The 288,358-nt window shown below is 40.4% G+C and overlaps 2 protein-coding genes across 2 annotated transcripts; one reads left to right on the top strand and one right to left on the bottom strand.

The window, feature by feature from the left end:
* Positions 1-62,977: 62,977 nt before the first annotated feature.
* FZD4 (frizzled class receptor 4) lies at positions 62,978-69,004 on the bottom strand. The gene is made up of 2 exons (XM_072850763.1): positions 68,719-69,004; positions 62,978-67,547 (listed from the first exon to the last, which is right to left on the bottom strand). Exons 1-2 carry the CDS (start codon positions 68,977-68,979, stop codon positions 66,219-66,221), a joined length of 1,590 nt encoding a protein of 529 aa, XP_072706864.1. The 5' UTR covers positions 68,980-69,004; the 3' UTR covers positions 62,978-66,218.
* Positions 69,005-87,069: 18,065 nt separating this feature from the next.
* TMEM135 (transmembrane protein 135) lies at positions 87,070-276,252 on the top strand. Its single transcript, XM_072850762.1, has 15 exons — positions 87,070-87,456; positions 103,362-103,489; positions 109,369-109,461; positions 128,494-128,527; positions 164,085-164,150; positions 209,419-209,465; positions 254,033-254,074; positions 256,086-256,232; positions 258,428-258,497; positions 264,437-264,604; positions 267,978-268,041; positions 268,761-268,837; positions 270,477-270,575; positions 272,188-272,255; positions 273,897-276,252. The coding sequence occupies exons 1-15, from the start codon at positions 87,316-87,318 to the stop codon at positions 274,027-274,029; spliced, it is 1,377 nt and encodes a 458-aa protein (XP_072706863.1). The 5' UTR covers positions 87,070-87,315; the 3' UTR covers positions 274,030-276,252.
* The last annotated feature ends 12,106 nt before the right edge of the window (positions 276,253-288,358 follow it).

The raw sequence follows: 288,358 nt of genomic DNA, 5'->3' as shown, positions 1-288,358 counted from the left end.
TTCAGTGTACATGGGAACATTTAAGCTAGTATCTCTCAGCTTGCTTGCAAAGAAAAGCAAGAAATATAGTCTTTGAGGGCATAATTGATTTGCCTAATTTTAGCTGTCTTTAACATGAGACAAATCTCTCCCTCAAAGTGCTTTTTCTCTGCAGAGGGTCTAAAGGAAGTTGGAGGGTGAGTAGCTTGGAAGCAGATGGCTCTATTTGGTCAAATGAATCCCACACATTAAGTTTTTCATTCTTGAAAAAGAAATCATAAAACAGGTATTGAACCAGGTTCTGTGGAAATATCCTTGTGGGTTGCATTGGGAATAAAAAAAAAAAAATCAATGCAGTGAATATGAGGATAGACTGCTCTAATACCTGAGCCATGAGGCCCTGAAAATGGTTTTGGAGTAATTCTGTTCCTGAGAGGTGAGATGTTGTTTGACACACTTTGACCTTGATTTAGCTCAATCAATTCATTTGGACTATCCTTGGCACTGACCCTTTACCTGGGGTTAGATACTTGCTACAGGCAAGCAAAAACCTCTAGAACTACGGACACCCAAGATCTGTCACTTGGCAAATCCACTGCTGACAAGTGGTATTATTTAGCTGGTTTTTTTCTTGATGATCAATATACAAGTTTTTCCCCAAAATACTGATCGAAAGCAATGCACTTGTCCAGCAGCACAGACCATGTCACTCTTGTCCGCCGAGTTGCTATTCAATATCCAAATCAACGCCAAGTACCCCCTGCTTCAGAGCTCTACAGTACTGTCCCCCATTATGGTCCTCAGTCAGGAGTGTGATGAGCATGTTAAGCACATATGTGTTTACCATAAAATCCTGTGCTTGGGGTAAGAACGTGACCAGATTGCTTTAAAATCTATGTCTGAGCCTACTTTCTGTTTACCTTCCCAGTTCCTGGCTTATCGACATTCCTGTATAATTCACCCTGCCTTTATAGACAACATCTCACATTGGTATTATTTTTTAAATTATTTGATCACTGTCATAAAGAGAGGTCATGCTTGATGCAGCATGTCTACCCCTCTGCATAGGCAGTGATACATCTGATTTTTGCATGGAGAGTCATATTCTCTCAGCAGAGGTAGGATGATTTTGCAGGACCTGACAGTGCAGAATCCTGCTCTGAAAGCAAGAGCAGAAACAAGACACACACTCCATTTCTCCTGGTCATCTTAAACCCTGAGCTTGTTTCTTTTCTTTGGCACAGATGATTTATATATATATATATATACACATATATATAGTGCATTCTGCATACCTACCTCTCTCTCCTGACTCTGTTAGCAAAAAGAACACCAAGCTGTTATATTTTCCATGTGGAATTTCATCTAAGTTCAAAGGACAGCACACTGTGTTTTCTAAAGGAGTTACCCTTATGTACATTTCCCAAGGGAATCTATCAAAATGAGGAAACAGGAGCTTTAAATAGGATTTTCCTTTGAAAGCTGCACTAAAATCGCCATTTTAATCAAGAGCTTTTCTTTAATAGGGGCCAGATTTTTCCATCCTTTGTCTTGTGAGTAGAACAGTGATTCTGATGAAAGTTTTTAGAAGTCTGAAATATGCTGTGGCTTTTATTGGTGTTTCTCATCTAAGATTTCTTTCTCCAGGGCTCAGGCTACTTTAAATGGGAGGTCTTGAAGTGCAGCCACTGCTCCTACTGTGCTGATATCCCACTGATTTCAAGATCATACTAATTAAAAGCTCACCTCTGTTATGATGCCAGACAAAACACTCCCCAGCAGAGCCAGGCTGTGAGAATGCCAGCCTCGATTCTTGCTACATTTAGTATGGTTGTAACTAGCTAAATTTATGATAATATCACTGTTACTTTCTCCTTTTCACCTATTTTGTTTTTTCTTGCCGTTTGTCTTGCCTTGTATACAGACTGTAAGCTGTATACATTAAATGGGTGCCCAGTGCCTCAGAACGAGGAAGGTGGGTCTGTGAATGGGGCTACTTCTTGCTCCTGCAATGCAAACAAGCAATAGCATGGACACCAAGATCAGTCCTCTCATTCAACTAACCGAGAAACCAAAGTCAGTGCAAAATGTGAAGCACTGCCAAAGAATTCAGATGGTAACACAAAGGTGAGTGGCATCTGTGAATGCCACCGAGAGGTCTTCAGTTCCCTTTGTACCATTTTCAGCTGCTCCAAGGACGAGTTCATTTTTCACCTAACCCATCTGTTTGCTTCTGCATCTCAGCGACTGTAGAAACACACGCATGGCAACGCCTCAGAAAGAGGGAATGCAACTGCCCTGGGATGATGTCTGTCTGAGCTGCTGCTGGCATACAAGTCCTCTCTTTCAGTGAATAAATGATATGCTAATAGCATGCTAACCCTCCCCGCACAGATGCAAGCAGTGGCCAGGGCCAGTCCCTCTGCAAAGGGAGAACACAGAGGGCTGTTCAGGCTTGTTCTTTCTCTGCAGTATTGACTTTTCCTATTAAGTTACGCTGCCTCCGATTTTAATGGCAGAGAGATTGCCAGCTTGGATACCCGCAGTGCTGGCCCTGCTGTTCTTTGTCAGCAAACTGACCCGCCAAGGAAGGGAAAAGGGCAAGGCTCACAGTCAGGGATGGCGAGCAAGACTGTGCAGGACAGGGAAAGAGGTTGACATCTCTGCACCTCAGGCTTCACTTCACATCAAGCTCCAGCTATGTGTCCTCACATCCAAAGAGCCTCATAGCTCTGCTCTGTTTGGCCAGCTTTTGTCCCTCATCAAATTGCTTCCGATAAAGCCAACTTTACCCTGTATTTTTTTATGTTTCGCATGATCCTATTTACACTTTACATCTCACTCAGCCTTCAACTTACAATCTTTCTCTCTTTGAAATTCATCTTGAAGACCTAATTCTCTCCTCTTTTGTAAGAAATCAGCCAGCACATCCGGGATGGAGTGGAGGGCAGTCCTGCTTTGTTTACAGCATTTAAAATTGAAGATTCTACAAATGTTGTGATTTACTCATCTTTTCCTATAGCTGAATAAAACCAACCAGCTCTCACACTTTTGAAAAACCAGGCTGTTCACATATGTTGAATTGTGTGTGCTTTGACTGTCTCCTTCTCACTTACTCAAATTATGCTGTTTGCTTTCTCATGCTGTAAAAATTTTCAGGATAAAACTGCCTTAAGGTATTTGATGTGTTACCGAAGCATAGATAAAGCCTTTGGTCATGCAAGAGCACATGTATGCAGAATTGCTTATGGGATTCTTGCTGTTTTTTTCTTTTATACAGACAAATGCACTAAAACTGACCTCCCCCCTGAGTATGTGGAGTGATTTGGAAAGAAGTTGAGATCAGCATTTGAAGGCATTTTTATAATAAGTCACTGTGAGCACTGTCTACAATGAGTGGGATCAAAATGTCATTTCCAAGTCTGAGTGCAGTGGAGTCTAGCTCAGACTGACGTTAAGTGCTTGTCTTCTTAAAAGATGTCTCTTCTGTCAGGACAAATTTTCTTGAATGACCTGAGTCCAGAAAAGTTCAGTACTGGGCTCTTTGCAAAGCGGAAGAAACTGGTCACTCCACACAGGCATGCTGGTAGAGCAAAGCTGTAGAGTATGCATACACTCTGGGCACCTAAGTGGCTTAAAGTACCAGTCAGACCTGATATTTAGATCTTCCTAACTACAAACCTGCCGTGAAGTGAAAGCCTGTGTGTTGGCTTTGTGAGAACTGGTGCTGGATCTTAGTGCTGGGACTTTGCTGAAATAGCCATGTCGTAACAAACACAGAGTTCATACCCCAGCACTATGGAAAAGTTTCTGGGAAGTTGTCTTGAAAATAAACTAGTGGTGAATCACTGCTTAAATTCTGAGTCACTGACTCTAGTAACATATGCTTTCTCTGGGATATAGAAAGTAGTGGTGTTGCCCACGAAATAACATTCAGTAATCATGAAGGACAGAGCACATGGGCCAAAGCTCATCAGCCCAGCTACTTTCACTCCCTGTAGGGGCCAGACAGTGGGAAGAGGAGGTGGAGTCCAGGAAAAGATTGTGCAAATTCATCCTGCATCATAAAATACAGTATCTGCCCTACACCACGGAAATGCCAGCTGCTCCTTATGTATTAGATAAAATGAGATGTAGACCCTAAATTTGCAAGTTTCTACAACAGTTTGTCAGATAATTCAGTTGGTTTCATCAGTTCAGAATTTCACTTCTTCAACAGTTTTCATGGTTCTTCAAATTGTTAAGATGGGAAGGGGTAAGACAAGGAGAAATGGGGCTAGAGACTAAGAAAGCACAGATCTGGAAAACCCACCAGACTCATTTTGGAGGTGTATGTCTGTCTTTCAGATGGGAGTCATTTCACATGTTGAGACAACTAGGGAAGAATGGCAGTTCATATATACCAGATCAGCTGAATATACATACAAAGATACCACTATATGTGTGGTATCATTTTGATCTACATGCTTAGCCCAGGACTGTAGATTTTCTAGCTTTTTTCTGTTTGAGGACAAATGTACCATGCAAGTTGATCATTTTTATCTGGAAACCTTTCTATGCACGAAGACTATGCACGAAGTCCTACTTCACTGTAGAAGCAGAAATAAAGACAATCTATTGGCAACTGTTCAAATTAAAGACAATTAAACACGTTTGTTCAAAAAATCAAGTACTCAGCCCACAAGAAGTCTGGCTTTCAGCTGCATGCTAAGGTCAGGTTCATTGCTGCTCCCTTCCTCTCTGCTTTCTTTTTCCTTTGGGACTGCAGCTCTACAAAGCAGACCCAAAACACAGGTTGTGTTCATGCCAACGCTTTCCTTGTGCTGATATTGATATGGTGCTGGCACAGACTGGAGCTCTGGAGTGGGATGAGTACCAGGTAATGCACAAGTAACATACGTTAGCCAACTGCATACTGTGCTAGACTCAGGGGTCATTCTTTGAGGACAGACAGATGGACCTGGACCTTTAGACCTGGACCGCCACCGTCTTGAGTCTTACCATGAACAATGTTCCAGTTTATCCTCCTAATCAAAGAGATGGGTTTTGCAGCTCTCTGCTCTTCCTCAGACTGGGAGAGAGAGAAGAAAGGAAGCCCTGGGAGTTGGTAAATGTCTGCAAGGTCTTGATGTAGTGCAGGACTGAACTAGCAGATTTGCATGCCCAAGGGAATGGGATGTGTGTCAAGTGAAGTCTGACAATCACATTTTACTACAAATAATGTAATTTTGCATTACTAGGATATGAGCTTCAGGAGATTTTTAAGGATACATATAGGCCTTTCAAAATTCCACTGGTGCTAAGCGTAAACACACAGGCTACAGTATGTTCTTTACTCAGATGTGACCATGTGAGGACCAGGAATTATCTCCCCCTTGAATGCACCAAAGGTATATGGCCCTGGAGGGTACGTACTGAGATCGTGTGGCTCCTTGCAAACAACTCTGTGTGCCTCGTAGCCCTCTTCCCACACAGAGGGCCTACAATTCTCCCATCTCCTTTCACAGGTGGATTTGATGCTTAGATATTTCTGGCTGGTAATCAGACACTGTAATTCCTTCTGTCACAAAGCTATATGCCAAGAACATCTCACTAGATCAGGCGATTAGCAGTAAAGTCTCCAGCTGTTCTCTAAGGTCTCTGTCTGCAATTTTCTCTCCCCAGCCCTGCAACTCACCCTGCAGCTCATCAGAGCCAAACACAGCCACCTGTTCATCAAATCCTGCACAGCAGCGTGAAACCACTTCTTGGCCTGTGGAGATGATGTCCTCAGTCATTAATAATTTCAGAATGCCTGTGATCTGTAAGATTGTAGTAGAGGAGCAAAATACTATAACTTCAGGTAGTAGATTGCCCAGAACTTCATCCCATCTGGCTAGCAGAAGGCGGCTCTCTATGTATCTCCATTGGGTGCGAGGTGTTCTGCAAACATAAAGACAGAAAAATAGAGGTTTCTGTCCCAGATGTGAATCAGCTGGGTCTGGGAGAATGAACACAAGCAGGCTGGAAAGCAGGAGATATCATCAAGTGAGAGTCGAAACAAAGAAGGGGAAGAAAAGTCTGGAGATATTTGAGGAAGAAGTACCAAGAACTGTTTATGGAACAGAGATATAAGCTTAGGCCCCATGTACCATCAGGCTCGTGGTGCTAATACGAAGGAAATACAAAGGGATTTAGCTGCACTATGCCGCAATTAGTGATTTGAATCTAAGCACATTGCTGCAGAAGTAGGACATGGGTTCATCACTCCAGTTAGCACTGAAATGCAAATGTAGACCCCTCATCCTGACTTGTCTACAAATCTTTTGCCTTTTACTCAAGAGAGTAAAATCTAAAGCTTTCATGAAAAACATTATACATCTTATCCCAATGGCTTATTTCTCTTAGTGCTTGTATTGTGCTAGAAGATCTACGAAGCATTTTTATGTTGGAGCCTGATACCATGGCGGTTTGCAGATGGTATTGTGTAAGACTGAGACTCCACATCTGTTAAAGAACTAACAGGAAAAATAGAAGCCTCTCCATGTATTTAGCAGACATGGAATTTAACCATAACTCCAAGTAAGTTGCCACAGCTTTAGACTCATGAAAAGCATTATTGCATTTTAATGGCTGGTAGGCAAACAGCAAAGATGCCAGGACAAACACTGGGTAGCAATAGTGATTTTCCTGCCTTTTCTTTGCAACCATCTGTGACACAAGAGCTCTCATTTCCATGGAGCTAGTCCAGGATATTCAGAAACCCAGAAATACAGCTTAATACTTTATTTTTCAAATCTGTACCAAGGAGAATGTGAAAATCTCAGGAAGTGGCTCTGGTTTTGAATAAACCTCCGTAGATTTTCTGTCACGAGTGATGGCCTTCAGCAATTGATAAAAATAACTTGACGTATCTTCAAAGCAACACTAACTTCCATGAAATATCTCTTTAAACTCCATATTACTAACTAGAGGAATGAATCTGCCTTCTTTGAAGCAAAAAAAAAAATCTCTTTCCAAATGAGAACTGGATACAGAAGAAATGGACTGTCCAAATGTATGTTATTTACTTAAGATGTTAGCCTAAGAATTCAAAAAAGGACATGGGTTTCTGTAAATTAAATGAGAATTCGATGTACAAGGTTGTTGGAGCAGAGCAGTTGTCTTTGAAGAGTGTAATTTGGCTGCTTTTTGCCTTTCGGCTTCATCTTCAGGTTTAAGGCCAAATTTTTCTTGTAGTAGGATTACTTACGCTCAAACAGGCTGCAATTATAGAATAATCATTTAGAGACATAAGCATCAGGTAGATTTGCCAGCTTCAAAAGACCAAGCAGCACCAGAAAAGCCTAAGCTCTGCAGGGTCATTCATGGGCCTGTGAATAAGCAGAAACCTGTGGACATAGAAAGTCAGGACCAGTCTTCCAGCTTGCGTGACCCCACATGCAACTAACAGGACTGAAGAGAAACGGAGGAATCCTCATCAGAGCCTCCAGCAGTAGCGTGCTTCATCCTGGAGTAAGAGAGCGAAAGGTATGGCTACATAGATGAGAAGCAATAATCAATCCTTAGATCATTTTTTGGTAGTCTGCTCCTGGTGCAGTTTAAACAATAAATGTTATTCATTAGTAAGCTGTGCAGCCAACTGGATTCGGGCTTTATTAAAACACAGCTAATTGCATGACATCAGTCCAGAATTTTATGATGTTTTAAAGTAAAAAATACATTTTAAGGCTGCTTTGGTTTTGTTTGTTTGGTTGGTTGGTTTTAATGGGCTATTTTTACTTGTCCATGAAACTGAAGATTCAGTGTTTTCAAGCTTTTCTTTTTAAACCCAAGGACCCAGATATGAAATAGGAAAACTCAGATTGTCATGCAGTCTTATCACTCCAGCACTTGGGGCTTCAAAAAGGGACCATGTTTCACAAGGCACTTAGAGCAAATCTGACTGCCATCCTTCTCTGACTCTTGCCTTACATTTTTGTTTTGCTACCGAAGCAAACACAAAGTGCCTTGGAGAATCTTGTTTCTCATCAGCTGCCATCTGAGCAGAAAATATTTATATGCTCGCATTTTATGAAATAAGGTTATTTAAACAGCTTAAATCCTGAAGGTAAAATTTCTAAGCTATCTGTTGATAATGTTTTTGTTTATTTGGTCCTTCCTCAGTGCTTATTTGAAACCCTATAATTCAGCATGTTAATATCAATGCTGATTAATCAAATATATGCATTTTTCCAAAAGCAGTGCAGTGAAGTAGTTTCAGTGTCTTATGCATGGGGAGCATTTTTCAGGGGAGTTAGCCACACTTACAGCAAAAAGGCACACTCTATTCTCCTCCAGGCTACCTATTACAGGCTGATCTGGCTCACTCCTTCACTCCCTGTGTCAAATGCTACAATCTAAAGTAGATGTAGAGATGTACCAGGCTGATGCCTTGTACTATGTTGCAGGGTTCACCAAATGCAGTTGACAACCAGAAGGCACTCTATAGCTACTAGATTTGACATTATTTTCCTTTCAACATAAACATGGCCATCTTCGACCCATATCTCCAGGAATTAAGAATTGCCTCAGGAAGAAATTTTGCAGGGCATGAGCCTCTCATAGCTGTTTTACAAGCCTTCTCTTTCTTTTTGGTGTTTTTTTTTGCCTGATGCTATAGACAAATCACTATTATTTTTACAAAACCACACACCGTATATTGAAAAATGAGCAGATACCGGAACATTAATTTCCATGTAAGTATTCAAACTGAGCAGAGGGGACAGAACTGGGTTCATACTAAAGTCTAAAATCCCAGAATTGACATGAACAACAGCATTTTTCATCCTGTTCTTGAAAGAAATTATTTCCTCAGAGTCCTATCCTTTTCATCCCCTAAGAAAATAAATAAATAAATAAAGTTACTCAGAAAGTCAATTGTTGTTATATTAGTTTTCTGTTAAAAGATGTGGAGTCACCCCTCTTATTAGGACTCAAAGCAAAAAGAACATGAGAAAAGTAAACGCTGACTGCATGCCTTCCTACCGCCTGCTTTTGCATTCCTACATCTTCTCTAAAAATTACCAGGAAATAAAAATTAACACAGCACAGGTGCACACTTCTGTCCTTAAACCTTCATCATTACCACAGAAATAAAAAGTTTTCATTTCAGAAACTCCTGTGTTAAGTATTCCAGGCCATATCTAACATAGGCACAATGTCTACGTAGTCCACAACTGTACAGTACACAACCATTACGTCTTGTACCTGGCACTGCTTTCAGCTATTCAGTCTAGTTTCAAATGGCCAAACCTTTCCAATTATCCAGTCCATATAATAATCATTCTCCTTAGCCTAGCACGCAAAGTAGTTCATTAATAAAGTTCCTTTTACTTTTTCTACCATTCTGAGCCTGTAAACGTACGCCCCAAAGCATCCAATACAAGCAAGGAAGAAACTCCCTTTGTGTTGCATTTCTGTGTGGGCAAACTGTGCTCCCCTAAATGTGACCCTCTGTTCCCACACTGCCTCTACTCCTGCGCCACTGGAAATGGGTCCTCCAGCACCTGGGTGGGACTGACTCATCTCCCTCATTTTAGCAACTAAACAGAGTCTTAGTTACTGAGCAGCCTAGACTAGCACACAATTTTTAGATTACTAAGTTCAGGTGAGACAAATACCAGCTTTAGGACCATATTTTAAAAGATAAATCAAAGGGTTACCTAGAAATGGCATTAAAAGTGCAGAGGCTCTTAGGAAATTTAAGCCCCCAGGTGAGTTATTCACTCCACATTTGTATGTGCTTCATGTCTTTAGCTCTACAGGCTTACAAGCTCCCTCTGCCCTACACCTCAGGCTCAGAGCCTCAGAGCTCACAAAGATGTCTTTCTTGTACCAGAAAGGCCAGGACCACACATTGCTCATCTCCCTGAGGACCCATGCACCCTGTGGCTTTACCAAAACAGTCTAGCTCTTTCAATAGTGTAAAAGGGAAACATTATTTCTCCTTGCATCCTTTTCTATCACATATGCTCAAGATAAAGAAAGCTTTAAAATAAAATCAGATCAGAAATATCTTAATGAAAATAACACGAGGTACAAGCAGTGGAGAGTCAGGCCCAACAGATTCACAGATTCCTATGGCATATGGGTATGTTTCAACACCAAAAAATATTATTGAATCCCAGTAGGAGTATTCATCAGTGAAATGAGGGTTGTTTCTCTTCATCTTGTTTTTTGGATGCAATTATGATGAAAAAGGTGGAGGGGGGGGGCACTGTCACAGGCTTCATTGTCTCTTGATATCAAAACAGAATGGTCTTGATGGTGTCCAAGAATAAGCACAGCGATGAGCTCATGTGGAGCTCAGCCTTCCTAAGAGCTGAGCCAGGTGTCCTCTCCCTCCAGCAGCGCACAAAATTCATTTAGCCAGAGAAAATCAGTGACTTTGGACATCAGTTCTATTGAAGCAGCAACAGCAACCAAAGAAACAAGCAGACATCTGAAGCAGGCTTTATCTGTCCCCCCTTAGACTTCTGCAGCATAAGATACAGATCTGAATGAGTCAGCGAGGTTATCCTGGTGGCAAGCAGAGGGAAATACGTACTTTGCCAGGTGGGAGTCACTTTATCCTAAGATGGGTGTTTATAACAGAACTGATGCAAGTGCAATAAGGTGAGTCTAGATGACTAGCGCAGAAGTAAACATTTACCGTATAGCTGTCTGAAGTTAAATGAGATAAATTCCATGCTTATTGATACAGAGATACGAGAGCTAAAAAGTGATTTTACAACAGTACTGAGAAGAGAAATTGCAACCTGGTAAATGCCTGAGGCTTACAGGAGCAGGACATAGCAGATTTTCAAAGATGTGATGGAAGAATGGATGAAGAGATACTTTATTCAGGGCTGCTCATGAAAGGGATAAAAAAGAAGGATACCCGGGCATGCTCTGACTGACAGCACTGGATCGATTGCATTGACCTCTTCTGTCCAGTACATGGTCATAAGAGTTCCACATTGAACTGTGGATCTAAAAATAATGCACTCAGCCATCTTTGCAGTAAATACATTTCAAAATCCTGTTTTATTTTTCAAGTATGTCCACACACCAAAATAGATATTTTTGGTACTGCTGAGTAGAGCCAGCCATGAATTATCCACGAAGTATGTTTGGCTTATAAGTAACCTTTGGATAAAAATCTTTTGTTCACCGCTTTATTACAAGAACAGTAATGAATCATCTTGCAGTGAGCAAAGTGATTGAAAGATGCAACAAATGTCCCTGCTACTTAAAGAAGAGAGAGACCAAAGCCCTTTTAGTCCCTTTTTTGGGCTACTAAGGTTTTATTTTTGTTTTGTTTGTAATAATTATTGTGCTCTGGACAAAGGCAAAAGAGAAAAAACTCAGATGTATTTCTTGGTCACTGTAGCAGTTTGTCCCTGTTTCATTGAGTCCTGCATCCTTTTCCGGACTCCCTGGGAGTCTACCCTAAAGAGTTTGGGGAACTTTTTAATACTGAGATGTGTTTCCTAATCTGGGACAATACTCTTCTGAGAAACCACATTTACTGACCCTGTCCTAGTGCAGACATCATACCTGCTGCATCCTCCAGCCGGATGCAGGGTGGATATTTTGCTGCTTTTTGCATAGCTTCCCTGTATTTCAGATATGAGCTGAAACTCTGCTGAAGTGACTGTCCAAGCTGTTTAGTGGGCCATCAAATTAGCTTTCATTTTTTAAACCTCTGTCTTATCTGAGATATTCTTGACTTAAATTGGAGTGCACTGGAGTGTGAATTTAATACCAATTTACCTTCTCATACTCCATAAGGACTTGCTTCTGTCTTCCTTTTGCCTATGTTAAGTTTGGATCCAAAGTGAAATCTTGTTTTAAGTGAGGTTTTGAACCTGTCCTAGAGCTTTGGATTTGAGTCAGATTCAAAATGGTCAGAAGATTGTGCTCTGAATCTCATTTATTTGTCCCACAAAACTGTAGAAAGTATAATGTATTGTCTAATGCTGCCAGAGGAGTATCACTGAAAATGACTGACTTCCCTCATAAAACTTATTTTATGAGATCTCCACCATGTGGATGGATTTTATTGGCTGGACTATGAACTTCCAAAAGCAGTTTGGCTCTTTACATTTCCTTAAGTTTTAGTCATCCAAGTTATTCAAGAACACAAATAAGAAAACATACTTTAAAATGATAGCTTTTATCTTGGGGATGTCCCTTGTGATTACAGTTTGTTGGAAGTTTACTGTGCTTATTTTTGCTGATTAAGAAGCTTTGTAGTCCACTGGAATGGAAATTATTTGATAAAAAAATGAATGAAACAGAACTTCTAATGGTCCAAATAGATACAATAATTCCCCTTGATTTATCATCTCTGTTATTATCCCTTCTTGTAAAACAAGTAGCAATTCTCATTCCTTCAAGTCACTGGCAAATAATTCATCCTGGATCACGAGGTAACGCAATAGTCGGAGGATTTAGAGTGGTCAGAACACTTACCAGCAGTCAAAATGCCAAGAGCAGCCTTGGTGCCAAGTGCACCGACACAGCTCTGCTTGTACTTACTTGGACAGCTATTGCAAAAGTCCCAGGAGCTAACAGCTAACAGTCCTCCAGAGGCCAGGAAAGAGGCTCTTGCTCCTTTTATTGCATAGTTAACAAAATAAGTGGCTTAGTTGGTAAACACAGCCTTTGGCTCTTAACACAGGTTATAGTCCTGAGATTTATACTACCAAAATCTGCAGGTCACATTTCCTGGCTGCTTTGCTGAGCAGGGCTGTAGGGCTGTTCTACTGCATGCTTCCGTTGGCCATTCTCAAACCTCATGGTTATTTTCACAGCTTTAGTTGTAAGTTGGTGGTCATCCTGCCTCTGAGAAAGGGCTTGGAAATGCAAAGTGAGAGGAGAAAAAGGTGCAGAAACCAGGAGGCAAATATAAAGATGTAACGGTTTATCTTTAAAAAAAAGTTCTCATGATTCTTTTAAGCATTTGCCTGAACGCGCAAGTGTGAGGCAGGTAATGTGGTAGCCTTGTCCTGCAGCATGCAGGGAAACACCTCTGTACCAGCTCCTCCTCTAGCACATACACTAGTGCCACACTGCAGTCGGACCAAGCAAGTGGCACAACCTGCTTCATGCTAACTGTAATCCCTGCGGGGAGTCTTGAAGCCTACTGAAGGAAAAGATGCAGCAGTGGCTTCCATCTCCTGCCATTACAGAGATGTCACCCGCTGGGCAAGATACTTGGAGCTGAGAAAGTGAGGGGAGAGAAAATGCTGTTCTCTAGCTGTGGGAGCTTAATGGTTTTGAAAGAGGTCCAGAGGTACATGAATTAGCCCTGCTATATGGTACCAAGAGTGCCAGCCACATGCAAAATAAACTTGTAAAATTCTTCACAAGACAAATGTAACTCTGCTGTTTTTCCACCCGTCCCGTCTGCAGAATGACTCAGGGTACTTTTTTCTTGCATGCTATCTCCTCTGCCCTCTTAACTGTAAATGCTCTATTGTCTGTGTGCCCCCAATATCAAAACATATCTAAGCACTGATAGATGTTTTCTGCTATTTTTCCATTTCCTTTCAAATGTAAAATTCTGCAGAGCCTATTCACTCCATTTCAGTGAAGACTCTGCTTCTGTCTCACATTTAATACAGCTGTGAAGGAAAGCAATGCCATGCAAAAGGAAAGATAATGACCTCATGCTAGAAGACCCAGGCAGACGGAGTCTAGGAAGCGGTATAGGTTGATTTACTCCGTTTAAACACAATATAGACCAACTATATGTTTGTTTGTTTGTTTGTTTGTTTAGAATTGTATGGATTTATATTGCAGCTTGATTGCAGCACCAACTTAGTGAGCAGTCCAGGCTAATACACTGTTCAGGTGGGTGGCAATTGGGCAACAGGAAGACATTAATGAACTGTCAGAAATTTAGAGTAAATGAGCAATTAATTACAAGTTAATGACACAACAGTGATTACGTTAAAAAAAAGATTTCCAAAATGTAACCAAATATAACATAATCTAATGACAGTGCTAGGGGACATAGAAAGTAGCTATGTATGTATTACATACAAGCATATGTAATTTTAAATTTCAGAGGGACGATGGGTCATGAGGTAAGACTATGAGTAATAGGATGAAGTTATGCAAAGGAAACTTTAGGATGGATTACAGGAAAAAATAATTAGCTCCACTGAGGTAGTTTAGACTCATAGGTTCCCAAAGGAAGCAGGAAAATCCCAATATATTTGTCACCTAAAAACAATGAATTAGATATTCTAGCCAGTAGATGTTCGAGACCAGTTCCTTACTGGCCCCTGTGGATTACAGTAGATATCTAATAGCACATTTTAGTCAACTCAGCTTTCCATAAGCCTGTTTGTCTAAAGGCTCAGAGGAGACTATCTAACATACCTGCATGCTTAAAGAAACATGGAGTTGCCTAGTGGGATTTTTTAAAGCACCTTAGAAGGATCGTATGTCCTACCTGCCTTTTTAACCCCCTAAATAACTTTGGAGTGTAACCTCTAGTGCAAAGACAAAGAGTGTATGTGAGTATCATTAAACCAAAGTTCCAATGAATAAAATTATCTTGGGGCAAACAAATTGTTAGGGAAAAGATGAACAATATACTATACTTCAAATATAACTTTGGAATTTCTAGTAACATCTGATATGATAGATCATTGCTATCATATACAATAGTAAGCAGAACATTTCAGATTGAAAAGACTGTTTTCCAGTTTTTCTTCTCAGGTATGTAAGATTAAGGAGTGGCCAATTATTGCTGTGGAGGTATTTCTGGGGATCATCTTCTTTGTGGTCTGTGAATGATGGAACAGACAATATTTTCCACTGAATAGGATGAGAAAAACTGCTTTGTGTCAGAAATCAGAAAGTAATTTTTGCAGAATCAGTAGAAAAACTATGTTGAGCCTAAAATGATTAGCAAAAACCAGACCTCCAGCAACTGCCAGAAGATTAGAGAGGGCCTTACTTTCTTCCCTTTCTGTCTGCAGAACCATCTCTAAATTACAGCATTACCATGAGGGCACTGAGGGAAATGAAGTAACTGTTGAGACAGCCCTTCCTCTCCCACTCCAATACCAGAAGTTGCAGGAACAGCTCCTCCTTTGCAGCCCTCACCCCATACTGCACCTCAGTGCAATCCTTTCTTCTTCCTGTAACAACTCATTTCTGCCTCCTGCTTTCTCAGCAGCTGACTTCCAACACCAGGGACAATTTCTTCTTATTCCTATTTGTGCTATCATCTATTTCTGCGGCTGTCCCTTCACCTTTGGCACAGCTCAGAGAGATTTTTCTGCCAGGAGTTCAAATTGCAGAGCACACCTGCAACAGGCTTTGTAAATTCTGATAGCATTTGTGTTTATAAATGCCCAACTGACTTCAAAATCATAGCCTTGGAAGTATGTCCACGGAAGTCAATGTGTGGTCACACAGTCTTAACTAATCAAGTTACTCTGCCTCTGGTGGTTTAAGTCACTGTGCTCAAGTGAGTCGTCAAGTGCATGGGCGCTTTCTGGGCTCAGCTCAGATGTGGTAAATCACTAGGCTCTACTAGTTTCTATCTATTTTAGGTTCCTAGGTACTCAACCACTTTTTAGAATATAATTTGGAAGATTAAGTCATTCAAGGTCTTTGAAAATTTTTCTTTGTCTCTATGTATTTCATGGATAGCTTTGAAAGTCTCAAGCACTTCTAAAACTACTCTTAAAATTCTTTGGAAGTCACATGAATTTACAAGATCACTAAGGTATGTTAGTAAATTTCAAAGGGATTGGATTTCATTTAGAGACTTATAATTATTTGCAAGTTATTTCTAACTATTTAATGTTTTTTCCCAAGACGGGAAAGTTATTATCGTGCTGATCCTATCAAACCTACTCCAAGCTGAATCTTGGCTTATTTTGATTGGGAGCCATTTAGGCTGTTAATAATTGATTTTAATTCCCAAATGACTGAGAATAAAAATTACAAACCAAGACTCTCAAGAATAAGTCCTCCTTCTGTACAGTTGTGTACAGTTACATATGAGATTTCACTTTAGGATAAGAGGGTTATGGTATTTTGTTCTACTAACGATTAAAATAATGGAATGACTCCTGAAGGAGTGCTGAACACTGATTATATTCTCATCTCAATTCTAATTAGGAAAACAAATTAAATAATAGGGGTAGGTATGATATCCTTAGCTAGTATAAATCAACATAATTGCACTGGGTCCAGTGGAATTACATCATTTTACTGAGCATCTGACCCAAGCTTGCAGAATGATTAATCTTCCTCACATACTCCAAAGTTTATGGAAATTACGTTTTTATGTATAAGTCCTCACTTCAGCACCTGCCAGAAAGGTTAACAAATAGATTCACTGTGCTATAACCCTAATGCTTCCTTTTCCTAACATACATAAAACATCTGGTGCAATATGTCATTCTTAGCATCTGTCACCCATATTTACTAAATCCTAAACAAAGATACATTTTTTCCAATAATCTCTTTTTCTAAATATTTCCTTTCACATGCTGCTTCTAAACTATTCTTTCCAAGTACAGTTTCAGATAGAAAAGCAGAATTTGTCAAACAGGATTAAAGCTGTGGCATGTCTTGTATAACCCCAGAAGCATCCATGCCAATGAAGGATGAAAAAATGAAGCAAAGGGTCCCTTTGCTCCTACAGGGAAGCACTGGAAGCAAAATAGCTGAATATTATTATCACAGCTGGCACGTCTAGGAACATCTACTGCTGTGCTGCTCATTTTATGATCATTGTGAGTGTAATTCTCCACTGTCTGGAGTTTGTACAAGCTTATGTGTCTATCTTACCTCTTCACATATGGATGGAAGGGCTCATGGAAGGGTTTCTATGGCAGGAGAAACAGTATAGAATCCACACCATGGGAAATTCTTGGAACAAAGCTCACATTCAGGGATGCAGGATAATCCAAACAGGAGATAAAAAGTCATGGATAAACTAGGCGCCATTACTTCTGCTGCTTGTGGAACTACTTGTTTATATCTAGTTTCTGGATGAGGCTGAAGTACTGAAATATCTTAAAACTGTTTCTTCCTTTGGCATTTTAAAGTAGAAGTGGGAAAAGAAGTAGCTGGAATCCTCCATCCTGATTTCACAGATGCCACAGGGGTGTATCCAGCCTTAGCCAAACTAGGGAATGAAATGGGGAGAGACAGGACCACCATTGAGCACAGTTCAGAGGTTCTGTGGTGACTCTAGTCCCTTAACCTTGCTCACATAACCTGGGACCTGTCTGCATTGGCATGCCTTCAGTTGAAGATCTAGATTTCAGTTTGCTCCAGTGCAGGGAAATTGCCTCCTTTGTTCAGGCTGAGTGCAGCTAGATTCCTTCTTGTATGTGTTCTTGCATGTCTTGCATGCAGCTCAACAAAGGGGATTGAAAGTCCTGCACCTGGAGAGGAACAACCTCAGGCACCAGTACATGCTGGGGGCCGACCAGTTGGAAAGCAGCTTGGCAGAAAAGGACTGGAGGGTCCTGGTGGAGGCCAAGCTGAACATGAGCCAGCAACGGTCCCTTGACACAAAGAAGGCAGGCAATGGTATCCTGGGCTGCATTAAGAGGAGTGTTGCCAGCAGGTCGAGTGAGGTGAGCCTTCCCCTCTATGCAGCACTGGTGAGGCCACGCCTGGAGTGCTGGGTCCAGTGTTGGGCCAGACTGACCTACCACTGGCACAGGTTGCCCATTGGTGCTGTGGAGTCTTCATCCTTGGACATATTCAAAAACTGTCTGGACATGGTCCTGGGCAGCCAGCTCTAGTTGGCCCTGCTTGAGCAGGGAGGTTGGAAGAGATGATCTCCAGAGGTCCCTTCCAACCCTAACCATTCTGTGATTCTGTGTCCCTGAGCTGGTTTTTACAGGAGGAAGGCAGACCCCTGGGCCTCAGATCTTGGAAAGCAGCTATTTATAAAAGAGCAGTGCATACCTGCCAGATTCTCATATGCAGACATGTGCCTCATCTGATGATTCTGATGGAGCAGAGATTCCCGATTACTTCTTGGAGGTTAGAAATTATGAATAAACAGTAAAACAGGCTGAGGATGATCAGATTTGCCGTTATCTCAAGTTAATCTGTGTAAAGTCAATCGTTGTAAATTTGCTTGTTCAACTGAAGTCTCTAATGTTGTCTCATATCTGTCTAGTTAGGTTTCTTCCCAGCCAAGTAAGTCATCTGCTAGTACTTGACTTCTTTTATTTACTCAGCCTTTTATTTTGGCATAGCCCAGTATTTAGTTTATTTGATAGCTTCTTTAGCCAAAACCAGATTTTTCCTACCTCCCCTGCAAACAAAGTGAAGAAGAAGGTCATATGCCTATGGCTGAGTCTGAATTATTTTTTTCTTAAAAGATAGAAGGAACATAACAGATAACTATACATAATTAACCTTCAGTATTTTACAAAATTTTCAGCTATGTTTTCTTTTTTTTTTAAGTTTCATAGTTTTTAAAAATATTGAATTTACTTCTGAATCTACAATGGTCACCAAAATAAACATCAAACATATCTCTGTGATGAAATCAAGATATCGTGATGAAATTCTTTTTCATAGGAAGTGGCAGCTTAGAAGACAGCCTTGAAAAGCAAAGACAAGCCAGGAACGGAGCTACCAGCTAAGCAGTGTGGCTGACCAAGCGCCCAATGCTTGAGCCTGGATCCTGGTCCTCTTTTATTGGTGTTGTAGTGTTGGTGTATCCTAATACTCCACAAACTTCTATTATGACCTCGGACATACCACTGAGGAAATTGAGGTACCAAGACTCTCATATGACAGCACTCCTTTCATTGCAAGGAGTGTTGTGGGTTACAAATCACACATAAAAATTTGTGACAACTGAGATGGGCTATACATAGGAATAGAAGATGGCTACACCATTAGCTTGCATATCTAAGAGAGAGCTCAGCTTAGCACTACTGATTTGCATGAGTCAGACCAACTAAGGATTGACTCAAGGTGCTGCATAAAATACCTTGGAAACCCCCAAAATATGGTTAAAAATGGTTAAAAAGCAATGAGACACTCTTGTCTCCAAGATGCACTTCAGCAGATGACTATTGGATGTCAGAAACTCTGCCATTTTTTAAGATGTCAGCACACAGCCATAACATGTAAGAAAACTCATTATTTTTATGGCTCACAGAGCACTATCTTAATCCAGAATGAACTAACCAGTTCATTATTGTCGTGGTTTAGCCCCACTCCACAACCAAGCACCACACAGCCTCTTGCTCACCCTCCCCCCCCGCAGTGGGATGGGGGAGAGAATCTGAAGAGCAAAAGTAAGAAAACCTGTGGGCTGAGATAAGAACAGTTTAATAATTGAAATAAAATATAATAATAATAATAATAATAATAATTGTAATGAAAAAAGAGAGAGAGAGGAACAAAACCCAAGGAAAAAAAAGTGATGCAACTGCTCACCACCCACTGACCGATGCCCAGCCAGTCCCCCAGCAGCGATCGCTGCCCCCCGGCCAACTCCCCCCAGTTTCTATACTGAGCATGACGTCATATGGTATGGAATAGCCCTTTGGTCAGTTTGGCTGTGCCCCCTCCCAACTGCTTGTGCACCTGGCAGAGCATGGGAAGCTGAAAAGTCCTTGCCTAGTGTAAACATTACTTAGCAACAACTCAAACATCAGCGTGTTATCAATATTATTCTCATACTAAAATCCAAAACACAGCACTATACCAGCTAATAGGAAGAAAATTAACTCTATCCCAGGTGAAACCAGGACAGTATCCACCCCTTATTCTATACCATCTACATCATGCCCAGGTCCTACCCTTTCCAATACATTCCAATTAATCACCACCACTTTCCCTGTCTTTTGATATATACACACAGATATCATTCCCTTAGTCTATGGACAATCCCTCTCAAATGTCTGTTGAGTTAATTTAGTCCATGACTTTGGGCTCCATCTGTCATAACAGTCCTTCAGGGCAGGAGAGATGGTGTGTGGTGTTGGATTGTTGCATGCTGAAGCCAGTTCTGGTTCCATCACTGCTGTGCTTCGCTCAGTTTCATCAAAGTTTGTTCTTCATTAATCTGGGTGATTCTTACTGTGATACCATTGATATGGCATATAGCAACCATAGAAGTGATGACATACGGTATTATATAGCAATTAACATCATACCACTTAGTTCATTGGCTATTCTCACACAAAATCAAATCCCCTTGAGGTACACATCGGATTTCCCCATCCTTTTGCATTACCCACCAGGTACACTCAGGTCCTTGAGCAAAAGCAATCCTGTGAATGGGTGTTGCTTTGCCTGAGGCAGGAGTAACCCAGACTGTCTTCCCCAGCATATTTTTATGTGCACTAAAGGGACTTTATCCCCCTCCACTATAAGTAAAAGTTGGGATTGGGCAGAGCCAGACCGATTGGCAGATCCTCCAGTGTTGACTAACCAGGTGGCCTTTGCTAAACGTGTATCCCAACATTTGAATGTCCCACCACCCACTGCTCTCCGTGTAGTCTTCAGCAGCCTATTGTATTGTTCAATTTTCCCAGAGGCTGGTGCATGATAGGGGATGTGATACACCCACTCAATGCCATGCTCTTTGGCCCAGGTGTCTATGAGGTTGTTAGAGAAATGAGTCCCGTTGTCTGACTCGGTTCTTTCTGGGGTGCCATGTTGCCATAGGACTTGCTTTTCAAGGCCCAGGATAGTGTTCTGGGCAGTGGCATGGGGCACAGGATATGTTTCCAGGCATCCGGTGGTTGCTTCCACCATTGTAAGGACATGGCACTTGCCTTGGCGGGTTTGTGGGAGTGTGATATAATCGATCTGCCAGGTCTCCCCATATTTATATTTCAGCCATCATCCTCCATACCACAGAGGCTTTAACCACTTGGCTTGTTTAATTGCAGCGCATGTTTCACATTCATGGATAACCTGTGCAATAGTGTCCATGGTTAAGTCCACCCCTCGATCATGAGCCGATCTATATGTTGCATCTCTTCCTTGATGGCCTGAGCTGTCATGGGCCCACCAAGCTATAAATAATTCAGCCTTAGTTGCCAGTCCAGATCCACCTGAGCCACTTCAATCTGAGCAGCCTGATCCACCTGCTGGTTGTTTTGATGTTCCTCAGTGTCACGACTCTTGGGTACATGAGCATCTACGTGACATACTTTTACAACCAGGTTCTCTACCTGGGCAGCAATATCTTGCCACAATGCGGCAGCCCAGATGGGTTTTCCCCTGCGCTGCCAGTTGCTCTGCTTCCATTGCTGCAACCACCCCCACAGGGCATTTGCCACCATCCCTGAGTCACTATAGAGATAGAGCACTGGCCACTTTTCTTGTTCAGAAATATCCAAAGCCAGCTGGACGGCCTTTACTTCTGCAAATTGGCTCAATTCAACTTCTTCAGCATTTTCTACAACTTGTCTTATAGGACTCCATACAGCAGCTTTCCACCTCTGATGCTTTCCTACAATACAACAGAACCCATCGGTGAACAGGGCATATTGCTTCTCATTTTCTGGTAGTTGATTATACAGTGGGGCCTCCTCAGCACACGTCTCCTCCTCCTCTGGCGATATTCCGAAATCTTTGCCTTCTGGCCAGTCCATCATCAATTCCAAGATTCCTGGGCAACTGGGGTTTCCTATTCAAGCCTGTTGTGTGATCAGTGCGACCGACTTACTCCATGTAGCATCAGTTGCATGGTGTGTAGAGGGGACCCTCCCTTTGAACATCCAGCCCAGCACTGGCAGCCAGGGTGACAGGAGGAGCTGTGCTTCAGTACCAACCATTTCCGAAGCAGCTCAAACCCCTTCATATGCTGCCAATATCTCTTTCTCAGTTGGAGTATAGTGGGTCTCAGATCATCTGTATCCCCGACTCCAAAACCCTAGGGGTCGACCTCGAGTCTCCCCTGGTGATTTCTGCAAGAGGCTCCAGGTAGGGCCATTCTCCCTGGCTGCGGTGTAGAGCACATTTTTTACATCTTGTCCTGGCCGGACTGGCCCAAGGGCTACTGCATGAACGATCTCCCGTTTAATTTGTTCAAAGGCTTGTCATTGCTCAGGGCTCCATTTGAAATCGTTCTTCTTCCGGGTCACTTGGTAGAGAGGGCTTACGATCAGACTGTAATTTGGAACATGCATTCTCCAAAAACCCACAATGCCTAAGAAAGCTTGTGTTTCCTTTTTGTTAGTTGGTGGGGACATGGCTGTTATTTTGTTGATCACATCCATTGGGATCTGACGACATCCATCTTGCCATTTTATTCCTAAAAACTGGATCTCCTGTGCAGGTCCCTTGACCTTACTTTGTTTTATGGCAAAACTGGCTTTCAGGAGGATTTGGACTATTTTCTTCCCTTTCTCAAAAACTTCTTCTGCTGTATTGCCCCACATGATAATGTCATCAATGTATTGCAGATGTTCTGGAGCCTCACCCTGTTCCAGTGCCATCTGGATCAGTCCATGGCAAATGGCGGGGCGGTGTTTCCACCCTTGGGGCAGTCGATTCCAGGTGTACTGGACACCCTTCCAAGTGAAAGCAAATTGTAGCCCGCACTCTGCTGCAAAAGGGATTGAGAAAAACACATTAGCGATATCAGTTGTGGCATACCACTTGGCTGCTTTTGACTCCAGTTCATATTGAAGTTCCAGCATGTCCAGCATGGCAGCACTCAGCAACAGCGTGACTTCATTCAGGCCACAATAGTCTACTGTTAGTCTCCACTCTGCAGTGACTTTTGCACTGGCCTTATGGGACTGTTAAAAGGTGAGCCAGACTTGCTGATCACTCCTTGGCTCTCTAGCCGACAAATCAGCTTATGGATGAGAATCAGGGAGTCTCAGTTGGTGTGATATTGCCACTGGTGCACCGATGTGGTAGCAGTTGGCACCTGTTGTTCTTTGACCCTCAGCAACCCCACAACAGAAGGATGCTTCGAGAGACCAGGCAAGGTGGACAGCTGTACAATTTCCTCCATCTCCAAGGGATCTATACCAAAAGCCCACCGGTATCCTTTTGGGTCCTTGAAATACCCTCTCCTGAGGCAGTCTATGCCAAGGATGCACGGAGCCTCTGGGCCAGTCACAATGGAGTGCTTTTGCCATTCATTCCCAGTTAGGCTCACTTGGGCCTCCAACACAGTCAGCTGTTGGGATCCCCCTGTCACTCCAGAAATACAGGTGGATTCTGCCCCTATATAGCTTGATGGCATTAGGGTGCACTGTGCACTGGTGCCTGCTAGAGCCTTATACTCCTGCGGGTCTGATGTGCCAGGCCATCAAATCCACACAGTCCAGTAAACCTGATTGTCCCTTTCATCCGCCTGGCTGGAGGCAGGGTCCCTCTAGTCCTGGTCATAGTATTCGTTACCCACTTCTTGTACATACGAGTCAGGAGTTCCTTCATTAAAATCAGGAGTAAGATCAGCCCTTCTACTCTGTCTGGGGAACTGCCCACTGGAAACTTGTGCAGCAATTTTCCTGGAAGAACCTCCTTGTGTGATTATTTTTCCTTCCAACTCATATACCCGTGCCTCTAGGGTCGAGGTAGGTTTTCCATCCCACTTCCTCATGTCCTCTCCGTGGTCATGCAGGTAAAACCACAGGGTGGCCCGTGGTGTGTACCCTCTGTATCCTCTCTCTTGAGCAGAAGAATGCTGACTCCTAATAGATTAGATACTGGTCCGTACAGGTGAAGAGTAGGACCTATACTCTTTGAGTTGCTGAACCTCCCGGGACAGTTTCTCCACAGCTGAGACGAGGGTGGAAGAGATACTTTCTTCCTATTCCCAGAGTCAGCTAGCAAATTCATCCACCGTTGGTCCCTCTGCACCTTTCCAGGTCAGTATTGCCATTGAGCTGGCATACGATGCTGGTGCGCTCCGTACCAACTTGCGCCACATGGGTTGTGTGCACTGGACTTATCTGGATCTTTGGATAACTGCTTGTTGTCCAGGTCACCATAAATCACCTCCAGCATGGCTAATTCCCTCAGGTACTGGATACCTCTCTCCATGGTGGTCCATTTGCCTGGGCGATACACAACATCTTCCTTGAAGGGATATCTTTCCTTCATACCTGAGAGTAGTCGCCTCCAGAGCCTGAGGGCTTGTGCCCCTTTTCCAATTGCTTTGTCAATGCCCCCTTCCCCAGAAAAGGATCCCAGCTCTTTTCCTTCCTTACCCTCTAATTCCAGGCTACTGGCCCCGTTATCCCAGCATCGGAGCAGCCAGGTGACAATATGCTCGCCTGGACGATGGCTGAAATCTTTTTGCATATCTCACAGCTCACTCAGGGATAGGGATTGGGTGGTTTCCTTCTCATTTACGAGTTCTTCCTCTTCCTTCTCCTCTCCTCATGATGGCCCTGCTTTTTCATCATCCCTTTCTAAACAAGATGACTTTTGCTTCCAAGATTTCTTCTTGTGTATAGAAGCGACTGATACTGGCACGGGTTGGTTCCCTGGTTCAGCCACAGTTCCAGTCACAGGGGGGCTGGAGTAGCAGCAGTGCCTGTTGTTTTGTTGTCAGATCCAGAGACCTTCTCTTCCCCTTGAGGGTACTGAATAGTGTTGAACAGGGCTCGGTAGGCATGGGCCAGGCCCCAGCACATTGCAGTGATTTGTGTCTCCCTGGAATTTCCAGGGCGACAGCATACTTTTTCCAAATTTTCTAGTAATTTTTCAGGATTCTGCACTTGTTCAAGGTGAAGTTCCAAAACACTGGAGGTGCCCACTGTCCTAGGCATTTGCCCATGCTATCCCACACACCCTGCCACTCATAACTATCCAGCCTTGGGGCAGATCTCTGGACAATATTCTTAAATTTCTTATTAACCTTAGACAAAATCGAAACAATATTCCCAAGCAATACAATAGATGTATCTTAACTACTCAAGGATGTTGAAGATACTGAAAAGTTATTGTAATGAAGGAGGAAACATCACAGAAGAAGGTAGCGAAGGTGCCATTTTGTATTTCCTCCATAAAAAACCTCTCAGAAGTATAATTGCTAATTGTCTCCATGAGGTGGTACCCGAAGTACAGTGATGGCTTCAGTACAAAGCCCAAATACCAGATTAAGCTCAAGGCCAGTGTTTCAATAACAAATCTTGCAGGCAGAACATCACTAATCACTGCAGAGCACAGCAAACTGCAAAAAACCCCACCAGTTTTTAACATTTACAGCAAAAAAATGAGCATAGTGCAGATCAGATAAACCAATATTGAGAACAGATGAATCAGTATCATGACCCACAACTATTAACAGATCTAAATTCCTTAATATGCTCTGGTTAATCTGTGATGATCTCAAACCCTTCGGGCCCCACGTTGAGCACCAAAAAGGACTGTCGTGGTTTAGCCCCAGTTGGTGACCAAGCACAACACAGCCACTCGCTCACCCTCCCTGCCCCGGTGGGATGGGGGAAAGAATTGGAAGAGCAAAAGTGAGAAAATTTATGGGTTGAGATAAGAACAGTTTAATAATTGAAATTAATAATAATAATAATAATATTGAAAAAGAAAACGATGAAAGAGAGAGGAACAAAACCCAAGAAAAAAAAACAAGTGATGTAATTGCTCACCACCCACTGACTGATGCCCAGCCAGTCCCCGAGCAGTGATTGCTGTCCCCCGGCCAACTCCCTCCAGTTTCTATACTGAGCATGATGCCATATGGTATGGAATAGCCCTTTGGCCAGTTGGCGTCAGCTGTCCTGGCTGTGCCCCCTCCCAGCTTCTTGTGCACCTGGCAGAGCATGGGAAGCTGAAAAGGCCTTGACCAGTGTAAGCCCTGCTTAGCAACAGCTAAAACATCAGTGTGTTATCAACATTATTCTCATCCTAAATCCAAAACACAGCACTATACCAGCTACTAGGAAGAAAATTAACTCTGCTCCAGCTGAAACCAGGGCAATTATATATATATTACATAATACATAAATATATAAGTTTATTTCTATGAGTCAGTGATATAAATAGGTAAGCAAAAAGTACATTAAAAAGCTCTGATTAAGAAATTGAGCACACCAAACCTCCGCGTGTCATGGAGGGCAGTACAGACAAGCTGGCCCTGGCACCAGGGTCAGCACAGCTCTGTCACTCTGATGCTGTAACTGAGCTAAGAAGCCTTGCCCCGGGCAGCAAAGCTCTTTCTATGAATGGAGTAGTGCCATTGCTGCTCAGTGCTTCCCTGGGTGGTGTAGAAATACCATTGAATTATGCTTTCTATTTCCAACTATACCCACATGTCTGGAAAGAGTCACCTATTTAATATAGTAGGGTGAAGTCCTGGCCCCAGTGAAATCACTGAACGTGTCACCACAGATTTAGAAGAGTGCAAGAAATCAGTGTAGTCCTCTCTGCTCGTATCTACTACGTTAGAATGAACTGCAGCATCCTGAACTCTTTAACTCTTTGCCAAAAAAAGAGGACTATGACAGAGCAGTTTATAAAAAAGTATGTATCAAGATTTTTTTAAAGTAGTAAGAGCCTTTAACCTGCTGCCAAATCAGCATGTAATAACTAGGACTCCAGGTCCCTGCATGAGTGGGGCCTGGACCACCTCCAGCACAAATTAGTTCAAAAAAGATTTATTTCAGTGTGGCAGATTGTTTCTGTGAGTAGCACTGAACAGTGGTGCTTTCATGAATAGATGCTCTAAATTTCAGCTCTCTGTTCCTATGGTACTAGGAGCACCTTCAGTCATAGGTGAAAATTCCTGGGTGCTGGAAGGGCTCACGGTGCACCAACTCTTCTGTACTTTTCCCTTGGGCAGTTTAATAACCCAAGCAGTGCATAAAGCATCAAGAAAGGACGTGTGTCCCTGACTGTCACAGGCCACAGGGTTCAAAGGATTTTTCTCCATTAACCATTCTCCAAAAGCACTTTCCAAAGCCTTTTACATGTGAGCTGATTTCTTCCTACCCAAAGCACAATGCTCTGACCAGCCCACTGATATAAAAATCACAAAGTACTTTCTTACAATGGGCAGCAGAGGGAATGGTAATGGGCTAAACTGATCTTCTTTTACGCTAGGTTTATTAGGTGAATTGCACTGAGCTGTTATCGTGTCCCATGGACTTATGATAGGTTATAATATATCTTGACAGGCTGATAACTGTACACAACATACTACTTATGGCTGTACTTTGCTTACAACATCTGTTAATGGCACATTTATCTCTTCCAAGTTCTCGGCAGAGGAACATTAATTTAGAGTATGATCAACTGAGAAAATAAGTCCACAAGCATACACAAGATTGGTTTGTTACTTTAAAGCGTGAGAGATCTCCATGGTAATGTGTCTCATGGGAATTTACTTCTTCTTTTTGCTGTTTTTTCTACTCTGTTTCTGCTGTATTCTAGTGTGTCACTGGTGGTGGTCTTGTTCTCGTTTCTCATGGTGTAACCCCAGCTATTTCATGCAATACTTCTGATGCTCAGCCATGGCTTAACAGGTAGCAGAAAGGACCAAGTGGGTTGTTCTTTTTTCTTTTAGTTCTCTTCTTTCCATCAGCATTAACCCTTTTGGTAGGTTACTGAGCATTTTTTGTAAGAGATGTATTGTATATATTTTTATGTTCTTTTCCAGCTGGCATGGTAGCTGTAATGTCTTGCACCTAAGAGTTCACAATTCAATGTGCTAAGGAGAAGTTTCACTTTCAGGCCACTGAAATCTTAGCTCTGGAAATAAGTATATGGCTCTTACCTTTCTATATACTTCATAAATTAGAAGTAAGAATGTCTCCAACCCCCACAGCTATATTTCACAATAATCATGCTATTTTTTCCTGGCTTTTTTTAGGCAATATGTATAAGAAACGTAAAGACATTTCAGCTGTGCTTTTCTCACCAAAGATGACATAACATATCCTGTTTCTATAGATGAAGAAACCTAAATTGGTAGGAGAGATATATCTAACTCTAAACTAGCACAGAAGCCTGTTTAGAAGATCTTGACAGTTTGAGGTGTGTGCTTGCAGTTGTGGGGCATCAGAAGGAGAATCCTTCTGTGGAGATCTATGACATTGCTCCCCTGCCCTCATAGCAGGACATATGGGGTTGGGGGAGAAATGCATAATTACAGGAATGTTTCCATCTTTTGCAAATGGCTTATATGGACAGAAGACGGGATGAGAATGGAGAAGTTCATGCTGAACCTGTTGACACCAACTTATCTGTATTTTCTTGCCCTGCTTAGAATTTCCTTCTCCATCTACAAAGGCTTAAACAGCGACACTAGAAGACAGAGAACAAATGGTTACCAAGACCCAAGAGCTCCCCAGATGTGTCCTGCATCTCCATGGCTGTCTGTCAGAGCCCTAACCCCTCTGCCAAGGCAGGACATGTGGAGAACGCCACCAGAAGAGGCCTGTCCTCCAGGCAAGGCAGTATCTGTGTCTCCAGGGTACCTGAGGGTGAGGACAGAAGGGTGCAGCAACCACAGAGCTGCCTCTGTAGCATGTGGGCACAGGTAGAAGTGAGCATACCACCCTGGGAGTGCTGGGGAGGGGGAGACACAAGAGCCCGCAGCTGTCCTGCTGAATACAAATCTTTAGATAAGGCTACGACTACAGTGCTGTAAAAAACAGCTGAGGATGAGGATGGCAACGGCAATCAGAGTCCCAAGGCCTCACACCCGCTGTGGCGTAGCTCAGGTGCTGGGCTGAGCCCAGGGCATCCCTAGCTGCTGGCTTGGGGCGTCAGGGAAGATTCAGGGGGTCAGGGCAGGTTCACCTCATCTCCTCATCAGCTTTTCCCCAGCAGTTGTCCATACTCACTGTGGGGAATGAATGGGCAGCGAGGGCAGCAGGGGCTACCTGAGAGCACCTGCTCTTACACTCATGAATTAATGTGCATTTAAGCGCCCAGTTTAAGTATTCCGAGGCCAACGGGTAAAAAGGGAAAATCAATACGAGGCACCTAGCCCTTGCCAAAGGACACACGAGCATTTCCAAACAAACATGCAAATCACAACCGATCTGCTCCCATCCAAGTTCCTCTTTCAGGCTACTCCAGCAGAAAAGGCTTCGATTTTTACGAAACAGAACAGAAAGAAAAACCAAACCCAACACCCTCCATTCAACATTCTGTCGATTACCATTTCTTAGCCCCTTCTAATCCCCCCGCTGAGAACTCCCCACCCCACCGGCTCTTCCCTGCCGGCAGCTGCGGCACCTCTGCCCCGCCCGGCCGGGACCGGGGGGTCGGGGCTTGAACCCCGCGGCCCGGGGGTGCGGGGAGAGGCCCCGCCGCCCCTCTCCTCCCGCCCTCCCTCGCTCCCGGCTGGGACGCGCTCCCCCCGGCTCTCACCCGCCGGCCCCGGGCCGGGCAGCGCCAGCAGGAGCAGCAGCAGCGGCGGCACGGCCCGGGCTGGCCCCGCCGGCATGGCCCGCGGGCGGGGAGGGCGCGGCGGCACCCGGGGGGAGCGGGGCCGGCGGCGGCGGCGGAGCTGCGGTGAGCGCGGCTGGGTCCCCTCGGGGAAGGCGGCAACTGCGGAGCCGCCGCGTCCGGGAGCGGCGGCTGAGCGGGGGGGGTGTGTGTGTGTCTGTGTGTCGGTGTGTCTGTGTGTGTGTCCCAGGGCCTCCCACAGCCCCGCGGGCACCGGCCGGGGGTCGTTACCCCCCGTGTTGTGGCTACTGCTGTTACCGAGGGGGCGGCGGGAGGTGTTCCCATCCCTGCCCCCCAGGCAGAGGGCCATGGCTGGGTTGTCATCTCCAGCCCCCGGGCTGAGGGCAGCAAGTCCTCACCGCCAACCTGCCCCAGGGAGGGGTGAGGGATGTTTCCTCCAGCTGTTCCCCACAGTCACTGGTGTGTGTGTGTTTGGGGGGTAAGGACGGTCATGTCCCTCTTCTCCTCCTGCCCACGGCTCCCCGGTGCTGGCGGTCTCTTAGAGCTCTGGAGCTGGAGGAGGGTGAGGGCCCTTTGCAAAGGCACGTGTCCGGGAAAAGTGAGACATGCTGTAATAACACAGGAGGGACCAGAGTGCGCTGAATTCCTGGGGGACCCCAAAAGCTGATGGATGGGTAAGTCTTTGCAAGACAGAGGCGTGTCTCTGCAAGGAAGTCTGTGAAGGGGATGGGGAATGAAGACCCTGTGTCAGCCCGTGGCACCAGTGCTGTTGGTTTTCAGAGTATCGGGAAGACAGCAGGACACCCAAGCTCTGGGCGCAGGTAGCAGGGGCAGGATTTACAGGCTTTCAGAGTAGTGGCTGTGTAAAGACAAGGAGCTTAACTCCTTGGGACATTAAATAAAAGAAAGCATCTCTTGTAGGGATGGAAGGAGCCAGTGGGCAACTGGATCTGAGACCTGATGGCCACCACCAAGTGGAAAGCAACCAGAGAGGGCTGTACACATCTGAGTTTAACAAAGTAAACCTTCAGGGGTTTTAACATCTCCTGTGTTGCAGACCTTTCTTTTTCCCTTTCATCCTCTGCCCTTTAATAGTGTGTAATGCATTGGGATGTCATGAATTCCTGACATCTGCTTATGATCACATCCTAAGAAGCTCACCACTGTTTTGCTCATGGATATGTTTTTCTTTTGAGAAAGCATTGCAGGCAGTAATAAGCCACTGTTAGCCAAAGCGGAAAAAGAAAAAAAAGCAGCCTGAAATGTCACAGCAAAGTAACCTGACATTTCCTGAGAGTTTTGCAGGCACTGTCTATACAAGCCAAGAAATGACCGGGCCAGAGACTCAGAGAGAACTCTCTTCTCAGCTGGTTCAAGTAGTAATGCTTAGAAAGCTGGCTAACGCTCCCACCCCGGCACGAAAAGTGTCGCCCAGCCCCACACTCTGGGCCCCTTCCACGCTTTCCTTAAAGGCCAGGGCTTTGCGGATTTTGTGGAAGAGACTGAGGGAGCGCTCGCCTCACGCCGAGGGCTGCTCCCTGCCCGGACCGCCGCCGCGCAGCCCCGCTCCGGCCCCACGGCCGCGCCGTGCCCGGGCCGCGCCCAGGCGGGCGCCGCGGGTGCTGGCCAGGGTGCTGAACCGCCGCTCCGCCGGGCCGGGCCGGGCCGGGCCCGGGGGCCCGAGGGGTGCTCCTGCCCTGCCGCCACGGTACTGGTTATTCACCAAGAAGAATTAGGTCACCTTTCCTAGCATTTTCCAGATTTTTTTTTTCCTCCCTTGTTCCTATGTTTTCTATTTCAAAACTTTCTGTCAACCCAGAGCGTGGCCAGTTCGTTCAGCCCTCCTCTCCGTTAATGAGGGCGTAATTTTGGTGAGGAGGCCAGAACAAAAAGGTGGGGTGAAGGAAAATCTGAGTGTATCTCATGTCTTGAGCAAATAGAAACTTTTCCAGTCAGCAGCATATCCACATTAAGAGAGTTCTGTCCCAGTCCCCTGTTGTTCATTCCTGAACAAATGAGCAGCAATTTCAACTCATTGGCAGCAGATTTATAGCTGTGCTTCAACTGAAGCAGCAAAAACTTCCTATGGTGTAGAGGACAGGAAGGCGGAAATGGTAAAGGTTTCGTGTATAAGACAGAAAGGCAGAAATAGTAATAAGAGGTTTTTTTGTTTTCCCAAGTTGGACACTGGCGCTTGTGAGGTTAAATTAACTACTCTTATTTGTATCATGGTGAGTTCTTCTCATGAGAGAGTGTATGAGTGGCAGAAAGATATTTCAGACAACAGCAGGGTTCTCAATGCCTACATTCAATCTTACTATGCAGAAGTTATGTTAGAAAACAAAAATTGGTGCTCTCTTTTCTTTCAAGAAACATAAAGAAATGATCATCACTTTGCCTCATCTTGTAAAAATTGATTCCCATTTCCCCCCACTGAGCCTCCATTTATATTCTTTTTCTTCAAGAGTTAAAAAGGAAAGGAAATTATGGATTAATATCTCACATCACACAATAGCAGATCTATTAAAAAGCAGTACTGACGAGATCCAGAGATAAAAATGGTCACCTGAAGAGACTGTAGCCATGCTTCAGAGTCTCCAGGGTGGTCTTCTGAGTGAAATAAATTGCCTCACTACCACCAAAGTCTGACTTTGTGTCAGTTCTTCCTTTGCGTACCAAGGCCATACCAATAAAAAGACTAACTCAGCATGTTGTAATAGTACTTTGTTCATCTAAGTAACTCAGTGTTTACTTGGAATAAGATAGTAGAGAAAGGTCATCTATATTTTATACCCAACATGGATTTGCCTAGGGTAAACCATTTTTAACTTCTAAGATAACACACCTAGGTCTAAGGATAAAGGAATAATGATGGATGTTGTCTACCTTCACATTAGCAAGGCTTATGACACAGTCAGCCACAGCATCCTTCTGTTCAAGTTGCGTTATTAAGGTCTGACTAGGTGGATTACTATGTGAGGCTGAAAAACTAGCTGGGCTGTCAGGTTCAAAGAGTTATGGTTAAGGGTTTGTACTCTTCCTGGAAGCTGGTTACAAGTGGAGTTAGTCAGATGTTTATCCTGGGGTGTATCTTTTTTAATATCGCTATCAGTGACCTGGAGGAGAAGACAGAATGCACCTCATCGACTTTGCAGGTTACACTAAACTGTGGGAGGATCAGGGGAAGAGCCGCTGGTACACTTGAGCACAGGGCTGCCATTCAAAAAGACCTGAGCAGGCTGGAGGAATGGGTCGACAAGAACCTTATGAAATTGAACAAAGATAGCTGCAAAGTCCTTCCCCTGGGAGGGGAGAACTCATTGCAGTGGTGCAGGCTGGGCACTGACTGACTGGGAAACAGCTCTGTTGAAAAGGTCCTGCAAGGTCCTGGTAGACAACAGCCCAAACATGAGCCAGCAGTGTGCTCTGGCAGCAATGAAAACTAGCAAGTGCTGTGCTAACAGGACTGTAGCTAGACAGTGGAGGGAAGTGATTATTATTCCCTTCTACCCAGCACTTGTTAGACCACACATGGAGTATTGTGACCTGACCAGTTTTTGGGCCCCCAGTAAAAGAAAAATACTGATAAACTTAAACAAGTCTAGTGGAAAGCCACCAAAATTGTCAGGGGCATGGAGCGCATGCCCTGTGAGGGGAGGCAAAGGGAAACGGGCTTGATCAGCCTAGAGAAAAGAAGGTCTGGGGGTACTTAATAGCAACCTTCCCATATCTATGAGGAGGTCATCAGGAAGGCAGAGCCAGGCTCTTCACAATGATTCATGGTGGGAGGGCAAGACACAGTGGACATCAGATGAAACAAGAGAGGGATGGTCTTTAAAGAGTGATGTGGTAAAACATTATTCCCGTAACATAAATTTTCAGAGTAGGGTATCCTGACATTTGGCACTTCCTTTTAGCTTGATATGAGATTCTCTTAGTATTGTAAGTCAATATTTCAACCCAAACAAAGTGTTGCTCATAATATTCAAGAGGTAGCACTGGAACATTCAACTTGGATTGGACGCTTTTTTGTCTTTCTTTCTTTTTTCAAAAGTAACAAACAAAATAAAAATCAATGACTCCAAGAAAGATGTTTTTATATGAGTTTTGACAATTTGGGCAATCACACAGGTGTCAAATTGCCTTTGTCTTCTGGAACAGGATGACCGAAAAATTTGTGGTTTACCAGGCTGGATATTCTGTACAAAACTGCAGACATGATCACGATATTAATTTCACCAAACAGTCTGCCACGTGCATTATATTTCAACCTATTGATTGGTTTCTGCTCAGCACTCAAGTTAGTTTTCCAGGAGTATAGAAATAAATTCTCAAAATACAGTTGGAACTTCTGGTGACTTTTTGGTGTTATTTTTGTTTATTGTACAAATGGACTGGAGATTTGACTGAGCAAAGTACTCAGTATTCTGGCCCTAGTTCAGCAAAGCATGTAAGTATGTGTTTAACTTCAACCTTAGACTTCAGTGCTTTGCTGGATCAGGGCCAGGGAGAGTACTGTGCTGAAAATCCATCCCAAAGGTATGCTTGCCATGTAGCTAAACAAAAAAGACAGCCTTTTCAGTGGCTCTCCTCTCCTCCCTTTTCAACTGTGTTTTTTAATAAATAAATAAATAAATAAAATTAGCCATCCTTCTCCAGCTATATGGCAAGGGCATTACGAGAAGCTTTCTCTGTGTGGAATTAAAGTAAGCACACAATATCACATGGAGTGGCTAATAAAAGGGTACACAGGATTGTGATAGTGATGTTGCTGGGAACGTGACTATTCATTGAATTTTCGCAGCAGTGTCTCATCCCAAGTGGTAACATCATTTTATGTGATGCGAGCAGCTATTTAGTTCTAGTTCAGGTTTTTCTGATACACCCCAGCATTATGTTTTTGTAAGTAAAAACTATAAGTGATCTTTTTTACACACCTGAATAAGCTTAGTTCATAGCTTCATTAAAAGACAAGCTTGTAGTAGATTTTCCTCCTCCATATATATATATGTACATAAATTATAAGTGTGCTTCTAGCCTGTCTACCTAAGTACCTCATTTCTGTGCAATGCAGATCTATACTGCTGAGTTGCAAAGAGCAGGAGCACAAATGCTTCTTGAAGGCACACAGCTGCTCCTGCAGAACTTGAACACAGCAACCTTACCCTGGGAGCCAGCATTGCCAGCAGAATAATGCACAAAGACTCCTGTTTATTCTTATAATTTACAGGTAAACACCACTAGATGTCCTCTGCTGCCAACCCTGCTCTTACATATACAGCTTAAGTGCTGTTACCATATCCTCTCTTTACAGTTACACCCCTTGCATTGAAAAACACATTACTACTGCCAGATTATTCCTGCCAGGAGAAGAGAAGGCTCCGGGGAGACCTTATTGCAGCCTTTCAGTACTTAAAGGGGGCTTATAAGAAAGATGGGGACAGACTTTTTAGCAGGGCCTGTTGCAATAGGACAAGGGGTAACGGTTTTAAACTAAAAGAGGGTAGATTCAAACTAGATCTAAGGAAGAAATTTTTTATGATGAGGGTGCTGAGCCACTGTCACAGGTTGCCCAGAGAGGTGGTAGATGCCCCATCCCTGGGAACATTTAAGGTCAGGTTGGACGGGGCTCTGAGAAACCTGATCGAGTTGAAGATGTCCCTGCTCATTGCAGGGGCGTTGGAATAGATGAGCTTTAAAGGTCCCTTCCAACCCAAACCATTCTATGATTCTGTGATTCTATGATTATTTTTGCTTATTGATAAATGCTACAAGACAAGTGTTAGAAAAGGTGTGATTGCAGTATGTCCTGAACACCTGTATGGAGGAATTGGAGGTTTTCAACTTTCCTTCCATTCTTGAACTTCACCTTTCTACTCAGTCTGTCACCATCTCTTTTCTGGGGACATGAGAAATTAGTAGATGAAAGGTCTGAGATTTAGCTCTACACCAACAAAGGATCGGCCAAGTTGCGGTCATTGGAGAGCTCTTTCTTCCTGAACACGATTTTCCCATGCTGATTGCCATGTCTTGTCTTTATACCTGCAAAATTGTTTGGTCTTTTTTGCAAGCTGGAACTTGTATCAGAGCTGAACCAAGCCTGCTAATGCGATTAAAATGGCCTTGTTGTGACATGAACTCACAGTCTGTATGATAATGAAACCCATACATGGGGATTTATAAGAACAACCTGCTTGTATGGTGGATGGGGAGGAGATAGACAAATAGGGCAAAAAAGATTCTAGGTACATCTCAACAGAGAGGACTAGAAAGTTGTATGTGCACAGGCAGAGTGTTTGTGTTTATACAGAATAATATATCACGAATGGAAGCAAAAAGATTTATCTCAACTGACAAGCAGGTTTATTATCTACAAAATTGTCTTCCTTTTCCTAGGAATGGACGTTGTGGGTGTCAGTTAGGGGACAACTTGTGCCTTATACCACTTGCTGGGGGCATTGATTGAGGCTTTTACTGACGAATGGAGTTTGCATTTCATGATTGTTTTAATTGCTAGTACTCTGGGCTCAGAGCACCGTTAAGGAAGAGTTTCTCTGTATTATCACTTGTAAACAGGTGAGAGAAAGGAAAAGCTTTTCACAAAGGGAAACATCTCTTGCTAGATCATTCAGGCATTGAATTATTTTCACATAAACTGGTAAAATAAATTTCATTTATTTAAGGGAAGGGTCTGTGATATAGAATTAATTATGAATCACTTGTGCTTTCAGTTTGGCAAGAATAGCCTAATTTAGCTTGATGAAGCAAATGATGTCGTCTTATATAAAATCTTTTTCCTGCCCACATATTTTTATTGTCTTAGTGAAAGGATTTGAAAATGGGAGGTCTTATTTTATACTGCTTTATGTCTTGAATCTTTATTTATTCTTTACATTATACTTATTATTTGTACTGTGCTTGTGCCCAAATAATCTTAATCTATTGTGCTAGACATTGCAAAATACCTAATAAAAAGGTACTGTTTCTGGCCTGAATAATTTGCCTCCTGGCCATGAATTCAGAAGCAGTTAGGGGGTGACAATTAACTTGTCCCAATTCAAGACACCTTAAAATGTCTTCTACGAGCCAAAATAAAAGCAGCTTTGCCCAACATGGCAAATTTACTACTTGACAATTGAGGGGCCATTTTCTCATGCATTAGCTGCACTCTTTAAGTGCCTCTTTAGCTACCACTGCGTGATACACACCAGGTTTATGCCTCAAGCTTCAGTGCTGCATGTACACAGCCACGGATGAGAGACAGCAGGTAATTAAAGCAAACAGACTGGGAAGTTTGAGTTAACCAAGCAGCAGTTATGGGCTAAGAGATCAATCAGAACTATCACAATGACATTTTATTGTTATTTGCCTTTGCAGAAGGTGTAAATGAGCTGCAATGATGCACAAGAACTGTGGAATAAAGGCTGGAATTTCTTGATCCTCCTTTCCACCTAATACTTAGTGCTGGTAGATTCCCATGATATTGTGCTGTTTTTCCTCTTATTCCAACACTGACCATATAGTTCTGATATTGGCCATGACTTCTCTGTTTTTCCTGATGCCTCACTTTATGTCTGAATGTGGAGTCTCACTTTACATCTAGCTTTTTCAAGTCAACTTTTTAATCTTCTTTTTCAAGAATTCATATAATCTGACTAAAGTCAGTGATATGGCATCCCCTTTTATTTATACTACTTTAATCTTTGTGGCCTCCAGTTAAAGCAGGAGTAGAAGAGTCTGGCTCATTATGTGCACGTTCCTCCAGACACAGAATGGAAGTACAAACAAACTGCAGTGGCTAGTTATGCATTTGGTTTTGGGACCTTGTCTCAGCCACCTCACATTTAGTACTTTCCTCCATGAACCTGCTTAACCTTTCAGACAGTCCAGTTTGAAGCTTGCATGTCCATCAACAACTAATAAAATCAGCACTACCAGCTGATCGATTTTCTATAGCTCAAAGAGAGACAGAAAGAAAAGAGGTATCTACAGCAACATTGAGACTAGATACTTAAGAGAAAAGTCCCTTGGAACAGTGGTCTCTGGATTGTCTTCTTGAATATCTTAGAATGAAAAAGTTTGTCATGACTCTATGAGCCCCTTGAGAAGTGTATGCTCTGAGTGGCTGCCATATGGAGACCAGGGTTGAGGGTTGCTTTCTTATTGTTTCTCATATAGACTAAGTCTTGTTCCGTAAATATCTGACTTAAGAAATATCAATCTAATGATAAGAAATCACAAAGATTGTTTCTTATTGATTTTGGCTGAATGTTTTAAGAGGAAAGGAAGCACTGAGGGGTCCTTCAGGGACCTGTGTAGATTTGCAATCATCAGGTACATCACCATTATAATGTCTACTATGTAGCAGAACTTTGATTAAATGCCTCATAAGAAAGCAAAATATGTCCTGGCAGCACTTCATTTCAGAAGTTTCTTTTCAAGGCTCCTAAGAGACCAATTCCAATCATGACCATTGCACATTAGTGTCATAGAGCCTGGTCTAGTGTGCCTTATGCAGGAAGCTAAATGCAAGATTCTCCTGAGAAAAAACTGCAAAAACTAGTCATCTAAATTCTTCTCATAAGAGTCATCAATGAGGAGCCCAAGCAGGCTTCACTTGTCATTAAATCTGGGATCATAAATGAAATAGGTTCACATAGCTTTCTGTGCAAACACGCTACACAGAACTGCAGACCTTGTATGGATTTTTTTAACACCATCTTTCCCCTCTCAAAAAAATCAACCATAAAACAGTGGAATCAACTTGCCGCCTGATCTCTGACTTAGTTGCTTCTTGGTTATCCATCTAAAGAAGGCTAACTCCTCAGTCTAGATCTCCTTTTCTCAAAGAGTTCAACATCTTCAAGTGAGTTAAGAGGCAAGTCACATTAGCTCATTTATCTCTTTACCAAGCCTGGTCAGCAAATGCTGATGGGGCAGGAGCTTTCAGGCAAAAAACTGCCAGTCTGGCACAACTGTTGGCTTCAAAATTTCCCTCTCTGTCCTTTATTGCCTTGTAATTAAAACCACATTGGTATAGAAAACACTTGTAGTCCTGACCAATCTCATACTGAATTCAGTTTCATTTTTTCTGTAGATTTTAATGAAGGTCATATCAGGTCCTGACAATATAAATATTCAACCTTCCAGGCTGTTTCAAGCTCTCATGAGGTTGGTTTTTTTCTTGTTTACCACTACAAAACCTGATCTGCTGGAGTACATCTGAAATGTGAATGTTGCCAAGTACAAATGAAATAATGAATGTTAGCTAGTAACTGCTCTGAGGGCACTAGTCTGAATGATACACAAATTGCAGTTATTATATTCTTTTGCCATATGCCTTCTTGCCTTAAAAAGCTGAGTCAGGAAAAAAGTTTCCTCATAGTTTGTCTCAGCTTCCACTTACATTCCCTTTTTCTCTAATCAGCGATTGCATATTAGATAAAGTTTGTCACCATGCCAACCCACTTACAAAGGTCTTGGACCGGAACTCCAGCCAGTGAGGGACAGAAGTTAATTAGAAAGAGTTTCCAACATTTTTCCAGCTGACAGGAAACTACAGTTACCACAAATGATTTATTGACATTTCCACTCCAAAACATGGGTCAATAGTGAGACATTCAGCTCATGACTCATGCATGAAAAATGTAAAACATCTGGCTCAAATCTATCTATGAAAGTGCTATGGAGAGATTCATGACCTTAACCTAAAGGCTCATCAGATTCACTTTTAAAGACGACGAGTTTCATCTGAAGAACCACCACGTAGGAACATTCTGCAGTGTTCTAGTTGTTAGGACTGAAGCAGTGAAATGCCCTCTTTCGATCAACAGCAAAGGGAGGAATAATAGACTATAGCGCTATTCTGCATTATTCAAAAATAGAAAAATAGTCTTTATTTCTCCATTCCATTGCTCATTTTCTTGAAGTTTTGAATAAGTAATGACAATGTAATAGTAACAACAACAGTTGTATAGAAGCTGAAGCAAGTAGGAGGTCTTACTGCTTCCATGGTAGGTGCTTACTTTACTCACAATCACTGTAATAACAACCTAGTTCACAAACACATTTCACATGACACATGTTTTTTATAAACCCGCTTCAAGTGATGAAATATTTATCCTTGTTTTGCAGATAGGAGAATAAATGGCATGCCTGAAAACAGAAACAATGTTAGCTGGAATGGACACAATTCTCTTCAGAGCCAGTCCAACGTTTGTATAAGAATAGATGCACGAACTGAGGACTGATCCCTCAACACACTGTCACTCTTGAAAGATCTTTTAAGTAGAAGATAGTCTGAAATGCAGAAATGATCACGCAGTCACAGGCAAATTAGTGGCAACATCAGAACTAGACCTCAAAAGATAATCACGGAAGTCCATACCAATGGATACAGATCTGGCACAGTAAAACCACATTCATCTTGTTGGTATTTGGCTAGCTGAGAATATAGCAAGACAAGCTCACATCTGCCTGTACGTGTCTGTGTAGACATATCCATAAATTCCAGCCTCATGCCTAATTCTCTCACTCACACTGCTTCACCAAGAGTGACGCAGAAGCAAGTTACTGCTATCATTCCTCACCATCACCCAGACACCAAGCAAAGGAATGCAATGGAGCAATTTTGGTTTGCTCCCTATGTTCAAGGCTGATTCACGTCTACAGAATTGTGATTCTGAGGCATCTGGAGGAACAGCTTGAAAAAATGCCTGTAATATCTGCCTGCTTATGGTCAGTCCCTACCTCTATTTCTTTTTGTGACCATGCAGCATAGGATGAGACAGCTGTAGTGGGCACTGGGACCCAGGGGCTGTGTGATTTTTAACTACTGATGTATTCTTTTATGCATAATCAACTAGCTTTTTAATAATGGATTCTCAATTACTGGAAGAAATACTCATGAAATATCTCTAGGTAGTACATTTTAGGCCATTACTCTAGCCACCTGTGAGCCTTTCTTTATGTGGCATGGCTTTCTTTTGAATTTCATGGTCTTTAGCATATCTCTTAAAGCAAATTCATTTCTTTCCCCTTGTTCCTGCTTCCCCCTAAAACCCTTTTCACAGGGGGGCTTTTCAATGGCTTTCCCAGTCCTGGTGATAGTAATGCCTTTCTTACATTAGTTACCCTTAATTTCCTTAAAAAATCAGAGCAGAGCTCAAGTTGGGGTTGGGGGGGAGAAGTGCTCACTCGGCACCAGGGTCTGTGCTGGTTAGGGGACAGCATTTAATGCAAACATAATCGTAAATAGGACAAACTCAGGAAGTGGTTTTAAATGTGTATATTGTTCAAGATGAAAAAATTCCCATGGGAACCAGTGCATCAGCTGCTTCCAGCCTGACAGGGAAACATAATTTGGATGGGAACAGGTGGAATTCTTCCCAGTGTGTGAGTCATTTTTTCTCTGGCTCCCCTTACAGACTTTGGTACGGATCCTAATGCAACACACACTATTCTTTTTAGTTCTTTGTTTTGCTCTAAACCCAATCAAATGGGCAACATGCAGGATGACTAAGCTGGTGGACAGGACTGTATTTTTCAAGGTTGTTGATTTTGGCTCAAAATGGATTATCTTAGTTTTGTCTCTTTGCTCAAATAAAATACAGATGGATAACTTGGGCTGCAGATACCCTTTTTTCCTCCAGAAAAGAAAGGATTATTTCATACCTCTATCCATCCTGAGTGCTGTTCCTACAGACTAGGAGAGGGACCAAGGAAAGATAAAGTAGAAACAATATTACTCAATCTTTCCTGAGTAGTCAAAACTTGATAAAAACTTGAAACTCAGATTAGGATGTGAGTTCACTAAAGATCAGGAGTGTCTGCATATGATTTTTCATTTCAGGTGAATTATAGGTTCTGGACAAGCAAAAAAAATCTTGCATGGAGAAATGTATTAAAAAGTTAAGTGTACCACACTCCTTTGTTGTCTCCGTCACTATTCCCCTAATAGTGTTTCTGCCAAGGCCCCATCATTACTACACTGAAGCTGGTAACAGTATAGATGCTATAGCATGGTACAGATGAGATTTAATGAAAAATATCCAACACACCAAGAGAGCCTGACCGCTAGAGCCAGCAGTCTCTCTTCTGTTGACTAGCTTGAGTTTAGCCCTCTAAAAAGCTTGTTTCTTTATTGATTCTTCATATGTGGATATTTCTCCCAGGCAAGAGAAGGAAGGAACATCATATACTCAAGTACTTCTGAGATAAACAGGAGGGGGAGAGCTGCACCATGAAGGTCCTCATGCTTGTGACTTCTGCATCTCTCTCCTGCTGGCTCCCTCCCTCCCTCCCTCAAGGTACCTGAAACATGATAGAGCAAAAGCCCCGAATCTTCCTATGAAATGAATTTTCTCCAAGGTTTGAAGGGAACTGGCATATGAATGGTGAAGGCTCAGAGTGCTTATAATGCAAAGCTCCTTCGTTCTTTTCTGGTGCAGAGGAGCAGGAAGCGTTCGTAACTGGCACAGCTCTTACTGAATTCTCCACGAGCTGAGCCAGTGCTTTTAAGGAGTCTCCCTTGACTGATGTTTTTCACAGAAATGATCTTCCCATGAGGAAGGAGTTATCATCTGTGTTTTGTGTCATCTGCAGCACAGCGCCTTGAGGCTGTTGTAGCAGTCAAGGTTCCCCTCTGCTTCCAAAGGTGTTTGTTTTGCCTGAGTGAGAGATTGGAAACATTTGTGAACCATGAGTATTTTCACACAAGGCAGGAAAACCATTTCCTGGCCAGTCTTAAATATACCCCACGTTTAGAGGTGAACTCAAAGATCCTCTAGTCTGCAAACATCAAGAATGGAGAAAACAAGCTCTTTTGTCTCAATTTTATAGGTGACAGACAGGTGTAGATTTTGAAAAACTTACCTGAGATGACACATCTATGCAGCGTTTTATAGGCTGCCAGGGACTTTTGAAGGCTGCCCCAGATTCACATATAGAACAGCTAGGACATGCTCCAGCCTATCTGATGGGTTATGTGACAGTAGATACATGTCAGTCACCCATCCCATATGGGCAGCAGATGGGGAAATTGCTGGGTGCATTGTGCTTACAGCTGGCCTCATACCTGCCCACAAGGTGTAGCATGGCTGCTCCTGTGAAAGTCAGAATTTGAACCTAAATCTCACTTCAGTGAATTCCCACATGAACATCCTTCACATTGCTATGGGTAGCATGAGTAGGTGTATGGATGATGAGCTATATTTAAAGTTGCATGGAAAAGAGTTTTCTCCAACTTACAAAAAAGTTCACAGTTTCACCAATGTTCAGGATGAAACCAACACCTTCAAAGGTATAATAGAGATAAATAAAAGCAGCTGCCATGGAAAGCCTTGAATTCTCTGGGTCTTTTACTGTGTATGTGAGAAATCTTTCTTCTTTATTTAAAAAATACATGGGGAAAATATGTATTTATGTGTATACATTTGTATATATAAATGTAAATCTTCTTCTGAACACAGCCGGAGTTACAGTTGCAGGGATGCTGATATCTAAACCTAGGGCTGTTCTGGCAGAGAATGTCATCTCTGGATACAAATGTTCTCTCTGAACTTTTTTCCAGAAAAAGCGTATAGACAGATAAATCTCTGGCGATACTCCCCTGAAATAACATCAGAGATTAAATTTTGTCCCATATTCTTCCTTGTTAACAGCTTTCTTCCAATAGTGTTGGCTTCTTCTAAAGGCTGAAAGACAGAAAAACCTGCTATACTGAGTGCTGCATGTGTTTCTACACAGCAATGATTTTATAAAGGGTGGCATTAGAGGGGTTTGCTCTGAGGGCAATGCATCCTGAATGGGGTTTGATGGTCGTTGTGTCTGTTGTGTGACTTTCTCAGCAGCATTGTGGAAAATCCCACAGATAAGCTGGTAATATAACTAAATTAATAAAAACATAGTTATAATGGAAGGAAGGTACAAACCCTGCCAAAGGCTCTGATTTTACATTTCTACTACAGCCGGTTGTCTAGCACCACTGCCTGAACTGCCTGGAAGGGAGGTCTCTGTCCAGCCTCCTATATGGTCATGGTTGCCACAGGGCAACTGAGATCTTTGGGTAATGAAAAGATTATGCATAAGTGTTGGGATCTGGTGTAAAATTTCTGCTGCTGCATGCCTTCTTTCTCACCCGACTCTATCCTTCAGTTCTGACTTCAGATATCTTATTAAATGGGTCTTGTCTCTTGAGAAGCTCCCAAGAACTACATCCACCTCAAGCCTTGAGATGTTATTCCCTTGGCAAGGTTTGTCCCATCCCAGCAGTCCTACCAAAGCATCTTGAGCATGAACTGCCAGGTTGCTTTTCGTTCACAAGCAGTAGGTATTCAAATATTAATTCTAACTCTCATGCTTACAGGGGGTGAGGTCAATCCATGTTACATTAGGTTGTGAGGCAGACTCTCCAGATGTTTGCACCCTTGTGTCAAGAGGCCCTAGCCTAGTTTCAGCTTTGAAAAATGCTCTTAGATCTCATTTTGTAGGCAGTTTTGCTTTTCATAGATTCTGGGGATGATTTATTTGGGCTGCATTTTTCTGCTTTTAAGATTGTGGGTGGATGTCGGTTATAACAATTTGTGTCTGGTATTTTGGTACTCTGGTATGTTTGCTTTTATGGTACGTGGATGGGAACTAGTTGCATTTTCCAGAGCTATTTATTGCAAAATTGTGGCGTACAAATAGGATTGAGGGAAACGGTATGCTAGTCTCTCATATTTAAATTGCCACATTGCACAACAGTGCCATGGACGGGAAATGTATGCTTCAGGATCTCTGTTGGATTGTAGTAATTGAAATCATAGTTAATACCTATCTGTGATGGATTGGGTTGGTCCTTCAGAGTTATATTTGAAGCTTTTCTTCTTAAAAGCAACTTCAGTGTTACTTGTCTAATTCCAATGGTATGGTCTTTCCATCTGCAGAGATCAAAGCGTGTTGACAAAACAGTGACGAGGAAGGGCAGATGTCTGCTATGGGAATGAAACAGTATTCTGGTTGGCTTGCTGAATTGAGTGGGAGCTATGGAAGCTTGTGTTTTTGCGGGCTATATTTCCAGCAAATATATTTTGTGGCAAATATTTCAACATTCAAACTTGGTAGCAAAAATTCAGAGTCAGCATCTCAACTATGTTCCCATCCTATGAATTCTGGTGAACCAAAATGTTTTGTGTTCTCCACAAGGGATAAAATGAACATCTTCTGTAGTCTGTAATGAAAAATGTGAGACAGATCATCAGAACCATTAGAACCATCAGAATCATTAATCAATAACCTTGGGCTGGGACACTTCCCTCAGAGTGGAAGGAGTGACCTGAATTCAAGTTCTTGGTCTCACTTTGGCAGAGTTGGAGCTCTCAAGATACTCTTCATGTCCCAGCTCAATGGTTCAATCAATCAGTTGCTCTGGGTCAAGAGTCACTCAGTGTTGACCAGCAACCCCATGCTGAAGTTGAGAAGAAGTTTATCAAAAATTTTGAGAGGTTTTCTGGATTTGATCCCAGACATGCAAAAAAAGTTCATGCAAGAAGCTTTTTCCAGTCCTCAGATTAAACGCCACTGGGTAGTTGTTGACTTGTTTGAGCCCTGTTCCTGGGAGCTGCCTTAAAAAAAAAAAGAAATCTTTGTTTTGCTCACTCCATGTCCTCAGCTTGGGAAATGGAATCCAATTTTCTAACCATCTGTTAAAGCAGCTAAACATTAGCAACAGAAACATACAGCTGAATTCCAGGAAGAGCACAGGCTATTATCTAATTGTATTCTCTGTGATGAATCGGAGGGTTCCTGAGCCATTAAACAAGTGTCTTTGCTTGTTCTTAGTGATATTTGGCACTGAATCTTGACAGATAGGTTTTTGCAGGCTGCAAATAGCACAGGGACTCTAGACTGGTAATGATAAAAATTCATGAGAGGACTGGCTGCCCACACAGGAGTACAACGCCCTGCGGAGAGCTAAAGCATTACTTGTACGTTGTATTTTCCATTGTGTTTGCTTAGTGTTAGGACCAGCTGCCTTCTAAATTTTGTAATTAATTTCTGAAGATGTAAGGCTATGCTTTTTAAGTTACATTACCATAAAACAAATAAACGCAGTCCATATGCAAAAATCATTCCTTCCCAAACATCTTGCTGAGTTTTCTTGTAGACAGGTATGTTTAGTATCAGCAGTGGCCACACTTCTGCTTTTTAAATCTTTTCTTAAAGCCTCATCTCCATAAATAAGTGAAATAGACTACTATGACTCATAAATGAAAAGAAAGAAACACAACTATATTTACGTAGCAAAGTTCAACAGACTTCAATTTTAACTGTCAAGCACCATGTGTAGAAAGTAACCCTATTCCAGAAGGCTTTCTGTCTGCAAGATTTAATTGCAGACTTCTGGCAATTTATTCCCTAAGTAGAGTACAGCAAGTTCTGTTCATTTCTCATATCCCTTTAATGCTGACTTCTGTACATTTCCCATGTGAAGTCATCCAAATAGATTTGCAAACTCTCCTGATTTCACAAAAAGATACTGCCCTGGGATGCTGGCACCTACATGAGACAAACGCCCACCAGTGCTTCTGAATCAGAGGAACTTGCTATACTCACTATCAGATTGCTGATGCACTTGGTGGCCTTGGTTGAGACTGGCCTAACATACCAGGCACTGTACAAGCAGAAAGGAAAAGACAGACGGAGATAAAAATGTGGTGGAAAGGAGGAGCGATGCTCAGAGGTGCAGAGAGACTAAATGACTGGCCGATGGTCACCCCGTAACAGGAGAGTGAATCACACCCAAACCTGTGTTCCGTTCTGTGATAACGGCACCAGACCTCCTCTCACTGTCTGCCAAAACTCCTGGCAAAATGCCATCAATGAAAGCACAAATCACTGAAGCTGAACGTAGTCTGTGCTTGCATCACGAAATGACAGCTTCCTCTGTCGTTTTGTTTCATGGTTCCTGTTCTTGTATGCCAAATCACGGTGAACCATAGCAGTGAGTCCATTTAGTGAAAATCAAAACTATGTTTCATTTCATGAAGTTGTCATCAGAAATGATGATTGTAATTAGAAGAGAGAAAAGCTATTAGGATGCTCAAAGGCTTATGCTCGGAGGCACCTCCACTGTGCTGGCTTCAATTTTCTGAACATGTCTGATAACCGAATGGGCTCAGGAACTCCTTCCGAAACAACGGGAGGATGGGGACGAGTGATACTCAGACATGTCAAGCTCTGCCTATATAATGCTCATCTGCTATTGTCATCATTGTTCTTCTGGTGCCAAGTCTGTCTGATGTTAGACAATGGAGGCTCAATTCACCCATGACATAACTCTGCCAAAGGCCAACAGAGCTCTGCCACTGGAGGGATTAGTCCCTCCTAAATCTTTTTCCGAGTGTTGGATGTGCTGCAGCTGACGTGTTAACCACTCTTGACACATGCTGCAGGAGCGTCTTTGCAAAGCTACTCACAGAGAATCTGTCACAGAGCTCAATTAATATTAATTTACATTGCTGGGAGGTGGTGTGCATTTCCCATGTGCCATCTTGAAAACAGACCCCCAAAAAAAGCTTTAATAATGAAGCAGATCACAATGGGAAGCAGCTGATCCACACGGCCTCCCTGTGAGGGTAATCCCAACCCCAGCAGTGGAAAAGTAAACAGAGGGGGCGGCTGGATGCGGGCTTGTGGACGGTGCTGAAAGAGCGGGAGACCTGCGGGGTGCTTGGTAGCAAGGAAGAGGATGCTTCAGAGAAAGAGTAAAGGTTTGAGCTGCCTCCTTTCTCACAGACACAATCTAGCTGTAGAAAAGCTCCAGCATAAGCCTGGCTGAAGGCTTGGTGATAAACACAGTAGAACAAAGGATTAAATAAACCTCATACAGTAATACTTTTAAGGACCAGGAAGAAAGCGGGCCATTTTCTCTGAAATACCAGATTTATGATCTGGGTGGAAATTACAGTTATGTAAAGTATTTGCCACTTTTCCTTTTGCGGAGAAGCAGAGCTTAAAATGAAGTGGGGAAACTCATCCTGGGAAAATACACCGCAGAAAGGGAAAAGGGCTGAGACTCTTGATGACACTGGTGTAGGACACACGTGAAACTTAACCTGGAGTCCTGAGTACAACGCCTGTTAGCCGCATTAAAGAAATATTAAAGTGTGCCGGCGTGTGTAAACTGAGACACCTGGGGAATACGGACCCTGTTTTATGCGACTTTTTGTCTTATGAATACACTTTTGCAAGCCGATCTGAAAAATCAGCCCCGCACCTCCCGCACCTGGGGACGCCCCGGCAGTCCCCACCTCTGCTCCCCCTCCATGGCGGCAGGGTGCAGCCAGGCACAGGCTCTGCCTCCTCCCCAGGCTGTTACGAGGATTGTGCGGGTTCTGGCAGCCGAGAAGAGAACGGGACCGTCTCGCTGCTTCCCCAGCGCTGGGACAACGTGGCTTCTGTGGGACAGCCGTGACACCTAGTGGCCACACACACCAGGTCCCGGGCAGCCGGGAGCTGCTCCCACGGCCCTTGGAGCCCACCTCGCAGGTCTTCAGACCCCACCAGGCACAGGGAAAGGGCACGAGGTTTCTGTAAGAGAACCGGCGGGAGCGCCAGAACACATTTTTAAGGGATCTCCGCATATTTAAGGAAGCTTTTGCTCTGCTCAGACTCCCTGCGTGCCTTTTGAGGAATCCTGTCTCCCGGTGTCACCCTCCTGATCCACACCGGTGGGTTTTGCTCCTCTCCGACAGCCGCCGTGAGCCAGCCCCACTGCAATGGCAACCGCGGAGAAACTCAACCACCCGCCTTGAAACCAGTTTAGATGATGATGATCGTTGCTGGGTTTGGGTCTAAAGTCCACACTTGCCTCTGTGCAATAACCTGTGGCCTTCATCTCACTTATAAGGGCGTCAAAAAGCTTGTGCTCAGACAAGTTTTTGTGCTCAGACTCGGTCTAAGCAAGCAGGCTTCTTTGGGGATGTTCTGCCTGGTTCCTGGCTCCTGTGTCCATGTGCCCTCAAGTCTCTGCAGTCCACCTGCAGCTTTGCTGGGCAATGAATGCTGTGATATTACTTCTGACCTGTAACTTAATCCAAGGCTCAGTAGATGTGGGCAATAAATGTATCGGCTTTTACTGGTAGGTTTGCTTTTTTGACCAGGCAAACAGTTTGTTTATCACAGTGGATGGTTTACTTTCCAGAGGCTTATCCCTAATATTATACTATTTTTTCCAGCAACAAGATGAGCTGCTGGTCTTGATTAGTCCCCTAAAATACAAATTTTAATATTCCAAATGCCACTGGAGAGGGCAGTAGTAGCCATTCCTATCATCAACCTCATCCAAGCATTCAAAAACTAGGAAAAAAAACTAAGAAAAGAAGGCACTTAGATGCAGCAGTGCTAAGAAGTGTAACATTTAACTTCTAGTTCGCAGGCCTCCAAACTGGGATCTAAACCCCTGCTTTAGGTGCAGATGCTGTGGAGATCCTGCCCGTGCCCCGGTGATGATGTCTGTATGAATGGCTGCACATGAGCCATGTACAGAGACAGGATGTTCCCTCCAGGGCTAGCTGTGTTTCTTACCATAGGGCTATTTCAAGCATTTTTAAAATTCAAATTCACTTTCCTTAAATACTTTTAAGATTCAGCTTTAAAATTCAATGTTTAACTTTAGTTTTTAATTTAATTTGAGGTTTATAAAATTCACTTTAAAGATTGTTTGGACACTTCAAGAATGTTCTGATAAACTCACACAAAGGATGGGAGATAGAGCTGAGTGTCCCCAAATTACTGACGCTGAACTTTGTATGCAAAATACACCCAGGTACTAATAATACATGCAAACATTGTGACCACATACAGATATATAAACATATATATGTGTGAGGGTGTGTTTAAATAGGGCACACTCCCAGAACTCCACGCCAGTGATCTACACTCCTCCATCCACATAAGCTACTACCCGCTTTGCACTTACATGTACCACAGTTCATGTCCAGAGCCTTTCTAACGCAACCAGTAACCTGCTGTACTGAAGATGAGGAGCAAGTGCTGATGTATCGGAGGGCAAGGAGATCTGAATGAGACACTGGAAAATCTGGGAAGTCTAAACCAGAGCAGGACTGCAAGTGAGCTGTGCATGCCTCAAGGGGTACAGTTGGTGCTCTGCAAGCTCTGGGTAAATCATTTACAGGCAATGGCAGTGTGATGAAGGTGCTCCGGGGCGGGGGGGGGGAGACAAATGAGACATGGGGAATGATTGACTACAGTTAAAGGTCACAAACCTTTGTAAATATATGGTAGAAACTGAGTTAATGTGGGGAAAGATTTACAAGGCCTGAGCAAGCATAGGAAGAGGGCTGGGGGTGGCAAATTTTGGACCAGTATAAAAGTTGACAGTCATGTATTGGCAGGAGATGAGCAAGCCTCAGGAGCGAAGAGCAAGACCTAAGCCTCCAGTTTCAGAAGGGACTCATGCCTTTGGAAGCTCCAGTTGGGATGGTATATGGAAGTCTTCATGTCACAGATTGTCACAGTCTCAAATAACCTTTAAAGCATCTCCTTTTGGCTCTCTGTGTAGGACGGCCCTGCTAAGGAGGTGCATCAGAACCTTCTCTTGAAAGACCCAGAAATGGTGTAAAGTAACATAGTTAAAAAGCATAAGGGCAATAGGAAGGAAGAACAGCTTGCTTGGGCACAAACTTTCATAGGAGAATTATGAAAATGCCGGCAAATGAAAGACCTGGCTGAGGCATAATTCACACCTCTGAGAGCAAAATGCAAATAAAATGAGTCAGTTGTGAGCGTGGCAGCTTGCTGAAGTACGCCACGTGCAGATGACATGACAGACTCCTTATCAAAGCTGCTTTATCTTCCCGGAGCTGAGGCAGTGAGTGCATTTCTGCTGCTGGAACAGAACAGGTAGACAAATACACGTCAGCTCACCGATCAGTTGGTCCCAGTGAAGTCAATGGAGCAGACACATGTTTTAGAGTTGAGCACATTTTTCCCTTTGACTGACCAGTAACCAGCTGAGCTTTTGTGTGCCTTGGGCAGGGTATTAGCAGCACATAGCTACAAAATGTTCAGCCCTTAGACTTAAACCAGGAGAAAATAGTTCCAAATCTACTCTGAATTAAGAGATGCCAGAGATTCTTATTCTTCAGATACCATTTTCTTTTAACTGTGTCAGGAGGAATAAAAACTTATCTTGAAAATCTTTGTGATCATTTTTAAGACTTAAAAGTGCCCTTTCCATACCAGAAAATCAAAATATTTTTACTTCTAATCAGTCTAAATTGCATTTGTCATTTCAAGAGTGTCAAGAGAAGAAGGACCCAAAAGGTGGCTGGAGCTGAACACCATTGAGCCAGGAATACAGGAAGCAAAGAGGCAGGGTGGCATCTCTGAGCAGCCACTCTCTGCCTGCAGACTTCACTTGCATACCCTGAAACCATGAGCATGAGCTGAAACCAGGTGAAATTCCAAGCATTCATACTTTATTTTGACAAATTCTTTCCTCCTTCCAAACTGCCAGGCCTGTGCCTTGGGATATGGCTGTCCTTTCACTCCTGAGGGTCAACCTTCTAAGTTGTTTCAACAGAAAAGCTTTCTATTCAATCTGTCAAACTGAACTTTTACAGTGTTTAATAAAAGTCTGAGCACCCTAGGACTTGGAGAAATGCACCTCTTGGCTCCCTCCATAGAGGCGACAGGATAAGGTAGCTGTGTGCCTGCTTATAGGACAACACCATTTATGCATAGCTAAACTGACAGCAGAATTTGTTCATTATTCTTCATTCCTGGATTAATGTAAGGACAAAAGGATCATGAAGGATGCTAACTGAAACACAGGCTTTAATCTTTTTTCAGCTTGCAGGTCCCCACAAATTTTCAAGACTTGATGCAGGCTGCTGCTGACAACAGGCCTGTTTTCCCAGGCTTGCACTCGCAGGCATGGTGGAGGTTACACATGGGAACCCACCAGTCTGTGGCCACCGAAGGAAAGGGGCTGCTCAGAAAATGAGAAGGTCCACTTGAATTTGCAGCTATTGCAGTTTGATTTGGTGAGCATGCTCCCTATCAACAGGGTGGAAAGAAGATTGACCTGGGGGTAAGGGGAAAGTCCTGTGTTCATCACTGGGAAATTCAGTTTCCAGGATATAACTGGGATTTTTCTCCCATTGTCAGAGCTGCAGGCTTGTCTTCGGCAGGAGTCACAGAATAACAAAATCACAGAAGGGTTCAGGTTGGAAGGGACCTCTGGAGGTCATCTCATCCAACGTCCTCTTGCTCAAGCAAGGCCACCTAAAGCCGCTTGTCCAGGACCATGTCCAGCTGGGTTTTTAATATCTCCAAGGATGGAGACTACACAACCTCCCTGGGCAACCTGTGTCAGTGCTTGGTCACCCTCACAGGAAAAAAGTGGTTCCTGATGTTCAGAGGGAACCTCCTGTGTTTCAGTTTGTGCCCACTGCCTCTGGTCCTGTCACTGAGCACCACTGAGAAGAACCTGGCTCCCTTGCACCCTCCCTTCAGGTATTTAAAAAACATTGATGAGATCCCCCCCTGAGCCTTCTCTTCTTGAGGCTGAACAGTCCCAGCTCTCTCAGCCTTTCCTCATAGGAGAGATGCTCCAGTTCCTTGCATCATTTTCACGGCCCTTCGCTGGACTCTCTCCCACTCCAGGTGGGACACAGTGGAGAGAGTCCAGTGGTGGCTGGAGGCCCTGGCTCCACTGCTGAATGGTGAGCACAGACTCAGAGGAGTTGTTTTCTCCAGACTGGTGTTCCCAGAAGGGAAAAACCCACTCCCTTCCGTCCCACTGCAACTGCTTGGATGAATGAGCGATGACAGGTTAGTGAGCAGTGTGGTCTGTCAAGCCCACATGCTGCGTTCTCACGTTTCAGTCAGTTGTTTTCACCTTTCTGCCAAGTAAAAATAACATGTTTCCAAAGGACTTTGAGTCTTGTGATGTGGGAAGAACCACCTGCTAAAAAACCACCAGGGAAGTTTTCCTATTAATTTGTGAAAGGCAGAATTTTAATTTATCTTTGTGGAAAAAGGATCCCTGAAATCACTGAACCTTGCCAAGGGGCTTCACATGTGACAAAAGTTACAGGAGCAGTCAGGAAAGTGCGGTGTTTTTTAATGAGCGTTTGCAGCGGTCCACTGAGGGCTCTGCTGGGGTCAGAGATGTTTTTCACCTCTTACATGAAGGAGGCGACACTGTGGGTTATAGAGAAACAAAGCTTTCCCTGGCTCTAAGATATGTTTGGTGGAAAGGTCTATCCCACATTGGGCAGACCGGTGTCATTTAGCCTTGTAGGATACAGCAGCTGGACAACCCAGGCTGGAAAGCTTCTCTTTTGGCTTTTCCTTCTTTGAGACACCCTTCTCCATCCATGGGTGGGTGTCCCAGCAGGCAGAAACCCTGGGTGATGCACCCATGTGTGGGCTGTGCCCGGCAGGACCATGTGGGAGTGTGGGTAGAGAGCAACGCTGCCGCAGCAGGAATATCCTCGGTCCCCTGGACACCCCCTCAGCACCGCATGGGACTGAGCAGCCCGCCCACATCCCACACCAGGAGAGTCCAACCCACTGCCTTCTTTAAGCAGTGAGCAGGGCCAAAGTCCTGCTCCCCACAGGAGGTCAGGGCCTCCTACTTAATTTAGTGGCAGAAGCAAGACTATCCTGCTTGTTCTCAACAGAAGTAGTGGAGAATGGGAAAGTGGTTGAGCTCCGTGTAGGGTCTCTAGAACATCCAAAGTCTCATCCGGAGTCTGGGAAGCACTCAGCTGGCCCTCAAGATCTAAAAATGGGTTTTAAGGGATCAATTAGAAAAGACTTTCTGTTTAGAAACAGACCACAATTAAGAGCCCAGCTCTGAAATTGGTGGGACATCAGTGGGGTTTCAGGTCTCAGCCAGTCCTTCGTGGTGGTGATATGACATCCCCACGTGCTGGCAGACCTCCGGCAGTGTTGTTCAGCCAAGGAGGCACAGTTCCCCACAGCACAAATGCAAGCGGGTCTGTGTCCTTGCAGAGCGATGTTCCACTAGAGCTTTTGCAGTTAGAGGTTTTGCTGAAGCTGTTTCTGAAGAGATTATGGCAATTCTACACAAGGTTATCATTAGGAGAACCTTTAAATTAAAAATACAAACATATATATACACATATGTACCCTGTACTTGCTACTTACCAACTTACTGTGTCTGTCCTCAGAAACAGAGGTTTCCATATCCAACTATTTCTCATGATAGATCAAGAAGGTCTGACCTATACCACCTTAATCCCATAACCACTACACTAAAAAACAAATTGTAGGGAAAATTTTGTGGCATAGATAGAGATTACACTCAAAATACCACATACAAAAAGCACAGATGCCAGATGCTGGACATTTGGAACATTCTGCTTATTTACACAAATAAAAATTATCTTTCACTGCTTAATCTAGTGCATGCTTTCTTTTCTTCTTTTATCAACCCCAAAATCTGTTATGAAACTTTCATGCATAATTGCTAATGACACACTAACAGTTGTTTGAATGAACAAAGTGCATTTTCCTTCATCCCTGCCTGTCCCATTGACTTTGCCTGGAAATGCCGATGAGGAACTCTTGTTTGCAAAACTAAAGTCACAGAAAGATAGTGGTGTGAATTCTGTCCTGCAGTGTTTGCACAAGCACTGGCGGCAGAACTAACACAAATACTCATGGGAATTTGTTTCTGCAAGGTTAATGTCAGAAATGATTTATTGAAGCCTTCCTCCTGCTCACCAGTCTGGCATTCATCAAGTGAGTAAACAACACCCCCATGATTTGCGAGTGCTCTGAGGCTAGTCCCTGAGCAAACACTCCAGATCAGAGTCAATATTTTGGGAGAAATCAATCAAATGGTATTTATTCCCACAAAATTTAGGTTGAAATACTTTGAATCAAGAGTCAAAATCAATGTTTTTGAAGGTAAATCCATTTTTTCCTGTTGATGCGCTAAAGTTGTTCAGCGAAGTTGGTAAGATATTTGATCCAACTAAAGTTATGCTCACATACGTAGAATAATTTAAAAAAAACCCCTTTTTAGTGAAATGACAGAAATGAATATGTCTGTCCTCATGTGTTCCCATTGCAAAAAGAAATAGGATTTGTATGGTGTTGCCACACACTCATGCCATGGAAATGCCCCTTCCAATCCTTTCTCCATTACTCCTTGGTCCTGAGAGTTTGGTACTTCTTTAAAAGGTCTTCTTCCTTTCTAATCTCTATTTTATTTATGAAACACACACTGAAATGAATTCTTCCTTTTCCATTATGAGTGATAACTATAGAAATCCGGATTCATAGGGCCCTGCTGAATTGCAGGTAGAGCTCCCAGAACCAAGCCCAGACCTCAGGCAATTTAATTTATACAGCAACCAGACTGTAACCATTCTTATGGTTACTTATGGCCAAGTCAGTGGTTACTGAACCCAGCCAAGAAGGATAATAATTATTTTTTTCTGGTTATTTACCAGAAAAAAAAAATTCTGGTTATTTACCATTTTTTTCTGGCTATTACCTTCATGGATATAACATATTACGTTCTAGCCACAGCCAAAACCACTTTCCCTCACCTCCAACAAATGTTAGGTGGTTTAAAGTATCAAACAGGAACCTCAGATAGTGGCTTGAAGCTGGCAAGTACCTCCAAGCCGATATCAGATTGAGCTGAAATGCTAGTTTTGTCCTGTTCAAATGCCAGCTTAAAGTGTTCCTGTTAATGTGAGGGCAAGATTAGAGCATATTAAGCCATAAATAAAAAAGAGCTAAAGGGTGTTAGGTTTACAGTTGGACTTGATGATCTTAAGGGTCTTTTCCAACCTAAATAATTCTATGATTCTATGATCAGCTGTGGACAGACATGCATTGCAAAGAGCTGCAGTTATTGAAAATCTTTCAGTCTCAGTTTTTGCCTCTGCTGGCAGCTCCTGACCCTTCAGCTCTGCCAAGAGCTGGCCGCTGCCTCATCTGCTTTGGGCAGTGGTGCCCAGACTAATTTAAACACCTCACACCTTTGAGGTGTCGTGTGCTCTCCCTTTGCCGGCAGCTCCGTGGGAGTGCCGAGCAGCCACGGCTGGCCTGGGGACAGACATCTGCCCACGCTCTGGGGCACCTTGGAGCTCTCCTTCCATGCTGTTCGAGTTTACATCTCTCTGGTGTCTTCCTTCCTCCTTCCTCTGCTCTTCGGAGCTCAAGTCCAGTTTGTTTTCCAACCTCTGTGTTATTAGAGACATTTTTCTTTTTCCTTCTGCATCCAGGGGAATCAATGCATTAGCACAAGAACATGGTGCTGCTCAGGAGACCCTGTGTGGTGGTCCCATCTGTACTTCTCCAAAGCCTGCCCCAAGGGCCCTGGCTAGCCAGGAAAGGCAGCCTCGGATCCCAGACGCTCCTCGCCATGGGTACCACCACACAGCACAGCAGCTCCAACTCCTTCAGCAGCCAGCGTAGGGCAGCCCTGTGTCCACCTGCTCTAGGGCTTCCTAGAAATTAAGAACATGGGGATGGTTTTCTGAAAGAGATGCAGCCTGAGGTCCATAAACACTGGCCTTCTAGTCCCAGGCTCAGCAATCACTTCCTCTGGAACAGGAGGTAAATTATTTAACCTGAGCTTTGTCTTCATCAAGAATATGATTCTGAGATAGGAATTTCTAAAGGCTGTCTACGTGCATGTCTGCATTAGTTAAAAAACCTCTCTTAGTCAAAATTGTGTGTAGATTTGTAGATGAGCTATAGAAGTTAGATGGAGAAAGGACTTTGCAGTCTTTTTTTTTTTTTAATAAGGCAGATTCTTCCCCTCTCCTTGTGGAAGAAATCTCTTTCCTTCCTTAAATGAGCGGTGATGAGCCAACAGGTGCAGTAGGGAATGGGAGGTGAAGTGTCAGGTTTTATTTTTGCTGTGAATCTATTCACATGGAGATTTTTCTCCTGCTCACCCCACTCTGTGTGCCTCTTTGGGCCAACAGATACTCAAACCTGTTGGCCTTTCTTCTGTCGCTAGGAGGTTAGTTGGGTTATTCTGGGGTTGGCTGGGAAAGGCTTTCAAAGCTGAGCATTTAAAAACTTGTGCCTCTTCTGCTTCAGTTGCTTTAGCAGAGCTGGGGAGCTGTGGAGGTCATAGAATCATAGAATGGTTTGGGTTGGAAGGGACCTTAAAGATCATCTAGTTCCAACCCCCCTGCAATAAGCAGGGACATCTTCAACTCAATCAGGTTGCTCAGAGCCCCGTCCAACCTCACCTTGAATGTTTCCAGGGATGGGGCCTCCACTGCCTCTCTGGGCAACCTGTGCCAGTGCCTCACCACCCACATTGTAAAAAATTGCTTCCATAGATCTAGTCTGAATCTAGCCTCTGGTGATGGTTTAAAACCATTACCCCTTGTCCTATCACAACAGGCCCTGCTAAAAAGTCTGTCCCCATCTTTCTTATAAGCCCCTTTCAGTACTGGAAGGCTGCAATAAGGTCTCTTTGGAGCCTTCTCTTCTCCAGGCTGAGCAACCCCAACTCTCTCAGCCTTTCTTCATAGGAGAGGTGCTCCAGCCCTCGGATCATCTTTGTGGCCTCCTCTGGACCCAGTCCAACAGCTCCATGTCTTTCCTGTGCTGAGGACTCCAGAGCTGGACGCAGTACTCCAGGTGGGGTCTCACCAGCGCATAGTAGAGGAGCAGAATCACCTCCCTTGACCTGCTGGCCACCCTGCTTTTGATGCAGCCCAGGATGCGGTTGGCTTTCTGGGCTGTGAGCGCACATTGTTGGCTCATGTCCAGCTTTTCGTCCATCAGTACCCCAAGTCCTTTTCCGCAGGGCTGCTATCAATCCCATCATCCCCCAGCCTGTACTGATACCAGGGGTTGCCCTGACCCAGGTGCAGGACCCAGGCACTCCTTGCATACCCATACACTGCCTTCCTCTGCATGGCCCGGTACCGAAGTAGTATCATAGAATCATAGAATCATTTAGGTTGGATAAGACCCTTGAGATCATCATGTCCAACCATTAACCTAACACTGCCAAGTCCACCACTAAACCCTGTCCCTAAGCACCACATCTCCATGGCTTTTAAATACCTCCAGGGATGGTGACTCCACCACTTCCCTGGGCAGCCTCTTCCAATGCTTGACAACCCTTTCAGTGAAGAAATCTTTCGTAATATCCAATCTAAACCTCCCCTGGCCCAACTTGAGGCCATTTCCTCTCATCCTATCATCACTCATGTCCCAAAGGCCATGGCAGCTCTTGGATCCTACTCTCTCTTAATCAGCCATGGCAGGGCCATCCCCTCTGTGAGTGAGACAGCAGCTCAGTAGCAGATTTGGGAATAGGACTGCAAACTTCTGACTCCTGACAGGAGCCCAAGCTGCGGGAGGGAGTTGTGGGGCTGCAGAGCACAGCTACTGGAAAGGCCACACAAGTGAGGAGGACTGGGCTGGTGGCCACGTCTCTCAGACTTGAATTTTCACAGCCAAAAAAAGAAAAAGCGTCTGATATCCTGAGGAGAGGGGAAGGAAGGGATGCAGCCCTGTGCAGCATCCTGGTGCATCCCGAAGCTGGCAGGGCTCTGGCAGACGCAGATGCTGCTCTTGGGCATTTTGGAGAGGGAGGGACCTCACGAGCTCGCAGAAGCAAAACCCAACTCATCCCATGGCAAACTGCAGGCCAGCTTTGCCGACGCTGACAGCATGAATTACTGGTGTTTCAGGATGAGACCTGCCCCTTTCCCTGCTTCGGTTATAAAACCATTCTCCAGGGAAGCAGGGATGGCTCCTCACTTCTTTTGGCTCCAGCCAGGCCACAGCTGTAGAAACATGATTGTTTTGTGAGTGGAATGGTATTATTGTTTGTCATAACTTTCATACACTGGGGCCTCTGTAGCTGATTTTTTTCACCATTATATATATATTCCCTCCTCCTCTGAGAACCCCTCGTTCCCATTTCCAGGCCTCTCCCACACCCCCTACCTTTCAAAAAGATGCTACGGATTTATTGTGTTTCTCTTGTGTGTGACTCTGCAAATGCTTTTTGCTCTCTGCCTGGGGCCTGCCAGCTTTTTCCCACTGCTGCCAAATGGCAGAAGAAAGAAGAAAGGCTATCATCTCAGGCTGGAGGCTTTCCTTTCTGCTGTGCTCTCCCAATCATTTTTCTTTTAAACATAACTAGCGTGAGGTCAAGGAAGAGATCATGTTAAGTCTTTTGAATGATCTTTTTGGAGAGTACGTGCTGCTGGCTTCTGCCACTGGCAGCTTCCCATGCCGCAGCCAGGGGAAAGATGTCCCTTTGGCCCTTTTGCCATGCTACCATGTTATCAGGTCTTTTTTTTCCTCCGTGAGCAATGTTAGCCACCTTCTGTAGCCACGCCAGCCCCAAGCCCAGGGCTGAGCAAGGAAAGATTAATATTAAATGGAGGGTGAGTTTGTGATTTCCTTAGCTGATGCACTTGGTACAAACCATCACGTATGGCCCAGAGCTGGTAGACGTGCTGCTGGACAAAGCCTTCACACCAGCAGCTGAGGTACAGCCCTGCCTTGCCCTCACCTTTCCAGATGCTGGTTTGGAGCCTTGATAGAGGGAAGGGATGGACAGTCCTCCTGTTGCTGCACCCCATTGCCTCTGAATGCCCATTTAATGAGTTCAATGTTAGGAGCCTGGAAGAAAGCCAGAGTGGTGAAACACTGGACCACGTTGCCCAGAGAAGTGGTAGATGCCCCATCCCTGGAAATATTAAGGCCAGGTTCTACAAGGCTCTGAGCAACCTGATCTAGTGGAAGATGTCCCTGCCCATGGCAGGGGGTTGGACTAGATGAGCTTTAAAGGTCCTTTCCAACCCAAACCATTCTATGATTCTATGACTCTGTGAAAGCCTACAGCAGCATTGGTTTTACCGAAGAGGTACCAGCCCTCCTGGGAGCGATGCGACGTGGGTTGGAGCGCAGTCTGGCAGGGCTGGGGAGCGGGCAGAGGTGAGAAGCCCCAGCCCGGCAGCAGCTCCCTGCTTTGCATCCCAGCCCCGCAGTACCATGAAAAGCAAATCTGCCCCGAGCAACCCCCCGGGAATGGCCTGGACACGAGTGGGGAGCAGGGCTGGCGAGGGACGGCGAGGGGCTGGGGCCAGGGTGCAGCTGCCGCTAGATGTCAGCCACTCCTTGCTGCAAAGCAAAAGACCCAAAAATGCAAGGAAAAAAAAAAAAATCCCTGAACAGCCTCAGTTCCTGCTTTTCCATGGCACTCTGCTTATCATCCCTTACCCAGTACTTGAGTGAGAGTGTCTCTGAGTTCCTTCAGAAGAAAATACTTCACTTCATCCATTAAAACATTTAATGTCAGGCTGTTTCCCTGCACAATAATGTTTGAAACCTTAATATTGTAGAAGCAGATTGTCAAATGATTTGCATCTATTTTACAGGAAGGATGTTTTTCCCTTCCTCAGAGTAAGTTCAGGAAATGAGAGAATCAGGCAGGAAACTAGCTAAATGCTGATGGAAATATAAAATGAAGATACTTATGTTGCCAGTGTATCGACAAGCCATGGGTAATTGGTTTGTTTTTAATGCTTTAAACCATTGATTTAAAAATGGACAAAATTAAAGTTAAGTCTCCCTTCCCCGAGCCCTCTGAAGTGGATCTAATTAATCAGTACTTTTGCTTCTGGCAAGCTTACACAACAACAAAATCAAAAGTTACAAATTACAGTAAATTTTGCGGTGCAGTAATATTTGTGTTTGGAGTTTAACCTGTTTCCTCTGGTGTTGTACCTAACATCTGGCAGACGGGAGGTCCCTGCTCCCCCCAAAAACTAGGAAAACAGAACCATGGTTTCTCAGTGATACCTTAGCACGTGAGTCCCCATTTGCTGCCGCTGCCCTCTCGGCCACCTTCGTGCTCTTCCAGCCTCGTGGTGACTGTTTGGTAGGCTGTTTGCAGACCGTAAAACAAGACGTCTGGTTGTTAACAACACAAAGCTGTTATAACAGCTGGACTCTGCCCGGATGCACAGGACCTCTGCCCAGAAATCATGTCCCAGCTGCAGGAAATACTAGTGATACGGGATCTGCTGTACCAGCTCAGCATCAGCTGGGAGCTGCCTGATCTGCACCCATCCTCTGGTCCGTTCTCCTTGGCGAGGTGCGGCGGGCACGTGGCACAATGTGGTTCCAGCCTGGACAGTGCTCTGCCTCGTCACTGTCACAGCCAGCGTTGGCTTTGCGAGCGTGAAGAGATGCTCCACTTCGCACTCAAACTACTTAACGTTTATCAGTCTGGTTGAACTGTCCTAGGTTGAGGCAGAGGCTGCAAACTCCTGGCTTATATTACGAGCCGATTAGCCCAAGCGTGCCGAAAAGGGCACTATGGAGCATCAGGGACACAGCTGCTGTGGGGCTGTGCAATGGGGCTTTCACCTACGGGTGAGCAGGTCAAAGCTGGACTCGATCATCCCAGGCGAAGCATCAAACTTACAGAGTTACCAACAGCCCTACCAAAGGCTTTGCTATTTTAGCAGAGGCTGGGGAAGCTGGAAGTGGTCAGTAGTTGCTGCTTGTCTCTCACCCATTCCTGCATCCCTGCAGGCAGAGGCAGCTCTGGCCTCACAGGGATGATGGTGCAAGAGGGCTCAGGGAGCAGCTCCACAGGATGCTGCCTTCGGGAGCCAAGGCAATGCAAGCCAGACCCCTGCTCCCCTGGCAGTTCCTGCTGCCTCGCTGTGCCAGTGCAGCTCTTGGCGGGGCTGCCGCATAAACCAGATCACTGACATGATCCAAGTTAAAAATAAACCTCCAGCATACAACAAAGTGAAAACCCTGATGGTAATTTTTAACCCGAATCTTTTTGCTGATCTGCTTTGCAGCTCGGCGCCGCAAATAGTTGCACTGGCAAAATGAAGGAGGAGCTGAAATGCAATGCGGTTATGGAAACGAGCGGCTGAGGAGGGAGGGGGTGTGGTGGAAACTCCACCACCGAAGCCAGGGTCTCATGATACCACATTTTTGCATTACTGGAGCTTAGGATGCTCCTGATTTCTGGCAGCAGAACTCTGGTCTTCTTCGCTCCAAACTCCTTAACATTTGCTCTCTTTAAAGACAGCTTTAAAAAAACAAGACAAAACCAATCAAACAAACAAAAAGTCCTGATAAAGGCTACTTTTTGTGAGTTTTGTTTACAGCCACATACTCCCCTCCATAGGCAAACCTGGGCTGATTTGTCATGCCAGTGGCTCGGGAGGCTGTCCCCTGATGGGAGCCACTACAGCAACCCACTGTCACTTCACAGGTGATGCTCCGAGACGCCTGATGTGGGGGACGTGCACATGGACAACTGGCCATCAGAGACCTGGCGCAGCCAACACCGTCTCGAACGCTGTCTGAGGTTCTCTGGTGCTGTGAACAGCCCCAGCAAGAAGAGGAGATCTTCCACCCTCCTCCAGAAGCTTTTATGTTTGTTACGTTTAACTGTAGCTATATTAAAGACTCCTAATTACAAGTTTGAAGTCAGAAATCTCATTAATCACCAACCTGAGAACATTACAGTGATGAGCTGCCAAAGGCATGAGCAAATCACTTTAATTACCAGGTTTTAGATGCTGCTTTTCAAAACTTGATTCGCTACAGATACACAGGTGATAATTCCTACTGTCTTCTTTATAGTGCATCCTCACTATTATCCACTCTAGTCTGATTTAGGTTCTTATTAGAATAATATCATGCTAATTAAGTAATCCTGCACACAGAATGCTTCATGATGGAGATGATTAAGTGGATTTAGATGATGACTAATACCACAAACTGTACTATCAGTGTCAGAGAAATTGGTGAGGGATGTACACAAAAAGAAGGAACTCCTCGCTGCCACCGTACATCCTAACTGTGAACAGAAATGATAAAAAGGAATGAAAAATAAGCGGAGCATTAATAAGCTTAATTTAAAAAAAAATATTGCAAGAAAATGTAGGCAATCAATGAATCTGTTCTCTGAAGGGCTGAAATTACCCCTAGGAGTGAGTCCATTTCAAGCATGTTACTAAGAGCAGAATTTGCCCCTTCCAAAAGTCACTAATAGTTCTCATATACTCAACGGGCAGGTGGTTATGCCGCCCTCCTCCACTATACACCCTGGATCTGACTGCTCAGTGCATCTTTGGATGCACGTATTCCATAGCACATGAAACAAAAAGGAGCCTTACAGGAGCCTCTGCTCTCCCCCGGAGCCACAGCACAGCAGTGTTACAGCAGCAGATGGCTGTTTCCATCTTTGCACTCCTGTTCGGTTTTGGGGACACACTCAGACAAGCCCAAAGCTCCAGCTGCTTCCCCAGCCAGCGCCTGGGACCTGTGCACTTTCTTTGAAAGGGTTTCTGTCCACCCCATGTGCAAACCCTGAAGCATGCACGTACTTTCACCATTGCCCAGTGATGTTTTGTCCTGTTATTTCTCACAACCCACACTGGGAACCAAACCCATTTGGATTTGGATTTGGATTTGGATTAACCCATTCAGAGCATCCATTCACCACAGCATTAACCATTTCAGTCCTTCTTCCTTCAGGGGAAAAAAGCACTTGCAACAGTGATGAAGCCAATTTAAGAAACAAACTCACCAAAAACATGAGGGCTGCCAGAAATACCTTAGTTATCCAGAGAGGTTAAAATTTTATTTTGATATAAAAATTAAATAGCAAAGTTTTTGGTTTTTTTTACAGTGATAAATTAGAAATTTACAGTACATACATCGAAGTAGATATATTTTCTGTACACCCCAAAATAATCAGTGTCTATTTCCTTAAAATTCAGAAAAAAGAGCTAACTTGTCTGTTTAACGTAAAAGCTAAGCTTGTACCTCTCCAGCAGATGCTTCCAAAACCTGCAGTGAGAAGAGCACACACCGAGGGGGAAGAAGGGAGCAGGGACTGCACAAGGAAGGGAACTGCTGCAAAGTTTCTAGTTGTATAACCGCAGCAACTGCACTTCCGAGACAGGATTAGTCACACATTTTTTGGCTTTAAATTCATAACAATGTTGAAACGAGAGAACATATGAGTTGCAGATACCCACTCTTCACCACCGCTGGGTTTTAGGCTATCTGCTGGGACTTCCCACTCATACAGCCCTGAAGCGGAGCAAGGTAAATGCATGTGGATGAATACATTTATGGAACAGTTTCACCGCTGCAACAGCTGATTTCACTTTGGGTTGGTACAATGTCCCCCCGAATGCTTGGGAAGATGTTCCTTCAGGAACAGCAGCTGGTGTCTCTCCCCAGCCCACCTCCTCCCCATAGTACTTGAGTCCCTCAAACTCTTTAATGGAACATCCCCCCGGGTCCCTTGTAGGGCTATGCAGCGCTATCCTCATCCGACTCACTTACAACGTCTCAAATCACCAGGGACATTTGTCTCTCAGAGTCCACAGGGTCACAGACAGAGATGCAGGGATCTGATAACAAGGGACTACTTAACATTCACTTCTGTGTACATAACATGGTTAAAAATGCTGTTTATTGAATCAGTCAGGTCAAACATGGGTCGTATCAGCCAGGAGAGTAACCAAACCATTTCAGAGTGAAGGACACTTGAGTGAACGTGACACTTTGGCACAGCCTGATACCAGGTTAAAAGACAAGGCTCCTACTGCATCCTCACCCTTTGAAAGTCAACATATAGCTGCTGACCTTACATCCCTCGCTGTGCCAGGAGAAAGATCGCACGATGGAGAAACTCGGCCATCTGAAGATTTCCTACTTGCGGAACTCCTTGTCCACAGAGGAACAGCCAGATCCAAGCACAACACTAATAGCAAGAGACTTTACGGAGAGGATGAAAAGGCTCAGCTGGTATGCGGCATTGGCCAAGACAATGCTTGTGCGTCTCGAGCAGAATGTGTCAAGTTGTCACTTGTTCTGCTGGAGAGGGAGCCCAACCACAAAGACTGCAATTAGGGTTTGTTTGGGGTTTGGGTTTGTTTTTTTTTTTAATGTGCTCTAGCACATGTTTCAACATTGACATTGAAACAATACACGCTTCTGGGACAGATTAGTGCTCATGGCCAGAGCTGGAATGAACTGTGGCTTAGGAAGCACATGGGGCACCTGACTGGAAAGTGAGGACTGTAATAAAGCAGTGCCTGCTATCAGCTGCCCTCGAAGGTCGTGCGAGTCGGGGCACTGGGGGGATGCTCCGCAGCTGACCAGGTTCCACACAAATTGAGCAAAAGTTTAGGGCACACAGATAAAACCAAAGGTCCTCCAAAGGGATAGAGTATCAGAACAGTGTTCTCTTAAGTACTTCTGAGCTTTCTCCTTGCATCACCAAACAAGCCCGACACAAGGTTCGAGCAACCCACAAGCACAAGCCCATACCTCCTCAAATAAAAGGACAAGAAAACTCGACAGTTGCTATGAAACATTATTCACTGAGAAGTTGGATCTCTTCTCTTGGCATCCCTTTACAGAAACTGGAAATGTCTCTTGTTGTCCCTGAGGACTGAATGCCTGCTCACATTCTGCATGTAAATATACGTTAAAAAAAATCTCCATAGCTGTCACTGAGCAATTGGAGCATCGTTGTGAGGCAGTCAGCTGTACTGCGATGTCATGGGCTAAGAATGTTCTTTTAATTGTAACTGACACACATAATTATACAACTGATCTGTGTGAACATGAGGTTGCCAAGGAACTTAACATTTTGCTTCTCCCCAGACTGGCGTCTGCAGAGATACCATCGCACTGAATGAAATATATTAAGACTTAATTGCTTCATGCAATGGGTCTCCAGAGAGAGCCAGATAGATAAGTTTACTTGGAGAAAACTGGCATTGTTTGAAGAGACCCTCAACTCATTTTTCTCTTTCCTGGAGGAAGGAACACTATAATGTAAGACTTTATTTAAAGCTATTAAATGCAGCAGAATAAAAGTAGTCTGCTGGAAATAGCAGGAGCAACTGAAGGGACTGGAACGGAGGCAGGCGGATAACGATAATCGATGCAGAAGACCATAGAGTTTCCCAGCTCCCACTGACTCCTCTACTTCTGACAACAGCCTTGAGTAAAGCTTTCGAAAAATTAGAAATATTGATTGAACCACAGAAAATTTGGTGGGCAGGGACCTAGGGAGGTCCAAATTCCTGCTCAAGGCAGAGTCAACTCTCAATTCAGATGAGGTTACAGACAGTAAATGAGTCAAATTATTATAAGACCATCAGATGACTTAAAGAATCATCCTCACTAATACCTCACTAAATCCTACTCATCATGGGTAATTCTCAGACCTGCAAAGTCCACTTGGTATTTGCTGGAGGACCTGATCCTTGGCTGACTCATGCAGCATATGGAGCAACAGAATTCCCCGGGGCATAAAGACACAACCTTCGGCAGGCGCTTCCTTCACGATGCTGAACTTGGAAAGAAGACATCTAACTGAGGTCCTGGGTGCTCCATTTTCCGATAACTGGACCCTAAATCAGCCCAGAATTTGACCCTGGACCACCTTTCCTCATCAGCTATAAGACGATGAAAAGAAAACATCCCACAGCTGTGGGCTACAGTCCCTCAGCTTCTAAAGACTTCAGTATATTGCATCCTGCTTTAAAAAAAAAAAAAAAAGGAAGATAATGTGTTTGGATATTTCACAGCTTTTAAAGCCTCCCTGGGCTTTCCTATTTTGGGCAGCATGGTTTATGGCTATTGTATCTGCAGCATGATCTTTTTGCTGTTTATTCTTTAAGGCTTTTTTTTCCATCCCCCAGAGACAGGTTGTGTAACCGTCTCCCTATTCTACTCCCAACATTTACACGGCAATGCTTACACACGATCAGTCCTTCACAAGAGAGCAGTCAGACTATCAGGATGTCGTCCTTTTCTCATACCACGGTCTCGTTCCCCTTCCCAGGTTTCACCCAACCGTCTGCTCTCTTCTCCCGTTTCACTTTCCCTGAGTTCACCAGTCTGTTCGAGCACTTCTGCCACGTGTGCAGAGTTTTGGCTGACCAGATCCACATACCTGATGTAATACCCACCAGGAGGGACATGAAGATTTTGAGCATCTCCACTGCCATATTGGAATCATCTGCTGAATAGCGGAAAACAGCCCAGTTGGAGATTTCATAGAAATAACAGGCGATGACACACGTTGCTGGGACAGTGTACAGCACTGAAAAGACACCGATTTTGACCATCAGCCTTTCCAGTTTGTCAGTTTTAGTCCCATCTTTCTGGAGATTAGACCTGATTTTAAACAAGGCCACGAGTCCCGCTGCAATGAATAAAGTCCCAATGACCAGGTAGGTAAAAAGCGGAGCAACGACAAAGCCCGTCAGCGCATCTAGGTTCTGGTTACCAACGTAGCACAGACCGGTGAGCTCATCTGCGTCTACTAGTCTCATAATCAAAATGACAATGGTCTTCACCGCGGGGATAGCCCAGGCTGCAATATGGAAATAAGAGCTGTGCATTTCTATAGCTTCATGGCCCCACTTGAGTCCTGCAGCCAGAAACCACGTCAATGTCAGAATAACCCACCAGATGGAGCTAGCCATCCCGAAAAAATACATCAGCAAGAAAATTATAGCACATCCTGTGTTCTTGAGACCTTCTTGGATAAGAACAGGTTCTGCTGCCTCTTCAAAATCACAGGATATCCTTTCCCGGCCCACAGTTAGCCTCACAATATAAGCAATGCTATAAATATTGTAGCACATGCTCAAAAATATGATTGGGCGCTCCGGGTAGGAAAATCTGGATGAATCAATCAGGAAGGTCAGGACTGTGAAAGCAGTTGAGATGAAGCAAAGACTGGCCCACACGGCCATCCAGATATCTGTGAATTCCTTAGCTGACCTGCTGTAGAGACCAGCGTCGTAGCCGCACTTCAGGACGCAGTTCAAGCTTCTCTTCACCCAGATGTACTGGTCTGAGTTAGAGCCCATGCTGTGGCACTCCTCTCCAGGCTGCAAGGAGGTCTTGCTATGAAGGGGAACCTCTTCGTCTCCTGGGCCCTCCATGCACATGTGGTTGTGATCATTCTGGGGTGGGAATTTGCTGCAGTTTAGGCTGTCCGGCCAGGCAAATCCAAATTCTTTTAAAACGGGTTCGCATCTTCTTTTGACAGAGAGGCACATGCCACCGCAGGGACCTATGGGGATGTTAATCTTCTCTGTGCACATCGGGACATAGACCGAGCAAAGGAAGAACTGGAAGAAACAGAAATCACAAGTGCATTAGGGGAAAATTAAATGGGTCAAAATATAACAATTTTTCTTTTTTTGCCTTTTTAGCAGTAATATTTGGTCCTTTGCCTTCAAAAACAGGAAGCAGCATAAAACAAATAAACCAAGAACAATAAAAACAAAGGAGGGGAAAAAAAAAAACCCTAAAAATGTTGTCTTTTTTCAAACGATGGACCAAAATGTGGTCCGAAGCCAAAGCCTGAACATTTTACTCCCTAGATCAGCTCCATGTAAATTTAGCCCATCAGTTTCAATAAAGCGAGTGGGATTTAGCCAGATTTGAACCTCAAGGGTGCAATTTAGGAAAGCAAAGAAACAAATTGAAGCGGTTTAAACAAATACATATATTTGTTCTAGGCACTGCCTGGATTTAGAGCTAAGAAACAAACAGAAGAAAAGGCATTTATTGAATGACTTTGGTTCACGATCCTCCCAGAAGAATGGCTTTTGCTTTTACCATAAGGGCACGTCCGTATTTACAGTGGTAATGAAATACTGCAGTTTTCTCGGCTTTTGACTAATGCAACTCTGTGACGCGACAACGTAAGAGGGATTGCGTGCTAATTCGGGAACTCTGCCCCAAGAAACAAGCTGGTTTTTGTTTGATGAAATCCATGCCCGTGGGGAGGACGAGGATCTTGCCATCCGCCTGGGAAAGCGGCTCCTGCGCTGGAAGTCCCGGCGGAGGTGCCCCGCAGCCCGCGGCTCCCTCCGCTTCTCGCCCAACACCTCTGCTGTGCCCGAGGTCCTGCCGGCGGTGGCAGCACCTCGGGTACAGCAGAGACGGAGGGGAAGGACCAGGCAGAGCTGCGGGAGCCCCAGCCTTCCCGGGCGGGAGGGGAGGACGGCGCCGCGCCGCTCCCCGCCGCCGGGCCACCCCGCCGGGCCGCCGGGGCCGCGCTGCCCGGCCCCTGCCGCCCTCCGCGCCTCCACCACGGCGAGCCGCGCTCTTCCCCGGCCGGCGAGGAACGGCACTGCCAGGCGGCGGGACCCCCGGGAGGGGGGGGGGGGGGGGTTGGACCGAGCCGAGGGGACGGGGACGAGGACGGGAACGGGGGGCGGCAGCCGGCCCGCGCGCTGCACCGGCCCGCGCCCCGGCCACGCACAAAGGGGACCCCCGGGGCCCCGAACCCACCTGGAGCTGGCTGGAGCAGCCGTACTGGATGAGGGGGGTGAAGGTGGTGAGCTGCAGCTCGGCGTCCGCCTGCAGCTCGTGTCCCACCAGGTTGGGCATCTTGGTGACATTGTAGCCCAGGTTCTGGCACATGGCGATGCGGATGGCGTCGCAGCGCCGCTCCTCCTCGTCGCCGAAACCCCGCGCCCCGCCGAGCAGCCCCGCCAGCAACACGGCCAGCAGCCGGGCGCGGCCGGCCGCCCCCCCGCCGCCCCCCGCCATGGCCCGAGCAGCTCCCCACCTGCCCCGGCCCCGGCCCCGGCCCCGGCCGCGCCGTGCCGCACGGGCCGGCTCCAACGGGGAGGGGCCGGGGGCGGCTCCGCTATTAAAGAGCCTGGCCGAGAAACTGCCCAGGGGAGGGACGGCACCTCCCCGCGCCCTCCCCTCCCCTCCCCGCGCCGCCGCCCCCGCCCCGGGGAGCCCGGCCCGCCGCAGCGCTGCTCCGCGCCTCCGGGGGGTCCTACCTGCGCCCCCCGACTCGGCACCGAGGCGTGTCCCCCCCGCTCTCTGGGGAGCCCCCGCTCTCGAGAGCGGGGTGCCGGCCCCCAGTCGGGGTGCCACCCCCCACTCCCGAGGGGTGGCATCCCGCCACCCCTCGCAAGGGCCCCCCTCTTCTCCTCGCTGGGGACCCCCTACCTGCACCCGCCATCCTCGTCCCTCAGAAACACCCCGGGGAGCCCTGCCCATGCCCCCTCTCCCCGCAACAGGTACCCCCTTCCCTCCCTCCCGCGTGCCTGGCGCGCCGGGAGGCATCGTCACTGTCCCCAGTGTCCCCACCATGCCTCCCCAGCATGGGTGCTGGTCGCAGGAGCTCCCCATGACACCCAAGTCCAGCTCCCCAGGGACAGGGTGGGCTGAGACCCCCGCACACCATCGTGCCCCAGCCCTGCCCTCAGTTCTGGCCTGTCTTTCTTCAGCCAAGGGTGCTCAGCTTCTTCACTGACGGGTTAAAAATATCCGGGGTGGCTTTCTAAGCTGCCGCCTTTTCTTCCTAATGAGCTAAATTGCACCGCTGGGTTACATCTGGGTTTTCGCGTTGTTTGTTTTTTCATTGGGGCCAAGAAACCTGGAGGGCACTGCTAGGTACCTTCTGGCATTTGTATAAATCTCCGTAAAATAAATAAGTGTGGATGAAGCATTCATGGATTTGGAGGGGAAAGGGCTGGGTGATTAAGCAGACCTTTAACGTGTCAGTGGGAGGAGGGATTAAGAGCAGACAAACGAGGCTCGCGCCTAAATTCTCTCAGTATTATTTACACCTGTAATAAAATCTGGTTGAGCTGGTTGTGCCTTTAGCAAAAATATGTCATCTATTAATGAATTCTTTGTAAAGCACTTTGAAAATGTTTGTAAAGCCCTGGTTAAGTGACCTCTTACTGTGTGTGTACGGTGTGCGGCATGTGCATGTGCTCCTGGGCATGTCTGTCGCACCTCGGGGCCTTCGCTTCTCCCCGACGTCTCCCGGGTGCATTGCTGGACTAAGACTAAGACTAAAGACTAACAGACTAAGGCAGCGCTTAACAATGGCTCCTTTCTGGGCACGAGATTGTAAATCACAGACAAACCCATGCTATGAAGTGCCCTGTGCTCAGTCACTGCAGGTTTCCCCTCTGCGACTCCATTGCCATCTTTTTTTTTCGCCTCTGAGATGCGGGAAATGTTTGTCTGAGCTGTACCGCGACGTTGTAGGGACTGATGGGCTTTAAGCGTGCTTTGCTCTAGCAATAGGGATAGTGTTTTAATTGAGGTTTCATGAGCATAGATATTTACATAGCTCTCATCACCGTTAATACTTTACAGCTCGCTCCAATAAACAGTGCCTATAACCTTACAACATCCTTGTGAGGCAGACAAGTAATATTATCTTAACTTTTTAAACACAGAGGCAGACAGTGCTACAGTCCCAAGGTCAGGCAAGGAGTCTACGATGGAGTCAGCGACTCAGCCATATCTTGCAAGGCCCATATTTACTCCCAAGCGCTGCCGTCCGTAACCAGCAGCGCTCAGCTGCTAATCTGGGTGGATGATACTGCTGTGAACGCACGCAGTGTGCTACACATGTCCGCCGAGCTGTTCCCAGCCCCACTTAGTTTACCACCTACATCAGACAAGCACAGGGAAAGGGTGATGGGTGCTCTCCATACAGTCAAACACTCAAAAGCAGGAGGCAGAGAAGTTTTTTGGGTTTTTTTTGTCCAAATTATGTAGGAAAGAAGACTAGAGGGAGGATCATGGTGACCTTAAAAACCATGCTTCTTTGTCTTAGTATATGAAAACCCTTTTCATTTGCAGTTTCCTGCTGCAGTTGGGCACCGAAGCGGAGTTTGCTGCTACCAGAGCAGGACCTAATTCCCATGAAAAAAATCACCTACTGCATATTCAGCAGTTACACAGCAAAACCTTCTGCCCGTGGACCTGGTCCTTGGCCTCAGTAAAGGAGCAGGGCGACATTTTAAAGCTACAGTGGACACAAGTATCTTTTTAGAAGAAGAACGCTCCCCCCAAAAAAACCCCTACCACTATTGCCTTTTCTTTGAGAGCACAAAATAAATACTAGAAAGTGCTACACTGCTGTGTTTGCTTTGGAAAGTCTTTTAGATAACAGGAATTAGTTTTCAAAACAAGAGCGCTGGAAGAGGCGGTGGCAAATCATATGAGAGGTCGGAGCTGGAAAAAATGGTAATTACCCTGCTTTGAACCTTATGCACATATTAACAGTGATTAAATGTCACCATGATAAGCATGGACATAATAGTTTCTTTAAACAGATCAAAGTAAGAAACCTCCGGGATAGTGGGTTTATAGATTCTTAGATTACTGGGCAGTGTGAGACTGTGGCCTGAATCCAGCACAGCACAAGCCATGTTCCTTCCTCAATTATTGCCTGACTTACAGCATATTTTTTTTAATAAATCTGATTTAGATTTTGAGGTTTCCTTCATTAAAGGATCAGCAGCCACCCTGATAATTATTATTTATTGTGGCCGCCAATAATTATATTTGGTATCTAGTCTGAGTTATCTTCAGCTTCCAGCCACTGACTTTTGTTCTATCTTTACCGGCCAGGTTGAGAAGTCATTACCGAGATTATCCCTGTAGGTAATGTCAGGCTGTGATTAAGTCACCCTTTGACCTTTTAGTAGTAAGCAAAATAGATTGAACTTCCTGCGTTTCTTACTGTAAGGCGTCTTTTCCAATTCTGTAATCATTCTTTTGATTTTAAAGGAGCAAGACTTGACCTTGCTGTTTGAAAACCACTTTCAGCCCAAACCATGCTTTACAGTCTTAATGGATATGTCTGAATTAGTAGCCTAAGCACCCTTGGTCCCTTTAGAGTCACCTAGGATAGGCAGACACTTGCAGAAGGCAACTCACATAATAGGAAATACATGAATATAAAATCCTGCTTATAGCTTATTATTGTCTTGTTATTACTGTTTCCCCCTTAAGTTTGTATGTGTACTTTTGCATATTTATTAAAGTTGTGAACATATTTTTACATTACAAAAATAAATAATGCTTACTAACACCTCTCAGAGTCTTCCATTATCTTGCAGGCAATCTGAGAAGGTTCGTCACTCTTCTCTGAGCATTTCCAATTCATCAACGTTTGCCTGAACTGTAGTATTAGAACACGGCTCAGCTTTCCTGTAGGAGAGATATTAATGTCAAACGTGCAGGTAAAATCACCTCTTCATTCCTACACAAGATCACCCTGCTTAGACCTCCAAGGACACCATCTACCCCATAGCATCTCACTGAGAGCCAGGACTGATGCCTTGTGGGCAGACCTAAGAAACCTCAGGCATCCTGTCGATGTTTTAAAAAAAGTGGGTACCGCATTAGGATGTGATTATTTTAACCAAATATAGATGTCAACTTTTGGTCAGATCAATTTCATTCTAAAAATGCCTCTACCTCTCCATTGACTGTAGAGGGAACCTAGGATGACTAGCCCAGAGATGAAAACTCACCAAGAGGTGTCTAACGCTGGGTGAGAGCAGTCCCTGCCTTCCTGCTGGTCCCCTGGGACTCAGTGACAGAGGAGATGGATATTGCCATCCCAGAGAGTTCTTTTAAAGTTTTTGGATATAAGGTATCTAAACATGCAGGGGTTTGAAACCTGTAACTTCCAGAGCTGTTTTCGGACATTGAAATTGTAAGAATGCATTAACTACTATTAGTTATCTCTATCATGCAACTCATCTCATATATATTTTCCAATATACACAAAAATAGCTGTTGGACACTTCTGTCACCTGCTTTGTTTACTGACAATTCCACAGCTTCCACCGAGTAACGTACCAGTACCGTTAGTGACCTTCTCTTTGTCTCAGTTTACATAAAACACTTTTGTCTTTGACTGTCTGTCTGTCCATTCATTTTTTGGTTTTGCTTATTTTATCACATTCTTGTAATTCTTTTTGGATTTATATTCATTCGAATCGTTGTCTCCTTTCTCCTGTTTGACATTTATGCTTTTCTTAAACTTTATTAACATCATAATTTCTTAAATTTTATGAAAGATTTTTTCTTTAATTTTTCCATGTATAAAGTTAGCTGAACTTTTTAATCAAGACAGATCACTTTCTTTATTCAGTGATGGCTTTTCAGGCATCTAGTAATATATTTAGGCGTCTAGTAATATATTTACAATTGATTCCTAATTACTATTCACATGCTTAATATGAATTCTCTCCCCTACTTGCTTCTGTACTTTGTAAGACTGTCCCTTTTAAAGCAGGAAATACATCTATTCCCCACTTCGCATTTATTCTGCTGTATTTATCCATTATAATCAGCATTTCAGTTGTCCAGTAACAATCAGAAAAGAGATTATTTGTTTTTTCATGACACTTCATGTGAACATGGCTCTACTCAACCTCAGGAAAAAACCCAGTGCAGTGAGCTGCATGTGTGTTTATGTGTATATATATACATATGCAAACACATACAGACATATATCTGTTTTTTTTAATATATGAAATGATCATATATAATACCAGTGCACAAGGTAGTGCACAGAGTAGCACTCTGATTCAATGACGTTGAATCAATCAACACTGATCTCAATGGGGCAGAATGTGTCCCAGACCTTGAAATAAAGCATACAGTATGTGCAAATTCACCCGCCACGGTGCATTGCAGCACCTTTTGGGGCCTGATCCAGCAAGGTGGGATTTGGCTCCTGATGCTCTCAGGATACTTTGTTTAGGTTTCTACCTTTGGTGTCTCCATGTGAGCCAGCTCAGACAGTGCCAGCAATGCAGTCTGGTGGGCAGGTCTCCTGACGTGCTGTTAATCTCTGTTTTCATGCAGACATGACTGTCACTTACTTTAATGTACTTTGGTGCAGCTAAGCTGTGACACATAGATCTCATATCTGGATTCACATGTGTAATTCCTTGCATGCCAACGTGGGTCAATAGTTGCTCCGTGACCCCTAAAAGTCAATATTTTGGTCTGTGCAGAGCCCTCAGAATTTGGTTTTATAGCACTGTAAACAGGAAATTTCAGGGCTACTTAATATGCATCATTTTGAGAAATCCTTTGCATTTAGATAGCATCAAAACATTTGACAATGCAAGAGGATTTTTCAGATGATGTGCGTGGTCAGAAATCCAGAAGGCACAGATGTATCACACACAACGTTCAATGGGGCACTGAGAGCAAAGCCGACCATAACTTTCGTAAGATGAATGGTGCCCACATAAAGGTCACTTTATCTATGTGTTAGTATTTTTTCACACAGCTATTTCTCTTTCTGTACTTAAGCATAACTTTAATTCTTTTTTTAAACAGTTTTCCCAAAGCCCCTTTCCTCAAATAAGTCAGAGAGAGATATCTCTCTCCAGCCAGATTAGCAGAACGGACAAGAAGCTGCGAGGCAAGGTCACTGGCAGGATCCGGTGAGACAAAAACATTTGCACAATGCTTTTTTTTCAGTGTAGCTACCTTTATAAAACATTGTACTAAAATACAAACCCATCCAAAACAACCAGTCCTCCTCCCTTGCCTGATTTTACCAAACTTCTCAGGAAAGCTCTCCTGCAGAGATCCAGCATGCCTAATTTCAAGAAAATCTGTTCCTTTTGGGAAAATTAGCAGACTGTGGTTTGAAAATCAGACCCACAGTGAAGGCAAAATTCAGCCTGGATTTTGGAATCAGTGCCACTGCCTCCCAAAATGACTTTCAATTTGAACTGCTACTCATCTTTACTTCTACAATGCTCAGAGATTTGCATTTTAGCTTGAAATTTCCCACACTTGACCTTAGTCCAAGGGATTTTTTTATTTTTTTTCTGGAAAATGATCAACAGTTTTCTTCTCAGAAAATTGTTCAGAGGCCTCTTTTTTTTATGCTCAGATAACTCCAAAACAGCTTGGTTTTATAACTTTGTATTTGGCATGTGCAGAGTGCAATCCTGAAGGAGGAATGCACTTTTTGTCTCGTTTGAAGAAATTTTATTTCGCAATAGCAAATTAGCCTGAAAGTTTTGGAAATAATAGACCGATCGTTCACAAGGCGTGATTTAACCATGGTAGAAAATGACAAGCTGAGTTCTCTTTCTCTGAGAGGTCATGAGTCTTGCTTTATAAATACGGCTTAGTTTCCTTTTTGCAGAGTCATCTTTCCCACTAAATCTTTCTGCGTCCTGTTTTGCTTTAACTCTATGGCAGCATCGGAGGTTATTTCCCGTACATTTGCTCTCCATAAGCAACGTTGTACTTGGCTCTTGGTGGCATTTTGCACACTCTGTAAAGCAAATTTCACTGGACAGGATTTAGGAAGGACTCCTGCCTCACATGGCATGCTGAGTTAAATTATTGCTCCTCACTCACCCAGATTGCACCCGGTCCTGGTCCTCACGTCCGGTTGTCGCCCACATCACACAAACCCGCTTATGGACATAGGGGACAGATTTTTTTGAAAGCATCCTATAGTGCTTTCTCCTCAAGTGTATTACCCAAGAAGTAAATACTAAGCTTTTAAGCATTTAAATTAATGAATTTATTACCCAAGAAGTAAATACCAAGCTTTTAAACATGGGGATTAATTAATTAATTAAATTACATTAATTACATTTTTAAACGTTGGAAATTAAGTTAGGCTGAGATATAAATCCCTTAAAATAGGAGCTGACAAGGTCGATTTGCCGATGCGCTTCGGCTGGTTTGCACTGCTCCAGCGATACCGCGATGAGCTGGTTTAATCAATCAGTTCTTGCAGGCTTAAGGTTGTTCTGTGTCATTGGAGCAGCACAGAGCTGTCAAGTGTGCTGATGAATCTGGCCACAAATCTTAAAATGTACTATTTTTCCCCACTGAAAAGCCCATGTGAGCTGATATGCTGTGTTTAATTACATAACAGCAAGTATTGACTTGCAGGGCATGGCTGGAAAAAAAACTTCTTTGTATTGTGTTAGGCAGGCGGTGGGTCATTCTCCTGGGAAAGAAATTCGACATCTGCCAGGAGGTGAAGTTCGCTGCGTTCACACTGCTTTTGTAGCGTCTGTGAATACACAAAGGGGGACTGGATACAACAGTGAAACCTGTCCCCTTGCTGAGAGGGACTGTTGGCACGACTCTCACGAGGAGCCGCTTCACGCGCCAGTGAAGTGGCTTTAAGTTATACACACAGCTGCCCTCAGGTCCTTATAGCATCGCAGAGAAGTTTAAATAGGCAGCAATACTTGACTCTTCCAGTTCTAGTTGGACTGCCCAGTTCACAGTGGCACTATTCTTCACTTTGTGGGCCATTTAAAATATAGTCACCGAGTGCTAATTATTTCCAAATTCCAGTCTCTTCTGCAATTCTTCTAATTTTTTTGATTTATTGATGGTTGTTTTCTCTTTAAATGATCGCAAGATGCACTCAGTTTGGGAGCTCGTGTAATTATTTCATTTAAGGACATGAGTTTTTGCTAATATATTTATACATATAGCATGGATGTAATTGTAAAAGAGATCTGCTTTATTGTACTCCCTCTTTCAGTAAGTTTATCCCCCTTTCTCACACAGACAGAGCTGCTCTTCCACTAACCATTTGTATATGACATTCATAGTTTTCCTTTTTCTTTACCTGTTCCTATAGACTTAAAGCAGTGCTACTTTCATATGAAGACAAACACATAAACTTCATTCCAGACAGTGAGAAGGACTGGTTTGGCAAGTCTTTGGCAAACAGGTTTCTTAATTTCTATCCAAGTTGGCAAATTAATCATATGGATTACTGTTACACAGACTAAAAGACTTTCAAAATTAGTCTGAGCATAAATAATGTAATTCACTCTTGTCCAGAAGGCTTTGCTGCCATTTTACGTTCACCTTGTGTTCCTCGCATGCATACAGGTGATTACATGGAGTACAACCCACCTTATCCTATGTGCATATATGCTCTTCCTCTGACTACCTGGCAGGGTAGGTCCAGGTACTAATTGTCAGAAAACTAACAAGATAAAATAAATAGTCCTGTGATGACGAGGAGGGGTGGTGTGACCACGAAAGAAAACAGATCAGCTTAGATTGGCTTCAACCGTCAAGGAACCGCACCCTGATTCTTTTCTACTGTGTTGATCACAATGGTATTTTCGCACTGTACTGAGGTTTTGTTGTCAATGGAACAAAAGCAGAATTTTATTTTTATTATTGCTGGATTGAGCATTTGAGTATGTACTGAGCTGTCACTCTTGAGCAGTGTAATTTATATTTGGAGGCTGACAATTCATCTAGTTCCCCATAGATGTATAGATGAACTTAGAAAATAATAAGAGTTTATGTGAATTTCATTTTTCTCAGGCATTTTTATTCCTCGGAGAGACTTCCATGGGGCCAAATTACCATGAAAACTAGATTACCATGATATTTCAGTTCCTGACGGTAAAAGTTCATGTCATTCATTACTGCTGACACTATGCACACATCCTTGGGGAACTATGAAAAATATAAAAGGAGAACTTCTAAAAATGTGCATAAAAAAACGTAAGAAAGCTGCCATTTAACCCAAATATTCCCCAAGCAAAACTAAAGCCAATCATTTCCCAAATATGACAATTTGAGGCCACAGCTGGGCATAGTGCTGTATTGAGAGGTAAGGTTATTACTCAGTTTATGACATAAAATCACTCCAGATATGGAGGAATCAGCTGGAAAGAAGGCCAGCATACAACCCCCTTTGCTCTGAATGCAAGGTACAAAGCAGTGAAGAGTCAGGCTCCCAATTTAGACAAAAGCCACTGTATCTGCTCCTCCAGTGCAGCCAGTTCCTCAGGCTAAGACCTAGACTGATCCCACTTTATTTTAATCTCGCAGGAAAGGCTCTCAAGGTTGCACTTTGCTGCCACACCAAGACCACTGCCATGGAGGACAACCACTGAAAAGGCCAGTGATGCTCTCTGTGCTGCCCCAAACCTTGCCTCTCCTTCCTACGCATCTGACGTAGGGGTTGTGCAGCCAAGGGTGAGTTTTTTGATAGGTTTTGCCATTGATACGCTAGTCTGCCATCGAACCTTGTGTAGACAAGGCAGACAGAGAAGGTACTGAGAGTCCAGTTCAGATCTAATGTGGCAGCACTAGAGATGCTCCACTCTCCCTTGACTATCAAAGGAGCTTAGGATGTCTATCTCACTCCTTAGCTGCTCCAGGTAGTTGGGTAAAGTTAAGAGGAATTAACATAGGCTTAAGTGTAATAAGAAAGTGGGGACTAAGGGAGAATTTACGCAAGAACCCTTGGGCAACAACGCATAACCATAGGATAAAAAATTCTTGGTTTCAGCCTGACTAGAGGATCATTTTAACACCTTTATTGTAAGACTCGCACATAAAGTGTAATGCCATACCACTCCCGGCTCTGAATTATGAAAGGATGAACTGGGCCCCAAAACCATGATTTCAGTACGTAAAAAGCCAGCATTTCAAGAGATCATTTGTTAAGTGGACACATGGGAAAAGAGAATTTTCAGAAGTCCTTCTAGAAAGTGGTACTGGTAAGAGATGGCTCTGGGGCTTATTTTTCTTCAGCTGAAACAGAGATCTTGGATGTTAAATGACGTTTTGAGACAGTGAGCTTCTGGTGAGCTGTACTGTAAACCTGTATATCTCTCTTTTTTTTGGATCATCAATAATTATAGCTCCTCTGTACAGTGGTAAAAAACTGTATACTCTTTCAACTTGGGCTGTTTAGCTTACTTAAAACTTCCTCTGAAAATATGCTTTTTTGCACTATTTTTACGTAAAATCTTTCTCCCAAAACAGAGACAGATACAGTTCAGCGGGGGTGGGAGTGCTGGAGGAGGTATAATTTCTTGCATACATTGTGATTTCCTATGTAAAGTTTGCTAAAGTTCTGGTGTGAGGGAACTTATTTGAAATATATTATATGGATTAATGCTGCTTCGTGGTGCTGAGACATAAATTGCACATCCATGGACATCAGGTCATTAACCATCCTTAGTGCCTTGTTTGTAGGGGCAGTGTACTATCCCAACCAGCCTGTACCAGTTTCCCCTGGGGTTTTTGACTGAAGAGATCTGTATAAAACATTACCATTACACTTCTCTAAAAAAAAAAAAAAATCAAGCAAAATTCTTTTATTTTCTATAAATAGGATGTAGAAGGAAGGTGCTTTCCTGGTGTGGGAGGGGAATGTAAAACGATACCATGTCTGACCAGTTACCTCATCTCTATACACATGCATATGCACATGCATACAGAACTCTAGCCAACGCAGTAAGTTTTCTGCTCCCTATCTTCAAAATCTTCCAACGCTAAAAAACACTATAAAAATTTCAAGAGAAGCTTTCTGACAGTGACATACATCAGGCTGGAAAATGACCTCCCCCAGGGAGCGGTGGAAGCCCTATCGTTTATGTTATAAGCAATAGTAATTCTTAACACGTGATGCGCACAGAGCTGGACAAATATTAAATGATCTGCAAAACATGCCTTTGAGATGTTACTGCTACACAGAGGCATGGATGGGGTTTTAGGCTTAGGGCCCAAAGAGCAAACATATTCCTAATAAAGAATTTACACTCAAGTTCATCTCTTCTAGCTGGGTACTCAGATACCAAGATAACCCCATGGCATTTACTTACAACTAGACAAAACACTGGAAACTATTCCCTGGAAGACAATATTGGGAGAGCCAGAGAAATAATCTATTACTTTAAGGAGGGGATTTTTTTAGAGACAGAAAGTTAGGTGTCCAACCTGCACTGAAATCCATGGGATCTGAGCATCTAACTCCCACAGGGTTCTCTGAAAATACTGACCTTAAAATGTTAGATTTTTCTCTTGGCCACGCCAGAGTTAGTATGAGGGAAGTCTCTGCAGGAGACGTCTGTAAATGAGATCAGAACTCAACCATAAAATGCTGACAAAGTCATCTGGAGCGCACAGAGCTGTGCTCAGTGATGAGTATACCATTTCATTATTTTTGTGTTTATCATATTTTTTTCCCATGTGTTGGTTTTGGTTTATTGGCAGTTTTTATTTTGATTTGTATTTTATTATAATTTACTTTCATTTGCTAGTTCTCAGTCTATTTACAGAGAACAAAAGAATGCACAATGTAGAACAGTAGAATAATAGTGTTTATTTTCACAAGTTTGGACCGATCAAATAACTCACAAGTCTCAAAGTGGAACTATGCCTGAGGTAGGTTAGGTCATCTCGAGTGTGGGGAAACAAACAGAAATATCCCATTCTTCACTATTGTTTATTATATTTATGCCACTTGGGAGTTTTAACAATACCACATATCTAAAACATTTGTTCTTGCTTTCTGCGCTATTCCGAGTTTTCTCAAGGCTCTTTGGTGCTTTTTTGCTCCTAGGGACACTGTGACGTTGCTACGCTTTAGTGACTTTCTCAACTGATTTAGCAGAAATGTAAGAAATGGCCTCTAGGAATGAGCCAGGAGTGCTGAAAAGGAGGTTTTGTTCTCTGAAGGCTTCTATGTTTAAAAATGGTTCTTTTGAGAGTTTTAACTAGTTTGCTTCAACTTCTTTCCTTGATTCTTTTTCATGTACATTCAAAGCTCGGTCCAGCAGAGAGAAGCAGAGTCTGTTGTTGCAGTATCTCTGCAGTCCCATGAAATCCACAGCTGATTTTTATACTGCCTTGGTTTTCGACAGGAGGTCCAACTGTGGATATCTAAAGCCACATCTGCCCACCTAAACCCCGTATTTCAAAAGCTAATAGTAATCATGGATGCGTTGTTTCTTTCATTTGCAATTTGAAGCACTTCCAAGACACCTTGCAGCTGCTCAGCTACCCTGCTGAAAATAAAGGCAACGGGAGCAGCTTGCCTCAAAGAGCCTCCTCCAAGCCATTCACCTTGCTCACAGCTTTGGACATCCAGAGTCCCGCTGAAGGACGGTGTAGTTTATCAACCCAACATTGCAGGATAACCTCAAATCACTGCCAGTCTGCTTGAAAATACAAACCTGCAAAATGCAGTGATTCAGCAGCTGCTACGTAGGCTGCTGAATTCTACTGCTGTGTCGTCCAAGTGCTGGCAGCAGGAGCGATCAGAGTCCTGAGGCTATTTCAACATGAGCATTTGAAAATGAAGTTGCTGAAATTTACTGTTCCTTATTCCTCTGGAAAAATTCAGGCTTAAATTGAAAGCCTTTTCAAAAGTGCTGAGTTCCTAGAAACTATCATGACTTTTCAAAGGAGCTGTTGGGTGCTCAGTTGCTTTAGAATAACTACATTTCTATCTGTAGTCTTAGCAGCCCAACTTTATGGACTGACAGTTTTATTACAGAAACTTTAAGTATGCTAGGAACTTCAAACAGATTAAAAATGGCTCCTTCCGAGTCTTCTCTTAAGTTCATGAAGCTATTCCTGACTTTGAAAAAAATTCCTCTTTGAAGCATAAATAATGTTGCAGTAATGACCTCAAATAAGATGGAAATGGGTGAAGAGGAGAGGCAAACAAAATTTTTTTACTCAAGGATTTCATAATTCATTCCTGCCTCCTTTTTCTCTCCTACTTTGTGAAAGATCCTTTGCATCGACGCTACTGAAGAACAGCCAGCCACCGACTGCTGCTCCTGCGGGCAAATGATAATGACTGGCTTTTATCCACCCTACTTAGGGCCAGACCTCTCTATAGCATATTTATCTCAGGTCTCATTCAAAAGGCCCAAAAAAAGAGCCAGAGAGGGAATTAGCAATCAGGTGGCACAGACAATAGAGGTCCAGAGCTCTAGTCCGCTCCTTAGACCTCTTTGGGAGTGGAGACCCATCTAATGCTGCCTCAGAGCCCTGTGCGTGCAGCGGTGTGCAAGGCCAGCCTGCTCTCATCCTCCCACTCATGGTCATGGAAAGGTGAACACCACCTGCACATTTGAAGGCTGCTGCCCCCACCTGGTATGCAGAAATGAAGGACGTGGAAACTATGCAGGACAGATCCTTCCTGACTGCTGAATTTGATAAACATCGAGACAGGAGGATGGCAGAGGAAGGATATGAGTTCCAGACACAGCACTGTGACTGTAGAGCATGGGCAGAGGTACCTTTTGATAGCACGCAACTTTTCCACCAGAAAAGATTTTATTCCATCAGGGTTGGTGTAGAGGTGTGTTGTAGCGGTGTCACTCAAATGAAGGTAGGGAACTAGCCTTTATTATCTGGGTGAGGGAGTCTCAAGCACAGGAGTACGCTGAGGTACCCAGATGATGCAAGATGTGAGTTTGCATTCTTTCCAGAACTACAGAAAGCACTTTCCTGGAAAGCAGGAAAGCAGCACAGAAGCAGCAGGGTCACAGTTGCTGCTCTTGGGATGCTGTCCACATGCACTGCCTCTTACTCCTTTTCTAGTGAACCCAGCGGCTTAATTTAGCCTTTAACGACCAATTCTGTCACCTGATTTAGAAAGAAGAAATCCGTGTCTCCAGGAACAGCAGCACCACAGGCTAAATACAGTTGAATTACAACTCTACTGATGCCAGTAGCATGAATATGGCTCAGTATGTCATCTCCTGGTTTGGCCTGCAGGATCAGCGTGGTGAACATTAAGATCTTGTTTTCTTGATGTAATGCTTGGTACCCCTGTAAGAAAGACTGCAATATTTATGTTCGGAAAAAATCCAGATTTGTATAAACTGGAAGATATTATTGTGTGTATTAAAATGTTCACAGGGTCTTATCCCACAGCCCATCCCATATTTATTTTGGACATGATTACATCTGGAAAATGGGAGAACTTCCAGTTAATTCCTTTACATTGAAATATCAGCAAACACAAGGGTATTTTGAGATTATTCCCTGCTAAAAAATGAACAAGTAGCATTCACGACTGTAAGCCAAAAGAGAATCTCTCTTCAAATAATGCAAAATGGGTTAAGTTTAAAGTGTAAGTAGTTTCAGAGACAAGGGTGAAAGCAGTTCTTAAAGGGTCCTTCTTCTTCTTTCCTTGGAGGAAAGTAAAATCAGTTCAATTAACAGTCATTCACTCTCATTCAATACAGCCATTTTGAGCATTTAGCAATATATGTTACAAGCTTGTGGTTTATTTCTACAAAACTAATTATATACTGTACCTACCATTTGTCCTGGATTTTGAAAAGAAATGGAGATTGGTGGAGCTGACTGTTCCTAGGTACATCACTTACAGCATGAAACTCCAGACCTCCTTTCTCAAAAGTCTTCAGCTCTCTCCTGAAATTTGTTCCTTTTTTACTAATTTTCTGGACATATTTTGACATCTCCCTGGTGAGCACACAGCCCAGCAACATCTCCAAGGTTCTATGCAGTTTACTGAAGGAAGCAGATGTCTGCGTGTACACATTGCTTCCACTGACCTGAGCAGAAGGATGAATTTAATCCCTAACTTTTTTAGCAGCAGAATATTTTTCAGTCTGGATTTCATAAACTTTATGATGGAAGCATGAGACGATTGCACAGATGGCAAGAGAACAAACCGAAGGAGAAAAACAATGAGAGTGGAAGAATGGGAAAAGAAGGAAAATAAGTGAGTGCAAAAAACCCCTTCTGCTGAAAAGAGCAGCTCTTATCGGACAAGAGAAGCTACTTCCAAAAGTGAAGTTCAGGCTCTGAGAACTGCACGAGTAGCAAGGAAAAGCTGGATCACCTGTCCCAAGGGAGAAAATAAATTCATGGCAAAAAAAAAAGCACACAAGTTGGAAAGCAGCATGAGGAGAGGGCAAAGCATTACACTTCTTCCAAGTTAAAATGTTTCCAGATTGTTCTGATATTTAAAAATGCTTAAAAGGAAGATTTCCCAGACCCCAATGCATTTGGAAGGCAAAGCCTCCTGCGATGTGAAGTTCCCCATTTGGCTTCTTTCCTCGGTTTCTTTTTTTTCCTGTCTGATTTTCTTCCAATTAGTTAAATGCTGAGCCTTGGATTCCCAGCTAGACCACCTCGTAACATGGATACCTACTCGCTGCGAAGGCAGGCTGAATTCTTCACACCTCCAGCCACTCTCATGGGCTGAGATATGTAATTTACTTGCAGCCATCAGATTTGTCAGACACTGAAGATATTAGCAGAGAATGTTCCCAGGCTGTGAGACCCACTAAAACCTGGAAAGGCAGGCACTACTTTTCTTCACGCAGCAATTGCCACTCAAGCTATCCGATTCCCTAATATAATCAGTTATCACCTGTACAGGTAAACTGGAGGGTTGCAGTGCTGTCCACCGGTTAAGGTCTCTTGCTAAAGACTGAGTCTGGCCCTGGCCTTGTGCTGAAAGCTGTGTTTTGTTAACCCAGCTGCAAACGGGTTTGCGGGCAACTGGAGTCTAAACGCAGTGAGATGCTGCCACATCGCTCCCTTGTGTGGCACAAGGCACGGAGACCGGGATAGCGTAGCTGTCCTAGTCTAACAAGGCTCACGTGTATCTGACATTTTTGGCTGCCTAAATTTTTTTTATTCAGACACATTGGTATATCTGATACTGCTACATTAATGAGGACCAGGGAATTAGCTGAGCACTCTCAACTCCCCCACCATTCACGCTGCTTAGCAATTAGCTCACTCCCTGGCTTCGTTTTTGGGACTGCTCTGAATAACTCTCTCCAAGGCACCTGGATATCACAAGGCAAGTCCTGAACAGCATGTGCCACGTCACCTGGCCTTACGCCACGGGATTCATCACTGGCATTTGTTTAAGTAACAGTATAGAGACAGCCTGCTATTCCCAGTATACAGCCTTGTTCATGTGACAAGGAGAGCTCCCGAAAACCCGAGGTACTTAACGGGGGCAAAAGTAAAAGTCCTCAATGCTTTTTTAATTCACATGGCTCCTTCCTTTTCCAAGACTATTTCGTCCCAGTTCCAATCAAGGCTAAGTTTCTCCCAGGAGAGAGTAGCCTGGGCTGGCATCCAATGCCAATTGGGCTATCAGCGATATTCCCATGCTGTTCTACCCCTAGGGCTTCTTCCCAGAATAGAGTATTGCAAACCCATGGAAAAGGGCCTGGAGCAAGGTCAGGGCTGTGCCGCCTTCTTTATTAGCGCATCGTCAGAGTCTTCCTCTGACGGGAGAAATCCAAAAGACTCCAGTTCTGAGCAGGCAGCTATTCAGTCAGATCAGGGCTGCTGCACAAACGAACAGGGCATCTTGTTGGGTCCTTCTTTACCAGTTTTCCTTAACTTGAGCAGGACAAGTCCTCCAAAATTAGGACTTTCTCCAAAAACGTGTGTCAGAAGTGAAATTATTAGCTTGTGCAATCATTAATATTGTACATGCCACAGTTCCCTGCCCACAAATACAAGGCAGCCAGCAAGCCTTAAGCCCAGAGTGGTACCAAAATCAAAACATGCAAGTGAGAGCGCCAGAATCCATACCTTTGGCAGTAACTGCCTTTTCTGCCCACAAGCAGTTCTTTAACAGAGTAATACAAAAACAACAAGCAAGGCACTGGGTCCCAGCCAAAGTCCAGACAACGTTGCAGCAGGTTATCTTGCCAATGGTGCTTCCCTACGAGGGTCGGCACACAGCAATATTCACTCCCTTAGTCAGCCACGCAACCGCAGCTGCAGGGGAGCTGAACCTCAGCATTAAAGCTGAATCTAAAGTTATCTCTAGGGTTTTCTGCTAGATTTTAAACACCGACTGTCATACACAGAGTTCTACCTAGCACAGGGCTGGTCGGTCAAGCACGCTTGACTGAAATAGCATAATTGAACTATTTAGGCCAAAAATCTCCTACTGCAGATTTGTTGGGAGCCTGCAAATAGCCTTGCAGTGAGTGGCTCTGGGTTCTGTGAACCATCCAACTTACTTACCCATCTATGGGCTGCTAAATCTGAAATGCAAGTATGCTCTTGCACCCCTAGCAGGCTTCTTGGAAGGAACGGTAAGATTTTTTGCAAAATTAATGACAAATTTGCTCTATCTTGTTGGGAGTGGCACAGACTGGTCTCAAGTCTGCTCAATGAGCGGAACTCTGCAGGCTGTGCAGGAGAATTTCAGGCAGGCTGTAAGGGGAAGGAATTTTCTTGCTGTGGATCTGTTCCAAATCTGTGTTTGACTGCAGGTTAGTTTGCTGATCTTCCTATTTGCCTCGGGACGTAGCTCCCATTAGGTCTTGAAATAAACTCGCCTGACTTTACCATGGCACAGAAGGTACAGGGTGTACTTGCTCCATCAGGACCGAGTGTTCGCAAACTGTTACTTAACAGAGACCTAACCTAAAATTCCCCCGTCTTGACGCACCCAGCCCATTCGGTCCCAAAATAATCAAAATTTCAAGCTGGAACCAGATGCCAGTTTTGCAGCTGGACTATAACCGTGGTATCAGTCACTGCCTTCACGGTTTTGTAAAACCCTACCGTATCACCCCCCCTTCTTTCCAAACCAGAGAGAATCGACCTCTCACAAGCTTCTCCTCACGATGCAGTCGCTCTCCCTCCCTCGACGACTTTAGCCGCCTTTCTCCCGCTCAGCTACAGCGGGAGATGGGGAGCCCAAACCGCACACCGTACCGCGGGTGCACTCGGGTGCACAGCAGCGCAACGCCTCCCTGCTGATGGGCAGCCCTGGCTCGGCTTTCCCGCCTGCCGCCGCAGCGCGGGCAGCTGCGACCCGCCAGCTCCGTGCCCGGCAGCCGTTCAGGGTCACGGGGGGTGTTCCGGGCAGCTCCTCCGTGCCTGCACTACCTGCGGACCCCGCCGGCCCGGGCTCGGCGCTGCCCGGGCTCGGCGGCGGGGGGAGGGCGGCGGGCGGGGCAGGCTCCAGGGGGGCCGGGAGCCCCGGCCGGGGCCGCGGTGCTGCCCGAGCCGCGGGGGAGGGACGGGGACACGGGGGACACGGGGCACGCGGGCGGCACGCGGGCAGCGCCGCGCGCCCCCAACCCACGTGCGGCGCGCGCCCCCCGGCGCGGCTCGCGCCACCCCGCCCCCGCTGCTCCCCGCCCCCCGGCGGCCGCGGATTGGCTGCGGGCCTCACGCGAGCCGCGCGGAGGGGGGGGAGCGGCTGCCCGCGAGTAACCCCGGCGCCGCCAGCGCCCCGCGCGACCTTTCTCCTGCATCGGCGGTGACGCGGCGGCCGTGCGCGCCCCCTCCCCGCGCGCGGCAAAGATGGCGGCGCTGAGCAAGTCCATCCCCCACAACTGCTACGAGATCGGGCACACCTGGCACCCGCGGTGCTCCTGGGCCGTCCTGCACATCACGCAGGGAGCGCTGGCCGAGTCCCTCCGCATCTACAGCACCCTCTACCTGGTGGGTCTGCGAGGGGGGCCCGGGGGAGTGTGAGGGGAGGGTCTGGTCTGGTGGGGGACGTGAGGGGAGGGTCTGGCCTGGGGAGGGGGAGTCATGAGGGAGAGTCTGGTCTGGGGGGCGTGAGGGGAGCCTGGCCTTGGGGGGCGGGAGGGGCGTGGGGCGTGAGGAGAGGGTCTGGTCTGGGGGAGGCGTGAGGGGAGCCTGGCCTAAGGGGGGCATGAGGGGAGGATCTAGCCTGAGGGGAGAGTCTGGTCTAGGGGGGCGTGAGGGGAGGGTCTGGTCTGGGGCGGGGGACATGAGGGGAGGGTCTGGTCTAGGGGGCAAGGGCATGAGGGTTATGGGGGGCTGGCCCGGGGAAGGGCGTAAGGGCTGTCAGAGCGGGAAGCTTGGCCTTGTTTTTGGGTGGAAGGCCACGAGGGATATCAGGGCGGGGGAGCCTGGCCTGGGGTGGAAGGAGAGGGTACAAAGGATATGGGGGAAGCCTGGCCTGAGGTGAGGGGAAAGGGCATGAGGGGTGTTTGGGGCGGGCACAAGGGATATCAGGGCGGGGGGAGTCTGGCCTCGGGTGGGGGGAAAGGGCATGAGGCATATCGAGGGAGGGAGGCTGGTCTGGGGTGGGGGAGAGGGGTATGTTGGGAGAGGAAGGGCAGGAGAGATGTCACGGTGCAGCCTGACCATGGGGTGAGGGGGAAGAAGAGCAAAAGGATGTTTTGGGGGGAATCTGATGCTGAGAGAGAGAGATGGTGTGGTGGGGGCAGCTTGGGCAGGAGAGCGTAAGGGTTGTATGGGGGGACAGTGTGGTGCGTGAGGGGGGAGGGGCAGGAGAGGGGGAGTGTGTCGAATCTGGCCCTAGGAGGGGAGGAGAAGGGCATGGGGGTGGTGGGGTCTGGTGGGATAAGAGATGCTGTGAGAGGGTTGAAGCTGGTGGGGTAGGAGGGCATGGGCACAGTCTGAACATTGTATTTTCATCATTTTCCAGTACCTGTGAGACCTGAATAAAAAGACTTAGTATTTGCCTGAGAGGCTAGCCTTGTGTTTTTGGCAGTGGCAAGAGCACATGTGTATTGCTGTTGGTGTCATCTTGGTATCAGTGCCTTAGGGTCAAGGAGGTTCCATTGTATAATGAAGCAAGGCTAAAAAAAAATACATTAAGGCTAAAGGAGTCTTAAGTATTCAGAGAGTATCCTACAGGTGAGGTATCTTAGGTTGAGCGTGCAGTTAGACTTGGTTATATCACCTCAACTGCAGCTGGCTTGCTTCCAGCAAATTAGGGTGTAGGTAGAGGAGTTGGGATCTGTTTGCATCTGTCTATGTAAACATATGCTGGATTCGCTGCAGGTGAGCACTTCCTTCTGTCTCCATCTCTGTGTTTCTCCTGTAGAGGCGCTTGGAGGATTGAGTAGTGAGCTGGCCCCAAGCTAAGTCATAAAGAAAGAAAAACAAGTAATTGAGTCTGTACTTTCAACTCTGTACCAGTGCTGGTACAACAAAATTATCAAGATATTTAATAAAGAGAAGGGAAAGAGTGGGACTGCAGCAGTCCTGGCATAATTCGTTTAAGCTCCCATTGAAGTGTTCCTTGAGTGAAAATTGTGACAACATCCAATTACAGGATAAAAAAAGTTAATAACTGGTAGCAGTGTGGACCTAAGGAGTTGTCATGTCTGACAGTGAACATTTTCACTCTGAATTGACACAAGCAGAAGTGGAAGCTGTTTGTGCGAGCATACAGTGAGCTGGATCAGGAAACTAATACAGAGAAGAAAATTCCCTCTCCTCCTCCTCCCTTCCCCGGTAATTTTTTTTTTGTTTTGTTTTCTGATCCAGTTTGCTGTGTGGGAGCATGAATACTTGTACCAGCAGAGAATGGGCCTGAAAAGAGCCATGACAAGTGTAGTGGTGATCTGTCAGGTCTGGCTAAAGGTAAAGCAGCTTAAATAGCTCTGTAATTAAAGCAAAGCTCTCCAGCAGCCAAGCCTGGTAAAGAGATTCCTGCTTGTAGCTATTTCATGGCTCACTCAGTTGTGCAGTCACAGATTAGGGGGAAAGCTCCCCCTTTTTATTTCTTTGAAAGGAAAAACAACCCCAAAAATCCAAAATGTTTTCCTGATCTGTTTTACATCGTGGCCCCATGAACAGTTATGTCTTGTCACAAATCCAAGGTGGGGTGGGAACCTTCTCAACCGATGTCATGCAGTACTGCTAAACATCTCCATCAGTTTTTACACTGTTGTCTTTACAGGTTTTAATTTTCTAAGGTTTTTGTTGGCAGTGTTTAACTTGACTTATCAGAGTAATCTAAAGCTGAGCAGCTCTAAAATCTTACCTAAAGAGGGAGGAAGCACTTGCCTTCCTTTGCTGCCAGACACATAACTATGCTCCTTTCTTTGTGTGGTCTTGGACCTTATCTCTCCTTGAGCAGATTCGATTCATTCACTAACCCAGAAGAGGTTACTACCCTGCTTATAGCTGGGGTAATTAACAGCTGCATCAATGAATTAATTGATTTATTAAGCAGGGCTTGACGAGCACCAGAGCTAGCGTAAGGTAAAGAGAGAAAGGGTGCAGTAGGGACTGCAGAGGAGGAAGCAGAAGCCTTGCACATTAAGTAGGTTGGCAGGGAAAGAACACTCCTGAATTAAGAGAGTCATCACTAATGTCATTCTTTGCCGGACTTAAAGTTGTGCTTGAAAACCTTGTATTTGTAAATGAAATACCACAGTTGGACAGTACAAACGTTCAGTCCTTTTCTGTATTCTGAGATTCACATAAGGGGATGAACTTAACTTATTTTGTCTTTATAGTTATATCAGTGTATGTTCAGAATGTTTCTGGTACTACTTAGTCCCAGTCCTTTGTACAGATCAGCAACAAAAAATTGCACTTCATTTTTCTATGTCAAGCCTGTACGATGGCTTCTGCTTGTTTGTTCCTCCTGTTACCACAAGCTAATAACTAAGGAGAGTAAATGAAAAAGTTTCTTTTCACAAAAGCTTGTGTGGATATGAATGAGAATGAATAGATGAGAATAAATTGCCAGAGGTCGTTCTGGGAGAGAACGTGGTTAGGGACGGTTATAATCCAGAGTCCAAACTCGTAACATCTACACCCCACATCTCTTAAATGTTTTGCTGCTCTTCAGTCAATGGGAGACTGATGGAGCCAAATTAAGTGGTACTAGTATTTGATGAGTAAAATACTGGTTTTCAGTAAATGGCTGCAAAGAGTCTTTGCTTTTAGGTAGTGCTATACTGTGGGGTGGGTTTTTTTTTTTATAATTAGGCTTGAGTATTTTTTTTAGTTGGAAAAAGTACAATCTTCAGATATCATACTTCCAGTGTCTTTATTTTTGCTCCAGTACAAATTGATTGCTTTAGCAAAAGTAGGTTTTCTATCTAAATTGGATTGTTCCTCCCCATACAAAGCGGCTGACAGGAATGCCTATTTCATAGTTAAGACTGCTTGTATTGCAGAAACCAAGTGTCCCAATGCATAAGTCTTCTGAGACCCACTTTTATTAAAAAAAAAAAAAGCTAAAAATTGCTTCACACCTATACTCCCAAAAGAAACCCCAAACAATCTCCCATAAACCTTATAATTACACTTTTTAAAATTTGCCTGCCTTGAAAACTTTATCGATAAAGAAAACTTTATCGAAAGAGTCCTCCATCAGAGTTTGTTGTACTTTGTTCTATCTATGCTTTTGTTTTAGAATAGTCAAGGCTAAAGAAAATGTGAAGGTGTGATCTTGTATTTTCAAAGCTGAAGAGTTCAGACTTCTAGAAATTCACAGAGGTGGGGAGAAGAGAATGATTTCACAGGGAAATTGCATAAAGCTGGAGAAAGGGAAATGAGAGGCTGGAATATTGGATTTGAATTGTCTTGGCTTCTGTTTCCTGGGATTTCTGTGGATTTCACATGGGAAATCTGCCATTCATCACACGTGTTAGAGCAAAGTCCTCTGTTTCCTGAGGGTTTGTAGGTTTTTGGCACTTGTTTGATGGTGGTGCACATTTTGCAGTAGATCAGTATGCTTAGTTGTTAGTATGACGTCTCTGTAGTGTATCGAGGTAATTGGACCTGGTGGTAACATTTCCTCTTAATCTAAATAAGCTAAAAATCATTTGTTTGCTACTTTGCAGTTAGGCTAATTCTTATAAATTTTTTGCCTGTGGGATGACAAGAGTTATTAGTGTCATTCACCTTTTCTTTGTCCTAGTCTGATCATCTGTTTTCTTCACTTAATTTAAGCCAGGCTCCCTCCCTGCCTCTGCAGCCTAACTTCTGTCCTGCCCTTCCCCTGTCGAACACAGGCCTTCCCCTCCCCACCAACATCTCTCCTGCCCTTCCTCCCCAGCACCGGCCTCTTCCCACCCTATGTCTGCTGCCCTTCCTTCACCCAGCGTACCTCTGCTGCTAAATGACACAGCCAGGGAACAGCTTGAGCACTGGCCCCTTTGTGGTTCACACTGACTGTTAGTTTACTCCTGGCTCTGACTCCAAACGCCTTTCTCCAAGACAGATCTGCTGGCAGAGAGGAGAGGAGCACCAGGCTTAAAGCAGCGTGGATGCCAGCAGGTCTGTTCGATGTGCCCTCTGGACTGGGAGATGGTTCAGCCAATTATTTAGGTGTAACCTGAGTCTGCTATTCCAGTACATTTTTTTTTTAATGATCCCTGGGGCTTGCTATATTTTATTGATTTCTTTCACTTAATTTCTTCTCATACCCTTTTCATACTCGTTTTGGTCTCACTTTTGATGCTCTTTTCATACTCATTTCATACTCATTTTGGTCTCATTTGTAATGTTTTTAATCCTTCTGCCATATCTGCTTCCTCCTGTGCTTGTAATAGCATTCAGGTTCTTAGATGTCAATTGCTTCTTTCTCTTTCTGTATGAAAAATTTTTTTTCCTACTTACAATTCCAGCGCTGTTGTCTTCCTAGGCCCTGTTTGACCCCTGAGTATCTGTATTCTTTCTCTTAATCTGCATTATTTATTATGTAAGCTCCCTAGGACAGCATTGTATATAATATTATTAAAGACACAAATGCTATCAGCGGTTGTACAAGTATAAGGTGTTTTTTTCCTCCTGCATAAACGTGAGAGGGACATTGGTACTAGTACAGCATGGGCCAGGTAGTCATACACATGGCAGCTGACAGGTCTCTTCACACATAAATCACTGACTGACTAGAGGTAATAAAAAGAACAAACCTAATTATAGCGCTAATTAATTATTTTGAAAACTGTTGGGTGGAAGGCAGAATCACCAGCCAAAGATTGAGGCGAGGCAGAATGAAGTGTGAGCGTCACGTCACTTTCCTGGCTATACGTACATTGCTGTAGGATGGGGCCAGAGGTTGGCCCCAAGGATGTATGGGGCACACTGGCTGTTCCGCTGCTTTTTCAGGCTTGCTTCACATGCGGTTTCTCTTGGGGAGAGCTGTTTGGAGTGGTCCTGAGCAAAGCTGGGGAGCCAGTTAACACTAAAACAGATCCTGTCTTATCTGCCATTGTAGACATAGTCATCATGTGTCATCTTTCTCAGGTGTGCGAGACGGCTGTACTGGCCAGATTGTATTCTAAAGTAGTCCAGAATTGCTGGGGATATTAAAATGTCTGTTTTGGTTTTGTGCTGTGAACCATTGTGTATTTGGAAGTAGGGTGGGGAGACGAAGAAGGATGTTGGTGTTACTCTTGAATATGCTTCTGTATGCCAGTTTGGATCTCTGGGGCAGGCCATCAAGAAACGCCCTTCTGTCAGGACCTGGTACCTGGAGTTGCTGTGATGGTGGTGTGTGGTTGCGTTGTGCTGGTATATCTGATCATCTTAGTACTGTGTAGCGTCCCGTATCTCTGTGCTGTGCTATGAATGACATGTAGGTCAGTGTGTTCTTGCCTTCAGATTCTTCTGGAAGCTCAGTTAAATATGACTAAAATTAGCTTAAATGTTACTAAAGTAAGAACCTGGCTGCGACATCTTCGTTCCAGGCTGTGATCATTCTGCTCTGTTCAGGGGGCTTTCAGGCCAGACCAGTAAAATTCTTTCATAAATTGAATATAAACAAGAATAGTATTTTGCTGAGATAGTGAGAATTTAAAAAAAATCAGTTAATGAATTCAGGTGGACTGAAGAATTTAGTCAAAGATGCAAGGAGTAACCTGGAGCCTGCATCGCAGTAGTGGTGGAAACCAGGGAAGGCCCCAGCCTTGACTGACTGAGCAATGATCTTGGTAAAGACACTACAAATACTGGGAACCAGCAAAAATCGTTAAAGGGACTGCTTACCAAGGAGATGTAAATCTGTTATCTTAAGTTGGTACAGCTGTATAGTAGAGTGCAAAAATTTCAGGGTAGGAGGAAAATAATTGAAAATTATACGGAGTTAGACGTTTCAAGGGGAATGAAAAACAGCTCTCTACTCATTCAAGTACAAGGGAAACAAGTGGCAAAGATAAGTCGTCATGGAATGAGAGTGATGCCAGGCTTGAAGGTAATTTAGATATCATTCAGAGAGTACATGAGTACTGTTCATTTCTTTTTTTAGTTGGGTGGATGATATGGAAAATTTAAAAAAGGCCAAACAAAATAACCTAACCCCCTGACGGTGATCCTCATATAACATCTCACAAGGGACAGAGGAAGTCAGAGAGCGGGAGGGACGTGCTCTTCCTCAGAGTATTGCAGGAACTGACTTATGAAATGAAAAAATCTGGAAGCCAGGTTTTGTAATTCGTGAAATCAGGGATTTCAGCAGCTAATTGAGGAACGACAAATCTGAACGTTTAAGAGGCAGCATGAGAAACAAATTTCTGATTTGAACAATGTCTTTGAACAATGTTACCTGAGGGCATTTTGAGATTAAGTTACTCCAAAGTGCTTAAAAATAATTTTTATAAAGCAAAGGAATAATGTTCTTGTAAAATTCATACAAAATTGCAAACAGTTATAAAAGAACATATAAATAATTTACTATAATTATGAAAAAAATCTGACATCAGTCTGTAGCTCTACCTGCTGCTTGAGTAATCTGAGGTATTTTCTTAACTGGTTTAAATACCGGGGATTGCTTTGCTTTTGGCATGCGCATGTGACAAGTTATGACATTTTCTTTGGCTTTTTAATGACTTGCAGCATATGTATTATATAAAACATCTACACAGCATTATTGATCGTCTCTAAATTTGAAGATAATCAATGTGCCAGATAGTCACTGTTATAAATGTCATTGAATTCTGCCTTCCTGAAGATTTGGCTAGGTGTCTGAATATTTCTGTAGCTTTTTTTGTTGTTGTTTTTCTTTTTTTAAATAAAAGTTTGTTATGATGTGCTTGATTTTAGTTGGATATTGTGAAGGAATGAGAGAGATGATAGGGCTTTTTTTCAGTTTCCATCCATCAGTGCTGTATGTGTTGGCTAATTTCACCGCAATTTGATGGAGAGGTAATGTTCTTAAAGGCATGCATTTTGTACAAACTTAGGAAATGGTGGTTTGATGGAGGAGGGAGAGGAAAAATGATGTTGTACACACGATGGCAGAGTTAGTGCAAGGTCTGTGGTTTTTTAGCTTGCCATGTAACCTAATGTATGTTGTATGACTGTGTATGTTGGTCAGCTAATTAGCACATTCATTAAGTCAAATGGAATGCATCCTGTAGAATCTGTAGTTCAGGGATGTAGGTGAAGACTGAGGATGTTGGAGGTGAAGCTCAGGTTATTGTGGTTGGATGATTACTTGTAGGTGTTACATGACACATAATTAAAATAATCAGGCCTGACTGGTGCCTCTGATCATGGGGAAGCTTGTTGTTGAGTCTTGTGTTCCTTTTCCACTGGAATGCATTGATAGCCTACCTCGGTCTTGCACTAGACTATGTAGCTGTGTTTTAAGGTTGGTGTTGGAAATGTATATATTCTTTCCATGGTTAAGACAGAATAAATCAATTCTGATTTCTTAGTTCTATAGGGCTTAAAATTTGTATATGAAAACTAAATTAAAAAAAGAAAGGAGAGGCTTCAGTAATACTCTTTCACAAACTGTGATGGTATCCTGAATCTGGTGAACTGATTTTTCATAATTACGCTTTCATATTGTAGAGTCAAAATGCAGTTGTGTGAATTCAGTAGTTAATACTAGAAAACATTTTTTCTTTATTTTTACTGAGTAGGCTGTTTTTTAATAACTCAGACATAAAATACAGTAGGCCTTAGAGTTCAAACCGTTAGCAATGTTTATACTTAGTGACTAGTGTATTACAGAATCATAGAATGGTTTGGGTTGGAAGGGACCTTTAAAGGTCATCTAGTCCAACCCCCCTGCAATGAACAGGGACATCTTCAACTCGATCAGGTTTCTCAGAGCCCTGTCCAACCTGACCTTGAATGTTTCCAGGGATGGGGCATCTACCACCTCTCTGGGCAACCTGTGCCAGTGCCTCACCACCCTCATAGTAAAAAATTTCTTCCTTATATCTAGTTTGAATCTACCCTCTTTCAGTTTAAAACCATTACCCCTTGTCCTGTCACAACAGGCCCTACTAAAAAGTCTGTCCCTGTCTTTCCTATAGGCCCCCTTTAAGTACTGGAAGGCTGCTATAACGTCTCCCCGCAGCCTTCTCTTCTCCAGGCTGAGCAATCCCAACTCTCTCAGCCTTTCCTCATAGGAGAGGTGTTCCAGCCCTCTGATCATTTTTGTGGTCATCCTCTGGACCTGCTCCAACAGCTCCATGTCTTTCCTGTGCTGAGGGCTCCAGAGCTGGGTGCAGTACTCCAGGTGGGGTCTCACCAGAGCGGAGTAGAGGGGCAGAATCACCTCCCTCGACCTGCTGGCCATCCTTCTTTTGATGCATTACTTTTTTTTTTAAATGCCTTTTTTTTTTTTGGATATATTACTTCAAGGGTGTTTGCATTTGATTTGAGGGGTGATCTCTTCCTTCCAACTCTCCTCTGTATTGTACTGTACATAAAGGTCTAAAAAACATGTTTCTTCCTTCTACCCTCATTTGTATTCACATGAAAACTGTCTTAGAGATGTAGTAGCCTGTCTCTCATGATTCTTCCACCTATGCTAAATAGAATTTCATAGCAATTTCTTTTGAATGAATTAAATAGAGTTTTTCATATATGTGAACATTTTCTATCTATCTATTTCAAGTTGGTAATGGCCAAAGTGTTTTAGTGAGAGTTAAAGCAGGGCTTGTTTTAAACTGTAGGGGAAATGGAGTGATTACCATAGAGAAAGTAAATCTATGGTCAGCTTACATTGGGTGGATGAATAGGAGGAGGAGAAATCTTCCAGTCTGGGCTAGGTGCATAAAAGCTAATCAGCTGTTTAGGGAATCATTGTGGTGCTTGTGTATACAAGGATTTTGGAGGACAAGCTTGTGGTCATGTATTTTGCTGTGGTATCTGTCATGTATTAATGCTGCTGTTTGTTCCCTTTGATAGCAAGTAACGAGGGTGTGGGGTGGCCTTCAAAAGCCTTCTAACACTGCCAGCCCTGCCTTAAAGCATAATTGAATTTTGGGTTTCAAGTTTTAAACGGTTGTGTGTGGAATTGAGGAAAGGAGTTGTTTTTCTTAAAAAATAAGTCAGAGGCTTTCTGTTTTGAGTTTTCCCACAGGTGGTAATGGTACACCAGGCAGTTCTGGATCAATCTTCAGGTGTGGAAAGGAAATCTTCTTTCCCCCATGCTTGACTTCTCTTATTCAAGAGGCTTTACCTGACCATATTCTTAGTACTGAACTAATTGTGTTTGGGGCCAGAAATATTTTCTCTGGAAGTCCGGCTGGCAGATGTTTAATTTGCCCCCTTCTGTGTGTGTCTAGGGCACAGATGTCACACAGGGACAATCAGGGTATATTTCATCAAATCAATTTCTCACTTGGAGATGTTATTAAAGAGTAATGTATTTGTATTGTCTGACTGCAGTCCTCAGACAACCAAACTTTTGAGTGCTAAAGTGTTGTGATTTATATAAATTTCATCCAGGTGCACATATGCTTACCCTCATAATTATAATATCCAGTGATACACAGACTACATAGTTTAATAGTTTCTTCTAGGTTTTAGTTATGAAATACAACTTGTGCACAGATGAAGCAAATACAGCAATAAATAGAATGCTAATTTTCTTAAGCTATCTCCACTTCTACTACTAATTCTTTAGACTTGTAGCTATGACATTTTTTTACTTCCTTAAAATTTCAGCATACGGTTACATATGTGTTACTCAGCTGTCACTTAAATTACAAAAGCGTACTCTTGTATGTAGGAGAGGCTTGGAATTTTGTCTTATGGGTTTGCAAATCATTGGAAAAGTAGCGATAGGCATTTAAAATATTAAAACATCCTTCAATGCCTGCATTATGGTATTGAATGCTTGAAAATTTTCTGACTACTTATTGCTTAATATTTTAACATCTGAATTTTTTTAGAATTAAATCTGTTATTTTCAGCTTTTTTTCTGAAACGTTCTCTCTGTTTCCTTTTTTCCTAGCTCTGCTGTTTATGTTTTTAATGCTGAAATATCTAGGAGTCTTTTTGCTTCATCATTTTTCCCCCCTTTGATCCTTTTCTCTCCTCTAACTGTGATTCATTTGTTTCTTCTTCTGCAGTATATATGTATTTTCTGCAGACTACGTTGGACTGAAGGGAGATCAAGAGCTAGAACTTGCGGATGCAAATAGAAGGAAATTAGAAAGTTCTAACAACTTTGAACATTCTTAGGCCATCTGCCCTGTGACAGTGCGTGATTTGTTTTAAATTCCCTTTTGCTCTTAGTTGTTGAGTGTTTGGGCATCTAGAAGAGTATTTCTTATGGGGGATTGGGAAAGACAGGATTTATTAGTTGACTGTATTAGAAGATGAGAATGTAAAAACGTTAGCAAAGCTGGACTCTATCCTATTTTTAGAGCTCTAGTGGCTTGAGCTCTGCTGGTTTTGAGAGAGAAGAAAGTGGAATGAAATTGCAGGAAGGGCTGCTGTCGTGGTTTAGCCCCAGCTGGCAACTAAGCACCACGCAGCCACTCGCTCACTCCCCCACAGTGGGGTGGGGGAGAGAATCGGAAGAGTAAAAGTGAGAAAACTCGTGGGTTGAGATAAAGACAGTTTAATAGGGAAAGCAAAAGCCACGCACGCAAGCAAGGCAAAGCAAGGAATTCATTCACTCCTTCCCATGGGCAGGCAGGTGTTCAGCCATCTCCAGGAAAGCAGGGCTCCATCACGCATAATGGTTACTTGGGAAGACAAACGCCATCACTCCAAACATCCCCCCCTTCCTTCTTCTTCTTCCCCAGCTTTCTATACTGAGCATGATGTCATATGGTATGGAATAGCCCTTTGGTCAGTTTGGATCAATTATCCTGGCTGTGTCCCCTCCCAGCTTCTTGTGCACCTGGCAGAGCATGGGAAGCTGAAAAGTCCTTGACTAGTGCAGCAACAACTAAAACATCTCTGTATTATCAACACTGTTTTCAGCACAAATCCAAAATATAGCCCCATACCAACCACTATAAAGAAAATTAACTCTGTCTCAGCTGAAACCAGGACAGCTGCAAAGGCTGTTACAGGCAAACAGCTCAGCTGTTGGTATGGACTGTGGATAATGAGTACTGAAGTCTCTGTGTAATGATTATATAGGCCAAATAAAGACTGCATCTGCAGATTGTATTACTGCTTAAAGTTTCTTTTTAGCGCATAAAATGTCATAGTGTAAGAAGACTTAGATTGTGGCGAGAGGAAAACGTCAGTTTTAGTTTTTTAAATGCAGGTTTTCTTTATTACTTTCCAGGTATCTTGGAATTCTTCCAAATTAACTTACAAGGAGTGGTTATACTCTACCCTGACTCAAATGCTTAATTCTTGATAGGTATGGAATTTTTCTTGATGAATAAATAAATAAATCTTTAACGTTAGGTAAGTATTTCAGATCTGGGTATTCTTTACCTGCAGAGAGCAAATCTGCTTGAGAAAGTGCCATTATCTAATTGTTACTGTAAATGTCAGTGACAAGCATATTGGTTTATGTGATAGAGTTTTTATGGTATATTGGATATATGGTGGACACTGGTTACATTAGGTCTTTTATTCCTATTGTAGTCTCTTCCCTAAAGAGATGTGTGTACAGGGTGACATTTTGAATTTACAGTTCTGTCATATTTTTTTTTAATGGATGATATACAGGATATATATAAATGAGAAGTGAAAGCCATGTGCCTTCTATCTGGAATGGAAAATGGTGCAGTCAGTGAGAGCTCTTAGTATCTGTGAAACATTATTCCACAGTATTGCTGACTTTTTTTTTTAAAAAGGAAAGGTGGTGCTGTGCAGGGAAGGGTTGTCTTGGTTAAACGTAAGTTCCATTGAAGGGTGGAGTTATTAATGACAGTCTTTATCCCAGAGAGGTGTGTAGTCCTTCTAAATATCCTAAGACCAAGTTGTTGGGTGCCTTGAAAATAAGAGATTTTAAGAGTGACTCTGTTTTCTAGAAAGCCAGGGTAGGAAGTTGCAGCAGATCTGGTGTGTTCCTAAGCTGCTGTTAGTCAAAGGAGATGCTGGAGCATTCTTCACCCTGAGGTAGGTAAGGCTGCATTGCTGTGGTCTGCCGGGAGAAGTCATGAATAAGTGAAACCTATGTCTTAATCCACTGGCATTTGGTAGAGTCTCCTCTCCCTGGTTTCAGACATTTTTTGGGCAGTCTTCTCCTTCTCATAAAGGGTAATAGGCAGGAGAAATACCAGGGCTTCAGAAATAAAGTAGAGGGAGTGGCAGCACTGGAAGTGGATTGTGCTTTTCTCTCCTGTGAATTCATGGCCTTACAGTGGTGTGAGGAGTGTGTTGCTTCTGTTCCCCGGATTACAGCTAAACCTCTGGGTTAGGAGGTGAGGTGAGGCAGCACAGGCAGCATGAGGTTGAGGGGAGGCAGCATTGTGTCTGGGTTTCATACTGCAGCAAACACTTGTGGCATTATTGCACACAGCAGTGCTCCACTTGTGTTGCGGACTTGCCGTGCTATCTTACTAAAGCTGAAAATCTACAATAATTTGTAAGCACTGAAGAATTTTATTTTGTAAAATTCTTGTCACTCCATCTCAAAAAGAGAAGAGTGAAACTAAGAAATTATGGAGAAGGGTGACAAGAGTAATGGGGAGGTATGGAGCTGGGTTTGGCCATTCCTGGATACATGATAGTCAACTGTTTGGATCCGTGAGCTGAATCAGAGTTGCAGTCCTTCTTTCTTGTAGTGCATAACACCCCGAACTGACTTTTACAGCTACCAACACTAAGGTCCTGATACAGACCACCCCGAGGTACTTAAATAAAGATGTCCTAGGATTCATATGCCACTTTTATAGCTGGAGAGCTGAGACCATAATGTCAATGAGATGTTCATTTCTGTCCGTCTGACTGTACAGGGAGTCTCAGGTAACTTACAGACCTTCTGCTACATCTGTTAGTATCTTCATAGAGATTAAGAGTTTGCCAAGGAAGTATCTGCTGGATGTACTGATGCCTTCTCCTTCCATGCTGATATCTGCTACCGATGTCTGCTGCTAAGCCTTGAGCAGTGCATTTATTGTAAGAATTTGGCCTTCATCACAGTGTCCTCCCAGATCACTTGAGTGAAGTGTATCCCAGTGGGAACCATGAACTGCTGCAGTCTGACAGATTTCATAATCTTTCTGTCTTGCCAACCTCAGCTTTAATAGTACTTTTCCAAAGTGTGTGGAACTGAAAGGGAGAGCAAGGTGGTGTCCAGAAGTATCTCTGGTATTTTTTCCATGTAATCACACCATTGGTGGTGGAGAAGAGCCTGCTCCATAGTCTGCTCTTGCCTGTTTTCAGCTGTACACAATATTTAGCTTAGTTGATGTTTATAAAGCACTTTGAAAAGGATGAGCATTATTTGTGGTGGTTTTTTTTTTTTTTTTTGGTGGGCATGCATCAAGCTCCATTGCCCTTACACATACAGCTCATTCAGTTACCATGAGCATTGTTTCTTTGGATTGGTTTGTGTGTTGTTGTTCCTGGTTCTTTTCTATTTTTCACTTGGGAGTGAAATAGCAAAGAGAAGGGAAAGCAGAAATTTCTATTAGTCTAGAACTTGTTGGAGAAGCTACAGAAATAAATTTTTTACTTTAATTTGATGTAAATTTATACGATACCAATCTTTTCCTGTTATACTTCTGACTCTTTGGTCTGAGGAAGGAAGGCTTCACACTTCAGGTGTAAGGTCTGTGTTCTTAAAACAAAAAAATTGTTACTTTGTTCCAAATGTTCAGGACGTTCGTACAGTAGGCTAGAAATAGCAACTAGTGATCTGGCGTTTAGACTACATTAAGACTTTCCTTTAACAGAAAGATTATCTGGATTGCATTATTGCCTAATCCATTATGGTTTAAGCAATCTTGGCACTTGATTAAGTAATATGTAAATCTGTTTTCAGAAGTCTGTTCATGCATGTATTTCTCTTTAATCCTTAGTTCAAGCTTCATTTTGGAAACAGATTTTGGCAGAACTTTCCTGTGGTTAGTTTTAGCAGAATCCTCGGCCCATCTCTGAATCTAAAACACCTACTTGCTATTCAGTATGAGTGGACAGTGTTTCAGAAGAACAGCTCCCTCCCTCATGTTTTTAAATTGAGGAACCGAGACTGAGAGGTGTTGCCAGTACCGATTTGACAGGATGTCTTTCGTTGTTCTCATCAGCACCAGCAGTATGAAGCTCGCTCTGTTTGGAACTTCTCTAATTCTAAGCATTGACTGAAAACTCCTGCCAGTTTTGAGACTCCCTGGGAGATCAGTGCAGATAAAGATGATAATGCTATTAAAAAGGAAGAAACGACAAAATCTGTCTCATGGTGCACCCAAAGTATAATTCCATGGAGTCATAGGAGCATGCAGGTTGGAGGGACCTTGGGAGGCCATGTAGTCCCAGCCTCCTGCTCAAAGCAGGGCCAGCTGGATGATGTTGCTTGGGGCGTTTTCCGGTTGAGTTTTGAGAACCTTCAGTGATAGAGAGTCCACAGTCTCTTTGGGCAACCTGCTCCAATATTCAGCCACCCTCAAGTGAAAATTTTTCTTCCTTAGGTCTAATCTGACTTTCTCATATTTGAAGTTGTCTCTTGCCTCTTGTCTTACCCTTGTGCACCTCTGAGAAGAGCCTGGTTCTCTACACCTTCCCATTAGGTAGTTGCAGAATTTCTGCGGACAAAAAGGACTTTGAGGACCTTCAGTGTTTGAGTCATTAAGTAACTATTCTTTATAAAACATGGGACATACATTAAACTGACCAAAAAACAATTTATTTTTTAGATCTAGACTTTTTTCTGCTTTAGGTGGTTTTTTTAGAGATAGCATATCATTTCTATAAAATTTGTCAGGAATGTGTTGTTCTTCCAGCAGATGGTGAAAATTTTTTGGAGGACTTGCAGTTGGTTAATTGGAGTTGAAAACCTTTAGAAATACGTCATCACTTCATAGACACTGTGTATTTGGATTACTTTAGTGATATTCTGACATTAATTATGTGATAGTCCAATTGTCTGGAAGACAAAACTTGGTGTAAATTTATCACATCTTAAAGGTTCTGATATCTGGCAGACAACGTTTCTGACTATTATGGCCAACGGTAACACGGTAATAAAATTCCTCCTATACTTCCCATTAGGATTGCTCAAAGTATTTCCTGGTATAAATATTGTAACAGGTGGAACAAGTTCAAAGGAAATCTTTGTGGTGTTGTTCGTAAAACTGGCAAATTTAAGAGGCTTTGATTTACCACTTAAATGGGCATGTCTCCTTTTCCTTTTTTATTTTTCTTTACAATGTGCAAAAAAAGAGCCTAACTGAATTAAAGTTTGTCCCCCCCCCCCCTTTTTTTTTTCTTCCCTCCTCCCCCAGATTGCAGCTATTCTCAGGAAACGAAAACTTGACTATTATTTGCACAAACTGCTACCTGAGATCTTGCAATCAACTTCCTTTCTGACAGCAAATGGGACCTTGTATATTGCTTGCTTTTGCATTCTAAGGTTGGTATACTGTCCTAAAAATGAAATGTAATAGGAAAGCTATTTTTATGCAACTTTTCAATTTATATAATAATTTGTCTTTTTTTATAATAGGCTTGTTTGTAATGGATAGGAGTAAGAAAAGCAACAGCTGTGCCATCATCTTGACTTCTGATCTTACCACTTGAATATGAACTTTTATTTTTCTTTCTTGTTGTTTTTGTAATCTTTTAAATCAGTAAAAAAGTCAGTGTATTCACTTTGCTTCCTTTTCTCTGTTTTACTGATTCAAAATACATTGTTGCAGGAAATTAAAATATATTCTAGAGGGGAGAGAAGGCCTAATCTTTGTCTCCTAGAAATAATTGATGTAATTTGATGTTGGTTTCTGTTTTCCTGATGCAGGGGCTCTGATGACTTTTAATTATCCCAAACTTTATCCAGCCATCCAAGTTTGTACTTTCCTTATTTGTGGTCATAAATGAGGGAAATCCCAGCACAGCTTCTGAGGTTCTGTAAGCTACAGACTTACTCTGAAGAATGAGTATAAATGCCACTTGTGTATTCTGAGCTGTTTCCAGTGTATATTTCAAGTAACAGGATAGTTAAAAATTAAACTTTCCTGTTTATGAACATGATGATGTCCTAGATCTAAATGCATTTATTGTGAGAGACGTTATACATAGACATGTAAAGCCTACAGTAGCTATGAATTTTTGAAAGTTATCTGACAGTGCACTGAACAGCCCCTCTAAAAGTTAATCAAACCCATTATGCCCTACTTCTAGATCTGTTTAGAGGTCTCTAAACTTTGCTTCAAAGCTGAGGAAGAAGGCTAAGAAGAGGAGGAGCTGGCTGAGGAGCCATGGAACGCTTTTTAAGTAAATAATTTGAAAAGTTCAAAGTGAATCTTTAAGTAACAAGCTCTAAAGAACATGAATTTTTCTAGAAATCTGAGTTGTATTAATATTGATTTATCTTTAGTCCTATGAGCTGTACAGTGGTCTTCCTTATCCTGCCATGTACTTGCCTGTAAATCTGCAGTGCCTTACTTCAGTGCTGTAGTTAGATGTTACTCTCTAAATTAAGCTGGTGTGGTTTTAAGTTTTATCATTTTCCGCTGTTCCTCTAACAGGTTACTAGCCATCTAGCAGATCTATGACTATGCCTGTGCTAGTAAATGAAGCAGGTAAGAGATTAGTGTCTGACTCTGAAGCCAGTTGGTATGGGGTCGCTTTCACCTACACGGAGTGTAGCTGTCTAAAGTTGTTTTGACCTCCAAAACAAACAGCATGGCCAGATGCCGACTGAGTAACGGGAATGGTACCTAGTCCACGCGCCTTCCAAGTCCCCCTGAAACATTCTCTGGGTTGACCCAGGCCAAAATCATGCAAAGGACAATTCTAGCAATTTAGTGTGACAAGGGATACATGTAAATACTTACCCTGATGTTCTTCTAGCTGTGCAGCAGAGTAGCCAACCAGTATCTTGAGAGATGTACTTGTGTTTTCTGTTGCAAGGAGATGCCCGTGAAAAGCTGTTGCCTCCAGCAGAATCTCTGCTGGTAGCGTCTCTGCAGACTGCCCATCACCTGTGATTGCAGGACTTGCAAATAAAAAATGTCAGCCTGTTGGCTGGGGTGCCAGTTGGAGCTGGTGAACTGAAATCACAAATGGAGGCAAAAGAAGAAAGTATTTAGGAAGTCTTATGCATTAAACCTGTTGGAGTATATGAAAGTCCAATTACAAGGAGTATTTGGCAGCTTTTCTGACAGGAATAAAATTCAGAGCCTCAGCAATTAAGTGAATAAGATATGAATAGGATATGCAAGAGCTATTAAATGACATGTCAAACAATGGATAACATGATTATCAGAAAAGTCATATCTTCCAAATTTACTGGTGTTCTTTGAAGGACAAATATATATCTGATGATGATCTGATTGGTGTGTTATACATGAATTCCCAAATGATTTTGACAAGATTGCTTGCTAGGACTCTTCAAGAAGCAAGATCTTCTGTCTTCCAGGAATTAGTAAATGATTAGCAAGTAGTTAAAATATGTGAAACCAAACAAGGAATAAATAATCAGTTTTCATAATGGGAAGAGGTTGCCAGTTACGTTCCTGCTGTGTCCTTTGTTCTGGATATACCTAAAGAATCTGTAAAAAGGGATGAAGAATAGTGTGAGAGATTACATGAGATTATTTAGGATACAGAAATACCCTAACTCATCCATTTCAGAAAGATCTGTTGATTAAAATCACTTACGCAATTTGATAGAGCAAAGTGCAAAGCAATGCATCGGGAGGAAAAAAGCAGTCCCATCCTTACACAGGGATGGGCTTTAAACTAGCTAGTATTAATCAGGAAGGTGTTTGAGAGTTGTCACGGACAGGTTCTTTGAACAAGTCAGCTCAGTACTTGAATATGGTCAAGGAGCCTAGTAAATGTTATTTGGAGCGAAAATGAGAACAAACCAGAAAGCTGTATAAATACATGACATCTTTTCAAGTTGAGTACTGTATGCTTTTTATTTTTTTTTTTAAAGAGCTTCTCCTAAGATTGTAATGTTGACAAGTCCTTCACTTGGAATGTACTTAATATCAGCATTATCTTGCAGCTTGAGTCATATAAGCCTATAAGCCTCCTTCTCTCATCTGCTGTTAGGTGGTTGATGGAGGATGGACATGTGAGACTTCACTCCTTTTTTTTTTTTTTAACCAATTTGTGTTGTTTTTTTCATATTTGTTTTTTTTTTAATGTTTTGTATGAACTTGTATGATTCCTTGAATTTATTGCTGTGTGATACAGTGTGCTTCCTTCAATATCCCCTAAGAGCAAAAGTAAATGTATGTCATTTTCCAGCCCAGAATGCGATTTCGTATCGTATGTTTTAATCCGCCAAAGAACTATCAGTACCTCTATGGTGTTCTGCATAATTGTGGCCTGAGTATTTCTGAACTTGATTTGCAACCATGTGAAGAGATTGTCTGAGACTTTGAACCTAGATGCTCTAGATCTTATTCTAGATCATGATGAGAGATTGGATGTGATAGATTTGTATAATAGGATGCATGCTGCAGTTTTTGTATGTTTTTTGGTCGGAAGGTATATTATAGTGGGAGCAGCAGTAACTCAGAAGCGAAACTATCCAGCAAGCCCCATACAGCTGACTGATCTTACCCTCCTGGAGTTCTAGACCAAAGCAACAGATTAAAGGGTTTGTAGCTGGACATGTTAACCTTGTATTTACGTGCACAGTTCCTGATTTGAGGAGAGTTGCCTGTTTCCTTCTTTTGTAGCGCCAAGGAGGAGATGTGTTGGCAGGCATGTAGAGTGTCCTGGATAAAGTGACCACTTCATCTGTTCGTACCTTTACCAAAGTCCCGGTGAAACTTCAGTCACTGTGTATGCTGAAAATACGTCTTAGTCATCCAGTGACAATTAAAAGACCTAAATATGAAATGTAATTGTCAGTGAGAAGTCTGGCTTGTGCTAATATGTCTTTTTGATGCTCTTGTAGTATTTTCTTCCTTTCAGCTAGGGAAAACCACCAAAATTGAAACCGCTGCAAATATTTTCAAGGATGTAAAACTTAAGGCGAGAAAGTGCAATTAAAATAATTTCAGGCATTGTTTAATATTCTCACTGTTTCATAGTTGGGCAAAATTTCAAAAACATCTAAGTCCAATATCAGCACTGGCTTAGGCTGTGGATAGATGTTCTCATTCTAGAATGGATTACCAAGCTAACTTGGCTGACTTTTTTTCTTTTTCTTTCTCCTTTCTTTTTCTCAAAGTGAATTAGGGAATATGTGAGACTGCTCTGTTGGCAGGGCAGTGGGGGTGATGATCTCTGTTATGGATGTGTGACAGGCCAGCTGGGGGTTGTAATCTCTTCCGCTGGCGAGATCCAGAAGACTACATCTGTCAGCTTCAGACGGAAGTGCTAGGCTCCACTGTTGACTCTGTTAAATGAAAGGTGTGATTTTTAGGTTTTCGGTTTTATTAAATGCAAAACCTCATGAAGACCTGGTTCTCTTAATCTAGCAACTAGAGTAGTTAAGTTTGTCCATGTGCAGCTATACATTAACTTGCTTAATTAGATTCAACCTTATGTATCAACCAGCCTTTGAGTTTTAGATACAGTTGTACGTTGAGGAATTAGATGCATAACCTGAAAGAACTCATATTTCTCATTCCGATTTCTAACCATAGGCCATGTGAAAATAACCATGGAAACAATAACAAAAACTTGTTTTCATTTACTTTAGCAGAAGTTTAAATATTTCACTTACTGATTGGACATTTTAATTTCCACCAGGTTTTATTATGTAAAATGTTACTGTTGTTTCCAAAATCTTATCAAACTGAACACGTAAGCATTCGTAGAGGGATTCTAAACCATGCCAAAGAACAAATTCCTGTTTCTTTCCCACAGAGAAGACATTTGTTCTGTTACTTAACAGGTGTGTCTGTAAGATGTGTTCATACTTATTAAGATGTTTAAAATGGATTCTCTGAAACTTCATACAGTAATTGCTTTCCAAGAGAGTCCTAATAATGAACTTTAGCTCCTGCCGCATTTGGCATTGTCATCCTGAGAAATTATCCTGTTGCAGCCGTGGGAATGAACAGTGTGTGTAATTGCCATTACATCACTTGCTGCTGATACACTGGCTCTCTTTTTGCTTACGAACATAAGCTGGCATTGCTCACTGGTAATGTTATTTGTGCAGAAGTATGAAATGAGGCTGATCATGCCTTTTACAGCAAGAATGAAAGTAGGCTAATCAGATGGTATTGATTAATTATCTTTGTTCTCCCTTCTGTGGTGTCAACATGAAATTTTATCTAAGAAAATTTCCTTTTCTATCCTGTATGTTTTGCCTTTGTTTGTTGTATTTTGTTCTCTGTGTTTTTAGAAGGGTAGACTCCATTTTAACACTCTGTTTTCCTGAACTGATAGTGCTTATCAACTGAGCAGCATCAGTGTAATTGAAGTAAATTTACCGTGTTACCAAATTTCATGACTGCCTGACTATTGTTTGCTTCTGTGATCAACCTGAATTAGTTTGAAGGTGCAGGTGTCCTGGACAGCCCAAATGTGGTTGGTGCCATTGTGCCTGACGTGCATTTTGGTTTTCCACCTTTAACGGTGACCAATTTATAGAAATATTTTCTTAGATGTTGTCATTTGTGTAACTATTTTTTTCAACTCTTAATGTTGGAGGAATTTTGATAATTGAAACTGTGTGGACTCTTTGAGTGAAACCTAGGTCTTGTTGCAAAAAATGAGAACTTTCCCACCTTAATGGAACTGGAATGTCACTGTTGGTTCCAGTTGTAATGTACAGATTGGTTCCTTGGCTTACTGTAAATGAGCGGTTTACTGTTTTTTTTAGCGTCAGTTGACTATCTGTATTTGGAACGTGATGTGTGTTATAATAATCTGATTTGATTTCTGGCTCACCCGATTATATCCCTACATTCCACAAGGCACATCTGCCTGAAGATGTATTTGAACAAGTAGCAGAGAGAGGAGCAACTATAAGTTCTTTTAGAAGATTTTTCTGTAATTAGTATCTGCAACTTTTCAGGAACATCTCTTGAAAGCATTGCTTTCTTTGAAGCAAAGTAATCCTTTAAATGAAATGGATAAATTAATGAAATATTTCAGTTATTTAACATTTATGAAACACTTTGGGAACCCCTCTGAGTACTATCCAACTGTAAAAATGTAATGATTAGTATTTATTTGTAAGTATTGATTAATGTAAAGGGACAAAATTAATCTTAATAAAGCATGTGTAATTTTATGATAAAGGTAAAATATGGTGTTGTACATGAATGTTTCAGATGCTTTGCATGTAATATGTGTACAAATTACATTTTTCAGGAGGATACTTGGAAAATTCTACTTTTGGTCTCCTGGCTTTGGTGCTGCTTTACCTGCTTCTTACATGGCTATTCTCATCGAAAGGAAAAGCAGGTATGGTTTGTGTTTACGGATTTTCAGTTTTATATAATAATATTTTTTGTTTTGGTCATTTGATGATTGACATTTGACAATTCAGTGACAATTCAGATTTCCAAACGCTGGAAATGTAGTTCATTTGAAATAGTGTCTTTTGCAACCTTAGATTTAAATCTAGGAAGTGACAGTGAAAAAACACTTTACAAACATTCAGTTTCTTTTTTATGGTTTATTTTTCTTGTTTAATGTGTAATTGGGTTGCTTAGGATTGCCTGATGAAGCTCGGTTGCTTAGGATTTCGTACTGAAGCTGTGAGTTGTTTTTTTTTAAAATATAATTTAAATAATGTTTGTGATTAGTCACAGAGAAGGAGCATGCTAATGAAAGTTGCTGATGACTTGAGTTAACAGCGTGACATTAGTTAAGATAGAGAAGTAATAGGATGATGTGGAAAAAACTGACTGGAAGAGCTGAGGTAATCCAAACTGGATGAAATTTAATGACATGGGAACCAAAGCCTTTCACTTAAGGAAAGGTGCCGAAGTTCAGCTATCAACAGAAAGTTTGTTATGAAAGTATGAAGAGGGGGGAAGAAAGCTCTGAGTAGCCAAAAGCTGCCTTTTGTAATGTGGCCATGAAAGGTGGCAGGTGAAATCCTGGGTTGTAAGGTTTTAACGTTTTGAAATTCAACTTATATTGGTAGCTTGTATCAACAGTGAAAGTTATAATGCTTAATTAATATGGAATGAGATGTGTTAGTCATCTAGTTAGTAGGTTTTATTCAAAGTAGAGAAGGTGACAGAAAGGTAACGTAAGGGATTACTCTTTAAAAGATGATGAGGAGGGTTTAGTAATAGAGATGATGTGAACGCACTTTTGGTTACTATGAATATCTGAAACTTCCTTAAGCAGTCATTTCAAAATAACTGCAGATAAATATACATCATGTTGTTGACTGACTGTCAGGCCCCATTCCTAAACTTCAGTCATGGAGTAAGCAACGCCCAAGCCAAGTCTTAGGTAAGATTGTCAAAGTTCTGTCCTTTTAAAAGAATGCATTATCCATTGTTTTTGAAGATCGGTGATGTGTAAGAAGTTCTGGAAAGGTGGGAGCACTTCTAAATCCCTTTATTTAGTGTAACTATAGAGAAAATATTTGTAATAAAGTTACTAAATAAGTTAATTATCTTTTTAATGTCCTTTCTAGCTGACTGATTTTCATCTTACTGCATTGACTTCCTAAGAGGGTGGATACATTTTGGTATTTGTCTAGTTACTTAGACTCCAGCACCGCCGTTGGCATCAGTGTTTCATTTTGCGGTGGGAGCAAATGCATTTTCTCCCTTTGATCAGTGACAACAGTAGCTTAACTTTTCCTACAGCCCTGTTACAATGTGAGGATTTTGTGTGTCAGACTTCTAATATTTCTAGATAACATTAAAGGGGAAGAAACCAGTCTGGTTGTCCATCTATGAGTTTCTTGTAGCGTTCAGACTATTTGTGAGTCAAGAGTTGAAACTGCTGGTGAGCCAAAACCCATACAAGGTTTTTGTATAACAATGGAACAACTTTGAAAAACTTGCAAACCTAAGCTTGTTAAGTGTAGCAAAAAGAGTAGGCAAACAAATTTTATGTCAAATGGGGATTTCTAGAAGTCTTAGTGGCAATGTATGAAAGCTTTGACACATTAACAGGCTCCTATTTAGCATCTGAAGTTTGAAAGAAATAAAAGTTGAAACAGAGGTGTGTGAAAATGACAAAGTAGGCTGGTACAGCATGTATGTAATGAATAATGCTGAAATACGTAATTCCTGGAAGGTTATTTTCCTTTCTGTCAGAATCCAAAATGTGTGACCTAAGGTATTTTGCCTAAAAAGGTCACATTATATTGCATTGGATAAAATGTTGGTATCGCAATGTAACACACGCAGCTGAAAATGCGGGGTCATTGTTATTAATGAAAAAAACATTGTTAAGGGGCATCAAAAGATAGTTGAAAGTTTAGGTTTTTTAAAATATTTTTTAAAAATAATAAAGTCGTTTGGTATTTTATCAGGTGCTAACTATGTATAATGTGTGAAACGCTGCTGCTGACAGTCTTAGTGAAATATGACTTTCTGATTTCAAATTTGTTTGCTTGTTAGCTTCTGTTACAGGCAGAATCAAATTTTAATAGACTTGTAGTCTCTTAGGAAACTGACGTTTGACATGGAGACACAGTGGCATTTTCAGTCGTATCCCGAATAGCTTACAACAAATTGTATTGAAAAATCGGGGAGGTGGGAAAAAGTCCCAATTTGAGTTCATAAACATATCTCTAGCCCTTTAAATTACTACTAGCAGCTGGCAGCAACATCAAACTTAATCACTTAATCTCTTCCCAAGTGGATAACCTATTTTAAGTATCTCACTGGCATTTGCTTGCACAGCATCCCTGTCAGTCCTGAACTTGGGAACAGCAGGCTTGTAAATCAGATTTTGTTCTGAGTGTTGCTGTTCATGTGTGTCAGCCTTGTACGTTTTATAATTCTTATGGAAGAACGGGAAAAAGAGATGGATAGCTTGTCTAGGCACATTATAATCCTGAGGAGAAGCATGTTTTCCAGTGCGTTACAGAACTAGTTTGATTATAGTTTGTATCTGTGTAATATGTAATTGCAAATTTGCATGGCACTGGCGATGAGAAGGGGAGGTGACATTGCATAGAAACTTCAAACAGGCTCAGGAAATGATCTGCATTATATTATGCTGCTACAGTTCTATAAAGATATGAATTGCACATTAGTATGTCCATGTGTATTCTATTTGGTGATTATAAAATATGGTTATCCTGTCTATGAAAACTAGTTTATTAGGATCTGGGGAAAGGGCCAAGGAATAAAAACACTTGTAAACTTTTTTGTATATGTATATATAAATGTTCTGTGAGATTACCAGAAGAGAACCGGTCACATTGTTATGGTTAAGTAATGTTTTGATAAGAATTATTTCTTAGATAATAATTGAATGTAGATACATAAGCATGGAGATTATGTGTTTCTAATGCGCAGATTCATATTCTGTGCCTTTAGTCCCTTACTCCGGTGGGAGTAACTCAGAATTTTTGCCTTTTTCTGGTACTCCTAAGCAGTGTGGGTTGCCTGTTAGGATTAGGAGGAAGCATCCTTACTGGCCAATGCAGAATTTATAAGTGACAGTCCGACATCTGTTAGCTGCATAGCTGGTATACATTTGATGCTCTGAGAAGTGCTAAGAGGGCACAGAGTTAAATTTCAGCTGATTTTGACTTTACATTATCTCATACAGTACAGATCTTTTTAATCGTTTTTAGTGTTAGTCCTGCCATGTTATTGCTTTTTGCTGTATTTATGGTTCTGGCAGAGGTGTTGAAAAATGAGAAATGAAACAAAAAATTTTGTAGGTGTTACTGGTGTGTTATGTGTTTTCACATGCAAAGAAAATGTTCATGCAAATAAGAAAAGGACTCCCTTTTCCTGGAGAAATGTACACAATTCATTAGAATGTACGTTTTTCTAATTCCTTTTGATTATTTGGCCATGACTTCAACATTTTAATTAGTCTTTATGTATATATTGTCATAATAACTATGGCTGTATTATAATAAGTAAGCTTCTAACAGGTGCACTTGCACAAGTGTATTTAAAATAATAGAATTCTCTTTACAGTTTCACCTTTTTTACATCTTCTATTAAAGAAAAATGTGCAATTCTTTTGTCACAGAATTTAGTTTTGTAGTGTTAGACATTAAAAGTTGTGTTAATGTCTCCTCAAAAATACACATATGACTCAGTTACATTAATCTCGTTAAGCTTCCTTAGGAAATCATTACATGCATTTTATTAACCTTTGTATGGAGTTGTTTTACCAGTGTACTCCTTGTTTAATCCTACAGGTGTTGTTACAAATTGTTGATAAAAAGTAATTTTATTTGTTTGTAATTTTGAAAAATTAATATTTTGCTTACGTCTTTTGGCTTCTGTTTGTAATTCAAAGTTACAATATCCTGTCATTCTTTTTTCCCAACATCTATTAAATGTTATCAACAAGAATTGAGCATGTAGTAGAGGAGGAGGTATGTGGCTTAGACTGAAAGACATGGTACTACCTTGTTCTAGAAGCACCGACACTATTAGAAGGCAAGGAAGTAAGTGAATATACTTGTTAAAATTGTTGTGAATGAAACTGTTGAAATGTGATTTGAGGCTTGGCTGAAGCCAGCCTATTACTGGAAATCTGATTAGATTGGTTGTACCATACTGACTTCTAAGATAAAGAAGTCTGATAGCTCAGTGAAGAGCCTGTATTTAAGACCTCTGTGATTACTCTCAGGGAAAAGAATGATGTTCTCTTAAGTGTTTCATAAATGTGCTGATGTTTCAAAACCATTTAAGTTGTGTTTTGCTAATAGCTAAATGGCAAACCTCAGTTTGTTGGACTTTTTCAAAAAATAATGTATTGGTAAGTTTCAAGAACTATACCTAAAGCTTTAAGAAGGGACACAGTTACAGTTTTAATGAAATTAATTGTGTTACTGCCCGGCTAACTTTTTTTTTTTCCCCTGCCCCTTGTAAGTAATTAAGCCAAAGAAAGTTTAACTACAGCCACCTAAAAGTTCTGTGGCAGTTCTGAAGGGACCCTTCTGGGATTGCCCCCTGCTGCCCCCTTAGGCTGCATTAATGTTTACATACTGGCTGTTAACATTATAGCGGCGCCTGTCTCGTCGCTACAGTTAAGACTGTGTCACTGATGGTATTATAAAACTTGAGATTTAGGGCTTTTATAATTTGGTTGTAAAATCTTGCTCTGGGCGACTATTGGCAACATGCTTTTAGTTGAAAACTTTGGGTGTTTTTCATAAATTCAGTATACTGGACTCTCAGAAAAATATTTAAAACGTGCATTTAAAAAGTGATATAGTGCAACAGTGCATGTTATAGAAAACATCTATATATACGTATAGTTAGTGTTCTTGGAAACAAAATTATTACTATGTATTGCTTAGAAAAGTGGCAGAAACATTTGTGAAAGAACAACGTGGAATTTTTAAACTATGTTTGTTCTTCTGATGAAACATTCAGTTGCTGTTAGGGTTATTTGCTTGGCATAAATGCCATTAGTCTAAATACATTATAAAGGAAGAATATGGCAGTATAGTAATGGTAAAAAGTATATGCTGTAAATAAATACAGTGTTTTTATAAGGTTGTCCATTCAAATACAAATTTGTTGGTATATATGTCTGTATAGTAGTATAGTACATTTAGACTTGAGGTGACAATTTCCTTTCTCGAAATGTTTTACAGTTATTCGGTTTCATGTTGTATTTTAGGGAAACCTGTAAATCACCAGTATGGGGGGGTAGGTGATCAAAACAAGTAAACCAACTCTTTTAACACAGGAAGTGTTTTTGCAAGCTTTAGTCTTACTTGCCACAGGTAAGAAATTGAGAGAGCAAGCTACACTGAGGGATTATTTTTTGCATATTTTTTGTGTTGTAGTGAAAAAACCCTCAAGTTTGGATCACTCACATGAGTATTTTGTGTTGTAATCTGGTAAGGAGAGCTAGCAGGGAAACAAATTATTTTTGAGTTTTATTCCTTTAGAGTGGTTATTACTGTGAAATATGGAGGCAAGCTGTAGAAATTAATGGGAATGCTTTTTGTTTCTAAACCAAAATATGTTAAAATCCATTGCACTTCAGCAACTGCTTTGGTGAGAGCCAATGTTTGAGAGATCATGTTTTTATAGTAACAGCATGTAAACATTTGAACATATTTTGCTGCATGCTTTGAGGGCTGCTACTGCTACAGTTATCAGAGGGAGGGAAAACACTGATTGTTCAAGGTTGCTTGGGAGTGCAGGAGTCGATCTGGAAGATGCTGTGATTGTGGGAACATTGTGAACGGCAGGTAGCTCAGGACTGGCAGCTCTCAGGAGTGTTTTTCATGGAAAGTAGCATCTCTTGCTGACTTTGGATCTTAGTGGGAGCTCTAAGAGCTGCGAGCTCTTGCCCAGCACAGGGCTAAAGTATTTCTAATCAATGATTTACAGTAATTTGTCTTTCCGAGAAATGGGATCACCTGGCTTATGCTATGTTTATCCTGACACACTCAGTCTCCAGTTTGGAAAAAAACCCCCACGATAGCCTCGTATTTTACCCTAGAAAGATTTATGACCTCTGTAGGCTATATCCCTGGCAATTGTAACTTTGTTGATATTTGCAAAGAGATTTCTATTTTTCACTTACTGTTATAGAATTACATGTTAATTCTGGAACAAGTTCCTGAAGCTGATTTAACTGTGTTCAGTTAAATCAATATTAATGAAGTCAGTTTTTAAGAACCACCTTTTATAAGCACAGGAGCAGGCAATTCCACTGTTGGTTGTGGTCAAGCCGTAAGCCAATTGGTCGTACTGGTCGTAAGCCAAGCAAGTGGGGCAGAAGACCAGCTTGGCTGAACAGGGAACTCTTCATGGAGCTCAAGAGGAAAAAGAAATTATATGATCTCTGGAAGTGAGGTCAGGCTTTGCAGGGAGATTACAGAGCTATGGTTCACACGTGCAGGGAGAAGACACGAAAGGCCAAAAGCTCAGTTAGAGTTGAAACTGGCCACTGTTGTATCTGACAACAAGAAGGGCTTTTTTAAGTACGTTAATAGCAAAAGGAGGTCTAAAGAAAACATTGGACTGATATTTATTGAAGATGGTCACCTGACTAATAAGGATGAAGAAAAAGCGGAGGCATTCAGTGCTTTTTTTTGCCTCAGTCTTTAATAATACTGATAAACCTTGGGCTGCCCAGTCCCCTGAGTCGGAGGACCACACGTGTGGGAACAGTGAGTTTCTTTATGCGGACACTGAAATTGTAAGGGACCAGCTGTATCAGCTGAATGTTCACAAGTCCATGGGGCCTGATGGGATTCATCCCAGAGTACTGAAGGAGCTAGCGGATGTGTGGCAGGACTCCTCTCGATCATCTACCAAAGGTCTTGGGAGTCTGGGGAGGTCCCTGCTGACTGGAAGCTAGCCAATGTTACTCCAGTCTACAAAAAGGGCGTGAGGGAAGACCCAGGGAACTACAGACCTGTTAGTCTAACCTTAGTTCCTGGAAAAATTATGGAGAAGGTGATACTGAGTACTACTGAAAGGCATTTAAAGAATAATGCAATCATCAGGCACAGTCAACATGGATTCACAAAGGGCAAATCCTCTTTAACTAATTTGATATCCTTCTATGGTAAGATCACCTGCCTAGTGGATGAAGGGAAGGCTGTCATTTAAGTTGTAGCCGGATTGTGAAGCAGTCCTGTGTGAAGGAAAAGGATGTCCTCTGTGGATCATAAAAAGACGCTGTGTTACTAGCAAGATGTAAACTATGTGCTCCGTTTGTAAAAGTAGCTGCAGAGTTAAATTTGCTGCATTTAAATGAACTGTGGAAACCATTTTGTTCTTTATGCAAGATCCTCTCTCCCATACTGTGCTCTTAATTATTCCCACAATCAGTCTATCTTTCACCTCTGCCCTTTACTCCTTGTGATTCTGTATGCACATAAGATGTAGGTATAATCCTTATACTTCTGCATGCCTTTTAAAAAGAAGTGGTTACAGTCAACACTTTGACTTTTCTATCCATCTGAAATGTGTGTTCCTATTTCATACCAGTCATCTCTTCCCAGTCAGTTGAGTGAATTGCCATTATGTGTCTCAGTTACAAAGGTAGTCTAGATAACTGTCTTAAGCTAAATTTCATCCACTTCAGATGGCAAAAGTTTGGCAAGATGAATCCTATAGTTGTGAACAGAGTAACAAAGATCCTTGTGGATCAGTGATTCCAGTCCCATGCATTTATAGTCAATCAGCCCAGGTTATAAACTAATCAGGCTTCTGAAAAACTGTAAACATGTCTGCAGAAGTGTTCAACAACCAAGTTTCAGGAATTTTCAGCCTGCAGCATTTGAGTGTTGGAAAAATTTCATCCAGCTTGCTTGTGAGGTCCTTGAAGTCTTGCACAAGATGGAAGAGCAGGAGAGCAGCTACAGCTTTATAGTTGACAATCCATTTTCTGGGAAAACACAGGCAGACAGAGTGAGAATGCTGCTAGATCCCATGTGAAATATATACCTGTGATTCTGGAGATGCTGGAGAATGTGTTGCGGACATCTGGGTGGGTCTGTACAGACTGGGTTTATTTTCTCTTAGTGTTGTTACAGTCAGGGCTGAGCTGGATCATGCAGGACTATTTGGTTGTGTTTGCTCAATGGTCTCCAGTTCCCTGAATTTCAGGAGGATTTACCACCTTAGGCACAGCACCAGCTCTGAGGATACTTCATGAATAATAATGTAAAGACATCACAGGCAGCACCCATTAAGCTCTGGACTACCTTTGTTAGTTCATATGGGGCCAGCCTGGATGGACAAAGGGCAGTGCTAAGGTCAAGCTACGAGCTCTGATAGATCCCAGGTGACTCTATGTAGCTAGCTCTTCCTGTGCTGCTCCGTGAGTAATTGAGACTTGATTATAGTCAAAGTTTAATTTTTCTTACTATTCTAAGGACCACTTTTGGCAAATCTGTTTTTGAAATGTTCACTTTGTAGGCTGAAAACTAAGCAAAATCATTTAGTCATCTGAGTATTAGTATAATTTTGTATTCTGTTTTTCATCATTAACCCCCAAAACCCCCCAAAACCCTATAAAACTTACAGTCCTGTTAGAATGCTTGCAGATAAAATGTTAAAATTCAGATTGCTGCTGAGCATTGGACTATTCTGCAGTCTGAGTTGGATTCAAATGGCACAAACAGTGGATTAATTACTCTGTTCTGTCTGCTCGGCACTAGCATCCAGGAGGCACTCATTTGGACTTCCTTGGCTTAAGCAAACACTTAATACATCTTCTGTGTCTGAATGCTTGCGTGTAACATGCAGCTCCCAGAGGGGGAATAATAAATATTCTGCTAGTACAGAATAAACTTCATATGCTGCCTTGGTGAGCTGGCTATAGTGCTGGCTGATGTGGCAATGAAAAGCATGACATTCACCTGGTGAGATAACATCCGTGCCTACCATGCCTCTGGTACAATGGCTGAAAGTCTTTGAGGGAACTTTTCTGTGATATGTTCCTCAGGTCTGCTTGTAGGATATTGTTTTTAGATAGTATAGATGAGAGGAGCTTAAATCTTTGTTTCCACATGAGCCACACCTATAAACCATCTGTAAATGAAGTGGCTCTTTCCTGTAGCCTCATCGCTCCCAAGGAATTAACGTTGTTGTTAGCTCCTGCAGCAGGAAAAGTGTGGAGGTAGAAGCCTAGAATGGTAATGATTTGCTATATTTAACCATGCAGGGGTTTTCTGTGGTGAAGATTACAGCAGTGTACTGTGGTTAAACATCTTGTTTCCCCTTCCTGCCCTCTCCCCTCCACATCCCAGGACAGAAAATGACATGGTTTTATTTCCTTTAGTAAGTCCTATGGATCGCATAGTGTTTCTTGTAATCAGATGACCTCCACTCCAGATTGAAACTTTTTGATAAAGTAAGCGTGTGCCTTTAAAACCTTCTCGTAAAGATGGTCTGTCTGAGAAGCAGGAACAACAGAGTCCACGGCATTAAAGGCAAGCATAAAACAGGTCTCATGAGTTTGGGCCAGTACCTGTCATCGCAATCCAGACTGCTCCAACTTTAGTGAAAGACTGAAACAATATGGACTGTCTGGTAGTACAACACCATTTTGTCTACTTGAAGGAATTTGTATGTGCTCTATCTTGCTTCATCAATGATAAGTTCTTCCTTTTAAGCTCTTCTTCAGTGTCTGTTATTCATTTCTCATGAACAATGGACTGAGGAACCAGCAAAAATGTTCTAATATCAACCGCTTGCATTTTAGATCTTTGAGCTTAAAGTTAGAAAATAATAGGTTCAAACTGGACTTGGCAATAGCTTCTTTCTGTCTTTGGTAGGTGAAATGTTTCATTAACGTCCTCCTGTAGTATCTGGCATAGTTCATTATCGAATACTGATGCCCAGCTAGAAATTGACTTCTCAGTCAATAGGGATGTGTTGAAAAGACTCTCAGTCAAACTTTTAGTATGGCTTGCCTACCTTTCTAGAGAAGGTTTACATTGGCTTTGGACACTGCTGTTCCTTGGGACCCCTTCTGTTCTAGGCCTTTACAAATGTAGGCACACTCTTAACAGCAGTAATGCGTCTTCTGCACGACTAATTCACAGTTCCTAACTGGATTTGAAGCCTGTTTTTAATATGATCTAATATGCTGTCATTGGGGCTCTAAAGGGGGAAAAAAATGCAAATGGCACTGTATGTTGGCAAGTCTAACTCCATACCTTACTTCTCTTGGAATAGCTGGTCTGCTGTTTCTGAATATAAGGGTGTTTAGAAGTTAGTCGCACCATGTGAAAAACCTCAGTAGTCTTCTGTTTGAGTTGGATTGATTTGCCACGTTAGGTTTTTTTGCATTCTGTGTTACTATCAGCAGTCCAAAGAAACTGTTATTTGGGGCCTTATTGAACACTAGATAGACCTTCTATACCAAGAATGTTAATAATTTAAAAAATTGCTGGAAATACTTCATTTCTTTTCCTGAGGTTTGATTAATTTGTTATTCTTCTGTTATCTACTAGTCAGTCCTTTTATGAAACTAACAAGCTTTTTGGAGTCTGATTTTTATCTCTTCGTGGAATCTTGTGAGGTTAAATCACTCTTTAATTAAGAGTTTTTTTCTCCTCTGTAGGTCAGCCTTTGCTTTGATTCTGTTGGCTCTGTAGGCACCATAGAGAAACTGGGAGAGGAAGAAGAGAGAAGGAAAGTTGAAAGAAAATCTGTGTAAAATAGAGTATAAAACAGTTAAAAAATTAAACTATAGATGTTATCTTGTGTTGCACTAGCTGAAAACTCAGTAAGAATTATTGGTACTAATTTAACTGGAATGTATTACTGTAGATATATTTTCTTTTTGGCTTCTCTCCCTTTCCAGTTTTCTCATACCCTTTCTTTGGCATGTGTTCAAATCATAGAACGTGTTGAGTTTCTTTTCTTTCCTTTTAAGAACAACAAATTCTGAGTACTTGCAAGAAAAAATAACATGCAATGTGCTCGAAGCAAGTATTACTAATTTGCAGTTTTGACCAACTTCAGTTTCCCAACCTGTAAAGTGTCCATTTGCTACTTTAAACAACCCAAAATTTTGAAATAGAAAATTCCTTAAAAAAAAGTGCCCTGTGGGTCCTTAAACTGTATTTTTTCAGATTAAGTTATGTGCCTGAACATTATCTTCGTGTGAAAGACTTGCTACTGGTATTTACTAAGCTCAAAAAGTAATCATTTTCTTTTTTGAAAACTTATTGCTTAGGTCTGTTTTCATAATTTTCAGCATTATTTTGAAAGCTTATCTGTTCCTGCTGATTTTAAGTGAACTTTTGCACCAGGATTTCGCTGCTGGCCTCCAGCTGTCAGTAGGAAATTGGTGGGTGTGAGAGATTAACGATACCCTAAACATAATCTGTAGTACTTGTGTTATTACAGGGATGCAATCGCAACTCCAGATCTATAGTTGGTTAGCTTGTGGTGTCAAGCTGCTGTAGAGCAGGGAAAAAAAAAAACCTTCTTCATTTTGACCTTTTTCTTTTCAGGGGAAACCTGTGATTTGTGTGTTTGATTTAATTCTGCAGGTTATAAAGTGGTGTGTTATACAGTGTGTGGGGGAGGGAAGCTGGGGGGAGGAATTCTTCCTGTTTTTGCAGACCACAAATCCTGTCTGGGGAGCCATTACAAACTATTATGTTAGCTTCTTAGTTTATGTTCAGAAGTTAAAGCCAGAGTTAACTCTTTCTTTTTTTTTTTTTTTTTTTAAAAAAAAGGACAAATGTTCTCAAATTTTACTATAACAAGTCAGTACAGCATAAGTTATGTGCTCCTTACTTTTTTTTTACATTCCAGCCCATATATACCTTTGAAGCCACTGATGCCTTTGAAAGTAGTTTTATTTGTGATTTCTTAGAATTGTAGAGAATCCAAAAAAGGATTGTGAGTTAAAATAAGGTGATAACTACCAGAATATGCAGCAGACTCAATGAACAGTGGTATCTGTATAAAATTCAAACTGAATTTGTAGAAAACTTATTAAAAATGTATTTTTTAATAAATACACTATGTTAAAGCCATGTGTAGTTCCAATCTTGTCGTATAGGTCACAAGAAAAGGTAAGTTTGACTTGTTTCATTCTAGTACCTATTTATTCTCAGGTCAGGCTTGTTGGTTTGACAAGACTAAGAATTTTTGGAAAAGCAAATAGTAGGAACATGACGTTTTGCACTGGGGATGAAGTTAGAAAGTTTTATAGCAAAGCTAAAACTATTCTTGTCTTAGCAGTGAGTTGGATATTTTTATTTCATGGGTTTTTGCCCCCTAACTGTTTGAATTTACTATATACATGGAGAAACATAACCCATCAGTGAGGCTGTGTAATCAGAGAACATGTTCTCTCAATTGCATGCATAATGATTTTTAACATGCTGCTTTATCCATCTTCAGGCTCCTTCTAGCCACCTCTACTACTAACTGCTGCTGTACGCTGGGTTACAAGAGCTGTAGGAGAGTATGGGGCCTGGATGTACTTGCCCCAGTGTGTACCTCGCCCTGGGGTGTGAATTTACTGGCTCACTGTTCCAGCTCACACCTAGAGCTATTCTCACTGAAAGAGGTGCCTGTTTAGTCAATTTATGTGAATTTTGTACATAGTGGTATTCATCTTGCTGTAGTTATTTCCTGTTATTTCTGACTTGGTCACTTATTTCCTCTTTAGTTTTGAGCAAGAAAAATATGTGATCATAAAAAACACAAGACTGGTAAAAAATGCTATTATAGTAGTTCAAATATGTTTAATTAATTTCAGTGAATGTTTAGATTTCAGGATGTCTACTCAGAAAGGTTTGTGGTTTGACTGAAACAAGGCAATAGAGAAAACAATGCTTCAAACTTCGTATTGCCAAAATAAAGTTCTTGATGAGAAAACCGCAGGGACTGGAGTGCTGCGTATTAGACATATGAGATGGACAGGGCAAGGCAAAACATATGACAAATAAATATTCAAAAGGAGGAATGAATATTGAGAGAGGAATAGCTTAAAAATGACAGGCACCTACCTCTCTTCTGTGGCTGTTTAGAGAAAGAGAAGGTGTTTGCTTTCTGTTGGAAATTTTTTTTGAGTGCTGCTGTGGTTGCAATAATTTAAGGTAAAATTGCCATGAGCATAAGCATGTTCTGAGGATTCATCCCACCTTCAGGCAAGGGGTTTTTTTTTGTTTTGTTTTTTTGTTGTGTTTTGTTTTTTTGGTTGTTTTTTTTTTTTTAGCTTAGCAACAACTCTATATTTAAGGAAAACCATAAATATATTGAAGGCAAACCATAACTAAGGAGAGAGAACTGGCAGTGAGTTTCACAGGAAAAAACATCTTGGTTGTATTTTAAAAATTGGTATTTTGTGTGATTTGCTATTATATGAAGCAAAAGCTCATGCTACTTGTGAAAGTAAAGTTATTCTTTGAATTTTATAAAGTGTTAAGCTAAGCAAGAAAACATTCTTTAGGAAACTGTTCCACAAACAATATGTTGGCATGCAGATTTGGACAGTTGTCATTGCTTCTGTTGGTATGAATAGGATTTTTAACTTGTGTGTAAGGGGAATTGGGCTTTGGCCTTAATCAAATAAGTTTTCCAGAATTTACAGCATTTGCATGAAAATATAAATACCTTGCTCACAGGCAGATGCATTCAAAGTCTGAGGGTGGCACTTGTTGATTTCTTTGACTTTAAAATACTATTGATTAAACAGAGAACAGGAAATCTTTAATCTGTTTTTTATTTCTTGTATTTTCATTTTAAATCCTTGAAGACGAGTTCTGAAAAATTGGGACGGTTTCAGTGAAGAGCCATGAGTGTGATTAAAATCTTAGGGAACATAGTGGGAAAACTGAAGGAGCTCAGTTTTTGTTTAAGAAATGGTATGTGGGTGACTTGGTTGGACTCTCTAGTATTACAGTGGAGGTGAGGAAGTAACCGCTTTCAGTGACTGGACACATTCCTGTGTAAAGTAGGGTGCAAATTGTAAAGGTAAGTAGCATTAGAATAACTTATCAGTGGTTGTGGTGACTTCATTGGAAATACTTAAAGACAAACTTGGTCTTTTTAAAGAAGTGGCTAATTCATTAAAGAAAAGTTTGTGTTTTATATTAGTTAGGAAGCCAGACTATTTATCACTGTAATCTCTTCTGATTTTATAATCTGTGGAAAAAATTATGTATGATATTTTGAAGTTGCTTTCCACCCTTTTTTTTCTGTAGATTGATAGAACTGTTCAGATGAGCCTTGGGAAGTCAGCTAGTGCAGCTCCTGCTCGGAGCAGGACCAGCACTGAGTTCAGACCAGCTTGCTTAGGGATTTGTCCGGTCAGCCTTGCAAACATTTAAGGACAAAGGTCCAACAACCCCTCTGGGTCCCTGTTCCGATGCTTTGCTGTCTTGATGGAGAAAACGCTGTTTCTTCAGGTCAAGTCAAAATCTCCCCGGCCATGCTCGTAGTCCTCCCTGCTGGTTGATCAATGCCTGTTTTGTATTGGGGACCAAAACTGAGCGCAGTACTCTGGGTGGTGTAGTGAGTGCCAAGTAAAGGGGATTAATCATTTCCCTTGACCTCCTACCTACACTTCTGGTAATACAGCCCAGTACACTGCTAGGCTTCCTTGCTATTTTTATCCTATAGCTTTTTGGGTTTTTTGACAGTTATTTTAGACTCTTTCCTCTGGGCAGTGCAATCACAAAAATATGTGGTTCTCTGTTGAGGTTTATAGGCCATAGTTTAAGAGCTATTGCTGTTACAATTTGGTCTGAACATTACCAAGTTGTCCGAAAAGCAAATTTTATCAAGTGAAACTTTTCTTTGAGGAAAGTATAAATGAACAAGAGAATTATCTTCCGGAAGCCTGTGGTCTGCTGTAATTTAAACATTAAAAGTGGAATCAAGAAGATTGGAATTGTTCAGCCACAGATGACGTGACCTGTGCTGAATAACTAAGCTGTTGGGACATTGCCTACTCAGTTCTCTAACAAGGATACAAGAAAATTCATGTGAAAGTGGAATTGGGGGAAAAAAAGAAGAAACAAAATGAAAAGTGTGGTAAACACTGCTGCTTTTTGGTACTTGAATTAAAGGGTAATTAAAAAATGTGATTGCTTTTGTGCAATCCTCCTTTTCAGGTAAAAGATACCAGTCTTGTTAAGACTTTTTCAGAAAAATTTTTATTCGGTTCTTTAATTTAACACAACAGACTGGCAGGATGGACCAGGACGTGCCATCCCATGTCTTGTCCCACAGATGCAGCTTTCTTGGATGCTGACTTACATCCTTGTCCTAGTTCAGCCTTGCCCTGCCACTCATGAATTTTGCTCCTAGCTTGTGTTTTTTCTTCCCCAATTAAAGATCGTATTAGAAACAGAGCAGAGTATGGGAGATGCTGTCAGTTGAAGAGGTGAGAGGGAGGCAGTGGGAAGCCAAAATCAAGATCTTGATGAGAGCGGCCTCTGGAAGAAAATGGCATGAGACAGAGACGATGGAGGAGGAAGGGGCAGTAAAGATTTGTGTGCATTTGCTTGGGCTTTCCTGTAGTGACCTTGCTGGACTGTCACTGGTATAATGACCTGCTGATGTTGGTGCTCCTGAGATTAATGTTCAGCACTGGTTCATGGACTTTGGGGGTGCAATTTTAGCCATTTATTAGTATCTTTAAACCTCCCCAAAGCAGGTGGTTAGACATGGCTGATTAATTATTTTTGTTGTTTAATTATTTCCTGCTCTTGTAATACCATTTCCCAATTATATTCTTCTCTTATTTACCAGATGCAGTTTTAATACAGTCCTTAGGTTGTACCAGTGACCCTTTTGCTTGGCCTACCTCCATCTTTCTGTCCTGTTTTCCATCAGCTGTCATTGCTACAAAACAGTGCAACGTTTTCTGAAGTTCCACCGAGTTCAGGGTTGGGTTAGGCTTGCTGTGTCACATTTGCACAGGGCCAGGAAGAGTCCTTCCCCCCCCCCCCCCCCCCAAACAGTCACAGAATTAAAACTTTCTGCTTGGAGTTAGCCAGGGCTTTGTACAGCAGCAGATAGAGACAGGCTTACCAAAGGCGCTTTCAGATGATGTCATCTAGCAACTTTCTGTATTTTCAGCTCCAGAAGTTACTTCTTTGTGCACATTCGTCGTCTGCACGCTTTCCCTCCTCCTGACCGCCTACTTCTCACATTGGTCTCTCTGCAGCTGCACTGCAGCTTCTGATTTCTTTCCTTCCTCTTCTCTAGCCCCTTTTCCTTTCTTTGTCTTTGCAGTTGGTGAGTTGCATTTTACACTTAGCCAAAAGGGACCACAATAGAAGCTAAAACTTTGTTAGATCAAATTCTTAGTTTTGTAGTACTTAAAATTCAGTGGGAGGCTAAAAGACCCTGCCTGCGTGTCATCCCTGCCTGCGTGACATAGAGAGAATCCACCAGGTAAAGTATGTGCACATACAATAGTCATGCTGTTTTGTGCATGCTATGTATAATACAATTGTGAATGCACACACAACATTCTTAAAGCTGCGTCTGTCACTCAGTACCTGGTGGTAGCTTCTCGCAGGTAAGTGTGTTACTGCAGGACGTTATTGAAGTTCTGATGTTTTCCAGAATACTCAAAGTGTATTGAGTTACCAGGTTAGCTCTCATTCTAAATTTAATTCTGTGTTTCCAAACAGCTGAGTGTTGGGATATTTATCCTAAACTTTTAATACTATTACAGGAGTAAAAAAAAAAAAAAAATCCAAGAAACACAAAATATCCAGGATTTTTCCCCACAAGAACAAATTAAAATTTACAGTACACAGAACTGTATTGGCTGCCAGTTTGGTAATCAGGAGGGTCAGGACACCTATATTATTTTATCTGAGCTAGTCGGCTGAAAGACTAGGTTATTATTTACAGACCAGCTTGAGAGTTGAATTCATCTATTACACGAGGTGAGTTTTCACCCCTTCTTGGTCAGAAACATCATGCAATATTTTGATGCTTTATTACAAGTTGTATAGGTCTCTTTGCTTTAACGTTTACAGACCCTGTTCCCTATCTGTTGTCTTTTTGTTTCTTGTGTGCCTCATCCTCACCAAATCTTTAGATTCAGGCTTTTTTTTCCTTAGGTTTCTGTGCTAGAGTCTTGTTTCTAATACCTGGCACAGAGTGGTACCAGGTGGAGAAGGTATACAAAGAGCAGATGCGTAACTCTGCACAAAACAAAACAAAAAACCAAAACCCAAACCCCAAACTGATTTTGCTAGTTAAAGTTTTGAATGTAAGCTAAATTTGAATCTTCCCTGTAAATAGAGAGCAACTTGTGGAACTCAGGATGGTGCATCGCTGCTTCCTGCAAATTCAACATGATGTGAAATATATCCCTGTACCTTAGGTATCTGCTGTGAAAAACCTTGATCTGGATGTGTAACTTGGCAAAGTTATAAACGCCTAAACATGGGGTCAGAAAATACTGAATAAACTTTTTTTCGGATGGTTGAAGCCTGGGAACTATGCAGTAGGAATTTACCTGTTTCCTGCTACCTGTGATTTTGGTTTGCTTGCCTCTTCAACTGACATGATAGCAAGATATGTTCAGTTAACATACCATTCTCTGAAGCACTCTATGAATGCTTGAAAACTTCAAGTCTCACGACAAAATGGAACATACAAGCCTGGGTTGGACCTTTGTTATTCATGTAGTAGCAGTATAAAAAAACCCCTGAATGACGTGAAGACAAAGATGAGATCAGGTTATAAACTCAGTTCCATATTGAGAAACTTTAACGGTTAACCATGTGGTGCTTTCTATGTTAGTTTCAAATTTTGTGTGTAACAGCAGTGGGGACATAAGAAAAATCCCAAATGCTACAAGGCTGACAGTAAAATCAAGAAGTTAAGAACAGCATTCCAGTCAAGAAATACTGAAACTGAGTTTTCCAACCTTTGGCCATAGTCTCTAAGCTAATCTTTGCAGAAGAGGAGGAAGGAATGAGGGCAAAGCAAATCTGCAGAAAGGTTTTCCACTTTCTTGAGGCCCATGGTGACTTGCGTATGATGTACAGAAAATAGCTGTGGTTTCTTCATCTGGACCCTACCGTGACATCTAATACAGTCTGTTACTGGAGCAGCTCACATCTGCATAGTCAAGAGTTCAGTTTTGGTCTTGTGCTGCAGTAGCATCAGCAAAAGCGTGAGAGCGTGGGCTCAAGTTTTATACTTTTTCTATCTAAATAGCGGTGTGATCTATGGGCTGAGACATAGGGACAGATCTGAAAATAGAAGGGGACACCCCCCCCCCCCCCCCCCCCAATTAAGTAAAGGTTAGAAGAGAAAATGGTGGCAGCTGTGCCAGGGCAGTGTTGGCATTGTGACTCTCAACTAGAAAAGGCAGGGCATACTGGTTTGAGCCAAGATTTCTGCATCATCGGTCTCAGTAGAAAACACTTTTCATGATAATGCAAGCAGAAGGGCTAAGGCGTCTTGAGTTACCTAGCACTGGTCACAAAACAGAAGCTTAGACACAAGCAGTTTTCTGTAAATTCACAATTTAACTTAGGCTTTGGCCACGGTTTGTTTGTTTACGTTACCAGCTCACGTGTAGGCTTTTATTTTGTGATAAGTACTGTGTAATTCAAGGTGCCCTGCCCCTTCATGAAGGCTTCGGGACTTGTGCAGTAGCAAGTTGCTATATATAACCTGGTTCATGTAATTCCTCACCGCTTTGGATACCGTGCTATCAAGGTTCTATTTTTGGTTTCATACTTATTTTTCTATAAGGTGGTAATGATTCATCCTCCATCAATAATCCGTTTTTTTAAACTCTCTTCTTTAATAAAATATTCTTAATGCTTAAAGTGTTTTTCTTCAGTGTGCAAGAAATGTTTAATTCATTCACTAATTTTATCATTTCTGTTTATAGGAGAGGTCTCCTCACAATTTACATGGCCAATCAAGTAAGTAGTCCTTTATTTCAAGAATAAAAGTATGTAAGATTCATTGGAAATGTATCTTGTTTAAACTCGATGCTAAGATTAATTGCCTTTTTAATGCTTCCAGGATTTTTCTTTTTCTTTAAGAATTATGTGTTATTAGGTAAAAAAAATTATCTTAGGAGCAAATTGTGACTGTAGGTCTTTTGGAAGTAGCTGTAAAGCAGAGGCTGAAATGTATTTCATTGTGCTGTCCTCAAAATTTCTTGTATCATAGCCCCAGGAAAATGTGTAGTTTTATATATGCCCTCCATAGCAGAATGGCATCTGGTACTTTTAGTGTTCGTTATTTTGCAGAGGAGTAATCCAACACCATATACTTTAGTTTTGTAATTAATTGTTTCTCAAACTGATATGAAATACTGCACATGTAAACATCTTTACGACATGGTTGTATAGATTTAAATTTTTTTGTGTCATATTCCTTGTAATCTCGTTCAAATACATAACAGTAGGGAATTTCTCTAAATGGCGCTTTGTGCATTAACTTCTTGTAAATATATAATATTTCTGTTACATGATCATACTACTTTAGAACTGATTTTATTGTGCCAAAAGAATTATCTGAGGTTTTTATTTTAACTTTTATTTTAATTATTTAATTATTTTATTTGATTTTAACTTCTATTTTTATTTTAACTTCATTTTAACTTTTATAGCTGCTTGACTTGGATGGCTCATACAGTATCCTTTAGGATTCCTTTTCTTTGTAAAGTTTTTTTCCTAATTTGAAAAGATGAAAAATCCCTTTCTTGAAATTTAATTAATTAGATATTCAGACCTGCAATGACATGTGGGAACAAAGTTGGATTCCTACGAGGATGTGTTAACCTTGAAAGGTTTGACGTTTTCCCTGAATTCAAAAGAGCAACTGTGTAGAAACTCCTTGTTCGGGAAACAGAGGTTATAAAAATTGTGATAATTAGTTGGGCATGTCATCATTCATTTGGGATGGACTTTTCAAGAGAAGGGTGGAATAGGTGTGCTTAAATAGCAGCACCTCTGGGTATCCCAATTCTGAGAAAGCTTTCATGACGTTCACAGCTCTTAAGCTGCAATGCCACACAGTTCACATGATATTGGATGGTGTTATAAGGAAAAAGCCAACTGATGCAGTTACGTTTTATTGACGCCATTCAATGCAATGGGTATTCTCTTCTGCATAATGGTTTATTTTAGTCACAACTCTTTGGTGAACTCAGAGCTACCAGAATTTGCTTCGTAAACTGCCCTTGATCATATCATACTTACCTTGTTAGAAAGCTGTGTAATCACTGTAATTGTTTCCCCATTTGTGTTGCTTGTCTTTGGTGTAGAACTTTATATGCTTTGATAAGATTCACTTATAAATTTACTAAGCCTTTAAAACATTTATTTCTGTCATCTTTAGATTGCAGCGTGCCCCATTCTGAAAGCTGAGAAATTTTAATCATTAATGATGGCAGCTAGATTGTGAAATTACCTTGCATTTCTTGCATTCTGTAAAACTACTGTCAGGACCTATTAAGTTATTCATTGAACTAAATGTATTCCTTTGTTTTGTTTCACGTTTTGCTAATCTGTGTTTTGCAGCCTGAGCAATAATAATTGAGGCTTTTTGTGTGATTCTTCATGTGTGCCTTTGCCCAGTTAGACAGACAGGAGCTAATTGTAATTAGGCTTATTGGTGGTTATAAGCAATATCATGACTGTAGCTGCAGTGAATTTTTATAGCCATATTAGGGCTTTTAAATCAGAAAATTTTACTTCTATTGTCCTGTTGGCAATGCGTGACAATTTGTCCTCAGAGATGAATTTACTTAGTGAAAAGGGGAAAGGTGTGTTAAAGTCTTTATGCAGGGCTGCTGTTTCTCAGTTCAGTGAGGGAAATGCAGTGGAACATGAAAGGCAGTGGGTCTAAGGACTCTTGTTCTAAAGGTGACATTTTTATTGATTTCTAATCTGAAAGCTACTAGAAACATATGAATAAGTGTCCTGGCTCATTTTAAATAAATCAGTGATTATAGATTTATGTCAACCTGAACTCCCCAGTTGCATTTCCTTGCTGCTTACACAATAAAATGACAGATTAAAAATAAGCTGTTTAGGTTATATATGCTTTATGGAAAAATCGAATAAAAATGCTTTCCTAGACTAGCTTTCTGCTAAATTGAAGCTATACAGCAATGCACTTCAGGGCTTGGATTTTTTTTTTTTTTTTAGATAAGAATGAGAAATAAGTATAGGAGTGAAGGATCTGTAGTTTTAATTTTGATATGCAGAGTCTAAAATCAACTTCTGAGCTTCTCACTGGAAGTCAGTCAGAGTTTTTAGAAGTAAATTAATATGCCTGAGCATATTATGCCATTATAATATGGCTGTTCAACATTGTCGAACATGTGGGTTTGGAAATTTTTAAGTAGTTACAGTCTGAGACCTGATGTTTCTGTAATACCCCGGAGCAGAGTAGCAGTAGTCAGTGCTGTGGACCACACAGAAGCATGGAGCCTTTCAAGTTCTATTTTGGATTGCACATGTTAAAGGCAAGAGATTTCTAGGATCGTAAGAGACGCATTGGTAGTGAACATATAAGATAATCCTTCATGGATAATTTGAGATCAAAAGGAACCCCAAGATTCCAACAAAAGGTGGAAAGTGAAATGTAATCTCTTCAGTTATTTTTATCTGGAAAAGTAGATGATATTAATGACTGACCATGAGAAAGACGTATAGCTCTTATGTTTTAAAAGAGTTATGGCATACTTTATTGTGAACAGCTCGACAGATGAGTTGTTGCTTTTAAGTTGAAGAAGCCATGTCTTTGGATTAGGAATTTTTTTTGTGTTGCAAACAAAACAAAGGCTGCCTTTGATATGCGCTATAGGAAGAGACTAGTCTGGACTAGGGCCAATTTGATATAAAACTTTTGAGAAACAAAAATTTAGGAAAATTGATATGTTGTTATTGAAATGCTACACTGAAGAGGCAGTTATCCTAGTATATGCTGAACTATGAAATGCATTTTTTTTTTCCTTTATCAGAAAAAAATGGAAGTTTCTGTACGTGGAATGTTTGAAATTCAAACTGTGCATCACTTTCTGGCACAAAAAGCGTCACTGGCTTTCTTCGTTTTGTACTATGGCTGCTAATGTATGGTGTTGTACTTGCAAAATTGGAAATGTTAATATTAACAAGTTGCTCTTGAGGGTCATGGGTTAAACGATGTCAAGCTCAAGCATAAGATAAGGCAGCTGGATGCAAAAGGAAGAGTGATGCTGTTGAGGACTGGTTCTTGAGTGTGATGGGAGGAAGAGGTGTAGGAATCTGGCCCAGCCGTAGAGAGAGCATTAGGGAGTGGAAAGGTATAAATTTGAAAAATAAGACTAGGAAGAAAAGAAGGCAGCGAAGGACAAGCTAAAGATGAGAAATGAGAATTTATTGTGGCAAGAGACATGAAGGGACTGGAGCTGGGCTGACGTAATGGGATTTGGTTTGTGGGAGTGTTACAAGTATAACAAGCCTAAGAAAGATGAGAAAACGTAGAGTCTATTCTAGTTAAAGCAGTGAGCAGATGATAAAGAAAATGATGGGTTTGCAGGGAAAGGAAAGGATGAATTTTGTTGCAATTAATATGAAGAGAAATTTAGCAAGAGCCCAGAAAGAGAGATGGTATTATTGAAGTCCTGGATATGGGAGTTGGAGAAATTGTTGTCAGCAATTGCATCTGGATAAAGTTTACACAGAAATATGAAGATCCCGTGTTTTATTTATTGTTATGCTGATGTTGGGTCATCAGTGCATCTGCCACTTACAAAGTATTGTACATAGGTCCTATAGCAAGGAGGAGATACTGTTTTAAAGTAAGAAATATACAGCCATGCTTGTCATCAGTAGTATGAAGTAAAGTGTGGGAGGAAGGGTACATCTTCCCAGATGCAGTGCAATGTGGTGATCATACATTAAAGACCACTGATAGTGAATAGAAATGCTGAGAGGACAGTCAAGAGTGTAAGAAGAGTGCAATAAGGGAAGACCTTCAACATTTTGTACGTCCAAACTTGTGACGTTTTCTGGAAAACCTCTGAGAGCTGCTGTGACCATGTTCACTTTAACAGCCTGCTAATGAAGCTGAGCGCCTGCTTACCTCATTGCTGTTCCTTTCAGACGTACCAACTCCTTCCCTTCCCGATGTCTGCTATTTCAGAAATACTTTTTAAATTTGTATTTCAAGTCCAATTAAGGAAGAGTTAAAGTGACTAAGAAATACTGTTCACATTAAACAAATACTGAACCGAACAAGTTGATCAAAGGCATTACAGTGGGTGATGCTCTGCTTTTGTATATGATAGAGAACAAGTAATACAGCTGAGTACAAAGTTTCTTGCCGTTTTAAAGTGGTCCAAGAAGTTTCACAGTTGAATTGTTTTTCAGTTGCATAAGTAGACTAAATCTGGGTTCATTTTGGCTGTATCTTTGTTTATTCCAACCAGTCAATGTGAAGGCTGCATGTAAGTTGTGCTCTTAAAGCTTGAAATATTTGGTCTAGGAGCATGCAAAAATGCTGAAGCACAGACTTAAAAAGAAATCCCTCAGAATCTAATGGAGAAAAGAGTATCCAGTGCTCTTCAGTCAGTTTTAATGCCAGATATTTGTATGTTTTTTTACAGGATGGAAGTCATAGTGATTCAAAATATCACTAAATCCTCATGCTTTGCAATATTTAAAAAAAATCAAAGCCATTAGCCTAATTTAGGATACATGCAGGCAGCAAAGTAGATACCAAGCCTGATAGAGATATGACACAATATGAAACATGGTTCAAACATTTGAACCAAGGGCCCTCCAGTATCGCTTTCCACATACAGTAAATTTGTTGTTATTGTTTCATACTTTGTGGAGGTGATACATGAAGGGATGAAAGAAAGAGGAGTGAGACTTGCTATGGCAAGAGAAAAAGTAACAACAGAAATCCACTTTTAAGCTGTGCTTTTGCTGATCCTGTAGTTTTAAATTTTTGCTAAAGGCAAACTGGTAATATTGTAAAGGAAGGTATGTGCACGCAAGAAGTGCTCTGACACTGCGCATTCCTGAGTGATTTTTCTCACCAGCTTATCAAGTGCTTTCTGTACAAAATTGCCAATGTGTCTGAGTTGTTACGGATGTTTCACGAAATACCTTGTGCCAGCTGCGATTAAATGCTGGAGGATACTATGAATAATACAGGTTGAAGTGTTTTTATTTTAGTAATGTGCTGTTTGACTATAAAATCAGGTTTCTGTCATTTGCATAACTTGCAACTCTGAGAAATTATCACCTAGTACTCTTATATGCTCTAAAATGTATACCATTTCAGAAATATCCTTTAAAATAAAAAAAAAAGTTAATGATTGTCACTTCTTCATTGATAATTCTGTGAAATAATAAGCATTTAACTTGTCCCATTTGTTTTGGCAAACCATTATATTTGGTTACATGGTTTATTTATCGTAACACAAGAAAATGTTTTCTGTTTAAACTTACTAAACTGACTTTCTATAAACAAGGTACTGACTGGCTCCTTTTCTTCTCCACTGGGAACAATTCAGTTTTAGTCAAAAGATGGAGGCAATCCAGAATGAAGAAGGGTGGATGGATTTACTTTTACCCAATACAAATTCTAAAATTTTAGAAGCACTGGGTTCTAGTAAAATGGATTTGACCACTCCTGCCTTTTCTTTTTAGATAATTAAAATTTTCTGGTGTGCTTTCATGTGATTCTTATTATTAACATTATACAAGGACTGCCAGGATGGAGGAGCTCACCTATTCTTTTAGCTTATTTGCTGAGATAGGAATACCTGGAAATTTTTAGTTTTCTAACATTTCAGAAGTAATCTCTATAACTGAAAGTGCATCAAGTGAAGGCTTGAGATACTTGTCTCCCTGGATGCTACCTGTCCTGCCACCATCTCTTCCTTGCTTTGTCACTGTTATCTGCACCCCTCTTCTGAGGTGACAGTGGCTTTGGTTACAGCAGCAGCTGGCAGGGACCATGTATATTTATTCTCTAATGGTGTCCAGGGTAGATTCCCCTTTCATTCCTTGTGTTGTCACCTTTTGAGTCTATAGTGTGTCAGTTGAAGTAAAACCACTGCTTAGTTCCTTCTTGCAGGCTAGCTTTGTTCTTAGAATAGTAAGTAGTCTTATTTTCTCTGTTTTATAAGTTGTTAGAACAGCACAAGTACTTTGATATTTGGTTTAGACTGGATATTAGGAAAAATTTCTTCCCCGAAAGGGTTGTCATGCTCTGGAACGGGCTGCCCAGGGAGGTGGCTGAGTCACCATCCCTGGAGGTATTTAAAAGATGTGTAGATGCTTAGGGACATGGTTTAGTGGTGGACTTGGCAGTGCTAGGTTAATGGTTGGACTTGATGATCTTAAGGGTTTTTTCCAGCCTAAATGATTCTATGATATTCTGCTTCTGACCTCCTGGTTAACTGAGAGGAAGACATTCCTGTTTGAAAGCTCCCAGGGAAGCTCTTGGGTTTTCCTCATTGAAACCCATGCTGAGCTAGAACTTGGGATTGTAAAGTAATTCCTGCCCCATGGAACTTGAAGCCCAATATTAGGACAGTGTTCTGAAGTGATGTACTGATCTCCCTAGGGAAGCATCTGTCATCACTGCCTGGGTAAGGGAAGCGCAAAAAGGACAGAATTTAGTACTGTCTAGGAAGAAGTCTCAAGTACTCACTTATGGCAAAATTTCTGCTGTCGTATGGACAAACTGCCTCAGGTGATGACTTGCTGCTGGCTGAAGTTGATAGTTTTTGAACTTCTGTCACCAGTTAATTTTTTTTTAGTGCTAACAAGATTTTAGTGCTAACAAGAAACAAGTCTTCTCTGGTATCAATTTAGACATCGGTATTGACTCACTAGTGCTTTCCCTGTGGCTACCGTTCTAATGGATGCTTCTTCCTTAACGCATCTCGAGTCTGAAGCTCAGCTGAGAGTCCTGAATCCCCACTTCTAATAGTGGCATTTTTGCTACTATTTTGGCCCACATTGTAACTGGGGATTTTGTGAAGATATTTGCTTCTGCTGCTATCAGGTCCTGCGATGTTCCTTGGTAAGTCCTGCCTTTTGTTGCAGACTGGTGTTTTTCTGCTATTCTGTCATCTGGATTTAGGAGAGCCTCTGTAGCTTCTGCTTCTATACTGCCTGGATCTTAGTGGAAAAATGAGGTGGAAAACAAGGAACTTGCCTCTTTTCCATTTCATAGAAGGCATACTCAGGTGGAGCTCATCTGACATTTGTTCTATGGCCTTCACATCGTTTAATCTGTCTCATGGTTTAAAGCCAGGCAGAGTCAGCCCTTCCTTCTCAGAATGACACTTGGGGTACGTCCACGTTACAGCGTGGACAGTCAGGCATCAAAAATGCACTTTTTGACAGTGACGGAGGACTTGGATGTAATCTGGTTTACCAAACTCAGGAAAAAGAACCAAGATTGATGGATTTTTATCCTTTAGGTTGAAAAGAGCTAATCTCAAAGAAGAAAGCTAATCACATGTTAGTTTAGACTTGAAGACGGTGTGCTTCAGTGAGAAATGTGGGGGTGTTTTTTATATGATTTCAACAGGCAATCTTTAATCCTCTATAATTAAATGGTAATGAAATACAGCATTCTCAGGCACTAATGGCACTTAAATTATTTTGCAAAATAGAGCCTCAAAATATGAAGTTGTCTTTCAGAAACATCTCGAAAGACAAAATCATAATGGAACAAGAAGGCTTACAGATTCAAAGATCTGCATAGCTAGAGTATATTTGTTACCCATTCTGGTGTCTTTTTCCTTTGGTTTGCATTCTGACTGGTAGAATCAATACTAGGGAACTAGCTTTTATTAATCTTAAGCTCTTCTAATGCTTCTTATTTGCTGTAATACCTAGGTATGTATATGCATGTGTTTGCAGAAATAATTAAAAACCTCCAGCTTAGAAATAATTAAAACTAACTAAACCCAGTTTTGAATAAGAGCGTGGAAAAGAAAGCTTGTTTTCTCTTCAGAAGACTTGTAACTGTTGTTAACCTTGTTATGGTTCTGCTTTTCTCTCATTCTCTCAGCATCCCCAGGGTACAGAACAGTTCAGGAAGAGGTGCTGTTAATACCATGTGCCAGTTGTATACTGGAGTGGTAAAGTAAAGGAAGTGTAAATGTAGTAGTTAGCAAAAAGCCAAAATGGTTTCTATTAAGATGTTAATAAAGTTAGATACTAAATAGAAAAGTCTCCTTTCAAGTAGACGACTTGAAAAGGAGCAAATTTTTCTGAGTAGTTTGGAGGAATATGGAGGTTATTCAAAAGAAATGAGTGCTTTTTAATGCCTTACACTAATGTTCAGATCTATTCCAAAGGCACCTAAGTAGAAGAAAAAATTTACCCTTTCACAGAATCCTTAATTTTATTGTGGTGACTGTGCAGGGAAGTGTATTGTATCATCAACATTTCCAAACTCCTTGCTTAGAAATTAAATGCAGATGTTTTCAAATAATCAAAGACTTGGGCATGTTTTATTCTAGTCGATAAATGCTCAAGACACTTTCCAAAAATTTTATTTTGGAATTCAGAATTAGATGCCATAAATGAGTAAGCTATATACTTTACACATACCATATTCTGTGGGATAGGCAGTTTGGCAACTGAAACAGGCAATATTGAAATAAATTGCTACTTTTAAACATAAACATTACATAAAACTCATATGAGGAGGGAAATGAGCTGAAGTCTTACTTTCTTTTGAATAGAGCATAATGTAGACTAATTTGATTAACAGAATACTTTACATAATCAAATTATGGATAATTCATGGCACACACTGATGATTTTAAAAGGTTGAAACTTAAGGTCATTGTCGCTACCCCCACCCCAAATCTTTAAAGGCAGGTTTTAAAATTGAGAGTCATGTGAACTTAAACATTGCTGATGTCTTCACTGTTAAGTAATACAGTAATAAAGTTAGATCCTGGCAGCTGGCGTTCTTGTGGATTGACATGGCTAATTGGCTTTGGCATCTTAGCCTCAGGAAACCTCATCCATCACTACAGAGCAGGACATTCGGCAAGAGTCAGAGAAAACATTTAACACTTTGTCTCTTACTTTCTATGCAAAGCTGCTTTGCATTTTTGAACTTTCCAGTGTGTCTCGTTAGAAGCGTGATGTAATACTTATTTTTATGATCCTTTAACGTGATCTTTTACTGTGAATAACTACTTGTTTGACTTTCTAGAATTAGGGAAAATGTCAATATTGCAAATCAGTTTTGAAATTTACCTCTTGGATAAAGCTTATAGCTTATGCAGAGTTTCATATCAGAAATATACTAAGTGCTAAAGAAAGCTAGTTGACTTTTATAGTTAACTCTTTGCTAGTTAGTAATTGAGATGAAAGTAATGCTTCAGGTTCTGAAGAGCTCTCAGACACCCATCTCTAGTGCATATAGCATTTCTGATTGCAAGAATTGCTGTGAGCAATGATTTGATAGATGAAAAAAGGTGGGTCAAGAGCGAGTTCAAGACTTCCCAGCAGGTGAAATCCCAGTAGTGTTTCAAGAAAGTTGAGGGTTTTCCTGGTGGAAGGAAAGGGTTTCAGAGGTCTTCTGGGGGAGGCTTGTGGGAGCAAGAGTCTCCTGCTCTTTCTACTTCACAACAATCTCAGCAGTCCTCTTCCCTTCTCTTTGATCTTTACATTTTCTTTTCTTTACAAAACTGTCACATTTTCCTCCTCAAACCTTCAGGAAACACAGGTATTATCCTCCCCTCTCAGCAGCAGTCCCTCTTACCAGGTAGCAGAATCTCTCGAGCGTCCAAGTTTGTGAGGTTTGGGAAGAAGGGGAGATGGGTCTGCTCTGGGAGAAGTGGGGGGAAAACGCAATCCAAGGGCTGAAGAAGTTGAGATGGGACCTTAAACAAAAGTAAACATAGAATCATTAAGGTTGGGAAAGGCCTCTGAGATCATGTAGTCCAACTGTCAACCCAACACCTCCATGCATACTAAACACCTCTGTGCCTGCTAATCCTTTCTCTTTATGTGATAATGTAGGTGTAGAAATGGAAACTTCTTTGGAAGGGAGGGATTTTTTTTTTTCCCCATTTCCAGCAATATTTGCCATTTGCATCTTCACCTCTGCTTCAGAACACTGCTCGGGGTCCAGGTGCTGCTGTCAGGAGGGAAATGCCCCAAGTATTCAGCGAAGTGGGTAAAATGCTGCTGCAGGCTCATCACTCCTTCTCTCACCCCAAACCCTGAAGTCCTCCCCTAAAGCTTGAAAATCAGAGTGGGTGTCCTGCTGTCCGTGGGAGTGGTGCACAACCAGACAGTATTTGAGGCAGTGGGCTATTAATGTATCTACTTTATCAAATGGTAAGCTGAGGCGTAAAGAATGAAGGAAAGGTGTTCTTGAGCTGGGTTCTCTGCAAACTCTTGATGTATTGGGGAACAGTTGTAATGACCTATTGTCAGATACCAGATTTACCAGGAACACACAAAATTTCATCGGCTTGCTCTTGTTGGAGCACAAAGGAAATGGGCAAAGGCGTTTGTGCGTAGTCAAAGATATAGAGGTGGGTGGATCAGCAGAACTGCTAACTGAATGCATTGGCTAAAATCCATAAATACCCACTTCAATTATGTCTCTCTACTGCCTTTTAACAAAACTGGGAAATTTTAATGTATAGAATTTTGGAATCTTTGTTTTCTGAGATTTTGGCAGTCCTGCTTAAAATCTTCCACTTTTTGTGCTGATGATAGTTGTTGTCAAGCTGTTTCTTTATGGTCTTTGGGATCGATAAAGTATTATGAAAACTAGTCTTGGAGTACTGATTTCATTTTATAGAAGAAGAAAGCTTCAATTCTGTGTTCAAAATATGCAGAATGAAAGCATTTCTAAGAAGAATACAGTTTGCAAAGTGTAAGTTAATCCTGTTGGTTTGTGATTTTTTTTTTTTTTTTTTACACAACGTTGATGTTATCATAGAACTGGCTGGTGGAATGAGCGTGCATTGTTTCTGATTAATCATATATTACATTTAATCATTATTTTCTGTGCTCCAAATGTTTCAGTTGAAATTAAATCCTTCATACTTTTAATTACCTATACTCACTCCTAGTATATTAGTGCCAGTTCTAGTCTGATACTGTTCCTGACATCATTTATAGGATAATGATAATTAAACAGAGCAGCAGTTTCAGCCCAGAAATCATTTTGCTCCTTTTAAAACTCTAAGCTGTCAAAATAAAAGTCAGTTGTGTGTTTGCAGTGCTTAAACACTAGTTCCATAGAAAGTTTTGGAGCAAAAAAAAGTTTGGTCTAAAAATTATAAACAGCTTTTTCTGTACAAAAGTGAGTTGTTTTGGAAAATATTACAGTTAGCTTCTCCTTTTTCACAGTTTCTGTGATGCGAAACAAAAACTATACCTTTGCACATATAGTCTGAAATAATTGTTTTTATATGTTCACTTCTACATTTTGAAGAAGTATTTTCTGTGTTAAAAAGTGTGTCTCATGGCTATGTATAAAAATGACTTCAAAAGTCTTATTGTAAATAAGGAAATATTTTTACTTACATTTATAATCAGATATAATGGGTGTGCCGGTGTGTAGCTATAACCTTGTGTAAACTGCAAATGTTAACACGTGGCTGTTTAAGTTCTTTACATGATGCTGTTACAGGATACATAGATTTTTAAACAGTGCTGAGACGAAGTTTTTTAATTGTGTAAACAGTCACTGGCTTGGCATTCAGGGGGAGGTGGTTCATTTGAAATCTTGTCTCTGTGATATGCTCCTTATGCCTCTAATAAGGTTAGAAAAGCGGAGGAGGACAACTTCTTGCACAGCTTGTAAATGTCAGTCTGGATGGAAGACAGGTCAGCTTGAGAACAATATTGGTGTTGGAAAAGTGAAAGGAAAAAAGTCCTTTCTCAAAGCTGAGCTCTTATGAGGAAAAATTGTTTTAGAAAATGTAGAATTATGATAGTTTCTGGTAAAGCAGCAGGAATTAATTCTGAAGTATCAAACTACATCTAGTAAATGTGGGGAGAGTTGAAGACAGAATAAGATTTATTTTAGCTACATCTAAAGCTGACTGGTTTTCCTAAGGCAGTTTTTTATGTTGGTTTGAGGCATGTCGACATGTGAAACTTTGCAATTAATGTCCTGTCTTTAAGACTATTCAGTCTTTAGAAGACAAACTGACTTTAATAGCATTTTTACAGGAAAATCCAGAGATGAGTGTGGGAGTAGGAGCTTTTCTGAATCTCCTCCTCTATCTTTTCTACCCTTTCCACACTATAAAACAATGATCAGCAAATCGGACCATTAGTCACTATGGAAATTTCAGTAGTGCATCAGTTATCGTATCTTATTACAATATTCTTTTAAATAGCGTTATTTCAGAGGAACTGCATTGTTTGAGGTTGGTCTCATATGGTCACTTCCACGCGAATGTTGAACGTTTGTGTAATGTGAGTTGTGTGATTCTTTGAGGCTTTTCTTTATGGTACAGTAATCTTTCTCCGTCTGCTCAGAAGCAATGGAGTGCTTCAATAGCTGCTGCTCTAGGATTGCAGGAGATTTTTGTGAACTTAAAATAATGTTAAAATAAGTCTGGAAGTGGAGATTCCACATTCAGTGTTTCTAGGGAAAAGAATTATTTGAAGTGGGAATCGGGAAGAGGAGCTGAATGCTGTCTATTTAAAAACATATGTTTCTTGACTTTAATACCTGGTTTATGTTGACAGAATGTGTTTCGTCAATGAATTGGCACATACGCAGTGTTTCTGAATTTTGTTAAGGATATCCACCATAGCTTGGGTTACAAAAATAGGAGCATTGGTTTCAGTAAGATGTGTTAGAATGACTTTCACGAATTTTAAATAACTTCATTAAAAATGTCCTGAATTTGTTTAATCCTCCTTCAAAATCAAAGTAAATAAATTGTCACCTTTGAATGTTAATGATTATACTCTTTTTCAGTTGCAAATATCTTCATCTTGAAAATTTATGCTTTCATTTATATAAAATTGTGTCAGTAACCTTGGGTAAAGTAACTGGTGGCTTCAGTCTCTTTCATTCAACTTTGCTGCTACAATTCCTGAGGCAAAATTCTGTTTGCAGCACTTCATTTGCATAATTTTGTGTTGTTTTGCAGATCAGTATGTTGATTAAAAGGTCTTTAAATATCAGTCACGTTGCAAAAATTTTCAAAGAATGCTTGTACAGTTGGATTGGCAATATACACTCCTTGTATGAGTAAGCTCACACCCCACTAGCTGCTTACAAATACTTTATAAACAATTGTATTTGCTTCGAATAATTGAAAATTTTAAATGTTTTAGATGTTTGTACAGGAATTTTCTTTCTGTTTAAGAAGAACAAAAACCATTCCCTGCTTCCTGACACATGCACACACATCTTTGTCGCTATTTTTTTCTCTCTTTCTGTCTTTAGGGATGTTTTTATTAACCAGCAGAAGCTTTACAAATTATGGTCATTCTCCCATATAAAAATATGCAGTTGTCTTTGGTGACAACAGTTCTTTTAACACACTGAAATTCTCTGCTGTCCAATAAATGACTTTTGAATAACCCTTTTGCTTTACATTTAAACCTTGATGTTCACTGTGTCTCTTATTCTTAGCCTAATTAAGACTGCTGGGAACTGAACCAGGCTCCTGAGCGTGTTAAGCTGTGCAAACTGGCCCCTTGAGTCCTGAGCCACGACTCTGGTGTACACTATCAACCATTTTGTGTTGAAACGGATACACTGAACTTGAATATGGGCATTGTTTGCTAATGCTTGCAAATCATAGTAAGTTAGTGGCCTTAGGCAAAGCAAGAGGTAATGGGAATTCAGTGATGTAAATAACCTGGCTGGAGAACTTCGCCATGGTCATAAATAACAAAGCTCTCGGACACCTCCCCCCCTCTCCCCAGAAGAAAATCTATATAGGATTTTTACTGAATTGCATGACTGTCTGCTTATACTCCGTTTATGAATCTGAATATACCAGAGGTTGAAGATATTTCTATTTTGACAGATTTCAGAGTAAGGCCTCTCACTGATTTGTTAAGCGAGTCTTACTAATAGGCAAAAACTGTAATTTTTCTTTTCTCTCAGCATTCTAGCCTGTGTGTAATGTAGGTTGTATGTTGTGCATGTGGAGACTCAAAGAATGTGTGTCAAACTAGAAAGATTATTTTTGGAACTTTACTGAGTGGAGTTCCTGCAATCTGTAGTTTGAGCAGCAATTTAAGACAGAGTCAAACTGATTTATGTTAATCAGTATCCTCTCATGCGGAAGGGGGGTTGGAAGGAATCCTCAAACACAGGTCCAGGGAGTGGAAAACCCTCAACCTATGCAGTGAAAGTTTTCGAAAATAGCTGTGAACTGAAAACAAAAGGGTATTATAAGCAGTATTAGGAAACTATAGCTACAGGAATTTTGCCACTGGGTTAAGAAGAAAGGCCAGCATAGCAGTCTGCCGGTGAGCGTCATGACCTTTAGCAAAAGCAGATGATGAGTTAGTTGAGATTTACTGGAATCATTAGATCAAAGGAACTGTTAGACACTAAAATTAAGAAAATGAGCCAGTGTTTTGCAATACCCTAAGAAACAAAAACTGTAGTTTATGTTCATTTTTGCATTTTTAACATCTTTTCAGTTTGCGGGTCATCTTGTATGCAAAATCGTCAACAGTCTGTACATATGAGTCCCATACTATGGGCATATCTATATTCAGCCGTAGGACCATGTATGTTTTTTGGGCTGTAGTATAGGCATGGCTGTTTTCACTCCCTTCAACCTGCCAAGTCTACTTGACTGGCCTCAATGCACTGCAATAAATATTTGCAAATGTAATAATTCTACATTGATCTGTGGTTACTATTGTTTCGTACTCAGCTGCTTACTATTTATCTTCCAGCAGTGTTCAAAACATTAAGTTTTGACTTGTAATTTTTAAATGCGGAGAACTCATTAATCTGTTACTTCACTGATATTTGCCTGTTGATTAGAAAAATAAGAGATTTTTTTATCTGTAGAGGAACTGGAATAACTTTCCTCCTGTCTCCAAAATCTTTTAAAACAGGAAGTCTCCCTGATTAGAGATCTTTTTTGATAATAAAAGCAAGTCTGCAAAGTGTATTTATGTTAAACTTTAAGGGGTTAACATCATGATGAATGAGACAAGTGTTTGTTTATATTGCTTGCTTTTTAAGGAAAATGGGTGGGAACAAATGGAGCAAGAGTTTGTATGTAGCTGGAACAGGTGGTTTGGAGAAAAATACTTCACAGGTTTGGTAATAGTGCTAATAATGAATTTTGAGGACAAAAAAACCCCATAGGGAGCTGTTGGAATTTTTTTTAATAATCAGTTAATAACTACTAGGTTGATAAAATGAATAATGAGAGGAAATTTCTCTCATTAAAACACAAGAACTTTGACAATATCTATGCCATTTGTCTCCTGAAATATTTTTAGACTGGCAATTGAGATTATATTGACAAATATTTGGGTAAGCACATGTGATGATCCTCGAGGACCACATTCAAGTCTTAAATAGCAGCTTTATTGGGTAAAGCCACCCGTGACTCCCAGAAAGATGCAGCTTGGTGCAAATGTGGACTGAGATTGTGGACACTGCTGGAAGTGGTAAGACTATAAGTAGTGAAGGTGCACCACTGTTCTGTACACTGTCCCTGAGCAAAGCTGACAGTTGCCTCCCTTTTGCCATGGGATTGGTAAGCAATGGAGTAGGTGATAGAGAAGCAAAAATGAGCAGAAAGGGAAGGTTATGAATTTTCTGATGTATTATGTGATCTGTGGCTGAGGAAGAAAATGGAAGGTGAGAATAAGGAAAGAAGGTGAAGCATATTGTTCTTTGTGTGCTTATCTCAAAAACTTGTTTTCTGTTTGTGGGTTGTTTGTTTTTTTTTTTTTCTTTTCAAAAGCTTGGGGTTTTTGTTTAAAAAACAGCATTTAGGAATTTTAAATATGGACAAATTTTCCTTTTATATATTAATCTGAAAAGCTTAAAGACTTGTAAGATGTGTCTTTGGAAGAAAGCTGGAACAATAGTTTAGTCAGAAAAAGGGGAATAATTATTCACAAAGGGAGTACCAAGATTGGTTGATTGAAGAATTGGTAGAATATTCCTGTTCTGCAGGTGGAAAACAAATACAGAGAAATTGTATACACATCTTTATGCTGAACTTAGAAGCACAGAATCTGATTTTTTTTTTTTTTTATTTCTTCATATTGCTAGTTTTCATGGAACCATGTTCACTAGCTCCATTTTTAGTTCTTTGAATTCAGCCACAGAATTTCAGGTTGGCACTGCAAAAATGAGGATCTCACAGTTATGGCAAAATACTAGGTAATGGGGAAGAGCACTGATTGTCATTGTCGTAAATGCTCTGGAAAAGAGGAAACTGAGAAGACAAAGTTTTACTATTTATGATTTGTCTAGGATTGTGAAAATGAGAGCTGGTTCTGGAGACTTGCAGAAGACTTTCATGATACTGATGAAGTGGCAGTAATGCAAATGGAGAGAAAAATCCTTTTTTTATATACACAGTGTTGGAATATGAATTGTTACTCAGAGGAACAGGAAGTTGGAATTATGAGGAAAATGTCACTTCAACGCTTTATAGCTATTAAACACCCCCCACTCCCCTCACTCCCCTCAATTTAGTATTAAGGATGATTGGGAAAGGAATAGAGGATAAAACAGGAAAATCATTATCATGCCACTATATAAATCATGGGTGTGCTGACAGGTTTACTACTGTCTGCAGTTCTGGTCCTCTTTAAAGTGTAATAGAAGTAGACAAAGTACCTCGTGGAAAAATAAGGATGCAAAGGTGTTGAAGAATACATGTAAACGGAGGAGCTAAACTAAGTAAACTTACCGTGAGGGAGATGACTAAGGAAGGATAGGAGACAACTGTGTAAAATCGTGTTTGTATGGAGGGGGGGAATAGTGATGAACTGTTTACTTGTAATACAAGAACTAAGGGATGCCAAAGAAAATTGTTAGCTGTTCAAAACAAACTGATGCACACACATACAAAGCTACACTGAGGAGCTCATTGGTGCCGGAGGCTGTGGATGCTGAAAGCTTTCTTGTGGGCAACAAGAGAAATAATGGGAAAAATAATTAATTAGGGCAATCAAATGCAAAGATCCTGTATCTTGTTCTAGCAGTTCTGCCCTATAGTTTGCTGAAGTGTATAGCAGGGAGGGTATTTTTCAGGCATTAGTCACTGCTGGTTGTTGGAGACAAAATATGGAGTTAGGTGGGCCGTGGACCTGTTCTGGTATGGCCATTTTTGTGCTCTTGGGTTTAATACAGGTATTTCTCCTCCAGCTTTTGGAGCGTGAGTTCAAAGACTTTATGCGTCTACATCTGGAGAGGTGAGTCTCGTACCTTGGTCCAGTTCAGCTCCAGCAGCAGGAAGGCATTTTGCAGTGTGTGTAACCTGAGAAACAATTCCAGCAGTTAGCTGGTTGACCCACCGGACCCCAGGCAGTCCAGTGGAGAGCTTGCTGAAGCATATCGCTCTGCTTCCTATGTGTCTTGGTGTGTAGCCTCTTACCTGTGTGTTTGTTCTTCATAATCCTAGCTGTCCATGCAATAATCAATCGAACATATATAAGCAGGATTTTCTCTATGCTTAATTCTTTTTCCCTTACGTAAAACAACTAGGCACCTTGTGCCAGGCAGTAAGAGAAAATGCAGGGAAGCCACATGGAATTTGGTACTTTGGAGCATGTTTGGTGGCTTCTCTGGACGCACAGTGTGTGTTTGTTGTTAGCACCAAGTTATGTAGAGATGGTGCATGCCTGGGAGGGATGTAGTTTACCTTACTAAGTTGTTTGTTAGTGTATACAGATGTCAGCATGGGATTTGTATACAGACAGTGGAAAGTGCTCTCTTCAGCTGAGGTTATTTGTCTCTGGCAGATTTGGAAGTCTCTGTTCCAGTGGATGGAGATGGGGGAGCTTTTTAGCAACATGATAAGTAAGGCCTTCGTAACACTGATAGTATAGCTTTGCTTTACCTTGTTGTCAGACAAAGCAGATCTCTTCCCCATCCCTGCTCACTAGTTTAAAAGCACTTGGCCTGGTTAATTGTCATAGCAAAAAATAGGCAGAAATAATAAATTTTTTAAAAGAAATATGAAGAAATACTAGGAGGTTTTAAAGAACCATAAATGCCATTAGCAGTTCTGCCTGTAACTCCTTCTGTTTATTCTTGCTTATTTAGAAACAAATCTTCTGGAGAGGTATTTCTTTTTCAGGCTGGAGGGAGGGAAAGGATGATGGTTTCGTGACTGCAGAAAGGAGGAGATAGATAGCTTCTTTTTAAAGTGCTTTTGAGTCTCTGCAATTTCCTCAGAGTACTTTTAAGTGGGACGATAAATATGCTGTATATGGAATCTTTGATGTAAATATCTGAAAGCGTAGAATATTATTTAATCATAATAACCTGTATTTCCTAAATAATTATAACAGGAAATGAAATAATTTGTGCAATTATGACTGTTACATCATTCAAAGGGTTAAATGGTATTTTTGCTAGAGACTTTTAATTAAAATAGATTACATTAACATTTCCCTGAAGTAATAGATGTGTCCTCCCATTACGTATCTAATTATTTTGGTAAAAGTTTTAAAAATTTCCCTAATTTAAATTGAGAATGGTCAAAACGTTAGGCTTTATAAACTTCACTGTATAAGTTGTTAGCAATAAGGGAGTTATTTTGATTTTGATGGGTTTGAGCATCTTTTCCATATGGATTCAATTCACATTTTAATCGGAATGTGGAAGTCATTACTCTGACATCTGAAACTGAGGTAGCAATAAAAAAAATTATCACAAACAAGACAGCAGACACAAATTATTTTGTGTTTATTACTGGGTGGCCCTTTTGAAACTTTCCCAAAGTTAATTGGTTCCAGATATTTGAGAATTGAAATTGTTTTATGACAAATTTATTTCTGGTCATATTTAACTTGAGTCTCCTCAGTAAGGCTGGCTTAAACAAACAGAGAAGTTGTCAACCCACTCATGTCTGTCTCCAGTTTTTGTTGCAGTAGCTTTAATCCTAGTGATTCGGTTTAATAAAGACCACTGAGAAAACAAACACTGGTAGTGACTGCACTGCTCTTGTAAATTATTTATCATATCTCTAAGGTTTTACTGTGGCGTAAGTGCTGCTGTGTTAGCTTAAATTGTTCACAAAGATGTCATGTCGGATTAAATGCCTGTGTAGAGTTTATATATGCCTGTGAGCAACATTTCCTGCTGTATGTGATGGGAATGTGTGTGTGTGCGAGGCTGTGGACGTGCAGACATGTCCCTGCTGTCATGGCGAGTGAGTGACCAGAGCAGGCTAAAACACAAAACCTGGCGTTTCATCCTCTATGTCCAATGCAGCGGATAGCTGCCTTACTCAGGACAGGCTGTCTGAGTTGTTTTGTGGTTGTAGGCGTTCAGCGAGATCTTGGAGATGGGTTGGTGATGGGGTTATTTGTGTTGCTCACCTTAGGTTATGTGTGCTGGGAGCCCAGGGGCTTTGTATGAGGGAGGCAGGTGAGTCCAGGGCAGGGTGCACAGCACCTCAAGTTCTTCTTCTGAATTGGTACGAGGTATTTTCTGTAGACAGTATAGCAGATTTTAAAATATTTGCAAATAAGAGAGAAGTATGGCTAAATAGCATTGTCATATGTCATACGTATCTTCCTATGTTGCATGGTCTACTGCTGTTGCTGTGTTTATTGAATATTTATTCAATATATTAATATGCCATTATTATATAACGATAGCTTTATTTTTCTCTTTTAAAACTAAACTTAGGCATGAAAAAGTTATAAAACCAAAGTTACCTTAGTATTTACTTTCCCTGTCTTATCAATATGTACCTCAAACCTTTTTTGTTCCTATAAGAAACAAGCCCTTTTTCAAATTTCCTGAATTTTTATTATGGATGTCAAGTTTTACTCTTTAAAGACTTTTAACATCTAGAGTTAGAAATAGCTAAAGCTGTTTCTAACAAGTAAATTAAGTAATGAAAGTCTTGCAATGGTAAAGTCAAAAGTGGAAATTGCTAAGAATTAATGAAGTTTCTCTTAATGAAGGGATCTAATTTGTAACTTGGCATGCCAAGTCCTTGGAAGACAGTCTTTTCCCTGTCAAAGATTGTGTATTATCAGCTGTGGCACACTGGTAATAAGAGACACACAGAAAAAATACACATTTATATGTGTATATATAAACTTTAAAAACACACCTGATGAAAGGGAAGGGAAAGCCTTTGTCCATCTATATGTTTTCCAGAATTAGCAGTAAGTAAAAATGTTAAAGGAAATGTTAGATTTGTGTAGGCATGGCTTTAATTAATACAAGTCTATGTTCTGTAAGTGTTGTGTTTGTAAAATTTATGAAAGAGCACTAAACTGCATTAGGGTAATTTATAGACCAAATAAATGTCAGTTGCTAAGGTAAACTAGTGTAGGAAACAGTGTAACTAGGATAAAAAAGTGAAGAACTAGAGTAAATTGTAAACATTGTAAGAACAGTGACACAATTGTTTCTTTATATCCACCCAAGCAGGTATAAGTTCGTTTACAATATATTTATTAACAGTCTCAGGCTAATAAAACAACACTTACAGAGCAATTTTGGACACTTTCCAGCTCTCTGTTTTGTGTAGGGACAAGCTAGGCCAATGCTTTTTTTTCTTTAATAAGAAAAAAGAGAGGAATCTGTATTCCTGGCTCCTTTAAAAGGTTGTTAAATTTGCTGTTTGGCATTTCAGAGCAGTGTTTTGCATTGTGCTCAATTAGTGGAAATGAAGCGATCGAAGCACCAGTTTCAGAAATGTACCTAATTACTTTAAAACACTGAGAGATCCATTCATTCTGTGTTTCTGGCTCCATGGGTGCCAGCCACAGAGACTCCAGCAACTTCTGAAGCTTAATCCCGATTCACGTCTCCACGTTTCTGTGGCACTTGCATTTTGGAAGCTGTAATGTGGTCTGGCTGTTTACGATCATGTGTTGCTATGCCTCCCATCTGTAGTATATTGTGGAAGCGAAAGCTTGGTGCATAGGAAGAAATTGAGAAAGACCCTCTGTGGTAGGAGTCAGGATAATTAAAAATAAAACATAAAATGCCACCTCCTTTTTTGGGGGGGTGGGAGGGGGGAGGAAGGGCTGAAGGGTCTTTTTCAGTTGTCAGGGCTCTGGATCAATTTTTGGAATAGGATTTACTTGCAGCTTGTACTGGCCATTATAATTTAATGGCTAGTTTGATGACAGACCTCTCCCAGCTTGATGACAAACCTTTCCCATTAGCCTTTTTTGGAGACTTCTGGTTGATAACTTATTTTTTAAACAGCTACTGGGCCTTTAAACCAAGACTTAACACAGATGAGCATCTGCTGCTTCCTTTGGTAAGATCTGTGTCTGAAACAACAAAAACACGCCTCACTACTCTAGTTGAAGCTGTTTTATCTGGAGGCTTTTGTAAAACGTTAATTCATCCTTCCCTCTTTTTGCTGGGTGACGATGAGTGCTATCAGACAGTTCTCCCATATAGATACTTGTGCTAATGTAAAACCTGTAACACAGCTACATCTGGGGAGCATCTTACTGTTGACAATTCATGCTAACAATTCTTCTGATGTTTTGATCATGCAACTCCTTTAAATGCCAACGAAACCCATCAGTTTTAGCAGCTTCAGCACCATTTCTTCAGCCATGTTATGAAAGCTTTCTAAAGTGTGAGCCCAGATGAGACATTATAACAGTGATTTACGAGCCCATTTGATGTTTCTTCACTTATCAGGATTAATTTGCTCATTTTATGGGCAACACAGGGTGTTTTAGGCTGAGTTGATTGTCTGCCACGGTCTCTAAATTGTTTTTAGTATGCTACATTCCTTATACAGTTCCTTCTTCTGTAAGTGTGATTTATGTACTTTTTCCCCAAGAGGTATGAGCTATTATTTGGCTGTGCTAACGTACAGGATATTCAAACGAACATGCTTATCCATGCAATCCAGTGCAGTTTATATAACAGACCTACTACATGTATTTGTTACCTTTAAACCTTGCCAGGAATAACTGTACGTTTTGTTCCTGGTCAAAAATCCTTTTTCTTGTTATTTTGTACTTGTTTAAAGTGTTTCTTGTGAATCTTAAAACCCTTATAGTTTTTTTAGCTTCCTTATGTGTTTAACATAAAGAGAATGGGTAAATGTAGGGTGAATAAAGTGGTCTGGTGAAGGGATTCTGTGGTTTGTCTGCCCGTAAGGTGAGGAGCAAGAATTTCAGCTTAATTTTAAATTGAATTTTAAGCTGTCTCATTGCTTTCCTTGCTTTCCCAGTATTGTGATAAGGCTCTACATCACTTGGAGTAGTTTAGGACCATGCTGTGGTTTCTGGATTTGGTAAATCTAGCAGGTGATTCACTGGTGATGCTTCCTGTTACCCTAAGAAATCTGCAAACTCAGCTGCAGGCTTAAAAATCTTTTGCTTTGTCTTTGCTCTGTGTGAATGTCATATGTTGTGCATTGGGACATGCAAATTTATTACCTTCATAAATAATGCCTTTTATGAGCAGAGTAGACTATTATGACAGAATATACAAACCTACAGTTAATGTATCACCAGACATTCATCTGCTAATTCTTGTAATAATGAAATTAGTTCTGGTGCTGTGCCACAAAAATGAAATGTGAATGCAAGGTTTTTCCAAGTAAGTGTTTTTCAAGGCTTTTTAAAATGAGAATTTAATGGTGGCGTCCTTGTGTACAGGAATTGTGTATTGTGTATTGGACAGTGTCACAAAAATTTAGATCAATAATGTAAATTCATAATGAATAAAACACTAATTCCAGAGAAACATTTTGTTCTAGATTAAAAAATCTCCTACATATACTGACAAAATTAAAGTGCCATGTTTTGGGCTAACCTTTCTTCTATTTAATTATGTTGTAAAGTTTCTGTTAACTTTAATGTGCAAAAAGCTTTTTTTCTTAAACAGGCCTTGGGTATGGTTTTGGGTTTTTTTGTAATGTTGGTGTGTTTTGCTCTTTGATAGATTCCTTGTCTTTTACTGGAGGATACTGAATCTGTGATATCATTGTCACTGAAAAATGAGAAGGAAATTTAAGATTAAATGTTACTCTAATGACCACATTTGTAGTTAAATTTAGGTTCTTATTTAAAAGGTGGCACTGGTGCAGATCTGTGCTTAACACAGTTTTTCTATATTTTAAGTAGTTTGTATTTCTTAGGTTTTATTGCAGTATTTTTATTTTCTCTAGGTTTCTAAAGCCAGCTTCAGGGATAGTTATTCTTACGGAATTCATGTTTTTGTCACTAACACGATGCTTCAGCCTTAAGGTTACATAACTTTAAATAGAATAAGAATTGAATATAGTATACTTCTGAATAACAATACTGCATAATAAAGTTCTCCATGTCATCATAAGAGAAATTTAATTTGGAATGCAAAATATTACATTATAGTCATATGGTTTATTTATATGTGTGGGAAGGTTATTTTTAAAAACAGGCCAAGAGAAAGGTTGTTTTCACTCCAAAGTGAGCATGACACTTATTTCTACTTACAGAATATCATATCCTATGGAGATTGGTTGTTGCACTAATGAGGTGCTTGTTTAACTTCAATCTCTACAAATGCAAAAAAATGGTCTTTAACTGTGCGATCATGTAATGTCTTTTCCTCGGGAACCTTGCTCGCTCCCAGTAAATGATTGAAGATGTCTTCTGGATTAGCAGCTGCTCAACATTTTGTTTTAACCATAACCTTGGTATGTGTTCAAAAGTTCCTTAAGATTCAGGTTATCAGTTCCCCCATGGGCTTTTCTCTGATGCTTATCAGCTGTATCTGTAAATACTTCACAGATTGTTCAAATTTATCCTCATCAATCAATGGTAAAGTGACAAATTTGGTAACCATTTTAGGCATGAGGAGTAGTTGCTAGAATTGTTTATTCTGATGGTGTTTGAAAAGTATTCAATAACTTATTGTGATTCAGTGTTAGAAAGCTGAGACATTTGCCTCTTGCTCTTTCCAAATTTGTTGGCTTATATTTTTTTAGCATATTGGAATTTTAGTTGGTCTGTATGTTCTCAAGGTGGTGGATGGCAATAACTAATTCAATATTCTTTATGACTTTGGGAGGTAAGTGAAAAGTATTATCCTCTTTTGAAGGAGGAATTGCCATGGTAGTACCATTAGGAGTAGATTTTTAGGACCTCTTGATTTTTAGGACCACCCTTGGAAAGGAAGACCACAGTATGCTTATTTACAGAAAAATCCTTTGTATTTCAGTTGTCTTGCCTGATATCGGATAAGAAGAACAAAAGCTAGAATCCAGCTCTTTTGCGTGAACTTCACTTGTTTTACCAATAATCTCATTGTGGTTCTTCCTGCTTTGCTTGTGATTTGCCTTCCAAATTTTAGAGAAAGTGAAGTAGGGTTTTTACAGTCCTGGCATTGATCGCCATGTAGCTTTATTTTGTTCTTTTACCATTGTCTATAGCAACCATCCAAATCTTGATGAAAGGCTAATATCCTGTGAGACCACTGATATGTGCTAGTAGAAATCAAGTCTTATATTTTTTGCGTTAGAGTAGGCTAAACTTTTTTCCCCGATATAAAAACATGCCCAGTTATTGTTAGGATTACAAAGCTAGTTGGCAATAATTACCAGGCCATTATACACCAGGCAAGGATTTTCCATGGTGTTGAAGTCCATTCACGATAATAATTTTGTCAATTGCAATATTGTCGAGCAGGCCTGACTGAAAGCCTCCTTGGATCTAATGTGTTTCAGGACATGGAGATTGTAGCCAGCTTCATCTCAGGGGGTTTGAGTCTGAGTCTGGCTGATGCCTTGATTTTCAAGGGTGTTTTACTAATTTAGCTTGCTTAGAGGTATTTTCTCCTTCTTTGACATTTGGAATTTGTCCTCCAGTCCTGCTGCTGGGCTGGCTACAGTAGTTCATCAGTTGGGAGGGTCAGTCCAGTTAGCTTCCCTTCGTGGAAAACGTTCAAGAGCAGAAAGTTGCTCCTGGCATGACAGAGAGACAGGAGTGAAGTGTTTTAAACTTAGTTACTGTACATGGGTGAATTCTGCCACGTTTTTGGAAATTCAGAATTCTTTAGCTACAAAATTAGAGGTGGTGAGTTCTCATAATTTTTGTTTGAGCAGATTTGACAGACTTTACTACGTTTTGCTGTTGTATGTTTGCATAACATTTTCATGATTGTGGGTAGGTGTTACGTCAAAACCTTAATTATTAAAAAGCAGGGCTTCTGGAGTACAATTGCACTGCGGCTTCTGTCAACAGTCTTAGTGTTCAGAATAGACGTGTCCCTTTTGATAGTGTATGCAAAGGAGAAGTGTGGCTTCCTTCTGAGATTGGTCTTATGATAAAAGCTTCCTGCCTTTCTTGAAAAGAGAAAACAGTATGCAAGTGTGCTTTGCTATGGGCCCCGCACTACTTGGCAGAGAAGGCTATTCTCAGAGCCTGGAGGTACTGTTGTCATGCCATTTTTGAAGAAACATGCTTGGGAAGAAGAAATCTTGCTTGTTCAGTTTACCTGAAATGGCTTCTCTTGCAAACTCTGTTGAGCATTATGCAGCCTGGAAGTGAAGATTTCTATTAGTTACTCCTGGGCAAAATAAGAACAGCTTTCTCAAGAACAGGAAGAGGTTGACCAGCGCTTCTGCCAGCTCTCAAAATATTGTTCTAAGCCGTGAAAGTTTTAGCTCTCCTTAAAAGAAAAATAATGCAGAATAGTGCATTATGTTAGTAGTTAGTTACCATTCCCTATACAATCCATACCAAAACTGACTTGCTGAAATTTCTTGGTGATTATTTTGTTTTAAGTGGTTTTAATCAGTTACAATCAGCATTTGATTTATTTTTTTATAGAAAACAGCATGTGATAAATAAATCACACCAATTCATTTTTTGTTAGGTCATCTCTAGAATACACATACCCTTCATCGCAAACAATTTAGCTGTTGTCCAACGTCAGGGAAACTCTTCTAGACAGACGAGGGAGGCATTTTTATAAGCTGCACAAAAAATGAAATAGCATTAACCTGTGTCTTCTGTTTCTAATTAGTTCGGAAAGATCGTGTGACATACACATGTTTAAACAATAAGGTTGGTGAGTGAGTTGAGTGTCTCATCCCAAATAGATGTATTCTGTAATACTTATTGTTTACAGCATGGTGATGATAAATCACTAGTTTGAAAATGTTTTTTAGATTAGGTTTGTATGAGTTTAACTCATAACTCCGTGGGTAAATTACAATACATGGAAACAAAACAATTGAGACAAATTTTTGTTCCATTTGCAAATACTGAGAGCTACTACTTAAAATTGCTACCAGTGGGAAACGTAAAAGATGAGGTAATCCCCTAAAGAAAAAGGACCATGGTTGTGAAATGCATTAAACGTAAATCTTGTAAAGCTTGTAGGGAATGCACTGAATTGAACCCACTCAGAGTTCATGCTAACAAGTAGTTCTGGTCTATGAAGGCAGATAAAGGAATTGTAAATGACTATTTAAATTAGTCTGGAATTTCAGAACACATGCTTGGATAATATGAAATGAAGCTGTCTAAATATGCAGCTCTCATTAATTTAGTGGTCATAGTGAAACTTAAATGTCTGTGTTACAAGACCCAAGGCTGCTGGAATAGCTTGCCGGTGTCATTGAGTGTTTAAATCTCTGCCATTTTCCAGGGGTTAGAGGGGAGAATAGGGATCAGGGGTCTTTGCATTTTGCTCTCAGTTGTCCCAGTAACTCACTGAGGAACTGTGGGTGGATTGTGAAAGCTCACCTCAGTATGCTTTTACTTGTGTCACAGAAGAGTTTGACTTCACTTATTTATGATAGCTTGGGAACTAATTCTATAGGAACATCCTGGTGCTCATTGCCATGTCACACACCCTTCTTTCTCATCTATGGGCTTTCTTTCATGATGATCTTCACCAGTGCTCTTCAGACCAGCAGTGCCAGGCGCTAGAAAATCACAGCAAGGAGCCAGAGTAGATGGGCAGGCAGAGATGTAGGTAAGTAGTTCAACAAGGCCAAATGCAAGGTCCTGCACCTGGGTTGGGGCAACCCCTGGTATCAGTACAGGCTGGGGGATGATGGGATTGAGAGCAGCCCTGCGGAAAAGGACTTGGGGTACTGATGGACGAAAAGCTGGACATGAGCCAACAATGAGCCAACAATGTGCGCTCACAGCCCAGAAAGCCAACCGCATCCTGGGCTGCATCAAAAGCAGGGTGGCCAGCAGGTCAAGGGAGGTGATTCTGCTCCTCTACTATGCGCTGGTGAGACCCCACCTGGAGTACTGCGTCCAGCTCTGGAGCCCTCAGCACAAGAAGGAGATGGAGCTGTTGGAGCAGGTCCAGAGGAGGGCCACAAAAATGATCCGAGGGCTGGAACACCTCTCCTATGAAGAAAGGCTGAGAGAGTTGGGGTTGCTCAGCCTGGAGAAGAGAAGGCTCCAAAGAGACCTTATAGCAGCCTTCCAGTACTGAAAGGGGCTTATAAGAAAGATGGGGACAGACTTTTTAGCAGGGCCTGTTGTGATAGGACAAGGGGTAATGGTTTTAAACCATCACCAGAGGCTAGATTCAGACTAGATCTATGGAAGCAATTTTTTACAATGCGGGTGGTGAAGCCCTGGCACAGGTTGCCCGGAGAGGCAGTGGAGGCCCCATCCCTGGAAACATTCAAGGTGAGGTTGGACGGGGCTCTGAGCAACCTGATCGAGTTGAAGATGTCCCTGCTTATTGCAGGGGGGTTGGACTAGATGAGCTTTAAAGATCTCTTCCAACCCAGTATAGCTGTGGGCTCAGGGCATTGTTGCTCTGTTATCCTGACACTTGGTGGCTGCATCAAGCCTGGGCAGACCTGGTGTTTCTGCATGGGGTTGTTCCAGTGGCCCTTGGCCAGGCAGCAGAAACGTGGATCAGTTCCAAAGGGGATGGAGGGAGGTGGGAAGTCTTCCCGCTGCAGGGGTGGTGCGGGATGGATGGATGGGTGCATGTGTTCCTTCTCACCATTTTGGAGCTGGAAATTTGAAGAGTTTGCTGCCCCCGAGTCCCGGGGGAGCACTGACTACGTGCAAGTGTGCTCGTATATTTCTGGGCTGGCCAGAGTGGTCTTTCAGCTCTTATCTTTTATTCTATCTGGCAGCATTACTAATCAAAACCATTTTTGACAGTTGTCATGTGCTTTCTGCAGGCTGGCTTGCAGCTGTTTTCTGTCCTTCTGCTGAGCGATTGGAAAGGAGGAAGGTTTTAGCTGCTTTGGTGGTTTGCTTCTCAGATGCAGAAACCTCTGCTTGGTGCTGGTGGCAAGGCAGCCTCACTTGGATCTCCTTTCTCTGGCATTACTGTCAAGGCAGAGGAGATTAAATAGCCTATTTCTCCAGTTTCCCATGCTGGCTGCTGGCCTGGTTTGTGGGTAATTCAGTTCGTGAGCATTATACTGCCAGATTTTTGTGTGAGGGTTTTTTTTCTTTTTTTTTTTTCTTTTTTCCTGGCTTCCTGATATTTAGTTAATTGCAGTGTTGAGCCGTTCACTCCTTTGTGTAGAAAAAACTAGAAAAAGGTGGAAGTCAGTTACGGGCTGGGACCAGGAATCCCAATTAAATACCAAGCATTTTTTGAGAGGGGGGTGGAAGGAAGCAAAGGGAGAAGAACAGGTAGAGAAGAAGTCAGGAGAAGAAAAAAAATTATCGTAATCTTGGAAAAAGTTACAAATACCGCAACTGCAGACTACTGGGTTCAGATTAAGATAAATAAATACTAATGCTTTTATTTCATCCTCTTGGCAGTGCACAATGCCTGATTATTTTTATGCTTGGTTAATTTGCTGAGTGTATGTTCTGCAGCTGTAAGTTTTAAAGCTCTTTTAAGGAGAGGCTGAGGTTTGTGAGCCGGTCTGCAGCAAGGAGGTGTTCTTGCAGTGCAGATGTAGCGAAGGCTAAATGCAAAGTCCATCACCACGATGTATATTATCTTTTAGGTGTTATGAAGATCAGGGTAGTTTAGTTAGGTAGTAGGGTAAAGGAAATTAATTCATAAGAGAGTTCATTAACCCTGAAAGTGCAGATTTAGTTCAGTGGGCAAATGGAATTTGTTAGTGTAATAGAAATTGTACTGAACTGATCAAATATTTCTGTGTAAATTTGAACCTATGTTTACATGATTTGCAAAAAATCTGCAAATATTCTAAGGAAGGAGCAATATATAACTCAAAAAGAGCTACCTGTGCTATTAATCTTGTTACTTTTAATACAGGTTTATTTATGCTGTATTAGTGATGAGTTTTACAAAACCCCAAACATCTAGTTAGGGAATCAACATGTATTTATTATTTGAGAAAGGAGAACTGCTTTCTGTTAGTACTTTTGTTGTATAAGATACATGGCCATGTATGTGCTTTATTTGCTTCCTACCCTCTAATCCTCAAGCTGGTTTTCCCTCCTCCCCCATAAATGAGAGCAGATTTGGCCCTTCTCTTGTGCATCCAGAGCTTCTACAAGATAGTCCCACAAGCTGCTAATTGCTGGGGCTTGTGAATATTGCAGCTATGTGTCCTTCCATTCCTTATGTGCATCTTTATTTTCATTTGGGGCAGGCAGTAAGTCATGATTATATAATAGAATTGTGTTATCCTTCTAATAAAGGTGCACAAATGTTGTATAAATAACCAGAGGAAAGGGAGATCAAATATTATGGAATGCAAAGGTGGGGTTTTGGTGCAATATTTTCTCTGGGTGTTCACAGTCTGGAAGCTGAAAACGGAAAAAAATTTGAGAAGTTTCAGAAAATGGGTGCAAGGCTATCATGAGCTCTGCAAAATATGCTTTATGGTGGGATTAAATTGTTTAGTCTTTATAGACTTCATAGTTAAGTTGCTTTTATAGAAGGTAAAGGTAAGAAGTGATTTGATCTGCTAATGACTGAATGGAAAGAGCTTTTGTCTCACAGATGTCAAGTATATACCGATCTACTCATTGTACAAGTAAGGTTCAAATGGTTCAGTAACGAAGGCAGAGACATTCAGACTCCTTTAAAAAAGTGAAGGACAGAGGTACGTGAAATTCACAGCTGTAAAATGGAATGAATGAATTTTTTAATGATTTTCCAGAAAATAAGAATTTAAATATTTAGAATTTAAATATTAAATTTAGAATTTAAAAATTTAGGATTTAAATAGTTGTCTTTAAAAGCATCAGTTCAGCTTCAGTGTTGTATTTTAACATATTTTGAATAAGTTTTAAATTCATAAAATATATAGAGTGGCAGTAAATTCTATATTGGTATTGTAGTAATTTCATCAAAAGCTGTAACAATAAGTAAACTCATCAGTTAAGTTAAATCTGTCATCTGGAGTAAGGCTTAGATGGAGGGGGTTGCCTTACACTTGAAATTTTGTGGACAGAAATTAGGAAAAAAACTTGTTTTCAGAAACTACTTGTACATTTTCCTATTCATTATTGCTTCTGAATCTCACCAAATCTCTTCTTTATAACACTTGTGCTTGTTTTCAAAAGCTGTGTGATTGTTAGCTAATAAGGGCTATAACAATAGTTCATTTGGAAATCAAGTTGAAAAACGTTAGTGGTGATTTCGGGTAGACTGTCAAGAACCTTTTTTTAAAATGTAATTTGCTTTTCATGAAGAAACACAAATTTTACAGGCCAGAGCTGTCAGCCAGTTATTGTAGCCAAGAGCAGCAAACTTAATAGGAGTGAAAAAAACCTCTTTTGTAGTATTCCATCCATTTTTATTCTTACAACAAATTGCACCATTTTCATTTTAATTAAATCTGTGAATTATTTCCAAAGATCTGTGCCTTTCAGGACATATCTTTAAATAGAATTTTATTTTTTCTTTTAAATGCACATTTAGAAGTAGATGCCAAATTTGTCAGGTGGTTAAAGAGCATGCATTTCTAAATTAATTAATTTGCATTAGCAGTCCCCTCCACTGCTTGCATTTGGAGTTTTAACTTTGGTAACACAGTAACTATTTTGATGAAGTATTATAAGACCATTTTATTTTTGTGAATACCTAGAAAATTCAAAACATCTGGAATCTAAAGTACTGTTTTTCTTGCTGTTTTTCCTACAATTTCCATCAATAATGTGCAATTATTTTCCACTTTAGTTCTGGTTCATACAAGTGGTTTCTCCTTCCCCCCCCCTTTTTTTTTTCTTTTAACCCACTTGCAAGGAATTTGAACGGAAGCGACTGCTTTCTTGGAGGGGGAACAGTTGGTCATCTTTGTCTGGAGATGACATTAGAGCTTGCACGGCGTTACAGAGTGGTAAGATGCATGAGGCCGCCGTTTCACCTCACATATAATGTAACACAGGATACATTCCTTACAATGAAGAACAATTTTAGGATTCAGTAACTATCAGCTTGGCAACACATTTATTTCACACTGAGATCACGAAAACCATCTGTTGATAATTTGCTTTCTTATGGACCTCTGACTCGCATCTCTGGATAGAAGTATCTAAAGTCATTGCCTAAGCCTGTAATGATTCTTATTTAAGGCTTATTCACAGTGAATTGAATGCAAATAAATCTTAAATTTTTACAGCTTCATTAAAAATCTGATAATAACGAAATATTTAATGCTAACAGAGGCAGAAGCAGTTAAAAATGACCTAAATTCCTAGTTGATGGTTTCTCTGGGAACACTATTATTGTTTCTTAAATGGACAGTTTTGCCTCTTTAATCGGTTATACTGACACAATGTTAAATAATTCCAATCAGTTGTATTTCATAGTCACAGTTACACATCCTAACATAAAATACAAGATTATTTTAATATTTTCAGCATTTTAAAATTCATGTAATTTATGCTGTATTTTTAAATTAGGAAGCAGTAAACGTAATTGTATGTAAAAACTTGGCATTCAGTGGACAAATGTCTAATATAAATATATGCAAGAATTATAGAAGATATTTTAAGGGTTGAAAAGGGCTGACATTACAACCAAGTAATTAAACTTATTCTAAATGACATGTAACTGTAGGTGTCTTTGTTCGAGGATACAGTGAATTGTGAACCAAAAGAGCCGTGAAAACTGTTCTGTGGGGCAGAAGGGAAGTTTTGACCTGATGCTTAAAAGTATTCTAAACTTTTCTAATAGAAATCTATTGCTGAAGAAGTCCAAGAAATTTTTTTGTTAGGTAGCCTGTGTTGAAAGGTAGATTCATTTGTGACAGAGCAGTACTCTGCATGTTTTTATCAGATTTAATCCAATTAAATAAACAAACTTCCTATTTCAATATACTTAATACTTAAATGTCACAACTTTAATTTTTTTTTTTAATGTTCAATGGATTTAAACTTCATCAATATTGAAACAAGTTGTACGAGAATATTATGCAGCATGAATATTGGCTATTATTGTACTAATAACTTTGGTAGATTTGAAATTAAAACCCAAGAGTATACGAGTCAAGTTGTGTTCCATAAACTGGATTTTTAGTTGAAGTAGATTTGATGTCTTGTAGGGATCCTTTTACTATCAGCGAGATATTATCACGTGCAGAATTTCAGAAAGTATACGAGGTGTGTGAGCATATTGTTCTTTTTCCATTACTGTTGTGGGATTCTTCATTCATGCAGCTTTATTTCCCCTATTCTTTATGGAGCATTAGGTATGATGGAGTTTGTCTTTAACATTTTAAAAAAATAGGTTTTTTGGTAAATTTATATTTTATTTTTCTCCACCCCCATGCTTATTCCTCCATATTCAACCTGTACAGCTTGAATGCCAGCAGGATGCCCTGTGTTTCGGGATTTCAGTGTGACTTGGCTTGTCACAGGTAGAAACCGCAGGAGAAAGGATGGCCTTCCACTTGGCTGGCATGAAGCATTTCTACCACTTGTAGAGAATTTTGGGAATTGGGCTGTGCTTCTTTGGGAAGCACAGGGAATTTACAGGTCATCCGTAAATTGCATTTTTTTGTGAACTTGTCACTTGAAAACATTGTTGTGAAACACTGGAACAAGTTGATCAGAGAGGTTGTGGGACCTCCATCCTTAGAGATGCTGAAAATGTGCCTGAACAAGCCCTAGGCAACCTGCTCCAAGGGGTCTTGGGTAGGACCAGATGACCCAGGTGGTCTCTGCCAAACAATTCTATTTGTGCCTGCATTTGCGGGGCAGAAAAGAAAAAGATGGAAATTGAAGACAGGGTAGGAGTTTGTCCAAAACAGACGTGTTACAGATAAATTCAGATTTTAAGACTGGCCAAATTTTCCTAGCCTGATCACTTTTATCATTAGTCTGTGTGATGTTACAGTTGTGAAAGTGTTAATTTCTGAATGTTTTCATCTTGTTGTTCTTCCATGTAAGACATTGCCTTATTAGAATCTCAACACGTTCGCACTTGTTTCTTTTGTAGAAGGAATACAAACTTGAAATGTTTTCTGCTAATGCCCACCTCCTTCACCTTAAACACTACACCAACAGTAAGCTTGGGTCTGATTACTCTTTTGAAAGATGAACTTCTTTAAACATCCTCTTGGATTTTGCATACCTAAAAACCCAATAACTTTTTCTCCAGCCTTGTCATTGTCAGTGCATGAATGGCTATAGGTGGCCTCGTCCCCCCCACGCTGTTTAGGTAGGAAGCTGTGATTGTTGTGCTAATCTTCTTAGTGATACTTGGCACATGAAGAGTGGCGCCTGTAGGAGGACATCTATGGTGCTAGATTTGCTGTTGCTGTGATTTTTCCTTGTTTCTGAATAGTTTTGACATCTGGCATTAGCGATGTGAGTACAAGTGTATTAAGAGAGATGTTTTACTAGTAGACATGAAAAGAAAGTCACACACACCAGTGGTTTTCAAAAGAAACAAAAGCAGCTTAGCTGTATTGACAGAATGCTCAATTCGGTTGAAATATTCTTAAAAATGTTGGTGAAAGAAACCAATTTTGGGAAATACAAAAGGTTGTATGAGGTTTACTTCATCTCTCAAAGAAGAAAGGTTTGAGAAGAAGAATCGCACTTGGGCATTGCCCTGCATCGTCGTGGGTGTAAATAAAGTAACACATTTTGCAGTCCAGCGTTCTGGAGCTCACGCATTGATTTACAGATGGGGGAAAACCATAAAGTAATTAAAAGCTCTTTTTATAAAATTCTTTTTCTGCAGGCAATTACTTAGAAAAGGGTAAACCCCACTTAATCTGTGTCTAGGAAGACTGAGGAATTAATCTCAAGAGAAGTCTTTTGATACTACATTTGTTGAGATACAGCTATCCTGAGGTAGTGTAGCATGAACCCAGCAAGTCTTGCAGTCGTGTAAGCATTGAGCTGCTTGTTTTTTAAATCACTATTTAGAAAGATAATCAGCTACTGCAAACTACTTTTATTTATAAACTTTCTAAATGTTTTTTCAGACAGCCTGATAATTACTTTTAACATAGATCCTTAAATGTTAGAATATTTTTTTATTAGAACCAGATATTTAAAAACATTGCAGTTGAAACTGAAACCGGCTTCACTACTTGCTGTGGAAACAAGTCTTTAAAACAAATCTATTCTTGTGTACACTGATGAGCCAATCCATGTTTTTATGTAACCAGTGAATTTTTTCATGCCTTTTTGCAACCAGCTTGTAGAAAGAAATGTGATACAGAACCTATGCTTTTTTTTTGTACTACAGCCTGAATTAAGAGTCAGTAACCTATGTTTGTGTCAGAAGTATGTGCTGATTGTCCCACTGGATTAAAGAAAGGATGGGACAGCTAACACAGAAAGCTATGCAACCTAACTAAAGGTTAACCTAATTAAAGACTTTCCCAAAGTTGTGTACCCTGTCATTTGTACATGACAATGTTGTACCATGACAATGTTTTGTAACGCCACCATTATTAAGAGTTAAGAGGGGCTCAGGTGCTTTTTGGAAAAGAGTTGCATCATACTCTTGTTTTTTGATACTTGCTTGTTAATTTAAGTGTATAATATTAAACAGCAACTTTAAAAATTAATTAGTTTCATTAGTTATAAAATACTGTATAGCTATTTTTTCCCTTAGTATCCTACTTCTACCTGACAACCTGTGGAAGACCATTATATGGGGCTCAGCATCTCTGACCTGAATGAAGAGTCTTGTGTATCTGCTGCAGTGTTGTGGGAGGTGCCATGCACTGTTTAGGTGGTTACTTAAGCTGAGACCGAAATCCTTGATAGACCTCTCACCTTGCAGTAAACCTTTGCCTAACCTGTGCAGACTGTTCTAAATAACTTACTGAAGTGATTCAGTTGTAAAATGGGTGCTAAAGGTAGCTGACACTTTAAAAAATGTTATAAAAGTTGAAAGAAGTCTTAATGACCTGGGTTGTCTGCTTTTTAAATAACTAATTTGTGTGTGTGTTGTTTGATGCAGGCCACAGAAACCTTGTTCCGAATGGCAGTAGCAAGAGGAGCTATTACACCTTTAAGACACGGAGAAGTAAGCTTAAATATATAACCCCCGCCCCCCCCCATGTGGTATAATGTTTTATTAATGTAACGCTTTATAAATTCTTGGGAGACATATTATCTTCAGGTAAGTGAAGAGGGCTGGACTATATATAACTTGCGTACCTATGTTACAGGTTTTTTTAAAGGAGAACAAGAATTTAAATCCTGCCCAGTGGGATATTAAGCATTCTTCAAAAACCACTATTTTTCTCTTTGCCTGAATTATAATTTAGCCTTACAATAGAAGTGACTCACAAGAGTGTCCTTTTAGCCAGGCAGTTTTTCACTGGATTTTCTCTGTTAAAAACTGTAGAATCTAAAGAAATTCATATGAGGTTGATCTTTGTCATTGGGTAGCTGCAGACAGGTTACTTCATCCTTTGTCTGTTCCTTTCAAGAAATCAGTAACTTGTAACTTCAGGTAGTATATGAAGTATTAATACATGAATTATTCTAAAGAGAATAAATATATTTGAATATTATGTTGCTCATACATGCTTCTGTTGATGGTGAATATTTGCTTCCTTCTTTGTGTGGTTTTACATCAGGCAAACAATGTTCTGAACATTGCTGATTAAATGTCTCCAATATTAGGTGGCACAATTTATGCTTAGGTGGAATTTAATTTTAAAAATACTACAGTCAGTCATGACACTGGAAATGAGAACTGATCTGGGCATTGCCACAGCTGGATGCTAGAGTACATAGGGTTTTAAATGTAGAAACCTCCAAAGTTTTTTCATGGCAATCTGATTTTGATCAAATTCTTAGGTAACTTTGTGAAAAGTTCATGTAGTAGACACAGCATTCAATCTGGAATCTAGACCTAGAGTTACCCTGCAATCCCAGCTGTGCTGTAAAACGTTCCTTATGCTGATGAAGTTGCCTTAATTTCTCTTTTGAAATGAAGTAATATATCTTTGCATTAGTGTCTGAAATGTACCTGAGATTTCCTGTCCTGCCATTGTCTGTAGTTTTAGCCTTTCTGAATATGGATCCTTTATACTTTTATGTACTGCTCTTAATTCTTTTCTACAGAAGAGTGTAATGCAATTTCCAGAAGTGTTAGTTATGGAATATGTGCAACCCTTCCAAATTATCTCTGTTTCATTTTTTTCAGTGAAGCGTGCTTAATTTTCTGTGTTTTAATGATCAGGTTGCCTACAGAGTTTGTGGAATCTCCATCCTTGTAGTTACCCAGTGAATGGTGTGAATTATGGAAAAATCAAATGATATATTTTTTGGAAGTGTAACTAATTGTATCATGCAATGCAAAATACTGGGATGATTACAGGCATAATGATACCTGTTGTGAACGATATTAGTAATTTCTATGTCTGATAAATCTTATGTTCAGCCAGTTCAGCTCACTGATGTGGTAGAAGAAGTTCCACTTTTTTCTTCAGATATTCCCTCTGATCTTTTATCAATTAAATCACCTCAAGGGCTAGAGAGAACCAGATGAGAAGCAGCAAGATAAGTGGTGAGAGGATGTAGCCATGACTAGCAAGAAAGGAACTGCGTGAAAATGCATCTGTTTGATGATGGTGAACTTTACTTTGGCGTACTGTGTCCTGTGACACTATTTCCGAGGTATTCCTTGGGCTTCAGTGGAAATGCAGTTAATGCGAAGCTAGATCATTTATAGATAAAACATGTAAGAATTGTCCAGAGTTGGCTTTTTGTAATAAAAAGGCAGTGGGAGAAATAAAAAGACCTTTTTCTCTCTTGTATTTTTATCAGGCTATATTCAGGGGGAAAAAAATATTTTGACTCAAGGAAGATCTTTTTGTTATATTCCATTATGGAATTATAATTTATTTAGTCTGAAAATGAGGAATGACATTAATCAAATGAAATTAATTTTTCCAGAAGAAACATATAATTATCAAGAGTCATATTAAAATTTTTTTTAGCTCTTCCAAGAAATTGCTAAATGTTTGCACAGTGTGTAAGTAGAAAGGGAGCCAGAAAAAAAGTTGAATATGAGCTAAAGTTGGCTGCATTCTGTTTGAGAAGTGCGAACTTGGCAGTGAAAATCAAAGCAGAGCAACTTGTTTATTGGAAATTCCAAACTACGGAGGCAGCAGTCCAAATGTGCAAAAGTGCTGTTCAACTTTCATAGCAGTACTTAGAAATGTAAACCCATTTAACATTTAAGAGGGGGTAAAACTGTTCAATACTAGAAGGCAAAAAACATGTAAATACTTACTTGTTTTAAATTCATAAATTTAAAAAATGACAATATTCTGTCTGCACTGCGGAACAGATTAATGTGCAAACATTTATTCTATACAGGAAAAACAGGGTGCATGAAAAACTATCCACTATAATCCAGCTGTCATCACCAGGTGGATTTATAATTTATAAGATTAAATGTCTGTGGGAAATTCCTTTTCTTCTCCTTCCAACCTTTCCCCATTCATTTGGACTCATCAAGCCTTTATGCATATAGAATTTTTAATTTTTTCCTTTATTATTCTTGAAGAAATTGAAAAATGAGGTTGTACTGGTTTTTTGACTTTTGCATGTGGGATGTAAAATTACTGTTGAGAGTTTAGAGAAGCATACTGCCAAAAGTAGTTATCAAATTTGAGTACGTAGTGCTAAAAATTATTTAACTGTGGGATATAGATCATAAGGTTCCTGAAGAATCTTCTCAGCAGTTTGCTTGCTCCTGGTTGGATTGAAGTGTAGTAGCATCCATGGGAGGGAATCAAACCCAGAAACATAATTCATTTTCAGAATTCAATATGTTGTTTTTCATGTTAATTAGTTATTTCTGTCAGTTGTTTTGTTTTGGGGGTGGAGCGTGAGGCAGAGCCTTGTAGAGTTTATTCATTTCTGTGTTAGCACTTCTAGCTTGTTCCCAAATGATCCAAAAATTGTATGAAGAGATGTGATCACGCCAAATCTATGGCTGCGCTTGGGTGCAGAAGTCTTAGGGTGCATTTCATTAATGTCACAAGGTTCAGAGTCGGTGATAGACATAGCTGAGAGCTCTGCATTCAGGGTGCCTGGACCTGACACCGCCTAGAGAGCTTCTTCAGCTGTTTCTTCTGCTTCTGCTCCTCATGCAGCAGGCTAAGATCTGCTGCCATCTGTTCCTCATGCTGTCCAGCCTCTTCCAGACAGAGCTGCTGTCTTCATGGGTGCTGGCTGATGCGGCAGCAGTGATGGAGTTGAGGAAACAAGAGCAACTACAGCCTGCCTGCTGAGGAGGGTGAGAAGAGGAATAGGAGGAGGCTAGTCCTACAGAGTTGACTGTTCATGCTTCCCAGTTCTGCATCCCCTGGAGCTTCTCAACCCACAGGGGAGAGCCCGGAGGAGGAGTAAGGGTTGGCAGCAGTGGCTGGATACATGGTAGGAAGATGGAATACATTTGACACAGGCTAACATTCAGTTTGATGACTATACACAGAGAGAGAAAACGTCCCTGATTTTAATTGGAAGTGACCAATTTTATTCACATTGTTTTGGTATATCACTTGCTCAGTGTGTCACGTAAGACTTGTTCATCATGTGGAGGTACTGAACAAGAAGGAGGGATCTGATTGGGACAATTAGCTTGCAGGACTGATGTTCTCAATCTGTAGAGGAGGGAAACAAATGCACACAGCCCATCCAGAGAAGGAGCAGGAGGATAAACGGAGAGGGTGGAACCCTTAATGGAAAAAATACTATGAAATACATAGGTTGACATGGACAGCAGAGATATAATGGTAGAAGCATCATTCCCAGAGAGCTGGAACTGGTATCAGCCATGCATGAGCTCTGTGGATGTTAACTAATTTCTTATAACATCTTTATGAATTTGTAAACTCTCTTAATCTCTTTCCATCTGAAAAACGCTGGGATTTCTCGGTGGAAGAATTCAGGCATGTCTCTTTAGAATTCATTACGTCTATCAGGAAAAAAACCCATTGCTGCCTCAGAACTGAAGAAGAGAAGGGCCGTGCCCTGTGGATTGTGCTCTTCTGTCTGAAGTGTTAAGGCATATGGGGAACCTTTAGTATGGTGGGACTTCCAGAATCTTCATGTAGTGTCTTGTGATGGCAAAGACGGGAAAAAAAAGATTTTGTAGAAGAGAAAGACTTGCATAGGAGAGTCAGAGCACAAAAAGAGCTTAGGCTATATGATAAGCTCAATTTTATAATGCCTGCAACAGCTGAGATATTTTGAAGAGGTTTCAAAGAAAGGAATGGAGTCTTCAGTGTGTAGCATTACAGTAGAACAAATATTTAGGATATTTGTTGGGTTTTTTTCCTTTTCCCCCCATAGTTATACAAAAGCCTTTGTTCATGAAATGAACAAAACAAAGTATACAAAGGGATTTCCAAGCTGTTTCTTTAAGTTTCTGAGAGGTTCAGTTCATAGTACTGGTTGGATTTAGCTGGGATGCCTGAAGAGACACCTATCCAAAGCTGTCTAAGGCTCTGATGAATATTACACTATAAAAAACAGGCGGAGGTGTGTCTTGTCTCTCCTTCTCAGCCTATTTAGTTCATTTCCAGGTGAGTTAATGACCAAGCTCCAACTGGAGTTTATGTCTATTTGCTGTTCCTGACTCCTGGTTCCTTTGAGAATTAGCGTTTATATTGTCTGTATGGAAAAATGGGCGAAGTTCAACAAATGCCCACCCATATACCTGTGTCTTCTGTCTTGGAGATACAGCAGCAGTGCAGCTTAAGGGGAGTTGTCAAACCAGTGCCCTCATAGGTAATGAAGCTGGAGCATTCTTAGTTATAAAAATACTGTTGTCAACAAAATTGGAAGTATTAATGGATATAAAAATATAAGTAATTATTGTACTTTCCAGCCTAAAATGGCTTATGGCCTTATGGTGTAATACATGTAATGATATGCATTGCTATGGCAGTAGATACTCATGCTTGAAAGTGTACTTTGTTGGGAGAAGACATGTCTTTGCTTTTGTTTAAAGCTATGTTTAATAGGTTTCAGAATTAGATTTTCATTCTGTGTGTTTTCTGTAAGGTGAATAATGTGAAGAGCAAAGCTTTATGAATTTAGGCCAGATACCTGTAAAAAGTAATTTCTGTGTATTTTGTATTCATAGCGTATACTTACTGATGATATACTCGTGATTAAATTTTTAGCTAAAAGTTAAACAAGGGGACTAGTAAGGATCTTTAAAATGCAATTTATTTTATATTTTTACAAGTAAACACACAAAAGTGGAAATGGTGATACAAAATACTTCTTCATAGAATCATAGAATCGTTTAGGTTGGAAAAGACCCTTAAGATCATCAAGTCCAACTGTTAACCTACCACTGCCAAGTCCACCACTAAACCATGTCCCTAAGCACCACATCTACATGTCTTTTAAATACCTCCAGGGATGGTGACTCCACCACTTCCCTGGGCAGCTTCTTCCAAAGCTTGACAACCCTTGCGGTGAAGAAATTTTTCCTAATATCCAATCTAAACCTCCCCTGGAGCAACTTGAGGCCATTTCCTCTTGTCCTATGGCTTGTTACTTGGGGGAAGAGACCGACCCCCACCTCGCTACAACCTCCTTTCAGGTAGCTGTAGAGAGCGATAAGGTCTCCCCTCAGCCTCCTTTTCTGCAGGCTAAACAACCCCAGTTCCCTCAGCCGCTCCTCATCAGACTTGTGCTCCAGACCCTTCACCAGCTTCATTGCCTTTCTTCATGCAGCAGTTCTTCTATTAGTTCCACAGACTTTATCCTCTACTTTACTGTTTGCAGTTGTGACAGATGTAAGGTGACATGGTCCAAGCACCAGCTGTGTGACTTGGGTTCAGGTTTTAAAACAAGCACTGGAACAACTCTCAAGATAACATCAGTTTGTTTTGGCCCGAATAGGAAGGAGCTTAGTAACAGCAATGCAATTATTTCCAAATGAGCAATTCTTATGTTTTTGTGATAAAATGCTTGTTTTGACAGTTCTTGTTCAACAGAGTATTCTTTCTTTAGGAATCAAAACCATGGGCTACTTTGTTATATGAGGGATTGTTCCTATATATTTTAGAATAATGCTATTAAAGTAAGTAATAAATTTTAAAATGTTATAAAAAGCTGAAGAAATTGTGCAAGCGTTCATTTCTTGCATTTGTGGATTGCACTAAATGGTAAATAGTAGATCACAAAATTCAGTAGTCACTGAAGTTACATTTCTGAAACTATTTTATCTCCTTAAACTATACGTATGTATAAATGTATGCATGCATATATATATCTGTAGGTTTTTTCGAACTGTGAAATTTTACCATGTGTTGATTTTTTTAAGAAATAATTTCAACATAGGAAAGAAGGGGACAATGTTAAAATGACATTACTACTAGCTCAAGCTTCCTTGCCCTCTTTCTTCTTCCCTGTCCACTGTGTCATAGCAGAGTGCAGTGCAGAGTCCTGGAAACTCAGCTGTGGATTTAAGTCATGCAGACAAGAAACTTTTTAATTAATAGCAATAACTGTAATAATTTTTTTTCCATGAGAAAGGACTTTCTCATTTTAGCTGCCATTGGAGCAGTTAGAAAGAGATCTTAGGACACCTCAATCATATTCAGTTGTGTGCTGTAAAGGTGACATGGAACAGAGTGCTCATTTAAATGATGCTCTCTTTTCTATATAAAGGGGTTTATTCTAGAAATTACTGAATTCTAGATTTGATATTTAAATTTTGGGGTTTGTCACAATTATATTTCTGCTTGCAGTTTTGTCCAGCTTTCATTCGTAATACATAAAACACAGGAAGACTTCATAAACGATAACATTTTATGTTCTGAAGAAGTACCGTGAATCATGTGAGATTAATTTTCATTGAAATAAAATTGCTGTGGGCATGCTGTTTCCTGTGATTTCAGCTCGGGGGCATACCAGGCCTAATCGCTTACAGGCCCTTTAGGAACCGATTGGCAATGGGATAGCAGACATCTGATCCCCTCGTCCTCGAGCCTTCCTATCACAAAGATGTCTTTATTGTCTGGGGTTCAAAAGTTCTGTTCTCACAGGCTACCCCAACATCTCTAGTTTCCATGCTTTTGTCTCGAATACTTTGTTACTATCATGTTAATATGTGAGGAAAGATGTTTTCTCAGATTTACATAAATCTTACAGCAGTAGAGACACTTTAGTTATGGTCCTGAAGGCTCTCTACTTTTTAAGCCTTCTGTCTTTAGCCAAGGACACATTTAAAAAGCAGCGCTGTTGGTCAAAATGAGCCTCGTTTGGTCTCACTGAAATGATAATGCTTCCTAGCAAACCATGTTTGACATTACAGAATAAATATGGTTTGGTACAATGAAACTTAAATTTTTGTAAGGCCATGTCATAACATTCTTGGGCTTTTTCTGCCTTCAAAGTAGGATTGTCAGTCTCTTGGATCTTATCCTGTGTTTTTTTTCCCTCCTGGTTAAGGGTTGCTAGTACACAGAAAAATGTGTATTTTTTAAATTTAATATCTTGCAAAACAGCATCAATTTAATTTAACCAAACCATATTTTCTGAATATGTGGTGTAAGATCCAAAGTGCCAGTAGGTTTCAGTATTAATTTATCTTATCATTACCCTTTTATTTTTGAAAAGCATTTGCAAAACTAAAAGGAAGGAGTTGCTTGCAGGCAGGTCTGAATCCCTTTTCCTCTAAAGGGAGGTCTCTCCTCTCTCTGTGCCCAAGAGAATAATCTGTACTTTTAATTTTAGCTTTTTCAAAAAAATGTGTTTTTTAAAAAAAGAAGAAGGTATCCTAGATTAGTGTTCTGAAGCATCAACTAAAAAAACCCCTTTAAATTATAGGCATACATAGTTACAGCTTTCTATTTAGCGAAATCTTTTTCAGAAGTAGTATTGAGCCTGTCTCTTATAAATGCTTGTAAAGGAACAGCAAATGGATAAAACGTATCCATAAGAATAGAACTGTTTTATAGTCTACCTACTTAAGGTTTCGGTTTGGGATATGTGTCAGAAGTGTTTAAAAATAGTACTGGTATCTGGAAAATCCTTCTGGCAGGTCACAATGGGTAACAGTTCAAAGGTAATTTAATTGCTGAAGACTGGCATACCTTATCTATATTATCTGCAAGTAAGTCAAAAGAAAATAATTCTTCTGATTAAATGCAGTGAAAACTAAAGCTTGACTGGGGGGAGAGAGAGAGAATGCCATTGATCCCTGGGGAGGAAAACCACCAGATTACCTTTGAGGTGTTCCAGTGTACAGTGTTTGAGTGATGTTTTTGACATGTTTTCAGTTGTGTGAAGTTGTTATTTGTCTAGCTTGCCCTGGATTATCCATTTTATGTGGTTTATAGGTTTTAAATTCATTTTTAATCACGAGGAGGAAAGTAAGTGTGTCTCAAAACCTGAGTTGAATGTGAAGAGCTTTTCTGCTCTTTTAATATGCAGTTTGCCTGAGGATATTTAGTTTCTTGCTAAAAATCATCATGAACCTTAAAAAAAATATTGACCTACTCCAAATAATTTCAGAGTGGAGTAGTGGGATTCGTAGGTTAGGGAACATGGAAAATGATTATGCTGTAGGAATAGTGTATGGTGCAAATTTGAGGTCAAAAGATATGAAAATAGGGTAGTGGCTACGTGTTCCAGAATATGGAGAGTAACCACTGAAGAAAGATAAAACACAAGTTTGGAAACTTAAAGGACTTAACTTTCAAAACAGAAGTGAAATCATATCTAGGTGATTCATGCTTTGTATTTTTCTTTTAAATGTATGGAAAGTATAGTCTGTCTATTTTTCACAGAGTGGAACAATGGGATTTAGTACTTAAGTGTTTGACGTATCATGCTATGCATTATTTTTATTATAAAGTAATTTTTTAAATGCAGGCTGATGGTATGTGTTTATCTTAGGATAATCATAACCTCCCCTTTGTGAAGTGAAACACAGTGCTAAAAAGTAAATTGAATTATGCTCAGGAGTATTTGCCAGGTATCTTCCACCAAGAGGTTTTTGACAAGGAGTAAAGTAAGGAAGGATTTAGCTATTTTAAACTAATTACCTATTTTCTTTGTAATACCTTGCCTGTATATTCCAGATTTCTTATTCTTTTTCATCAGCAAAACGGTGAGTGCATGGCAAATGCAGACAATGTAAAATTATGGCAACAAAACTAAATGTGAGGAAATGTATTTACTTCCCAATCTAGTTTTTGGTTTAACATGGCTTTGGGTGGTCAAGAAGTATGGTAGTGGGAAGTATATGAGATTGTTTTCTTAAGGTAATTGTTCTTAATTTCTTTCTCATTAAAAAATGTAGTTAGTGATTGTCGTTTCAAATACAGACATTTCTGTAACCTGAAAGCATTTGTTTAATAACTATTCAAATTGTGGTCTTTTATGTCATGGCCTTGGAATGGAGATGTCATCTTGCTTTATACTTAACACTTGCCCCCAAAGACAGGGTCTGGCAACTCCATTGTTCTGCCAGAGCAAAGATAATCTGTAGGGAGAATTTTACTTCTATACAGGAGGAAAGGCAGAGTAGGTATTACAGGAGGTTGGTACTTGAATAATGCTTCTTTCTCACTTTGGTATTGTTGATGCTAATGTTATGTTAATGCATTCATATAGTTGAAGAAATAGGCAACTGTAAAAAGCTATTTAAACTGATAAAGCTAAGAATTTGTTCACATTCCTGTATGCATTTAAGAATGCTAAATACATGCTAAAGATGTAATTAAAGCATACACTCAACTGATCTTCAGTTTCCATGCAAGCTGTTTGACTCAAATCGTTGGAATAATAGTCTTGCTGATGTAGGAATGCATTGTCATCTTCTCTTAACACTTTGCAATAGAAATCTATGCATGTCAACAAACTCATTAAGCAATACTGTATGAGGAATCACTTTGAAGAAGGGATAGTTAACTTTAGTGTAAACGTTATTTACATTCAATGATTTCCAACACATGGAATTTAATATTCCTTTAGGAAAACAATGCAAATGTAAAAATCATGTTAAAGGGATTGTCAGTGTTTCCTGCTTGCTCTTTAGAATTATCACTGAATTCAGTTATTTAAATAATGTCCTCTCATTTCTGTGGCAGATGTAGGAGTGGCTCATGACCATTCTTGAAAGTCCAGTTGATGGGAAAAATCAGTTTGACAAGAAGCAAATACCAAGATAGATTGCAGTCACTGAGGAATTGAGATCAGTTTTGGACTTTCCATCGTAGCCTTTTTCCTCTGGTCAAGTGACTGGACATAAAAGGAAATCACTGTGTTTCTTCTTGTCCAGCCACTTTTAATGTTTTCATTCGTTATGCTGTTCCAATTCAAGTTATTTTATGCTCCTTATCCATATGTTAGACTTGTTAAAATATCTTTGATCATGCACAAACAAAAAAAGTAGTCATCTTTAATAACTTGTAATTGTCCTGTATATAAGCAGATTACATAAACCTAAATGCAATTTGAAATGCATTATTTGGGGTTTCTAAAAAGAGTATGAATATGCTACAGACAACGAGAAAGCTCTTTGTTTCCTTTTTGATGTTCAAAGTTTGGTGAAAATAATACAAATAATAGTTTATATTTCCTTATTAATGAGTAATTTTAGATTGTAGCTGGTGAACTGATAAGAAGTGAAAAAAATGAAAGAAGGGGAGAGAAATGAACAGAATGAATGAAATAAGTAGTAATAACTAATATTTCTCCCATAAGATACTCATACTCAAGCAGTTGAAGTATGGGCTGGATGAGCAGACAGTGAGATGGGTTGAAAACTGGCTGAACAGCCGGGCCCAAAAGGTAATGATCAGTGGCACAAAGTTTAGTTGGAAGCCAGTAACTAGCAGTGTACCCCAGGGGTCAATACTGTGTCTGATCCTGTTCAGCATCTTCATTAATGATCTGGATGATGGGGCAGAGTGTACCCTCTGCAAGTTTGCTGATGACACTAAAGTGGGAGGAGTGGCTGATACAACAGAGAGTTGTGCTGTCGTCCAGAGGGACATTGCCAGGATGGAGAAATGGGTTGACAGGAACCTCATGAAGTTCAAGAAGTGCACAGTCCTGCATCTGGTGTAGGACAACCCCAGGCACCAACATATGCTGGGGCCATGCAGTGGGAAAGCAGCTTGGCAGAAGAGGACCCAGGGGTCCTGGTGGACACAGAGTTGAACATGAGCCAGCTGCATGAACACTTGCTGCAAAGAAGGCTAATGGTATCCTGGGCTGCATTAGACAAAGTATTGCCAGCAGGGCGAGGAAGGTGATACTTTCCCTCTACTCAGCACTGGTGAGGCCACACCTGGAGTGCTGGGTCCAGTTCTGGGCTCCTCAGTACAAGAGAAACATGGACATCCTGGAGGGAGTGCAATGAAGGGCCACAAAAGATGATAAAGGGACTGGAGCATTGCTCCTGTGAGGAAAGGCTGAGAGAGCTGGGACTGTTCAGCCTAAAGAAGAGAAGGCTTGGGGGGGGGAATCTTATAAATGTATATAAATACCTGAAGGGAGGGTGCAAAGAAGATGAAGCCAGACTGTCTTCAGTGGTGTCTGGCCAGTGACAGGACTGGAGGCAGTGGGCACAAACTGAAACACAGGAGGTGCCGTCCTGAACATCAGGAAACTTTTTTCCTGTGAGGGTGACCAAGCACTGGCCCAGGTTGCCTAGAGAGGTTGTATAGTCTCCATCCTTGGAGATATTCAAAAGCCATCTGGACACGGTCCTGGGCAGCCAGCTCTAGGTGCCCTTGTTGAGCAGAGGGGTTGGACGAGATGACCCCCAGAGATCCCTTCTGGCCCCAACCGTTCTGTGATTCTGTGGGCTTCTGTTTGTGTTTAAAGAGCTAAATTTTCAAACTTTGCTGTGTATTTTTCTGTATGTGTAAAACTAGGATAATGACACTTTTATTGGGCATATGTTTGATTAATATTATACAAAATTTAAAATTTAAATAATCCCTATATATACTTCTTTTAAACTGTGAAAAAATCAAAAGACACTACCTAAGGCAAGCAATTCCAGTTTATAGAGGCTAAGGGTTTTAGTATGCCTTCCAAGAAGTGAAGATGTGAGAAAATACTGTTTGTTTTCTCAAATTTATAGAGAGGTTGATTACTAGAATTGGGAACTGATACCCAAAACAGAGTGTAGTATCTCTGCTGTAATATTAATTGGTGGTGGGAGGGAAGAGACTGTGGAGCATCTCCATCATATGATAAATCATGATCCTCATTGGGTGAGAACAACTGCATTTTATGGACTCCATAAGTCTGGTACCACACTGCTGTGATCTGAAATCGGTTCATACTTAAAAATCTTTGATCTTCTTCCTTCTTTTAAAGAACTTCTATGAGTTTGCTCTGGGAGGCCAACCCTATACCTAGATAACAGCATGTTTAGGAGAGCAGTCTAGCCTCAGACATTTAAGTAGCTCTACAAATGTAAAGCAAGTTTTTGTTACGGAAAAAGCCAAATGCCATTGCTCAGTGCTCAAGTGTGAGGATTGTGGGTACTTTGAGGATCAGTAATAGTGGGTGTTAATTGAACTTTATATTGTTAAAGTTCTGTAGTAACTGCCTGCATTGGTTTATTGTAATAACTTATTGTAATATTTTACAATATTAAATTGCTGTCTTCTCAGAATTATATTGTTTTTCTTGACTAGTATCTTAGTGTGAGATGGTTACGATAGGTGAAGATCTGGTCTGCCAGCAGCAGGAATGTTAGCGTGAATGAACCGTTGGAAAAATTCTCCCACTCTGAACCATGAAACCAATCTGTTCCTGTCGGTTACAATTTTATGGAAACTAATTCTTTGTTGATGGAATCAGGTGAAAAATATGTGGTTCTGATTAACAAACAGTATGCAGAGTTTCTTAAGGTCATGGAGAGCATTCCTCTGGACATGTGCGTGCATTCAGATGTGTGTGTATGACTATGCATATATATATATATATATGCATCTTCCTGTATTAAAAATGATGGGCAGTTTAGTTTTTTCTTTTTATATGTACTTATTTTTAAATATTTGCACTATAATTGATAAAATTATAATAATTATTAAATATTTATATGTTTATTATAGTAGAATAAATATCCAGTTTCATTGTTTCTAAATTTCAGAAACTCGTGTTTTTAAACTCAACAACCCTCAAAATAATATTTAGTATAACTATGTAACATAAACTCAAATAATGAGCCTTTTTTGAAGTAGCACTGTTTTCTGTAAGAAATATGTAGTATTCAAGTGACTGTCTGGGTAAAATAATGACCTTTCATTTTTAAGTATCCTGCAGAGCTGAAAAAAAAATAAACTGGTATCTGCAGTCTGCCTAATAGGCTGCTCACCACATCACCACATACAATTAAGCGTAAGTGATTTTTCTGCTCAAGACAGGCTCAAGACTGATTTAGCAATGAAACTTAATTACTTCTAGCTCTTGGAGAAAATGGCCCAACAAGGTTGAGGTTGTTGGCAGGGCAATGTGGGAAAGCTATTGCTGAAACTCCCTTCCCCGTGTCTGATTTTCTGTTAGCAGTACTTAGCACTGTTAACCTTCACTTAAGCAAATATTCCCACAAAAATTGTGCATTGTTATTTCTTTCTTTGTTACAGGCTAAAGAGAAAGATAACGAAAATTTGCAGCTTCTTTAAAACAAGTGTTCTGATCAAATCCAACTGCTTCACTGTATGGGTGCAGTTCTTCTGTGCTAATGGAAATTAAAACCTAAAAATTAGTTCTCAAGTGCCTGTGTACGTGTAAGGTCATCATTCTGGCCAGAGAAATCTCAGGCTAAAAGCTAAAGCTAAGTGCGTTTGTGATTCTTGACAATTTAATATGTCATAGGTAAATTGTTTTTTTATTTTGTACTCAGGTTATAGGAAAAAATGGTGAAGGAACTGAATATTACAAAAAAAAAATTAATCATATTAACAAACTACTTTATGCTCAAAATTGCTTCATCTGAGTTTTTAGGAATGTGTTATTTAAAGGAAACAGGAACTTCAATTCTGTGACTCCAAGGAATACATCTGGAATAACAATTCGGAGGGACATATGGCATCAATTGGCTTATATTTTCCTATATGGGGGTTCCGATTGCAGTAAAAGGGAAAACTGTTCATTAAGTATGCAGAATTAAAATTAAAATACTGTGGTGTTACTGATTTATATACCCTGTTGAAGTACAGTGAGTTCAGAAAAAAATGTGGAAGTTGAGCAAAGAAAATTGACTTTTCTGGTTGTCAGCTGTGACAATAATTTGCTTTACTTTTGTAGTACATTTTTCCCCTTAAAGGTTTTGACTCCCTTACTCTTACCTCTTCATATAGATAAATCTCACATTAATTTCTGTGTCATTTTCATTTACAAAGAGAAGTAATATTGCAGTTGTAATTTGTTCAATATAATCACCTTCTCAGTAGGGCTCAAAGTCTTGTTCCTGCTAACAGCTATGGACATGTTTATCAATGGAAATATTCATGGTAACGAAACTAAACATGTGCCTAAATATTTGCAAGAGTGTGCAGCATGAGGCACTAATTCCCCAAGGCACGTTTAGCACATGCTCTAGTGCTTTGCTCAGTAGGGAGCGAATTTAAGTATGTGTATATGTCCCCTTGATTTCAATGGTATTTAACCAAATAGGTGACTTAAATATTTTGCTAGATGGGAAATAATAATTTAAGCATGCACTTAAATAAATTTATTTCTTTGGGTTTTTGTTTTTTTTTTTTAGATCAGAGCAGGGAAAGACTTATTGGAATGAGCGCTGTCTTAGCCTTATATTTACCATCCCTGGAATATTTACCATCCCAGCTTATATTTACCATCTGTGGCGTATCTGGGGTATTTCTTATTATAATGAAGAAGAGTAGGGTTTTTTATGCCTTTCTACGCCTATTTTCAATGGCATATATTTTTACTTTGAACTGCTCAGGCTGAAATTTTCTAAAGCAAATGAGGCTGGTGCCCCTCAGATGAGTGTTCTTCGCTATGCAATCTTGATTCACCTCCTTTCATGAAGGAGGCTGAGGTCTTTTGCAAAACCCACCACGTGACGAAGTAATGAAAGACACATGCACTCAGAGACCTGAATTACAGTTGCACCAGCAACATGTGTCAAGGACCACGTGAACTTAATAAGGGATGATTCCTGCTCTAAACAGTTAACTACCTAAATAAATTTGAAAAAAGGCTGGAAAAAAGTGTAGTATTAACATCTCTGCATGAGGCTTGGATAGATAAGCGACTAACTTGGAGTCATACAAGTAAAAGTGAAAAATAAACTTTTTATCTCTTCAACTATAAGGGCGAAATGCCACTGTTTATTTTGCAGTAGGTCATGCAATAGCTGTACTTAATTCTTATCATAAACTAATTAATGGGGTTACCTGCATTGAAAGAGCACTGGTTTTGATAACCCAACCGTTGTACTGCAGTTTTAGGTTCCAGTGGTGCTGGGTCCCAGTGGCTTAGCAATCTCCGTTCTTTGCAACCATCCAGTGATAAGGTAATGCTCAGGCTGCTCTGTAAACTTCATGCTACAAATTTAGTGACTAATAATATTGTTGGGATGTAAGATGAATCATACCGCTTTGCCTACTTCTTGAATTTCACTGGCGTTTGGAAGCTAAGCTTCACTCCTTAGAAGAAAAGGCTGGTGTTCTATGGGGATTACATTAACAGCATTGCTGCCTCCTTTTGTGTATTTACTGAAGTGTTTGTAATATAGGTAGAGATGAACTGTGTTCTTTACAAAGTTCCTCCCTGGTTTTATAATTTTCTAAGACAGGTACTTTGACTTCCATGCATGTGTTGGATTTTAAATCTGTTAACTGGTTTATAGGAAGAGTTCAACAGTAATTTTTAATTTACTTCTCTGAATTTTCCTTGCTCTGAGCTGTGTCATTTTATTGTTTGTGCAGAATGAAACCGAACAGAGGCAGATGTGGAAATATTTCTTTTCAGTAACCGCGTTTTGTACACAATGTACTCCTCCCTGGTGGCATTCATTACAGCTCATTGGACTTTGTGTAAATTCAGGAGAAAAACGTAGACAAATAAAATTTCCATGTGCCATCTGCATGCCCTTGAACTCAGTTTTACTTTGCAAGGACTGTGTGCAAGAGACTGTGAGTGGGTACAATTTTCCAGTCATGAGAAAAGTGCTTGGAATTCCAGACATTTGGAAGTGTGCACATATGTTTAATTAAATGTTTTTTTTCTTTTAAAAGAAAAAGCTCTGAAGTTGGTGAAACTCAGAACTCTTATGTAATCAAATGTGACCCTGGAACTGTTTATCAGAATTAAAGTGTCCTTCACTTATTCTTTTTTTGAGTGGTAGTGATGATGTGTAAAGGAAAGGACGATTGATATCTGTTTCCATGTTCTTGGTAGCCACTGAAGATCTTAAAGTTCATTCTCTTGTTTCATCTCAAATAGAAAAAAAGCAGCAGCTGATAAACAATATGGCCTGGTAGAGGCAGTGGTTATCAAGAAATAATTTCAGCGTGAGACATTAAATGTCTGTTTTACAAAGCATGTCCTTCCAGCAGTTAACTGTACTTGTGAAACTGCCTTGAATTAGTATTTTTTAATAACTTAATCTCCCAATATAAATTATTTCAATTCAAGTGTATGCAATTTCTAGAAATAGCATTTAGCATTGAGGTTCACTAATTATTTTGATTATTTTAAAGTGACAGTAATATGGGAAATATTGTTATAAGTAATGAAACTGTGTACACAAAAGACAGAAATACACCATTATGGTAAATTGTATTCATCAGCTTGGTGGAACGGTATTAAATGCAGTGTCATTTGAGATTAACTACACGATACTGTAAAATATTACTCATTAGTACTTTGCTAACATTGCACAGATGGCTTATATGGCAATCGATCAGTTAATGCAGCAAAAAAAAAAGGTAATTTATCCTAAAATACACTGTAGAGAGATTTATTTTTATTGACTCTAATAAAAGCTTTGGGATAAGTTTTGCCCTAGCATATATTAAAATATCAGTACAAGATTTTACTACAACAGCTATTAAAGTGCTGCTCAACAATGGACATAGTGACAAATAACTGGCTAAAAAAAGGTTCCTCCCTCAGTCACTCACCCCAAGGCATTTTTATGCAAACAAAATTATAGTTTGAGGTTACATTACTGATTCTCGAATGAAAAGTGACAGCTGTTTAACATTTCAAATGCTGTGCTTCTTGTCTGAAGCAGAGAGAACAGTTTATGCATTTGAAAGTTACGGAGAATTTTAGAGAAGCTGGATAAAAGGGGTCAGAATTGATCAACTCCCATTTGATTCTTTGATTCTTTCTCAATTTGCCGGACGTGCCCATAAGATGTTAAGGCGTCATGACCAGGCGTGAGCAGGCAGTGTGGCAGCTAGGGCTGTCCTCTTTGCTGTCTTCTCTGACGAGTGATCGTGGGCTGGGTTTGGAGTGGGTGTTCATCCACACTGCTAGGGCAGGGAGGATCCTGCAACTAGCCCTGTGCATGCTACCTAACACTTGGTGTAATCTGTGCTTTGGTATAGTTTTAACATGTCTTAATATCTTCTGAGCCCAAGTGCTCACTCTGCTCACGCCATACCAGCACTTGTCACTTCAGAGATGCCACGTTACTGCCCTTCCTTTCAGTATGGGCCATATAAGGGCCATAAAATAAGACATTTCTAAGTTTTTCCCTTGGGATGTTTTTTGTTCTTCCAAGTGGTTGTGCAAAGACATGTGCTTGTAGGCCTTAGTGTGACAAAGTCCGGCTGTGTCTCTTGTTAAGTAGCCAGGCAGAGACTTGTAACCATGCAGTCCCCATCCCTTGCTCACAGAAGCTCAGCGCACATTGCCCCAGGGTGTCTTTGCATCTTCTTCCCTCCCCATTTTTGTTTTATCCAGTATTTCAACTGTTGTTTTTTTTAAGGTGCTATCAAGACCAAAATCTTTTCTTATAATGAGTAGAAACAGCCCATCAGATTTGCGCTTCTATAGCTTTATCCCCAAAGTGAGAGCTATGCGCAGAGAGATGTGGTTGGAGAGTGCAAGCCTTGCTGGAGTGGTACTGGGAAGACTGGGCTAGCCTGTTGAAGGGGGACCCTTTGGACTAATCTAACCATCTCATCAGGAGAAGACTATGGGAAAGGCTGTCTGTAAGTTACAACGTAATTTGTGTGTTGTCTGCTATTAAGATGTCTCTAGTCCCACAGCGCTGAATGTGAAAGTTTCCCTAAGTAGGGATTTTAGGAGAGCTAAAATTAGAAGAAGCTGCTCTTATTGCTGGAATACCTAATTCAGCCATTCCCAGTATAGATGAGAGTTCAGATTTGTCTATATTAATTCCCTTAGCTTAAGGAATTGTATTAAAGATCTCTTTAAAAAAAGAATTGCGTTTCTATTTCTGGTGCTCTTATCTGGCATTATAGTAAACATTTGAAAATATATGTATTAAACATTTGAAGATATACTAATGAACCAGGGTTGCTTGAATTTTTCTTTGACCTATTCCTGTATTATAGGCAGATTACAGTATCAAAATACTGTAGTAAATTACTTCATAATTAAATTCTTTGTTGATATCTCAGGGGTTTGAAGTTCTTTTGGGTTTTCCTACCACGACCTTTGAAGATAAGACCTGATTTCTCATGTTTCCCATGATTCTAAAGTAGTTTCTGCTCAGGTGACCTAACAAGCAGATAAAAACAGTGCTATATTTGGGGGAGAGAAAATATTTGAGAGTTTTATTTTATGTATCCATTTATCCTTTTTTTCTGTAGAATTGGCAAAGTTATAGCCTTTCAGAATATCCAAGAATTTATATCCAATTGTGTAAGACTGTCTTTTTATTTATGAAAACCTTTCTAGTGCAAACTTTTCTTTTTTTTAATTGGAAGGAAAAAAATCTTTGCTAGAGATTCAATACTTATTATAGGTCAGTCCTGAGAAGGCTCCTAAACTTTATATCAAAGCTTTCCAATAGAAGACACATTTTCAAAACAAACCAGAAGATAACAGGATTAAATTCTGAGGTATTTCTTTTTTATTTTTTTAGTTGCTTAATCTTGGCTATTTTGTGTCTTGGATTTATTTCTGCTTAAAAGCATAGGGATTGCAGGTCAGATTCATATATGCTTCTTATATTAAATCTGCTAGTATTAAGCCCTCATTCTGTTTTATTGTGGTATGTCTGTGTTGTGAGTTTGGTTTTTGTTTTAAGAAGCCAAACAGTAATAATGGCCTGTGCTTTTCCCCCAAAACAGTATTTTTATATGTGCTTCTCCCTTGGTAATGTGTCACAATATTGGTCAGTGTTTGAAGCAGCGTTTCACTGCCCCAGTAGTGAAGTAGGTGTTCTTCAGATAGTATGAAACGCTGCCAGAAGTTCTGGAAGCAATCTGAGAATCGCTTTGATGTTACGATATTTGTACATGGATGCCAAGTTAAGGACCATGTACAAGGCTCACTTTAGTTTCTTATTTTTGCAATTTAAACTAAAGCTCTTTAACACAAAGGAAGCAACAGAAAACCCCTAACACATGTTACTTTTTTTGACAAAAGCAAGGCAGCTTCTAATTAGGGTTGAAAGGGACTTTTAATGGTGTACTAATTTATTCCTCTTCCTTGTCCTGACAGGTTTAATTATTCCTAAATATCAGTGAGTAGACTGATGACTAGCCCAGAATTGACCAGCTCCACTGATCATGGGACAGTGGTAAAACTGTTCTTGCCATTTTGTTTAATTTTTTTGTAAGTTGTACTAGTCAATTATTGTTCTTCAGGTAACCTGTGTTTTACTTAATTGTAAATAAGCTATTGAGACATTTTCTTTGGATCTACCAGGTCTTTTTTCAATTCCTCTGTGATCATTCTGGCTGCAATTTAGAGGGTTTAAATCAGTTTTACTGCTTTTCCTCTTAAAGTTGTACTCTAACTTTCTTTCTAACACATTTTAAAAAATTAAACTAAAATTGCCTCTTCCCTCTTGTAATATTTTTTCTCTCCTGGATTCCTCATATTTTTTTTTAACTTAAAATAACTCAACATGTTGAACTTTTCCATATAATCTCCATCAACATCTTCATCGTTATTTCCTTTTTCCCTTTTGCTTCAGGAAATGCATCTTTCATGTCACTCTCAGGCTAGGGACTAGCCAATTTATACAAAGACCAAACCCTACCAAAACACCCTCTTTTATCATTTCCAGAAGAACTGAACTCCTTTTCTGCTCCCCTGTCAACCTTTTGCTGTTGCCTCCTTCAGTGTTTTATAAGAGCTATGCTGTTATTAGTCTACTTCTCTGTGATCCGTCTCATCTGATGAATAGCTTCTGGTTGTGCACTGCTCTGCTCAGTTATTTCTGAAGGAATGCGGAAAGATGCTGACTATCAGTTTTGCTTTTTCCAGGGGTTGAATAGCATAATTCTGCAATAGCATTTGATTTATGGCAAGTGATAAGGAGGCAGGGCATAGAAAAGTGAGGAGGTGATATTCCTGTCTAAAAAAAAGTCCTGGGTAAGTAGATGTGGAAAAAACCTTATATAATAGGAGAACAAAATGGATTACTCTGTGAATCAGAATAGTTGATATATTTTACTGAGTATGAACTTGTCTCATGGTAAACAGACTTTTGTCCAAGTTGTGTTGTCCCTGTAACAGAAGCAAATGAATTAGAGGAACAAAACTGCATCAGTGAGCGCAGCAAACACAGTGAGTTGTGCAAAGGGACGACCTCAAGTGTATTCTGAACCCACCTGGTGCTCCACACTCTGTGAAACAGGCTGTCTCCTACTCAAAAGCTTTGTCATTACTACAGTTGAAATGGAAAATTACAGTGGTTGGTCTGAAGATATCAGTTTGCTCAAAGAAGCGATGTTCTGATGTTCAGAAAAAAACCCAGCGACCTAATATAGCATGTGGGTGCACATCAAGTATGACAGGAGAAAACACCTCAAAGACACAAGCTTATCAACCGAAATAATAGCATGTTATTTTCCCCTTGGTTTACATTTAAAATATCTTTGTAACAGTAAAGACTAGCCATTTTTCTTTTAAATATTCAAGCCCTAGTCACTGCAGAAATGGGATGCACTCATCAGTAGAGTACTTCCCACTGCCGGCAAGGAAGGAGTTTTCTAAACCCCCACTAAAAGTTTATGGCTGGTGCTTTTACTTTACTTCATGCCTCCTCTCAGCATGAATCCCTTTGTGTATCTTCTGACAGTATCTTTTCACCAAAGAGAATATATCCTAGTCTTATGTGCTCCTCTTAACAATATGTTGAGTTTCTTTCAATATTTCTTTTGTTCTCAAAGGGGGCTGTAATTGATGCCAAGTAAATAATCTAAAGTGCTAAAAACTTTAATGCTGCTAATGCAAATTATTTTTATCTGTTACGATGTGATAGGATCATTTTGATTGTATGAATAAAGTATCTTAAAGTATTATTTGCAAGGTGTTTATTAAAAAGAGACTTAGGTGAGCACAATAGTTCATTTTTGGTCACCAACACTATTATATTTATTTTCAAACTTTTAGCCAAATATCTGTAACATGACTAATCTATTAAAGTATTGTCCAGATTAAAACTTTGTGTATAATGGCATTGTATTTCTACAAGGTTTTTTCTGTAATTTGATAGCTGAAACTATCAGTCTGTGTTTTACAGTGCTGTATACTTGCTTGAATATGTGTAACCTGATCCGTTCGTCTGAATTTTAGCTATACTGGGGCATGGGCTGCCTGCTCTGCTCGGTTCTGCTTTTGCCTCTGTTGTTTTCACTTTTGTAATGATTCCCTGCAGTCTTTGAACATTAACGTCCGTGTGAGGTCAACCATACCTTGCAGATAGTGACAATAGTGCAAATAATGACAAATATGGGGGGGGGTCACATGGTGTTTCCTGTTTCCTGTATTTAATTTAGAGACCAGTGATTTGTGAGCAGCCTGCAAGGATGCTGCACATAGTTTGGTTTGTCTTTAGGCTCAGATTTGATTCCCTGAATATTCTCCTGCTCCCGACCTCCTTTTGTTTTCTGTTGTTGAAGTACTTAGTGGAAAAGAAGCGTGCTTGGGGATCTTCTCTCTCTGATGTTTTTCTTTTTCATGTTTTGCACGTGTTTTATTTCACTACTTCTAATGGGTGTGGGTTAACAAAGCTATTTCTGTTTAACTGCCACCTGAACTTGGAGAGTGTGAAAAGGAAATTGGTCCAACAAAGTCCAACTAAAACTAATTTTAGTCATTAATGACTGAGAGAACCCATGGAGGGAATACCAAATATTTTCTTCTGGGTTCCAAAAAGAAGAGGTGACTCTTGGCTGGAAATACCTTTTGCAAAGTAGGAAGTGATGTGTAGCTATGGGTGATTGTAAGCTCAAACGTTTTCTGTGTCCACCAGCTGGTGCTAAAAAGTAATTTAATAATACTTGTAACAGTGCTAGAAGGTAGCAAAGCAGGCAAGATATTCTGAAAAGAAAATACAAACAGCAACAACAAAACTCTCTTTCTTCAGCTTTTTTATAATCTTACAACTTAGGATAGGCTTACTGACTTCTGCTCATACTCTGATGATCAGCTCTTGCTGGCTGATGGAAAATAAGGATTTCTTGGACTCACTGTGATAGCCCTTTGCCTGTGCAAACGTAAGGGCAGGTGGTTGTGGTGCTGGGCGGTGGTGGGTTGTTGTGGTTGCTATTAAGGAAAGAAAATAAAGATGAAATCCTTTTGTTACTTCCTTGGATTTCAGAGAAATGACTAAAATCCCTGAAATACCTGGAAATTGTGAGACAACAGATTACTTAAAGATTTCAGGAGTATTTGTGAAAACATTTCCTTAAATATGGAATAATGAAATTTGATGAGATAATCTATAATGTCGTCTTTATCTCAGGTGTCTTTGTTATTAAGTTAGCAGAAAGAAGTTTTTGTTTCAGGATACTTTCACTAAGATTTGCTGGGATCCTTTTTTGGTTGATTGATTTATTCTTACATGCCCTATTGGGAAGCTAAAAATCACATCATCTATATGTGATGGATACCCTGATATTATGCACTCTGGCATTTTACAGAGTAGGATGTACATTTAAGCTGTTTTATGGGAAAGTCTTTTGAGACTGTTGAGGAAACAGGACAGAAATATATTTATGCCAGAACTGCTGAGTTTTTAAAAAGAGTTTCCAGTGATAACAGGATTTAAACTAAAAGCAGTTTAATTTCCATTACATTGCTGCAATTTGCAGGAAAGAAATATTACCTTGAGTTTAAATTTTTCTGGACTTGAATTTGTTAACCCATTGATGTAATAGCATAGTGAGCTCTGACATTTTGTTTAGCTTGTTTTCAGTGTTAATGATATAAAAGTGCTAAATTTATGATTGGAAAGAGAGGATTCTAGCATTGGTTGCATTGCAGTTAGATGTTCTCATAGCTCGTTTGTGCTGTTGAGTACAACTAATGTCAAGACAACATATTTCGGTGGAGTAGGGGACTGGCCCCACAATTTGTTCCTAGTACTGTTTTTGCAGAGACTGTCTAGGAGTAGCTGAGAAAGGAAAAGGTGTTTTCAACTGGTCATCCCGGTACCCAAGGACATTTGGTTGCTTTAATTTATATTATAATCATCCGTTGTCTTTGAAGTTTAAATAGTATTTTCTCAGTATAATCCCATTTTGAATGCCATTAGTTCATTCAAACTTCATTAGTTGGCAGTTCATCTGTTCACAGACCTCGCTTTGGGAAATTCAGAATTTCTCAGTGGCAATTTGGAACACTTGAGTCAGTGTAATGGAGCAAATATTTCACGACCAGCTATGGGTGCATTTCACCTTTTGCTGTACTGCTTTCAAAGTGCCTATCCTGTAATCAAAAGGACCTTTAATTGCTGGGACATAACCAAATCATTTGGTCTTCTGCACCATTTGTGGGCAGTACATGCAGAAGGTACAGAATCAAATTATGTTTCCTGAAAGAGTGATGTGTGGAGCCCTGTAATCTTCACTAGATAAAGCTTGGTTCTTTATGCTTCAGAGCAATACTTAATGAGAGGGTTCAAAAGGACAACAGATGTGTTCTGGAAAGCATAAAGAAATTGGTTGAGCTCTTTGGTGTTGTATTTGAAGATGTTTGTGTTAAGTCATTTTACATAGTTCAGTGTATTGAGCGATTTCATGATGTGCTTTCCTTCAGTTTTTCTCCGTATCAGGAAAAGTCTTTGTAGAGTCATTGCACTTGACTAGAAGTTACAGTACTTGAGGGCTGTGTAGTTTAGACTGGAAGAGATATGAGTGAGAGAGATGCTGCTGCAAGAAAGAGCAGGCTTCTGACTCGGCTTCAGCTGCTTGAAGCTCTTCTCGTGTGGACTAGTTATTTTATCATCTCAGGGGGTGCTTACTGAGTCTCTCTTTACTGAGTAGAGAGAGCCTAAATTAAAGAGAGCTTAAAGTAAATCCCTAGATCCTTGGATAACATTAGATGAGGTGCATTCCCTGTCATGCAGTATTTTACATTATTTGCATAAAATAATGAAAAACATTTGATGATTCTTTGTGCTAAGACTCATGTTCCAGTTACAATGGTTATTTTCATTACCAAGCAAGCTAGGGACAAGACCATCTCTATAATAGATCATAAGCAGCCCAGACATGATGCAGTTTTACGTTTCTTCAGTAGCAGGTGTCTCTGCAGAAGCGAGTTCTGTGGTTGAGTTTTTCAAGTGAAAATTGCAAATTTTAAATTGAATTTCTGATCTTGCATGTGTTCAGAGTGGTGATCTAAGTACATCTTTTTGATGCATCTTTTAATTGGGCTGAAAGTTTGATAACCCATTTGGCAAGAAGACTGCTCCACTCGGTTGCTTGGCTGCCAGGAGTTGTGCTCTGTCTCAGTTTTCGTGCTTTGTTCTTAGATAGTCTTAAGAGGTACTGACTGACCCAGAAGGATGCAGGCCCGGTCTTCTGTCTTAGTTTTCTCAACAATGCAAAGCTCTTCTAAATTTGGTCAGATGTTTTTTAAGGTAGTCCAGGATTCTCCTCCATCTGCCACTGCACAGCCTTGTGAAAATATCTTCCCCTTCATAGAAGCCAACTCAGTGACCTGTCAGGGACTCAGCTTTCTGATTCCTTATAGTAAAATCCTGTTATTTATCTAACACCTTACCAGGTTCAAAGTGATTATCTGGATGAATGTACCACCATTTCGGACCCAGTGAAAAAGGTCAGAAGTAGCATGAATTCGGTAGTTGTGTCCAAAGTTAAGAGGCTGGCATCCCAAACAAGTTGAACAGCTTCAGTATGGATGTGTAAGTGTGCAAACAAAGAGGTGAAGGGGTATAATCTCAGCCTGGTGAAGGAGGGGTGATTTTATTCGGCTCACGAAGGGATTGCCTGTTTCAGGAAGCAACTCTTACTGCAGATGGAGTGCAACTCTCAAATCTCATCTCTTCATTACGGTCCAATGGACGTTACTGATGATGTTTCCTGAGTTTGTACACCCTGTCCGTTAAAGGCACTGTCAAATGGTCTGCTCTCTCCAATTCCTAGATTTTTTTTAATTTTTAAGTTTATTCTAGTGAGAGCCTTTACTTTTTAGTTAGACAGTCGGAACTGTCTCAACTGTCTTTAGTAAAGCCTTTGACACGGTTTCCCACAATATTCTTCTGGAGAAACTGGCTGCTCATGGCTTGGACGGGTGTACTCTTCACTGGGTAAAGAACTGGCTGGATGGCTGGGCCCAAAGAGTGGTGGTGAATGGAGTTTACTCCAGTTGGCGGCCGGTCACAAGCGGTGTTCCCCAGGGCTCTGTGCTGGGGCCAGTTCTGTTTAATATCTTTATCAATGATCTGGATGAAGGGATCGAGTGCACCCTCAGTAAGTTTGCAAATGACACCAAGTTGTGCGGGAGTGTTGATCTGCTTGAGGATAGGAAGGCTCTGCAGAGGGACCTGGACAGGCTGGATCGATGGGCTGGGGCCAATTGTATGGGGTTCAGCAAGGCTAAGTGCAAGGTCCTGCACTTGGGCCACAACAACCCCATGCAACGCTACAGGCTTGGGGAAGAGTGGCTGGAAAGCTGCCAGGCAGAAAAGGACCTGGGGGTGTTGGTTGACAGCCGCCTGAATATGAGCCAGCAGTGTGCCCAGGTGGCCAAGAAAGCCAATGGCATCCTGGCTTGTATTAGGAATAGTGTGGCCAGCAGGACTAGGGAAGTGATCGTGCCCCTGTACTCAGCACTGGTGAGGCTGCACCTCGAATGCTGTGTTCAGTTTTGGGCCCCTCACTACAAGAGAGACCTTGAGGTGCTGGAGCGTGTCCAGAGAAGGGCAACGAAGCTGGTGAAGGGTCTGGAGCGCAAGTCTGATGAGGGAACTGGGGTTGTTTAGCCTGGAGAAAAGGAGGCTGAGGGGAGACCTTATCGCTCTCTACAACTACTTGAAAGGAGGTTGTAGCGAGGTGGGGGTTGGTCTCTTCTCCCAGGTAAAAAGTGATAGGACGAGAGGAAATGGCCTCAAGTTGTGCCAGGGGAGGTTTAGATTGCATATTAGGAAAAATTTCTTCACCGCAAGGGTTGTCAAGCATTGGAACAGGCTGCCCAGGGAAGTGGTGGAGTCACCATCCCTGGAGGTATTTAAAAGACGTGTAGATGTGGTGCTTAGGGACATGGTTTAGTGGTGGACTTGGCAGTGTTGGGTTAATGGTTGGACTCAATTGTCTGAGGAGTTTTTTGCAGCCTAAATGATTCTATGATTCTACATAAACTCAAGAAACACTGGTGTGTTAAGAACCAAATTCTAGTCCATGACAATGAGAAGTTAAGGAGAGGATGGATGTCAGATGTCCTATAAGGCAATCTGTTGAGCATCCACAATACCATCAATATGTATGTGCATCATTCACTTTTTAGAGTTCTGTTTTTTTTGAAATCTTGTTGATACTTTTTTCATCAGGAAATAGATGTGGAAATACAATACACTTCATTCTTAGTTCTTCTGCAAGACATGACTTTGCTTACCATGATATGTATTACTTTAAATATTCAGTTCTAATGGGTCTGTGCATTTTATTGTAAAGAATAGAAAAATGTTTCTGTTTTCTGAAATTTTCCTTTCTTTGAAAGGTAGCTGTAGCTCACCAAAAGAAAGGTTATTTGTGTAGGACACTCATTCACTTCATGAAAAATACGTTACTTAAAATGTAGAAGAGATCATTAGGAGAAAATGATTAACAGCAGTTACTACTTTCCGACAAAAATATTAATTTTGCAGGTACATTGCTACATTTTGTCCAGTTCTGGTGGACTTAAATGGTAAAATTCAGATCCATACACAGAAATAATAATAAAAAAGAATAATGTTATTTTTTGGAAGAGTGTGGGAACTGTCTGTGAGGCAGCGTTAGAAGAAACTTGAAATTTTTTGGTAGGTTTCTGATATGTTTCCAGAGATTTGAAATAACTGTGTACTAACCATTGAGACACTGCAATAATGTCAAGAGCTCATTAAATTTAGCTGCATGATTGATTGTTTGGGCAGTTATAAAAGCAGCTAATCTCCCTGTAATAACTTTCTCTTGTTCCCAGTAGATAATTTTTGGGGGGCAACACCATACTCTTGGTAGTGGGTGCTGTCTGCAGCTACATCAATGGATTACACAGGTATTTTATAAAATAAGCTTTTAATTAATTTCCCCAGTAACAATTGATTTTCCTAAATGAATATAATCTTTGCAAATGAATTGTTTTGGAACTTGATAACCAGCTTATAGCTATATGCTTTTAAAGAGTTTTTGTGAACTCTGTTTAACAGGGTTGCAGTTTGTTCTTTGAGTTGTTTTGTATACAGCTGTAAGTGATATTATTTGAATCTATCCTCATTTATATTTTAAAAAAGTAAAAAAATTACAGTGCCATTGCGTATCACTGTACTTCTGAAGTTCTCCAGGAACAGGCTGGTGAGATTTCGTAGACCACAATCTCTGTCCCTTCCCCTGTCTTCCCTCTCCACCTTTTCCCAGCAGTCTGACCCCGCTGTATGGCTGCGACTTGCTGTTGGGGACGTTACCCACTGTGCCGGCTGCCATGAAAGATGTCATCTGAGGGGCTGGGGCTGCTCTTGTGGCAGCCTTTCCCTCCCCAGCTCTGACTGGGAGGCGCTGGGTGCGGGTCGCCCTCCCACCTCCCCGGGGAAGGGCAAGGGGTGAGGGAGGTGGAGGTGCAGAGCAACCAAGAAGGTGCAGAGCAGAACAGGGCAGTGGTGTAATATTAAGGAAATCGTGATGATTGTAGTTGTTTTGCTACGTACCAATTTTGAAATGTCGTATTCTGTACGATAAGAATTGGGATATTGCTGTGGTACTAGTGCAACAAAGTAATGCCTCTAGGCATGAACAAACATCTGTGCCAGCTTTTAAACATTTAAGAGAATATTTAAACAATCACCAAAAGGCATAATCTTATATTAAACTTGTTTCATGTTACTCTTGTTGTTTTAATACTGTTTTTCTCTATGTTGTGGTAGGACTAACAGTAGCAGAAGGAATGGAAATTAATCTGGCTTCTCTGTAGTATTCTCTGCTAGTGCCAAGGCTTTTTTCCTGAACCTGTAACTTATGTGTTAAGTGGTGACAGATCCTCTAACATCTAAATGATAGTTGGTAAAACAAACAATTTTTAAATTGCCAGGAGAAAGAAGAGTATAATATAATGTAAACAGTTTATCCTAATGAAGTTGTAATGAAGTTCTGTAATAGAATAAAAAGGCATGTTTCCTGGTGTGCAAGCCTTTGCTGTAGAATCTTTTTTAAAAGAAGTACATTAGTAAGTATTTCAGTAAAACACTGTTATTTTTCTACTGATATCAGTTTTGACCTTCTCTTTATTAGGTCTAAACATCTTAAAGCTTAATAAAAACTGAGGGAAAGGCACTCTGAATCTAACTAGAACGGTTTAAAATAGTGCTTCTCTTAGCTTCTGGTTAGCATCTCCTCTTTCCACTTAGTCTCCACGCAGGAGATAGTTAAAAGGACCAAATGAGGGGCTCTTTGAAGAAAAATGAGTTGCTCTACGTTGCCCATCTATCTCCAACAGCGTGACTCCCTTACCTCGGGCTCACTGCAGTGAAGCGTATGCCAAGCGCTTGCGTGAGCTGCTTCGCTGCTGCGAGGCAAAGCCGAATAAAAGGTAACCTCTGACAGCGGGACAGAGTAGACATCTGTGGTGAGAACTTCTTCAAGTTGCTAAGTCCTTCCTTTCCTGTGACACAGAAGTATCTATGCCTTTTCAGGAAGCTTCACTGACAAGTAATTCCGTCGCAGCATGAACTCCTTCATTCAACAGTTAACATAATCCCTGCTTTCACTCCTTTCCAAACAATTCTGATTACATGTCTGTCCTAGCATGCCTACATAAAACATTAATTGTTAAGAGCCCTTGTTACCCTGAGGAGTTAACTGTATCTTACGATGACAACTAGTGTCAGCTGTACATTGTGGAGGCTCCTATCTTGGGAAATGTGAGAGGCATTTTAGCGTACCATGCTATTTCCCCCTCCTCCTGTTCTCAAGGGGGCTCTTACTCGCAAAGAAATGCGTGTAGTTCACAGTGTTATTGAAAACTCTGCCAAAGTAGTGGAAAGATACAGAAATACTGATGTTGAATGACATCATATGCAAGGTGCCAGGATTTATGCATAAACATAAATAATTATAATAAATTCTAAATATTTTTATCAGTTAGTAAACACCAAATAACATTGTATATGCATATATTAAAAAAACATGTGGTAGGTGTCTGCTAGTCATACATCATTTTTAAGAAAAGAAATGCACACTTCCTGAGCGCATTCTCTAACGCGTGTTTCTCCTGGCTGCAGTATTGGCTTCCTCAGCTCTTTCCTGCTCCTGCCTGCAATTTCACCAGCAGAACAGAGAGGGCACTTACGGGCTCGGGCATGTGGATCAGGAAATTTTTGAGGCTGAAAAATAACCATTTGTCTGTTGTACATAACTTACAGTAAGTCTGAGCATGCTATAATTTCTAGTAATTTTTAAATTCGTGCATTTAACTCTAATTATCAGATACACTGCTTAAATTAATACTTAGGTGGTTGCAATAGTGGGAAAACCATGCTGTTTATTTCTGAATTATGAAAATAGGTTATTTATTTCTACTCCTTTAAACCTGTCCCTTTACTAGGTTTTAGCATTTACCAGAATTTCATCGTGTTCTGATACTGTTTATAATTTTCACCAGTATGAATGATTACTGGATACTGTGGTTTTCATGACACTGCCTTGCACAGAATATTATGCTTGGAATATTATTTTAATACATGTGCTTTGCAGCAAGGAGATTATTTCAACACCTGTAAACTTTTAAAGACAAATATCTCCTGCAGTTCCTTTTTGGATACTAAGGTAATATCAAACCTTGTAATTCTTCAGCGATTATGAGCTCTGGAAGAAAAAGAGGCAAGCAGAAATCCTCATGGTGGAGATGAAATCTTGGATGATATCCGTAACATGAGCTAAGGAGTTATGTTCAGAAGTCTAGTATAAGACATCAGCACAGACTACTAAGAAAATTTATTGTTATTTTAGTATTTACTACATTTGTAATGTTCTTGTAGGATAAGTAACCAGATTTAAATTTCAGCCTACATATGGATTTAATATTTAGAGATGTTAGCATTTTTGTAGTTTTCATTTGCAACATTGTATTTCAAGTATATTTCTAATTCTGCATTTTCAATGTATCCTAATTTGAACAGTTCACGACTACTTCACATTTATTCATCAAAGTTATAAAGATGGGGGGTTCCAATCATGCTGATTGAATTGACTGCACTGTTAGGAGTTTGCAGGGTGTAACAGGCTATGAGTTGATCTCTGTGTGGCTTAAGCTGATTCAGGCAGGTGTGAACCCCAGCTGCCTGCTCCTGCCCCCCTTCAGTCCTTGGGAGGGGAAGATAGTTACTTTCAGATGGATCAGGTCTATGATGTGTTTTTCTGTGCATCTCTGTGCCAGTAGAAGACACATGGCAGTAATCAGCAAAAAAAGGTGCCAAAGAGGAGGAGCGGTGACTACAGAAGTTGATGTTGTCTGAAAGTAATTCATGAAGCTTCAGCCTGAACTGAGACACTACCCAGTGACGAGCAAACCTGCACAGCAAAATGTGTAATTGTCATGAAGAACTCATCAGCTTGTAGTAGTGTCGCTGTGACCTAATCTTAGACAATCTTAGACTTTAAATATAGATTTGAAGTGCAGATTTTTAAATTTGATTCAGTACGGTCCAGTAGTATAATATAAAACTCTTCTGTGTGTTGCCAATGAATATCCTGGACCCTGTAGCGTATATTAACAATAAATATAATTTTATATATGCATATAAATACCTGAAAATTTAAAATAATAGCAATTTTGCAGGTTGTTTGTAGTTCTGAAGTGGATGAATATTTAAAACAGCAAGAACAAAGCCCTGTATAGCATTTTAGCATTTTTGGGGCCCAAATTCAATTAAACGGGCCTGTTTCGGCTATTTCAGAAGTATTTTACTCTGACCTAACATGGTGAATTTAAAGAAACATGGAAAAGTTTACTCCTTGTAGATCATATATTTTAAAGCTATTCCTGGTATAATTTAGGATAAAGTTGCAGTTATGTGTAGAACAAATGCTAAATTATATTTTTCTTATCATTTACACTTTCTTGAGAGTATGTGTATAGGTTTGGTGTTGTATTCATAGAATGGTTTGGGTTGGAAGGGACCTTTAAAGCTCATCTAGTCCAACCCCCCTGCAAGAGCAGGGACATCTTCAACTCAATCAGGTTGCTCAGAGCTCCATCCAACCTGACCTTGAATGTTTCCAGGGATGGGGCACCTACCACCTCTCTGGGCAACCTGTGCCAGTGTTTCACCACCCTAATTGTGAAAAATTTCTTCCTTATATCTAGCCTGAATCTACCCTCCTTTAGTTTAAAACCATTACCCCTTGTCCTATCGCAACAGGCCCTACTAAAAAGTCTGTTCCCATCCTTCTTTTAGTCCCCCTTTAAGTACTGGAAGGCTGCTATAAGGTCTCCCCGCAGCCTTCTCTTCTCCAGGCTGAACAACCCCAACTCTCTCAGCCTGTCCTTGTAGGAGAGGTGTTCCAGCCCTCTGATCATTTTTGTGGCCTCCTCTGGACCTGCTCCAACAGCTCCATGTCCTTCTTGTGCTGAGGGCTCCAGAGCTGGACGCAGTACTGCAGGGGGAGTCTCACCAGCGCAGAGCAGAGGGACAGAATCACCTCCCTCGACCTGCTGGCCATCCTGCTTTTGATGCAGCCCAGGATATGGTTGGCTTTCTGGGCTGCGAGCGCACGTTGTTGGCTCATGTCCAGCTTTTCATCCATCAGTATCCGTACAGTATTCAGAAGCATTGCATGTTTAGAGTGTTACTTGACAAAGTAATTTTATTTAGTCTGTTTTTTCCTCAAGACTAAGCTGCATGTATAACATACACGTTAACTGTAACTATTTTCAGCAATTTTATTGAAAAATAGCAGACCACAGGGAGGAGATGGCTTCCACGTGCAGTCAGAAAGTTGTTCTGCTGGTGCGGGCACTAATTTTGGCCTCTCTCCACCACCCAGCTGCTGATTTCAGTGGATCTTGCAGGAATGTAATTCTCTGAGACTTGGAGCTTTGCTGAATTTGATTGAAACCAGGCTATAAGTTCTAGAGTTGTAGGTGATTGACAAAGAACTCTCTTTAGGAAATGAAACTCAAAAGCATAGGAATATTTTATTCTGTGTAAGTTTGTTAATTTCCCAGAGTTAACGGTTATAAATGTAGTGTTCTTGCCTGTGTCAGACTAGCATGCAAACTAATATGATCAGAAAGAGGAATCTAATTGTAGGGCTTTTTTGATTTCTGCGATTGAGAAATGAGGATCGCTTCAGCTAATGGGAGAAAACTGGCAAGAACAGATTTTGTGTGAAACAGAATTTCAGCTTCAAGTTTTTGGGATAATATTATTTCCTGATAAAAATCTACACTGGTCAAAGTCACTTTAGGAACACGTTTGTGCAACTTGGGGGTGGTGAAAACAACACTAGAGAAAAGTTGCAGTTGTCCAGAACTGAGCATTTTAAGTACAGGAAGTTTATGGTTGAAATCACAGTGATAAGAGAACTGTGAATGCTAAGGGAAAGAAAAAATGAGGCAAGGCAACTAACTCACTCATACAAAAGATGATAAAGCCAGGGATAAAAGGTATCCTTGGTGCTTACAAGTTAGATTTGGGAATTGAATGAGAATGTGGTAAGCTCAATGATTCGATGTCATTGCACTTTAATTACATGCACTTACATTCATTCTTTGGTTGTAAATACCCTGAAGTTATATTACACTCAAAGAATTGTAAGCAGGGCAAGGTGAAACAGCTGCTAATTCCCTATAGAAATACCAAAATACCCCAAATGAAAACAACCTGACACAAAATCGACCTTAATTGTGGATACATGAAAGAATATCTGCATTATTTTTGTCAAAGTCATTTGAACAGAAACAGATGGGTGCAGACCACACAGTCTATGAGGGTTAATCACTGAGATATTTTACTCACTGGAAGTTACTGGGAATATTTGCATCTGTAAAAACAGTAATGAATGCAAGATCAAGTTATTGTTCAGGACTGCAAATCAACTTTTGAAATCTGTTTGCATTCTAAATTTTACTCCAACATCTACATGACTGAATTGCAATTGTATTACTTTGGCACTAGTCTCAGCTATTTATTATTGCATTAAAGGCATAATGTATATCTGGATTTGTTACATTATGTGGCGTTCTTTGTTCCAAGAAATTGGTCATTTGTGTCTCTAATTTGTGTTCATTTATCATCGATTTAGAAAAATTGCTAGGCAAACAGATACATCTTTTAAATAAATGTGGGGGGAAAATACTTCTTTTCATAAGGTAGTTTAGCACAGTGTAGTTCTATATAGAGTCTGTATGCAAATGCAGTGTGCTAGGCTGTTCTAGGATCTAGTATGTCACCAACTCTGAAGAGTTGAGGTTGGAAGTCACCTCTGGAGATCAGCTAGTTCAACCTCCTTGCTCAAAGCATGGTCCACTGGAGCAGGTTGCTCAGGGCTTTGGTTGAGTTTTGAGTACCTCCAAGGATGGAGGCTTCACTGGGCCTGACCACTCTCACAAGAAAAATGTTATTTCTTAGACTTAAAGAGAATTTCATGTATTTCCACTCGTGCCCGTTGCCTCCTTTCCTATCACTGGGTGCCACTGAGAAGAGTCCCACTGAGTCTTCTTAGTTCTCCCCATCAGGACTTTATTTATCCACATTGCTAAGATCCCCTCCTGGGTCTTCTTTTCTCCAGACTGAACAACCCCAGTTATCTCAGCCTCTCCTCCAAGCCCTTGATCATCTTTGTGGTCCTTCGCTGGACTCTTTCTGGTATGCCCATATATATATATATGTTTATGTATTAATTTTCACTCTCATGAAGCTTGTTCTTCTCAAGAATATTGCCTATTAAAACATTAACTATATTAATTCTCTTTGTACACAGTATTTCTGGTGAGGTATTGGTCAAGAACATACTCCCGTAATTTTTGCTTCACTCCTTAGTTTCAGAACACCCTTTGGTGGGAAGGAGTTTTATTTTGTTTTGTTAATAGATCTCTGAAGAATTTGATCAAATACCCTAGGTGCCTGCACCAGTCTTTACCACAATTAGCCTTGTACGAGCTAGAGGCTGTTTATATCTGAAAGGCAAAGAAACCTGAAGTATTTCAGTTTCCGAGTGCTTGAGCACCATGAAGGATTACAAGTGACTCCATGTCATGTCTAATCACTCTGACAGTAGGAAGGTACTGAGTTGTCCTCGTGTCCTGCCGTACTGCGTGTCTGTCTTACGCCTGGTTCTCGGACAGAGCCAACCTGGGTATTTGAACAGAGCTGGATGTACGCTTTTACTGACTGATAAATGTTTTGGATTTGTTTCATGGAGAATTTTCTATATTCCCTACTTTGAAAAGCTCTATCTAAGAAGGCTTTCTAGTTCACAAGCAATACAAAGCCTTTTAAGATACAGGATTTTTTTTTTGATCTATGTTTGTTTTTCATATGAAAATTTTTCATTAGTCAAATTCTTGAGTTTCAAAAACTTGTAGAGAAATTTTCTTTGTGAAAACTGTGACTATTGAAAAAAATACAGTCAATCTAACTGCAAATATTCCCTGGTAATTAGAAATGAACTATAAAATCTGCCAAATGGCTGTTAGTTATTCTGTTAAAACACAATAATGAAAATCAAGGTTTCAAAAGTCATTGAAGTGCACGTCCACCCAGGCAGGCCTAATTCAGCAAGACTTGCCCTGCTGAGGGCATGCTGATTTTCTCAAGAGGCCTCCAAAAACAAAGCACATCTAGAAAACAAAAAAGCCCCCAAACCTCCAACTGCCTGAGTGTTCTATGTATCCCCTTTAAGTGTAGGTTATGCATGTGATGCTCTACGTGTCTCTGTACTGAGCAATTGAGTCCATAGTGTTACCCAACCAGATGCACGGGTTTGCAAAAAATATATTTGCTTAATTTAAATGCACCTTACAATACAGAAAAAAAAAATCCCAAACTTGATTTTTTAGAAGTCGTTATCTGTAGAATATTTGTTGTGATTCATTCGGAATACTTTGTTTCAGGAAGGTGGTTTCTTGTTCGTGTGATATGTTGTCTGGAGTTTCCTCCTGCTCTTTTCTTCCTCTTGTAATTATTATTAAGCCAGATGAGTATTTTTTTTAAATTCAGGAAGGAGCAACCCTCCCAAATAATTTGATGTCTCTGTAGCCCTCAGGTATTGTACTTACTTTCTATGTATATATATTTTTGTGTGTGCTCTTTTTTCTAGTTAGATACTATTTGAAATGAGAAGGTGGCTGTGTGGCAGCCTAACAGAATGATGTTTTTACAGCTGATAATTGAGGGTTTATGTTTTATAGCCTGGGATGTGACCTGGAGACCTGGGAGTACCAGAAGATACAGAATAGGGTTGGAGGTGTGTCCCCATTGCTCGGTGTCGGAGCTGCCTGCCAGTTGTGTTTCAAAGGGTTGATTAGTTTGAGAAATGAGCCTGGACCAGCTCTTTCAGTATGATGCGCCGTAAAATAGTTCTTCTTCACTCTTCTAGGAAGGCGCAACAGTAAGGTACTGCTGTTTCATTTGTCAGTTACTTTTTTTTAATACCTCAGTCTCTCAGGCTCTGTGTGTCCTTGATAGCAGCAGACTCTCGTCAAGAGCTTTAAGAAAAGCTGTTTTGTGGCTCCGTTACAGTATGTTGGAGCATTGTTTGCTGTGGTTAAGATAACATGAAAAATGGAGGGAGGGACTTGACAAATGTTTTTTGAGAAAACAAATGTAGGGTGTTGAAGTGCTTAACTATATGTATATATATGGAATTTGTGAACTAGAAAATCAAGGGTTTAATTTTTTCTGTTATTCTTCCATATTCTTCTGAGACTGGCAGGTGATCCCCATCTTGGCTCAGTTACCTTCTACATTTGCCAACTGTAACCATTTAATCATGATCAAACAACAGTGCTTTAACATGAACCTATATAATCTCTTGTTTAATAACACATACTAGTGTTTCTTTTGATCTTATCAGTCTAGAGATTGCTTGAGGCTTGCTGGCAGAAAAAAATCAGGAGCTTCTAACAGCTGAAGTGGTGTACGTGTAGCTAAATTGGCCCAGTGCCCAATAAGGATCTGGCAAATTGTTTTCTACATTTTCATAAAGCCTGTCAATTTTAAAGCAGCAGCAATGTTGCATTGCTTCAGAAGTTACTGAATTTCAACTAGAAAAATAATCACTATGTGGATGGCCAAGGTTATAACAAGAGTTTTCGCCAATACTTTTGATAGCTCATGAAGTTCTCCCCAAATACAGTGGATTTCAAGTAGAGAAGGACACCAGGTGTTGTAAAGGTTTTGATTTAACAGGATTTACTATAGAAAGAAGGTAAAACATTGCATAACTTGAAATGTCCAGAGAGAGGTGGTTCCATTTTAGGATGATCAATTGGCATGTGTCTTTTGGGATCACTAGAAATTTGAGCTTGGTAAAAGACAACCACTGTTTTCCATAAGTCATTATGCTTTTGTACAAAAACAAATTACCTGTTTTCAACGTGAAATACCTTTTATGTCTTTGTTTTAAAAACTTTAATAATGATGTTTCTGTGCAGGAGCTGTGTGACTTCTTTAATAAGCAATGGCAACACTGAGAATTGAATAGCTTATTTTTGCTACTCACTGTAGTTCTTAGGAATTGAAGGGTGCTATTAATAGAAAAATAAGGGATATTATAAAGATTACTATTTACATGGAAATTAAAAAAAAAAAATCACAATTTTTTCATTAGTGTGTAAAAGAGAAGAGGTAGTATATGACTTCAGAGTAACCAGATGGTGCCAAACTTTGTAGATAGTTGTCCCCAGCAAGTACTGACAGTAATACCTGATTATGGTGCGTGTGTTTTGTTAGGTCTGTGTCAGATCTTGTACTCGGAGTATTGGTCGTTCCAGACCTGTATGTGCTTGAGGAAACTCAGAGTGCTTTGCATTCTCTGTTGGCTCCTTCTGTCTCCATGGGGGATTGAAATATAAGGATTTTGTGTCTAAATACAGAGGTTAGTTGTTCAAAACTCCCTGGCTCTGTCTAAGGGACTCTTTGGTCCTCTGAGGTGCCATCTGTGAGACAGAGACAGGAACGAGGGACTCTGAGACACAGAAAGCCGCATGGTTGCGATAGTGCCAGAGCTGCTGCAGGATTTGGGAGTATATTTTCCCTTCAGCCTTTTCACTATATTTTCACTATAGCCTTAATAAGCCATTTGACAGATCTGAAGTATGTATTATATTAAATACTGAAATTTAAAAAAAGAGCAAAGGATTCAGAAGCTTTTGTTGAGGTGTGTACAAATGCATGTTCTAGTATATGCAGTGTGTTCATTTAAAATACACACGTGAATAATACTATTTTCATGAATGCTGACGCTGCAGGAGACCTTTATAATCACCCACTCATTTACTGGTTAAGACTGGCCAGTGAATCTCACCACATTGTGCATCGAGTGTACAACTCATGGTACACGAAACAGTCTGATCGTATTTGGTTAATTAATCTTACTAACTGGAGAAAAAGTTGCCTTCTGAGTAGTCTGAATTTGGCAGACTTCACGTCCTCACCATCATATGTTGTTTTTTTTTTTTTCTGTCAAACTGAAGAATAGTTTCTACTCATCCAGGCTCTTGTAGTGATATTCGAGCCACATCCGCATCTTCTCGTGAATAAACCAAAAGCGTTGAGGTACTGGCATCTTTAGTTTTATTGCAAGTCATGTATGCTGGGCATTGAATTGCTCTTTTTACTTGCCTCTTCTGTTTTTTTTTAGTTCTCTAGCTGGTGAGAATAAAGTTATGTTAGTGTTGCTCTCAGGAGAATCCACTGTGCTAAGCCCAAAAAGACCAGCAGTCTAAGAGGTGGGAAAAAGCAATGGGAGGCACAATAAAAACCTCCCCAAGTGATTTTTACTCTTGGAGAACTAAGGTGGAGAGTTGGAGAACAGACAGAAACTAGTTCAGCGCTCAGGAAAGCCACTTGCCAAACCCATTGCTGATCTAATCTAGCAGTAAGTGGCTGCTACAGCCTTCCTCTGCACCGTGTCCGAGTGTAAGTGCTGTTTATAGCAGTGAACTCCGGCAGTATAGCTGATATTATTAGCAGCTTATGGGTTTAGGGCTGGAGTCCTGCCCTTTAGTCCCATATAGGTGAAGATGTAGCAGTCATGTATAAGATGCCTTGTCAGCAATGGTGACTAATTCCATCAGGTAATCATTTACTATGATTATTTTTTGCCTGGGGCATTAAATAATACTAAAAAGTAACTACTTACATTAGTAAGAGTGATCATCAGATGAGATTTCCAGTGGCTAAACATAATGCAACGTGACACCTATTTTCACAGAACGTCTTTTGATACGACTTCTGGTATCTTTGTCTAATTAATCAGAAGGATTCTGTGATTTCCATCCCCTTTAACTACTCTAAAATTAAAAAAAGTTTTATGCTTTTTAACCAGATACTTTATTGTTGGAAAAGAATAGCATATCGGTTTTATAAAGACAGTCCATTGATTAGGACACTATGGTTTACATTATGTAATGTGCAGGTAGAAAAGAGGTATTCCATGCACATTTATTTCCTTGATCTTGTACTCTAAGGCCATTACATTAATCTGCATGTCTAGTTCTATTATTTTCATTCTTTAATTTTATTGGAAGGGAGCTTGCTTAAGAGATAATCTTTGTGATAAGAGCTGTAGAAAGCATTTTTATTCGAGCAATAACATGTCCTGTAATAAAATTCAGGAACCACAACCATCAGTTGAAAAATTCCTATGACTTACACCCAAAAGTAATCATAGTGCTGTTTGCGTAGCTCTGTGGATTTATGGGTAAAGCTAGGTTTTTCTCAGTAGACCAAATAATAGATATGGAAAAATAATAGTAAGTCCACCTTCCCCTCTTTGTAACTTTTGGAAGAAATTGGCTCAAGTCATAATTATTGGAGGGACTTCTTTTAACTGACCTGCTAGTCAAATGTCATCAGGGTTTTTAATTTTCCATGATTTTTACCAATAAAATTTTCCTCGGACAGACCTTAGCTGACAGTTCTTTTTTCTGTAGCATACAGCCTTCAAGAACTAGGAGTAGTAACTTATTTTTTTAAATCATTGAGTGTAGATATAGCTCTCACATGCATTGCAAAGTGGTTGATCAAGAAGGTGATGGTTTCAGGCTTCATGAATACGCTGAAGTCAAGTGTTGATGTGCCAGTGGTTGAAACAGCCTCACGTCTTCTGTGAGCTGGATTTAACACTATTCAGTGTTGAACTGTAGCTCCAACACTCCAAATGCTTCTACCAGCTGATATCACGGATCTGTCCCTTTTCCCTCCTCCTGTCTTCATTTACATAGATTACATGTATCTTCAGTGCTTTTCTTTTTAATTACAAGGTCTGTGTTACTTTATGACAGACTTCAGTCCTACTCTGTATTCTGACTGTACGGGAGAACCAGCAGCCTCCAGTCAGAGACTGTTTTTACCCCAGGAAATCTGACTATAATGAAAATACTTAAGGAAAATACATGTAACCTTGGGATTAGGTAATATGCATAAAAGGTCAGAATACACGAGTCTTGCGAGTAGTTTTATTAGTTTTGTCAATGTTATTTTTCCTTTCTCTGGTCCAATATTTCTATCTGGCTGTGAGGGCAAGTTGTCAGTGGGCGGCTGCTGGTGTTAACTGGGGCTGCTGGTGTTAACTGGGGCTGCTGGTGTTAACTGGGGCTGCTGGTGTTAACTGGGGCTGCTGGTAACTGCTTTCAGCCAGAGCTTTTTTTTTTTGCTCAGAAATGGGAACTGCTGAATGTTGCTTTGTGATACTGTTTATATGAGGGCTAAGCTTTCTTGAAAAAAAAAATAATATCGGCTTTGTCAGCCAGCAGAGATCTGGAGAAAGTACCTCTTAAGTTATGTCAGCAACTTTCCTCTTTTATTTATGAAGGTTTAGTATAGTACAGTAAAGTATAATGTAACCAATTAAATTGCAGTGCTCACCTTACACACTAAATATGCGAACCTGTCCTGGAGTATAGGGATTTTTCCTTGTAACCTGTGCACATCTCTTTAAAATTGTTCACATATTTAGGGCATAGCACTCTCATTAGAAACATGTAGGTTGTCTGCTTGTTGTATATGTTGCAGCTGGAAAGTTTCAAGGTCTGTGTGTTGCCAAGCACAATTTGTTGACCTTGTATCATAAATCAAAAAGTGATAGACTCTGCAAGAAAAATCCCAAATGAGACTTCCTGCTCACTAGATTTTAAGGCTTAAATTCACTCACTATTTAGAATTATATTTCTGTAGGCCTTAGTATTTTTTCTCCTTTTTAGTATAGTTATTTTAAAATCTAAATTAAGTATTGCATATTGTACTGAAGATGCTACAAAAAAAATAATCTAGAATGAGGAAAAGTTGAAAAAAGGCTTATTTTGAAAGTAGCTTAATTTTGGAGCACAGTGACCATTTGCCTTCTGTTTCTTGGTGCTGTGATAAGAAGGCAGTGACTGGGCTTTCCATGTTGGGCTGTGCATTTCACGTAGAACAGTCTGGTTTAGCTGCACATCTTGCTGCCCTTCGGTTGTGTAAATGTTGGGAGAGACAGTGTCAAACATGCCCAGAGCATTGCTAGGAGGTGTTTGTCTCTACTGATCTTAAACGCCTCTGATAAAGGAGATTCCACAATCTCACAGGCAACTTGTTCTAGTTTATCACTACCCTGTAGAGAGACCTTTTCCTAACATTTAACCTATGTTGTCTTCGCTGTAGATTTAGCTCTGTCTTTCTCCTCCTTTATTCAGTGAGACAGATTTGTCAGTATATGATAATTATATGAAAATAGTTGTCATGTTTGTCACTAACTACCTCTTTCTTAGTTTAAGCAGTTTCCCAACAGTCATACCCTTACACGCCTGTTATTTTCATCGTGCTCTTCTGGACTATCTTGTTTTTTTCTATGCTTTGCTTTAACAGTAGTGCCCAACACTGTATTTTGGGGTGTTGCTAGCACCAGGTCATTAGTGTAATACAGTGCTATATTTTACCTCCTCTGCTTCTAAAAGAGTCGGTAATATTTTACAGCACTGTCCACAGCATTGCATTGCTGGTGCCTATTTATTTGTGATCTGTGGAATTTGTTATACTCTTGTACTGCCTACACAGTTGTTTCTTGTCATGGTTTTTGTGTATGTGATTTCTCCTGCCAAATACTTCGTATTTGTTTTTATTGAATTTCATCTTGTTTGGGCAAGATGAAAATTTTCTTCTTTTTTTTGGGCATTTTGGGCACTTTGGGCAGTTCAATCACTTTGCATGAAGACCTGGCCTCTAAAGGATTTTGTGAATTTGTGACATAATCTCTGTTCCATCATTCAAATCATTACTGAAGAGGGAAGCAAAACTTCTTTGGTGATGTCAGTTAAAATGCCTTTTAGTTTGATAATGAACTCCTAACTATTAGAGTTTTGTCCTCTGGTGTTCTTAAGCAGCTCTCTGCCCACTTACTTAATTAACATATGCAACTGCCACAAAGGTGCATTAAAGTTCCAATAAGTAACACCTGCTCCTTTCCTTAAAACATCTGTCAAAGAAGAAAATTACAATATTTCTAATTTACTTGTTTATTGTGTTGGTTGTTTCTTATAATCTTGTTATCTAGATGTTTATAAACTGGCTGTTTCAAATAATTTATTCTAGTATAGTTGTGGATATTAGAAGTGGCCTGGTTGACTGCCTGATATTCCCTGAACTTCTCATTTACAAAAATTGGTACCAGTTTCCTCTTTTCCACCTGGCCAAGGTCTTCCACATCTTATTTTTTTCAAAGAATATTTTTAAGTTCTGGAAGACATCTGATAATTATAGAGGTTGATTAAGCAAGTTCTTTAAGTACTTTAAGTTGCCCAGATTTTGCCAAATAGAATACAGATCATAGACAAATTGATGATAGGTGGATGGTGAGGTGGACTGAAAACTGGCTGGGCTGAACTGAAAGGCTCGAAGGGTTGTGATCAGCAGCACAAAGTCCAGCAGGAGGCCAGTCACTGGTGGTGTATCACAGGGGTCCATGCTGGGGTCAGTAGCATCTTCATTAATGACCTGGATGAGTGGACAGGAGACTGCACCCTCAGCAAGCTTGCAGGTGATACAAAACTGGGAGGAGCTGTTGCCACACCAGGTAGTTGTGCTGCCATCCAGAGGAACCTCAACAGTCTGGAAGAATGGGCCAAGAGGAACCTCATGAGGTTCAACAAAGGGAAGTGCCCATCCTGTCCCTGGGAAGGAATAACCCCAGGCACCAGAATGTGCTGGGGGCATCTGGAAAGGAGCTTTGCAGAAAAGAACCTGGGAGTCCTGGTGGACACCAAGCTGAACATGAGCCAGCAAGAAGCCCTTCCAGCTAAGGAGGCCACCAGCCTCTTGGGCTGCGTTAGAAGCAGCATTGCCAGCAGGTCAAGGGAGGTGATCCTTCCCCTCTACTCAGCCCTGGTGAGACAAATCTAGAGTGCTGTGTCCAGTGCTGGTCTTCCCAGTACAAGAGACATAAACATACTGGAGTGAAGGGTCACAAAGATGATTACAGGCTTGGAACATCTCTCATACAAGGAGAGGCTGAGAGCTGGGGTGGTTTAGCCTGGAGAAGAGAGAGCTCAGAGGGAATCTTAGTGATGTAGACATGTATACTTGTTAGGTTGTTATCAAACTCATTTAAGGAAAAAAAAAAAGGAAAGAAAAAGAGACTAATGAAGTGAGTGTTTTTAATATGCAAAGGAATACTTTTTGAGTGTTTTTAATGTGTAAAGGGATACTTTAAAAAAAAAAAAGAAGACCTGTTTTTTTGCCATTTCTCACTTATTTCTCAGTATCATTGCTCAGGCTGCCAAGGCTTTTTGCCCCTTCTGTCTCCCAGAAATGGCATCCAAAGAATTGATGATTCTTGTTTGAATGATTAAATACAGTTTGAACTTTGGAGGGTTAGGGCAGATCTTTTTAAGTAGAACTCGGGTTTAAATGTAAGTCTGCTTTCGCTGCTAGTTTGAACTGAAATGTATCATTGTCCTCACTTTACCCTAAAGATTTCATATAGAATTATTTCAGATGTTCACATTTTTGATGCAGAATAATATACGATAGTACTGGTGAAGAAAAAGGAAAAAAAATGGGCAGTTTACACAGTAAACATTATAATGTCTTGTGTGACCTAATTTTAAGTCACATGCCAGAGGACTTAGAAAGGGAAGTAGTCTCACTGTAAGATTTTTTTTTTTCTCTGAAAGTCATTGTAAACTTTTCCTATTCAAATTTTTATCACACTTTCTGATCGATATCAACACACAGCAGCCTACTGTTCTGTGTGTTTATAACCTTCAAATAGGCATTGCTGCCAGCAATTCCATTTCTTTTCACTTAAGCTATCTGTATCCTGTCATGATCAAAACTCCTTGAACTCTTGAAAATAAGTGCACGTGTTTTCTAAAACACTTGCAATTTTTCTGTAAGGTTTTGGCTTCCTGAATGATGGTAGGAATATGGGCCAGTGTATCTAGAACAAAACAGTATTTTCTTGCTCTCCAGCAGTATCTGGCAAAGATGGCGTGGATTAAGGCAGGTTATGGATTTAAAGCATGGTGTAGTTGTTCCTGAAACAGCTGTATGTACAAGCAGTTCTACAGCCAAGGTACAATGGCTTGTTGGTATCTCGAGGAGGATGGCTTCATCCTTTCTCCCCTTCTCTGCTCCTGGCATGGCAGCCCCCCTCCATGCCTTTTGCCTGTGCCTGCTCTGGTGCTTTTACACTCTTCCAGTGATCTTATCTCACCAAATGGGCAGAAAACTCTGCAAAGTTTTGATGTACTTTTTTTTCCTCCTTGAGGTTATTTTCTTCAGCATTTTTGAGTCACTGTGCAGGTGGTAAGGAAGAGGTAAGAGCACTGAGCTGGGAGCAGAAGGGATGGGAGGAAGAAGTAGGACATTCCCCTCTCTCTGCTGGAGAGCTGCTAAGTTCACTCACTGACTCTTTTATAATCTAGAGCAAGGCTGGATTATTCCAAGGGAGTTCAACACAAAGGTAAACTACTAGAAGAGATACTCTGATTTGGGAAAAGAATTATCTACTCTCAAACTTGCTCGAAAGTGGTTAAGCAGAAGCAGCTGTCTGTACAGACGTCTTAAATGTCCTGCCTTTTAAACTGAAACTAGCAATATGATATATGAATAAATCACAAAAGCAGAGACAGTCAAAAGATAATGTTTACCTTTCCATTCTGTTGCTTTATTGTTTTCATTCTCTTGCTTTATTTTTTTCCATTCTATTGTTTTATTATTATTTTATTATTTATTATTTTATTCCAGACTATTTTAAGTAGCATCATTTGCTGTGTCTGTTGTCCCACTACCCTGGTTTGGATTTCATATTTTTTTTCAACTTCTACAAGAATGGCTAAAAGTCCACTAGAAACGAGAATCCTTTTTGGTGGATTCAGATGAGCTTTCATTCTGGCCCATCAAGCATATAAAGAAAGTGTAACTTTTCTAGTAACATTTGTAAAATCGTCATGATCCAGAACACGCAGTAGCAGTGTGATGTTTTATATAATAACACTCTTTCTCCTTCTTGTAGGTCATTTTGTTCTGCATCACAGCTGCTCTGTTCATGTTCTTTTTCAGGTATGTTGCTAGTATATCTATTTATGTTTGTAGAGATTATTTTAAACAGCATTTCTAAGAGTTTTCTTGATTTTTGGTATTAACCTGAAAACTTGTATATTCTTGACTCAAGCTTTCTGAATTGAGTAGTGTGCTTCCATGGTGTTAAAAACCCAGTGCTGTGAACATAATTGGGCTAAAAAGGGAAATGCCGAGTTAAATGCCTTAAATCTTCTGGAGATTATACTGATTACGTCAGGAGCCTCCTCTCATCTCATAATTAAGATCCTGGAGATCTAACGTTACATAGTACGAAAACATCTGAAATACTGCTTTTCATATATGTTATTAAATCACGGCAGGGAAGATAACATTTTTTTTTCTGGTGAAAATAGAGAACAGGAAAATGAGATTTTACATTCTTAAATAATATCAAATATTTGACATGTGTGCAGGTGCAACTACCTTCTTTTAATTTTAGAGTAAACTATTTTCACATACGTTTTCACAAGTTACCAGTTGTATTCCTTTTTTAAAACATACAGTAGTGGGGTCAGATAAGACACTCATTTTAATAACGTTTTTCTCTCTCAGTTTGCAAGATATATGTAATAAGTCATTTACCTTGTCGTTGTTTCCCTTTTAAATACCAGACCTCTCAAATTTTATTTGTTATATCTCAAGCTGGAAAGTTGCTTGCTAAAGTAACCTTTGACTACAACCCTTTGACTTAGAATTTTCTGTGGCATTTAGCCATCTATGGTTCTTCAAGCCATGTGATCCCCTGGTAATTGCAAAACTCTGGAAGCTGCAGTTTGTTTTTTTGTAATTCCATTACTTACGAATTACTTACAGATATTGGCCAAGAACAGTCTGTGGATAGGGGAGAGCTGTTAATTTAAAGGATTTGAAGAAGCATTCCTCCTTTCATCTGCCACCCATTAAGACCCTTGTATCGGCAGTCTTCTCCTTGCTTTATTTTCTTCTACTTCCTGGAGTCATGGCATAACAGCCTTGGAGAATTTGACTTGTAAGGTTGAAGTTAGACACCTGTCTGTATGAATACTGATTAAACCAACTCAAAACACTAAAATGCTGGTCAAAGCTATAAATGTTGTATGATTTTGGAGGAAGCTAGTTGTCTTCTGTCTATGTCTTTGGTAATGAAACAGTGTTTTAGAGACAACCTGGAAGTTAAATGAGAACTGACCAGAGCCCAGAGGTATTTGGTGAATTCCTCCCTGACCTGACACAGCAACGCTGACAGTTGAATAGGCTCCAAACCACTTTCTCTTCTAACATTTGTCCCTCCATGCCAGGGCTGATGGATATCCACTTGAGCAATCATCAGCAACATTTAATTCCTTTGTCTCTGGTGGTGTGACAGAGGAATTAAGATACAGGATCAGGAGGTTATAGGTCTATTAGTTAAAAAACAAAAAACAAAAAAAAATCATTTGTAAACACAAACAAAACCAGCAAATCAAAGTATATTTATCAAAAAATAATTAGCACAGACCAATTTATTTTCTTTTTTCTTTCTGAGTGTAATCGGTATTGTGATTAGAACTTCTTCACAGTGATTCATGTGGTACTTTCCTAAAGTAACCAGGTCTGTGTGAAAACACCTTTGGGTAAGCACAGAACCCCCAGGATAATATGTGGACAGAGCTGTTGTCAGAGGTTGACTGTCAGACAGAGGATGTATTGACTGTGTTGGCAAGCACCTACTCAGGTCCTCCATCGTTTAATATTTTTATATTTAAATAATGACAAAGATAACAGTGGAAATGGTTATTACATGTGTAGGTAAAACTGCTGGCTGGGAACTGCAGTTACTTTGCAGAACAGACTTGGAATTCAGATAGATGCAAACTGGAGATAGGATCTGAAAAACTGCGAAGCGGCTTAGTAATAACAAGGTTGAGGTAATACATTTACAGGTAAGGAGCTGTGGAGAATCAAATGGTTTGGGAGCAGTTCACTGAAAAAAGACCCAAGAGTAGCTGTCACACTCTGCCAGCTGAGTGTAAGTCAACAATGTCATATTCCTGTAACAAGGGAAATGCCATGGTGGGATGTATAGAGCTTGTGAGGTACATGAAGTTGTCTTTTTGTTGTAGTTAAAGTTTAAAAAGTTCTCAGTACATTTTTGTGTCCTTTTTGATTATTACAATCAAAGAAGGAAGAGGCAGAGAAACCTCAGAGTTTCTCCTCCAGTGATCTGGAGTTTGGAAAACTTGGTTTATTTAAAAGGATGGATTGTGGTTGCTTAATTTAAAAAAAAATAAGTAAGGGATGGAATAACTGTCTTCATGTACGTACAAGACTGCTGAAAAGATTAAGAGAATAAATAGTCTGTTTTCACTGGCTGTGCTAGAAAGGATAAGAGATAATAGAGCAAGACATTTCTTCTTACAATAATGAATTGCAGCACGGATTAATTCACTTAGATAGTGAGGAAGGAAATCTTAAGAAAGAAGCGGTGAAAAGATTCCCTGCTGAGGCTTCAGATTGTCTGTCCTTTTGGATCCGTAAGAATAGATTTTGGATAATATAGGTATTACCACTTAGGGAAAGGAATATTTGACTTCCTCAGTCTCTTCCACTTTTTGATGCACATCAATGGCTGTCATATTGTGAAATATTTGATGTAATAAGGTGTCAAAGACAGTGGCCAGTAAAGTCTTTGGAGGAGGATAACCTTGCTGTGCTTTGCCGAATGCAACTTGAAAGGTATACCTGGAAAAAAATGCCAAATTACAGCTCTGCGCTGTAGAAATCACCATGTCTTGTAGAACGTATGGAGTGGAGACAGGAGGGCAGGCAAAGGCAGGGAACACATCAGCGGTCCAGGCAGGCAGGGGCATCTCTGAAAATTAGTAGAGGGAGAAATGTGAGTCTTCTACCACACTGAATTAAAGTGTTCTTCCACAATTTCTAGTCATACAAATACAATAGGAGGGGAACAACTACTCAAGGAGAAGACAGACGACAGAGAGGTCACTCGATCAGTCCTCAGAGTTTTTGTCCAGTTTGTCTGGACTGGGACTGTGAGTTGGTTGTTGTCTTATCCCATATGTGAATTCATTGTTGATTCCCTTTGGTAAGATTTTGGTCAGCCCTCGGAGGAATCCTCTGTGGATCTATCCAGAGCCCGGGGGAAGGCAATCTTCCCATCTCCATAGTTATCTAAAATAGAAAATAATTGGGAGAGTCGTTAAACTGCATTTCCTCTGTTTAATGACTCAAAATCACTTTAGCCTTTTCCTAATTGTAAGTGGATCAAACTGACAAAATCATGTTAGAATTACAGTACTTTCAGAAAAGTCTCAGAAAAACACCTTATTCAAAGTCAGATCTGCTTGGCTTGTAGAATATTTTCCCATTGACTGTAAAATGCTGTTCACTGCTAACAAGCATTTATTGACACTCTTTTTCAAAGGTGGCTTTTTGTCCTCCCTGCCCCACCGAAATGTCCTAAAAGGTGCTGAGAGCAGTAGCGCTTTTGGTCACCAGGATCATATGTAATCCCTTTTGTCATTAAAGATAAAATTCTAATATCTAAATGGTGTAATCTGAATCTTAAAACCTTTCTAAAAAGAGACTTAATATCAGTATACCTCTATGCTTCCTAAATATGACTGATGCTTGAGAGTCAAATGACACAAGGAATAAAAGCAAAGTAGTCTTTATTTTCTGAGTTCATATAAATTGCCTTATCTGAGGCTATTGTTAAGTTTTCTGAACTTAAAAGTGATTTAGGTCCCTATTCAGCCGCTCTGGTTGACACTAGCATTCCTGGCAGCTCCAGGGTTAACTGAATTTAGGCACTCTTTTTGCTCTGTGTAGTTCTGAGCTGGATCATTTTCCTTGCACAGCTCGTACCGCGATGCACAGTACCTGGCATCGGCACTGTGAGCCAGCGGTGGTAAGTGATTGGGATAAGCACAGAAAGCAGAGATGCTCTTCAGCATTCACATGGACTTTTGTCATTTGAAAGTGACGGCATACCAGCATGGCTTAAGGTGATCTTTGCTGAACCTAGGAGATGAAAAGTTATTAGAGTTGGAAAGTTCAGAACGGTTTTCTTTGTGGAGGAATTAAGATATATTCTATACATCACACAACGTTCAGGATATCTGTCAGGTTGCCATGTTAATAACAGCCTGTTAAGTTGAGCTTGCTTAGTGTTGCTTCTGGAAGGCAAGCGCTCTGGTTGATAGTTATCCACTAAAAGAGAACAAAATCAATATGGCATATAATTGTAACATGATCATACCTCTCCCTCGATGTGGGTATTTTCCTGCCCACACTGTTAGGAAATACTGCAGTAACAAATGTATGAATCTTGGTCTGTGGAAGTGTAGGCAAGTTCTTCTCGATTTATTTGAATATTTTATTTTCTAGTATAATTAATTTTCTCAGTATCTCATTATAGTGTCTATCTTGAATTATTTTCAAAACAAAATTCTGTAATGGTCCTTTGGCCAGGCAGTTATAATTTGCTGAAGCTTCTCTCTGACTGCCAACCCTTACATGTTTGATTTCTGCCTCCAAAGCAGCAGAAAGGGTCAAAAGCCTGTATAATGGATCTGGGGGAGTTTATTATTAAAAAAAATTGAAATATTAGATAATCTTCCTATCATTTGGTATAGAAAAGGTTTCTCCAGCTGTAACATGAATGCCCTTTACTCTCTGTTGGAAGGCTTTGTCCTCACATTGTGTTGACTTGCTACCCCTGATCCTCCCAGCCCATCCCTATGGCAAATGTTTCACACTAGTTGAAAACTTCACCAAGCAACCTTGGTATCTATCACTGAAGTTTCTCCAGAATTCTGTTGGACTGTTCAAACGTTACTGCACCCACTACAGGGCAACAAGAAAAAGAAGGTGCTAAATCTCAAGAGTTAAGAAGTGAGGTTACAGAACTGAAATGGTAGAAGAAAGATCAGGAATAGTTACTCCAGAATAGATAAAGTGAGAAGGGAGTCAGAATGAAAGGTAAATTCAAAAGAGCAATATAGAAAGGAAGACAGTAGGAAGAGGGAAGGAGAGAGTGACTGAAGAGGGAAAAAATAAGATAATGTCAGCAGAGAGGACAAAAAATAGAAGAATATACTAGGAAAAAAGCAGCTGAAATGCAGATGATAGGTTTACAAGCAACAAAGTTATATTTACAGACAGAGGAAGCATATTTTAGCATAGTATTTTTTTTCTTTCTTCTCTTCTATCCTCCTTTTCTGGTACTTTTCTCCTAACTTAAACCTCTGTTTTTTCTCAAAATGCTTCTGCTCAACTCCACTAGAAGTGATGAAATTATGCACCACTCATTTGTGGATGACTGTAGTATACAGTAACTTGTATAATGCAGTCTGTCATACATGTATTTAATGCACACATATAGATAACCACAGTTGAAACAGGATTCTTTCCCCTTCCACCCTTTTTTTCTTGAAAACTTACACACAGAAGTGTGTCTGGGGAGAGAAACATTCCCATATCTTTAGGAATTTGTTTTCAGGTGACATTGAGCTCCATGGGAACTTAATACTCATCACTTACTCAAAAAAAAGTCATTTGTTATGTCATGTGATGTCATGTACTATTTGTTTAAAAATGCACCATTTTTTGAAGTGTCTTGGAACAAAAGCAAACTTCTCTTTAATGCTTCTATTTAAAAAAAAAATTACAGTTTGCATGGAATTAAGGTTATGGGTGGAAAGGTTTTGATTATACCATGATTTCATGTCATCTTATTTCAGTTCGAATAATTCATGGTACTGGCTGTCCAGAATACTGTTCTAGAATAATTGAATAGAATAAAACGAACAAGCAGGAGGAGTCCTGTAATGTGTAAAATAAATGTTTGTAAAATACAATTGAATTAATGTTATTTTAGTAGCAGTTTTATTTTGAATATTACACTTTTGGGAAGCTTGATGCAATGGCTGTGCTTTTATACATATTTGAAGAAATCCACATAATGCAAAACTTGCAATCTCTGCACAATAAATGAACACCTACATATAAATCCTATCCACATAAACTTAGAAAATCCAGCAATTTGGGTGAACATGTGTTGGCAGACTACAGCACTGGTTGCTATAGTAGTTAATCCTTAGACTATATACTACCACTTTATAATAGGCATATGTTAATTCATCTGCTCTGAACCCTAGAAAGGAAAGCTCTGTGTATGAGCTGAAACCAGCTATTATGGGAAGTTGGATGTTTCTGATGATTGATTGATCATAAGTTGAGGATAAAGTCTGCCTTCTATAGAGATAAATGTTAAAATGTTATTTTCTGGAACAATAATTTCAGACAATCCGAAGTTACTGCTGTGATTTCACAAAGCAGAACACAGTGTTTTTTGTAATTCGGGGTTTGCATAGCTGACAACAGAAAGCTCCTGACCTCTTAATGTTGTTTGTTTATTATCTATTGATTGAAAATGGATAATGAAAAATATAATTAACATCTAAGAAATGCAGATGCACTGCATATACTGCCATTAAGATGGAGTATTGAAACTTGTGTAAAGTCCCTGAAAACCTTTAAGAAAGGTTCTTTTGTTTGCAGAGGTCCTTTATTCTAGCTCATTAATGAAATTCTAGCCTCCCAAATTACAGCTATTTACTCTTCTTTCCCATGAAACATGTATCCTGTAATTTATTTAGTATTTTTGACATGATAATTCAAAGTGCCTTTATTTTCTTTTAAAAATGTGCAGTACCAGTGCCATATCAGCCTCTCATTTAATCACCTAAGCTCCCTTTTGTACAGAAGCAACTACTTGAAAAATATTTTTGCCTTTTAATTCTACTCTCTTTTTTACTGTAGGATAAGCAAGCTCAATGGTTGGAGTTGCTATTATAAGGATTTAGTATCAAGTAATCTTCCCCTTTCTTACAAAGATTATTTTTCAGTCTTTTACATTTGCTGTAGAATTACAGGAGTACATTAAAAGTCCTCTGCTATTGAATTATTAGGTAATAAATCAGAAGAAAAAAGCAGATGAGAATTTTTTTCCGTGTTTATGTATGTTTTTTACTGTCCTTATATAAACATCTCAAAGTTAGTGGTTCAAAGCATTGTTTTGGTAACTGTCACGAAACTTGATTTCTTAGGTATTTTGGATGACCTGGTGAATAGATGAAAACATTCAGTCTCATAAGAAAGGCTATAAATATCAGTTAGTTTTTTTTAGTATGAGCAGAAGTAAAACATGCTATCGCAGGAGGGGGTTGTGGATGAGAAGATAACCTTATAGGTTAACTCAGACACTTCCTTGGCAGAGCACTGTGTTTAGAGTTGCATAGGCTTAGTTCAGATGCAAATATGGGTAGAAAGGTGAGAGAATCTATCTTCTATTTATATACCAATAGAATAAAAGGTGAAAAAGTATTTTTACTTATGTATTTTCATGAAGCACGTTTTTTTTTTTCTCTCATACTCTTTTACCAGACTTCAACTGCATTTCACTGTTTCTTTTTTGTCCCTTAAAACTTGCAATGCTGTGTAGTACTGTTTTGGTTTGGGTTTGAAGGGAAGTTGCTGCTGAGTTTTGCAGAGCTCTGGTCTTAGCTCTCTGCCGCATTCACAGGAGAGGGAGGCTGATCTCCCCAGGCTCACGTTGCATATCCACCTCTATCTCAAAAAGGATGTAGTAGTGTTTAAGATGTCTTAAGCATTTTTTTTAAGTGCAAGAATTTGAGATTATTGATTTTTCATACAGGTAAGAAGAATTTCTAGACTTAAATGTATTACAAAGAAAATACATATCAGCACGCAAAAATTGCGCTGTCCAGCGGGATACGGTGGGCATCTTTAGTAGGTTCAGGAGCCTCTCCTGACCGATGTTCTTGCACCTTCCTTTAATCATCTGCGGTGCCTGCTGTAGCACATCCATGAGCAAATTCCACTTTTTCTATTTCTGTGTTCTCATATTTGCAAGTACAAATCACTGTTTCTCACCTGTTCATTTGGGTAGTGCGGGAGGAATGGGACAATAATGGTATTCATAAAAGTAAAAGAAATCAATTCTGATTTCCAGTCTAGCGTTAAAGAAAACCTTACAACAATTAGATCTTTAGCATGGCTGCGGTGCCTGTTGTAAATAGGTTTCCAAGATACATCTTCAGTTTTAGGCACCTGTGTGGTTAGGTGCCTAACCATATTTAAATTAGGAAATATGAGGAAAAAGATGGGCAAATCAAGAGGACAATTCCCATCTTGTGTGGGCTTAATTTATGTTGCAGAGCTGCCTCTCTCTAGCTGATGATATAGGTGAGTGTGCACCAAACTTACTTGCATGAATCTGGGTGGAATAAATCTAGGCTAATGTCTTTCCTTAAAGTTACCTAGAAACCATATTAAAATAATTCTGAGAGGTGGTAAGTGTTAAGAATTAATGAAATGCTGAGAGATCATGGAAGATGGATTTTCTAATTTATTCTGCATACATGGCTTGTATTATCCTTCTATTTCATGAACCCATTTTTTAGCTTTAATATGAAAAAAAAAACACCCTTGTGTTCTGCTAATAAAGTGAAAAAGGAAGGGGACATTTATATATATACACAAGTATATACTTAAGTATTTATTTTTCTGGTTTATCACCAAAGTGTTTGTATGGTAATGACAGGAAAGAGACATCATAGAATTAATTCTTTCTTACATGGAAAAATGATGTCAAATATTTGAAAGCCTCCTTCTGAATTCTAAATAAAATTATTTTAATTTGTACAGTAATATAAAGTACAAAACTACAGTGAACTTTGTAATCTCTTTAGATCCTTGTCAAGAGTAAAAAGAGAAACTATTTATACTTCTGATAAATCCTAGAGGTGCATCTCATGAATTGGGAAGACAATTTAAATTTGCTGTTGTTTTATTTTTATCTTTCAAAAAACATATGACCATGTTTTCATTGACTTGTTACTGAATTCCACATGCATTTTTGGTAATATTCACCTGATGTCTCTCATTTTTTGCCAATTTGGGAATAACATTTAAAGTATTCCTTTAAATTAAGCATCTGTCAAATAATGTTCAGTTTAATAAGTTTTTTTTTCCTGGTCCCATATAAATTTTCTTGAGAAAGTATGTGATAACAATATAGTAAGTTTAGGGATTCGAATGTAACACTTAATATTCATGTTTACCTTCTGAATATACCTGTTTGTGATACTGAAACGTTACTAGAGTATACTTATTTTAGTCTTAAGATACCAGGAGTTATTGGACTACTTTCCTGAAAATATCCCAAGAGAAAACTGTTGACATTTTGGTGATGATTGTTAATTGCTCAATGCCTGTTGTATTTACAGTTTCTTCCAAGGAAATGCATGCCACGTCGGTTTATAGTTCTCACACTCATTTTACTGTCATCCATGGTATGGCTGTCACGCCAAGCCAAGCAATGTCAAGAAGTCCATGCCCGTCTCCAGACAGGGCTTCCAGAGTGCACGTCTGTATGCATTGTAGGGAACAAAACTAAACCTGAGAGTCTATATTGTAAGTTACAGGTGTTCAAAGGGATAAGCATAAATATCTTTACAATATCTCAAACACTTATTTTGATAGTAAGTTTTAGGAGGAGAGAAGCATCTCCTAGAAATCAGAGCAGCTGTTACCTGGTGCCATCCTGGTGCAGAGCTGTGCTGGTGCCCAGTGCTGGTCTCTGACTCCCCCCCGTCCCAGCCGGCAGCTCCGCAGTCTCTCCTGAAAAGCGAGCGAGAGGATAGGGAAGGTGAGATAGAGTCTACAACAGCAGCAGTGTTGTTATCGGTGGAGACGGATGATTTGTGTCGCTTTCCCCGTGTTGTGGTCGGTTGTTGGCAGTGGCGGTGGGAGCCGAGGGGAGGGAAGGGGCTGGGAGGAGGCTCTGGCTGGGCGCTGCATGCGGCGAGGAAGGGGATGCTTCTCTTGAGTGCCTTTCAAAACGTTTTCTTTGAATCACTCTCGCTCCTTTGACTCTGTATACACTGGCGGATGACTGACGGGCTATGCCAAGTGCCAAAACCGGCTGCTTTCCTTTTACCTGCTCTCGTTATCAGATACGCTGCTTCACCAGAGAAGAAAAGAGAAACATGAGGAGGGGAGACAGGATGGTATCCACAGTGAAGGAGTAAGAGGCCAAACAGGACAGGGTTTCCACCAGCCGTGAACCAGCTGTAGCTAAAGGAGTGGGAGAACATGGGTGGTTGCATTCTTAGAGCTGTAGTGCAGCTTTGTGTCTTTGGTTTTACTAAAGCTCTTTAGAGAGAATACTTATCTGAAAGCATATGGGATCATCCAGGTACCTAATTTACAAGTCACTAGGTCATTTTTCCCCCTTTTTTTTCCTTCCACTTGATCTAATAGAGAAACATTATATGCTCTTGGCAGCACTCTGTGTCTTTGACTCTGTTTTTATATACCCAAGTGTTACCTAAACCTTTATTATGCTCAGATGATACCGCAGAATAAAGGTGATCGTTGTCCTTTTGGCTTTTTTTTTAAAAGATGGATACTGCCTCAAATCCTTTGAACCACCCTTATTGTTAAAGGATGTTTTCCAGTCCCAGTTCATACTATTTTTCACTTGGTCTTTCAAGTTGAAAAGGCGATAGTGCGTTGAAATAAGTAGGCGTGTATTTTATTGCTGTATTACACTCTTGTCTTCAAACTACCTCTGTTCTTGAAGGTGTAAGTTATGGTTAGTTTAGATCCAAATGAGGATTATTAACTGTGTGGGCTGAAGTCAGGCTGATTTTTTATTTTCCCCTGGTTAAATCACACTGCTCCTGATCCTCCAATATGCAGAAAGGCTGTAGAGTAGGCTTTCTCGGCTGTCAGTGAGTGAAGAAAATGCTGTTCTGTCTAATTCCCATCTCTCCTAGCTTTTTTTGTAGTTGCAGCTTTTCATATTGAGATATGCTGATACATCTCTTCCTTAGTAATACACAAGTCAAAAGTCAGGAAGGTACTCTTAAAGTGAATGACTTCTCTTTTGATGGACTTCACTGCTTTTAAGCAGAAAAAAACCCCACTTTTACACTAAACTCAGGTGGCTTGCTTCGTTGTTTCCTGTGGATTAAGTAGTGCAAATGATTTTATGACTACATGGGAAGAAAGGAGTACGTTTCGATAAAAGTATAGTGTGTTTTCCATTGCCACTTTGCATGGTACACGTGCCAATTTGCATGCTATAAAACAACTGAAATGGGAATTCTAGTATTGTGTATACACTATTAAAAATGTAACTAAATAGTCTATAGAAATAATTAGTTTCTCTAGGAGTTAAAATGGAACACCAGTTATTGCAAGTAGTTAATTGCATTTGCTAAATTGATAAGTTTACTCTTTTATAGAAAATACTAACTTTTGAATATAATATGAAGAGTTTAAATTTAATTTTCCATGTTTGGTCACTTTTAGACATATGGTACATAGGCTCCTGGAATTTATTTAAACCTGTTCTTTCCAACAGTAAATCTTGTCCTCGTTTTAACAGATTGCTTTACATGTAGTTGGATCCAGTTGCACAGCCTCCTCAAGAGAAGAAATGCATTGCCTACAGACAAGTGGTACAAGAATTATGGCTGTACAATAGGGAGTATTTTTCCACCATTATCACTTTTCAGTGGAGATTCTTTTTCAGATACGTAACAGTGACTCAATGAACCAGGAAAGTGTTTACCTGCAAGGTGATCTGGTGGTAACGGGAGAAGCTTTTGAGGGCTAAAATTTCAGGCGTCTCTGTCCAGAGCCATCCCCAAAGGAAGAAAGAGAGGGTCTCCTCCCCTTCTTTAGGTTTCGTCTGTCAATCACAAAGGGCTTTTGTCCTGCTAGCGTATCGATGTGTCTGGGCTTTGGCTGTTTATCATCTTCCTGTCATCCTTAAATGCAAAATAAAAGAAGGGAAATAGCTTCTGGTTCTCAGGCTTTGAGAATAAACTGCTTGTGGCTGCAGTGTCCCAGCTGCCCTGGAACGCCTTCTGCGGGGATGCGATTGCTGGCAATGCCGCACGTCACCCGTGTGGCTCCCAGCTCCCAAGGCAGTGGTCAGAACAAGGCTGACATTACAAGTCAGATGATGAGAAAACAGTTGAGCTTCACAGATTTGATTTCTCTCTTTGATCCTGGCATTAAAGTGTCAAGGTCTGTGAGTGGAAGCATAGTGGAAGATTTCCGGCTGCTTTAATCCTGGTGCTAAAAAGATCCCTTCACTGGGTATAGCGATTGGATTTTATTTTCTCAGGATTTCAAAACTGTTTTGCCTATGTTTATTGCCAGACATGACAGAAAGTTAATTTTTTTCCTACCTTATTTAGAATTATTTTTCTGTAAGATTTTTCTTCTGTGTATACTGTATAGTGAATATTTGGCAGCTAATTGACTTACCCTTTCGCATACATTTGACGCACTTTACATTTTACAGATGGAGTACTAAGGGAGAAGATTGAAGTAGCCTGCAGAAGGCCAGATACAAAATTTGTGGTAGCGATGCCTTTGAGCCATAGAGTTCCAGTCCAGTTCTTAAATCACAAGGCTGTCTCTCCTGCATTCCTGTTACAGGACATAATTTAACTTTAACAAGTGGGGCATGGTACAGAATTGCTGTCAGAGAATTAAGGTAGGAAGCAGTATATAAGCAGCTGTATAACAAGATAAAGTTTTACGCCAAATAAATACTAACTCAGTGGATGTATTCTTCATTTCCTTTTTCAGCAGAATCTGATACTTTTATTTTGGCTTTCTGAGAAAGTGGGAACATGAATTTCAGTTTCCTAATATTCTCTTTTCTTTTTAACCAATTTGAAAAGAGAAGAGGAGAAGGAAAAGAAAAGGAGCTGAACAACAAACAGACTATGCAACTGTAAAAGTTTGTTTTTTACTTTTTGTTGTTACCTTATACAATGTTTCCCTGGGGAACTTTACATGTCAATTAGGATTTGAGAAATGTACTTTTGTAAAATGGTGAAAGTGAAGTTGATTTAATGTTTTTGTACTTTTATTTCTCTTGTTTTCTTTACTCTCCCAGCTCCTTGGCTTAATTTTTTTCCCAACTGTTTCCTGTCAGTTCTTCCTGTTTTTGCTGCTGCTCTATTAAAAATAGTTATCTAGTTTTGCTGAGTTGAGGGATATGTCTGTGTAGTTGCTTGCTTAATTTAGAAAAAGCAAAATCCTTCTGACATTAAAGAAAGAAAGAAAGAGAGAGATCCCTTTGAGCAGCAGTTATGAAACTTTTAAGAACAATCTGTTCATTTCCAAAATGCATCTAGGAAAGGAGAGTCACACCAAGAAATAAATCATAATTCTTAGAGGATGGATTAGATTTCAGAAATTCCTGCTTCTCATTTGAATGTTACCTGTGTTTATTTAATTGCTACAATCCTTTGTGGAGAAACTGAGCTGCAGTTCTTGCAGACACCGTCATAGTCATGAAATACAAGTCCTAAACTGGTAACTCACACTCATCACATGTTTCTGATTTGATAGCAGTCAGGGCAGAAAATCTCCATTTCATGAAAAGCAGAAGGCAATTACATTACATTAGAATCTACATGTTTTGGTATGTATTTTTAAAATCAATAGTCTTTCTGTTTACATAAGGGTTGCACACAATTAAATTTTTTACATGTAACTACTGCACAACTTGAATATATATTTGTAGTCTAAAGACTACAGTCCCAAATATGGCTTTTAACATATGACATTTATATTTCATTTTAGAAACAGACATATTTTTAACTACAGGCATTGGAAATACTTGGAATTCTGTTCCTGTGAGCTAATTGCTGACTAGAATAGGAAAATAAGAGCTACTTTGTGGTTAGATGCTTGTGGTCTTTCTTTTGGCTTTTGGCCCTAAGATATAATGTCAGGGAAAACACACTAATGGATAATGGTATCAATCAGTGTATCCTGGACATAATTTGAAGCCTGTCAAATGTCTGCTATTTTATAAACATTGAATTACATAATTCTTCTTCATTCTACCTTCTGCTTATACAGTATTTGGTTAGAAGACTATAAATTATGTCATAGATGATTTTCACAGACATGCTTCAGTTCATAAAGTCTCAATTTCACAGAAAAATAAACTGTTGCGTAAAACCAGCTTCTTCTGTGAAACTGAGACTTTATGGACCATTTCAAATATTCTGAAGAATGAGACATTCTTTATTCTCTTTCGTATGCTTGATATATTGACTAGAAGCCGTACTGCGAAAGGTTTCTAGTCATATATTTTTAGCCTAAATAATCCTTACCCCAAGGTAATTAATGTAATAGCAAACTGAAATTCAGAATCTGACTCTGCTCTTACTAACATTAATATCAAACCATGGGTATAATCATCAGGTGAAACTGTGGTTCAAAAATTCAATGGCAAATTTTCAATGGATTTTTAAGAAACTTGAATTTCACTTATGGTGTGAATAAGAGAATTGTATAAGTAAATAGCAAGTGAGGAAAAACGTGAAGAACCGTTAATTCTAAACAGTCATATTCATAGTTGAGATTTTTCTCTAAAGGATAAGAATGCATTCTAGGTTAAAATGTATGTTTTTTAAAGTAGAAAGAATACCTTAGGTATGTGAAACAGTAATTCTCTGCTGTGTCAGCATACTGTGAGATATTTTTTTTTCTATATACATTTGAATGAAAGCATACTTAATTTTTTTCAATGAAACATTAGTGTTTGGCCCAGGATCATGCAAATGCCAAAAATTCTGGGATGGTTCCTCAAATACATTCTTTGAACTCACTTAGAAGAAACAAGGAGTTGAATAACAGCGTGCATAGTTATTGGTCAAGAATGAATTGTGTCAAGTCAATCTGGCTTCCTTCTGTGAAGATAAGAGGCTTTGTTGATTCAGAAGTAATAGTGGATATCATATATTTTCAGTAAGCCTTTAGACAGACTCTCATGTGACATTCTCATAAGCAAGGTCTTGAAGTACGCTGTAGAAAAAACCTCCTACTTAAAGCTGGCTGAAAAACCTGAGTACTGAGTGCACTGTCAGAGTGGAAGTATTGTCCCGGGATGATTGGTTTCATCCACAGATTTAATATCAACTATAAGTCATCATCCTGTTCATTAATAAGTTGTTGGATAATTAGACCCAACCAGTTTTATCTTCCAAGTTGTCTGGTTTTATCCACAGATTTAATAAGTATGTCATTCAAAACAGTTTTGCAAATTGGAGAAATATTCCCAAAATACAGGATGCAGTTTGGTAATGATAAATGAAAGGTTCTGCACTTTGGAAGAAAGAATTAACTGTGCAGATGGAGAATTTGGAACCTCTTCCTAGGTCACAGCTCTTCCTAGCAGGGCCTAGGAGTTAGATTACAACCTGAACATGAGTCAAAGTTTCGGGAAGTGGAAAAAAACAATTGTAATTGGGTATATACATAAGAGTACAGCGTGGAAGGCACATGACGTTACCATTCTCCTCTCTTTAGTGTTGGTAATGTCAGCTGGAGTAACAAAACTCAGTCTATACATGGACAGATTATGCAGAGTCCAGAGTAGAATGAGAATGATCAGACATTTATAGACCATATTCTTTGAGGAACTTGAAATTACTTGAAATGTTTTGTTTAGTCTAGAAAAAGTCTAGACTGATAATAGTCTTTTGATGTATGCAATGGTTCTCTCATGAGGAAACAAATAATGAATTTTCTCTTGGGTGAAAATTAAAAGAAATAATAGACTAAAATTGAAGCAGGTTGGAAGTAATTATATTGGAGAAACTTTCTAATATTAAGACTCGCTAAACAGTGGGACAGTTTGTCCAGGGATACGGAGATTCCATCATTCCATCGTCCATCATGGAAGACCAGGTTAGACACGAATGGTAGAGCTGCAGTCTTTGTTTTTGATGGAGAATAGACTATATGACATTTCTTCTGTTCCTACCTTCTGTAATTTTATGTGATTATTCTGTATAACTTGTGCTATAACTGGAATTGTAATTATGCTTCTCTCTGAGGTTGCATGTTGATTCTGAGCTCAGGAGGACTACTAAAGTGGGCAAGCATTTCTAAGTGGAGTTAACTGCGTAGTGTCATTTATTCATTTCGCGTTTTAGGATTTATTTTCTCTCTCTGTTGCTGCATGAAGAACTAAATTAATAGATAACTGCTTATAACACTTGAGTAAAAACTAAATTAATAAAATGCTTGAAACCAGAATGTAGAAATAATTGGAAAAGCTTCTTTCTGGAATTCTGTCTCAAGTTTTTTCTTTAAAGTTTTAAGAATAGTTGATAAAACAAGGCAAAAAAGTGATTTGATTTGTTCCTGTCCCTTTGAAAAGTTAAATTTTAGACCCAGCTAAAAGAAATAGCAAAGAATCACTATTATGTTTTCGACATTTGTCACCTTCCAAAGCTTACTTAATGAAATTGGAATTTAGCTCATCCTCTGTTGTCGCTCTGTAATACAGACTGACGGGTTACTGATAGTTTCTTGCTGATACACCTCTTCCCACGGGTACAAACAAAGGGTAAGCCTTATGTTGAAAGCTAAACTTTCAACGCTTAAAATGTTTGGAGCATTATTTGTGGCTTCTGATAAGAGTGTGAAAGGTTTCACTATACTGCATGTGCTGTGATTTGGTGACAAGGCAGTGTCAGTTTGAGTTAAATCAGCACAACCCCCCCCCCCAGCAGTACTAATGTAATTAGTAATTTTATTAGAAATAATAAAAAACAAAGGCTGACATCCTACTGTAAACCCATTGGCTTCTCTAGACTGTTACCAAATTTGTTTAGTGTGTGTTACTAAATACTCGAGTTTGTTTTAATAACTGATGAATATAAAGAGGAAGTGCAGGAATAAATTATTCAGGTTTCTTACCCAATATACACGCTTTTCTTTTTGAGTATATAAGAAACACTTGCTTATGTTATGTGTATGGTAAGCTAAAGTTGAAGATGTGACCATTTACAGTGGGTTTACTGTCTGCGTATATGCTATCGGTTGTCTTTGGGAAGCAGATAGTGAGTTAGCCAGAAGCTATTATCGTGACTTGCCAAAGCAGTCTCATGATTTTTTGCTGCACTTTCACTCCCAATCTCTCGGCACATTCCTATTTCAGACACATTTGATTCATAGAGAGCTAATATTAATTAAAAAATACAAAATACTAATTTAAAAAATCACATTAAAATAATATATTATGCATAATCCCATGGATTTCCCTATTCTTAAAGTGCACTTGCAATCAAATAGCATAGCAGCGATTTATAAAAGTATGCTGAACATGCCATCCGGTACTCAGAATTACAGATATCACTGTGACTGATATGCACATTTGCACACACATGCACCTGTTGAAAAGCAATTATCTAGGTTTCAATGAAAGGTGTTACCAAAAAATGCAGCATTTCTCAGGAAGGAAAAAATGAATATAAAATTAATTTTTTTGAGCTTTCTAAAATGCAATCTCATTAAGTAATGTACTCGAAAGTGAAAACGTCTGGTCTTTGAGATCCCTTTTGATTCAAATTTTGAAAAAGTCATCTCTCATTGGATCTACAAATGCATTTTAAGGATTTAATTGACACTACTGTATTAACTTAATACAAAGTAAATAAGACTTTGGAAAACAACCAAAGCTGTGATGGTATGTTTTGGGTTCCAGGAACAATTTGGTTGTCCATCTTCCCCTTAATTGTATTAGAAATGTGTATTGCTATCATTTGCCCTCTAATTGGTACTTCTCTTTTCCTCCTCCTGAAAAACAACTTTAGCCCAAACTATTCTTTGAGATTGAGCAAAAATATTTTTGTATATAAATACCATATTGTGCATATATATACAGAAGCCCTCTATTACTTGAAATAACTTAAGATTCCATATTAGAAAGGATATGGTGCTTTAAAGTGTCATAGCATTAAGATGAGATTTGCAAATACGTAAGTTCGAGGTCTTGTTTTTTCCCAGTCTTTTCTGCTGTCTTTTGTACATTACTCCTAAAGAAGTCATCTATTTAGAAAAGCTTTTCTTGTCAGGAAACTGGAAAAGTTTAAACCTCAGTTCTGCCCAAATTATCCAAACCTTCTCATTAGATCAGTCCTGGAGGTTTCCTTTCCACAAATGAGATGGTCTGCTAGACTTGTGCTTTTTCTGTCATTTATTCTGTTTGCAAAAGCAGGAAATTAAGAAAAAGAAAAAAACAGCCTTAGCATTTCAGAAGCTACTTGGTAATATATGGATAAAGTTGATTGACATCTAAAGTGCTTTAAGATGTATACAGTAAAGGATAATTTTTCACTCGTGCAAGTGCTCCTTGTCCTACTACGTACCATTACACTGCTAGTAAACCTCAGCATGGTATTTGGACATACCTCTTACTCTACCACCATGGAGAGTGAGTTTTTGGAGAATGACTCGTTTGGTAGCCATCTGCTTGATAATACCTTTTTTTTTTTCCTTCCCCACTTAACTGGAGAAGATTACCTGGCATACTTGGCATTCATCTCAGGAACCCCACACCTTCCCTCTTCTACTCGGCATACCTTCTCCTGTGCTTTGCTTTTTTTGTCTCATTTCAGATCTAATTTGGTGCAGATACCTTGTTTTGCTTCTTATCACAGCAGGTAGAAAATAGATAGAGCTTATCTGCATTTTTACATCAAAAAAGGTTTTCCAGAAATCTCATCTTCACCTAAGAGTTGTCAAGTACTGTTATTTTAAAATGTGCACTCAAATGTCCTTTTTTAAATAGAAATTTCCGTGTATTTTATTTCACACTGTGTAAGGATTGCAGCATAAAAGATAAAGACAGATAAAAGAAAGTTTAATAAATTGCATTGTTGGTACTTCAGAAGGCATCGCCACTTAAGGTTCATCTATGGTTTTTAAGAATTAATAGTAGATTTTGAATACCGGGTGTTGTAGCTCTACAATGACATTTCCTGACTGTTTAAGAACTCTTTATTTCTGATATTGATTATGCTAACAATAAAAAAAAGGACACGGGAGGAAACACAAGGACTAGTTTAATTTTCTTTTCAGTTAATGTAGTCTTTGCTGTAATTTGTTGGAATAATAGATAAACACTTAGGTTTATTGTTTCTGTGAACTATTTTAAGTGGAATATTACCTGAATTATTTTACCTGCTGTATTAAAAATAAGTCAATAATTAGGTTTTTAATGTCATATAATCTCAAATGTTTTCTGATATGTATATCTAACAAACATACAGAAATTGCTTAGCTTTCATTATCAAGTATGAGCTGATAGTTGATAGCAAATGTGCCGGTGTTCCTCAGCTTGAGCAAGACTCAGTAATGCAAAATATTCAATGTTTCCTTCGCATAATTGTATAATGAATATTTCTTAAATAACATCCTATAAAAGCTCAGGCATTCTCAGATATGTACAGGAAAAAGCCATGTTTGCCTTGTGTAAAATATTTTCTATAACCAGATAATTGTCTCCTCTTTTATACTAATGGCCAGAATTGCTCTACGTGGTACGTTAGACATGAAATGGAGCTGTAAGGATCAAACTGAGCCTAAAATTTAATTTGAGGAAAAGCAAAGGGAAGGCAGGGCTGTAAACTCAGTCTTTCCAGAGCCGGCGAGGTGGCAGGTGGGAAGCGGAGCTCCTCCGATCCTCAGCCTTGCAGCACCCGCCTGCGAAGACGAGGTCAGGGACCCACTGAGGGCTGGCAGGAGCCTGGATGGAGCTCCTGGTGCTCTGAAGGCTTTGCAGGTTACAGCTTCGGAAAACTGTCTGTAAAGCTCATTAAGGAGATATTCAGTTAGTCCTGAGCCTGCAAATGCTGACGGTCTCTGCCATATGTGAAGGACATGGGATGGGGGTTTTCTCTTGTGCAGAATAACAGGAAATTTCTTTAGCTCATTATAATTTTTTTAAAATTTTTTCCTTTGTTTTAAAAAGTGATGTCAGTGAGCTCCTGACTGTGCAATGGTAGAGAGTTATTTGAGCTCTCCGAGCGTTGGCAGCTGTACTTACTTCCATTTGTATGAGTTCTCTTTCTGTTTGCGTCTGACCCGCGTGAGCTTGGCTGAGGCAGAATTCAGAAACAATGCTCAAGGGCTACATTTATTTTATTCAGCAATTAAATCAAGCTTTTCTGAGGTCAAGGATTTTTCAAGAGTAACATTGTTTAATACAACTAATCTATGAACTATTTATCTCACAAAAAGTTTAAATTAAGACCTAAATTAGGACCTAAGAGATGATTTTTTTCCCCCCAGATTAATTTTGTTTTAAACATGCAAACATATGCAGCACCAACGTAACTGCACAACTTGAATAAAATTCAGCATTTAAAGACAGAAAATCATCCAGCTGAGCACTGTGCAAACGAAATGCGTGTTCAAATCTTATATAGATTCTTCCAAGGTTATGAACATACATAGAAATTATTGTACTGGAACAGATCAATGATTCATCTAGTCCTGCTGAGAAGTGCTGGTGAAGCATGCCAAAACGTAAATCAAGGACTTGATCAGGATATCGTCTGTCACGCAATGCTTAACCCAGCTGGAGACCTGGCAACTGAGTACAAATCATGGGTGACTAACCTCCCCCCAACTCCATCTTCCTCCCCCACAGGAGGTCTCGTTCCTTCATTGACTTAAAAAGTCTCAGTGCTAGAAGGTACTTTCAGAAAAATCCCTAACGGAGCGGTGGTCTTCTGGCTTGTGCTTGGCACAGGGAGGCCACTGCTTATGGGCACTTGCTCCATGCTTGCAAAATGGGATTGTGTAGCCAGGAGTGCCCATTAGAGCCAGGTCTGCACCGCATGTCTTCTGTACCTGTCCTGCCCTCCCCAGGAGCAGAGAAGGTAGCTCCTCATTCTCATACCGATGTAAAGTCCTGGAAGAGCAAGAATGTGATGTAAGATGGAAAAATGGTAAATTGTATAGTTGGGGGGAGGGGGAGAACGTGTCAAACTACTGTTTTCTTAAATAAGGTCCTCACGTATTTCAGTTCTGCTAATTATCAAGCAGTTGCCCTGATCCTTGGAGGAATGATGTTGAAGTAGCGACCTCAGAACAGCAGAGTACTGCACTTGCAGGGTGTTGCGTGTCTTGTGAAGGTGCAAACCAAACCCCATAGATCTGCTGTAGCCACAAGAAATAGGAACAGTCTTTAGATGTGTAACTAAGTCTGCCTGCAGTGAGGCCCCATAATATGTAAACAAGTCTACATATGGTTGGATGTATGGTTGGTCATGAATTTAGAAGGAGATGCGTGAGTGACCATGTCCTCTTGAAAAACTGTAAGGGATCTTCAGTTTGATGTAGCACCTATTAAAATGTGACAGAGAGCAGGTTGCTGAGTAGTCCGTGTTGTGTGGGTTGTGAATCCTATATTGGGGGATGGAAGAGAAGGAATTTCCCTTTCCCTCTTGGAGGCAATTAGGAGAAAACATTAATAATGTACTCGAAAGCCTGGCTGTTGTAGGTTGAGGAAATACAGAGGAAGCCGTGTAGAAGTCTTCCTGCTGGGCTACCCTGTCCCTTTCAGGGTTGGGAAATTCTTCAGTATTGAAGAAATGAGTGTTGTCAGTGGTGATGATCTGAGTTTAGGTGATGGCATCCAGAAAGTCATCTGTTAGGCTTGACTGGAGTCCCGCTTGCGACAGCACGTTTCCTGCTGTGGTCTCTGGCAGTGGCGTGGTTTGGTAGATATCTAGCAGTACTATTGCTGGATGTACGTTGTTAGAGATCTCACATATGAACAAGTGATGTTCTGGTTGATTTAAATTGAAGTTGTTTGGGTTTCAACGCTGCTTGAAAACTTTTGGGTGAGATAACCTGTTAATGAATATTTGATGATGGAAAGATGCAGCACAAGTATTCTATGTGTTGATGCCAGACTTGCAGAAGAAATGGGTTTTTAGATGAATTCTCTCCTCATTCCTCCACCAATTTTTTTTTTTTTTTTCCAAACCAAGTGACTATGATAGTGTTTCTTTAAATATAACGTTTGGCCAGTGTGTGTCGGGTGCCATGGTGTTTTAACGGTTTAATATGGATGCTTACTACAAAGTTAAAGCTGACATACTGTGGATTTTGGTCTCAAAAAAAAAATATTGTATTTAGCACATTTACTGTTGAAGTATCTCATATTCATGTCAGTAATACAGGAAAATAAAATATTCTCTTAATACTTACTAGTACTTAACAATTGTTTCCTGTGCCTGTTTTTAACAATTGTTTCCTGTGCCAATTATCAGATATAATTGGGAGCTAGGAAGTATATAACATAAAAGTTAAAACTAATCAATACATTTATGAAATACATAATCAGTGGTATTGTATGACTTACCAAGATTAGATTCAACTGAATGTTAATTTTATGTTAGAGTTAAGAATTCATGAAATGCTGAATACAATTGAGGTGCTGTGAAGATGTTCAAAGCACTATACGGATGTTCATTTTATTGAAAATCTGATTTTGTCGCAGAAAAAGCCTTACAGAAGGTAGTAGCTTGATACATTGATTTCTTCAACAGTCTATGGCAGGACTCAGTTTTCCTACAGCTGTTTTCTTCCTTGTCAGGTTGCTCCTGGCTTCAGCAGAGTTCTGGCTAAAAAATGTGATCCACACCTCCGACACAGCTAATTTTACAGAGGGAGAACTGACTTTTCTCTTCCTTTTCTCCTTCTCTCTCTCCTCCTTCTCTTTTTCCTTTCCTTTCCCTAGGGCATGATTAAAATTAGGTTTTCGATCTGTTTATAAAGTTGGATAAAACCAGTGCCTTCCAACTTTTTATCTGCTCTTCCAGTTGCAGTGGTAGTTTTACTGAAGTGATCCTACTATTTTGAATTGAAGAGACGGATGCGTATCGGTGATACACCCAGCAGTATATGTAGAGGAGCAGTATTGCCAGACACTATCCCGTGATTTTATTGCAAAAGTGGATATAATTTGTTAGTTGAGGAAAAGAAATCAGAAAACTATTATTTTGAAGATAAGCCAATTCATATATTCCTGGACATTACACAGACCACCCAGGTCTGAAGTTATGCTTTTCGTCTCTTAAATCTAAATAGACTCAATGGAACTGGAACGTCTTGAACTGCCACATGCTTAGAAAAGGAAAATCTTCGTTTTCATTTCCCTTTCTTTTCATACCTTCCTCAGCGAAAGGCTTCACAGCGAATAAGCCTGATGAGTTTCTGGAATAATGTCACAGCAGAAGATTTGTGTATCAGAAATGTAGTGCTTGCCGAGAATTAGATTTGGGATAATGACACTTAATCACTCAAGAAGAAAAATGGGCATGATCCTGCAATACAATCTCTTTCCAACCATGTCTCTGTGTTGCCACAGTATGGGCATGGCATCTAACAGAAATTTTACCCCTGAGGATAGGTACCTCTACTAGAGAAGAAGACAAAAAAGTGTGTGTGTGTGTGTATATATGTATGTATTTATCACGGGTGATTGTGATTCATGAAGGAATTTGGCAAAGTTCAGTAAAACTCCACACCTTTCTGGCATGCCGTGTCGGATGGTAGAGTGGACCACCATATATTCTCCATTTTTTAAAAAGCTCCATTTTAAATGACATCAACAGGAAAAAAAAGTAGGTTTCTCTCATATTGGGAACCTCATTTAAAGATGAGGAAAATGTGGATATCCCAAATCTTAATGCTTTACTGTTTCACCTAGATTCACGTTTTATTCTGCACTTATCTGCAAATGGAAAATGTTCTTTGTAATGTTTGCTTCCATATTGTGACTGTGTGGTTTATGCTGCAGTAACTAACGTGCTCTTTCTCAGCTAATCTAACCTTGAGAAAAAGCGTTTCCAAACAATACAGACAAGAAACAGCATCAAACAGCAAATTTTCCGTTCTGTCATAGTTTCTGAAATTTCATTGGGGCCCATCTCAGAGTAATAAGTAAATTTTTGCCAGTAAAGTGAATAATTCTGTCTACATACAGATATATATGAATTTATACCTATAAACATTGATGTGCAAGCTGTTGTAATGTTTTAATTTTTCAACTAACACTGGGAACTGAGAAAGGTAAAGACTGAGGAGTAATTTGTAACGTAGATTATATTTAGTTTATAAAGCAGTTTATATACGCATCCACAGTTAGTGTTTTGCATAGATGTGTTATGGAGCGTGGGTTTTTTCATAAAGTATTTACAGCTCAAGTTATCCCACTCATTAAAGCATTGATTTAGGAAGCTTGTGGCAAACAAACTGCGGCAGTTTTGTGTCGCTTTGTATCACTTTGTAGTGTTTCCTTGAATGTTTTGCAAAAGAGGAGGCACCTTGTTATGACAGATCACTGTAGTTGTGGTGTATCTGTTTAGAAAAAATGTCTCATCTAAGTTTTAAAACTGCTCGTTTAATGAGTTTTTAAGCAACAAATACTGTCATTTTCAAATTCACTGTGGATTTAAAATTAAGCTGTTTTGTGCCTATGGAGTTGAGGCAGTCTGAGGAAAAAAGGGGGGTAAAAAATGATTTATGAGAGTCTCCATTTCAAAATATAATGGATTGAATTTAATATGCAACTTCTGAAAATCATATTGTGAACATACGTTAATAGAAACTTCCCACAAAAACAGATGACGAAATGTGAAAAAGAGAAGATTCAGGGAGAGTTTGTTTTTCTTAAGTGTATCTTTTTCACATTAGCCTTTTAACAGACATAATTTCTGTTGGGGGAGATAACTGCAAAACCTCATGTACGTTTGTCAAGTGAAATCCTGACCTCGCAGCCGTGTTTTGCCTGATTTCCAGAGGAGGAGGGATGTTTGCAACAGCACTGTCTTGTGTTTCTGCCAGTCTCCTTCCTAGGAACCTTTGAACCCGAGAGCCAGTTTTGGTCGTATTCGCAAAAGCATAAAGGTCCCAAAGATAGAGAAAATCCTGCTTTTTTCATGAAACTAAGCAGCTGTGTAGACAAGACAGACATAGTGATGACTGCAGGCTGCTGGGTGAACCCGGTCCTTTGTAGACCCCCAGAGAGCGCACGAGGGTGTTACACTCGTGGAATATGCTTGCTGTGCAAACTGCTAGGAAATCAGGCTCAGTGCATTTGTTTGCTCCTGGAAGAACTTGTTGGTTTAACTATTAATGGAAAAAAACAAACCTTTTTTAACCTAACTGTTTTTAAACAACTTTGCTGCTCTCCTGTTGTTTATCCATAGCTAGAGAAGTTGAATGTGGATGATTGAAATGCCTTTAAACTTGTATGGTCAATAATAAATGGCATCTAAAAGTCTTGGTATTTTTCCTGTCTCTAAAAAGGCATAACTGTTTATGTGCACCCTTCTCAATATAGCTTACTTTTAAAAAAATATTAATAGAAAAAGAAGAAAAACTGCTGTATAAAAAAAAAAAACCTTGGAGAGAGAGGAGAGGTTAACCATGATGTGCTGTGATGTGCTGGCAAGTTAGGTAAATAGCAATAAAGTGCTATCTGTATGCAGATACTCAAAATCTAAGTTTTACAGGACATGAAAACATATAGCTGACTCAGGATGCCAAATGAGTCCAAGAATTGACCCACCCTTTTATAAAAATAATTCAACTCAATTAAAAATATAGAGAAAACGCTATGCTATTTTTTTATTTCATTAATGAATAAAAAAATTATTTCTCTGATTGAAATTCAACCCAATGCTGAAAGCACACCTAAGGTCATCTTTACCTCTTAAACCCTGCTTGTAATTAGGGGGCTATAAAAGGAGGAGTTTAGCAAAATACAGTCTCCCCTGTGTTGATTCAGGGGAGGGAAAACAGGGAGCAATCCTGTTTGCTGTCTTTTGTGATGAAGAGTGATCTTCTTTAAAAGAATATAATTCAGTTGTATTTAAATGTAAGAAAAAATTTCTGTGGCTATGTTTAGTGGTGGGAGGTATCATTTATTGAGCTCGCAAAATGTTTAGTTCAGAGTTTGATCATTGAATGAATAATGGTATTTTGCATGGAAATGTCTGGTATCAAAACTTTGGCATACTTTGAAGTAACAGAGCAAAAAGTTGATGAATATTGTTGATTCTTAATTAAAATTAATTTGGAACATCATTGCAATATCAATTTTAAAGTTAAGTTACTGTTTGCAACCATGCAAATTCCATATCGATGGGACAACAGAAAAACCTGTGTACAAACCTCAAAAAACAGGCTTGGGCAACGTTAATGTCCAGTAAGAGAATCTGAATCCTCCAGGAGTGCAACATAAAGTGGAGAGAAGATGAAAGATGCCTCTTCTCCATCGTCTGTCTCTACAGCTTCATTAGACAAAACACCACGTGGAAGACTGTCCTGGCACGCCAGTAGGTTTAATGCAGAGGTGCAGGGTTACTCGGTCGTCTTCGACACCGACACTACGGAGCCTCTTGCATCTTGAAGTGCCTTCCACATGAGGAAGGGCGTTCCGCAACCCGTGTAACTCATTTGCAAGGCATAGGAAGGACTGGGGCGTATTCTAAATAGAAGAAAATGATACAGTTTGATCAAGAGAGAGCTAAAATGTGTATGACCAAATCAAAATGCAGAGGAGGGCTCTGTGACTTGCCACACAAATATTCTGAAGCTTCAAGGCATGTGCTGCTTTGTTGTACCTATGGGGTTCATGAGTCTCCTAGACAGCAGCATTGCTCGCCTGTGTCAAGAAGCCTCTTAACTCTGGAATTTTTGCACTGAGAATAGGAATACACAGCATTTGGAGGATTGCCTTCCAGAGAAGATCTTTTAAATAGTGTAATTGTGTCCACATTATAAACACAAAAAAACCCCCTATGGGAACTTCTGAAACAGCTCAGAAAGCACTGAAGCTGTTCATGGTGCAAATTGCTTGTAATGAACTTTCCTCTGCTCCTTATATGCTAAACTTTCTTGCACATATTTTCTTCTGGCCCATAGGGATGGAGCATGAATCTGAAAATGAGGAAAGGATTAATGAAATACTGTAGTAGTATTTGGCATGAGTCAGACAGACATTGGTTATTTTGTCCTTTCAGACTGTCAGTTTAGATACTTCTGCCTGTGCTGCAAGATATGGCCCTTGAAGAGCACATGTCTCTAGGGGGTTTAGACCTCACCATTAGTAGGAGGATTAGAAATACAGCTAAAACATACTCCCTGATGAAGTCCAGAACTCTGATATTCTGGACTGGCAGTGGGACTTTTTCCCCCAAAACTCACCTGGCTGCATTCCACAGGTCAATTTTTTGCAGGCACATCAAGAAACACATTAATCACTGATTGCCGTATAATGTTGTTTTGCAAGATAAAAATGTGCATAGTTTTGTGTATTTTGAAATATATTTATAAAAGAAATAGTTATACTTAAAATTCTGAACAAGTATAGGAATACAAAAAAGAAAACATCCCAAATCCTCAGACTCCACCCTTCACTCCATCACAGATAAATCAACAATGTAAAATTGTTGTTTTTCTCTAGAACAAAAGCTTCACAGCTGTATTTAAAAGTATGTTGATGAAAAGTGATTCATAAGGTGAAGTAATCACTTTTATACAGTGCATTTGGCAGATTTCACCCAAATTACACCATAAAAGAAATATTATATTTGACAGCAAACTGTTAGTGATGTGAAATTTGAGAATGAAAACTGACTACTCCAAGACTTACTTATGACTATGCTGCTCTCTGATGGTACCCTGGTTTTCATACCCAGTTGTGGTCAGTGTGCGTTTTTCCCATATTTGTTGTAGACTTAAGCTTTAGATAAATTTCTAATGTCCTTCCATTGTGAGATAGTTCACTTTTGTTTGGTTTAGGCATAATTGGAGGCTATTATATTTAATTTGTCTAGTACAATTTGACTACTACAAAGAATTCTTACCAGCTAAATATAAAAGTAATTAAACTTACGAAGTTTTGGGCTACCTTAAAGGTTTTTAAATTACATCCATTTTGTCTATTGTATTTTCATTTGAAAAGGGCATGTGTGATTCACCAAATTACTGTGTATATAATGTGAGATGACTTAAAACTGTAACAAATAATTACAAGGATTTAATAGAATGGGCTAAACCTCTTTATCCCCCTTTGCATGAGTGACTTGGGAGCAAAAGGTTGTGACCTACAGGGTCGAGAATACTGTGTGGAGTGTTTGAGAGTAGTAGATTTATCAGACAATCCTGTTCAGTCTCTGCTTTCCTATTGAAGCTGTCCTGATGCTCTGCAATTAGTAGACACCAGTTACCAGGGATCTTAATGTTCCTTCTGGGTTTTGTTTGTTTTGTTGCTTGTATAGAGTACTGATTAGGGCTTTTGAGTGTGGAATTCACTCGCAAGTGATTTATTTTGTATCTCTAGGATGGTTTCCAGCTGTCTGAGGATTATGTTTTTTTACTGGGAAATCTTGGTTTCAGATAGCAGCCAGAGTGGCAAACTTTGAGAAGTTACAACCAATTCTTCTTGATAAGCTTTTCTTTGTAGAATAAGAGAATTTCATTTTCTACCTATCATGTACTTAATTTCTGTTTTTTATTATCATCCTCAAAAATCAATTCTAATCTCTTACTGTTTTAAGCATTAAATGAAATGTTGATAGCAGATTTATAAGAACCTATTGAGTAAAGTTAGAACTGAGGATGTTACCAAGTCTGCGTATTCTAGGAAACCCGTGGGATGTTTTGCAAAAGAATGTGCCCTTGCTTAAGCTTCTCATTGAGAAATTAAACCCCTATTGATACATGGAAACAGACTCCTATTCATATGTTCCATATGATTTGTAGCATCCTAATCCTTGCCATGAATCCTTTCCTTATTCTCAGTATTGCAGACTGAAACACATCATTTAAAAAAATGGCTTCTTCACATTTTTTTTGGAAAACGTCAGCTCTTGGTTGATTACAGTTCTAATCATCTCTTTTCACAAGTGCCATGGGTTTCCTAAATCCTATCGAAGAGCAGTTTATTTTTAGTTATTTAAAAACTTGTCTTCTGTGAGTATATATTCAAAATGTACCATGAATCTGCACATTCATACAATCACCTAATTTCATAAACCTTTAATTTCTTCCACTTTTACGAATATTTATGTATTTTTTTACCTTCAACTATTAGTATCTCTTGGGTGAAACATATATAATACTATTCTTAGACAATGTTGTATGTCAATAGCCAGTGGAAAATAATGAATAAAATTGAACTTCAGTAAGGTAGGCTGAATGACCATGCAGATGGTACGCACTGCCTGGTTCGCATACTTAATCATAACTTGCCCAACTTAAGCGTAATTTTGTTGACTTGTGGTTGTCATAGTAATGTAAAGCTATTGCTGTAGTTACTTGCTGGATTACAAGTGAAATTTTGAAACCATACTATTTTTTTCCGCAGTTGGCTTATGCATGAAGTACATTTTATAACTTTATTATAAACACTCAAAATGGTATAGGTCCAAGAATTGCCATCTGCTATATGGAGTTTGTAAAACTGTTTACATAACCTTGACGAGTATATTAAAGTAGTAAAAAACCACCAAGAACATGCCACTAGAACTTGGATTCATCTCCAACTAATTATTGCAAATTAAAAATTAAGCAGCCTTGTCTAATCTGCTTTCATGGCTTTGCAGCATCCAGAGCAGTCTGTGAGTCAGCATCAGGTGCAGTTAGAAAAAAGACATGTTCTGGCCTGGGGAGAGATAGATGGAGAAATGTAATTCCCTGAAGAAAACAATCCAAATGTCCTGGATGTTATTGTAAACTGAACTTTTTCACTGGAAAGCTGTCAGAGCTGAAGGAATAGTTCATGGTGCAAATCCTTTGTCCACTGATTTTCTTCCTTTCCTGCTAAAACGTGTCATATTAGGAGGTCCAGTGTGCCAAAATTGGCCTTTGCACGTCACACTCTTTCTTTAGGTTTGCTACATCTTGTTGCCTCTAATAGAATTAAAAGGATGTGTCACTGGAAATTCCTGGTATTTGTTTGTTTATTTATTTTTACTAAAGCCTTATAAAGGGATCTTGCATCTCAGAAACAAGATTGAGACATAAAATGTCTCCTGAAGCACTCTGTACAAGAAAAGTTGCAGCAAAAGGAGAAAAAGAGTGACCTGCTTAACCTGGATGGGTACAAGCACAGCACACATCATCATGCTCAGAGTCCTTGGTCTATCAGTCATGGTTGACATTGTTTGCTATTAAATGTTGACTTTGGAAAAAGTGCCTGGCACAAGCAAGTAGAACAGTTAATTCCTACTGGCTGTACATTTTAATCAAACACAGAAGTAATGGCAGATGTGTTTTCTGGCCCCCCAAAGGTTGTCCCTCGGTTGTATTTCACAACTAAGGCAGTTGTGTCGCTTCTCCAGGCGTGTATTGTGGCCATATGGATTTATTTACCTGGTTGTGCCTCTTCTGGTGGCCCATCACTGAGAGGCACTGGGCAACACCTATACTTTTTCTTCATGAAGTTAAGCTCCAAAACTGACCTTTACTTTCGGATAACAAACACAATCCAACACCTTCTGTTCCCAGGCCTGCTGGGATTGCAGCCACATGAAGGTTTGTTTGCCACACCATTTTTATTTGACTTCGTATTTTCAGGGACAGCGAAGTATGTTGACCTTGCTATCTGAATTTAAAATGAAGACAACATGAATTTCATGCTAGGAGGATAAATGGTTACGTTTGTGACTTCAACATTAGAAGTGAATGAAAATTCTAACGAGAAACAGGTGAATTCAAAGTTAAAATCTTATTTTCTTGCTCTTGTTTAGTATTTCTTTGAGGCTTTTCTTAGCTGAAGGAGCCAAGGGCTGACCTGGTAGAACAGTGCCTTCAGAGCGAGAGTCCCTTCTGGATCCTCATTCACTGCAGTGATACTTCACTGTTATTAGGACAAAGAAACCTTCAGAAAAACCTCCACTTTTCCTTCCCCCCTTAATAAGGTTCTGTAGTTGGTTTAAGCTTTGGATATTTGAGAACATGCAAGTTAAGCATTATCTAAACTTTTCTGTTTCTTAATATAGAACAAAAGGACTTAATCATGAGAGATTGTTTAATTTTACCTATACCTTAAGGAAGCATCACTTACTCCGTTCACGTCAAATACCTGACTAACTTGTTCTTTAAAATCTCCAGTAATGGAGAGTCCATGACATCCATAAACAATCTATTCCTATTCTTAGCCATTTTTATCACAAGAGTTTTTGAGTGTCTAATCTGAATATATCTTGATGCAACTTTGGTCTATTACTTTTTCTTTTGTCCACCACAAGCATTGAAGAAAACAGATTATTCCCTTCACTTTGTAGCAAACGTAAGTAGCAAACACTTATCACATCCTCCCAGCTTCTTCTTTCCTTGTCTCCCTCTACCCCTCTCCCCTCTTCTTTAGACTGAACAACCCCAGTTATTTCAAACTTTCCATACAAATAATTCTCATTGCTCTATTCTGGTTTGAAATGAGTCCTGAAATGAGTCCCTGAAATGAGTCTACCTTGAAGTGTGATGCACAAGACAATTTATTTCAGCTGATAAACCTGATAAAGCAAGAGAATTAATTCAGTGTTTTGCAGGTTGTAGCCTTTCTTCTACATCCCAGAGCGGCTTTTGCTTTTTGACCTTCCACAGTTCTTATCCTGTATATATGTAGCTGATTGTTTCTACATGCGTACAATGCACATGCAATCGATGAATAGCATCCTATTTATTCTGAGCCTATCTCTTCCACTTGTAGCTCTTTTCTGCTTGGTATTATCTGCAAACATAACAGGCATACACTTTTTGCTTTGTCACCTCTCTCACTACTGAAATTACTGAGTAGTGGACATCCAGGAGAGGTCCTTGTGGAGTACCACTTAGTACAGCCTTCCAGTTTGTCAGGAAGCCGTTGATAACTGCTCTCTCACTGCTCTTGCCTAACCAGTTTTGTATTCATTCCAGATATCTTCCATTAGATTATGCTTCCCTGATTGTTTTTAAAAGAAACTGTCACATGCTTCAGGGTCCAAAGCCTGAATCAAGTCAGTGATGTATGACACATACTGCTTTTCATCTCCAGTCACAGAATACTACCCAGTGTTAAAAGGGGTTTGGGTTTTGTTAGGGATTTTTTTTGATAAGTGTGTATTGATAGTTAGACATGTCCTCATGATTGTCTTCCAGGTGCTTACAATGTTTGTTAATGTATGATGATTTTTCACAGCAGGCACCTTCTTCCTTAGGAAGCCAGCTGAATTGCAGTTTTGTCTAATTCCTCCTTTCCCAGACAGTATGATATTTATTGTTTAACTTTTTCTTTACTAAAAATAACTTGTCTAAAGCATCCTGAAGTTATGTTAGCTTTTTCCCTACTGCAGTCACGTTGATGGCTCATAATCAGTCTGTTACTGTCCTTCTGTAGAAACGAGATGGCTTACTGCCAGGAAGATGAAGATTATGCTACATATTTAGTAGTTGACAAAAGCAGATGTGAACACATCACAAGTATGCTATTAGTTATGCTGGTTACCCATGCTTATCCTGAATTTAAGGCTGAATAGGTTTTTTTTTCCCAAAATAGCAATGTTTAGGCCTTATCTATTATAAAGGACCAACTTCCTGTGATTTTCCAATGGCATCTTAATTTTGTGTGAGGCGGATCTTTGATGGAGACACATAAATTCAGTTACGTTTTCGTGGCACGGTAGTGCCATGCAAGGCTAGCCCTGTTTCCAGGATCAGTTTAATCATTGCTTTTCTTGGACCAACTCACCTGAGCATAGCGTGACAGTCACATGGACGGGAGGGCTTCAGCTTGTGTTCCAAGCTGACTCGGTGGATAGCTCCATGTGAGACTGCTTTGATCACGTAAATGTACCCTCAGAAGGGTTGCCTTCAGAAGGACTGGTTTGGGGGGATTGGACTAAGAATGTGTTCAGTAGCAAGACACCCCAGTGCCGTACTCTTGTAGGACACCTGACAGCCTTCCTTGATAACGATAAAGAGAAGATCCCTGTCTTTGCCAGTAATAACTTCCCGTAGAAACTGACTCCATACTTCATACGTTGCAAGAAAACAAGAAAAATTATGGCAGGAAAAGAAAATATTCTCATATTTGTGCTTTTTATTCTATATATTAGTTGGGAACTTGCATGTATTTTTTGTCCCCTGTTACTGGAGCAGTGGCAACTACAAAGATGCAGAGTTTGATGATGGCTGTGCTTAATAGAGTGTAAAAAGCTGTTGAAAATTAGAGGTTTTCTGACTAAAAATGAGTCAAGTCATCAAGGGTTTTCTGACATTATTTCTCTGTGACTTTGGTGATATGTTTGCATATGCAAATGACCTGGATTCGGACTTTGACTTGCAGACCTAAAACAAGCTTTGGCTCTACCTTAGAGGTTCGGGCATGTCTTCATTTAGATAATGTTAGCCAGTATTTCTGGATGGCTTGTTTCTGTTTTGTTAGTGTCCTAACAATTTACCTCGCTAAATAAGTTTACATTTTTAACGTATAAGTTCTGGCTTCCTGGTGTAGTGTCACATGTTTTCTATCTCAGCTAGCTGAACGTGATAGAAGTTTAAAATAGGTGAGAAATGGTGAGAGAAGCTAACAGTTCTTTAAAATCCCACAAACCGAACTTGGGTTAATAATACTCATCTTTATCTAAATTGTGAGCTACTTTAAATTTTTATCGTTCCCTATATATTTTTTCAAAGGCAAACAAGGGCTCTGAACACAGTGCCATTTGCTTTTTCCACTTAGATCATCTTATTCCTACTGAAGTGGGATTAATTCTAGCTCCCAAAGTTGCATCAGGATGGCATATCATTATACTTCTGGACAACTCCTGAAGGACAGGGAGTAAAATTGCATCAATTTTATGGATATTGATTTTTATGGGTGTTACTTATACCCAGGTTCACACAACTAAAAACTTACCTAAGTGTCTTTACCTGTTGTGTTCTCTGGGTTTTTTTGTAAATTGTTGAGGAGTATTTTGCATTTAAAACTTCCTTGACTTTCGTAAGAAATTGGATGGAGGTGAAACAAGGTATAGTTTAAAGTCCAAAGCCCTGTTCCCAATATCAGACATCACTGGCAACATTGCCACTGTGCTGAAATCTCATCAGTGGACGTCAGATACTTGATTAATCATTTGTTTTAGAAAAAGGCACATCAGTTGTAGGTAGATGTATGTTTTGATGAAGCATTCTAGAAATGAGGAACCATGTAATTACATATCTATTTAGCATATGGCACTGAAGAACAACAAGTTATAATTTGTATATATAGACTGCGTGAGAAAAATAGCAGAAGTTTTCTAATGTTATTTTTCAGTGGTATAGTCACAGTATATCGTGGTTTTGAAGTGCATGTGTTTTCTTAGCGGTCTGGTTTAATTTCTGTGTTCCGCAAGAGAAGTACAATAAATGTTCATAACCCCCTGTGACGTAACTTCCTTGCCCAGCTTGGAAAGTGGGGCTGATTTCTTTGATTAATCTCAATTCTGAGTTTTTTTTCCTTTCTCCTATATGTGAGTGCAAAGGAGTTAGCAAGTGCTCTCTGTATAGATGAATGTAATGGAAATTTTGGGCAGTGTTTCCAATTTCAAAGTTAGAAAAAACAACACCCCAACCTCAAAAAATCCACAACAATGCCTCCCCCAGAAGTTCTCTGCTAAGAAAAACATTGTGAGATTCCAACACAAATGCATTGGACTATGGTTTCTGATTTCCTTGATTGTATTCAATTCACGTTTTCATACTTTGCATCTTGGAGATGTTAGAAATTACCCTGTGAAAATTTGATAAAGAATATTGATAATTTCATGAAACCCAGTCAACCCAAGAACCAGGACACTCTGACCAAGACCAGGCATGGTGGCACTCCCACTATAGTGATAGGAATTGGCAGCGCTTTAGTACCATCTCTGCATAGTAGTTGTAAATGCCACTTGGATATTTGCAGAGCAGAATAATTGTGGGAGGTTTTATTTATGTCGTAAACAATGATATCAACAGCGGTTAACTTCCCAGCAATAATTTTTGGAAGGTTATTTTCAATAAATACCATGGTCTTTCACTAAGTTAAATTAGTTAGCTGCAGAAAGTGATTCATGTGACATAATTTTAAAATATTTTTTTTATTATTCATAGTTTTGGGGAGATTTTGTGTTTTATCTGGGAGATCATGTGCATTCTTGGCATGGAATTTTTTTAAAGTTTTTTGTTGTAAAAAATAAAAATTGGAAGCATTACAGTATTGTTCAGAAGCCCCATTTATGTGATTATTAGAATAAGAAAGGACCAGAAGTCCATCGCCGAGGTGACACTTCCCCCTCCAACTGTGACCTATAGGCTTGGGCTTTGTGTTATATCACTCCAAGTTTCATGACCAGTCTCTCAATTTCTTTTTTTTTTTTAATTTTATTTTTGGTGGTGCAACTTTCTATTTCAAATACTGCACCTGGATGTGCAGCACTAAAAATACAGTTTGAACAGCACTGTAGTAATTTAAAATAAAACTATGTTAGAGTAAAATTTGGTCCCTTGCTACAGTAGAAGCGAGCAAGGGAGTTAGTCAGGAGTGAATTTCTGTGGTAGCACTGAAATTTGGTTCTCAAAATAGTGTTTTCTGAGGCTGTGCACAAATCCTGTATTCACTCTGTGGTTCTTTGAGCACAGTTTTGAGATTTTAATGTATTTTCAAGACTTCCTGTGATACTTATGAACCTCAGAGGCATGTCTACACAGCACAGCATCACGCTGGACATCTCTGTGTAAACTCCAGGTAAGCAGGTAAATCTGCATGGGGCACTCATCACAAAGAAATATTATATAGCCAGAAATAAAAGCTTAAGTTTCAACAAACTTTACAACATGGTCATTTAGCTTGAGTGTAGCAACAAACTGATGCTGTCCTAATGCTTATGGCTCAATACCTCATTGTAACAGTCTCGGTGATTTTGGTAATGTTCTGCATTATAGGCAATTAAGACTATTTTTGAGTAACAGATGAAAATCTCTCTTCAAGTCATTACAAATAATATCTCACTGATCTAAAAGGCATGTATTGCCTTCGTTCTGTAACCTAACTTGGCAACGGCCTGGACATATTCAGAATGATTGTTAATTTCTTTAAAATCTTTTTATAGCTTTTCATTTCATTATAAGTTTATTCTGATTATACATGTCAATTTTAAATGTCAGAGATACAGGTAATATAATATAAAAATATAAATGGATCATCTCCTCGTAATCACATTTTCCCCAAACTGAAACAAAGCAAACAGCCAAACATTTCCCTCAAATCCAATTATGGGCTCATCTGGGGAAAGCAAATGTTGTATCCATTTCTCTTGAATATTTGAATTAATCAATCAATCTCTATGAGAGAGGTTTAGCTCACTGAAATTTTTAATCACCTGCAAATAGCATGAAGTATGCTTACAGAAAACAGCTCCAACAAGCTTAGCTTCTTTTTCTTTCTTTTATCGTGGGGTTGTTTGGTTTTTTTTTTGGTTTTCCATTTGCAGAGAGCCAGTAGAAAAAGAAGCCAGAGGAGAGTTTGGCAGTAGATAAATTTAGCACAGATCTCCATGTAAGACAGAATTGCTGCAGATGCCACCATTATTTAACCTGAGCCAAACCCAGTATGAATTTAAGATCGTTAAGATCGTTTGCTTTTTAATCTCATAACAGCGAGTCCCTTTGGTAACAGACTGTCTGTTCTCATTGTCCTAACAACAGTGAAACGGCATCAGCGCAGCCTCCGCCGTGGAGGTGGACGTGGTTTTGTACGCACGTCAAGGTACATTTCTCTGTATCCTTATGCCCCTAGAGGCAATTTCATGTCTTCAGGGTTTTCTTGCCATTTCTTATTTTTGTTCTGTGCCTAATTTGGAGAGAGTGTTTGGGTTTTGCTGTAGCAGAAGGTTACCGTTTTTTGATAAAAGACTTGTAAGAAAAAGGTTAAAATTGGGTGGTCACTTTCCAAAATTCAACAAACCAATTGAACTAAGCAGATAAATCCTTAACTTAATTGTTTAGTCAGCTCTTTTAATTGATGTTGGCTTGTTCTGTTAGCTGTGTGAGGCAGGGGCTTTGATGAAGGGTTTTGAGAAGGAACGTGGCCATCTGAGTGACTCGGTTGCTGCTCCTGAGTGTTGTTGCCACACAAAGACATGGAAAGGCTGCATCCAGCTAAAATACTAAAAAAACATTTTTTCTTTGCTTTTAAGATCTTTTGAGAGAAATTCCATTTACTCAAAAATGCACATTTCAGGAAGCACTAATCTGAAGAAATGAGAGCGTTGTAAGTAGTAGAATAATTAACATCACTAGAAATCTGATTTCACATTTGGCAATAACACACAAAACTTGATTAGCAATCACATGTGAAGTGTTGATTGATAACAGCTTTGGTTTACAACCCTGAATCCAGTATTGTAATTTAACTTCAGTATAAACAGCTTTCTTTTCAATTGCAGTGTTACATTCTTGCCAGAATTGCAGAATTTTTCTTAAAAAATGTAATTCCCTGGATTTACATGAAAGCTTAATGGGACCATAGTTCACTGTTGACTACACTGTCATCTCCATTCACCCTTTCTTTCCAAGTATTGGAAATGATGCATTCAGTATAGGTCTAGAAAAAGAATTGTACATCTTCTACTGTGCTTCTTTCACCCTTCTCCTTGAATGTTGTCCCTACTTGCTCTTTCTTTGTTAATGTACTTTATTTTAAAATATAGTTTTATATTCACTGCATGCAATAGTTACAGAAACATAGCCTTTTCAAAAGATCATTTTATACTTCAAGCACAGCTAAAAGAAATGTCTTGGGTACATTCTATCAGTTTTTATTTAAGCACACAAAAGTTAAGCTATCAATCTGATTTGGAAACACAAGCAATGAGACTTTTCATTGCATTTTGATCCCAGCTGCATTGCACATTTAATAGTTTGAAGTATAATTTTTATAAGAGTTTCTGCTACAACTCTTCTGACTTCAGTTATTTTTAATCTGATTTCTGACATGTCTTCTGAAAGCTATGTGTTGTCCGTGGGGTACAAGATTAGATTTTTTGGTTATAATTCCTCCTTATAATTTTTTTCATAGTCCTGGGTTGAATAGGTAAGGCCTGTGAGTAAAGACAGAAAAAAAATAAATGTGTAATCCAGAGAAGGGGAAATTCAGAGGAGAGAGAATACAGGTGTAAATCCTTTTTTCCCTTAAATTTGCCTCTGGATTTCCTCCGCACAAGTCACAAGTAGTGCCTCGTGATCCTATTGAGTCTCGGAGGAGGCAGCTCTGAGTGTGGTGGTGACATGTTCTCTGCCTGTAGCTGTCACTGGTTCTCCGTGGGTTACGTGGTCCAACGGGATGGGGCCTCCTTCCTGACCCTTGGCGAGAGGAGGGGAAGAAGATGTTTTTCATCAGTTTTTCCATCCCAGTCCTGGCAAAGTAGAAGAAGAGAGGAAAGTGGGTGGTTATTCCTGCTCCTGCATCATCTGGGAAAAGTTGGGATATGGAGATGTAGCACGAAGGAAGGGCTTAGGTTTGATATTGGGGGAAATGTTAAAGTTAACAGCAGCTGGTGCACGGAACTCTCTGCATTTCCAGGTGCCTTGATATGACGATTGTTTGGTGTCTCCAAGAGATATGTTTCCATCTGGATGGATGGACAAAAATGTTTGCATGTCTATACAGGGGACCATAACTTAGTTTGAAATATGGATATTCTTTTTGGGTTATCTTTGTGAGATATGTAAGTTTTAGTGTCTTTAATAAGATACAAATAAAGGTGATTAGTTGAAATGGCCATAATTACAAAAGAAAAAGCAAAAAAATCTTGTTGAATCTTCCATGTTAAAGCAGCCTAGCCATCTACAGAGGAAACTTCCTGCGTTTCGATCTCCTGTGCCAAGTGTAGCTGTAGATCTAGAAAGGAAGCTCCTTTGTGTTTAGATGCTACTCAACTGCAAATAGTGGGTTTGATCCAAAGGAATTGCATCTACATGCCTCTCTGCTTCCAAGTAGGGTGCTGCAATTTTAGATTTGATGGACTTTATTTCTGATAGGAAAATATATAAGCAGAGTATTCTCTTTTTTTTAAGCTGATGTGAAAGTCATGAGTAGTTCCTGAAGACAGAAGACCAGAAGACTCTTGTATAACCATATATACGAAGATTTTTAGCATCCAGTTTCCTATAGATTTATCTAAATGAGGACCAAAATGTCTTTCTGCAGCCTCATCATAAATCACTGACAGCTCAATGGCTTTGGGCATTAGGATTAGCACAAGAATCATGTTCTTTGGTCACTGAAAAGGATCTAGATGCTGTTCAGATAGTTGGAAAGTTCACCACAACTAAGTAATGACAAGTCAAAATCGATTTTGTGGAATGTCCGATCAGAATGTTTAGAAATCATATTTTCCACTTAAAAAAGAACATGTGTGTTCTTCCACTGGGAAAAATACTAATGGTATGCGTTTCTGAACCACCTTTGGTTTCAGTTTCCTTTGTCTTATCAGACTTGACTGGGTTAACTTTTTTTATATCCAGAGATATAAAATACTTCATTTCAAAGTAACTTTTTTCTACATAGTTACATTGGTGAGGAAGATCTTACTGGTTTGGAATTGTTCTTGGTTCCCAGAGCCTTTTGGAAAACAATATTTCCAAAATGTGATTTTATGTTACAGTCACCACATAAACAAATTAGTCTCAAAACAAGTTAGAACTGAGCTTTAACTTCCATTCTCTCTAATTCTTCCATTTCTCTGATTCAGACTGATTAAGTGTGTGTCCTGTGAGTCTTGAATTTCTTTATAATCCTGTTTTTCAGTGGTACTTATTCTGCACTTTCAATCTCGTAGTTACAACCCACTTGATTAGCATTGGTGGAAAGTGTCAGACCATGAGGAGGTTTGGAGAAGGTACTGATGTTTTTTTTATTTTTTTTTTTTAAGAAAAAGAAATTAGCTTTTGAGAATAACGTTTAGAGGACAGATGGGGGGGGAATACAAAATAGGAGCTCAACTTGCAGGAAGAAAGAGCAAAAGAGGAGATGGAAAAGGAAGAAGAGAAATGGATACAGAAGACATCTCAGAGAAATGTCACCTGTTGCTGTTGACTGTTAACCCTGGGGAGAAGGTGAGGAATGAAGGATAGAAAAACAGAAGGAGGAGGGTATAGTAACCTCTCTAAGTAGCTTAAAACAAAACATGGATTATCCTCTAGAGTTCAGCACAGCTCACAAAGGAGTGTAGATAGCCTTTAATTCCTAATAGCAAGGGATGTAGCTGGCCTGTTCAGACACAGTCACGTTTCATCACTATGATCCTCCCATCTCCATAAAACAAGACACCTTAACTTGGAAACGTGGTCCCCCCGGCCAGTCTTGACGGGCAGATGTGCTGCAGTAATATGCCAACACATGTCCTGAGCTTGCAGTGTTTCCTTCCCACATGGCCATAATGAAAGCTCTGCATATAGGAGTTTCTAATTTACACTTACCCTGAAGGATAACATGAGCAATATGGGGATGTTGTTAAACGCAGCATATATTGTTGCTGTGAACTGCTTTCTCCTTACCAGTTCCGTGGGGGAAAAGTGACTTGTTTCCTCAGAAGGCTTCTTGTGCAGGGTATATCAATTGGTCACAGAGAAAATCTTTAGAAGAGTTATGACAAGACATACTAATAAAAAACCCCAAAGCATAATTGCTGGCATCCAGCCTTACAGTTCAGTGTGGGAACTTCTCCTTCCCACAGGATGGAGGGAGAGTAGTGTAAACTCATGTACAGCACCTCTTTACATACACAAACATAAATAATTAGAGTTAGTTTGTGTCTCGTTGAAAGTATAGTTAGTATCAAGCCTTGGCTCTATTCCACTTTTGCTGTTTTCTTTATGAAAAAATAAGTGTGTGTGGCCGTAAGTTAAATTTGTGTTATAAATATACACGATTAAAATCGACCCTATTTGCTCATGTGCCAAAATTGTCCCAGCAGGGGAATTTGGAGAACCCAAATTTATTCCTATGGCTCCTTGATTCTTCTACTCCTCCTGCTCCAGCTGCAGCTCTGGCCAAAACCAAGCTGGAGCGGAGCTGAGCATTTCTGCTGTCTGATCCAGGTACGCGGTGCCCAACAGGGGCAGCTGGCAGAGTCGCTGGTGCTGCTGGCTTTGTACCAAGGACAAATTCCCCTCTGATGGGAAAATGTAGCCAGATTATGCGCCCTTTAAGTTATTGCTCACTGGGCAAGAAACGGTGCTGCCCTCTTGCAGCTTGGGATTCGGTCCCTGGGACATTCAGGGTGGTGGGAACGGTAGCAGAGGTGAGCTACGCCGAGTACCTCTAACGGTGTACGACTCACCCGTTACCTCAGACCTTCCAGGTTGAATAATGCCCTAAAAACGAGCTTATAATACACTATTGAGATTTTTCCCATCTCAGGGGTGTCTGCAACACTGGGCACATGTAATGCATTTTACTGTGCTCATTTGCAGCTTGAATGGCTCGTGGGGGTCAGCAGCAGAGTGCAGACTTTTTCACCCCTTGAGCAATGAAGCATTGAGTAAAAGTTATTATTACCAATTAGCGGTGGCATTATTATTACCAATTAGTGCCTGTATGAAGCAAATCATTAGTCTTAGTTCAGTTATTAGCAGCCAGGTGTTCATGAAACGTGCCATGTGCAGCTAGTGTTGGACCTCAGCAGTCACCGTTGAGGCCACTTACTGAATTTGTGACGTCTCTGTGCTGTCCCTGCCTGGCTTTTTGTTGTCCGCCCCCCCCCAAGAAGTGTGTCTGGAGTCAGTGTGGAGGGGTTTTTTGTTGCTGCCAATGTTGTGTACCTAGTGAGTGAACAAATAAGGCAATTTCAATCTCTAGACGAGTATTCTGAAGCCTTTAATATACTGAATTTGTGATGTAAAGCCAAAAATTAGGTTTCCAGTTTTGTTGTTGGTTGCTGTTTCATTTGTAAAAGCAAAATTGCTGTGCCAGAGAAGAGGAAGTTACAGTGCAAATTCCTCTTGATCGAAAGTATTGTTTCTCTAGGACTCCTGTTTTTGAAACCCTTAATACGCAATATTTCCACATACCCATTAGTTTTGCATAATGACTTTACACAAGACATTTTAGACAGCCAGCAGCATAAATTAAGTTATTTTTAAGCACTTGAATAGCACTTTTATACTGTGTTATAATTAAAAAAATTAGGAAGTTTATGGGAAATAAATGGAATTGTATCTTTAGTGTTACTTCCATATTGAACTACGTATTTAACTTTGGTGCATTTTGCAGGGGGATTCATAGCTGTAGCTCTGTAACTATATAGAATAATTAATAAATAAGAAAAATAAGAACAACTAATAAAATTCCAATGCACCAAATGCTTATTGCATAGAATTGACTTTAATCATGTAATTAAAATAGGCATTAGAAATCTTTTTCATGTTTCTTGGAGTAATGAGGAGAGGGTTGGAGTGTTGTTTTCTCTTTCGGTGATTCAGATGTCTTTTGATTTTCAGTATTAGTGAAGAAAGGATTTGACTGACAGTTTCTTTGAGGAGAGTTTAAAGCAAATGAGTTATAGAATGGTGTCAGTCAGGTTGGGTCAGTCTGAGCACTAGTTGGGTAGGGACATCTGGTGGTGCAATAAAGGAATAATTGAACACTTGCAACTCAAAGTGTAGTTGCATTGGAGTGATTAAGGCAAAAACATCATTATGCTCATGCTGTAATTACTTTTCTGTTTCGATATTATTCTAGAAACACTTATATGCATGTTTACATTTCAGTTTATGTATAGTTTTAATTTGCTGGAGAAGGAAAATGGAAACAAAGGCGCTATTCTTGAGCTGGCAGCTTGCAGACGTAATGTTTGAATGCCCTTAACTTGCAGTCAGTTGGAGCTTTAAAATTAAACTCGTGATACCGGACCGTGGTTCTGTGGACAGAGCAGGTATTTGTAAACCCTGTGCATTTGGGGTCTTTTTATACTTCTGCCAGTGATTCTCTGTGATCTCTGGGCAAAGTTGATTTCATTTGCTTCAGTCCATCACTCACCAATTGTTTCAATCCACCTTTCTGTAAAAGTGCTATGATGATTTTCAGCTTCTGAATTCCATAGACAAAGAATCATAAAAAGTAAAATGTTTATATATCTTTGGTTACAAAGTTCTATATTAATTAAAGATACAATGAAAAATTTTATTTGTGCAAGGTTGCCTTGAACCCCTATAGATCATGTATACATGACCAATATTTTAGGTGTAGTCATTTTAAAAGAGAAAGTCCTTAGGACTTTTGTCCTCCTTAGGATGAATTTTCTACTTATTTAGCACTGTGCACATGGTGACAAAACCAAGTCCTTGGAAACGTGTGTGTTGAATGGCCATACTCTTGGGAAGACTTCCCAGGGGAGTTTAATGCTGTGACATCTTACCAGCACCACACCAGGCACTTGCCTGCCAGGATGAAGCAAGACTCTATTGATCTGTTGATCATCTTTCATCTCATTCTTGCTGTGTATATGTATCCAGCCATTGGTAGCACGCGTTGACCACGCATGGTGTCTTCTGGGAGATGGTGTCACTTGCTCTCGGGAAGGTTCAGGCACAGACTTTCTAGGGACATCTTGGTCTTTGCAGGCAGAAGGCAAAGGATTGTGTTCATCCACTCCCGCTTACGAAGCTTTTGCAACTGCCATCCTGTCTTCTCTTAGAGTAGATGTGTTCTTGAAATGATGATGTTCATAAGTTACTAATTGTTCTTTATGTATTGTGTCAGGAATGCATTTTTACCATGATGTATTCCCCATGCAATCCTATAAAAAGCAAAAGGGGAAAAAACCCCCAAGTATCTGCTCTTTGCTTTGCTACCAACATGACACTGGTGCTCTGAGAAGTCTTTGAGGAAGAATCTGTAGCAGCTGCAAGCTTCAACTCCTTTCATCATTCCCTGGGCAGAAAAAGTCAATAACCTAAAGCTTTCAGAGCCAATTACGGACTCTTTACTGTCATCATTATTCACACAAGGAACCCTATAGTCTATGAAGAAAGATGTATATAATCAAGCTCAGAATCAGAACAACTGCTACATAATTAAAAAACTGGGACTTTCAGATTGAGAGTTTTCTTAAAGCTAACAAGCTGCAGAGATCAGCAATGTGCGAAGTAGAACAGTTTATCTCAAAGTCAGAATAACTATTTCCTGCAGCTCTTCACAAGAGGGTGGGTTTTTTATTGAGGTCCAACCCTCCTTTCTCTCCTTACAGTAACATTTATGTTTCGTAAAACTCGTCATGACTTCCTTGCATAAAGTAACAAATCTTTGTCACATGAAATCTTCCATTGTCACCCCAGTGATTCTGTCACCATCCTTTAAAAATTTCTCCACTCTTGGTTTGGATAAAAGAGAGAAGCACTGGCATTTGTATGCTATACCCTTTGTTTCTGAGATGTCCCAAGGCCGTGGTGACAACTGCGAAGTCGGGGATAGCCACAGAGTTGTTACAGACATGCTGTTTTCCGTTAATGAGAAGCTGGTGTTCATCCGCAGCCCTTCTACGTAGTATTTAATCTATAACACTTTATGTTGCAAGCAGTCCCTTATAGCAAAAACTGTTGTTTGTATGTTTCAGGTGCAAAGATGGCTTGAAAGGATTTACATACTCTGCACTAAAGTAAGTAAAGTTTCTGTGAGTGTGTAGCTTAAAGTGAAGATTTTGAGGAATTGTGCACAGTGGCAGCTGCATTGTATGAAAAGAGTTTTCTTAAGAAAAATCATCCTGTTGTAAAACTCTTCCAACTTTTGGGGTATACACCATATTTTGCAGAAGTCATAATATGCTGGCACAAGAAGAATCTTTTCATATTTGGGACTGTTATTGAAAGGAAATGCAGACATATGCTTGCATGGTTTTGAAGGAGCGTTAATCTTTTATCTTTCTAAAACTGGGATTCGTGATTCGTAGAATCATTTCGGTTGGAAAAGACCCTTAAGATCATTGAGTCCAACCGTTAACTTACCACCGCCAAGTCCACCACTAAACCATGTCCCTAAGCACCTCATCCAAATGCCTTTTAAATACCTCCAGGGATGGTGACTCAACCACTTCCCTGGGCAGCCTGTTCCAATGCTTGACAACCCTTTTGGGGAAGAAATTTTTCCTAATATCCAGTCTAAACCTCCCCTGGAGCAACTTGAGGCCATTTCCTCTCGTCCTATCACTCGTTACTTGGGAGAAGAGACCGACCCCCACCTCTCTACACCCTCCTTTCAGGTAGTTGTAGAGATCGATAAGGTCTCCCCTGAGCCTCCTTTTCTCCAGGCTAAACAATCCCAGTTCCCTCAGCCGCTCCTCATCAGCCTTGTGCTCCAGACCCTTCCCCAGCTTCGTTGCCCTTCTCTGGACACGCTCCAGCACCTCAATGTCTCTCTTGTAGTGAGGGGCCCAAAACTGAACACAGGATTCGAGGTGCGGCCTCACCAGTGCTGAGTACAGGGGCACGATCACTTCCCTAGTCCTGCTGGCCACACTATTCCTGATACAAGAAATTAGTTCGAGATATCCTCAATGTGCTGCTAAATCTTGTGTCTGTCCTAGTGTTCCAGGCTCTCCTAGAATTTACTTCACGATGGGACCCTCTGGTGTTATTCACTTACTTGTTGTAGTTATACAGTGTTCTCCCATCTTTGTGCCTTGTGTCAAAAGTATAAAGACACATTATTCTTATCTGTTCCTTACATACTCTGCTACCTGTCTACCACTCAGACAGCCCAGTGCATGGACAATGTCAACTCACAGGTGAAGAAAAGAGCTAAAGTCAATCAAAACAGACTTGCTGTTGTTGGTAGTGGAAAATATTTTATAGAGTTTGCAGCTATGAAATAGCTGTGGAATTTGATATAACATGCCAATAGTTAAATAATTCAGTCTATAGTCCAGAAATATGGACATGAAACACGCCTGTGGCAATGTGCAGCAGCAGTGCTTTCTGAAATCACCAGTTCACAGTCGCATACCGAATGACAAAGTTTTTATACCTTCATCACCCTCAGCAAGACTACCACAGTACAGTGTAATTTGGATTATAGTGCAAAGTGTTAGGAAACGTCTTGCCGTTATGACCTCCTTTGCCCTTGATGTACAGTAATTTTACACCTAAGATGAACCGGTATATTGGCAATATCAACTTCTGGGTGAAGAAAGAGGGCTGAAGATGAAGCCAAGCAAAACAAAGTTGATGTTCTTGGTGGGAGCAAAAACATTTTGAAGATTTTACAAAATAGATATTTTTATAAAAATATTATAGTACTCATCAGCCTTTATGTAACCTCATTTTGCTGGAGATAATTGAGATATTTCATGTGCCTTTTTATTTTATTATTTGGTGTTCTTGCTTTGTATGAAAGATGGACTTCCCCAGTCATGTTTTTGTTCCTAGTTTAAAAAAATTTCTGGCAGCAATTGTGACCATTATCTGAAGTTTAAATATATGTCGGTGAATTGATCTTTCCAAAGAGATACAAGGTCTGGCAGCTGTATAGGATGCATTTTCTTTTGCAGATCTGTGGGTAATAACAACTTCAAGCTTGTCTTAAAGGCTTTAGAGACTTATATTGAGCTTAATATATTAATTTAAGTTATTTATATAATTGTTGTTTTGGTCCGTTTTGTTTTTTTCTTTCAGGTTCATTGTAGGGAAAGAAGAAATCCCCACTCATTCATTTTCACCTGAAGCAGCGTTTTCAAAAACAGATAGAAAGATAAAGCATTGTGAAAAAATATCGCAGCCAACGAACATACTGGCTCTAACAAAAAAGCTCATGGAGAAAGTGTGAGTCAAAGAAAACAAAAGAAAAACAAAACAAAATTATTCATTCTTACTTAGCTCATTTTAATGGTTTGTTACATTGTATTTGACAATGTTATATAATACTTTTGCTTTGCATTTAAGTGGGTTGCATTTCATTTTTACTGGGTAGTTAGCAGTGACAAATGATGAACTCTAATGAAAGAAAAATTTAAGACCTGTATGTCATAGCAATGACTTGCAACATATAGTTGTCTAGCAAGGGAGAGTAAATTCAATCAATTCTGAGTAGCAGACCGGTGGTTGCTTTTTCTGCAGTTTTCAGCAAACCCAACTCATGACGTGGTTCTGCTGGTGCTAGTAGTGATATTAAGGAGGGGAAATTGCATAGCAGCAGACCTTACTTAGGTCACCTTAAGTGACCATAACATCATCTTTTCGGTGACCTATGTCCCTGTATTGCATAAAGGAGAACTGCCTAAGAACAGGCTTGGTAGCACCTGGCCTGCCGCCTCTGTCAGGAAATAAGAAATTGCAAAGAGTGAGTCTAAAACTGTTTTGCACAAGGTCAGATGTAGACATCTGAAGCTAAGTAAGATAGCTAGGTAAGCTAGGTAAGATAGGTTCCGTCCTGGTCTACAGGATCCAATTTATCGTCCTTTAGTATGAGCTTAAAGAAATGACATCAGATAGCTTTTCAGGCTAATGTGTTGAGATTATGTACTTCTGCAGTGCTTGATTTGTCTGCTTCAGGCATGTTGGGTACCACAAGGAGTCATTCATTTACAGGGAAGATGAAATAAAAATATGGACTAGGGGTCTGTTCATACCACACCTATGAATCTTCACTTCCATTCACTCCAGGAGCAGTCTTATGACCAGATATTTACCTGCTGACATGCAGGAGAGAAACAAGTCTTCCAAGTGCATTGTGTTCTCAAAGTAGTGGCTTATCTTACTTGCTCAGATAATGAACAAAAATGAAGTGACCTACATCACATGGCAACTTCCTATGATTTGCTGTGGTTTTTAATTGAAAAATATAAGGGAAGTCAGCAGTGGCTTCTCAGGCATGACTGTATTAGACAACAAAAGACCTGAGAAGACAGCTCCAGCTGTACGCAGATTCTTTTAGCTGAGTTGCTTATACCTATTTTTCCTTAAGAACCCCTTATTCATTTTGCTAGATATAGTTCATAGCTCTTCTGCTGTTCATTAAATACAAGGATCAAGGGACTATGAGTGGAGAAAAGTGTTTTTGCTTTAAGGTTTTGAAACTCTCGACTCAGACATTCAGAAAACTTTCAATTTTCAGTCCTAACGTTCTCACAGGTTTCTCTTCCATATGGTTCTTTTCAGTATAATTGAATCTAAATGCCTGTAACCTGATCACATTCTCATTACAATTTTTGCTACATAAACTGACCTCACAGATGATTTATGGCCATTAGACTTTATAGTACACGATTCAAAACTTCTAAGATATTTGGCACAGTATATAAATTGTGTAATTTATTTTGCGTTATAACTTAAATACTTGGCTATAGCGAAATACAATGTTCAGACCTGGTATGGCATTACTTCTTTTAATTCTACATAATGCAGGGCTAACAACTGTACAGTCCACGCGTCCCACCATCCCAAGCCAGTCTCTTTTAAATGCTCAAGGTCAAATTCTCAGTCCAAAGTAAGAGCTACATAAAAATCAACACAGTAGAAGAAACAGCCCAGAAGTGAAAGGCTTGTAATTGAGAGAAGTCTCTCAGGGTATCTCGGTGCATTTGCATGTTCTGTATTGCCCTCCAATGAACCTTAGAGTGGTATGGAAGATGTAAGGACACAGATAACGGACGTTTGGTCAAATATCCTTCCAGAACCATGAAGCAGGGACAGACTGGGAAGGGTCACATCACTTCTCCCTGTTGACCACAGCAGAAAATTTGTTCTTTAATTTTGTATGTAATGTGTAGCATGGCAAGAGGTTGGATCCAAATAAGTGTGCAGACACTTCTTGCTGTACAACTAAAGTATTGTTAATTTTTATTGTCCTTTTATGGCATCATAAAAGTTCACAGTGCCCTTCAATGGGTAATAGGGAGAATGAGTTGTGGGAAAATAGCACTTTATGTATTTTTAGGCAAGAAAAATTTATGAAGTCTCCTGTCGATGACGCTGAAAACAGCTACGAGTTAATATGTCTTTCATTGTGCTTTTTGCAGGTGCAAACATGGCCCAAGGCATAGATGCTGTAAACACTATGGAGATAATTGCATCTCATATTGTATTAAAGTAAGTGCAGAAAAAGTTAGATTGACAAACTCTGGCAAAGACAGGGTAAAAGTCTTTAGTCAGAAAAAGCGTATACTTAGGAAGTGAGAAAGGAGCCTGTTACTCATTCTTCTTCTATTGAAAATGTGACAAGCCTGAAAACAGATTTTCTCAATTTAGGACGGGGGCGGTGGTGGGGTTAAAGTTCCCTGGTCTTTCAGATTAGCTGGAGTGAATGAATAACATAAAACGTGTGGGAAAAAATGGCCTAGCGAGCAAGGAACTTGTTTAACTATGTGATGCACTTCACGGCTGAGCCCACTTGTGACTCCACCCTAAATAAAGCACCTGGAATGTGCTGCTTCGGCAGGCGGCGCAGCCCTGGCGCACGTGCAGCTGCGTGGCTCTGGCACGCTGCTGCCGGGCCCTGGGCTCGCTCCTCCAGTCATTTATTTTAGGGACTCAGGGTAATGAGAGATTGGTCACAGTTGCTGCGCCCAGGAAGAGCTGTTTATGTCCAGTGGCATAATTCATCCTCCGTTATTAATGTGATCAGCGCATTTTTTTCCAGAGGAGTACTGTGTGGAGATTTGTTTTGGCTGGCGTTGGGTTGGCACAGGTGGTACCACCTGCTATGCCTGTTTTGGGAGTTGGTAAGGCTCCAGAAGATCTCAATCACTTAATAATTTACCCGGTTTTATATGTGCAAAAAATGGATTTGAGTGTCTTCAGAGGCTTTTAATGTATATTACTTCCAAAAATAACTTTTTAAAATCAAAATTTTATATACAGTTAATGTTATCTCAGAAGAGCTATGCTTAAATCTAGCATCAGAAGATATCTAGCACCATATTTATTCATGTATGTTTATTAACAACATCATTTTGCGTTGTATTAACACTCTTTTTACATTGCAGTGTATTAGCATACTGCTGTGTAACATGGATATAACTTGCACTGGAGTTGATAGGATTTGAGATGGTGCTTAAGTGTGCTGCTGAATGACGATACGAATATGCAGTAGAGCATTTCCGAGTAGTTCAGGATAGTTATCTCACTTTTCTGTTGTAGGTATGACATATTCAACAGAACCCAGATTGAAATTACAATTTTATAACCTCTCACCGCTGTCTTAGTCCACTTAATGTTTCATTCGTGGGCTCTTTTCTTCAAGGCATAACGTCTTTGGGAACACAGACTTTCCATTTGATTTGTGCTTGTTCAGTGCCTTGCCCAGTGAGTTTGCTGTTCAGTGCCTCCTGGCCCGCTTTGTCTCCCATCCCTGAATGCTCATGTTTGGTCAGCATCCTCTGGAGAGCAAACTTTCCCTCTGCCTTGATTTGCAGAGTACTCTGTGTTTTCCCCATAGGTATCAGCGTCTAGCCTTCAGAATCAATGTCCAAGACTGCAGTGAAAATTATATTCAAAACAAAGATTAAAATGAAGCAGAAGTGATTTTATGGGTTGATATGCTGCATTTCCAGAGCTCTGGTGATGGTAATATCTTCTAGTGTGCATCTTTTTACACGGGTGCCTTGCAATAACTTCAGTCTGCTGCACTTTTACATAAAGTGCTGTCTTTCGTTACTTAGGCATATGTTACAATAATTAGCTCTTAACTACTGTTAGTCCAGACTTGCTTCCTGAGCTTATTTATTAATCTCAGACAAAATCCTTATGCATTCTGTGCTGCATGCTCAGCAGTCAAATCTGTAAGTACCCTCATAACACTGTATTATTTTACAAGCGCAGTTAGAACAAACAAGTGAGGATTTCTGTTAGAGTACTCGTAATGGAACTGATGCCTCTTCTCCATGGAAAACTGTCACAATCTGCTGAAAGAAGGATGGTGTGTGTAACTTCATGGGTAAAGAGAGAGGTGATCTGACCGTTATGGATATAATGAGCTTGAAATGCCTTTAAAATAGAAGGGTGACCAAGAAATAGGAGTTAGTCTTGTTCAGTCACTCTAGTGGATGACCCAAATCTGATTCCAGGTTGTGAGTTCCTCAGATTACAGTAGACCGTCCCCACACTACTCTCTCTGTCCTTTTTTAGGTAAGTAGGAAGATGTGTTAATGATGAAAAGAACAGAAGAACCAAAAAGGGGATATTCAGGAGTCTCTGCCCTCTTCAGTTATTTATTCAGCATCATTTTGTTCACATTTCATATACCCTTGAAAAGGGATGAGGGGAGAAGAAACCCCAACTGATAATAGAGCTGAACTAAGTCTTGACCTGACTAAAAATAGTAATTAAAAAAAGGACATTTTTATAAGGCTGTTCTCTCTTTAGAAAAACCAACTGTGCATTTGAGCTGTACTTCATTCTTGTACCAGTCTTGTATAGTATTTTAGTATAAGTTATTCTTGACTACAGTAATATAATCAGGGAAATATCACTGAAGTGGCAGCCAGATCTTTGAATTTCCTGCCTTTTCTGTGACTTTCTTTAAATTAAAGCATGAGTGAAAAATTGTATTTTGATGTATTTGGATTTTTGAAGATCCAAAATTCGTAAAGCATTTGCAGTTCTCTCTGTGGCTGTTCTTGGAGTCAATCAGTAATAACTGTCAGCTGACATGATTTGAGCATGTTTTTGTGACTCCATATCTGTAAGGGAGTTTTCAAGTCTCATAATGATCTGATGAGCTGCTTATTGCCAAGATTTCCCCTCCGTGCCATATTTTCCCTTACCCTTGAACATCTCATCTTCTCATCATCATATCTGTGCTTTAATTGTCATTGCATGCTCTTTTTCTCCTGCTTCACATTTAAATGCATGTTAGCTAGTTGTGATAATCCGTGATAGCTTTTATGTAACATTTAGTAATGACATACCACCTGATTTCATAGACTTCCCTTCAAATTTTAAATACTGTCATGGTTTAACCCCAGCCAGCAACTAAGCCCCACGCAGCCGCTCGCTCACTCCCCCACAGTGGGATGGGGGAGAGAATCAGAAGAGTAAAAGTGAGAAAACTCATGGGTTGACATAAAGACAGTTTAATAGGGAAAGCAAAAGCCGCGCACACAAGCAAGGCAAAGCAAGGAATTCATTCACTGCTTCCCATGGGCAGGCAGGTGTTCAACCATCTCCAGGACAGCAGGGCTCCATCACGCGTAACGGTGACTTGGGAAGACAAACGCCATCACTCCGAACGTCCCCCCCTTCCTTCTTCTTCCCCAGCTTTCTATGCTGAGCATGACGCCATATGGTGTGGAATAGCCCTTTGGTCAGTTGGGGTCAGCTGTCCCGGCTGTGCCCCCTCCCAACTCCTTGTGCCCCCCAGCCTACTCGCTGGTGGGGTGGGGTGAGAAGCAGCAAAGGCCTTGACTCTGTGTCAGCACTGCTCAGCAGTAACGGAAACATCCCTGGGTTACCAACACTGTTTCCAGCACAAATCCAAAACGTAGCCCCATACCAGCTACTGTGAAGAAAATTAACTCTATCCCAGCCGAAACCAGCACAAATACCTAAAATGCTTTGGGTTTGTAAATGTCTGAAAAGAGCTACCAGAAGCAGCCAGACTATATTTTTCCTCTTTTGTTATTCCAGTTGGTTACAATGAGGAGACATTAGCCAGCAATTATCCACTTTTTCTACTGATACTGTGGATGACAGCAGATGACCCTCACAACTTGCCTAATGACTAGGATGACCAAAAAGAATATGAGATTATTTTCTGATGATTGTAATCTCTGCATTCTTTCTCTTGAAGGAACATGGGCAACCGTATACCCAGAACAAATTTTAAATCTTAACTAATTTATTTTAAATAATTAACTAATTCCTAATATGTTGCAACAGGTTGGCTGAGTTTTGGTATGTTACTGAACTCTGTTTATGTGCACACACATACTTTTCTGAATTTGAGTTATAGCCAATATCTTGACTGTATTATTAACTTTTTAAGAAGTCTGTTTCTCAAAAGGAAAAAAAAAGGTTTATTCAATGACTTTTGCAGATATGTAGTTTCACTGTGCTGCTACTTCTGGCTGATCTGAGTCCCAGCTCAAAATCTCTGTGGAGAAATGGCTCTTAGCAGAGTTTTCTTTGCTCACTTATTCTTATTCTAGTGTCCTGCATATACTCTGCTGTTTTCTACCTCCATTATTTGAGGTCTTTTTATGGAAAAGTTACAATATTGTGCATTGGTTATAAGATGTAATACTTTCTGTGACTCTGAAAAACACCTGTAAGTGTGATATGGATTCACCTGGTTGATTTAATGAGCTAAATAGAAAGATTTTGTGCACTACTTATTGCTCTTTGGTGCACATCAACACTAAGCCTCAGTCCTTCAGTTCAGCACTTTTAAGTAGGCTACTCATAAAAACAAAATCACGGATATATTTGAGTGTTTCCAGTTGGAATTTAAGTGTTTCCTAATGCGGTGTTCCTCACCCCGTCGGAGTAACCTTTTCTACAGCTGGGTGAAAATGTCAAACATACCATACCTGTTGTTTGTTCTCTTGTTTTGGGCTTTGTTCATAACTGCTGGTTTTAGGACTTTCTTTTTATATAATGGTACCTGGTATTGTAATCATCTAATTTTTTTGGAAGACGAGAGCTATGTACTTCACACTAGGGTACCTCTTCATTTTAGGGGCAAATATACGTTTATCTTAATTTTGACATTTTAACTACACAAAATTCACAGTTCATTTACACCTTTGCCTGCCTTCAGTAGGCATTTTCATTACACGATCAGAACAAAGTGGGTCATTAGCTGTTCAGTACATACAATTTACATACCTTTAAGAGTAGCAGACAAAGTGGAAATTTTTCATTCATAGCTACTGGATCATTGGATGACACAATATATTTTCTTCCACTTGATTCTCATAAACCACTTCTTGAGTAGCAGGGAGAGTAATTGCTTCAGGAAAAGTTTATTACTGGATGTTTAACCACAGTAAAATTTTATGAGCTTTATGATGCATTATAAAGTTCTGTAGGAGGCAAAAATGTTTTGAGTTTCTGAGCTTGAAAGGTTGCTCAGTCAGACTCTCTGCCAGTTGTCCCTGTAACTGGAATTGTCTCGGTGTCCCTGAGTATCTTCCAAAAAATGAACTACAGAAATTATGAGCATTGGGTGCCTGCCTTATTTGCCAACGGTGAGTGCACAGATAGTTTTCAGGTAAGGCATCTTCCAACCAAAAAATGGATAGATTTTATTCAGAATGATTAGAGGAGTTCAGCCACAGGGTAAGAATAATGATAGGAAACTGTGGAGGAAGTTATAAGAAACTGGGGAGAAGAATTTGGAAAGAAAAAGTCAGTGTGGTTTTGTGACATGGTATAAAAAAACAGATCTGTATCCAAGGTGGAGTAGTAAGAAGAAATCATTGGAACCCATGTTATCCTTTCGCAGTAGTTCTGCACATAATCTCCCTTCCAGTTTCGCCCTTTCTCTTGCTGCCAGCGTCACTCAGCCTCCAGTTTGGTATGTGAGCACGTGCCAAGCCATCAGGGTCAATTCCTAATTCTTACACTTTCTGAAATTTATTTTTTGTGGACTTTTTCCTCCTTTAGTGCTTTCTCCAGACATGTGAGTGTAGAAGTGCTCTTTTTTTCCACCACACTACTTTCCTCTATATACCCATTTGTGGTTAAAAGCTGGTCAGTAACCTGGAAATGAAGTCATCAGGATTATTTCAAAGGACAGAATTTTGGAGCAGAAGAGAAATAGTTTGTCCCTTGAGGCCTTTCAGATATTCATAGAAATTAAAGGAGAGTCAATTGTCTGTGATTTTATTGCCTTTGCTATTTTATGGGGGGATCAGGAAAATAATGCTGGTCTTGAGTTTGAAGATGGGGATGCATTTTACATAGTATTTGCAGAGTGGGTTTTAAACTGCTCAATGTCAAAAATAAGTACTTCTGTAGACTTTTTTGCTTTTCCTTTTTCTGAATTTGTGGTTTCTTACCACAAAATCGTTCTTTTTTTTCTCTAGGGCTTCATTAGGATGTTTAGCATCGGTTACCTGATCCAGTGTTGCCTTCGGATTCCATCCACCTTCCGGCATCTGTTTACAGAACCATCCCGGCTACTTTCCCTCTTCTACAACAAGGAAAATTTCCAGGTTGGAGCTTTTCTGGGATCTTTCGTCAGTATATACAAAGTAAGCTTATAACATAAAGAAATGATGAATGCCATGGTTTTTATTTCACTTTTCAGAGTATCTCGAAGAGCTAAAAAGTCTAGCTGCTTGATATTACTGATACTGTTTGCTACAGCATGTCACCAACAAATTCTGTAGTATTGCAGTAATCAAATTGTAGATAGAAAACTAGTCTTCCATTCTGTGCGTGTTTTCTGTCATTTCTGAATAAACTAGATGGGGTTTGCAGCATGGTATCAAGATCAGGAGATAGGGAGTACTTCAGAGGAAGTGAATTCAGATTTCAAAGGGACTTGCTGTTACACAAAAACATTTTAGTGCAGACACAAGTAGTGACTGCAGTAGCAGCAGTGTTGCCAGAGAGAAGCCATTTGCAGATTTTTTTGGCTCAAATATCTGGAATTCTTACTTGACGCTGAATAGCAGGAGATTACAGAACATATATCATGTGCAGCTGAGGAGACATTGCACTTACCGCTTGAATATCTACCCTTCTACACCATTATAAGATGACAGATTGCGAACTGATACACATTCATACAGAACTGTTGGAATTAATTGAATTATGTTTATTTATGCCAAAAGAGAATGTGACGAAGCACACACCCTAAGGGAGAATATATTGCATAGTGCAGTGCTGAAGTGCCTTTTGCACTTTTATATTCTTAATCACACATGTCATTTTTCAACTGCCACTTTACTTGCTCTGCAAAGTTAAGATAATTCAGTATTATTCACGGTAAATACTACTTACTGAAAATTTTTTAAAAAAGTGTTATTTGGAAGCAAAACAGCATTTCACTTGACTTGCAGTCAGACTGAGAGGCAAGAATGTGTAAGGTTACAGAGTTTAAAATTTTTGATGGCAAAGTGCAAATGGGCTGTTCAGAATTTATTTGAAAATTAAATTTTGCTCAAAATTTAAGAAAAGAGCCTTTAGAGAAAAAAGTATTTAAATTGCAAAAGCTGAAATGATTTTGATGTCTTTTAAAAGCTCCAATTGCAAAGTGTAATTTAGTTCTATAGATAGTAATTTTATGGGGGTGACATACTCTGACCTTTATTTATAGTTTCTTAAGTATGTACTCAGCACTGGTGAGGCCGCACCTTGAATCCTGTGTTCAGTTTTGGGCCCCTCACTACAAGAGAGATCTTGAGGTGCTGGAGCGTGTCCAGAGAAGGGCAACGAAGCTGGTGAAGGGTCTGGAGCACAAGTCTGATGAGGAGCGGCTGAGGGAACTGGGGTTGTTTAGCCTGGAGAAAAGGAGGCTCAGGGGAGACCTTATCGCTCTCTACAACTACCTGAAAGGAGGGTGTAGAGAGGTGGGGGTCAGTCTCTTCTCCCAGGTAACAAGTGATAGGACGAGAGGAAATGGCCTCAAGTTGCAACAGGGGAGGTTTAGATTGGATTTTAGGAAAGATTTCTTCATGGAAGGGGTTGTCAAGCATTGGAAGCGGCTGCCCAGGAAAGTGGTTGAGTCACCATCCCTGGAGGTATTTAAAAGACGTGTAGACGTGGTGCTTAGGGACATGGTGTAGTGGTGGACTTGGCAGTGTTAGGTTAAGTGTTGGACTCGATGATCTTAATAGAATCGTTTAGGTTGGAAAAGACTCTTATTCTACGATTCTACTTTCTGTTATTGTTTGTGTTCCATAACTTATACAGATTTGGATTGCATTATATTTTTCTTCCAGTTTGAAATAAGCATGTAGGGCAGCAGAGATTCTAGTCACTCCAAAAGTTTGGACCACAGCCAAAAAAAAAATCAAACGCTTGATGCATTTTGAACCCAAAGGAATTGCATTATGGACTGTTTTGAAAAAAAGTCCATCTTGTCCCTAAAACAGTCCAAAATGCCATTGTACGATTGTAGTAGCTATACTATTAATATTCTGTGTTCCCCTTACTGTTAATTAATGTCAGCAAATGTGGTTTTGCAGAAAATAAGTTGGCCATGGTAGCCTGGTTTCCTTTTTTAAATTAGTTTACAAGTTTCAGTAGGAAAGTTGACTGTCATAATTGCAATGTATCAATGGCTTTGCAATGAATTTATTTATTAGAAATCTGCACTGTAAATAGCTAGTGAGATCACATTTGTGTTACTGTGTCCATTTTTGGACACAGGTATTACTTCATTTCTTCTTTTTATTTTAATGTCTTTTTCAAGGGCGGGTTCACCTGAGGGCCACCAAGGTGATTTGAGGACTGGGTCATATGATGTGCGAGGAGAAGCTGGGAGAACTGGGTTTTAAGATGGAGAAAAAAGGCTCGGGGAGATTTTATTGCTATACCTACAACTCTTGGAGGTGTGCAGTGATAGGATGAAAGGCAATGGATACAAGCTGAAATACAGGAGATTCTGAAGAAATATAAGGAAATACATTTTCATGTGAGGGTGGCCAAATATTGGAACAGGTTGCCCAGTGAGGCTGTGTAGTCTCCATCCTTGGAGATGCTCAAAACTCAACTGGACAAATTCCTGAGCTATCTGCTCTAATTAGACCTGCTTCAGGCTGGACCAGATGATCTCCAGAGGTCCCTTCCAACATAAATCATTCTTTGATTCCATGAAAAGCACACATTAGATGGATTAAGAAGCTGATAACACATATCTCAAAGTAGACATCAGCAGGCTGTCATAACGAATTATATAATGTTCTCTCGGTGCCATCAGCACTGGATTGGGTGTTACTAAACAGCTCTCAAACCATTTAGAAGCAAACAGAAGTTTACCAGGGGTAAAATTTGGAGACATAGTATGGCTTTCCAAAACAGTTAAAAAAACAGTGCAGAGGATGTTACAGATGTGGAACAATCTGGATCATTTGGTAACCTGCAGCCATCCAAATGAAATATATTTTAATGCAACCTAAGCCACAATTACTAGCATCTATTCTGGCCTGAACAGCTGTGTATTGTTGTCTGTGTCAACAAACAGGATATTACGTGTTTCACTGTGTCTTTTAATCATATGCAGTTCTAACTTTTTAGATTAATGTGTCTTCCTGGTTCCAGAATTTATTGGATGTATGGAAAAATCTCAAGGTGTTTGGTGTGTAGTTGAAAACAGACTTTATCGTGGGAAAGAGTCTAGACAACTACAGCAAATGAAGATGATGTGAATTCAAGGTCAGCTTTGGAATTAGATTGGTATTCAAATTAGATTGATCTGCTCTCTGATTTTGAAAGAAATGGTAGCGGTAAACTGTTAATTAAAACACCGAAATGTTTCAGGTACTGTGGGTTATGAGTCACACTACACTCTTAATTCATACTGTGTGCTATATTACTAGCTTATAGAGGAATATCTCCAGTCTATGCGTTATGAAAGAGAAATAACTAGGGCTAACCCTGGTCTCTGTTCACCTACAGGGTACTAGTTGCTTCCTGCGTTGGGTACGAAACCTAGACGATGAGCTTCATGCACTTGTAGCTGGTGAGTCCATGGCAAGAAGTTTATATTGCCTCTGTTGGCACTCTGCAAATATTTCTCTTGTCTGTCCTCCCATTCCCTTTTCAGACTTCTGTGATGAAAATAGGACTGTGTACATCAAGGTTGTGTCAAAATGACAGTGGTGTTTCAAGTAGCTTCCAATAGAGACTTGCAATTAAAATTGTAAGGCAAATTCAGTCAAATGGTGTGTTTTTTACGGTCAGCTTCAAGGACAGTATATTATTGTATGCACAAATGTGAACTTGTCCTTTATTTTCCAACTGTAGAGATGTGAGGTTCGACTACTGACTCTTCCATACGTGACAGAATACACAATTGAAAGGATGGGCTCCACTGGATCCACTGGATCCTTTTGCCACTGGATCCTTTTGCCACGACATTTGGGTGGTGGTGCAGGCCCTTCCCTGCTGTTTGTGCATCTATCATGTATTGGAACCTCAGAGGTCTCTCTTCCTTGTGGGATGAGAGAGGAAATTTTGTGCTGTGCTCCTGAGCACTGAACTACAGATTTATTTCAGGGTTTCAAATCTCTCTTTTGTTAATGACATAAACCATATTTTGATGGGCAGCACAGGAACATCACTGAAGTTTGTTGTAGCAACAGAAAACACAATCTTACGCAGTGTCTGTTGAGCTGACTTACTGCAACAGCAACAATAAATCACAATCTTAACAATACTTTTGTTTTCTAATTGTTACAGGCTGTCTAGCAGGATTTTCTATGATGTTTTACAAAAGTACTACTATCTCTATGTATCTGGCATCCAAATTAGTAGAGGTAAGATATTACCCTCGTAACAGAGTTCTTCATTTCATCTATTTTTTCAAGGCAGAAAAAGAAAATTAACTTCACAGGCTTTGTCAGACAATTCCAGTATAATACAAAGTTGTGTGGTGGTGGTGTGTTTCAGTACGTGTTTGCCAAGAGGCAGTGCCGTTCTGTGGTCTCATTTCTTTCTTATTTTCTTTTCTGTGACTCATTTTAAAAGTCCTTTATCCACTGGTCTCCATGTAAATTCTCCATGAATTTTTTTAATCTCCTGATAGCCCTTTGCTTTGTAGGTTTTGCAGATTTTTTTAAATCTGAAAGTTCCAAGAATGTCTGTTCTGCCAGAAACATAAATCGGACCTAGTCCTTAATTGCAGATTTATTGCCAAAAGCTACAGCTTAACTTCCTGCCTTTGTTCCCTAATTTTGGCGTTCAACAATCTAAGATAACTCAAAATAACTTAGGTTTTAGTCTATAGCTGGAGTTGTTTGTCAGTATACTTCAACTGATTGAATTCCGAGCTTTGCAATGAACTTCGTTCTAATTACTATTTCTCAGGCTTGAATGATTTCTATGAACTTGTTAAAATTCGAAGCCCAGGAAAAAAACAAAGTTGTAGAGTTTGGGTATGTTGATTATACTTTGCTAACCAGCTTTTGATTTCTTACTGTGATTTGTCCATAAAATCGGGACTTAGTCATGGTTATTTCCCCAACAGCACCACTGGAATAAGTTGAGAGTGTTCTCTTATGCATCATCCCTGAATCACAAAGCTTTCTCCTGCAGACCTTGAGGGCCTTGTTCCCTAGTGATATTTATCCACCTCCATTACCAGAACAGAATTCATTTCAAAGAACATAAAAAGAAGGAACTTTTTTTTTTTAAGCATAAAATTAAACATAAAAAGGGAAGGTATAGTCTGTTTATTCTTGCTCCTTGTAATCCTAGATCAAGCTCTGAAGGTAGTTCACATACTGGTTATATAAAAGCAAATCTGAGTTATCTGTATTGACTTTCAGAACACCAGTTGTAAAAAAACATTATTTTGTATTGCTGATGGTTTTCTCTGGACTTTGAGACATTGTGGCTGCAGTGAAATAAGAAAAGTGCTGTGTGTTCTTTCTTCTTTTTTTTTTTTTTTTTTTTTTCTACTTTTATCATCTTACACAAGCCAAGGGTAACTGACCAAAGAGGCGTGTGCTGCTTTGGAAGGTCAAGCTGTGCTCAGGAAAATAAACTTTACATGTTTTCTCAGAAAGGAAAGTATGTGATTTCAAGCTGTTTAAGAACAGTGAATATTCACTTTGTTGGAATAGTTATTGCATTATTCTTTTGCTTTTTTAAAATGAAGAATTTAACATAGCAAACTTTCCCTTTTTTTATCTTTAAGATCCATACTACCTTTTAACACCTAAGCTGTTGCTAGGTCCTGTTCTATACATTAATAGCTTCTTGTTCTATTGGTCTTGGATAGCTTCTATAAGCTATCTCAATCAATGTCACATTTGTGGACATATACAAAAATATATGAGGATAGGTTAGTAATGTTGACATGTTACTTTGAAAAGGTAAAATAAATAAAAAGTAAAAAGCTACTTTTACTTTGTTTATTTTGTTTCGTTCAGCATTTATTGTTTATTTTTATAGACTATGTACTTCAAAGGCATTGAAGCAGGAAAGCTTCCCTATTTTCCTCATGCAGACAGCATCATCTATGCCATTTCTACATCGATATGCTTTCAGGCAGTAAGTATGTTGTCTTCTAACAGAATATGAAGTTCTTCTAGTTTAAGTCAAATGTTGAATGAAATGAGGAGTACAGGGATACAGTGATATAGAAAAGATAGTGTGATGTCGTGATTCCAGCAAGATGCTGTGAATTGGGGCTCCTGCATCCTGCTTTTGAGTGTCACAGTGGGAAGATCATTTCTAGGACTCAAATTTCTCATATGCTTATAGCTGATTACATTATACAAAGCATTGAATACTTTGGAAAGGATCTCAAAATGCATTGCTCGAGAAGATGAACATAAATGTATGGGCTTTCATAAGCATATGAACGCACTGTTTCTCAAGGAGACAAACAATATTTTGTAATATTTTATGGTTTTTTTAATCAACTAGAAGTTTTCACTTTCAACTAACTTGAATTAAAGTTGCCTATTTGAAAGAATCTGCAAAAATTAGTAAGAAAATATGAAGTTTTATATTTGAAACAAGCTGTAGTTACCATCTTCTGCACTTCCCAAGCCAATTACATGCCTTCACCCTCACTCCTTTTATCGTCTGCATCAGCTAGAAAAGCTCCTTTTCAGTGGTACCCAAATTACTCTACTATTCCACTACATGTCTCCATTTCTAGACCTTCTTCTGAAATATCCCACTGAATGTTTTCTGGACCTCCATAACTATATGTATTTCTTGTACCTTTCAATAAAAAGAATATAAAATGACCCTAAAGCAGGGTCAAACCCTAAATGACCCCTTCTGCTGTCTCGTGCTTAACAGGACAGTTCCACTCCTCCTCCTCATTGCTCCCATATATTTGGGAATATCTCTCATTCTAGTATGAAAATGAATTGGTATTTTAGTGCTTGGGATGTGCCTGAAGGTCTGCAGCATTGAAATCTCCAAAATACTATTGGCAAGGACCATCGTATGAGGCCAACAGAAATAAAGTTAATACAAGAAAAGAGGAAAGGGTTTTTTCATTACTTAATAAGTATTTGGAAAAGGAGCCTAAGACTGGAAATAGATTACTAGGTTTAGGAGGGAGGAGGAAGGGGGAAATTAGCAAAGGGATCTATGCTGAGGTGTTTGTTACTCACTATATTCATAAATTACCTGGAAAAGTAATGGAATAGAGAGAAGACAAGGATTTTGTTTATATAACATTATTTAACATGAAATATGAAGATGACTGACTACAAGAAATGGTAGACCACAAAATGCAGAGTGAGTGGAGGTTAAAATAGCAGGTAAATTTGGCATCCACAAGTGCAAAATCATGCAGGTAGGAGTAATAAGGATTATTGTTGCTTTGTCTGCAATGAGATCGAAGTTAACTGCCACCACTTTTGAAAGACAGTCTTATGGGAATATCAGTCTGTGCTGGTGGAGGTCATGTATAGCATCGAATTCAGCTGTGAGTGCTTTGTCTACTGGCAGTGCTGGACCTTGGCAGGTGATCACAGCTGCTTTCGGTCCATGAATCACGAGATGATTTTAAAAAAATAATAAATATATATATATATATATTTCCATAACTATCCTTTCACTGGTTTTGGCAACGTAATGTAGCAGATGAAGCTTTTGCCTGATGCTGTCAGGTGGCCTTGACAGAATACTCTCCTTGCAGGCTGTCATGGAAGTTCAGAACCTGAGACCTTCATACTGGAAATTTCTTTTACGACTAACAAAGGGCAGGTATGTAATTGGGATTACGTTATGGCTTGTCTAAACACGCCATTGATCACATTCAACTTTCGATGTCATTGCTGTCAACAGCAGAGCTGTAGGAGTATGTATGGGCTAATTTCCTGCGTATTTACTTTGCTTTTCAAATGGTTTCCAGTCCACTTGAAGTTCTTTGCTGCTGAAGTGACACTGCTAAGTTTAGTCTAATGACAGGAGCAAAGACTTAAATCTAGTTAAGACTATTTAGCAGATGAGTGTTTTACTTGAAGGATTTTTTATCTTTAGTTCACTTGGAGGGTGGAATGCTTTCAGATTTCAGTGGAATATGAAGAATCTGGTAAACAACAATACAGGTTGAAGAAATGACTTAGTATGTACAGTGATCGACAACATGGTATTACTACATGTTTAGAAGCATTACTAGAAATGTCAGAGTATTTCCTAAGAATACTTTGAAGATTCAATAGTTTTTTATAGGACATCTATTTCAGTTGGGAAAGGAATTTTTTTTCTTGGAAAACTAATGAAAAATTTTCACTGATTATAACCAAAAATTTACCCTGTAATGTCTTATTGGATATTTTTTCTCTTGTTTGCTGTGGGGATCTAAAATGCTTACCTTTTAAAATAGATTTTGCTGTAACTGATTTATAAAAATACAATTTAGTAAAGTGTACGCTATTATACTGATGTACTATGTGGCAGAAACAAGGCATCCAAATCATGATGTAGATCAGTTTATGAATGGGATTATAAAAGGTAATGTTTGTCGTGACACTGAGCTCTCCAGACTATAAAAATAGAAGTGAAATCAGAGGCCAGTCCCTGGAGCATGTTGAACCTACGCTCCCCATGGCACAGTACACTCTTAGCTGGACAGGAGGTGACTGAATACATTGCTAGACATAGTGGGAAGCTTTCCTTGGGATGCCTGGAGGCAGTCTGCAGGCAACCTCTGAGGCTGTACAAACATGATCCAGGGAATGATGTCAGTGCAGATGTCCAATTTTGGCTGCATTTTTCCTTCTTGTGCTAATCCTAAGATTGCTTTAGTTGAAAGAGAGGAGGAAGAGAAATTCTATTCTGCTCATTTGTTTTATCTGAAGTAAATCTCTGTAATAGTAATTTCGATACTCTCTCCATAGAGGCAGGTTCTTTTGGTATTTCATAGGTCTTTCACTCAACAATTTTGAAGACTAAAGAGATGGAAATAGATTGTAACACCCTTAAAGTTGTTATCCACACTTGGGCAGGCTTGGCTGGAGTTTGCGAGGCTGGGGGAAGAAAGAGTAGCGTATTTTGTTTTGACTTTTTTTTGTGAAGTTAAACACAGAAGGGGACTCTCGCCTTTCCCCTTTTCCACAAGCTGTGTTATATAAAGTGTGTCTACACTAAGCACTATTAATCAGAATTGTCAGATTATTTTTTTTTTTAAATCTTTATTGCCCAAGATGAAAAACTTGTAGTCTCTAAACAGTGCAAGCTGAAGCCTGTATTTCAAAGATTTGGATAGTCGTTCATGAAGTGAAATAATTTTAATGATTTTATAAATAAATTAAATTAATTTATAAAAAAATAACTGTTAATAATTTTATTTTTTCAAAAGTAAATTAATAATCTGTTCGCTCTCTCGTGTCTCTTCTTTTTCAGGTTTGCTCTCATGAACAGGAAAATTTTAGATGTATTTGGTACTGAGGCATCTAAGAACTTCAAGGATTTCACACCTAAGCTTGACCCAAGATACACGGTTGTGCCACCAGAGCTACCGCTGGAGCTGTCTTGAAAACGATAGTATATCTTGTCATTGAATGTGATCAGCATTTTGTCCTGAAAAGTTAATTAAGTTAACAGTCGTATGCATGGAGGAGGGCTTGGGCTCCACTTCAGTATTATTTGAATGAGAAATGCTTTTTACCAACCAAAAATACTGAAGCTTTGCAGGAAGGTGTGGCTTAGTGATTAAGCCCCTTCCATACACAGAAAAAATTTCTGGATTACTGTAGTTGGTTGACAGTATGGTAGAATCCTGAATGAATTAAACAAATGAGTAATATATTTAGAGAAGTAAAATATAAATATGCATAATAATTTAAAAAATTCTGTAGTTCATACCAGTAGAATATTTCTTGGTAAAACTAAAAGTAATTCTTAATTTACAAAGGAAGACAAGTGGCGTAGTTTAGGTCCAAAATTTTACCTGATCTTAAAACTATTGCAGTCGGGTGAAAATGCCTCCTTGGCTTTCTAAATTGCGTCACTGATACATCTCAAAAGAGTCACCACCCACTCATTATTTAAAATTACAGTGTTTTTACACAGCTATGGTTGCAAAAAAAGGCATTCCTTAGGAAAAGAAAAGGCAGATTAATTCAGAAATCACATTCCAGGGCTGTAAATCCCACTGATGATACAGCTAACAGACAAGGAAAATAAGGCGGCGGTACCGGTGACTGCTGCGCCATGAGGAGCAGCAGGGTGTGGTGGTCAGTATCTGCCAAGTGGAAAATGACAAAACCGGCAGAGGAAGGAATGAAACGTTCCAGCCTCTGAGATGGTGCTGGAAACAGCAGACAGTTACAAAAATAAAAAAGCCAAGAACAAAACAAAACAAAATCCCCCAAAATATACTGAAATTAAATGTTTATTTTTAAAGGGCTTGACATTGTCGCTTTAGATGGCATCGGGTTGTTTGTCAAGCTGCAACGCCAGTCAGCACTTCTGTAAAAGAGAACTGACCCCTGAGGTTAGACTGTTACAAGAGAACAGTTTTGACGATAGTATTAATAGTATTTTTTCCTTGTATTCAGTGAAGAGTGGTTTTCCGTCGGTCCATCAGACAGCCACGACTGGGACAGTTACATTAGATTTAATATGGTACTCAATGCAAATAACTACCTATGCAAATTCCATCTCATTTTTACCCTGCGTATTTCTGCAGATAATGGTTTGTGTTCTAAACTGAGACCTTGACATGCTAATTGCTTTTTTTGCTTTGGGGGGCTTTTTTAATTTAGAATTCATTCAGGTGATGCTGAATGGTGTTTGTTACCCTAGAACTTAATGAAAAGATGAACTATATTCACATTAAACTGAAAAGAGACGAGGTAAGCCAGGGAACGGAAACTGCCGTAGGTTGCATGTATTTTAAAAAGAAAAAAGAAGAAGAAATCAGTGTTTTATTGGAAGTCTTTGTCAGATGTTATGAATTGGATTAATTAATAGAATCTTTGTCTTGTAACACTGTAATCCTACCCCAGCCTTAAGTATATTTTAATTCCCATAAATTTAATTTCTTATTACTGGATATACAATAGTTTTTATCAGATTTATAGAAATTTCATGAAAATTGTACCTGTCTTTGCACAAAATCTGCTTCTTCATCAGCTACTGTAACAGTGATGCTTTATCACTCTTACTGGAGGTGCTTCAGCCTTTAAAACAGCAGTTGTCCAAGTTAGTGTGAACCAAGTTCTGCAAGCTAGTTTGTATGCAAGATTTCATTGCTTGAAATATTATATTAAAATTCCTCAAAAGGAAGTAAAAGTTAATTCAATGAGAACTTTAAAAGGATCGTAATAGGTTTGTAGTGTTTTTCCACTGGAATATGGTCTAAAATATTTGACCTTGTAAAGTCTGAGAAGTTATATATTTTAGATAATACGCTAGAACTCACACACTATATTATGAATACATTCTAGTGTGACTATATACCATTCTCAAACTTCAAGATACTTTATAGATGGATTAATTTTTTCACTGGAATGACAATTGTGATTGTTTCTCTATTTGAGTTAAAAAAATCCAAGTACTACATCTCAGCAGCTAAACAACACTTTTGTCTATGTCTTCTTGCTTCCAAAATTTACAGTCCTTGTTTTGAGTTATTTTCATGTAATATAAAAAGAAACTTAAAAATTTTAAATTATTTTTATTCAAATCAAGTATATGTAAGAGAAAAAAAATAAAGTCCTAATGTTTTTCCCAATAATAAAGTTGCTGCTTGAAAAAGTGACTTTTTGTTTATGTTGTTGTTATTAAGCCATTGGGAGTCATCAGTGAAGCGATACTCGGTGGTGAAGGAATGCCAGGAATGTGACTGAACATTTACATTTTATGCATTTGTTACAAAATAAAGTCCTAACGCAGTGTAAGCGAAGAGATAGTGCCAAAGCAGTTCAGCTGGCAACTTCAGCTCTGCGCTTGCACAGGTAATTACGCAATATGTGTTGACGTTATTTCATTTCTTTTTTAAACAGAGAAAGCCACATAGCCAGTTATGAAGGCAGTGAAAAGCTGCACGCCTCCAGCTCTGCCCGCCACGTGGCCAGACGGTTGGGTCTCGTGACTGAAATGGCAGCGTTTCCTACCACCTCATGTGGCACGGCTGTTTATTTTTTTGATCATATGATGGGTATCTGTTGGATCACGTCCAACTTCTTGCAATAGAAGTTGATTTTGCAAAGAGGAATACGGGGGGAGACTTGCTCAGGAGATGGTGGGAGGTGGTGGGTCAACCTGAAATATCACAGCTCCTTGACAGAGATTTGGGTGTCCTTAGGGAGGCTGTGCAGGAAGACGGTGCTCGGCTCCCTGCAGGCATTTCAGGAGGGTGTACCGAGAGCTGCTTCCTCATCCGTGGCTCTCAGGAGTCAGGAGCAAATACGCCTTTGGTAGGCAATTTTTTCAGCTTTTCCTGAAGTTGTTTGCAAGCATGGCTCTTCTGGAGAGTTCATCGCCATCCCTACCGCTCTTACTGCACTGCCCTTGCTCTGCATCTCGCTCTCTGTGGCTGTACTCCCCATCTTGCACCCAGACCCCCATGCTCCCTGCGTCCGATCGCAGACTTTTTCCTCAGTTCCTCTTAGGTCTTCATCCCTCTCCCACCTCTACCCAGCCCAGTGTCAGCTGTCCCCTGTCCTCCCGTCTGTCTTACAAGCTCCATTTACAGCCCTTGGATGCCTCCTTTTGCTTCTCCTCCAGAACTGCTCCTTCATTGGGCATCCAGGGGAGTGCTGCTCCTGCCAGATGGAGCAGCCAGGCAGGGATGTCCCTGTGCACCCCAGCTTTTGCTGCCAGCCTTGGGTTTTGGTCGGCAGAGCTGCTTTAGGAGCAGCAGAATTCAGCAGTCCAGATCTAGAGTTTTCCCCTCGCAATCCAAGACGTTCTGGCTGCGACTAATATACATGTGCGAAATCCCAGAGTGAAGGTTGCGGTTGTTCTTCTATCTTGTATGATGGATGCTCATTAGTATCCTTTGCCTGCCGCCTTTCAGCTGATTTTCAGGCCATATGAGATTGCTCCCGTTGCAGACCTTCATCGCCTGTTGGATGGTGATGATGAAGGTGTTGACATGGGCCACTGAGATCCACTAAAGGAGAGGATTTTTTTTTACAGAATCACTTTAAATCTAGCACAAGGCTGAGATTAGTGCAGATTTGCTGGGTTCATGTGTGGTAGATACTTCCACCAGGGAGCGCATGAAGGCATATAGAAATGTTAGAGAGCTAATAATAAAAGCTAAGAGTGCCTACAGTGACACATTTTTAGTTTTTATAGATAACGCTGTCTCAGTTCATGAGGAAGATGAGTAAAACATCAGAACTGCTTCAGTGTAGATGGAGTGATTTCACTGCTGAAAGTAAAAGCTTGAGTTTCCTTGTATTGTCTCACACCTGGGTCTCCAGGCCAATCTCAGAAGCTCTGGCTTCTGCAGGTGACATTTCTCCAGGCGAGGCTGCTCTGAGAAAATACGGGTTTCTGTTGTGTGGTTAAGAAGTTCCATGTTCGTCTTTGTTTCTCAGCCACAATGAGAACCAAAATGTCTTCCATAATGTGGGCAACCTGTTCTCCTAGTAGCTTCCCACACCTCTCATAGCAGACCTGGGACCCTTTTACCCCAGCTGTCTTAGATGGGACATTTCTGAGAACTGTCAGTAAGGCTCAAAAATAATTTTCATAGAACTTGTTGGGTTGTTCCCTTTCTCCTTTGAGAGTTTCCCTCTGCTTTGCCCAGGCCACTCTACTTTTGCATTTGAGGACGTGGGAAGGGGTTTGTTCCAGATGCTTGGTGACATCCCAGACAGAGAGGTCTGCTGTTGTCTGAGCTCAGCCCTATGCTTGGCAAATTAAAATTGAGGACAGCTTGTGTGAAAATGCCTCAATTTCGACTCTGCCAGCAGAAAATATTTTTAGACAACTGGTCCTGGGGTGGGTGTGCACTGACAAGGCACAAAAAGAAAGAGAGCAAGAAAATCAGTGATGCTTAAATTGAGCTTTTACTGTGTTTAGGATTTTTTTTTCCACAACTACTTTTAACATGGAGCAGAAGCAGGGCCCAGGCTCTCTACATCAGCATCAGGGTTGTGAATCCTTGCTGTGATGCAGAAGAAACATAGGACCAGGGAGAGGGTGGTATGTAGCAAAATACAATTTGGGCCAGCGAAGTCATTTTGGTGGCCATAGCTTTGTGCCTAAATACTGATCTGGAGGTTTCCATTTCCAGATTCGTGTTTCTAAGCAGTGAGCCCTTCGCCAAGGAGACTGGCGTTTCCCTCGCTTCAACCCTTTTTCTGCACCCAGATGAATCCAGCACTGGAGGGTACTTGCAGGTGACTCAACTGGGAGGAGTTGGGGGGGGGTATTTCATTTTCACAAGTCACCTCCTTTTACAAAACAAATACGTTTTCTCCCACTCCTTTGAGGATACAACGGAAGAATTTGACACTTCCCCTTGAGCTACACAGTTTCATGGGTTTTCTTAAAATTTAGTAGAAGATCCTGAATGTTTTATTTATCCTGTAGATACATTTACAGTAATATTTGAAGCCAGGATATTTTTTCCCCCATAAGGAGCCTAAAATGGCTGTTGTGGATGTACCGGCAAAATCACCCAGCATTCCCCCTTGCCTTTGGCCACGTTGAAATGGGATCACTTCACTCAGGACACAGCACCCACCTTTTGCAGCTGATGGATTATGTCCTTCCATCTCCATCAAATACGACACTCATTTTACCAACAGGCTCCTTTGAACGTGGCAAGCAGAAACGTGAATTAGAGCCCCCTTTGATCTTAAGGACTTTTTTTTTTCCTGGCGCAGGCCAGGGAGTTTTCCACTTGCTAATTAAAACAGAGAGAGGTCAGAAGAATTTTAAATATTAATGCCAAGGCTTTACCCAGGGTGGAAGAGGCTGGTTGGAAATCCAGGCGGACGATTAATCTTCTCACACCGGTGGAATCCAATCAATGTTTTTTCCCCTCAGCTGCCACAACGGAGACATAAAAAATGCTGCCGTGGCTGTTGGAGCAGAAGCTGATGGGACTGTTCCCAGGACTGCTTGAAGGTTACAGAAGACCTGATCGTACAGGGTCAAGGACAAAAGCAAGGCTTTTTTCTGTGTTTTCCTATTATTTTAGAGTGAAAACCTGCTTTCCTGTTGCAGGCAGTAAAAGATTGCAAGAAGGGGCAGATTTGGGCTGGGGTGAACAGACCTGGTGTGAGATCCCCACATTAAAACGCTGCTCCTTGCACCATTTTGATACAAACAAAAAAAGAGTCCTGAACACCCCAGAAATGTTGTTTTGCTCATTGTCTATGGGCTGTAAAAAAAAAAAATAAAAAAATCAGGCATTTCCAGCCCAGGTCACTAGGATTATATTCACAAGCAGATTTAACGTCTCAAACCGTCTTGCACTGAGATGCTCTTACGTCTCCTTGGACACAAAAAAATAATATCCTGTAAACAGTCTGAAACCGAGGCAGAAAGTGACCCCCTGGTTCACCCATGACGTATTCTGGGTGGTGCCCGGAGCCTGGTGGGAGAGGACAGCTCTCGGCTGGCTGTACAGAGGCGAGGTCTGGCCTCTTCTACAGCAACCTGGGGCAGGTGCTCACTGCCTCCTCCACTGTAAGACCTGGCAGCACCAAACGAAGCTTAAGCTTAAGTTTAAGCAGATTTAAAATGAATTTAAAAAAGAAACTTTCCCCCCCCATGACGTATAACTCGACTGGGGAACTCCTTGCCTGTGACCATTTACGGGAGTTGAAAAAGTGACCGAAAGATCAGCTCTAACTACACCCGAAGGCTTAAAAAAGGCAGTGGCTTATGCGGGTACTGTGTAATGAGGAATGGGCGCTTGGACAAAAGTCAGCTCCCAGGACAGCCTGGCCACGGGCCCCGCTCAGCAGGACTGCTAGGACACCATCAGCCCACCGCAACTCCACAGGCACCAGAGGCACCAGCCCTTGGCTCTGGGAGGGTATGGCCTGCAAGCAGTAAAATTTGCTATTTCTCACCAGCTTGGTGAGGTATCCACCAGGTGGGTACGTTTCCTCACTCCTAGAAGGTGCCCTGACTGATGCCCTCAGTGCTCCCGGCTTATGGGGTCATGGAGGGAAACCAGGTGCATTTCCACCAGCCCCATCTCCAGTAGTGCCTCCCAAAAAGGTGGTCCTGTCCCTGCACCTTTACCTGTTCCCTCCATACGTTTCTGTTACCCAGTGCTCTGTGTCAGCCCCATCGTGCTGGGAATATTATTTCCCCAGGGGTAAAGGAAAGTCCAGGAGTCCTGGCCAGGGTCTCCTATGGGAGTGCACTGGTCCTCTGCGTGGAGCTGATCTAGGCCTCTTGGCTGCAGCCCCAAATTTATTATTAATGCATTTTTCCCCCACTACCAGCCCAGGTGGGTCTGTTGTCAGGGTGGCTCGGAATGGGACTTTGCTTGGTCATATATGGAAGAAGACCATGAAGCTCTGTCACGACTGCTATTGGGTCTGCCAACCCAAATGTTCTTCTGCAATGGGTTATCAGATTTTGGCTTGACTGCATCTTTGAGAGCACATGGCCTTGATTTCCCAGCCAACATACCAGGGGTGATGCAGAAATCCAGTTATTTTTTTACAACAGTTCAGCTGAATCTTCTGCAGGGTCACATTGGCAGCAAGGAGGTGTCCTGGAGATCAACCCTCTTTAGTCAGGTGGGTCAGTCCCACAGCCACATCCTTCAGTGAAGTGTAAGCCCTGTCCCTGCTGTTGGTCCCAAAAGCAAAGCAGTGTTGCTCATGCAAGGGATATCAGGGAAGTGAAAAAGCTGGTGTGTGACTTGATAACTCTACTTCATGCTTGCAGGCTTACAAGGAGCAAAAGTCATCAACTTACATGTTTTTCTGGGACCAGCAGCAGAACACCTTCATCTGCCCACTCATAGGCTGCTGACATCAGGGCAGGAAACCAGCAGCCCAGAAGAACAAACTCTTGATCATTAAGCCCAGGGCCGCTTACCACCGCAGGCTTCTTCTGACGTTTGGGAGTCTGTTTCTCAAGGAGCTACTAGAGTCAACCAGGGACCAGGCTGATTAGATCAGTCCTACTGAACTGGACTGATCCAGACTCGCTGCTGCTCTCAGAGATGTGCCCAACAGCCTCCTGTGATTTGCAATTTGCAACATGTAGAACAAAGATGCCCTGATGAAAAACCTCCCCCTTTGATAATGCTCTTCACATGTTGGCCTGCCTGGAAACTTGGCTCCCTGCAGTCTCTGATGATCAGCTGCTTTCGGAGCACAACCCTGGGCCTCACATTCGATGCTTTGCAGCTCTGGGAAATAGAAGGAGCTTGAAAAACAGCATTTGCAGTGCTCCTGTGGGAAGCCATATGCTGAAGTCTTGCCCACCCCAGCTGGAGTTTCTGCTCACCTGTCTGTCCCCCTTCACCCTCACAGTTCTTGTTCAACCCCACAGTAACCTAGAGCCGCTGAAGATTATCTGCAGCCCTGCTCCAGGGCATGTAACATCCGAAGATGATCCAACGGGGCAAGCTCAACCTTTTTGCTCAGCTGGGAACAGCAGCAGTGAGGCTGCCTTTCTCAGCCAAGGATGTGTTTGACCGTAATGCTGGCTTTGATCTGTATGTAGACAGGGATGCTGGACAGGAATTACTGCTTGCTCCAGCAATCATAATACCACTCAGCATGGGATTAATTTTTGATTCCTTGAATTACTTTGAAATTATTTTGCTTTAATAAGTTGGGGTGGGAGGAGAATATTCTCACAGAGATGAGAATGAGTCAAAATAAAACAGCGTGTGTAGCAATGCAAAGTAATTTTCCTGGAAGCCTAGGGGAGTTGGGGCCAGATTTTCAGTCCTTAACTCAGCTCAGATCCTTCGACCAAATCTTTCTTTGAGCTCTTGAGCCTTAAGACTTTTCTGTGCTATAAGGAAAGTGACCTTTTGCTTGCTGTGTTGGGAAGTGTTGCCAAAAACCTGACAATTTAAGCACTTTATGCCATCACATAGAAGAAAGATCTCCTTCCATTCCTGTCTGCTCTCTCCTGCAGTAGGTAGGTGTCATGGTTTAACCCCAGCTGGCAACTAAGCCCCACACAGCCGCTTGCTCCCTCCCCCACAGCAGGATGGGGGAGAGAATCAGAAGAGTAAAAGTGAGAAAACTCGTGGGTTGTGAGAAAGACAGTTTAGTTGGTGAAGCAAAAGGTATGCACACAAGCAAGGCAAAGCAAGGAATTCATTCACTCCTTCCCATGGGCAGGCAGGTGTTCAGCCATCTCCAGGACAGCAGGGCTCCATCATGTGTAACAGTGACTTGGGAAGACAAACGCCATCACTCCAAATGTCCCCCCTTCCTTCTTCTTCCCCCAGCTTTCTATGCTGAGCATGACGCCATATGGTGTGGAATGTCCCTTTGGTCAGTTGGGGTCAGCTGTCCCGGCTGTGTCCCCTCCCAACTCCTTGTATCCCCCAGCCTACTCGCTGGTGGGGTGGGGTGAGAAGCAGCAAAGGCCTTGGCTCTGTGTAAGCACTGCTCAGCAGTAACAAAAACATCCCTGTGTTATCAACACTGTTTTCAGTACAAATCCAAAACGTAGCCCCATACCAGCTACTGTGAAGAAAATTAACTCTATCCCAGACAAAACCAGCACAGTGAGAGCATGGACTAGAGTCCCAGAGAACTTAGGAGTCTCATTCTCATTTTTGGTGCTTCAGCCTCAAATCCTGATTCTCAATATCCACCCCAGCTGCAGTTTAACTTGCCATTTGTCTGCTGTTTTCAGATGTGAAGATCTCTAAGGACCTTCTGTGCCACCACTTCTCCTGCACTGATGTTCCTCAGCTGTGCTAGCGCTAAGCAGACTCCCATCTCCCACATGCCCATGGGGATGCGGTTGTCTCTCTGCCAAGGCCAGACCAGAAAACTCTCCAGAGGGAATGAGGTCTAGCCCATGCAAACTCCTGGACATGTCCCAGGACCTGCTGGCCGTGTATTGGTTGGTCCTGGCCAATGCATGCCAAGGAACTTGCTAATGAATTAGCACTGCAAGCCCGCCTGTTCCTGGCCCAGCAACGTCCCCTGGCACTCTTCAATTTATGGGTACGGATGCAGCATCAGTGCATGGGAAGGGACAGGGCTTCCCACACCCCCCAGCACTGCCACAGGGCTGCTGCTGTGCTTGCTGCAGAGCAGACAGCAGCGAGGGGACTCAGCACAGAGGCACGGCAGCCTTAGCCAGCGGATCTGCAAAGATTTGGTTGTGATTTAGAAGTTTAAGTCCTGATGGGACTTGTCAAGGCAAGGCTTTGTCCCTTTGTTTTCACAGGAAGTTTCTGATTCCCAGCCATCGCTTATTGCTGTTGCAAGGGAGGAAAGTGAGTCATGGAGTTTCCTATTGGCCTGAGGAGATATGCAGAGAAATCACTTGCAGGGGACTCTGCCCAGACAGCCGAGCGTCTGGCAGCGAGGGAGAAATCGGGCAAAGAGCTCTCAGATTCATTAGCATGGCTGCAAATTAATTGCCTGAGCCCGTAATGGACATGAGCATGTTTCCCTTGTGGGCAATCATTCTAGGAGGGAGCAGTGCTGCTTTGTCAAGGGCCAGGATTAGGCAGGGTGATACGCATTTTATAGCTTTAACCTCCATAATTTACTACGTGGACAAAGGAGGGGAGGAAACCGGGTGCGTACGGAGCAAAGATGGATGTGCCTGTTTCCTCTTGCTCACCCCTTGGTCTGCTCTCTGGAAATCACAGCGAATTGACTGGGAAGTTCACAGGCTTACATTTATTTTGCTAACAGAGCCATGCTAACCATGGTCCTCACTGCGCACAAGCTGCAGGCAACAGCAGCCAGCGTGTCCCAGGCAGGGCCACCACGGGGGCTGCTGTGGCGGGTGTCCTGTGGCAGGAGATGCATCTCCGCCCTCCCTCCTTGGCCAAAGAAGCCCTTCCCAGAGGTGATACCGAGGGTAGAGGTGCCTCCTGCAGCACAGAAGGAGCATTTTCATTTTCCAGAGGGGTATCTCCATCCTGCCAAGACGACATACTGCAATGGCCAGCCACTTGGGTCTGGTGGTGTTTTGAGTTCCCAAGCAGCCCTCTCTGCTCTCATCAGCATCCTTTCACTGCTTCTTCATTAAACAAAAATACCTTTATGCTCTTAAGCTCAAGAAATGAAGGAGGAAAAGCCACTACTGTGTAAGGGAAAACAGCCCCTCCCGACATACCTAAGATTTCCAAAAAGCTAATGATGGGCTGGGTGGGCCTATGTTCATCTCCACAGGGAAGATAGATAGTACATTTTGTGCTAACAAAACCCGGAGGCAGTAAAAATTGCGCAGCCCGGTTAGAGACAGAGACTCGAGAGGAGGGGAAGGGTTGCCTCTGACTGCAAGTCTCTCATAGGCATTTGTCATTTCTAATGTCTCTTGTGACCTGGCTGGGATTTCTCCTTGTGCAGCGGCATGTGAAGCAGAGGAAATGTTGCTCTGTAGGATTAATTTTAGTGTGTGCAGCAGGCTCTAAGGTCATACATGGAAAAGTGGATCAGCATTATAGGGTAGGCAGCAAGTGTGGACCCAAACAGCTCTGCTCCTGTAGGAGAGATGGGGACGTCAGCACATGAATGTGGCATCGTCTTTCAAGCAGGTCAGGGGATCTCTGCTCCTAGTCTCCTGCCATCCCCGTGTCTGAGAGATTGCCCCTTTCTGGAGGAAATCACCCATCTCTCATCCAGATATTCTGGGAGAAGCTCATTCTTCAAACCTGCAACATGCCTGCAACGTGCCATGGGGTTTGGCCTTTGCTCTTGTCTCCTTTTAAAGGTTTGCTCCAGTTGAAAGAACTGAAGAAAATAAAGTTTCTTATTACAGACTCACTTGCTCATCCTCTCCAGTCACGCAGCCCCTTGCCTACGTGATTGTCATGATCACTCGGATCCAGCCCTGCTTTCTGCTTGGGCTTCCCCCATGGAAGGAGGGCTCTTTACTGTGTGCAGTGCTCAGAAGCCAAGGTGAGAAATAACTCCCTATCAATAAACATGTGTCCAAAACTCCTCACCCAGGAATCCTTCACATCCCTAATGGCCCTGATGCTGTGAGATGGCTTAGGAATACATAAAAATACACCCACAGGCACGTACACACATACAGATGACCACAGTGTGGGTTACAAAAGGTTTGAGACTTTACTGATTTTGCTTAGTTTTGCTTCATGTCATTTCATGGAATGCTACAGTGAGAAGGGACATTTGATTTTCTTTTTTAATCAAAGGAGAATACAAAGGAAGAACATTTTTAATAGAGATGAAGTGTGTATGTATTCCTCTCCCGTGAATGCTTTATAAAAGTCTGTACTGCTGAGTGTTGATACCCATCTTCTTCTGGTAAAGATACAAACTTTTATGAAAAATGAACCATAGAAAATAGAACCATACGGCTAAATTGTCTCTGTCAAATAAATAGTGGTCAAGACTCATTTCTTACACCGAACCTGCTTCCTTGTCCCTCCTCAGCAGTCTATCTCCAGTAAGGATTTTTTGCATGAAGTCCTGCCCTATTGAAGTCTTTGAATTCACTGGGGTCAAAATTTTACCTTCTGATTTTTGGGTTGTCTCTAGGTGAGCAAAGGAGTATGAGGCAGGTTTTGCTCTAGATGCAGCTTCCCCTGATGCAGCTGCAAAAAACTTCACTCCAACGGGACCTGGATCCCATCCAGTGCGTAAGCCTGACCCAAAGCCTACCCATCTCTTTAGAAACCTTCACGCTCACTCTGTGATGCCCATAAAACCCTCATGTTTTGCAACTGTTGATAACACACCCAAAAAAACAGACATCTAATTTGGTGTCTGTGTTAATTCATTTTCAAATGACTTGCCTGGTTGCAGTTTGTTGATGAATGCTGTTAGAGGGCAGGACAGGGGCTCCCACCGTCATGGTTTCCCCACACGGTAGGTACTGGAGTGCCGGTTGGTGCTGGCAGGTTTGGTCTTGGGGTGCTTTTCAGTGCAGTGAGTGCCACATTTTGGCTTCCTGAACCCCCTAGATGGAGGTGAGCCCCCACCATCAGGTCTGTGAGCCCTGGGTTGCCCATGGCAGGGATGCACTGAGCCAAAGGGCATAACATGATCATGGGAGGGGAGAGAGGAATTGTCTTTTATTTTTGCAGAATGAATCCCAGCTGGAGTTCACACAAGAACAAAAGTATCCGATAAATATTTCTGAGGTCTGGGTCTGCTATGCTGCACTTCATTTGTGAGGTTTTGGTACAACAAGACCTCCCCTTGCTTCATCCTAACAGAGTGCTAAGCCGCATCCACGTCCTGGACCACCACCATGGATCGGCTGATGCTCACGTGCTGAGCCTGAGGTTCCCACTGCTGCCTCTCCCATACTCTGCATAAGCTGGGCCCTTTGCAGGACATGGCTGTGGTCTGGTCCATCCCTCCAGGTACCAGACACAGCTGCCTGAAGTGACCAGATTTGCTGAGCTGCTGTGAGTCTACAGCCCTGGGTGCACGGAGCCTAACGGGGACACAGCTGGGTGCACGGGACATGACAAACTTGAGTACTAGCAAGAACTTCATCCTGGTCCCACACTGCATTTGCTGAGCGTACTTACTCCCAGACTTTCCAACCCAGAGCCACTTCGTGCCCAGTCTCCTTCTGTATCAGAGAACTTACAAAATCCCTGAGAGAGACTGCACCTTTGGATTTTAAGACACCAAACAAGATTTAGATAATATTTGGAGGCTAAGTTAGAGGGTGGAGGCTCTTTTGCATTTTTTGCCAGGAACAGCAAAGATTATACCCATCCTAGGGAATTACCTGCACCCTCAAAGTCAGAGCATATCTAGAGCTAAGGTGGGAGAAGTCATTGGAAAGAGTCTGTGACAATCTGTGCTGCCTCTACCTCCTTCATAATTATGCAGCTGATGAGGAAAAGGTGTTCATGGAGCTGAACTTAGGGAACAAAACAACAAGCAAAATGCAAGACCTGCCTCTCCAAACCTCTGGAAGATTTTCTTTATGGATTCCTACAAAATACAAGGGTGATCTTTTATAAAACTGATGGAGCAATTAGTGCTGATTCCTCGCATCTTAGAGATCAAACTCCCTGAGGGGATCTCAAGCCAAGCAGCTGACCAGTGAAATATCCCAAAACCATTACACACAATTGGAAATGTTTAGAAGATTCTTCGTAATATTGTGGAGGAGGAAGGAAAAGAAGAGAGAAGTGGAAATAGCTGACAGAAATGAAACAGAAATAGAGCAAACCTTTGCTCTCTGTGTTTGGAGGGCAAGACCAGACAGGCCAGAAGTGAGCAAGCTTGCTGATGACAGAGGGGGCATAAACAGGAGAAGTAAATTGTATTTATATAGGTGACAATCAATTTGGACAAACGCTCAACAGCCCTGACACTGAGACAAATCAAAGCCTGCAGAGGAACTTTTTTTTTTTTTTTAATCACTGAATAACCAGATTAAAAGCCAATATGGTCTGGAAATAATCGGTAAGATACTATTTCCTAGTTCCCGTGGGAATGTGAGCTGGGTTACTCTGTGCCAGTTGCTGTCAGCAGCATCTATTCTGAGAAGACCCCAAGTACCAGGTTACAGCAAGCCGGGCTGGGAGCGCATGGGCTCAAAGAGCAGCTGAGCCCACCTGTCCAAATTAGCCCGTTACAGGCATCCTCGCTCTCTTCCTTAGGCTGCAGGTGAGAAAGGGGAAACCTAAGTTACATTCTGCCAGAAAGCAGAACAACTTCAACTTGCACAATTGAGGTATGGATTTTTTTCCTGCATTGCTGTTCATTGCATTGGCTTTG

This window comes from Ciconia boyciana, chromosome 1 (genome assembly GCF_034638445.1).
Source record: "Ciconia boyciana chromosome 1, ASM3463844v1, whole genome shotgun sequence".
NCBI lineage: Eukaryota > Metazoa > Chordata > Aves > Ciconiiformes > Ciconiidae > Ciconia > Ciconia boyciana.
Note: the sequence above shows the minus strand (reverse complement) of the source record. Positions and strands in the feature narration are given on the sequence as shown.

Bases quoted from the DNA above. Each gene is read 5' to 3' on its own strand.
- TMEM135 (XM_072850762.1), top strand. From the start codon at position 87,316: ATGGCGGCGCTGAGCAAGTCCATCCCCCACAACTGCTACGAGATCGGG. The intron at 103,490-109,368 runs GTTGGTATACTG...TACATTTTTCAG, and splicing joins GCTTGCTTTTGCATTCTAAG to GAGGATACTTGGAAAATTCT. The intron at 272,256-273,896 runs GTATGTAATTGG...CTTCTTTTTCAG, and splicing joins TTACGACTAACAAAGGGCAG to GTTTGCTCTCATGAACAGGA.
- FZD4 (XM_072850763.1), bottom strand. From the start codon at position 68,979: ATGGCGGGGGGCGGCGGGGGGGCGGCCGGCCGCGCCCGGCTGCTGGCC. The intron at 67,548-68,718 runs GTGGGTTCGGGG...TGTTTCTTCCAG, and splicing joins GCTGCTCCAGCCAGCTCCAG to TTCTTCCTTTGCTCGGTCTA.